Raw genomic sequence first — 288358 nt, 5'->3', positions numbered from 1 at the left:
TGTTGTTCCCTAGTACACCAATTACTTGGTGGACAGGGTGGGCAGCAATGCGCGGTTGTTTGCTGATGATGTCGTGGTGCACGGTAAGGTGTTGAAGTTGAGTGACTGTAGGCAGATACAAGACGACTTAGACAATATTTCCAGTTGGTGTGGTGAACGGCAGCTAGCACTAAATGTGGAAAAATGTAAGTTAATGCGAATGAGTAGGAAGATCAAACATGTAATGTTTGGATGCAGTGTTATTAGAGTCCTCTCTACACGGTCAAGTCGTTTAAATATCTGGGGGCAACGATGCAAAACGATATGAGATGGAACGAGCATTTCAGACTGGGGTAGGGAAGGCAAATGGTCGACTTCGGTTTATTGGGAGAATTTTAGGAAACAGTGGTTCATTTGTAAAGGAGGTAGTATATGGGACACTGGTGCAACCTTTTCTTGAGTACTGCTCGAGTGTTTGGGATCCGTACCAGGTCGGAGTAAAGGAAGACATTGAAGCAATTCAGAAGCTGGTTGCTAGATTTGTTTCCGGTAGGTTCAAAGCAAACGTAAGTGTTACGGAGATGCTTCGGGCACTCAAATTGGAATCCCTGGAGGGAAGGGACGTTGTTTTCGAGGTACGTTATTGAGAAAAAAAATGGTTCAAATGGCTCTGAACCCTATGGGACTTAACATCTGAGGTCATCACTCCCCTAGAACTTAGAACTACTTAAACCTAACTAACCTAAGGACATCACACCCATCCATGCCCGAGGCAGGATTCGAACCTGCGACCGTAGTGGTCGCGTGGTTGCAGACTGAAGCGCCTAGAACCGCTCGGCCACAACGGCCGGCGCTATTGAGAAAATTTAGAGAACCAGCATTAGAAATTGGCTGCCGAACGATTCTACTGCCGCCAACACACATTGCGCGTAAGGATCACACAGGTAAGCTACGATAAATTAGGGGTCATTCGAAGGCGTAAAGATGGTCGTTTTTCCCTAGCTCTATTTGTGAGTGGAACAGAAAAGCATCGATACAGGGCCCCTCTGTCATGCAACGTATGATGACTTGCGAAGTGTCTATGTAGATGTAGATGTTGATATTTGTATCAGTTTTAGCAGTTCTCGGACAAATTACTGGCACGAGATATTCAAAATCGCGTTTCGACGCTCTGGTAAAATTCTTGAAAAGGTTTTGTATCTAGCATCAGTTCATGAGTTAAATTTTCCGAACTATTTCACTTACTTAAAAGTGAACGAATCAACAATCGCGATTTCTGTTGCTCTTTCAGACTTTATTCCTTGTCTGCTGTAAAAGCAGGTAACCCCACACACTTCCACTAGCTCGCGTTCGTCCATTTTTTGGCAACTGTGTGACCCCGTGCAAAAACTTCTGGCCTGGATATGTATTGGTATAAACATTGCCGGAAAATAGTGGCCGGTAACGTCGTCGTACTTGTGATTGCAGTTACAATGGCTGTAGTGTTGTCGGACAGCATTGTCAGGAAGGCACTGAAGCGCCAAAGAAACGCATAGACATGTGTATTCAAATATAGAGATATGTAAACAACTGTATACCAATAAGATTGTAACAATGAGAAGTCGTTGCTATTAGGTTCTAAAGCATCCGACCCACTTTACATTTCAAGAACGTGGGTTACTCTGTACTCTTAATGAAATAAATAAATTTCAGGGTATCAGTCAAAATAAATTTCAGTAAACAGGCAGAATACGGCGCTGCGGTTAGCAACGCCTACATAAGACAAGTGTCTGGGCAGTTGTTAGATGGGCTACTACGGCTACAATGGCATGTTATCAAGATTTAAGTGAATTTGAATGTGGTGTTCTAGTCGGCGCACGAGCGATGGGACGCAGCATCTCCGAGGTGGCGATGAACGTGAACATCAGGAACCCGGTAAAACATCAAATATCTGACATCGCTGCGACCGGATAAAGATCCTGCAAGTACGGGACCAACGACGACTGAAGAGAATCGTTCAACGTGACATAAATGCAACCCTGCAGATTTCAATGCTGGGCCATCAACAAGTTGCAGTGTACGGACCATTCCACGAAACATCACCCATATGGGCTTTCGGAGCCGAAGGCCCACTCGTGTACCTTTAATGACTGCACGACATAGCCGGCCCTGTGGCCGAGCGGTTCTAGGCGCTTCAGTCCGGAACAGCGCGACCGCTACGATCGCAGGTTCGAATCCTGCCTCGGGCATCGATGTGTGTGATGTCCTTAGGTTAGTTAGGTTTAAGTAGTTCTACGTTCTAGGGGACTGATGACCTCAGCAGTTAAGTCCCATAGTGCTCAGAGCCATTTGAACCATTTTTGTGTTGTACAACCTGCCGGCCGGGGTGGCCGAGCGGTTCTAGGCGCTACAGTCTGGAACCGCGCGACCGCTACGGTCGCAGGTTCGAATCCTGCCTCGGGCATGGATGCCCTTAGGTTAGTTAGGCTTAAGTAGTTCTAGGTTCTAGGGGACTGATGACCTCAGAAGTTAAGTCCCATAGTGCTCAGAGCCATTTGAACTATTTTGTTGCGCAATTTAGTATATGATCGACATGGATAGAGATTTGAAGACCGTTTGGTTACTTGTTTACATAACGTATCAAGAGTCCCATCACAAATTGGAAGACAAATTTTCAGACTACTTTATGAGCACTGACGAACAACTATCTGGCAGTCTAAAAAAATGAGGTCACCTTGCTCAACCTTTAAATGAAGTATGTTTTGTACGATTAATCGTTTAACAAAAATGAAGATGCATTACATGACCAGTTTGTCAAGCATTTTAGTTAGGACACTCACTAACTGGCTGTTTCTCTGAAGCACAATTTGTCTCCGGTGCAAACTTCATTGATCACTGCGCTCCCGCGCTTTAATCTTCTTCTGTTCATTTGAGTATTGCTTACACTACACCTTCCATATCGATGGATGTTTTCAGTGCTGAAATCTTCTGTATTGACTTCAATCTCTAGCCAATAGCGTGTATAACAAGACCCTACTACCAAATACTAAATGAGCAGTGACAGCATTTACATGTGGCGCCACTGAGTGGTGTCGTGTGAATGCTATGATAGGATGCAACATAGACTATAGATTAACTACATGAAATGTATTCGCAGCTCGCAACCATCAGCTGTATAACGGAACGACGACAACGAGCCGGAGCTGGAACCCGGATTTCCCTCTTAACGCGAGCGGTCGCCTCCGCTGTGCTAGCCATGCGGGACTCGCGGCCACAACCAGTCTTCCATATGTCATCGTTCCTACGTCAAAACCTGTACACGTATACGTATTATGTAATCCCCGTACAGGGGAGGATATTTTAATTGAAAGTCGATGCCTGGTATCGGCAGATAAATACGATATTGCAGTGCCTGTGTTGTTAATAAGAGCGGTGCAATGTTTATAGGACACGCATATACGAGAATTACATAATGTGTGTAAGAGTACAGGTTGTGACGCACGAACGACGACAAGTCCACTAAAGAGACAGCTTACACTACACTCGTTCGTCCTCTGTTAGAATATTGCTGTGCGGTGTGGGATCCTTACCAGGTGGGATTGACGGAGGACATCGAAAGGGTGCAAAAAAGGGCAGCTCGTTTTGTATTATCACGTAATAGGGGAGAGAGTGTGGCAGATATGATACGCGAGTTGGGATGGAAGTCATTAAAGCAAAGACGTTTTTCGTCGCGGCGAGATCTATTTACGAAATTTCAGTCACCAACTTTCTCTTCCGAATGTGAAAATATTTTGTTGAGCCCAGCCTACATAGGTAGGAATGATCATCAAAATAAAATAAGAGAAATCAGAGCTCGAACAGAAAGGTTTAGGTGTTCGTTTTTCCCGCGCGCTGTTCGGGAGTGGAATGGTAGAGAGATAGTACGATTGTGGTTCGATGAACCCTCTGCCAAGTGCTTAAATGTGAATTGCAGAGTAATCATGTAGATGTAGATGTAGACATGGCCGTTTGTCAATCACGTGTAGCCAAAGCGATTATCGAGACCGCTCACATAAAGTAGGAAATCCGGGGTTCGAGTTTTCATTGTAATCATTCCCTTATACAGCTGAAATGTGTTGGTATTCGGAACTGCGAATACGTTTCATGCATTTCATAACAGCTGTAGTCGCCGCAGCGCCTCTTCTTTCCGACATGCGTGCATATTCGAGGGAATATTGCATCGTTCTTCTTAACAACAGAGGCAATGCAACATCGTATAGGTTATCTATGTTCCATGATCTATGGGAAGCGACTTTCCCCCAGATATAACGGAGCGGCGCTTCCGAGGCACAGGTGGCAGCAGTCCCCCGTCTATAGACCAATCAATACTCCGCCAGCGGAAGTCACGCGCTCTAACACACTTATACCGTAATAGCATTTTAGGAGCTGAAGAGTGCGGATGCAGATACAAACTATATTCGAAGGAGACCCAATAATAAAAGCAGTTTTTAATAAAAAGCGTGTACTTTTATTATCTTTTTTCAGGGTTCCGTACCTCAACCGGCAAAAACGTAACCGTTATAGGGTCACTTTGCCATCCGTTTGCCTGTCTGTCCGTCCGACTGTCAGAAATGCTTTTTCTCAGGAATGGCTAGCTATATCAAGTTGAAATTATGTCACATACTATGGTCCATGGTCCCTTTGCAGTGTAAGAACTTCAAGCTTTTACGTCAATGCAGTCAAAAGATACGGTCATTTACGTCACATATTTTGATACTCGGAAACTCATCGAAACCTTTGGCCTAGAATCATAAAATTTGGCAAGAAGCAAGATTTTGCAGTACAACTGAAGCAAGAAATAGGAAAATTGTTAATCTGTAATGATCTCTCACGAAAAAAAATTTTCATGTGTTACCAGACCGTCTGCCCGTCCTTCTAAAGACCCCTCTTTCTCAGGAACGAGTTGAAGTATTGAACTGAAATTTATATCACGTACTAAGATGTATAGTACCTTGGCGATTCATAAAACTTAAGCATCTAAGGTCTTGTGCACACTAGCATATAAAGGCGAGCGATTTTTGTATATAGACAGTGTCTATAGATAATTGAGAGACATGTCTTGTCTATAGACACGCTTTTGTAACAATCACAGTGCTTTCGACTCCCGTTTGAAACGGGAGACGTAAGACAATTATTACGCAATGTTGCGCAATACTTTGTAATGTGGACCTGTTGGTAGACATTTCCTCTAGTTACTCTCTTTGTGCTGTGGAAAACAGCTCGTTGGTTTTTTATTATTCTAGTTTTTATTTATCACTTATCAAGATGTGACCAACAAAGAAAGTCTTGCAGCTGACAGAATTTTCACGAGGCATCATGTTTGTGGGAAGTTCGCAATTTCGGATATGAAAATTGCAACAACAAGAAGTTGATTACGAAAGAGCTGGCCAAAAAAGTTGGGTAGCTGCGAGTGACGTTTAAAAAAAAACACGCTTCTTCTACTTTCAAAGTCGAAAGTAAATTACAGCCGAAATTTCTGATATTCCTGGTGCACTCGTGAAATGTTCGTACGGGTAAATTCCCACTGCATCCCTACCTCGGAGATGCTGCGCTCCATCGCTCGTGCGCCGACTAAACACCACGTTCATACTCACTTAAAGCTCGATAACCCGCCCTTGTAGCAGCAGGAACCGATCTAACAACTGCGCCAGACACTTGTATTATATAGGCGGTATTCTGCCTGCTTACATATCTCTCTATTTGAATATGCATGCTGTACCAGTTTCTTTGGCGCTTCAGTGTATGTCATATTTTAACACTCGGAAACTTACTCATTAAAAGCTGCAGGGTATATCCCGTTGACCTAGAATCGTGAACTTTGACGATAAAGAAGACTTCACAGTACAACTAAAGAGGAAATCCGAAAATCGTTGATTTGTAATAATCTCCCAGGAAAAAAAAAGGTTTGTCATTTGTTATCTCAGTGTCTGTTTGTCTCTCTGTTAAGATCAAATTTTTTTTCAGGAATGGATAGATGTTCCACGTTGAAATTTAAGTCACATATTAAAGTAAATAGTCGTGGCACCGTAGTAAACGTAAGCCACTAAATCTCTGCAGTCAAAGGATACGGCCACTCATGTCACATATTTTGGCAATCGCAAATAAACTCATCAAAACCTGTAGGATGATTCTCTTTGTCCTAGAATAATGAAATTTGGCAAGAAGGAACGTTTTATACACGCATCTAAAAAGTTTCGCGTAACCCCGGTTCCCAGAACACCTGAAGACAGACGTTGACTGTGGATATTGTATTACAGATACAGTCCCTATGACTGTTCAAAGATGTCACTAAACCCGTCCAAAGATGTAAATAACCATGCATGAGCAGCGCCTATTAGACGGAGGGAGTCGGACAGCCGATCAGTTCCAGTCATTCCGCCAGGAAGGAGGTACACAGCTCGTGTGTCTGTAGTTCAACTATGCCTAGAGGATCAGTACCGCGGTTCAGTCATTGGCTCTCGACCAAAGCGAGCAGCAATGTCGCGATACGATAAACCGCAATCGCGATAAGCTACAATCCGACCTTTATCGAAGTTGGAAACGTGATGGTACGCATTTCTCCTCCTTACACGAGGCATCACAACAACGTTTCAGCAGGCAAAGCCGATCAACTGCTGTTTGTGTATGAGAAATCGGTTGGAAACTTTCCTCATGTCAGCACGTTGTAGGTGTCGCCACCGGCGCCAACCTTGTGTGAATTCTCTTAATTTGCATGTCACAGCATCTTCTTCCTGTCGGTTAAATGTCGCGTCTGTAGCACGTCATTTTCGTGGTGTAGCAATTTTAATGGCCAGTAGTGTATCTTTTGTCCAATTTTAGAATAAATAAAATTGTTTTAAAGGTAAACTTGTCTTCTGATAGAAGCTTCTTTAACTGTCCCACAGCTGTCCTAGTTAAGTGACACACAAAGGTAGAAGTATACACTAGTCTACTATCAAGTTGCGCTCATCTTGTCAGCCTTGTTCTTTGCACACGCTGGCCAGATTAGACGACAGGACATTGATGTTTCACATGCTGCAGTAGCAAGCAGCTTGAACTTAAACATGGCCACCACTTATTATAATGTAAGACAATTCCTCCCCTCCAGAAAAAGAAATACACCTGCTGTAATGTAATAATGTGGTGGAAGTTATATAGGTCAAACCAGAACTTTAGACACCAGGTACAAATGTCATGTAAGCGCAATGAAGTACAGGAGAAATCATTCAACTTTAGCCGAACTCTTACACTAAAACCATCATAAAATTATCACCAGAGACACAGACTTGGAGCTCGTAAAGATAAACACCAAAAAACACCTTGTCACTCTCCAAGAAAATTACCTCGTTCACAAAACCTTCACGGAGAAGAAACTACACTCCTGGAAATTGAAATAAGAACACCGTGAATTCATTGTCCCAGGAAGGGGAAACTTTATTGACACATTCCTGGGGTCAGATACATCACATGATCACACTGACAGAACCACAGGCACATAGACACAGGCAACAGAGCATGCACAATGTCGGCACTAGTACAGTGTATATCCACCTTTCGCAGCAATGCAGGCTGCTATTCTCCCATGGAGACGATCGTAGAGATGCTGGATGTAGTCCTGTGGAACGGCTTGCCATGCCATTTCCACCTGGCGCCTCAGTTGGACCAGCGTTCGTGCTGGACGTGCAGACCGCGTGAGACGACGCTTCATCCAGTCCCAAACATGCTCAATGGGGGACAGATCCGGAGATCTTGCTGGCCAGGGTAGTTGACTTACACCTTCTAGAGCACGTTGGGTGGCACGGGATACATGCGGACGTGCATTGTCCTGTTGGAACAGCAAGTTCCCTTGCCGGTCTAGGAATGGTAGAACGATGGGTTCGATGACGGTTTGGATGTACCGTGCACTATTCAGTGTCCCCTCGACGATCACCAGTGGTGTACGGCCAGTGTAGGAGATCGCTCCCCACACCATGATGCCGGGTGTTGGCCCTGTGTGCCTCGGTCGTATGCAGTCCTGATTGTGGCGCTCACCTGCACGGCGCCCAACACGCATACGACCATCATTGGCACCAAGGCAGAAGCGACTCTCATCGCTGAAGACGACACGTCTCCATTCGTCCCTCCATTCACGCCTGTCGCGACACCACTGGAGGCGGGCTGCACGATGTTGGGGCGTGAGCGGAAGACGGCCTAACGGTGTGCGGGACCGTAGCCCAGCTTCATGGAGACGGTTGCGAATGGTCCTCGCCGATACCCCAGGAGCAACAGTGTCCCTAATTTGCTGGGAAGTGGCGGTGCGGTCCCCTACGGCACTGCGTAGGATCCTACGGTCTTGGCGTGCATCCGTGCGTCGCTGCGGTCCGGTCCCAGGTCGACGGGCACGTGCACCTTCCGCCGACCACTGGCGACAACATCGATGTACTGTGGAGACCTCACGCCCCACGTGTTGAGCAATTCGGCGGTATGTCCACCCAGCCTCCCGCATGCCCACTATACGCCCTCGCTCAAAGTCCGTCAACTGCACATACGGTTCACGTCCACGCTGTCGCGGCATGCAACCAGTGTTAAAGACTGCGATGGAGCTCCGTATGCCACGGCAAACTGGCTGACACTGACGGCGGCGGTGCACAAACGCTGCGCAGCTAGCGCCATTCGACGGCCAACACCCCGGTTCCTGGTGTGTCCGCTGTGCCGTGCGTGTGATCATTGCTTGTACAGCCCTCTCGCAGTGTCCGGAGCAAGTATGGTGGGTCTGACACACCGGTGTCAATGTGTTCTTTTCTCCATTTCCAGGAGTGTACTTATAAATGATCAGATCAACGCAGCAAACCACACACTTTTTAGAATGACATTTTCACTCTGCAGCGGAGTGTGCGCTGATATGAAACTTCCTGGCAGATTAAAACTGTTGCTGGACCGAGACTCGAACTCGGGACCTTTGCCTTTCGAGGGCAAGCGCTCTATCAACTTTTTTTTTAAAAAAAATATCATTTTGTTCGTTATTGTTCGTTTCAATTGTTCGTGGTGGACGTCCCCTGACGCCCATTGAAGTTCGTTGTTGATCCATTCACTCAGTTTTTTTTTATTACAGAGGGACGCTGACCCTCTGACCGAACACGCTGAGCTACCGTGCCGGCATGGAACGTTTTATACACGCATCTAAAAAGTTTCGCGTAACCCCGGTTCCCAGAACTCCTGAAGACAGACGTTGACTGACCAACTGAGCTACCCAAGCACGACACACTCTGCTGCAGAGTGAAAATCTGATTCTGGAAATATCCCCCAGGCTGTGGCTAAGCCATGTCTCCGCAATATGCTTTCTTTCACGAGTGCTAGTTCTGCAAGGTTCGTAGGAGAGCTTCTGTAAAGTTTGGAAGGTAGGAGACGAAGTACTGGCAGAAGTAAAGCTGTGAGGACGGGGCGTGAGTCGTGCTTGGGTAGCTCAGTGGGTAGAGCGTACACTCCGCTGCAGAGTGAAAATCTGATTCTGGAAATATCCCCCAGGCTGTGGCTAAGCCATGTCTCCGCAATATCCTTTCTTTCAGGAGTGCTAGTTCTGCGAGGTTCGTAGGAGAGCTTCTGTAAAGTTTGGAAGGTAGGAGACGAAGTACTGGCAGAAGTAAAGCTGTGAGGACGGGGAGTGAGTCGTGCTTGGGTAGCTCAGTTGGTAGAGCACTTGCCCGCGAAAGGCAAAGGTTCCGAGTTCGAGTCTCGGTCCGACACACAGTTTTAATCTGCCAGGAAGTTTCGACACACTTTTTAAATTAATGGACCACTTAGTACGGGCCTAATATTAAATACAGATCCACATACTATCAACCACCCCGCACGCAGTTCCCATTCACAACTACTATCTCCTGCTAGTTGCTCTCCCTATAATAACTGCCCTCCACCAGACGTGTATTGCCACTCTCGGCCAGCCCTCCACACACATCACCGCTCAACTTCTAACACCTTGCGACTAATTTACACACACACACACACACACACACACACACACACACACACATCCATGCACATCTACGAAAAAAATTGTATTCACAGAATGGCAATACTCACAGCTTATTCAGAAAACAAATGAATCAATACAGACACCGTGATGATTGCGGAATACATTAAATCATATTGTTATTGTTGTGGGTTGGCAGGAGAGCCAACACCGTATTATTAGAGGAAGCCGAAAGGCACGCGTTTTAGCTCACGCAGGCTGGCGTGAGGTCTGGAACAGGACAAGGAAATTAGACGTTAGAAAAACGGACGTAGCTGGTGGAATACTTAACTTTAATCCATTAATGATGAGCGTCGCTCTTGAGTGTACATGACTCAGTATCAATAGTAACTGGTAATGGCGCCTTGCTAGGTCGTAGCAAATGACGTAGTTGAAGGCTATGCTAACTATCGTCTCGGCAATTGAGAGCGTATTTTGTCAGTGAACCATCGCTAGCAAAGTCAAATGTTCAAATGTGTGTGGAATCTTATGGGACTTAACTGCTAAGGTCATCAGTCCCTAAGCTTACACACTACTTAACCTAAATTATCCTAAGGACGAACACACACACCCATGCCAGAGGGAGGACTCGAACCTCCGCCGGGACCAGCCGCACAGTCCATGACTGCAGCGCCTAAGACCGCTCGGCTAATCCCGCGCGGCGCTAGCAAAGTCGGTTGTCCAACTGGGCGAGTGCTAGGAAGTCTCTAGACCTGCCGTGTGGCGGCGCTCGGTCTGCAATCTCTGATTGCAAATGACGGCACGCGGCCGATTTAAAGGCTACCACCTAGCAAGTGTGCTGTCTGGCGGTGACACCACAGTTATTTCTCCTTGAATGTTTGACAAAAGTGAGGTGAAGTGGAAAAAAAGGCAATACAGAGACAGAAAAAGTGGAAAAGTGGGTTTAAAAATATGAATAATTGCCAAATGTGAATGTAGAAGCGAGTTTCTTTTGACATTAATCTCCACTAACACCGAAGGAAAACAGAATGGTTTGCACAGCATGTAAACAAAGTGGCAAAAACACAGTGAGTAAACTGTACGCCAATTTTTAAAGGAATTAATGTTTTTAACCTATAAATAAATGCGTTAGAAATAAAAGAGAGACGCAGGTCATGAAAAATATTCTTTCATTGCAGGTAACTTAAGACGACAGAATTCGGGTGAATGCGAGTAGGACTTACGCTCTGAGGATCCCGTACAAATTTAATTATGTATGTAGATAGTTCATCTATCCCGTAAATAGAGAATATCGACTATTTTTACCTTTTATCACTATTGATATTTGTAAGTTATCAAAATATGTGAAATAAATGGCCATACCTTTCAACTGCATAGACGTAGAAGTAAAACATTTGATACCACAAGGCGACACGAGGCATCACAACAACGTTTCACCAGGCAACGCCGGTCAACTGCTGTTTGTGTATGAGAAATCGGTTGGAAACTTTCCTCATGTCAGCACGTTGTAGGTGTCGCCACCGGCACCAACCTTGTGTGAATGCTCTGAAAAGTTATCATTTGCATATCACAGCATCTTCTTCCTGTCGGTTAAATTTCGCGTCTGTAGCACGTCATCTTCGTGGTGTAGCAATTTTAGTGGCCAGTAGTGTATTTCATGTGGAATGGCTACTTCCACGAACAGCAGGAAGGCGTCGCCATGGATAGTCCTCTTACAAGGGTGGTGGCCATATTCTTCATGTTACATTTCGAAGCACAGGTGCTGGACTTGAAATCTCGTAAATCTATAGTGAGAAACAGATACATTGTTGCGTGTAACCATGGTGAGTGAGATAGGACGGGAGTCAGTAGACTTGTTTTGTGTTTTTCAAATTCTTTTATTATGGCCCTGTGCAGTGATTCATTAGAAGCAACAGCAGTGTAGCTGAGGCATTCAGTTGCTTCCCGTGTGCGTGTGTGTGTGTGTGTGTGTGTGTGTGTGTGTGTGTGTGTGTGTGCGTGTGTGTGTGTGTGTGTGTGTGTGTGTGTGTGTGTGTGTGTGTGTGTGTGCGAGATGTGTCGCAGTGCTGACGGGGCGTGGCGTGGCCGACCGGTCGTGTAACGCCACTGCTCCCGTCAGCTACATCCTCCGGACGTGTCAGCCGAGGCAGAGGCACGGCTGATGCCTCTCCATTGCTGCAGTGGCCGTGACCAACTGTGGAAGAGCTACGGCCAGTGCGGTATGCCCTAGGTATCGGCTGGGTCCGTGGCCCCATGGCAGTGGTGGCTCTGTGTCTCAGGACGGGCTGCCCTGACACGAGATCGAACTGCGGACTCTGTAAATTATTTTGGATAGCGCCCTAGGTATCACATCCCTGTGGTGATAAATCGCAATACTAACACAAGATGATTTCAGTAAACAATTGGCTAGGAATTTGCACACTCACAAGCTGTGCTTGCCTGGGCTTTGCTATGCCTTGGGGAACATATACACACGTCTCGGTTCCGAGAGTTCCGGAACCCGTACAGAAAACTGGAATAGAGATCAATGTCAACATCATTTCCGTCCTTTTTATTGCTCATGAAAACCACACATTGGATGTTGTACCACCATACGGCGAGACCTTCAGAGGTGGTGGTCCAGATTGCTGTACACACCGGTACCTCTAATACCCAGTAGCACGTCCTCTTGCATTGATGCATGCCTGTATTCGTCGTGGCATACTATCCACAAGTTCATCAAGGCACTAGTGGTCCAGGTGGTCCCACTCCTCTACGGCGATTCGACGTAGATCCCTCAGAGCGGTCACGTCGCCCATAAACAGTCCTTTTAAATCTATCCTAGGCACGTTCGACAGGGTTCATGTGTGGAGAACACACTGGCCACTCTAGTCAAGCGATGTCGTTATCCGGAAGGAAGTCGTTCACAAGATGTGCACTATGGGACGCGAATTGTCGTCCATGAAGACGAATTCCTCGCCAATAAGCTGCCTATGTGGTTGCACTATCGGTCAGAGGATGGCATTCACGTATCGTACAGCTTTTACGGCGCCATCCACGACCACCAACGGCGTACATCGGTCCCACATAATGCCACCCCAAAACAGCAGGGAACCTCCATGTTGCTGCACTCGCTGGACAGTGTGTCTAAGGCGTTCAGCCTGACCGGGTTGCCTCCAAACATGTTTCCGACGATTGTCTGTTTGAGGGCATATGCCACGCTCATCCGTGAAGAGAACGAGATGCCAATCCTGAGCAGTCCATTTGGCATGTTGTTGGGCGCATCTGTACCATGCTGCATGGGGTCGTGTTTGCAAAGACGGACCTCGGCATGAACGTCGGGAGTGAAGTTGCCCATCATGCAGCTTACTGTGTACAGTTTGAATCGTAACAAGACGTCCTGTGGCTACACGAAAAGCATTATTCAACATGGTGGCGTTACTGTCAGGGTTCCTCCGAGCCGTAATCCGTAGGTAGCGGTCATCCACTGCAGCAGTAGCCCTTGGGCGGCCCGAGCGAGGCGTGTCATCGACAGTTCCTGTCTCTCTGTATCTCCTTCATGCCCGAACAACATCGCTTTGGTTCACTCCGAGACGCCTGGACACTTCCCTTGCTGAGAGCCCTTCCTGGAACAACGTAACAATGCGGACGCTATCGAATCGCGGTATTGACCGTCTAGGCATGGTTGAACTACAGACACCACGTGCCATGTACCTCCTTCCTGGTGGAATGACAGGAACTGTTCGGCTGTCAGACCCTCTCTGTGTAACAGGCGCTGATGATGCATGGTTGTTTACATCTTTGGGCGGGTTTAGTGACACCTCTGAACAGTCGAAGGGGCTGTGTCTGTGATACAGTATCTACAGTCAACGTCTATCTTCAGGAGTTCTGGGAACCGGGTTGATACAAAACTTTTTTTGATGTGTGTATTAAACACTTCCACTGCTGGTGGTGCGGAAAGACTTCTGCCTTTTCCACTTAGGTGCCGCTGTGTCAATTAGTTCCAAATCTCTCCTGGTCAGCTCACCTCACAATCTGTAACAGCTGTCGTTGTGTTTTATAAGGGATAACATCAGCACTCACTTGCAACTGGCTCTGCTGTGGGCTACTTCCTACTCTGCGTATTTCTTACCAAATATGGTTACTGTACCACATTGCACATTGACAAGACCCAGTCCCTCGGGTCACGTTAACTGGACTATCCTTAAACACTACAATGATAGATCCTGGCGGCTGGCTCAACTGGTTCTGGTCTACTCTTTCAAGATTACTTCTACCATCAAGTTTCCTTACACACTACTTATCCTAAGTTCCTTAATTTTTTGCTCAACTTAAATTATTGTTAGAGTTTTCTCTATCACCTCATAGGCTGTGGGCATCCAGTCCACTGGAATATGAACAATGGATGGGTCCGAACTTTGTCTTTGTTCCATTTTTTTTCTGTAAACAAGGATTACGCTTAGCGAGTAAGAGTTGCTGCGTTAGTTGGTATGACAATGGTCAACGTTGTTTCCCTCAGGTACTGGTTCTCCCTGTACTCACTCACACGCTGCATCAATGTCTCCACCGAGATTCGACGAGTTTTTGGGTCCGAAATCTGGTTTAACATAGTCAGATTCACGGCTGATCCAATACAATCGAGGCTGTGAAATTCTTTGATGGGTTATCCCCAAAATTGTGGCAGGTAGGCCCCACTATTTTACATGATTTCCTATTTATCAATGATCCACTCCCATCTAATTCTAGCCTTTTTGCTGTCACGAGTTTTCCTTGATCTAAACAATTGGTTACTACAATACTGGCCATTAAAATTGCTACACCACGAAGATGACGTGCTACAGACGCGAAATTTAAGATGCTGTGATATGCATACGATTAGCTTTTCAGAGCATTCACACAAGATTGGCGCCGGTGGCGACACCTACAACGTGCTGACATGAGGAAAGTTTCCAACCGATTTCTCACACACAAACAGCAGTTGACCGGCGTTGCTTGGTGAAACGTTGTTGTGATGCCTCGTGTAAGGAGGAGAAATGCGTACCATCACGTGTCCGACTTTGATAAAGGTCGGATTGTAGCCTATCGCGATTGCGGTTTATCGTATCGCGACATTGCTGCTCGCGTTGGTCGAGATCCAATGACTGTTAGCAGAATATGGAATCGGTGGGTTCAGGAGTGTAATACGGAACGCCGTGCTGGATCCCAATGGCCTCGTATCACTACCAGTCGAGATGACAGGTATCTTATCCGCATGGATGTAACGGATCGTGCAGCCACGTCTCGATCCCTGAGTCAACAGATGGGGTCGTTTGCAAGACAACGACCATTTGCACGAACAGTCCGACGACGTTTGCAGCAGCAAGGACTATCAGCTCAGAGCCCGTGGCTGCGGTTACCCTTGACGCTGCATCACAGACAGGAACGCCTGCGATGGTGTACTCAACGACGAACCTGGGTGCACGAATGACAAAACGTCATTTTTTCGGATGAATCCAAGTTCTGTTTACAGCATCATGATGGTCGCATCCGTGTTTGGCGACATCAGGGTGAACGCACATTGGAAGCGTGTATTCGTGTCGCCATACTGGCGTATCACCCGGCGTGATGGTATGGGGTACCATTGGTTACACGTCTCGGTCACCTCATGTTCACATTGATGGCACTTTGAACAGTAGACGTTACATTTCAGATGTGTTACTACCCGTGGCTCTACCCTTCATTCGATCTCTGAGAAACCCTACATTTCAGCAGGATAATGCACGACCGCATGTTGCAGGTCCTGTACGGGCCTTTCTGGATACAGAAAATGTTCGACTGCTGCCCTGGTCAGCACATTCTCCAGATCCCTCGCCAATTGAAAACGTCTGGTCAATGATGGGCGAGCAACTGGCTCGTCACAATACGCCAGTCACTACTCTTGATGAACTGTGGTATCGTGTTGAAGCTGCATGGGCAGCTGCACCTGTACACGCCATCCAAGCTCTGTTTGACTCAGTACCCAGGCGTATCAAGGCCGTTATTACGGGCAGAGGTGGTTGTTCTGGGTACTGATTTCTCTGGATCTATGAACCCAAATTGCGTGAAAATGTAATCACATGTCAGTTCTAGTATAATATATTTGTCCAATAAATACCCGTTTATCATCTGCATTTCTTCTTGGTGTAGCAATTGTAATGGCCAGTAGTGTATTATTACATTATCGACGGTAGGGTACAACCAATGTGCCTCAACCTGCTGGAAGTACAATTCAGATCGAATCACCTCCTTCTTGCAATCCTTCTCCACTTTCTGACGCAGTGGTAGCTTCACTGCACAGGAATCCCGACCCTCTCTCACTACCCTGTCAAACCGTAAACTCACCCTTGTAACGGTTCTGTAACTCTGCTTGTTCCATTTTCATATGTCTGCTCTTGCCTTCCGCAACCAATAACAACCGTTGTACCTTTACGCTGACAAACTTCTTCAGCACCCACACTTAACAGAATATGAGTGGACTTAACAACACTGGTACGTGCCTGCATCCCTGCTACTGGAAAGGAATCTGAAACGTACGTCTTCGCTCTATCGGCCCTTGCTTTTACTGTGGCTAGGTTAAAATAAAAGGTAAACTTTTATTATTAGCTTTCTAGACCAACCTTAAAACTGGTGGTAGCTCTGTTTGCACTTTCCGTAGTTCCTCTGGGTTCTGTTGCCGGCCGAAGTGGCCGCGCGGTTCTGGCGCTGCAGTCTGGAACCGCGAGACCGCTACGGTCGCAGGTTTGAATCCTGCCTCAGGCATGGATGTGTGTGATGTCCTTAGGTTAGTTAGGTTTAACTAGTTCTAAGTTCTAGGGGACTAATGACCTCAGCAGTTGAGTCCCATAGTGCTCAGAGCCATTTGAACCATTTTTGGTTCCGTTCTGGCGACAAGTTCTCTACTAGCTGGACTCGCATAGCTTGCTGCATAACTTCCTGCAACATTTGTTACCTCTCTTCGTGCTTCCCACACATTGTTTTCCAAGAACTGTATCCACTTTGTTACCATTATTTCCTTGTCCAAATTTCCGGTTCAGTGTGAAACCTCATAATGTCCCAGTTCACTGACTCTTCTACAGTTTTTGCGAGCTCATCAGTTCCCCAGTCAGCTGCCGTAGTAACCGAGTATTGTTCAATAAATCTTTCTCCAGACTTGCGATTTGGGTGGTGTGTCATTTACTTGCTGCCATGTTTCCTTTCAGCCATTGTTCCATTCCTTCCACTGTGTCATTCGCCCTTCTGATGTTCTCCTCGTCATCCGTCCCAAACACAGTTTTCAGAAGTAGGGCTCCCGCATCGATCCAACCTCTCCTCCTACTCGTATGCGGTATAGCCCCAGAATCTGCGTCATCTCATCCCACAACCTCTCATAAGTCCCATGTACTCTCCTACATAACCTTGTAAGTCTTCAACCCCTCTGTGATTCTCTATACATCTACATCTACATTTATACTCCGCAAGGCACCCAACGGTGTGTGGCGGAGGGCACTTTACGTGCCACTGTCATTACCTCCCTTTCCTGTTCCAGTCGCGTATGGTTCGCGGGAAGAACGACTGCCGGAAAGCCTCCGTGCGCGCTCGAATCTCTCTAATTTTACATTCGTGATCTCCTCGGGAGGTATAAATAGGGGGAAGCAATATATTCGATACCTCATCCAGAAACGCACCCTCTCGAGACGTGGACAGCAAGCTACACCGCGATGCAGAGCGCCTCTCTTGCAGAGTCTGCCACTTGAGCTTGCTAAACATCTTCGTAACGCTATCACGCTTACCAAATAACCCTGTGACGAAACGCGCCGCTCTTCTTTGGATCTTCTCTATCTCCTCTGTTAACCCGACCTTGTACGGATCCCACACTGATGAGCAATACTCAAGTATAGGTCGAACGAATGTTTTGTAAGCCACCTCCTTTGTTGATGGACTACATTTTCTAAGGACTCTCCCAATGAATCTCAACCTGGCACCCACCTTACCAACAATTAATTTTATATGATCATTCCACTTCAAATCTTTCCGTACGCATACTCTCAGATATTTTACAGAAGTAACTGCTACCAGTGTTTGTTCCGCTATCATATAATCATACAATAAAGGATCGTTCTTTCTATGTATTCGCAATACATTACATTTGTCTATTTTAAGGGTCAGTTGCCACTCCCTGCACCAAGTGCCTATCTGCTGTAGATTTTCCTGCATTTCGCTACAATTTTCTAATGCTGCAACTTCTGTGTATACTACAGCATCATCCAAGAAAAGCCGCATGGAACTTCCGGCACTATCTACTAGGTCATATATATATATATATATATATATATATATATATATATATATATATATATATATATATTGTGAAAAGCAATGGTCCCATAACACTCCCCTGTCCCCTGTGGTACGCCAGAGGTTACTTTAACGTCTGTAGACGTCTCTCCATTGAGAACAACATGCTGTGTTCTGTTTGCTAAAAACTCTTCAATCCAGCCACATAGCTGGTCTGATATTCCGTTGGCTCTTACTTTGTTTATCAGGCGACAGTGCGGAACTGTATCGAACGCCTTCCCTAAGTCAAGAAAACTGGCATCTACCTGGGAGCCTGTATCTAATATTTTCTGGGTCTCATGAACAAATAAAGCGAGTTGGGTCTCACACGATCACTGTTTCCGGAGAATTATTAAAGGCTTCCTCAAGGCATCTCACTTCATTCTACATCCCTCATGTGTTAAAAACCATCTGTACCACCCAGTGACGACCGATGACCACCACATCTTCTTGCTTCACGAACAGCACTCTCCCTTCCAGGTGCTAGTTCTGCAGTGTTTCCACTCCGACGACGACCAGAAACCTCGTTATGACCCGTATGATCTCCAGGCATATGTCTCCTAAGCACAGGGATACATATTATTCTTTCCTCCCCCTGAAGTTACCTGTTGCCCCACAGTATTTGGTTTCGCCTATTACATTACGTTACACTCATACCACAGAAAACATAAATCTACTATTTCCTCCTAGATCTTAATCCACACGGATTTCTTATCGATGCCTCTCGTTCGCTCCTCCACACCTACTTTTCCACTTTCCGGTCCGGTCCTCCATTTCCTGAGATAACCTCCCTCTAAAAGGTTTCAAACGTCCCACGTGCACAGTTGTCGTTCTCAATGGCAACTGAATCTTAACATTCACTGGTGACGTAGCTTCCACAACCTGAAATGGCTCCTGGTAGTTCAAAACAAAAATTTCTTCGTGTTCCGCTTTGGAGTGTAAGAAGTCAGTAGCATTACCCATTGCCCAACCTCATATTGTGATATTCTTGCTGTGTGGCTCACTGCTTCCTCTTGCTTTTCCATCACTCAGCCGGCCTGAGTGGCCGATCGGTTCTAGGCGCTACAGTCTGGAACCGCGCGACAGCTACGGTCGCAGGTTCCAATCTTGCCTCGGGCATGGATGTGTGTGATGTCCTTAGGTTAGTTAGGTTTAAGTAGTTCTAAGTTCTACGGGACTGATGACCTCAGAAGTTAAGTTCCATAGTGCTCAGAGCCATTTGAACCATTTGTACCCTGACGTACACAGTCCTGTGAATCGCGTCTTAGTGTGATTGTTCACGGTTCAAATGGTTTGCCATTCGTGATAGACTCATCTCACGACATCATTGTACTGGCAGCGATTTCACTCGACAGAAAAATTTTCCCGTCAAGCTCCACCATATGCTGCCAAAGATCGATTTTAGCACAACGCTGATACAAAAAACCAACCCCAGAGTCACGTCATAGCCCTCACTCACATGTAGCACAATCTCTACACATTATTTGAACTGAACTGTGTCCAGAAATAATACCTACGTCCACCGATCCCAGTGGCGTGACATCTCTCACTCCATATTATACTGTTGTGGGTTCTATTGCCTATGTTCGACCAGATCCGCACTGGCAAGTGACACACACGGCTCTGTGTCCAACAATATTCTTTCATGCTGTTCCCCTGATCTCACAATCTAACTCTGCACACGACTTTGTAACATCTAATCTTACTGGAAATGACCATAGGTGGACCAGAGGTTACCTCTTGTGACATCTGCCTCTATCCCATAGTCCCGAGAATGGCGACATCACCTCCTCACATGCCCCTTCTGTCCACACCTATAGCACTTTGTGTTGGTTGAAAACACTGTCTGTCTAACCTACGCTCTGGTTGACATCTCAATTTCTTTACGTGCTACTGATAATCTGACAGCCGCGCAGAAGTCAGTCGAACCCCCTGTTCATACTATTCTTGACATCTGTGAAAGTAATTCTCCTGGAATGCATCAAGCGCAAGCTGCCTGGCCTCTCATAAGATCACCTGCTTCACCACAGTAATCTGACTCAACTCCTAACTACACCCATTGATCTTCCTTGGTCTGTCTGCATGTTCTTCCAGCGACTCTGCGGGCTTATTCGTTACCGTGCCTAAAATGTCTGTCACTAACCCATTCTTAAATTTGTCAAACGTTCTAACTCCCTTGAAAGCCTCCACATACCGCTCATAATTTTTTGCTTCTCGTGTTAATCTCAACTTTGCTATCCTTAAAAGGTCCGCATCAGACCATCCATCCATCTCTGCCATATTCTTAAGATCTTTCACAAACGATTGCACATTCTCAGTTTATTTACCAGAGAAAGGACCAACTAAAGTTGCAGCTGACAAATCTATACGTTACTGTGGTGGCTGCGATGTCACTAGACCGTGTAAATCCTCATTAACTCTTGTCAGCTGCGCTAACCTTTCCTATAATATGTGAACTGCCTCTAGTTCTGACACACCATGAGTCTCTGACTCTGCAAAAGCCTTGTCCTTCCCGACACTCATTTTACAACACCAGTAATCACAAGTCAGACAAAATAAAATATATTAATCTAGAACGAGATTTTTCACTCTGCAGCGGAGTGTGCGCTGATATGAAACTTCCTGGCAGATTAAAACTGTGTGCCAGATCCAAGACTCGAACTCGGGACCTTGCCTTTCGCGGGCAAGTGCTCTACCATCAGAGCTACTACCCAAGCAGGACTCACGCCCGCTCCTCACAACTTCACTTCTGCCAGTACCTCGTCTCCTACCTTCCAAACTTTAGGCTCTCCTGTAGGACAGCTTCTGTGAAGTTGCTTCGTATTGTCCTTCACACCTAACCACCTTTTGCGTCACGGAATATAATTTTATCTTCAACTTCTCCATGCAACACCACCATCCCTCTCCAATGAGTTTTCTATCTGGCTCGGCATTTTCTCTGTCTGCTTCTGCCTTCTTGTCTCTTCTGTCCTTTTTCAGCCTTCTTTTACCTTTTCCCTGTCAGCTTCCACTAGATCTGGCGTCTGTTTTACACATAGCAGAATGTCTCCCACGTTTCTAAAATTCGTATTGCTCTGTGCCTCTGACGATGCTGTCTTGCAAAATCGCTACTTTCACTAAATTCAACTGTTGCGTCGGTGTCCTGGCTTTCAAGGCTATGCAGTTGTTGCTGAGGCATCTCCCACTGAAAATTCCAATGTAGACTGTTCACGACCGCACCTGACTGACCCTATTCATGTATACAAGAATTGAAATGAAAAGCTACTCCACAAAATTCAACACTGTCAAATAAACACCCAAAGATGTCTTCTCATGTAGTGTAATAAATCTTCACACGAAGTACACAAAGAAACTTTCACTCACCAAGAGATTTTCTTAAAAAGCCCGAAAATTCAGATACGTATGACAAACAGTTTGTACAAACACAGAATATAGGGTGATTCAGCTGCCCCTACCGATAGGTTTTATGAAACCCACACTGCCTTCAAAAAGCACGTGCGAGATTTTCAAATTCTCTAGCTCGCTATGTGCAAATTATGAACATGATCTTTTTGTAGGAAACTGAAGGTAGTTAAATTTTGCTCTGGGATACGTTTTCGCTGGAGGTCACGGTTTTCGAATCAATCAGGAAAAACGCAATTTACAGTTACTTTTGCACGTTTTCCTCGAATAATTCGAAAACTACTGCTTCTCGCGAAAATGTATCCCATTACAAAATTTGACTGCATTAAATTTACTACAGAAAGGTCTGCTCATTTTCCTGTAGCACCAATAGTTTGCAAGCAGCGAGCAGGAGAATATGAAAATCTTGCGAATGGTGTTACCCTGTATATATCTGTGGCGCTGACGTGTGTTGCGGCTGCAGGCTTGTGCTCACTCACACACAACATGGGTCAAATGGTTCTCTACAACTATTTATACCCCAAGAGGTGTTTCGCTATGCCTTTCTAACTTCTAGTTTCTGTAGGAAAACAAAACTATGACTGGATCAGCATTGCTACCAAGGAAGGGGGGTCGAATATGCGGTGTCCATGTGTAAGCCCAAGCTGCTTGCTGCTGCAACATGGGAAAAGTCAATCTCCTATTGTCTAATCTGGCGACTGTTCAGAAGGGGCGAGAGCGACACAGTAAAGCACAACTTGATAGTACACCGGGTTATACTACTATTTTTATGTGTTGTCTAACGTCCCGGCGGAGGTTCGAGTCCTCCATAGGGCATGGGTGTGTGTGTTTGTCCTTAGGATAATTTAGATTAAGTAGTGTGTAAGCTTAGGGACTAATGACCTTAGCAGTTAAGTCCCATAAGATTTCACACACATCTGAACATTTTTTGTTGTCTAACGAGGAAGGCTGTAGAACAAATTAAGGATTTTGAAATGGAAGACACATCTGCGTTTAAGGCAATCTGATTTACTCTTAAGTTGCACAAAGGTTAATTAAAAGTTACCTACCTTTAACGGAATTGCATTTACTCCTCAAGGAAACAAAGGTTAATCGAAAGTTATCTGAATTCAACACAACTTTATTTTCTCTTAAATTAAGAGAATTTCATTTACATTTGAATGAAACGAAGGTTAATCAAAAGTTATTTGTTTTTGTCAGAATTGTTTCTTAAATAAAACAAAAGTTAATCAGAAGTCAGCAAAGAAACAGAATTAATTGAACGTCGAATTAGGTTAGCAAAAAGTGAGGCTAATTAATAGTGTGGGGGGAACCCAAACAGATGGAAGACTGCATGGAGGTTAAAGTGCCAAGACATCCTTATCTGTGCAGCTTGCTGATGCTAGATTAAAGAAACTAAATACAAATTGGAATTAAATCAGCGATTCGGTTTGCACACTCGAAACATATGCGAAGCAAACTGCTCACATTACAGAACACCACATATTGCAAAGACTTACCTCTGCTCCAAGTCAGCAGAGTGCGCCAGGCAGCCTCAGATGGCTTCCCAAATCACTGACTGTCCACCATATTTCTGCTTCGAATCCCAAAAAATTCCTTCCCCCTGCCCAACTTCCAATCTTTCAAAAATTTCAAGTGGACGGGCTTACTTTACGCTATTGCCAACATGGTGGATGAGAAATGTCACAAAATTATAGAAATATCAGGGGAAAGGTATCGAGCTGCTGCTGCTGCTTCGCACTTGAATTCCTCTTCTTGAGGAAGGTAAGAAGGACTCTGTTGTCGTTAGACATTTACTCCACGAAGATGGGTTGAAGTATTCTGGGACGTTTAGGAATAACTGGGACAGTAGTGCGTAGTTGGTACTAATGATTGCCGGTCAGGGACAGGCGGTAGGTCACGTGAATAGCAACGATGCGTCAGCTAGGGGCCTTTACTTGACTGGCCCTGTTGACGCCTGGGACTGCCAGTGAGCGACTGGCAGGGCGAGTGGTTGATGGTGGTGATGATGATGATGGTGTCGCGTGCGGTAAGGAGGAGAGTCTTCTAAGTCCTCCTGGCGGCTGGGTGCTTCTTCTTGTCCTTCTTCTTGTTCTTGTATGTGTCTGCTTGTGACACTTCAGGATCTGTCACATCCTCCCAGCTGGCGGCTTCGGCGTCTTCGGCGGTCCTCGCCACTTGTTCTTTGCTTGCGTTCTCGGCTTGTTCTATCGTGACAACGAGAACTTCCCACTCGACAGGCGTGGGAGGAGGACGGGTGTTGTAGGACCTGAGAGTGTCCAAGTGATCAAAATGGCTCTGAGCACTATGGGACTTAACATCTGAGGTCATCAGTCCCCTAGAACTTAGAACTACTTAAACCTAACTAACCTAAGGAAATCACACACATCCATGCCCGAGGCAGGATTCGAATCTGCGACCGTAGCGGTCGCGCGGTTCCAGATTGAAGCGCCTAGAACCGCTCGGCCACACTGACCGGCTGTCCAAGTGAATGGACACTATCTTCTGCAGCTGCGTCTTGGAGAGGGGGCAAGGAGCCTCCTTCATGATGACCTGGGTTGCCTTGTTCTTCGCCGCGACGATTGTCTGTGCGGCTGTGTCTTGTGTTTCCACCCCCGTGGCTTCCTGTATTACTACAGGTTCCACGGGGGCGGCAGTCTGCGTGTCAGCATCCATCTTCTGTGCTGGATGGGGCTGGCTGGCCATTGCATCACGGAGACTGTGCACCAGCTGCCGAGCCTCGGCTAATTCGGCTCGGAGTGTTGCCCTCTCTTCCGCCATTGCAGCTTTGAGGGCAGCAATTTCTTAGTCGGCGGCGGCGCGGACCCTGGCGCACGCCTCGGTGACTGCGTCTGGTGGGACAGCCGCGTCATCAACCACAACAGATCCGCCAGAGGTGGGGGGTGGCGAGGACGCAACGGCCTCGGCTGTATCCGCCTTCTTCGTGGTCTTGTGTCTCCGTCTAGCTTTATCACCGCGACTCCAGTTCTTGATGTAGCTGCAGCCGCGGTAATTCGCCGCGTGAGGGCCACCACAATTGGTGCAGCAGCGTGTGGCGTCCTTCTTAGTGCAATGGCGCGAATCGTGTGCTTGCGCACGCCGAAGGCACGCCACTGGATTCCGGCAATACTTGGCAACATGGCCAAGTTTTTGGCAGCGATAGCACTGCTCCTTCTGCTCCACAGTCTTCTTGCGTCCCCCGTCTTCTGATGCGCCGAGCACGAGACCCAGCAGTGGCAGCAGGGGGGCGGTTTTGCCTCCCGTTCTGCGCCGTCCATACATGCTGGGGAGCGAGCGCTGAACGTGCAGCGATCAGCTCACTTCCGCAGCCTGAGCGGGAATGGAAAAGGTATCCAACTTCCCCTTTCTTGCTAACACTGTGCAAATTTTACTGTCATAAGGTTGAGAATGGACTGGAGCAGCGTTACTTTGATTGGTCGGCCGATTCGTCCCCTGTGATGGGTAGCACAATGCAGTCTCAATGCGTAAACAAAATTTTTGGAGCGGAAATGGAGATGACGTTCCCATACTAGCCGACTGTCGCCATGATATCTGAGCCTTAGAAGTCAGCACAGAAAAGCCAGATTGTCGTACTCATTTATTTTTTCCAGGGGGTGGGGGGAGGGTGCAAGGCAGACTTCGTGTCGACTGCTCTGTTCCCAGACCGACGTAATTCACTTACACACAATAGGAGCTGACCTACACCAATGTTATTGCACCGCAAGAAAAGCGTGGTTGACTTAACGAGATTTTCTGAGGGCCTCTCTGTCGGCAAAAGGACCCTTTGACTCACCTGGAACGCCAACAGCTCTCTCTCCACTACACAGTCCCGAAGTCTACAAACACAGTGGCGAAATAGTGGCCTTAAAATGAATTGATATCGCCTAGTGATATGTGAAAGTAATATCACAACAGTATAGAGTTATTTTTTCAGTTTGTATTAAAAAGCATTTTTGAATTGGTTCAAATGGCTCTGAGCACTATGGGACTTAACATCTGTGGTCATGAGTCCCCCAGAACTTAGAACTACTTAAACCTAACTAACCTAAGGACATCACACACATCCATGCCCGAGGCAGGATTCGAACCTGCGACCGTAGCAGTCTCGCGGTTCCTGACTGAACGCCTAGAACCGCTAGACCACCATGGCCGGCCTATTTTTGAATTGGGTTGATGGTTTGGCGAGCTATTTTTATGCCTTGTTTTCTGAAAATATTAAATATTCTGTTTGGGTTATGTGGTTGTATATCATTGTATACGATCTCCTGTTTTCTTTTTCTTTCTCACTCTGTGCTGTTACTGTTGTTACATTTGTTCGTATGTTTGTTTATGTAGAAGTCTGACCTACTGCTGATCATAGCTCATATCTGTTTCTTGAGTTTATGGTTCAGATTTGTTTGTTGTCTTGTTTTCTTTGTATTCACTGTTTGTGGGTATTTGTACTGTGGTATTCATTTCTTTTTGGTAGTTGTCTGTGACTAGTGGCATTGTGTTTAGTCTGTTTACCTTGTATCGAAGTGCTGCTTGTTTGTGTGAGTCTTGATAATTTGATGTCTGGTATATCACGTATCTCTGGTTGTGGTTTTCTTTAACACATCAAATATGTGTTGATGTTTCTGAACCTCAGTGGTGAGGTTCAAGTAATCTGCCTATTTCACTCTTTTTCTGTTCTAAAATTTACCATATCATGAACAGAACTTATATCTGCATGTAACTTACCAGTTTTACTACTTGTTTCATCTGCCAGGCGTAGGTTGTCATTAATACATCAGATCCTGTATGAGATATTGTATCTATTTGGCACTATTTTGGTAAATATTACTGGTTCAGAAATATGTTTTCTATAGTTCCAGACAGTGGGGATTCCATTGATAATCCTTCATATTGTCTATGGAATCCTCTTATATTACTTAGCTGTAGTAGTTTGAGTCTTCCTTTGGTGTATTCATCTAGCAGTGTACTGTGTCTTTTGAGATTATCTTCTATGATGTTTATTGTTTCTTTTATTGGTATATTAGAATACACGTTCTCTACATCAAATGAGAGGAGGGGAGCTGTGCCTTGATTGTATATGTCTTTTGTACACTGAATCAGTTGTAGAGTGTTTCTCATAGTTCTATACTCTTGTAATTTGTAGTTCTGTAATAACATTTTCAACATCTGTCTTGCAAGTTGATATTTGGAAGCGTTTCTGTAGTTCACAATAGATTTGACTGGGAGGTCTTTCTTGTGAAACTGGTTGACATTGGAGGGAAGTTGTACTGGTATTTGTTTGCAACAGGTTTCTTTTTTGTTGTCTTCTAGTATGTGTTCAAAGTCTTTCAGAGTGTTTCTCAGCTTTGTCTGGAATGTGTCAGTCAGATCTGTTTTTCATTTCATAATTTTATTTTTTATGTCGAACTCTTGTGTCATATTAATGCATTAAGCTTTTTCTATGAATGCTACTGCATTTCCTTAATCTGCTGTTGTAATGATGGTATTGTGTTCCTGTATTTTCTTTTTGACTTTTGTCATTGTTATGGAGTTGGTTTTGTTTTGGTTTCCAGTGTTTTCTTCCAGCTGTATATTAGAATTTTTGATTTCACTGATTATTAGTTATCTCGTTAGACCAATATTTACCTAACTTATTGAGTTTCTATTTTCCTGTGTGAAGATGCTTTGTACTGGCATTGCGCTTCATTCCTCTTTCGAACAGTTTTAATTCTTTTTCATGTAACTTAGTGTCAGTGATGTTCCCCATCTAAGCTCAGCTCACTTCGTAAGTCTGGAATTGCAGTTGCACATCAGGGCCTAGACACACGTAGCAAGACGCATGTTTTCGATATCACTGACCTAAAAACAGCAACGAAAAGATAGCATAGATTGACTATTTCCAGTTCATAATTCATAAAATTGGGACTAGTGACTGTTATACCCATTGTGCATTATTGTGCCTTGTCTCTGTCAAAAACATTTAACTATGTTCAGCAAGAGGCATGAGATACATAATGACATCACTCGAAACAAAAAAACCATAAACTTAAAAAGCTGTCAACTGTCAAAAACTAGAGACAATTTCCCAACAATTTCCTTGACACTCTTCAGTGCAGTACCTTTGAATGTGCAGATCTCAATACTGGAGAAACTGAAGAAAAAAGTTACAAGAGACCTGAAAACTACAGCATTTCTTGACTCTGATGACACTGAATCGATCTTGTGAACTTTCTCCAAACTTAGTAAATCTTTTAATGAAATATATGTTGAGCAAAAATGTATTCTACATTAATATATTTAGTTTTTTTAATCTTAGTTGTCATGTTGTGTATTTCCTGTATTGTAATTTATTGTGCAGTGTGCAAGTGGTAATCTGAAACGAAAAGATCAACACAAGAGAGAATTTGAGGTGGACTGTATCAAACAAATCAGAAGAGTGATGACTAAAAAGAAAAGTGTTAATATTGTAGTTTTGACGCAATCTGTCCAGTGACGGTTAGTGAATGATATAGACCTGTTGGCAGATGGTAATACTGTAGCTGTGTGGTTTGTTTGGTAAGTGTGAGACTACTAATCCAAAGGTCCTATAATTTATTCTTTCATTTCCCCTTTCTTGATTTATATAGGTGTAAAATCGAAGTGGCACCAATTTTCGATGTCTACATTTACTGTAAGTACCTCTGCAAGGCCAACAGAAATAAGGGAATATCACTTCCAACGTGATCATGTGTAGTAAAGCACAGCAGTGTTCAAACCAACCACTGAGTTGAGGACGGCAACTCTATAGGTAACTATAATCCCAGGAACTTAGTGCATAATTGTATCATCAGGAAACTCTGCAGCCTCGTATTGTTCTGTTTCCAGGGCAGGTGTAAACCACCAACTTGCTGCTGAATATGCACACACTGATACTTTGAGGCTACATCTCGTCATCTCTCATTACTGAATGTCGTGTCACGTTGGTTAGTAGATTGAACTCATATTCAGGACAAGTGGAGTTCAAATCTCTATCTGGCCATCTTGATTAAGATTTTCTGCAGTTTCCCTAAGTTGTCTAAGAAAAATGCCAAAAGGATTTCTTCGAAAAAAAAGGTACACATTCCATATTCTTCCCCTTCCTTGCTGTATTCAAGGTTGCGGTCCACCTAAATTTATATTGTGAGATATTTCACCCTAATCTTGCTTCTTTTCGTTCGTCGAGTTTTTAGATGCTGATACGCAACTTGTTGCCTGTAAGGTCCATAAATACGTACTGCGCAACACATATTTTAGATAACATCCAACTTCAATCACTGTCCAATGTAATAAATCAAGAGAATCCATTGTCATAATCAAGGAATAACTTCACTATGCTCACTCATTATGTTATTACACAAAACCAGTGCTACGTTGTGTTATAGACATTGAGAATTATAATCCCTTTAGGACTGAAAATAGGAAATTGTACCACTGAGCGTGAGCTGGCTGACTAAAATGGCTACTTAACATTGCGACTGCCTAGTATGTTATAGCCCAAACTGCTGAGGCCGTCCGCCTACATGTACTTTTATGTTGCATTCGTTACACTGTAAATCAAGTAAAGCTGTGCTCAGCTTGAAAAATAGTTTTGAGCAACGCAGTGCTTTACTATTCATGGTGGTGTGTCCTTGACTTCTCCCACCTCTGAACAGATACAAGCAATTAGAAGGGGATCTACATTTCAACACGTACTCCGAAATGCTGTGCAACTTGACTTGGATTTATTGTCATTGTTGTAGGTGAAAAAACCGATAATAACAGAGAAAACCGTTGGACCAACCAGAGATCGAACCCTAAGCCTAAATCTGGCAGTCTGGAACTTAAGCAACTGAGCCACAAGTGCACACTTCTGGACAAACCATTAATAGGTAATTTATAACACAGAAACTGCACTGAACCAAGGGAACAAATTCTAATTTGTACACTAAGTAAGCAAGTAAAATACAATGGCATTAAATGTTATTTGTTACTTAATTTTCAAATAATTTATTGTTATATAAATTTGTCTGAATTTCCTACTTATTCGAATAATTACAGAATTCGAATAATTATAGAAATCTGTTCGAATAATACCCATCTCATTTCACCACTACACTTTTTTGCTTCCTTTCTCTTTCTGTTCATATTATCAAATCCTACTGATTCACTTGTTCGATTTATTCATGAAAGCTTATGGCGTGGTTTGAAGTTTTTAGTTAATTATAAACAAAGTATATAATTATAATCTGTTCTCACACTCTCAACATACATCTTTCTGATTTGTTCTGATCAAAAAATATCTAAATATCAGTGCGATATTAGCAGTTGACTAAAAGTGAGCATTAATTCATCAGCTATTATTTCACAGAAATCTGTAGTTACCCAACTGAAACGATGACTTTCGACGACATTCAATATTCAGTTATCACTTTAATTTTCGTTATACTGTGGTACCATTTGCTGAATCTCAGGCATACTGTGTACGCCTTCTCCACTGAAAACGTGGCAAATCGACAGCTAAAAAGAAATTCTAATTCTAAACACATTTGAATGCTTGCCGGAGCCATTAGTGCCGCTGCATTCTATCGAAGCTGTGAGCGCACTGCTGTGGCCTCTGACGTCACCCGCACTGGCCGGACCAGCGTGCAAGACATGAGCCAGACCTGTTGCGGGTCTGTTTCCTTACCCGCATGGCAAGGCTAAGCGGCTGTTGCCCAGCACTCGGTGAGTGAGCGCCGCGTGATACCGAGTGAGTGATGTGTCAGCCGTGTGTTTCCTCTTGCGCTTGCATCGAGAGCGAAGCAGATGAGTGCTATTCACGCAGCTTCGCCACGTGGCTGCCGTGCTCTAGGGCACGCCCGCATCCAGACAAAGACGGCATGGTCACGTGTATGGCAAAGAGATTTTCTGGAGCAGCGTGACGACCTACTGGGGATGGTCCATCCGTGGATATCAGTTTCAGCGACTGGACGGGCACCAGCATTGGCAATGTCAGTGGCGACCTCCATGGGCACCACATTCAATGGTGCTGGCTGCAACCAGCGGAGAGACAGAAGTGACAGCTGGTGCAGACCCCACAGATGTACTGGATCTGTGGACAAACATTCTGTGACAGAATTACTGACATACTCAGAAGCCTGTTTCAGCTGGTTTTGGTGGCGCTGCTGCAGCCCAGGAGAACCTTGTATGTCATAAGAACAACGTCCGATTGCTTTGGTAACGACTCTGTGCCCCCAAAGTTGTTTCTTTCCGAAAACTTTGTAAAAGACAGCATCTTGCAGCCGAAAGTTTGTCGTACCTTGTTGTCTCCATGGCGGCTGCAGGAGATGCAACAGGGTACAGTGTATATGACCATGTAACGATTCTGCCAGCGACTTCCCATCATACGACACTGAGTGGTAAGAGAACAGACAATTTTTCAATGCCTGTTCCTGTGTATGGGAGGAATGGAGTTTCTCTGTGTGACTTTTGGATGTTCAAACGAACCATTCTGCTTCAACGTTAGGCTGTGGGTGGAAAGGTGCAGGGGTCACATGGTGTATGCTGTTGATAGCATAAAACTCGGAAGTCGGCTGACATGTATTCTGGTCCATTGTCGTTGATAATGACCTCTGGAAAACCTTCAGGACATAGAGTAGAAGACAAAGCCAATACCGTACTTGCAGTAGTGGTGGAAGTCTTGGGTACAACAAAAGGAAACTTTCAGAGGTTCCATGCCCTCTTTTGCATGTCTCCTCTCATTTTCATAGTTTTATTAATGTTCCATGTCATTGCCCGGTAGTAACAGGCCGATTTAGGTTATTGTAATGAGAATATTTGTACTGAGAGCTCAAAAAATACTTTTCACTTGATTGCTAAACATGTTGGGTTACTTCCCTGGGTGGCCTGTGCGAGACAAACATCTTAATACGCGACACACAGCACTTCCGGCTGGGGGCTGCACTTCGCTGAATTCTGAGGGGTTCGTACAATAGGCTTGATTTTATTACTGGTACAGTATTTTGCGGTTCCGGCATTGTAGTACCTTACAATTTTATACTGAATCCCTCAGCAGCACGCCCGTTTGCTTTGCTACAAGTCCACCTTGCTTGTTTTTCCATGTGATCCCATTTGAGCTCTCACTACTAGTTGCAATGCTGCTATATAGTCGGGAGATTAATATTTGATTCATTAGGACCTCCAGTCATTATTGTCAATCTATTGCATCACAGAAAGTAGGAGCCCCTTGTTCTCGAGCCAACTCTTATTCTCATAATATTTCAGTATACCCTATCCTTTACCCTACTGTGTGTGTCGACAGTCATGTGCATTTATGTTCTGTTATATAATAAATCTCATTGTAATATTTAATCCGCATATCATTTCGTAGATATAGGCAGAATCCCATTTCCTGTTGATTATTATGATAAAGTTCTCCATTTTTTGAGTAGATTAAGATTTTTATTAAATTATTGTAAGTGTGCACTCCTTATTTTACCAGCTATCAGGGTCCACCATAATTTCCTTCCATTACCGTTGTGTGCATAATTAATTAGCTGGTAGATAAGGAGGGGGTTGAGTGCATAATTAATTAGCTGGTAGATAAGGATGGGGTTGAGTGCATGTCTCGTTCTCATGCAAGATTTGTCTGAATTAAAGAGGTACAAACTCTTCTCCACCTTGGCACCTCGCAACTTATTGTTAAGTTTCTACCATTAACAAGCATTATGTATTCCAGAATGGGCGCATAGTTATGGTTAGGACAGACGTGGTGACTCAAAAAAGCGTTGTTGTAGAGCTGTTTGATGTTCTGCACAATCCTTGGAACGAAATGTCATTTGCTCCATTTGATCGTCCATTCCCTGCCAAGTACAATGACGTCCGGCAAGTTGCTTCATGTGAACTATGCTGTAGTGACCTTGCTGCAGTAAAGACAAAACTTCCCATGGTAGGGAGTGAGCAATCACAACCCATGCATTGTCATTCTCTGTAATGAGCAGCAGAACACCTGATCGCCTGGATAGGGCGTGATGATGGGCAAAGTAGCTACATGCCACTGGGGAGCATTGCTAAGGGCAGTCAAAGTCCTAAAAATCTATTTCGAAACATCATTTCTCCAATGAATCGAATGCTGTGTCAGTACCGACAGGTAACCGAGAAAACAAGTCAGCATTCGAATGTTGAGCAGTGGACCTGTATAACAACTCATACTGACCATTAGACAATATCAGAGCCCAACATTGCAATTTTTGTGCCGTCCAAGGTGGGACAGGCTTGCAGGATTGAACAAGGCCGTTAGTGACTGATGACCTGTCAGAAAATAGAACTTCTGACTGTACAAACATTGGTGAAACGTCATAACACTATAAATAATGGCGAATGTCTGTTCTTCAAGCCGACTGTAGTTGCAGCGTGCTTTGTTCACAGTTTTTGAAACAAGAGCTGTAGGTCTATCAGAAAAATCAATTTTATGGGAGAGCACTGCTCCAGTCCCATAAGAAGATGCTTAGCTGGGTCGAAATGACTCAAACATTAATGACTTAACAATTTGTCCTTTAATTGCTGAAATGTGTCCTGGCGTTCTTTGGACTACACAATAGGAACATTTTACTGACACAGGCAGTTGAATGGTGCAGTAATTTGCGTAGCGTTATAAATAAATTTTATATAAAAGATGAACTGTTAAGGAGTGCCAGCAGGTCTCTAATCGCAGCCAAGTGCAATCTAATGGGATGAATACTCTGTGCATTAATCACGAGACCTAAGTACTTCATTGCTTCCTGAAAGAAAGAGCACTTTTCTTCATTGCACTTTGCGCCAGCTATAGAAAGAGCTTGAAACTAGTGTAAATTTGATAAACGTTCAGTTGCTATATTATCTAAATAGTTTGTGTAAGAAGGGATTTTTGCTGTCAGCTGATCCAGGAACTGACAGTTTTTGAAACTTGAACAAACCTAGGTGAGTGTTTATTACAAAGTATTGCTCAGAGTTTGCATCCAGTTGCAACTGTAAATATCCCTCACACAAACCAACCTTTCAAAGGTGTCTACCCTGTCCCAGTCTGTCTATCAATTCCTCCAGATGCGGAAAGAATCCACGAGAAATTGTGAGCTTACTGTTGCCTCAAAGTCAGAAAACATGTGTAAACCACCTGACGGCTTCTTTAGAGTTACCAATGGTGATGACCACTGGCTTACAGCAGTGGGTTGGATAACCTAACTGTCTATCCATCTGTCCAGTTCCAGAGGAACTTGCTCATATATTGCATGGGGAACAAGCCGTGCACGGAAAAATTGCAGCTACATATTGTTTTTCATTGTAATGTGTGCTTCAAAGTTTTTAGCCCTTCCTAACTTGATTCAAATAGCTCCTTGTACTTATTCCACAAACCAGAAACATTAGTGTGAGGCACTGGAACACTAATTTGTAACACATTTTCTTGAATGTACAGACTGAACAAATCAAATAAATCAAACCCAAAAATGTCTGCTCTGTTTCTAGGACTGAGACGACACACACTTTCTCACTCCATGAAAAGAGGTATGCTACGTTTATCAAGGACAGGAGTTTCTTGTCTGCTGTAGCTATACAAACTACTAGTAGGCTGCTGCAGTGGTGGGCTACTGAGTCTGCCACATGTGTCTTTATTCATCAGAGAAACAGAATCACCTGTGTACAACTATAATTTAATTGACTTTTGTTCCATTCATACTCTGAACAAAAAGTTGGTTTTGCTTATGGCTGTGGAATATTTCTGTGATGCAGAAGAGCGAGCTTTAGCGTGTGCCATTGTGAATGGCTTTGCCAAAACTCCACACTGGTAACATGTTGCCTCATGACAAGGGAAAGCTTTCTGGTCACGATTCGAAAACTACTGCAGACAAGACTTCATCGCAGAATATTGTAGCTCTCGACGAGTACTGTGAGACTGGAAGTTTGTACTTCTGCACTTACTGTTTGTTTCAGCCTTATGTTTAATCACTTTAACACTAGCATGTACTTTAGGCTAAAATTCATGAGCGCTTAGAACAACAGAAACACTTGGAGCACTAATATCAATCTCTGCTCAGTCCACAATTGTTTGAGACTCCAAAATAAACAGAACTTGTTTTATATCAGGCTCTGGCAGTTTGAGAATTGCAGAGCGAATGCATGCACCTGATATATTCTGTACAACTGCATCACATAACACGACATCACTATAGTTGATTCCACAAGAACACTTAAACTTGCTGTACTTCTAACTTCTGCAACCCGCTATTTTATTGTGTGAGCGGGTTGCTGCTTCAGGCGAAAAATTCGAAGCATGTAGCTGCCATATTAACCTGACTATCAAAATTTTAATCCAGCAATTTAACCAGATAGTGGTATATGATTGTTTCGGAAACAGTTTCTGCACACAGCTTGACACACAGGTGGTACATGTCGGATCCAACAGTGAATAAAAGGTAAATATAGTGATCCATACCAGTTATTATGTAGGCTGCAAAATGGGCCTCCATTTGCGCCCAATGGTCCAAATATTCTGCACCCTGGCTATGGTATGGGCAAAATTTTGGTGCACGAGCAAGCAGTGTAACTGCTTGTTTACTCAATAATGAAGTGAATTCGCTGCCACAGAGCAGCAGGCTTTCAATCTGCTGCACCTGAAACGGTGCAAGGTCGCTTAGAGACATTTTCTGTGGAAGCTCAGGCATGATGAAACGTGAAATAGAACAAAATTGGAACAACAACAATTGCCGAATTACAGCTCACATACAAAACCAAGTGGTAGGCGAGCAGGCTTAAAAGACAATCAAGGTGGACTCCATTTTTCGTTGCCATTAGTTAAGACCTGAGGAAACTACAAACATCCGGCATAACTGTAGGTTCCTTGATTGCTCTGGGAGTTGGTTGGAGTGTAACTATAACATATGAAATATTAGTTCACTTTATCACAAGAATAATAAAAAGATTTACTTGACTTTATGCAATCCTTTGACACAAGAATGTGCCGAATATATACAGCTGTCTTTGAATATTAAACTCTTCTCTTGAAGTAAAAAATCACAAAGTTCAGAAAGTCAGTCCAGTCTAAGACGTGAGTAACACTTGTGTCCTAACTAGGAAATGTTGTGTGCCTGATCAGAAGTCACTAACTGACGGAGCCCTCCTCTTCTCGACTTTATATTTGCCTGTATGTTGTGGCGCTGCAGAGCTAGGAGGGAGGATGTGGCTTCACCAGCGCCCCCATTCGTCATTTCAGTATGCAGTGAGACGCCACTACTTTCCGTGGTATCGATGCGAGTTGCCGACTTTCTTACGGCACTGCGCACTTTGGAAGATATCAGATACCAGACTGTCCTCATATGGCGGACCTTTTCCTTCAGCATGACAATGCCAGACCACACACGAATGCTGAGACACCTTTCACAATCCAACACCTTGGATTCACTGTCATCGGTCATCCTCCATGCAGTCCTGACTTCGCCCTGTCTTAAATTTATCTGTTTCCAAAACTTAAAAAACGATTGTGAGGAATTTACTTTGATATTGATGAAGTGCTGCAAACAGAGGTGAAGTTGTGACTCTGTCAACATTCTACAGTGACGTTATCAATAAACTGGTTTCTCATAGGGAGAAAAGTATTCATTGTCAGGGTCACTATTTTGAGAAATAAATCTGCAGATACGAAGAATGAAGATGTAGGATGTTAATAAAGTTTGTTTTACTTACAAAGCTCTGAGAATTTTCACATAAAAAATTCGGGTGCATTATTTTTCAGCACAGTGTCATATAATGTGAGGGGTGAAGATCCTAGAAAAATCATGAGAGAAATGGATTTTATTTCAAGAAAGATCGTTCTGAGATGAATGATTTTTTATGTTCAGGAAGTCTCGATAATTGGCATTGAGATGAACTGTGCCATTTAACCTTTGTGTGACATTTACATTAAATAGCCAAAGTTCAAAAATTGAATGAAGGAGTATTGCAATCTCTAATTCAAAGCAACATAAATCAGAGGGATGACTATTATTGCATTTTTGTTTGCTTGTCATTAGTTCACTCATTGAGCATTCCTATGCCATATTGTTTCTGGTGACAAATTACGATGATTCCCTGTTACCTTCTTCAGAAGAAATTAATGGCTGAGTCCTAACAAAAGTTATTTCTTTAAGCAAAGGGCATTAGGAACTGATACGTTTTTTCCATCTGGTGCCACAAATGGGTGTTGCCCCCTACAAACTTCTCCCCAGGGATGTGTCCATTGCAGCTGACATTTATTGCAAAAGTATGAGACACCACAGAGTAAAAGAAGCGACCAACAAAACTACATCAAGCGTTTCTATTACATGAGAACGGACTCTGCTGATGCCGCAAAAAAAGGAAAAAAAAATACTACTACTGAGTTTTTTTGGCACTCATCCCTCGTACGCTATGTCTCGTTCCTTATCGAACAACTATCAAGAAAATTGCCTTCCACACGAAAATGGACTTCAAACTTTGCTTGACAACATCGTTAATTCCGAATGAGCAGATTTAATTATAGGTGTGGAATTGGTAAATTAACTGAACAATGTAGCCTGTTTTAAACAATATTGGAGAATGTTTTGTTGATGATTAATTTCTCTCTTTGTTTACTGTTGTGTTCAATAAACAAATGCAAAAATGCTATTACAATTATCATTGTACTAATACAACTGAATTACAACTTACCATGATAACATTACGACAAAAGTCCATATAATAAAACACAAAGCATGTGTAACATGTGGGTGGTTAAATCGAAACGAATTAGTAAGACATTACACATTTTTTAATTCAAAACGGTCTGTGTTTCAGTGCTGTCTTGTGTCGTACATCAGTAGTATATTTGACCTTTGGAGTAGCTGCATAAAGAAACCCAGTTAATAAATAATTCAGTGCTACAATTTCATAAATAAAATAGTGTATTCACAAAAACCAAAAATCGTGCCGACAGAAGCAGAAAATGCAGTATCAAGTGTGCAGCATCAAAATTTTTTCGCCTTTACGCTATGTAGCACATTAGGTACTGAGAGGAATAGCAATATATCATGGCACTGTTTAGCTTATGTTAATTCACAACACAATTCATACTTAGCAAAAATTTTTTTGCAGGTTTACTCAGTTGTCGTGTCTTTTTCCCTTCAGCCAAGAAGTTTAGTGTGAGCAGTGTACTTGCTTGCTTCCTTCTAATGAGACAGGTGCTTTGTATATTAGACTGAGCAGGTTCACAGGTGCTTTCCTTCAAGTCTTAGAAGTTTTAGTTCCATTCTGTGCTTGTTCTTGAGGGAAACTTAAGGTAGTGTAGCATGCCAGGTGATCCTATTTGCACACTAAGTGTACAGAAGTACTTGAAAATCAGGGTGAAAAAAGTGATCTTAATCAGAATTGGAGCTCATAAGAAGTGATGACACCAGCGCCTTCGTCACTTGGGTAGCATGACACGTACTCACTCGCCGAGCACCCATACCATTCTGATTATACAGTTGTTAGCGTCATCTACTCATAATGATTATAATATAAATGCTGCTGATGCTTTGTCAAGAAAAGTTAAATGCCCCTTATGAATGAGATTTTCTATTTTCAGTTCGCCTAAGACAGAGAGAATCTAAAATAACAATAGAACATTAACTAAACTTAGCGAAGGGAAGAGTCTTTCCCCATTTTCTCGAGTTCTTGTAGCTTGATTTTAATGTAGTTTCTGATAGTTTCACACTAATAGCTCTTTTATGCTATCAGAATATTCTTATGGGAATTAACAAGGCGTAATTGCTAGAACACTCTACTACCATAACTAGTACTCCATTTTGCGTTGAACAATAATTGAAAAGCTACATTAATTTCACTTTCAGTCCATCTTCTGACAACGTATTCATTGATTTTTGATCTAGTATGGCGGTTGTGTTACCTGCCACATGAATGTCATGAAGTGTTGTAGGAGCCAGCAGTCATTGCTGAATGTAGTCATGTGCAAAGCCCTTCACTGTCGTCAGAGACAAGTCTTTTTTCCTGCCGAAAAACTTACTCAGAAAGTCCTTAAAAAAGACTCTGTAAGAGGTAGGAATGCATGAATGGAAACTCTTCTTCTTTGAAAGCCATATCACTTCAAAGTGACACAAATTGTAGACTGAGAAGATTTTATTGAGACACATTACTGCAGAAGACTGAGGACTTCTATTGGATGGAAGCATGGAGAGCTCCTCAGTTTTTACAATGTTTATGATGGAGCAACGTAATGATGCAAATTCTTCTATGTTAATTTCTGAGAAATTCCAAATAAAACCTCCACATAACATTTAAATGGAATAATCACAGAGCCTGAAGTAAATTTTTTTGTGAGTAACTGAAAAACTTATTTATATTGTAGTTCAGCCAGAAGCACACCTATAGATTGGAGCTGCAATTTTACATGAAATAAAAAGTTATTGTAAATAATTTTACCCAACATAGTTTGCTTCACACTTTATGCTGCCTGTTTTTATGCCATTCTTGCATGTGTAACGATTCCTTATGCATTTCACATATTACATGACATGTTAAACATTGCTCACACTATAGTTAAATCATGCAGTGTTGTTTGTAAAATACTTCAGTTTGAAAACGATATATCTTGTATTTGGCATCAATGTTAGTTGCGTGTCTTAACGAGAATAGTCTTCAGTTCATGAAATTCTAATGATATAACAATTATAACATAGTCCATTGTTGTAATTACTCTAATTCTGCAGATAAATGTGAAACAAATATAACTATCCACAATGCAATGAAATTACGGTCACTGCACAGGCTCTTCATGTTACAGCTTGTTAAATAATCATCTCTCTGCGTTCTACATACACCATTACTCATTTGAAGAAACAGTTGCTGCACTCTGATTCACATGTATCTGACGTGACTTACCATCAGCACAAAACAGGGACTAACGAGGGAATGTTCTTTAAGTCCTTTTCCCAAACAGCAGGACAGATGTTCACAAAAACTTGTATTGACCCAAAGAGAAATATACTTATAAAGTGCCATCTAGAAAAGTTTCTGCAGCTCAGTGATAGTTGATGGACTTCCAGGACTGGAACTGAATAATCCTGTTAACTTCACCGGACATTTATTTGTAATTTTGATGAAATATTCTCAGTAATTCTTGCATAATAAGTGACACTGAGACAGAAAATTTAATTTTTTGACTACAAGGTTTTTTACAAGCGAATTAAAATTTCTCTCATCTTATTCTTTGTGAGAAATATGACTCTTTCTGCCTTCAACTCTACTACAGCAATGAGAGACTGTCATTGTTATCTATGCCTCACTATCACTGTGCTACTACAACTATGGCCATAGATCAAAATATCACTCGAAAAGTATTTTGAAAGTCAGGTATTTCGTCCTCCAGCTCAACTATTATTGCAAATGACCGCCACAAAATCAAGTAACAGAATCCTAAGAAACCTTTGAGCTCATACAGAAATGTTATGTAGATACAAAAGCAGCATTTCGTAACTGTTAGAGATCATTGACGGAGTTTGCCGACCTTCACAAATAGACGCCATTCTGTCATTTATTCTCATTATTTTTTGAATGATGGAGCTCAAAGAATGGAAACATCAAACTTACACAACATAGAATTTCGTATTTATCTTCAGCATTCGTTCTGACAGCGATAGCAGTCTATGAAGTCAGAAACGTTGACAACAAGAAGCAAGTAAAGTAGGTATAAATGTGCATCCAAAGCGAAATGAAATGAGCGTATGGCATTTTTGGCCTGGAGGCACCATCTGGCGAAGTTCGGCTGCTGAGTGCAAGCCTTTTTCCAGTCGACGCCACATTGGGCGTCTTGCACGCCCATGATGAGGATGAAATGAAAGTGAGGAAACCACAACACCCAGTCCCAGAGCGGTGAAAATCTCCCACCTGTCTCGGAATCGAACCCGTACTGGTGCATGAGACGCAAGCACGATACCAACCAGCGGGACAATGTGCATCCAGTGTTATCATTTATGAGCCATTCACAGTGCATATGGGGATGGGGCAGGGAGTGGGCATTAACGATTGTGTGGTAACTGTAACAGTTGTTTATCGTCTTCAGAAACAGGTTACAGTCTGTTCGAAGAGAAATTAAGTCGTTGACAGAAATATGCAAGCAGAGGGCATCTTTTGCGATTAACTGGTATAAAATGGGTCTGTGTTTGTGTAGGATGCAGGGTGTTGATGCTATTCACACATTGTTGAGCAGTTCTTTCACAGGCTGAAATTAGTCACATTCAAAAATATGGTTAACAATGACCACTGTTAAAATAAAGTTTTATTAGAGTGTCATCATGAATCAGCAGTATAAGGATAGCCTCTGCAAATTCTGCAACCAGTTGTAGACCTGTGCCATAACATTATTAGTCGATAATTCTCATATTAATGTTGGGGTAGCTTAGACATGAAACCATGAAAAATACATGACATCAACTGTGAATTGCTGCATTGATAATCAACAAAACGCTGGACTCGCTAAATGTGTTGCTATTTCAGGTTCTCAGTGTCATAAGCATGCTGCCACTTGAGGAGCTCTAGAAGATAGATGATTTTGCTCCTATTAAGAAAGCACCAGCATTGGTTATATTTTCCCTATTATGAGTAGATGATACTTATCATTCTTTCAGTATTTATAGACTGAATGACATCTTATCTTAAGGATGAGTTATCCTAGATATCACAATCAGAATTTTGTGTTCCTTGGACACATTCTGATGAGAACTGCTACTCTTTTCATGTTAACAGTAGTTGTAGAAGAACCTCTCGCTCGCAGACAGTTTAAGACATCGAATTTTGTTTATTTTTCAAACGATTTTAAAATTTCAAAATTCTATCATAATCTACTAAAAATTCTCAGTTAAAATTTTGTGCTGTGTTGTTGTATGTCTAATTCTTTTTATCATACATTACTATATACTCAAGTGTGTCATTCGGAATTTTATCATTAAAAGTTGCACATAGTTTCATAGTTCTCTTTTGACTTGTAACAATATTTTTTCTGGAAGTCATGTTAATTACATAGACACAATAGTTCTTTATGAAATTATATGGAGTTATGTCAGTGTCTGATTTGAGTAGTACAACTTGTTTAAAATCTAGAAATGCATCATACGCTTTCAGAAAATTATTTGGAGGATTAATATTCCATGTTTCCTCTGGAAAAATTTCATTTCTTCCATGTTTCAGGTATGTAATCTGTAACCTAACATTATCGAATAATAGGATAATCCCGTAACTGATTATTTTTACGATTTCTCTGAAATGTAACAAATACGAAATTTGGCATATCAGAGTCTGTAGAATTATGGAAATGTACCCTTGTTGGGTACATTTAAATTATTTTTACATTTCTCATTCACAGGGAATGAGTAAAGCTGATAACTCTCAATTTTGTTTGTTGTTTATTAAGGAATGAAATTTTATTATGGATTAGTACATATCTAAAACAATTGTCACACAAGAACCATTAAAATTAATCAAACTGTCATTTTCATTGGCTATAGTACTTTCTAAATTTTGAATAGGATCGGAAACTGAAATATTTACAGGAAAATTTGATTCACGAATTATTAGTTTGCGAAATTCAACATTAGGCTCTAATGAAGAAATAATATTAGTTTATCAATAAAAATGATCGGTAAGTTTTACAAACATTCCATCACCTAGATTAAACTTTACATTAATTAACAAAAACAGAATAATTTTAGGAACATTGTTCCCAACAGCCTTTCTATTGGCTTCAATAGTTCGATCACTAAATTCACGCATGCTTCCAATATTATCTTTCATATCTATATAGGATTTTAAGTCACTCTGTTTAAAATTTCATATGTTTTAATGAGAATATTTGGCATTCTTGAATGTTTAAATTTTTCTAAGTTTTTTAAACTATATTGTCAACAGGAATTTCGATCACTTCTCCATCGCAAAACAGTCTATTATTTTTTGATGTAATGTTTTGAGTTAAAAAATTGAATAAAGGAAACAACTGCCACATTATTATAGGTACAGTTATCCTTTCTTTGAGAACAGATGATTTACCACTTAATTGAGGTAGATGACTGATTTATTTAATAAATTTTTATTTAATTAAATGAAACCCGATTGGGAACCGAAAATAAGACTTCCGAAGAAGAAGTCAAAATATAAGCGTAGTAAACTTTTACCAAATTATGTTCGATGTGCACTCATAGGACCAAGAGGTTGTGGAAAACCGACGTTAATGACTGATAATTACGTTCTAGCACCAGGATTGTTAAACTGGGATAAAATTAATCAATTGTATGATTATTTCAAAAGCTTAGATCAACCAAAATAGCAATAATTTGTTAAAAGATGTCAACAAATTGAAGATAAGCATAATGAAAAAATTGCTACTTTTATTGAAAGTAGCGATGAAATTAATGGATTAGATCAATGTTAAAATAATTCAGTTGTAATATTTCATGACTTCATTTTTAAAAATCAGAGTACAGTTAAAGAACATTTTACAAGAGGTACACATAAAGGAATACATTGTTTTTACTTAGCTCAGACTTATTGGGAAAAAACAAAAAACCTAACCAGAGATAATCTTAATTTTTTAAATATTTTTGGACAGTATGACACAAAATAAAAACATATTTGTCATGAGTTTGTTGGTAGAGATTTAAAGAAGTTTGACGATTGTAAAGGAATATGTAGTAAATGCTGGAATGATTAGTTTGGATTTTCTATGATAGGCATTAGTAAGAAATCAAATGAAACTGAGTTCAGAAATAAAATAAAGCATTTCATAAATGTTGAACAAGCCACTGGCTAAAGCCAGCGCTGGCACAAGAAGGTTAAAAATATCATACATCTTAAACAAGGACGTTAAACATGAACATTAAATGTTTAAAAGCAACTGATTAACTTTCTTTCATCTTTAATATATGTTTAAGAAAAATGATCCCAAGTTTGTTAAAAAAGCCAGACAAAATAAAAGAGTAAAAGGACAATTAAAAGAAGAGTCTGAAAAATGGAAACAACAAACAAGGACATAATATAAAAAATATAAAGAAGAAGGTCAAAGTGTTATGACACAATCCAACTAAAACAAGTAATCGAAGGAATAGGTAATAATGTGTGATTCCCTATCTTCAACATACAGAAGATTTTCGAGATTTATAATCAATTTGACAATGATGTGATTGGTCTGAAGATGATAGTGCAATTAGAAAACTATGCATTTGGTCCATAGATGTTAGTGGTTAGACTGACTACACGTTGAATGGATCAGAAATACAGAACGCATGAATAAATGTGAAGAAGAAAGGAAAAATATAACTCAAACTCAGGGTGCAGTTTAAAAAATAAAGGAAAGAGGTGTTTTTAAAAAAGGATGTTTATTTTAAAAAAATAACTATACCTGAAAGAATGTTAAAGTATATCAACAATTGTGAAGATAAGAATTTTGGATTAGGAGCTGTTGAACAATTTAAATGTGTTAGTAGTTTACCAGATAAATTCAATTTTGATAAAATAATTATTGGTCATAAACAATATGAAGCTACAGATGGATTAATGAATCTTTTAACGAAAACACATGTTACTATAGATGACATGGGTAAAAAATTGAATGATGTTGATTTATCTAATTACACAGACATACTATACCATTCAGAGGAATTATCTACTAATAATAATAATTCAATCAAAATAGATTAATTTAGCGTTAAAATATACAGGTTTGATAAAACAAATTGTTGATGACTACTTCCAACATAAGAAGGAAAAATATAGTTGATACAGATTCAAGTACACATGAAAAATCTGGCCAACTCTAATAAAGAAATATTCAGGAAAATCAGTCACATATATGTCGATGAATGATATCAGAGGTTTAATCGATAGATTAACGGTAATTCATGGAGAAGAATTGGCTGCAAATAAAAATTATTATAATGTAAACTTTAGGATAACACAGATGTTAACTATTAAGTTTAGTGATTTCATCATCAACAATCCAAAATGAATTCCATACTTGATTTTATTTTTGAATGATGCTCCTCACACATTTCGGAAAAGTGAAAATGATAGTATAGGTTTAGTCAATTGGGCTAAAATAATTTACTAATGCCTGAGATGCAGCTATGACGGCATTCATACTGTGAATCTTTTACTATGCTGGAAGAACGATTAACACATGGTGATAAGGGAATTAATCCAATTCATGAAGCATGCATACAACATGATAGTCCATATTGAGATAAGGAATATTTAGAATCTAGGCATCAAGCTGTCAAAGAACTTCAATTGGCTGCAAAAGAAACAATACGTGCATGCAAGCTTCCTTAGGAGAAAAATTAGCAACAACAGCAGTTAGAGGAATAATGTATGGGAAACGAAAATTAGGTATGGATACTGAACTCGGTGAAAACGAATGGGGTTTATAGAGATATTAATAATTTTTATTTATATAGGTGAATAACTTCAGCATTATACTTTGTTACATAGTGGTAAAACAAAACCAAAAGCAATTAGAGTTAAATTAAGTAATATACAATGAAATAGTAACGATAATTTTTAACTAATCCTCAAAAAAAAAGAGAGATAGAAACGAAGTTTTAAGAGTCCATCAGGGTAATAAAAGGACAAAACTTCATGGAAACTTTACTTATTACATTGGGTATTCCTGTTGTAAAACAGATTAGCGAATATCTATTGAATAAGAAAACATGAAGGAGGATTTTTACCACTACTACTGGCTGCATTGCCATATCTAGCAACTATTGGTTCACTCGTTGATGGTTCTGCAGCGATTGCAAATGCAGTAATAAATAAAAACAAAGCTGATAAAGCATTAGATGAACAAAAAAGACATAATCTAGTAATGGAAAATAAAGGAAAAAGACAAAAAAATAAAAACACAATTACAAAGAAGTAGTCAAAATAATATATATAATAACCCCTTATTTAATTTTTATATAGAAGAATTAGTTAAGTAATAAAAATTAAACACTTTCATGGTATATTCATGATTTACAAATTACTTGATCATCCAATAAACCTATAATAAGGAATTGTTAATTTAGATACAACCAATCATGTTAGTACTCATCAGATTTGTTATTATGGAAGGGAAAATACGAAATTCGTTTTTGATTCGTTTGGAGTAATATACTGAAAGTTTAGTAAATTATTTGGGAAGAATGACATATACGAGGGCAGTTCAATAAATAATGCAACACATTTTTTTTCTCGTCCAATTTTGGTTGAAAAAACCGGAAATTTCTTGTGGAATATTTTCAAACATTCCCGCTTCGTCTCGTATAGTTTCATTGACTTCCGACAGGTGGCAGCGCTGTACGGAGCTGTTAAAATGGCGTCTCTAACGGATATGCGTTGCAAACAATGGGCAGTGATCGAGTTTCTTTTGGCGGAAAACCGGGGCATCTCAGATATTCATAGGCGCTTGCAGAATGTCTACGGTGATGTGGCAGTGGACAAAAGCACGGTGAGACGTTGGGCAAAGCGTGTGTCATCATCGCCGCAAGGTCAAGCAAGACTGTCTGATCTCCCGCGTGCGGGCCGGCCGTGCACAGCTGTGACTCCTGCAATGGCGGAGCGTGCGAACACACTCGTTCGAGATGATCGACGGATCACCATCAAACAACTCAGTGCTCAACTTGACATCTCTGTTGGTAGTGCTGTCACAATTGTTCACCAGTTGGGATATTCAAAGGTTTGTTCCCGCTGGCTCCCTCGTTGTCTAACCAAACACCATAAAGAGCAAAGGAGAACCATCTGTGCGGAATTGCTTGCTCGTCATGTGGCTGAGGGTGACAATTTCTTGTCAAAGATTGTTACAGGCGATGAAACATGGGTTCATCACTTCGAACCTGAAACAAAACGGCAATCAATGGAGTGGCGCCACACCCACTCCCCTACCAAGAAAAAGTTTAAGGCCATACCCTCAGCGGTAAAGTCATGGTTACAGTCTTCTGGGACGCTGAAGGGGTTATTCTGTTCGATGTCCTTCCCCATGGTCAAACGATCAACTCTGAAGTGTATTGTGCTACTCTTCAGAAATTGAAGAAACGACTTCAGCGTGTTCGTAGGCACAAAAATCTGAACGAACTTCTCCTTCTTCATGACAACGCAAGACCTCACACAAGTCTACGCACCCGAGAGGAGCTCACAAAACTTCAGTGGACTGTTCTTCCTCATGCACCCTACAGCCCCGATCTCGCACCGTCGGATTTCAATATGTTTGGCCCAATGAAGGACGCAATCCGTGGGAGGCACTACGCGGATGATGAAGAAGTTATTGATGCAGTACGACGTTGGCTCCGACATCTACCAGTGGAATGGTACCGTGCAGGCATACAGGCCCTCATTTCAAGGCGGCGTAAGGCCGTAGCATTGAATGGAGATTACGTTGAAAAATAGTGTTGTGTAGCTAAAAGATTGGGGAATAGCCTGGTGTATTTCAATGCTGAATTAAACAAACCCTGTTTCAGAAAAAAAATGTGTTGCATTACTTATTGAACTGCCCTCGTATTAAGCATTGAAAGAAAACAGAATTTAAACGAATTAATTCTCAGTCATTAATGTCTTCAAACTGTTGTCAGACAATTAAGGAGATTTTTGGAAACGAAGTACGTCAGCCTAAATGTGGTATGTATTTTGGAAAAAAACTGATCCAAATATAGAAAGTTTAAACAATTTCATAAGGAATTATGTAACATTTTTAAAGTAACTAAAGGATATAATGATATGAAAAGTAGATGGTTAGTAGATTTGAAAGATCTTATAGGTGATTATGATGCAGTTACCACATAATATTTAGGAAAAGAATGTGGTACAAAACATGAAAACACAAGTATTCTAACACAGCTCAGTAACTGTCAGTAACTATATCACTACAACACATTTTAATAAAAAGATTATTATACTTTTTTATTTTACAAAAAAAACGTAGAGAAAGCTTTTTTCGGATTATTTCCCAAAGGTAGATTTAACACTATAGCTAAGTTGGTTAAGTAATCTTCAGAAAGAAATGTGTAACAAACAAAAACTGGAATTTCGTTTTTTAGGGGCAATGAAATATTTAAATATACATATGAATACGTTGCAAAAATCAAGAAAATTATTTTATTAGGATCGAATATAGATAGCGATTTGTCACCTACTGATTTTAAAATGGAGATAATGTTGAGATTTGGAAATTGTATATCCAAATCGATTTAATAACACGTTACATGAAATGAAAATGAAAGATAAAATATTTGTAACTCTAAATCAAACTGCTAAAACTATACCTAATTTAGGTGAATTACTCATCTTTGGAGAACTTATTTTAGAATCAAATGATTATGCAAGAATGGATCAATACTTAATACCTTATTAAATTTATAATGGAATATCGTATCTATTGTTTTAAATGTAAAAAATTTACTGAAACATACAATCCTCATTGGGTACAACTAAAAATGGAAGAGCATGAATTTAAGGTATTGTACAATTTGTCAAAGTAAAAAGAGTGAATTCATTAAAAAAATTGTAGTCGATTGTCACAACCAAATACTCATGGACAAATAATTAATGAGTTACATAGAACTATAAAAAAAATTTAAAAGAAGAAATGTAGTGTCATTTGATATTGATGATTTATGGCATGCTGGTTTAGTCAGAATCGATTCCAGTAATTTAAATGGAATATCGAAAATAAATATAGGATACAAATATTTATTAGCTGTTATTGATGTTTTTTCAAACTTTTTGCAGTGTCCAGCTATGGATAAAACAGGCAAGCATGTTCCCAACGATTTTGAAAAAATATCTGAAAATAGATTGCATGCTGAAGACATACTCATCTCTGCAGAGCAATCACCAAAAAATTTACAAACAGATAATGATAAATAATTCTATAATAAAGGCTTTAAAGAACTAATGAAAAAATATAATACTAATAATTATTCAAATTTTACTGAATTAAAAAGCATCTGTGGTTGAGAAATTTAATAGACTATTAAGTCTGGAAGATGTTTCACTTACAAGGAAATTATAAATGGCTAAACATGGTCTTGAAATTATTTGATGAACAAAATAGCACGAATCATTCAACAATAAAAATGGAACTGATACAAGTTAATGATAAGAATTATAAAGCAACTACAGACTTTAGCCTGCTTTAACTGACACTAAAGTTAAAAAGAGATATAAAGTTAGAATCAATAAACTTACAAGGATTTTTGAAAAAGATACACAGCCAATTGGTCAATGGAAACTTCTGAAATTAAATCTATTATTCAGTCTAATCCAATTATGTATAAACTGAAAGATTTAAATGGTGAAGAAGTAAAAGGAAATCATCATGAACGAGGATTAAAGAAAACAAATTTTCCAGATATACATCTCGTTCAAAAAATGGAAAAAGAAAGGAAATAATGTACGGGGTGTCCCAAAATAATGTATACACTCTTTGAAACAGAGTATCTCTTTAATAAAAGGAGACAGAAATACAATTGTTATGGAAAAAAATTTAGAAGTAGATGAAAACATAAGAATACTTTCTTTTGTGTCAGTATTGTCAGCAAACATGACATTATCGTATGAACAACGGAAATTGGTGTGTAAGCCTTACCGGAAAACGGAGAATGTGATTGCGGTATGTCAATGTTGGAGTGTTCAATTTGGAATACCAGCACAGACAAGAGTAACAATTACAAGAATCAGAGAGAAGTTTGAAGTCGAAGGAACGGTGCACAATATAAAGAAGGGACTTAGCAGACGAAAGACAAGTTCAACAGACAATGAGAATGTTGATGCAGTAATCCAGGCATACATGCGATCCATGAAGAAATCTATGAGGCAATGCTCTCGTGAGACTGGGATTCCAGAAGCGGTGTTCGTAGATCTTTCGGTCTCAGAACTTTAAGCCTTACATTTCAAGACTTCTCCATGTTCTTAACCAGTATGATCCTGATAGGCGAAGCGAATTTTGTGAGTGGTTCATCAACAGGTATGAAGACCAGCAACGTTTCCAGGGTCGAATTCTTTGGTCAGTGTATATGACATTTAATCTTGATGTAATAAATAACCGCCATAATTGCGTGTAGTGGTTCAGGGAGAAACAATACTTAATCAAGCAAACGCATGTTAATCTACTAGGAGTAACAGTCTGGTGTGGTCTGTCTTCTAGAGGGTTAATCGGGACATACTTCCTCGACAATCCTGTCATGGGCGACTCATACTCGAAATGTTGGAAATGATAGCTGCTAGGCTTAGCATTGTGTTTGCAAATGAAGATTATTACTTCCAACACAATGGAGCGCCACTTCACGTTCACCTGGATATGAGACCATTTCTCAGTCATACGTTCCCTGCCACATGAATAGGACGAAGAAGGAGTGTGGAGTATTCCACACAATCTACAGATGTAACTCCTCTGGACTTCTTTCTGTGGGGTTCTCTGAAGAACACAGTTTACACTGCGAGAACGCACACACTGGATGATCGTAGAAAGCAAATTGAGCAAACCTGTGACGCTATTCCTTTGGAAACAATAAAATTGGCATGTCACACAGTCGTAAATCGTTGCTGTTGGTGCATTGCGATGGACGGACACCAGTTTGAGAATTTACTACCTTTAGCCGTCCATGAGGCACTTAACACCATTAAAATTATATTTCCACTCTCTTTCATTAAAGAGACATTCAGTTTCAAAGAGTGTATACACAGCTTTGGGACACTGTGTGTACGTTAAACCGTTAGGTTTTGATAATTTAAACAAGAGTTGGGTACATAAACAATTGTTTTATAAATTATTAATAATAATTTAATATACAAATAGAGACCACTGTTGATAATTTACATCTTTTTGGTATTGGTTACAATATTCATTGTGCTAACTATTTTGTCAAGGAAGATAGAGTGTATTTCGAAATTAAAAAAATGGTTAAAATGATTTAATATTGGAATTATTTGCCTGCCCCTGTGGACAAGCAGTTCTAGTCCCTTCAGTCCAGAACTGCACTGCTGCTATGGTTGCAGGTTCGAATCCGCCCTTGGGCATGGATGTGTGTGGTGTCCTTAGGTTAGTTAGGTTTAAGTAATACTAAGTCTAGGGCACTGATGACCTCAGATGTCAAGTTCCATAGTGTTTACAGCCATTTAAACCATTTCTTTTGGAAATATATTCAAATTGAAACGTTAGATGATTTAATGAAATGACGGATTTAGTGAGTTGGGCTTATTAGACATATATAAAAATCGTTATGAGTGTTATATGAAATATAATTATGAAAAAAGTAATTTGAAGTTTACTTTTCTTAAGAAATAATTAATATTTAACTGTTCTTTTGATTTCATTATGAGTTATTGGATCTTCCAACTTATCCATTGCCTTTTTTTATAAGCAACTCCATATTATTATATCACTAATGCAATAAATTCCCACCATATCTATTAAGTGCTTTCTAGATTTCAGTTATTTTTCTTTATACTATAAGCTAAAAACTTATATTTTTCTCTTTAAATACCTCAATCAATAAAGTTTCTTCACGTAATTCTGTTTCGCTAGGTGTTATTTGATCCATCATACATATTTCTGCTAAGTCATATCTAGCTAGATTACGAACATAATCATAAAGGCCCATTTATATTTTTAATGCTTGATTTAACAAAATCAGGAAAAGATGTGTAGCGTACAACAAACCTTTCTCCATTCTTCTTATCTACAAAATCATCAAGCAATTCATGTATTAATTTTTCTGTTTTATTTACATAGTGTACTTTATGATACCATATATAAAATTTATACTGTTCGATGTGCGATGAATTAAAATTAAAGTTTCTAATAGAAAGATTATCTGTTTTTTCTACTTTAAAGTTATTGCTAATGAATATATCCATGAGGTGAAAATTTAAACATACCCACTTATTGTTTTTTAACCTTGTCAATAAAGTTTTTCATGTTCAAGTTGAGTTGTTCTTGCTTTTTATTTTTATTTTCTAATTCTTCTTCTGCTTCTTTTCCTTCTTTGATTGTTAGTTTATTCTCCAATTCTATAACAAGTTGTTTACACTTATGTTTTCCAACATATGCTGCATATTTTAGATAGTCAAATAAATTTTTTCTAATGTAATGTAATATGTTCTAACAGATTTACCATTCTGAATGCACATCCCAATTATCGTATTCTTAAAATTTTCAACAGATAATTTCAACCAAGCCTTCTGAATTAAATTATTTTTACTATAAGTTCATAATTTATATTGAAGAAACAGATAATCATCCAGTACAGTAGCATAATATTTTACTACTTAAAACTTAATTTCTTTTATAGCCAAAAACCTTTCATAAACCTCCATGCGATTTAGAAAATCTATATTTTTCCAAACATTTAAATCTTTACATACATAAAAATCTTCATAAATAAAACATAAAATATTATTTATAAGTAAAGCATTTTTCTCTTCAAACAAAAGAATCCAAATATCTTGAAGCCATCTACCTAAATTAAGTTGATATCCTTTTTCTGGAAAAATTAAAAAATGTTTATCATAAGTTATTCAGCATTACATTTACTTACAAGAGCTGCTAGTTATTAGAAATAATTTGAATATAGTCTTGGTTCCTTAATAAGTACAGTAAAGGGAATGTAAATTCGAAATTGGGCAATACACGTCCTTTTAATTTTAGTATGTTTTATGATGTTTTCTCTATCATTATTATATTATATTCTATTAATTTTTCACGCCCTACCGTCGTTGGATCTATATTACACATTTTTCTAGAGAGTATGTCACTCACTGAAATTCCATATTGAACACTTCCAATCTCCTTTATATCTTGGAAGATGTACATTTTCTCAAGCGGCTAAACTGTTATCGACTTGAAAGACTTCGTAAATAAAATAAAATATCATTACTAATGAACACATATTTAAATGTTTTCAGCCCCTGTCGTCACAGGCTCTGAATTAGCAGCTGTTGTTAACTCAGGGGCTGAAATACCATAATAAATCTTCTTTAGTTCAAGAGCTCTAACGAATACCTTTTTCATATCTGAAATTCCATACAGATGTAGTAAAATTTCATTTGTAACTAACACATTTTCTAACAATGCAATACAAATGTCTTTTATCGTTACTAAAGTCAATATATTAGCAGGTTATTACATTTTTGACATCCTGAAAATTTATATTATTCTGGGTATCTAAAGTTTTAGATTCCTAAATATCTTCATAAATAAAGAAATAAATATCATAAGTAATTATCTTATTTTTATGAAACTGAAGAGGGGTCTAATCCACCCTCTGAAAATTTTAAAGAAATCAAAAAATTTCGTTTGTGATCAATAAATTTCTAAGTTCAAACAATGAAATCCAAATGTATTTAAGCCAAGAACCCAGATTTAAGTGATAATAATTCATACAAATTAGATAAGGTGAATAATACATTCACCATTATATTTTCATAATTTATTTCAATATATCCTAGATTAAGTTTCTAAAATATCATATTCAATCCCATTTTATATTTTTAGTATTTTCAGGGTTGACACTCACTGACGCTGGAACAGCATATTTAGTAGTTTATTTACAAACATTTCCAAAAGGTTAAATTTTCATTGTATGTTTTTAAATGTCTTTGTTTACAAATACTAGGTTTACCTTTGGCAAATGATCAACTTCAAACTAGGTTTTCACAGACGTTGAAAACTGATGAAAATTATTTCTAATAAATACTGAGCATAAATAGTCTAAAAGTGTACGAATTAAAAATCAGAGCAAAACAAATAGGATTTAGAAGTTATTCGAAATTGAAAAAAGAACAACCATTGAGCTTATTACTAACCATAAAGATGAAGTGAATAAATTAGAAACTAAATGACACCAACTTATTCGAATTATTCATCCTCTGGGTTGAAATTTAAATTTTAGACAATTATATTAGTTGTATTTAGCAAATGATACATTTGGTGAAACAGTTGTAAATTATATTAAAAAGAAATATCCATTTTCAGGATATTATAATATGATTTACTTTTTTAATGAGAGAATTTCATGAGCCATTAGACCAGGATTATATACTAAAAAGTCGTGTCAGATCTGAAAATTTTATAAGAGAAATTCAAGATCAATGAGAATGGTATAATATATTAAGATGTCAAAAATTATCCGAAGATTTTCTGGGAGATTTTCATAATAAAGTAAGCCAGGGTGGCATATAAAGTTTTCAAGTATTATATGAAAATTTTATAAGAGAATTTCGAGATAAATTAAACTGGAAAGATATATCAAACACACAAAAATTATCTGAAGATTGTATCACACAAGATCAAGAAAAAGTAAATTTGGAAAAAATATCAGAATTTGTGAGAAATTTTCATGGCAAATGAACCTGAGATTCTACATCAATTTTAAGAACTTATCTGAAGATTTTATGAGACATTTTCAAGATAAATTAGTTTGTGATGGTGTACCAAGTGATCATTATACGCCAGAAGAGTTTATATTATAATTTTAAGATAACATTAATTGACATTGAATTTTAAAATATAAAGAATTTTATTTAAATATATATAATTATACTTAAATTATACAAATTATATTTAAACCTTATGATGTACTGACAAACTACAAAGGTTTTGTTTGATCTATGTGTTTAAGTACTGAAAGTTGTCAATGTGTGGAAACACTCTGTAATTACATTTTTCACAAAGACTGTGTTTGATGAATGGTTACCAAATCATTCTTCTTGCTCAATGTGTAGAAAGTTTATTAACAGAATGTAAACTAAATTTTGAATCAATTGATCTTGTGTGTAATCAATTTAAAAAATTAAATAATTGTGTCAGCACATAATACTTAATGTTTCTTTCATTTTTTGGACGCATTTATTCAGTTAATTACAATTAAGTCTTAATGTTCCTTAACAATTAGGGTGTCTACCTTCGATTGCTATAACTGTCTTCATAAATTTTTTGGTTGGGCTCTAATGAGATAATAATTATAATCACAGTCATCATCGAATAATTTTAAAAAAATGAATACTGGTCTTACATTTTCATTAACTGTTTGAGGAAAAACAGGAGGATGTAAAGTAACTATTTCTCTGTTTCTTTCTTGTACTATATGTAAAACATTATCACATTATCAATTGTTTCAATTAAATGGTCCATGTAATTATATATATTTTATTTAAATTTTCTTCCACTTTTATTTCATCTTTCATTTTACATTCGACAGTTTTTCTTCTTGAAGTTAAACATCATTTAAAATTTTTTTCTTTTTCTTTTTTTACTTCAAAATTAAGCAATATAACCCAAATTTATTAATAAGTATCTACGATTTTTTCATTACCTTTTCTAATATCATACAATCATCTTCATTGACAACTTATTTGATTGCTTGTTTTGCATCTTTATATTCTCATCTTTTAGCTATATCTTTTCCTTTAAACCAAAGAACATTATTTCTATCAATAACCATTAACACTAGCTTATTATTATATGTATGCTTGATGTTGACAAGATCTACAATCGAGTGCTGTCACTATAACACTTTCTATTAGGTTCTTTATTTTTATTAATAATAATTATGTAGATATAGATAAGATCAGATTGAGGTTCATTAATAAATTTCGTTGATGTTTGGAGTTAGATTAATCTTATAATACACTCCTGGAAATGGAAAAAAGAACACATTGACACAGGTGTGTCAGACCCACCATACTTGCTCCGGACACTGCGAGAGGGCTGTACAAGCAATGATCACACGCACGGCACAGCGGACACACAAGGAACCGCGGTGTTGGCCGTCGAATGGCGCTAGCTGCGCAGCATTTGTGCACCGCCGCCGTCAGTGTCAGCCAGTTTGCCGTGGCATACGGAGCTCCATCGCAGTCTTTAACACTGGTAGCATGCCGCGACAGCGTGGACGTGAACCGTATGTGCAGTTGACGGACTTTGAGCGAGGGCGTATAGTGGGCATGCGGGAGGCCGGGTGGACGTACCGCCGAATTGCTCAACACGTGGGGCGTGAGGTCTCCACAGTACATCGATGTTGTCGCCAGTGGTCGGCGGAAGGTGCACGTGCCCGTCGACCTGGGACCGGACCGCAGCGACGCACGGATGCACGCCAAGACCGTAGGATCCTACGCAGTGCCGTAGGGGACCGCACCGCCACTTCCCAGCAAATTAGGGACACTGTTGCTCCTGGGGTATCGGCGAGGACCATTCGCAACCGTCTCCATGAAGCTGGGCTAAGGTCCTGCACACCGTTAGGCCGTCTTCCGCTCACGCCCCAACATCGTGCAGCCCGCCTCCAGTGGTGTCGCGACAGGCGTGAATGGAGGGACGAATGGAGACGTGTCGTCTTCAGCGATGAGAGTCGCTTCTGCCTTGGTGCCAATGATGGTCGTATGCGTGTTTGGCGCCGTGCAGGTGAGCGCCACAATCAGGACTGCATACGACCGAGGCACACAGGGCCAACACCCGGCATCATGGTGTGGGGAGCGATCTCCTACACTGGCCGTACACCACTGGTGATCGTCGAGGGGACACTGAATAGTGCACGGTACATCCAAACCGTCATCGAACCCATCGTTCTACCATTCCTAGACGGGCAAGGGATCTTGCTGTTCCAACAGGACAATGCACGTCCGCATGTATCCCGTGCCACCCAACGTGCTCTAGAAGGTGTAAGTCAACTACCCTGGCCAGCAAAATCTTCGGATCTGTCCCCCATTGAGCATGTTTGGGACTGGATGAAGCGTCGTCTCACGCGGTCTGCACGTCCAGCACGAACGCTGGTCCAACTGAGGCGCCAGGTGGAAATGGCATGGCAAGCCGTTCCACAGGACTACATCCAGCATCTCTACAATCGTCTCCAAGGGGGAATAGCAGCCTGCATTGCTGCGAAAGGTGGATATACACTGTACTAGTGCCGACATTGTGCGTGCTCTGTTGCCTGTGTCTATGTGCCTGTGGTTCTGTCAGTGTGATCATGTGATGTATCTGACCCCAGGAATGTGTCAATAAAGTTTCCCCTTCCTGGGACAATGAATTCACGGTGTTCTTATTTCAATTTCCAGGAGTGTATATATGTGTAATAAATGTCAGCTGAAAAGAATAAAGTGTTAAAATTTTTGCATGTTTTTAGTTATGTAAAAATTTATGATGATACAAAACTTAGTCAATAGAGTGATCATTATTCACAGAAGTTTTAATGTTATTTCAGTACACATAGAATCCTGAAACAACTGAATAGTTAACTGACAGGCTTTAAAATTTATGACTGAGCCTGGATGTGGTGTAAAAGATTCATTTGGTAGTTGTAGAACTAGTATGTATAAATAGATTAAAAAGAATATAAAATGGTTCCATAAATGAACAACTAAAAAAGTATTAAAAATAACAGAAGAAGCATTTGATCTATTGCAAATATATACTGATATTACATTTAACCTTGATAAAAATAACTGAAATTTTTGTTTCAAATACAAGAAAATCACATAAAAATGTACTATATGGTCGTGATTGCCCAAAGGATCTAGATGGGAAAGTAAATATGTTAGGTTATGCATTTTTTTCCAAATATGAATCTGAATATGGACGATGAAGAATTGTGGTACTTAGAAACTGACAATAATGCTCCAATACAACAGACAAAATTATTTGTTAGTTCATGGAATTGCTCACTCATTAAGGTCAGACCATTCAGATGTTTATGAATCAGTAATGTATCCATACTATAATGGTTCAGATTTAGAATTATATCAAGATGACAACAATGGTATTGAAAGTTTGTGTGATAGAAAATATCAACATAGATCACTATACCAAAATATACACCAGTCGTACCTCCAGGTAATACAAATGCATCAGTCGAAACTAATATATTCGTTCCACTTCACAAAAATACGTAAAAGATGGTTATAGAATGATCACTAGACAATGTGTAAATGGATATCATGTAAAGGTGTGCAACAAAAAACGAATTCCTTGTGTACGTAGGAAAATATTTCTAAATTTCATTACAAAAAACATTTACAACGAATTTCTAGGAAGAACCTTCGAAAATATTATTGTTGATGAAAAATGATGAAGAACTAATTCATCCATCCTCAAGAAAATATATTGGTTGTCAAAAATTAAAGATTTTAGTTACTTTTGCACAAACTCTCTGCATATAGATAAACATGATAGTAAATGTAAAAAGTATATTTCAAAATACATAAAAAATATAAAAGGAAAGTCATCTCATACTTACTTTTAAAATACCTATTAGATAAGAATTTTCACTGGTCTAATTTTTAAATCTTCGTTTTTTTATGGATATATCAAATTTTAATCTTAATAAATGGAGCAATTTACAGTCATCCAACTTATTATTGTAAAAAAATAATTTAAGGTGGTATAGAAAATAGATCTGATGTAATTATATTTATATAGAGACATCAAGTCACTGACTAAAGTCTGCTTCAGCTGGTGCAAGGTGGAACTCTTTGAAAACAGTTACTCTGTATTTAGATGAAATATTCAAAACTAAAAATATTTCCATTTTCTACCAACGTCTTGGACAAAGGAAACAAAGAAGAGTTAATGATTATCTAGTTGATAAAGCATTTGCCAACAGATTACAAACTATAACATTTGAAAATAATGTAAACTTAATTGAAATTTAACATTTCTTAACTGTAGCATTTGTAGACTTAGAGAAAGCTTTTGACCATGTTGACTGGAATACTCTCTTTCAAGTTCTGAAGGTGGCAGGGGTAAAATACAGGGAGCAAAAGGCTATTTACAGTTTGTACAGAAAGCAGATGGCAGTTATAAGAGTGGAGGGACATGAAAGGGAAGCAGTGTTTGGGAAGGGAGTGGGACAGGGTTGTAGCCTCTCTCCAATGTTATTCAATCTGTATATTCAGCAAACAGTAAAGGAAACAAAAGAAAAGTTCGGAGTAGGTATTAAAATTCACGGAGAAGAAATAAAAACTTTGAGGTTCGCCAATGACATTGTAATTCTGTCAGAAACAGCAAAGGACTTGGAAGAGCAGTTGAACGGAATGGACAGTGTCTTGAAAGGAGGGTATAAGATGAACATCAACAAAAGCAAAATGAGGATAATGGAATGGAGTCGAATTAAGTCGGGTGATGCTGAGGGAATTAGATTAGGAGATGAGACACTTAAAGTAGTAAAGGAGTTTTGTAATTTGGGAGCAAAATAACTGATGATGGTCGAAGTAGAGAAGATATAAAATGTAGACTGGCAATGGCAAGGAAAGCGTTTCTGAAGAAGAGAAATTTGTTAACATCGAGTATTGATTTAAGTGTCAGGAAGTCGTTTCTGAACGTATTTGTATGGAGTATAGCCATGTATGGAAGTGAAACATGGACGATAACTAGTTTGGACAAGAAGAGAATAGAAGCTTTCGAAATGTTGTGCTACAGAAGACTGCTGAAGATTAGATGGGTAGGTCACATAACTAATGAGGAAGTATTGAATAGAATTGGGGAGAGGAGAAGTTTGTGTCACAACTTGACTAGAAGAAGGGACTGATTGGTACGACATGTTCTGAGGCATCAAGGGATCACAAATTTAGCATTGGAGGGCAGCATGGAGGGTAAAAATCGTGTCAGGACTGAAGTGCCACAACAACAACAGCGACTGTGGTAAAACAGAAAATTATGAAAATTCTAAAATATAATCTAAGAATACATTATGGATTGAAAATAACTTTTAAACTTTTTCGTGAATACCAAATGCAAAAAAGTAAAAATATTGTGGGATTTAAGATCCAGACAGTAAACTATAGAATCACAAATGAAAGAGAGTCCATTAAAAATTTAAGAATAGTAATCAAGATATTTTATCAAGAATGGGTAATTTTCAAGTATGTGGATCAGGATGGACATTAAATAGAACTATTGTTTTACAACTAGGAATTAACAGATATGTCCTGCTGAGAGGATCTTCTTACACCGAATTACCAGATAAACTAAACAAGCATGTAGTAATGCAAAAAATATCAATCATAAATGTTTTCTGTTGTCTGTAAAATCTGCATTGTATTCTATAGATAAAAATGTAGAAAGAGTTAATAAATATAAAAAAGTTGGCAATGGTTTTGATAAGAAACTTGAACATTCTGTGTGAAATTAATGTATCTTTTAGTGTTTATTCATTTGTTGAAAAACATCAAATGTATGCATTAAAAGGTGCAAAATGTAAGAAACAGAAACATCTGAAATTTCCTTTATTTCAAAGATGGAATTAATTCACACTATTATTAAAAATTTATCTAGAATTGTTTCGAGTCAAATTAATAAAAATGCAACAGTAAAATTTATTTTTGATTTGTGTTTGCTCCACTTCAATAGTAAAGAAAAATTAGATAATCACACATCAACCTGTTTAGTTAACAACCATTAATAGTAGAAATGCCAGAAAAAGTTTCATATGTATATTTAAAAAATTATCAACATACACAAAATGTTTCATTTGGTTTTTTTGCTGATTTTGAAAGTTTCCTATTGAAGATGGATAACTGTTAACCAAATTGCACATCGAAAGTGTGCTCAGCCCTTCAGGGCAATCCATAAAATTCATCCAGAATGAAATATCAGAAACATAAACCAAGTGGATTCTGTTATCATATCAAGTACATCGATGGACATTATGAATATCCAGTTTTATAAAAGGACCAAATTACCATAAAAAATTTATTGAATGGTCAAAACAAGAAGTAGAAGATATAGGAAATATTTATTCTGAAACTGAGGAAATGAAACCATTAAGTACTGAAGAACAATCAAGATGTGCAAGATCAAAAATTTGTATGCTGTGTAAATGTCATTACTCACAGAAACATAAAAAGTTTCTTCATCACTGTCAAAGTACTTGTGAATACATGACTTTATTTAAGAAACTGTTTCACTTATTTACTTAATAACTAGGTTTCTTTATGTGTGTACTCCTATGGTCACTTTTACTATGGTTGTATTACACAAGACAACACAGAAACACAGACCATTCAAATTAGAAAGTGTGTAATATCTTACTAATTCGTGGCGATTTAGGCATGCTCATGTTACATATACTTTATATTTTTTAGTAATACAGACTTTTGGCATAAGGTTATCATTGTACGCTGTAATTCATCTGTATTAGTACAGTGTATGTTTTAACAGCGTTTTTCCATTTGTTTATTGAACGCAAGAGTGAACAAAGAGAGAAATTAAACATTAACAATGTATTCTCCGACATTTTCTAACACAGGCAGACATGCTCATTTAGTTTACCAATTCTACACCTATATAAAAAAAGTCTTTTGATTCGGGTTTAATGATGTTGTCAAGCATGGTTTGAGGTGCATTTTCTTGTGAAAAGAACTTTTCTTCTTTATTGTTCGATTAGGAGCGGTAAAGGTAAACAACTGAGGTCAGAAGAATCAGAGGACATAGTGTATGGGGGATGAATGCCAAACAAACTTTGGGATAGTTTCTTTTTTCGTGGCATCAGCAGAGTGTGTTCTCATGTAATAGCAACGCTTGATGCAGTTTTGTTGGTCGCTTTTCTTACTCTGCGATCGAGAGGTGTCTCATACTTTGGCAATAAATGCCAGCTGCAATGGGCACATCCCTGGGGAGGAGTTAGTAGCTCCTCACAACACCTATTTGTGCCACTAGAGCAAAAACCGTATTTGTCAATACCATCGTTTGATTACAGAGATGGCTTTTGTTATTGCTCAGCCATAAATTAATTCTGAAGACGTTAACAGAAGAGCATCACAAGTCGCCACCAGACAGTATGGCATAGGAGTGACCAACGAACGAACTAAGGACACACAAACAAAAATGCAGTAGTAGTCAACCCTTTGATTTTTGTTGCTTTGTATTAAAGGACACAATACTCCTACACAACTTTGTCTGTTGAATGTAAATGTCACACAAAGTTTAAATGGCATAGTTCATCTCATATGTGAATTATCGTGACTTCCATTCATGTCAGAACGATCCTTCTTTTGAGACAAGAAAATCCTTTACTGGCATGACAGCTGCCTACAACATCTGCTCCTCTCTATCAAACCCAAAGCGAACAATATGAAACAAATGTTAGACCTTTTTTCCTTGTGCAGCTCTATTTTACAATTCTTAAACAGCTCTCATCGGATTCAACTTTACACTGAACTCTGCTGACGTCACCTGGTTTGGCAGTGTGTGGCATCAGGTGGCTGGTGATGGGTGATCGGTGCCCGGTAGTCAGTGGCTGCTATAGAGTAAGGAAACACCTGCATATAAACTATTCTGATCTTGATGTAGCCACGAGCTATTTTGTAAAAATCTTTCTGGGAGATTTTGCTCTTATTGGTGTGTTGTAAAGAGAAGCAAATTTTTTTGAGTTTTCATTAGACTGATACCTTTAGCAGATAGTGGAAATGCTCTTTAAAAAAATAAAGGAACTTTTACTTGTGTCTATGTTGTACAACATTTACCATCAGGCCACTAGCAGATATATCACTGTAAGAACTGGAGCAGAAGACAACACTTCATCCTATCACTCCCACATTCTACAGTGTTAACCCCCTACTTGCGCTGTGTCTTACCTACTTACGTGTAACTTTCCTGCATGATGCCACTTTCCCCATCATCGCCTGCTAGCTTCAGCAGGTGCCCCTAGATTGATCTGCTCTCATTCATCTCTGGTATGTCAACAGCACAGATCTTGAATCTTTCATGTATGTGAAAAGTTAGTGCCATGTCAAAAATGGGCTTTGTCCTCAACTAAGTGAATAAACATTTCGTGAAGTGGCAAAATGTTCTTAAGCTATGCAATAGGAATCTCATTCTAACATTCAACAATTCCTTATAATCACTTATTTGTAATGAAATAACTTACCATTAACTGAAGTGACGAATTTAATAATAAAAGCATTGTAACTGAGAGTGTGCAGGTGCCGAGGTTCATGTTAGTGCAGAACAGTCAATATTTACTGATATTTTTTGGTTCAGTGCCAGCCTTTTCCACACAGCTTTGCTGATGTACATGCTCTACACATGTATTCCACATATCTCCTTCTTCTCACTCTGTCTGTCCACCTCCTCATTCCCTCCTTCTTTCTGTCTATCTCTCCCTTCAAGATCTCCCTGTCTATGTCGTCCTCCTAACCCTTCTGTGTCCATCTCCCCTATCTCTGTCATTCTGATTCTCCTCCTCTCTATGACTGTCTCATCCTCACCCATCTCTGGTCCATCTTCCCTTCTCCTCTCTCTGACCATCTTTCTTCCCCTTCTCTGACCGTCTTCTCCCTCCCTCTCTCTGTCCAGCTCATCCTCCTCACTCTATCTACCAATCTCCTCCTCTACAGTCTCTTTAAGGCAACTCATCCTCCCTTCTCTCTGTCCATTTCCTCTCACCTGTCTCTGTCCATCTCTTCCTACCTCCTCTGTATATGTCCACCCCCTCCTCCAATTCCCCACACACTTCAACTCCTCCTTCTATCTCCTATTCCCCCTATGTCTGGTCATCCTATCCTCCCCTGTCTCTCAGGCCAACTTCCACTCCCTCTCTCTAACTTTCTATTTCCTCCTCCCGGCCTTTCTCTCTCTCTCTCTGTCAATCGCTTCCTAGCTTCCCCTCCTACTCCCTCTCTCTCTCTGTCCACCTCATCCTTCCACGTCTATCTGTCCATCTCCTCCTCTACACTATCTCTGTCACTCCATCACCATCTCCTACTCCTGCCTCTCAGTCTGTCCATCTCCCCCTCCCCTCTTTCCATCTCTTCCAACCAATTCTCACTGGTCATCCATGAGCATCTGCATGTGTAGCCCATGAGAGGCATGCCGATACTACCTGCACAACATGCCTGTTGAATACTGATGATTATCATATAAAGGCAGTACCTGTGCCAAACTTGGTTGAAATCAATTCAGTGGTTTAGTAAAAGATGCTGGACATACACACATATGATTGCTTTAGTCACTGAGTGTAAATACCATGGTGACATGGAAATTTATTTGTGGTTTTAGAGATTTAAAGCTATTCTTGACCCTCATTAAAAACAAATGTAAATAAACAGTGTTGGTATTTGCTCTGTCATTGACTAATGACTGTTATGCAAAGTAGTACAAAGTTTGCTTACAGAACTAACTACCATTCCAGTTAATAAAATGTAATACTGTCTTTACAGTAAGTCTGACACGTCACAGCCACGAATAACTCTAAAAATAAAACTGTTGACCTTCAGTGTATTGTAGTGCTCTTCAGATTGCAATATGTATGTTGCAGTGTCTCCAGTTGATGATACCACACTGTTACTTGTAATTTAATGCAAGCTGACATGTCATGTTGCATACTTGTACATTTGTATAGAGCCAGAAATGTGGCTCAAAGGCATTGATTTTACTCATTCGAAAATATTTTCTAACGAAACGACCTCCTTGGAAGATAGTTACCTTATTAGCGTATTGTATATCCCAAAACAATTCTTACGATATACCCATTCCCATACCCAACGTTTGTGGACCTGTTTTTTCTCCATCAACATCACTATCAATTCTTCAGTTAAAAACTTCGGCCGATCGGTTTGAGGCGCCGTGTCACGGATTGTTCAACCTCTCCTGCCGGAGGTTCGAGTGCTCCCTTGGGCATGGGTGTGTGTGTTGTTCTCAGCATAAGTTAATTTAAGTTAGTTTAAGTAACGTGTAAGTCTAGGGACCAGTGACCTCAGCAGTTTAGTCCCTTAGGAATTCACACACATTTGAACATTTTTAAAAACTGCGCAAGTCCCATACAAATAACTTCACTTGTCCCCATCTTGAAAGTCACGTAAGTAGCTTTTCCAGCTTTCGCGTGTAGAAGGGCTAACTTATTTGTAACAGTAGTGGAGATGTGGGGAGTGGGTGGCACAGTAAAATTCATGCTTCTGGAAACCCCACATTAATCTCAGCAGGACACTGCCAGCGACCAGATATTCTGTACTAGGTGAAGGGTTATATAATTGGGGAAAGTGTTCCAGGTGCTTATCTGTTTCCTGTAGGAAAGCAAAGATACTAAATACAGGAAATCTTTCTGGGACACTAAGTTTCTTTTATCAGTTGGAAATTACTAATTTATGTAAAGGAGGAAATTCCTGTGCTTATGAATGCATCTTCTAGTAATGTGTTGCAATCTTACACTGATAATATAGTGCCCTATATACTTGAAAAACTGTATCAGTAAATGGTATAAATTTACAACTATATATGAGCAAATAATTCTTAATCACGTACAGAACGATCAAAAGCGCTAACTATAACATGTTGGACGATGGAAAAAGACAGGGATATGCAGGCATGCAGAAGTCTTATGCTCACATACTAGAGTTCTGCATCAAGGTAGTAAGGTGCGTCATAAGTATCACTAATGATGTAACATCGATGCCCCATTGTCAAATACCATAAATCGTCCATGAGAAGATATGTACATTTTAGTAGTAACGGTATGTACCATACATTATAGTTTGCCTACAAGTAATATTAAAACGGTTGAAGAAAAATGATTTTAAAAGATTGTGTGATATAGCTTAAGGGGAAAAAATACGTGAGAACTGGGAAAGAGAAATGTACAATTTTAATTTTTGTCAGCGCTCTTACAAACATCTGTCCCTTACCGCCGTGTATAAAAAAACTAAAGGGTAAATAAATAACAAGGAACGTTACAGATTATGATTTAACTGCTGATAACTTCTGCTCATTGATTCCTGCTTCACGATTTAACTGTAAGGACACAGACCATTTATCGGTACTTATCTAATGTCTAAAAATTGCTGTATGGATAGACTGACTTTAAAAGGTAATAAACAAATCAAGACGCAAAACCTTTACCGGTACCGTTTGTCTAAAAACTGTTCTATAGTTACACTGATATGCCCACGGGAATTCTGTTCCTCATATTGTATTATTTACATACATTATTTTTGCTTCTTGCTTAGCGTTCAGGGGCTTTAACATCTTCAGACGATATAAAAGTATTCTCCGGCTTTCTTCGCTGCTAGAGCTCATATACATTTTTCATTCAGCATAGTTTTAAACAACACGTTTTAAAGCTATAGAGCAGAAATTTAATTTCTGTACTATATATTATTTCTATATTTCTAATCTATCCTCTGAATCCCCAGTAACTTGTGATGCTGCTTCTCCGATACCCCATAAAAACATAGATGCCGAAGTACTTTGGGAACTTCAACAAATAGTTGCGAGTTAGAGACAGTGAACCGGAGGTTAATGAGAACGGAAATTTGTGCTGAACAATACCTAGTGACTGAAAAGTTTAAGGACGTGTTTCAGACATTCAGAAGCTACAGTGAGGTCGGAGGAAAAAATAACGAGAGTAATCGATTTTGATGAACATCTGCAGTTTATTTTTGTTTGTAAAATGTGGACTACTGTCAACTAAAATGGTCGATCGCGTATCCAGCGATATTATTTGTCTACGCTGTGCGCGTCCAATGTGTAGGCCATAGGTGATTTTGTGTTATGTGTTTGGTTGTATCATTGTTTTCGCGCTCTAATTGTGTGTATAGTATGATGTCTACAGAAAACTCTAAAGTGGACAGAGTGACGAAGAAATGGAAACAGTGTCAGAATTAATAAAGTTTATAGGAGGACGTCTTTGTTATTTTCAGTCGCCCGGAGCGATCAAATTTGCTGCTTCGTGTTATTAAATATGAGGATGGGCCTGTTCGACAGTAATGCTAGGGGTTTAAAATGAGAAGTGCTCAAGCACTGCTGTGAATCTCTTCTTGATTGGTGAGACAGATTTTCAGATGTGTAGTTTTGAAGTATATTAGCTAATAAATAGAATATAAAGGTTAAACTCCATAAACCCAAAGAAAGGAAAACGCACACAGCGAATATGTCATCTTGTTTAGCCTCAATCCAAACCCTTCTGTGAATGTGTGCAGGTAAGATGAATCAGATATATATATATTTAATGTTATATTATGTGTAATCAAACACTGCACATTTTTCGACATTCATTGTGCTCGAATTGTGACTAGTATTTACAGTTACCTGCATTTACGCACCAATCGTCTATTAGCGGCATCATTAACTACAGTTCCAGTTATCATCATAATTCTCTTAACTGTGATAAGAATTAAATCCACAGCTACATGTCTCAAAGTATTTATACCGATGTAATGATCTTCCTGAGATAAATTCGTATTTTAGTGTGAGCCAGTTGTTTCAGACAATTACGTGTTTGTGGAACGATGTTGGTTATACTTGACTTGACCAGAACATATGTTTTGTATCATCTCGTGATAGTTTTTTTTTTCTAGGATGCCTGGATATGCACAGAAGTGACAGTTTCGTATTTTTCCAGTCCCAAGTGGATGGCAGTATTTCTTTTTCATTATTTCCCTTAATCAGCGAAACAGCCTCAGATTATGAACAACGACGTTGCCCTGCAAGTAAGAAATAATAGGAATGTGCGCAGTTTATATTTCAAGATGTCAGTCTGTATGCAATAGGGCGTGATGTTATAGCTGTATCCCCACCCAGCACCTTCCCCATAGTGTTGAGTGTGGTGACAGATTTATCCTTAGTACCTGACACAAACACTAACTATCACATTTGGAGATTACTGTACTAGTAGTCAGAGAGCTTGGATGAACCTTTTATAACTAGGACCACTTTCCAACTTTTATAAAACAAATCATGAAAATACCTCAGTATAATGTCATACATTTGTGAAACACTATGTTTTGAAAGACCTTTTGTGAACTTGTTTTACCATGTAATGCAGGCTTATCTAAGTAGGTAGTACACACTTCTTGGAGCAATGCCATGATAGCTTCAGTGCACAATGTAGGGAAGACGGTATGTAAGGTGTTTACTAAAATTCTCACCAACCAGTTAGGAAAATCATTCAGCAGGGAAAAGGATATAAAAGTGGTTTCAGAACTGTGTACAGAATGTTAGACCACCAGAAAGTTGTGGAGTAGTTTATGGGAAGAAGCATTAATGTCTGTTGTCACTTGAATGATCATTCTTGATTTATCAAATCTGTAATTGGGAAACAACCGATTACCACAGTGAGAGTAGTATGTAATTTATATCTCATATATACAAATCTGAAGAAACTGCCAGCAGATGTCATCAAAAGATTAGGAAAACAAAGAGCATAAAATCAATAGGATGTCCACATGAATAGTCTTTACTCAGGAACGTAACTGTGAGATGTGAAAAGAACTGTGTGTTTTGTCATGACATTGTTTCCACAACTCTCGTCCAAACTATTACATTCTAATTTAACCTAGACCTTGGTTTACACTAGGGACAAGTCTATTACCACAACCTTTGTTATACTAATAGCAGTTCTGGAAGCACATGCAATAGCTTCATGATCTCATGACCAGGCTCTCATTTTTCAACTTAACGTAGACCCTAATCACTACTACAGCTACCAAAATATTGTGCTTAAAAATGGAATCATTAGCTCAGATCAAAAGTGAAACACACACTATTAAGTAACTGGCTGTTCTTGTTCTGCATCAAATGTAAAGATATCGAAATCCTTTTGAGAAAGTTTAAAAGTTGTGTTGTATATAAATTCCCAGATCATGGCATAGTGCCAAAGGGGAATCCAATTTATCAGCAGTTGACGAGGTAGTACAGGTGGAAGGGACAAAAGTTGGTCCCTAATGCTTTTGCCAAAATTTATCTTGAGCAGGTAAATAGACAACTCACTTGTCAAACTAACAGCTTAAGTCTAATGGAAACAGGCACACCTGAACGTTTTGGACAGAGTGCAATTACTGATGATAAACCTCTTTTAGCTTAAAGGATGACTCATCTTGATAAAAAAAGGACCCTCATTCTTGACATGTCAATTTGTTTATATTTTTTTCCACTGATTGTACGTGCATGAAAATTACAAATTAATATTTTTGTCATTAATTTTTAAAGTTTCCAAAATTTTGCAATTCTTTGCATTGTTTTAAAACCTTGAAATGACCATATCTCAAAACCTATATGACTTTCTGACCTAAAATTTGTACAATTTCACTCAGTTCCTTATAAACTTTTACGCAGTACAGAAATGTCAGATTCCACCTGTCTGCTTTGACCCGTGATGTCATCAAGATTGCAGACACACCTATTTCTGTCATATAAAATACTGCAGCCATAATGTCACTACATACACCCATGAACAAAAATGAAAATAACATGAAATATTTCACTCCAACAATAAAATGGAATGGGACAACTGCAGAAAGTAACGCAGTTTGGGGTAATGTTGAACATTGCCCTATAGCCACTCCCCACCATTCGCATACAATATTAAGTCACCTGGTGAAAGTGGTAGTTAAAATTTAAAAAAAATTATAAATGATGGGAGCGGCAATGACCGTGCAAGCTGAGAGGAGCCGCGCAGCAGCGGACACGACCTGACTGACTCATTATAAATAGCGTACATTGCCTGATGATGCACCGATAAGTGGTGCAAAACCGGTCGCAGATTTAATAAGAATCATTGATACAGCCAATGCGGAATTTTCTTTGGAAAAATATCGAAGTTTGGCTGTGGTTGCCTGCCCTACAAAACAACATGTTGCAATTTGGGGTGGTGACAAACAAACACATGAGACTAACATTAATGGCATCACCCCAGAACAGATGTTATCCACAAAATGAAGCACAAAAGATGCTCACCATCCAACTCAATGCTACCAAAATGAAAACCATAGAAATCATAAATTTCAAATGACCTATATAACTCAAACAAAGCCCTCGATGCCATGAACCCACACACAACTCATAACATAGCTCAACTGAAGCCTTCATTACCTGGAACCAGCAGACAACTTGAAAACCCAAAAATCATAGGTTTACTTGATCACTTAAAATACACACAAACAACTATGAGCCGTACACAATGCATTAAAAAACCATAAAAGTCCCTCTGTAACACGAAAACAATAGATTGCTACTCACCACATAGAGGATGCACTGAGTTGCAGACAGGCACATTGGAAAGACTGCAAAACATTTAAGCTTTCAGACAAAAAGTTCTCCTTCCCATCTATGTAAGGAATATTGTTGTTAAATTGAAATTCACATATTTTAATATAATGCCACATTCTCAGTAAAGACTATGAATAATTTACTAAATTATATCTTTATTTTACAAATACATTAACATTAATCAATATTATCAACTTAATATTGGTGTGGCTTTTACTATTTAATGTGTTATTTTAGGGCCTCACCAAGAGAAACTTTCTACGCATCTTCAACAAGAAGAATATTATGGTGGCCCAATTATAATCTTTTTTTGAATGACAGCTTGGTCATCCCAAACAATAATGACTGATTGTTGGTGTGACAACATATAAGTTTCCATTTGAATCTGGGAGACTTTTCGCATCTCTTCATCTGATAGCGTATATGTTCTAATCGCAGTTTTGGGATTGGCAAAACTGAAAATCGCGGTACCATCCATCACCTTTGACCAGTGATGTTATCAAGATAGTAGACACCTATATTTGAAGCTTATACATTATGGCAATCATGAATTTACTCATTAACAACAAACTAAGATAAATAGCACACAAAATATGTAACTCCAGCAGTGGACTGAAAGTAACAGGACAACTGCAAGAAGTGGGGTGTGTGGTCATAGACAAAGTAAATAGATGTCAATAAAAATAACACCACCATTCCAAACCAAATAATAACCTAAAAATCAACCACATGAAATTCTCAAAAAAAAGGGGGGGGGGCAGAAATCCTTGGTTTGGTAAGTTTTGCTTGACCTATATACCTCAAACAAAGCCCTCGATCTTAAGAAACCCACGTATGACTTGAAACCCTGATACCACAAATTTCATTTGATCCATGTAGCTCACACCAAGCCCTCTATCCCAAGAAACCACACGCACACAACTCTAAAGCCAAGTACTGAAAATTGAGCTTTATTTATTTTTCAAAACTCGGTAATGTAACAAATACAGTTTTTCATGAAATGAGTTTTTCAGTTTTTACATAGATTGTATCAAGTTTGTTAACATTGTCAATCAGGAGTTATGCAATCTGTGCAAATTTTTATTTATGTTAGAGATTGAAAACCTTTGAAGTCAAGATTACACCTGAAGTCTTTATTTGGATGGATCACTGGTTTTGTCTGACATTGTAGTCAGCTACAGATTCTAAGACATTGTCGATTAGTATTGCTGCTATTATGGCTCCACACAGAAAGATTTTAATGATGTTTGAAGACATATTGCACCAACACTTATCAAGAATATTTTGCGGCATATTCAAGAATGTTGTATGATCTGAAGATGACTAGATTGTTTGTCGAAACTACTAGGGTTTTCAATCCCTAACATACATAAAAAATAGATACATCTCGACACCTTAATTTTTACATGATTACTAGATCTTGTTGATATAAGTGAAGCATTGAAATGAAATATATTAAAATTTAATTTTTGTAGCTGTATATTAGCGTGTGATTTTCCATTTTCTTTCCTTTTATTTAAATCCATAAATGTCAGTAATTATTTCTGGTGTCTGTGACTTTGCTTGTTTTAGTTCCATGTGAGTTTAACTCTTTTACAACCTTTTTTCTTTAATATAATTTAGTGTTTAGGATATTCCTGCGTCATTGTACATGCATATTTTTGAGTATATTATTATGTCTTGCATTTTTTTTATTTATAGGTTTTAACTTTATGGAGACTAAGCAAATATTTATAGAAATACAGTATCACAATACAATAACAACAACAAAACGCACACACAGGCACCTACGCCTAGCACCCAAATTGCATACTTTGCGACAGAATTGTGCTTGCAGGAATGAAGGATAGGGAAGACCTTTCCAATTATGTTGGCTGAAGCGGATCTTCGGGGGCTCCCAACCATTCGTGCCCTATGACTTTACTTAATACAACGTAAAGTAAAAAGTCTGTAAGGGGGCTACAAAATGTATTGTATGTTATAGCTTCATTGTTGTTGTCAAATTTTCTCTGTTATATCTATACATTATTTGTCTAGGACATCTGTGTAAAACTTCTTTGCATCATCTGGACTTTCAGAATACTTCAGCAAAGCAGGCACGTCTTTTTTATTTTCTTTGAGAACCATATTTTGTTGTGGTGATAGGGTGGATGTTAGTACTGTTGAATGTTGTGGTTTCTTTCTTCTCTGGATGTTGACTTTCAGTGGATCTCCAAAGTATGTATTGCTTACTGAAACATTAATAAATTTCTTAACTTTCTTTAATGAGCTGAAACACTGGCTGTTCATTCTGAATGGTAGATTGGATTTCAATGCTTTCTGTGCACTGTCTTCTAGATTTTTAGCAGCCCCATCTGCATTTAAAATGGTGAGAGTAACCTGCTCTTCTAAAATATCATAATATTCTTTAGAAGACTTTTTCTGCAAGTCTTCTCAGTGCTTCCAAATAATCATTTGCAGTCGTGTAACTTTACTTTTTTTCATTCTTAGTGTGGATCATGATGCACACCTCGTTTAACCACACTTTTTTAGCGCAGAAAATCCCACTGATTGATAGTTTTGCAATGGGCTGGTTTTCATTAGTTAAAACTTCTAGGCTGAGAGGCCGTGGTCGATCTGTAAAATTACTACTTCCTGGTGTTTCGTTGCCAACTGCGGGCAGCATCTTCTGAGGTGAGTCAGTGACTGGCTGCCAGGCCGTGGAGGTCCTGTTTATATAGAGGGCATCACAGTAAATCATGTGGGGCCGACTGTAAGTCTATCTGTGACTAACATCATTATTCTCGATTGAAGGTAATCAATTGTCACATCATTGTTGCCAAGTCGACCGCCATATCTTATCTAACTTTAAGCCCTCCTCTTTTCTATTAAAATTATTGTGATGTTTCTGAATCTGTTTAGCTTCTCTATACATCCGTGCATAATAATGCGATGTCCTGGCTAACACACTTGTCTCTGCATTTTATTTCATGATCACTGTCTTTAAAAACATGTTACGCTACAGCTGATTTGTCAGTATGTCCCAGTCGACAGTTCCTTTTGTGTTTGGTTAAGCGGGTATTGACACTAAATATCTATACAAAACGGAAGCTTACCCTCCTAGATTATATGGGCTACCAAAGACACATAAGCCTAATGTCCCATTGAGACCGATAGTGAGTGCTATTGGATTACCAACTCAAGAGTTGGCTAGACATCTCACCTCCTTGCTACAACCATATATTGGTAAAACTGATTATCGCATTAAAAATTCTATGCACTTTATTGAAAAATTGAGGGAGATTGCTGTCAGCCCAGGTGATATCCTTTTTAGTTTTGATGTGGTATCCCTGTTTACCATGGTTCCTGTTGAAGAAGTTCTTTCATACATAGCTGATATGTTTCCCACTGATATAATAGCTCTGTTTCGACATTGCCTGTTCACAACTTATTTCCAGTATGATGATGAGTTTTATGCACAAACCGAAGGAGTGGCCATGGGCAGCCCTCTGAGTCCAGATTTTGGTAATCTATTCATAGAAATTTCTGAACAGCAGGCGTTGCACTCTGCCAGCGAAAGCCCTTTGAAATGGTGTCGGTATGTGGATGACACTTTTGTGGTATGGCATCAAGGTGAAGAGGAATTGTATGGTTTCTTAGTGCACCTAAATAGAATTAATCAAAAGATATGATTTACTATGGAGAAAGAGAGCAACGGACAACTTAATTTTTTGGATGTTTCAGTAATAAACGGGCAAATGGGAGTCTAGGGCATAAAGTGTGTGGAAAAGATACACATACCGACCGTTCCCTCCATAAGGATTCGAACCATTGTCCCCGGCAGAAGAGAGGTGTCACTAAAACATTGGTGGACAGAGCTAATGAGAGCTGTGAGCCAATTTATTTGCAAGATGAGCTAAATCATTTGCGAACGGCTTTTAAGAAAAATGGATATCCTTACAGAGAGATAGATCGAGCACTCCATCCCAGAAGAAAAGTGTCTGAGAACATTCAGCAACAACAACTGTCAGCTGGAAAAGTTTTTCTTTCATTTATTCACAATATTACGGACCATTTTGGGAAAGTTCTGGCTGAGTTTCAAGTTGAAACAATCTTTAGACCCACCAAGAAGATCGAGTGTTAAAGATCGGCAGTACTGTAAGATGCATGACACCCCTTAGCAACTCCTGGGGTGTATAAAATTCCTTGTAGGTATGGGAAGATTTATATTGGAGCAACGAAAAAATTGTCAATATCCAGTTAACTAAACACAAAAGGAACTGTCTACTGGGACATACTGGCAAATCAGCTGTAGCAAAACATGTTTTTAAAGACAGTGATCCTGAAATAAAATTTCGTGAGATGAGCGTGCTAGCCAGGACATCACATTATTATGCACGCATGTATAGAGAAGCTATAGAGATTCAGAAACACCACCATAATTTTCATAGAAAAGAGGAAGGCTTAAAGTTAGATAAGATATGGCAGTCCACTTTGCACCAGTGCTGTGACAATTGATTGCCTTCAATTGAGAATAATGACATTAGTCAGAGATAGACTTACAGTCGGCCCAATGTTAGTATGATGGTTCCCTATATGTGTTCTATATAAACGGGACATCCATGGCCTGGCAGCCAATCATTGACTCACCTTGGAAGATGTTGCCCACAATTGGCAATGAAACGTCAGGAAGAAGTAGTTTTACAGATCAACCACGGCCTCTCAGCCCCGAAGTTTTAACTAATGGAGACACCAGCCATGAAAGTCTACACGTTATGATTAGGCTGGTTTTGCTGCATATCAAAGCAAATCTTAATGATGGCTGGATTATTTACCTTCATTGTACTCCTATACCACATTGAAAGAATTTTATGTAATCTGTGTCTAGTTTATTATTCTTCACCAGACATATTCTGTGTTTATTTCCATTAAAGAGACCTTATAAATGGAGCAGGGGTCAGAATGAGGAGTCCTGAATGATGGATTGACATTTTTTCAAACAGTGGAAATTCCAGGTTGGAATATCAACAGTATAAGGTCAAGGATTATATCGCAGATCGGTATTTTTGTAAATTATGTGCTTGTATTTTGATATGGAGAACTGTTTCAGTCCCAAACCTTCTCTTTCCTCACAGATCTCTCAAACATTTTATTAATTGTGAAATCTGTGGGGAAATAATCTCTCATAGACTTCCCAGTGCCATGGTGACTCACTCTGCACTTACATTTCTTTATATCGTTCTTAATAGCAGTAGCTAGGTCCTTATCACCCTTTCCTGTTCTGTTGCTTTCTTTCCTTTGGAAACCTTCCTCCTTCGTGGAACCTGCTTGCTAGATAGGATAACCTGTCCTTTGACATGCCAGAAACGCCTTGGAAAGTGGCAGCACAAACAGGCACTACTTCACTATTCCTTTTTGTAAAGGTATACTTCACTGTCACTGTCCTCTTCTAGTTTGCATTCTGGATGTGTACTGCTCTGTGTTGAGGTGAATAAATACACTGAAACTTAACTTTACCTCTTTTATTTAATGATGTCACATTACGATGAAACTGGTAATATCTTCATAACAGAGTTCAGCAGCTTCGCATTCTTTCATTCTTTTAGCTTTTGAGAGCAAAACCCTAACTCCATGTGTGTATTTGATAATAGGTTCTGTTTTACAATTTTTCGTTTGCATTTTTAGGTCGATGTAAGCTCTTCCTGGACAAGGATTTTCTCCCACCGAAACATTCTTTGACCTGTATGCCATTGTAAGAACCACCAGAATCACATCCATTCTGATTAAGCTTGCACTACTTCTTTCTAAACTAACCCAAAAGCATCAAGGGAATATTGATCTAGAAGTAGGCTGTAGGTGTTGTGATGAAAATAATGTCTGCTTGCAATATAATTCCCACCAGTAAATATTGTTACAATAATGAGTAAGATGATATAAAGCAAACTGGCACACTGGTATACTCCATTATTGCCAACTGCTTATTAAGGAAAGAAAGCCAAGACACTTGAGAGAGAATTTATTGCATTTGTTGACTTTTGCTTTAACTCTAAGAATGCACATATCAGGGTTTGCTAAAATCTTGTGATTTGGAGTGCATAGACATGGGATAATATTCAACTTTTGCTAAAAGTTGGTTCAGAGGTTGATGTAAAAGGACAACATTAAGCCGTTGCTATGTGTGAATCAGTTTTGAAATTTTTGACATTTATCAAGTTTCGAAAAGGTGCTTCTCAATTTCATTCAACTTCAGTGAAGGTAAATACCTAGCAACCACAATGTGACACAGTTACCAAACACTAGCAAGGGAAATCCTGAAATTCAAAAACATTTGCATCATGACCAATTTTGATATACACAAACATAAACACACATACCGTAAATACTACAGTAAAGCCACCATTACACAAATGTGGGCTGGCCACAGTCTCTCTCTCTCTCTCTCTCTCTCTCTCTCTCTCTCTCTCTCTCTGACTTATTTACTTATTTCTCCTCAGTATCTCCCAAACACACTGCCCCCCTCCCCCAAAACTGTCAACCTCATCTCAACTAATACCCATTCTAAACACAAAACCAAACCAAAAGATAACAGCGGTCATAACTTGATAAAAAAATTGAGCCTCTCCTTGAAAAACCTAAATAAATCCTAAACCCTCCTACCCCCCTCCACCCAAAAACAACAACAAGAACAACAACAACAACCCACTTTCCACCATCTCCCAAAATCTACTAACAACCATCAGACAATAATTCTCTCTACAACCCTCAGAAAACAAAGAAACAGACAAAAACTAACCAGAGCCCTTCTGCCAGCAGCATTCATCTAAATGAGACTGCTAGCTGGAAGGGTGTCTCCTCCCTCTCCCTATAACGAATTTAACAACCTCCATCCCCCCTCCCACTAAGTATTTGCATTATTTTATTCATACAAACCCCAGTACTGTAAGCCTTAAAGCGAACACCGTGCTTAATCACTAAGTGTTGATACCCCCTTTACCCTAAATCTGCATAAGAACAAAAAGCATCAGAAACTACAGTTGCAACCTCTTCAGTACAATCCTCAGTCAAATCCACTAATACTCATTTCACCCATCTCTCAGCAACCTAAAAAGCTTAAGGTTTTTAACATGGCTGTCAATCAGCGACTTTTGTATAATACAAAATTTTGAAAAACACACCTTTCAGTTGCGAACACAATTAATTTGTAACCTAGGTTTCGGTGTCACAAGGGACACCTTCTTCGGACAAAATTAAAACTAAATGTTACAGCATAACGTACCAAAAAATACGAAAGCTGCGGTCATACCTGACAGTGTCAGATAGTCAGAATTAAAATAAAATGCAATAGAGGTGCAAGCCACTAGGGGCTGCCACGTGTCCTCTGCTACAGTCAACACAAAACTGAAACGTCATGTGACTTGTGCGCCACAGCAGCCTCAAGACAATACCGCCATCTGATGGCTAATTGGTAAAACAAGCTATTTTGTAAACATCTCTCATAAATGCAGAGAGGGAAATAAACAAACACCTGAACAGTGTACATGTTAAATACCAGCATGTCCATCTGTTTTAATAAGCAATGTGGACTGAGGGAATTAGTCCCCACTTATTTAAAGGCTTTTATTAACTTCAGAAATTGTAAAAATGATCCTTTGAGCTTCAGGCCTATTGGAAAAAATTTCTGATAACATAAAATCCCTATATGCCAAAAAAGACGCTCTTAATGCAGAGGCTTACGACCTGTATCTAGAAATTACAGAATTGTGCCATGATTCCTTTAATGTTAATATCGATGTTGTATGGTCACAAATTAATGACTATTTAGAGAATTATAAATGAGGTGTTATGTACAGGCATGAAAAGAAAACCAGTAAGCTTTTCTGCCCGTTTCCACCTGAGAGATCTTCCGAAAAATTTAAAAAAAGGGACCGTGTCTTTTATCACAGAGTTTTAAATAAGACTAATATTAATTTTACAGAAGCAGAAACTAGTCTGTTAGAAAAAGGGCTTAAGTATAATGTTAAACCAGATTTGACTAACAAGCAGCTCATGCAGAATGTCCTTGTAGACCTGAAAACTGGTTTAGATTGCATAAAAATGGATAGTGCTGTGCAAACTAGGATTGCTTATGATGTAACAAATATTTTTAGTAAATGTGAGGCTGCTTCCCTTAATGCCTCTTGTAATGACAAGGCCTTGATTAGAAATATTAATAAGCAACTTAAAGATAATGATGCTCTTATAACGAAAGCTGATAAGGGCTCTTCATTAGTAATTGCATATAATGAACAATATATTTCGAAAACCATGTCTTTTTTCGAAGAAAATGGTATTTCTGAACTGCAAGTCGATGCTATTCCCTCCCTCCAGAAAGAAATCAGATCAGCTGTTAACAATGCCAATTTCTTGCTTAAGCCATTTCACAAAAAGTCACTTATTAATATGAATCCACAACCTCCCAAATTAAGAATGCAATTTAAGATACATAAGCTTTGCCATCCCATTCGTCCGATTTCGAACAGTCAGAATAGTGTTTATCATGAACTTGCTAGATTTTTACACGAATAGCTGAAAAAGTCTTTTGTCTTCAGTCATTGCTATTCTGTCTTAAATAGTGCTGCTGTAGTTTGCAAAGTAGAGGATATAGACTGTGACCAGGCTATTAGATTGTTTTCGTGAGACATAAAAAACCTTTACACCAATGTTCCCGTGCAAGAAACCCTTAAGATTGTGGAGGAAAATCTGCGTGGGTTTAAGAAAGATATCTGTGATGAAGAAATTACAGATTTCATGAATTTGATCACCATTGTAGTTAAGTAAAATTACTTTCAGTTCAATGGGCAACTGTTCCAACAAAATGACGGCCTCGCCATGGGGAACCCACTAGCCAGAATTCTTGCCGATATTTTTATCAATTCATTAGAGGTGAAATTCTTTACGTTGTTTTCATCTACAGATCTGGGCATTTTGTCATACTGTACATGGGATCAACTACGTTTTCAATCTGTTTAATGATCTTCATGATAATATTAAGTTCACTTATGAACTAGAAAATGAAAATCGTCAATTAAATTTCTTCAATCTTACGTTGTCATTAATTGAAAACAGAATTTCCTTCAACATTTTCTGTAAAGAGACTCAAACTGATCAAATCATTCCAGCTTCTTCTACACATTCAGCCTCTCACAAAAATGCTTTCTTTTTCTCGGCTATTCACAGAGCACTTTCCATTCCCCTCTCGAAATAAAACTTTAATAATGAGATTAATCTTATTAAAACTGTGGTGGTCAATAATGGTTACAAAGCTCGGTTGGTAGATGATATCCTCAGAAAGAAGATTGGCAAGAAGGGTACTATGCTTGGTTCTTTCATCAGTGTCCCAGAAGAATCGGAGAAAAAATTCTTCTCAATTCCACTTTTAGGTCCAGTGTCATACCAGATTCAAAGGTTGCTTTGGATTAAATACAAATGTAATATTGCCTTTTCTACAAATAACAACTTGAGAAAAAATGTCATCCATAATTTAAAGTCAACTACTAGCCCTCTACAGAATTCTGGTGTCTATAAGATTTCATGTAACACTTGCGGTGCCTATTATATTGGTCAAACAGGACGTGCCTTTTCAATTCACTGTAAAGAACATTTTCTGAGGGAAAACGGTTCGTGTGCCCCTAATACTTCTTTTGCAGATCACGTGTTAATCACAGGGCACTCTCCTAAAGGGGTTGAGAAGTTGGAAATTTTGCATATTGAAAAAAAAAAGGGCGTAAACTTGATATTATGTAGGAGCTGGAAAGTTTCAAGCATTTACTTTCGAAAGATGGACTTTTTCTCAACGAGCAGTTGCAGTTGTGTGGAAGAAGTTATTTCGATGGTATAAAGCCGCTGCTTGACGAGATCTAACACTTTGATGTACCAACTACTTCTTGCAGATTCAGAGATACCTTTTCTTTCTACTTTTTACAGCTCATATATGTAAATTTAAAAAAACTTTTTTGGTTTTTATAACGTATCTATTATAGCAAGCAGTAATGTCATTTAATTAATTATTTCGTATATGTCTTCTTTATGCATTTATTCTGGAATTTTTGTACTACAGCCAGTCACCCATTAGTTGTATTTTATATCGTGCAGTATCCCGGTATTGTAATTACTTCATGTACACCGCCCAGGTGTTTGTTTATTTCCCTCTCTGCAGTTAAGAGAGATTTTACAAAATAGCTTGTTTTACCAATTAACCACCAGATGACGGTATTGTCTTGCAGTTGCCGTGGCTCACAAGTCACATGATGTTTCAGTTTTGTGTTGACAGTAGCAGAGGACACATAGCAGCCCCTAGTGGCTTGCACCTTTGTTGCATTTTATGTTAATTCTGACTATCTGACGCTGTCAGGTATGACCGCAGCTTTCGTATTTTTTGGTACGTTATGCTGTAACATCTAGTTTTAATTTTGTCCGAAGGAGGTGTCCCTTGTGACACCGAAACCTAGGTTACAAATTAATTGTGTTCGCGACTGAAGGCTGTTTTTCAAAATTTCGTTTGAACCTAAAAAGCAATTTCTGTAAACCCAGCTCCTGATGCAAAGACACCCTGTACCCACCCAACTTCCCCCTATACTTAATAGATTCAGAACAAACTTCCCCGCAAAAAAGAATTTCACTCTAAAACCCAGTGTCTGCTAATACCTGTCTCATGAGCACAGGAATCAATTGTCGACCAATAGCAAAGATAATGAGTGGCCAATGTAATATTCTTGAACCAGGAATCACTACTGATGGATTGCCACACGTTATCCCACTGACAGTGCCACATATATAGGTCCCTGATTTGAGACTCGGTTACTGTCAACAACCTCGTCTCCGGACTACACAAGACACCTCACGTACTCCACAGTCAGTCAAAATAACTGTAAGAACTTGATTGTGGGCAAGATATCTTAGCCCACTGCTACAAGCATTGTCCTACATGTAAACTTCTACATCATATTTGTGTCATAAAAAAAGAAAAATAATATTAACATTTCCAACCATAAGAAACTCACAGCACTAATATTACCAAACACAAAATGAATCCACCAGCCACAATATGCAATATCAAAGGAACTCACTAGCAATCTGGCACAAACTGTTCCAATAACAATCTTGCACACTCAGATCACGTCAGATTACTCACCAACATACCTAACAAACAACTTTGGGATATAAACATCAAAACAGAAGTGAGTGCCAACAAATACAACAACATGCCATCTACAAACATGATCAGGTTCAAAAACTTCAAGTCACAATGACATAACACGACACAACACAGTTAATACACCATGGATGGCAGTACAGCAGATTCTGATTTTCACATCTGTTCATCAGATAGTCTATATTTTCTTCCAGTGACAGTTGTGGGGTGTAGTTTGCAAAGTATGAAGTCTTTTGAAACAGTCCACTTATCTGTTTTTCTTGGATATAAAAAAAAAAGCAGTAGATGGTCCACAAGAATGCGTACATGAAATGTTTACTTCAGCTTCCCCCCCCCCCTCCCCCCTCTCTTGAATGATACTTCTGAGTCCCTGTGAGTGCAATGCCTTAACAACATCTTTCTGTCAAACTCCTTTCTTTTGCTGAATGTGCATCATTTGTAACATAGGAAAAGTAGCTGATAAGATATTTGCTTTGCCTCACTCATAAATTGGAAAGGAATTAATATTGGATTATTCGGAAATTTGCAGACCAGCTTTTGCTGAAGCCATTTTACTGTGCTGCAACACTTTACACATTTCTCGAAATCTTCAGCATATATGGACCGAAAATCAGGTTTCATAAACTAAAAGTTTTATGGAACACATGCACAAGAATGGTGTTGTGCATGAAACTGTATGAGATAAAAACAAAGCATTTGTGGGGTAGAACATTTTTCTCATAATTTTGAGTTTTCATCTTATAATAAATAATACATGGGTGCACTGTGGCCGTGGAATTATTCCAATGAAATCCTTAGATTAATCTTGAAGCGCAAAGCGGTTTCCAGCAAAGTCACTTGCAGCAATAGCCTCATTTCTGGTTACTTAAGTTTTGTTTTCAGAAGGAAAAAAGTTGACTGTTTTCTTGCAGCAAAGTTATATCATTTTAGGTGTCTAAGTTTTGTACATAAATCTATCACAATTTCTGTGTTGATTTGGTTGCCGTTTGAAACATGCAGTCATCAACAGTAGTCCACTGCTTATACATTATGTTTTGTATCATTTCCTCTTAAAGTGCATATATTAAGACATCATAGAAAAACAATTACATCAGGGCAGCAATCACATTTGTTTGTGAAGCATGGATTATTTGATGGGTTACAAGTAACTGTGGACAAGCAGCCTTGGTATGTGGGAAGTGAGCTCCCATATACTGGTATGATGCCCGTGCTCAGTTTTGCTCCAGCTATCATTAGTTTCACTGTTTGATAAGCTGTACTAATGTAAGCAGCAATTTTTTCACTAGTTCCAGCTACACTATAATTTTTTTGGCCTTGATTAAATAAATTGTGAAAATCCACTTTGTACCTGTGGGTAGTTTGATTTGGTGAGTGTATACACTTCTTAGGTTTTTCTAAAGTTAAGGCTTTTTGGGCATGTACAGGCTTGCCATTACCATCTTTACCCATAGAATGGTAATCCTTTTTGCCAGGCATTTACCTGCTGCCATCATCATTACAATAAAACTCTTTCACCAAAAAACTGTTTTTGTAGACAAAGACTGTTCAGGCTTAGGATCAGGAGTAGAGTGTGCTGCTTTTCTTCTAGGAATTTCTTGATCAAGTTGGGTGGCGAAGTTTACACCTCAAAATCTTCAGTTTTAGTAGAAATTTGAAATATGTCTTTAAACTAATCAATCATTTCTGCTTTTGAATCATCATAGCCACAAATGCGAACCATTTTCAACATAGTGTCATCAAACCTGGTACAAATTGGTTGCATTTTTCTATCGCTTTGTTTGCTTTCTGTTGTCAGCAGTTATGGTTTTCTTTCTGTCTTTCTTTGTTTCTTGAGATAACTTCAGTAGACATGTAGCTTGGATTTTCATTCTTTCTTCAACACCCAAGATTAGGTCAATCATCGAAGAAGTTACATTCTGAAGATCCTTAGTAACCCTGTGCGAGATCTTTCTAAGAGACTGCAACAAGATTTTGACTACCTTTTATCCATAGTTTGTATTCTTCCTAAGAAAACATTAAAAGATAAATCCCACACACCAAAAAGATAAAATATATAATAGATATAAAAAGTAAAATTAATTAATTATGAAGTGTTATAGAAAAGACTTAAACACTAGTTTACAAGTAACACAACATAACAACTACAGTGATTTTTAGTACTAGTCTGCTCAAACTGTGCAGAAACTTCTTGTATTGTATGTAAAATTCTACCGTTACTATTTCAAAAAGGATTGCTGCATGCACGACTCGCAGAGCACATGTGCTTTGTGTTATAAATGCATGCAGCAATGTGCCCTAATTTCCCACTCTGGTGCTTTACCAATTTTATCTCAACAGTTCTCTTCTAGAAACATGTAATACCATCTCAGTAGATGTGAATATTTTTATTGTGTTGTTATATATTGGTAATGTAATTTTTCTGTTGCACTACGAACACAAACAACTAAATAAAAATTTAAAAGACAAAGTATCCTTTATGTTATTTATGCTACTTTGTATATGGCAAGGTCTACAACATTTTTAAAATTGGAAATTGTAGTATGCTTAATTAGTATCAATAATTTCGTTTTAAATGTACAGTTTTATGAAACAGCCTGCAAATCACGTGCAGTTGTGGTACAATCAGAAAAGTAAATTGCAGTAAAATAAAATTTATTTCAGTATGTTCCAACTCTAATACTATCATGAAACTTGACACACACACACACACACACACACACACACACACACACACAGTGTATGACTGACAAATTTTTTGAACACGGAGAATTTAAATTATGGAATTTTAAGATGTTCAAATAATTTTTGATTTGAAAAAAAATTAGTATAATTATTTATATGATCAACTAGTATGATTTTTTAAAAGTTTATAAGAACTGGAATAAAATCGTACAAATATCAGGTCTGTAAGTTAAATAGTGCTTGAGATGTGACTGTTTTAAAGTTTTAGAATGTGATAAGACTCTCACAATTTTAGAAACTTTAAAAAAGGTTCCAAAAAAATCTTTAATTTTGGACTTAACCATATTTTGATAGGAAGTCTCAAATGACATAAAAACTTCAAAATTCTAATTCATTTATTGTTGGTTCATTTCACATGGAATAACCTATATGGAGGGTAGAAAGTTATTCATCTTTAGCATCTGTGATAAGAAACTGAGTTCTGAATTAGCTGCACAGCTTGCAGGAAACATTCAGCTCTGGGGAGGAAAGTATAAAAGATTTGTAGTAGAAATCCAAAACTGTTTTAGAGCATGAATTATGTAAATATGTGATTTGCAAAATAGACGGGGATGAGGAGGACATGCCAGAGTTAAGTAGCAAATGTAGGAAGTTGTTATAAAAAACTTAATGACAGAGCTGGGATAGATTCAGATGAAGTTGAAGCCTTTGCTGACAAACACAACTGAAGTGAAACCAAAGCATATGTAAGGACAGCTGTGTGAGTAACATTCAGTGAATTTGACCATAAAATATAATCTTCTTAATTATTACAAATTTGTTAATATTGGTTTTTCCAGAAAGCCAGTCTACTGATAAAGAGCAGAGATCCTATCACTCCTTGTGAGCTAGGTGATAGTGTTTGCCACAGCATTGGAGGCGGAGAGATGTAAATCCCCATCCAGGTGTCAGATTTCATCTACATGTATGTGATTACTCTGCTGTTCACAATAAAGTGCCTGGCAGAGGGTTCAATGAACCCCCTTCAAGCTGTCTCTCTACCATTACACACTCGAACGGTGCGCAGGAAAAACGAGCTCTTAAATTTTTCTATGCGAGACTTGATGTCTCTTATTTTATCGTGATGATCATTTCTCCCTATGTAGGTGGGTGCCAACAGAATGTTTTCTCAATCGTAGGAGAAAACTGGTGATTGAAATTACATGAGAAGATCCCGTCACAATGGGGTCATTCCATGTCTAGTCACCCAGGCCTTGACACCAACCATGTCAGATTTTGATGAAACTTGGTACAATTACTTCTTTTATCATCCTGAAAGCACTTGTAAATTTTTTTTGCTCTATCTCTTATAGTTTTTTTTATAAATTTTTAAAGTTTTTAGATTTGGCGTTGTCTCAGCACATGGAAATCGTAGCTGAAACGTGTCCCCACAACTAAAAAAATTTGTGTATTAAAGAATACTCAAGGTATCAGTATGGAATTTTGGAATAAGTTTGTGTATTATATCTAGATGTTAAAAAAATTACCATAAAGATATATTAAAATCTTCCAAATGAAAAAAAATTTACAAGTTTTTTTTTTTTTAAGCTAACGGATGTTTAGTTTTACAAGAACTGCAATATCTAGAGTCTCAGACCTGATAGAAAGCTCAAATTTGTTTTAAACTACTCTTAATTGTATAGGCTATTAGATAAAAGAAAAATTATGTTGGCTTTTAACCTGTTTAATAGTTATCTAATTTTTAAAATAATATTAATTATATTTTGAAAATAAAAAGTACCAAGTGACTTAGACACCAAAAATAAGTTTTTGTCTTCTTGGAGTAACAATGTACACTTGGATTTGGTTTGTTACTCCTGTGTTTTGAAGTAAAAAATTATTACAGTGTTAAATAGTGCTTGGATAGTATTTTATTAAGTTTATTCGAACTTTCAGTAAGTACTGTTACTTAGTTTACAGAGATTCTTTTCCGATATCCTATAAAAGTAACCAGAACAGTAATCAGACCAAAAGTGAAATCAGTATGTCAGATATTCAGACCTGTAGCGTAGGGTTATTTAAAAAATCTGACTGTTTCCAAACAACCTACACACCTTCAAAAAAGTTACAAATGGTATCTGAATTGAGTGAGGAAGAAAAAGATTTGATCCACTTACGATCTGGAATTAATCTGTGTGAATTTAAGAATATATGTTCACACCACAGCTACTACTTTTTAAATGTTTTTGAAAAGTATCAAACAACATGTGTAGACCCACTAAAAAAACACAAAAAGCCCATCAAAAAATCGTTGAGAAGTGTAGGCTTGGATCTTTCTAAACAATTACTGACAAAAAATATTAGCATAAAACCTGGACAAAAGCTTTGCTCAACATGCCGTAACTTTTGTGAGGAAAAATTAAGAGTTGAAGTCAATGAAAGTGAAACAGATGGTGAAGTCATGGTTGAATCAGAATCATTGGAATCCAGAAATGAATCCCTCGTACAGACAAACATTGCTCTTGATAATTTAGGTTTAACACCGATAAAGCTTCATGGCTTGTCAGAACAAAGTAAAGGGTCTTATTTTAAAATTAAGGTTAGCAGTCTCGGAAAGACTGCAAAAAAGGCTGTTTCAAAAGCATTAAAATATGATGCACCAAGTTCTGATGATGACGAAGAAGATACAAGTGTGGTTGAGAAAGCAAAGGATTTTGATGTAATGATTTCTCTTATGAAAGAGAAGATTTCATGTGTAGGGAGGTCTAGAAAAATCCAGATTCTGACCTTGGCTCAGATTCTCGGAGTTGAAATAAAGTGATGAAAGAATTTAATGTGAGTGAGCACATGGTGCGACAAGCTAGAAAGCTAAAATCTGAAAAGGGTATTTTGGAAACTCCTGGTCCAAAAAAAAGGTAAAACTCTTTCTGAAAATACAGTAAGACTTGTAACAGATTTCTATGAAAGTTCCAGAGTGCTACTTGGAACAAAAGACAAAGTAAGTGTTCAAAAAAATGTGTACACGCAAAAAAGACTCATTTTGTGTAACTTGAAAGAACTCTATTATTCTTTCAAATGGGAGAATCCCGAGGTAGAAGTAGGATTTTCAAAATTTTGTTTCTTGAGACCTAAATGGTGTATCCTTGCTGGTGCTGCAGACGCACACACACTGTGTATGCAGTATCCACCAGAATGTTAAACTATTACTGGATGCTGTGAAAATTGAAGAACCTTATAAAGACCTAATTAAGATGCTTGTATGCAACACGGAAAACCAAAACTGCATGCTACATCATTGCGAAAGCTGTCCTGCAAATACTGCACTAACTGAGTACTTAACTGAAAAACGAAGTGAAGATTATGATTTAGAAGAAGAAATTGTAATCAGTCAGTGGGTTAACACAGACAGGGCAGAAATGATCAAACAGTCTATCAGTGTTGAAGACTACATTTCTTTATTGGTTAGGTCATTGGAAAAGCTCACCCCACACTCGTTTATAGCAAAATCCCAATCAGCAGCCTTTAAAAGGTTGAAAGAAGACCCACCACCCAAAACAGCAATTATTGTGATGGATTTCAGTGAAAATTATTCCTTTGTTATACGAAATGAGATCCAAAGTTACCACTGGAATAGAGGTGGTTGTACTCTACACCCAGTTGGAGTTTTTCTAAGAAATGAGGAAAACAGTGTTTTTATTTCCAACGACTGTTTTATTAGTGATGGCCAAGAACATTACACTGGTTTTGTTAACTTTGTACAAAAAGAAATTACAAAGTGGCTATCATTACATCATACTGACATTGACTCAGTTCACTATTTTACAGATGGTTGTACTGGGCAGTACAAAAATAGAAACAGTTTTAAAAATTTGACTGAACACTTGAGAGACTTTAATTTGAAGGCCCAACACTCTTTTTTTTTTGCAACAAGTCATGGGAAATCAATTTGTGATGGCCTAGGAGGAACTATTAAAAGAATTTTAAGGAAAGCCAGTCTACAGCTTTCAGACGAAGAACAAATAATGACAGCAATCGATGTGTACAAGTTTTGTGAAAAAAATATTGAAAACATTCATTTTCACTTTATTGACAAAAAAGCTGATTTGCTATGGTTAAAACCAGAAAAACGTTTTTCAGCAACCCGAACCATTCCTGGAACAAAAAGTTTTCATAACTTCAAACCACTTCCAACAAAGAACCTTGAAATTAGGACTACAGATAGTGTAAAACCCTCCTTGGTCTTTTCTTTCCATTCTTCTTCTGATTGGGTTCGTGTTGAATCATCCATAAATAGCTATGTGGCTGCAAATTATGATGGTAACTGGTACTTTGGACTGGTAAAAACAATATTCAATGATGAAGAAGATGCAGAAATTCTATTTCTACATCCTGCAGGACCAGCTGCATCATTTTATTGGCCTGAAAGAGAAGATTCTTGCATAGTGCCTTTGGAGCACATAGTCTGTGTAGTAGACGCACCTCAACCAAGCGGCACTGGAAGAATGTATTACTTCAAAAGAGACTGTATCAAAAGAACTGAAAGCTCTTGGATGAAGTGGAAAAACAGTTTGAATCAGCATTAATGTTTATTAGAAAGACAAAATTACTCAAAAAATTCAATGTTTCAAGCAATCAGTTGGGTTATACATACGTGTCATAAGTACACTATCTTTGTACATAATTCTAATGTAATCTACTATAATTAATAAACATGTTAAAAGGCCATCATTATTTTTGTTTTATCAAGTAGCCTATATATTTAAGAGTAAATTAAAACAAATTTCAGCATTCTATCAGGTCTGAGACTCTAGATATTGCAATTCTCATAAAACAAAACATCCGTTTAAAAAAAAAAAAAAAAAAAAAACGTATATTTTTTTCAAAGGAAATATTAATATATTTTAATAGTATCATTTTTATCTTCAAATATGTATAATAAATAAACTTGCTGCAAAAATTCATTATGTTATCTAAAAGAGTTTTTAAGATAAGCAATTTTAAAGTTTTGGGTACAAATTAAATTTACCATTTCCGAAGGTTCGGAAAACGCAAAACATAAAAACTTTAAAAATTTATAAAAAAAAAAACTATAAGACATACAGCAAAAAAAATTGCAGGTGTTGTCAGGATGGTATTAGAACCATTTGAGACAAATTTCATGAAAATCTAAGCAGGTGGGTGTAAAATTTATTTTTTATTGGGTAATTTGATATGGAATGACCCAATGAAAAACGCCTTTGTTTTAATGATTGCCACTCCAATTCACATATCATGTCTGTTGCACTATCTCCCCTACTTCATGATAATACAAAAGGAGCTGCCCTTCTTTGTACTTTTTTCATGCCATCTGTCAGTCCCATCTGATGCGGATCCCACACCGTTCAGCAATACTCCAGAAGAGGGCGGACAAGTATGGTGTAAGCAGTCTCTCTAGTAGAAGACCTGTTATACCTTCAAAGTGTCCTGCCAATGAATTGCAGTCTTTGGTTTGTTCTACACACATCATTATCTATATGATCATTCCAATTTATGGTATTTGTAATTGTAACCCCTAAGTATTTAGTTGAATTTACAGCCTTCAGATTTGTGTGACTTATCGTGTAATTGAAATTTAGCGGATTTCTTTTAGTACTCATGTGAATAACTTCACACTTTTCTTTATTCAGGGGCAATTGCCACTTTTCGCACCATACAGATATCTTATCTAAATCATTTGGCAATTCGTTTTGGTCATTTGGTGACTTTACAAGACGGTAAATGACAGCATCAACTGCAAACAATCTAAGACGGCTACTGAGATTGTCTCCTGTGTCGTTAATATACACTCCTGGAAATTGAAATAAGAACACTGTGAATTCATTGTCCCAGGAAGGGGAAACTTTATTGACACATTCCTGGGGTCAGATACATCACATGATCACACTGACAGAACCACAGGCACATAGACACAGGCAACAGAGCATGCACAGTGTCGGCACTAGTACAGTGTATATCCACCTTTCGCAGCAATGCAGGCTGCTATTCTCCCATGGAATCGATCGTAGAGATGCTGGATGTAGTCCTGTGGAACGGCTTGCCATGCCATTTCCACCTGGCGCCTCAGTTGGACCAGCGTTCGTGCTGGACGTGGAGACCGCGTGAGACGACGCTTCATCCAGTCCCAAACATGCTCAATGGGGGACAGATCCGGAGATCTTGCTGGCCAGGGTAGTTGACTTACACCTTCTAGAGCACGTTGGGTGGCACGGGATACATGCGGACGTGCATTGTCCTGTTGGAACAGCAAGTTGCCTTGCCGGTCTAGGAATGGTAGAACGATGGGTTTGATGACGGTTTGGATGTACCGTGCACTATTCAGTGTCCCCTCGACGATCACCAGTGGTGTACGGCCAGTGTAGGAGATCGCTCCCCACACCATGATGCCGGGTGTTGGCCCTGTGTGCCTCGGTCGTATGCAGTCCTGATTGTGGCGCTCACCTGCATGGCGCCAAACACGCATGCGACCATCATTGGCACCAAGGCAGAAGCGACTCTCATCGCTGAAGACGACACGTCTCCATTCGTCCCTCCATTCACGCCTGTCGCGACACCACTGGAGGCGGGCTGCACGATGTTGGGGCGTGAGCGGAAGACGGCCTAACGGTGTGCGGGACCGTAGCCCAGCTTCATGGAGACGGTTGCGAATGGTCCTCACCGATACCCCATGAGCAACAGTGTCCCTAATTTGCTGGGAAGTGGCGGTGCGGTCCCCTACGGCACTGCGTAGGATCCTACGGTCTTGGCGTGCATCCGTGCGTCGCTGCGGTCCGGTCCCAGGTCGACGGGCACGTGCACCTTCCGCCGACAACATCGATGTACTGTGGAGACCTCACGCCCCACGTGTTGAGCAATTCGGCGGTACGTCCACCCGGCCTCCCGCATGCCCACTATACGCCCTCGCTCAAAGTCCGTCAACTGCACATACGGTTCACGTCCACGCTGTCGCGGCATGCTACCAGTGTTAAAGACTGCGATGGAGCTCCGTATGCCACGGCAAACTGGCTGACACTGACGGCGGCAGTGCACAAATGCTGCGCAGCTAGCGCCATTCGACGGCCAACACCGCGGTTCCTGGTGTGTCCGCTGTGCCGTGCGTGTGATCATTGCTTGTACAGCCCTCTCGCAGTGTCCGGAGCAAGTATGGTGGGTCTGACACACCGGTGTCAATGTGTTCTTTTTTCCATTTCCAGGAGTGTAGATCAGGAACAACAGAGGGCCTATAACACTTCCTTGGGGAACGCCGCATATTATTTCTGTTTTACTCAATGACTTTCAATCTATTACTACGGTGACCTTTCGACAGGAAATCATGAATCCAGTCGCACAGCTGAGGCAATATTTCATAGGCACGCAGTTGGGTTAGAAGACACTTGTGAGGAACGGTGTCCAAAGCCTTCTGGAAATCTAAAAATATGGAATCAATTTGGCATCCCCTGTCGATAGCACTCATTACTTCATGAGTATAAAGAGCTAGTTGTGTTTCCCAAGAACGATATTTTCTGAATTTGTGTTGACTACGTGTCAATAAATCGTTTTCTTCGAGGTACTTCATAAAGTTCGAATACAGTGTATATTCCAAAACCCTACTGCAAACCGATATTAGTGATAAGGGTGTGCAATTCAACGGATTACTCCTTATTTCCTTTTTGGGTATTGGTGTGACTTGAGCAATTTTCCATTGTTTAGGTACGGATCTTTCTGTGAGCAAGCGGTTGTATATAATTTCTAAATATGGAGCAATTGCATCAGCATTTTCCGAGAGGAACCTGACTGGTATACAATCTGGACTGGAAGCCTTCCTTTTATTAAGTGATTTAAGCTGCTTTGTGACACCAAGGATATCTATTTCCATGTTTCTCATCTTGTCAGTTGTTCTTGATTGGAATTCAGGAATATTTACTTCGTCTTCATTGGTGAAGGAGTTTTGGAAAATTGTGTTTAATAACTCTGCTTTAGTGGCACTGTCATCAGTGACTTCACCATTGTTATCAATCAGTGAAGGTATTGATTGCGTCTTCCCACTGGTGTGCTTTATGTATGACCAGAATCTCTTTGGGTTTTCTGCCAGGTTTCGAGATAAGAGTTTCATCATGGAAATTATTGAAAGCATCTCGTATTGAAGTACACACTATATTTCAAATGTCTGCAAAACTTTGCCAGTCTTGGGGATTTTGTACTCTTTTGAATTTGGCATGCTTTTTTCGCTGCTTCTGCAACAGTGATATGACCCGTTTTGTGTACCATGGGGGATCAGTACCATCACTTATTAATTTATGTGGTATATATCTCTCAGTTGCTGTCAATACTATCACTATCTCTTTGAAATCATTCCACAACTTTTCTACGGTTACGTGATCAGATAGGAAGGAGCACAGGCTCTCTCTTAAAAAGGCACTAAGAGCATTTTTATCAGATTTTTTAAATAGATATACTTTGCATTTCTTTTTGTTGGTTGTAGGAGTTACAGTATTCAGCCTAGCAGCTACTGCCTTGTGGTCGCTAATCCCTGCATTCGTTCCAATACCCACCATTTGTCCAGGATTATTTGTTGCTAAGAGGTAAAGTATGCTTTCACAACCATTTACACTTTGAGTGGGCTCATGAACTAATTGTTCAAAATAATTTTCTGAGAAAGCATTCAGTACAATTTCGAGTGACATTCTATGTCTGCCGCTGGCTTTAAACGTATAATTTTTCCGGCATATCGAGGGTAGTTTAAAGTCATCACTGACTATAATTGTGTGAGTGGGGTACCTATTTGAAGTGAGACTCAAGTTTTCTTTGAACTGCTCAGCAACTATATCTTCTGCGTCGGGGGTCGGTAAAACAACCCAGTTAATAGTTTAGTCCGATTGTCAAGTATAACTTCTACCCATACTATTTCACAGGAACTATCTACTTCAATTCCACTACAAGGCAAACTACTTCTGACAGCAATAAATACTCCACCATTAATTGTATTTAATCTGTCCTTTCTGAACACTGTTAGATCGTTAGAAAAAATTTCTGCTAAACTTATTTCCGACTTTCGCCAGCTTTCTGTGCCTATAACTATTTAAACTTCAGTGCTTTCTATTAGGGCTTGGAGCTCTGGTTCTTTCCCAACACAGCTACGACAATTTACAACTACAATACCGGCCATTTCTACAACTAACTTACATCTACATCTACATCCATACTCCGCAAGCCACCTGACGATGGTGTGTGGCGGAGGGTACCTTGAGTACCTCTATCGGGTCTCCCTTCTATTCCAGTCTCGTATTGTTCGTGGAAAGAAGGATTGTCGGTATGCTTCAGTGTGGGCTTCCTCATGGTCTCTTCGCGAGATATATGTAGGAGGGAGCAATATACTGCTTTACTCTTCAGTGACGGTATGTTCTCGAAACTTTAACAAAAGCCCGTACCAAGCTACTGAGCGTCTCTCCTGCAGAGTCTTCCACTGGAGTTTATCTATCATCTCCGTAACACTTTCACGGTTACTAAATGATCCTGTAACGAAGTGCGCTGCTCTCCGTTGGATCTTCTCTATCTCTTCTATCAACCCTATCTGATACGGATCCCACACTGGGATTGCATTTCCTTAGGATTCTTCCAATGAATCTCAGTCTGGCATCTGCTTTACCGACGATCAACTTTATATGATCATTCCATTTTAAATCACTCCTAATGCGTACTCCCAGATAATTTATGGAATTAACTGTTTCCAGTTACTAACCTGCTGTATGTAGCTAAATGATAAAGGATCTTTCTTTCTGTGTATTCGCAGCACATTACACTTGTCTACATTGAGATTCAATCGCCATTCCCTTCACCATGCGTCAATTCGTTGCAGATGCTCCTGCATTTCAGTACAATTTTCCGTTGTTACAACCTCTCAATACACCACAGCATCATCTGCAAAAAGCCTCAGTGAACTTCCGATGTCATCCACAAGGTCATTTATGTATATTGTGAATAGTAACGGTCCTATGACACTCCCCTGCGGCACACCTGAAATCACTCTTACTTCGGAAGACTTCTCTCCATTGAGAATGACATGCTGCATTCTGTTATCTAGGAACTCTTCAATCCAATCACACAATTGGTCTGATAGTCCATATGCTCTTATTTTGTTCATTAAACGACTGTGGGGAACTGTATCGAATGCCTTGCGGAAGTTAAGAAACACGGCATCTACCTGTGAACCCGTATCTATGGCCCTCTGAGTCTCGTGGACGAATAGCGCGAGCTGGGTTTCACACGACCGTCTTTTTCGAAACCTATGCTGATTCCTACAGAGTAGATTTCTAGTCTCCATAAAAGTCATTATACTCGAACATAATACGTGTTCCAAAATTCTACAACTGAAAAAGGGGGTACCACGGTGGCTCTTTTCCATCTCTTACGATCTTGCTTGGCACATACTCATCTAACGCATAGGTCTATAGTTCTGCACATCTGTTCGACGTCCTTTCTTAAAAACGGGGATGATCTGTGTCCTTTTCCAATCGTTTGGAACGCTATGCTCTTCTAGAGACCTACGGTACACCGCTGCAAGAAGGGGGGCAAGTTCTTTCGCGTAGTCTGTGTAAAATCGAACTGGTATCCCATCAGGTCCAGCGGCCTTTCCTCTTTTGAGCGATTTTAATTGTTTCTCTATCCCTCTGTCGTCTATTTCGATATCTACCATTTTGTCATCTGTGCGACAATCTAGAGAAGGAACTACAGTGCAGTCTTCCTCTGTGAAACAGCTTTGGAAAAAAGGCATTTAATATTTCGGCCTTTGGTCTGTCATCCTCTGTTTCAGTACCATTTTGGTCACAGAGTGTCTGGACATTTTGTTTTGATCCACCTACCGCTTTGACATAAGACCAAAATTTCTTATGATTTTCTGCCAAGTCAGTACATAGAACTTTACGCCTCTCGCATAGCCCTCCTCACACTACATTTCGCTTCGCGTAATTTTTGTTTGTCTGCGAGGCTTTGGCTATGTTTGTTTGCTGTGAAGTTCCCTTTGCTTCTGCAGCAGTTTTCTAACTCGGTTGTTGTACCACGGTGGCTCTTTTCCATCTCTGTACTTGAGACAAAACTTTTTTGTTGAGCCGTCAGGTACTCTGTAATCTGTTTTTTGTCACTTTTGCTAAACAGAAAAATCTTCCTGCCTTTTTTAATATTTCTATTTACGGCTGAAGTCATTGATGCAGTAACCGCTTTATGATCGCTGATTTCCTGTTCTGCGTTAACTGTTTCAAATAGTTCGGGTCTGTTTGTCACCAGAAGGTCTAATATGTTATCGCCACGAGTCGGTTCTCTGTTTAACTGCTCAAGGTAGTTTTCAGATAAAGCACTTTAAAAAATTTCGCTGGATTCTTTGTCCCTGCCACCCATTATGAACATTTGAGTCTCCCAGTCTATATCCGGCAAATTAAAATCTCCACCCAGAACTATAACATGGTGGGGAAATATACTCGAAATATTTTCCAAATTATCCTTCAGGTGCTCAGCCACAACAGCTGCTGAGCCAGGGGGCCTATAGAGACATCCAATTACCATGTCTGAGCCTGCTTTAAGCGTGACCTTCACCCAAATTATTTCACATTTCAGATCTCTGTCAATTTCCTTCGATACTATTGCACTTCTTATCGCTATAAACACGCCTCCCCCCTTCACTGTCCGGCCTGTCTCTGTGGTATACATTCCAATCTGAGTTTAGGATTTCATTACTGTTTGCGTCTGGTTTCAGCCAACTTTCTGCTCCTAGTACTATATGGGCATTGTGACAGTTTATTAATGAGAGCAGTTCTGGGACCTTTCTATAGACGCTCCTGCAGTTTACTATTAGCACATTAATATTGTTATTCCCTGTTGCATTTTGCCTACTCCTATCTTGCCGCGTCTCAGGAGGCGTCTTGTCGGGCCTGGGAAGGGAATTCTCTAACCTAAAAAACCCACATGTGCACTCCACACGTACTCCGCTACCCTTGTAGCCGCTTCCGGCGTGTAGTGCATGCCTGACCTATTCAGGGGGACCCTACATTTCTCCACCCGATAGTGGAGGTCGAGGAATTTGCACCCCAGATCTCCGCAGAATTGTCTGAGCCTCTGGTTTAAACCTCCTACTCGGCTCCAAACCAGAGGACCGCGATCGGTTCTGGGAACGATACTACAAATAGTTAGCTCAGATTCCACCCCATGAGCGAGGCTTTCCGCCTTCACCAATTCCGCCAACCGCCTGTACGAACTGAGGATGACCTCTGAACCCAGACGGCAGGAGTCATTGGGGCCGACATGAGCAAAAATTTGCAGTCGGGTGCACCCAGTGCTCTCTATCACCGACGCAGGACCTCCTCCACATCACGGATGAGACCCCCGGCAAGCAAACAGCGTGAACACTGGCCTTCTTCCCCGACCTTTCCGCTATTTCCCTAAGGAGCTCCATCACCCGCCTAGTGTTGGGGCTCCCAATAACTAATAAACCCCTCCCCCCATGTGCCTGCTTGGACCTTGCTGAAGGAGCGGCCATATGTCCACTCACAGGCAGAGCGGGCGATGCCACATGGCCAGCTTCCACATTGACCCTCCGCCTCGTGCGCCGTGAACGCCGCTGAACCCACCACTGTGTTTTACCTGCCCCCCTTTTAGACAGACGCCTTTTCTGTGATTCCCTGAGGCCCTCTAATGTAAGAAACCTCCCAGTCTGTTCCACACAGCCCCCGATACCCGTGTAGCCGCTTTCTGTATGTAGTGGACTCCCGACCTATTAAGCAGAACCTGGAAACCCACCACCCGCTGGCGCAAGTCAAAGAATCTGCAGCCTTCGCGGTCACAGAACTGCCTGAGCCTCTGATTCAGACCCTCCACTTGGCTCTGCACCAAAGGACCACAGTCAGTTCTATCGACTATGGTGTAGATGGTGAGCTCTGCCTTAATCTTGCAAACATGACTGGCGGTCTTTACCATTTCTGCTAGCCACCTAAAACCAGAGAGAATCTCCTCTGATCCAAAGCGACATATGTCATTGGTACCGACATGAGCCACCACCTGCAGTTGGCTGCACCCTGTCTGTACTCTTCATGGCATCCGTGAGCAGCCTTTATGGAACTTTCCATGACTTATGTAAATCACATAAGGTAAATGCTGGAATAAATTCTTGCAAAAAGATGCAGCCTAATGACCTTATTGCCAATGGAATTAATTTTCCTTCCTTCCAGTCACTCCTTGACCATACTGGTATCAAACTGGAAGATTATAGTATCCACCAGAAACTCTGTCGTACGAAGTTACTTATTTGAAAATGAGCACACTACACTATCATATTTCAGTTGCTGCACAAATAAAAAAAAAAGACAGGCATTTGGTAAGTTCAATGTGGAAAAGAAAAACTAGTGAACAATGGGGTCCTTGCTAGATTCCATTTTGATTGTGTAAAGAAACTAGATCCTTCTCAAGAAATAGTTTATCAGATAAACGTAATTAAATGTCTTCTTTGATTGAGAAAGACACTGGTGGTTTCAAGTATTAGAACATATAAGAGGCTAGATGTTTACAACTATATTAAACATGAACATGATCAGTCTTGACTGCAAAAAAAAAACAATTATTTTGTGGTAACTGGTTTTGGTCAGTTTTTGACCATCTTCAGACCTCATACCATGATGATAGGCAGTGGTGGTGAGTGGAGATGGTGTTATGACTCCAGTTGGGCTTGTAACACCTGTGTTCAAAACTGACTGTAACTGGCTACCACAAAATAAATGTTTTTTTGCGGTTGAGAGTGTTTGTGTTCATTTTTTAAGTATTTTTTGCCAGACCTCTGTTGTCCACGAGAAATGTTCTAAAAAAATTACACAACTATATGTTTTGTGTCACGTGTACACTATGTTGGAGATAAAAAAAAAACTGCTCTAAGAATCAACATAGATTTTTCAAACACCATGTAAAGTGAAACTCAGTTTTCGAGTGACCTAGAAGATTGTCTGGCCCAAATTGGTTTCCTGTTTCTTTTCTTTATGATCATACTTCTGACAATGGGGTCATTCCATGTCATCAAAGTGGCCTAAGAGTCCTCACTTGACCCTTTCCAATTTTGATGAAGTTTTTACAGGATGTACATATAGGTCTTAAATGAAGCCGTACCAAATTACAGCTCGATGAGTGACCGGTGGGACCACTAGCTGTGCTTTTGTAAAGGCCAGTTTTTCCACATCATGACAGATATGCTGGAACGTGAGGATTATGCTCAAATTTTATATATATATACATATCATGTTTTGGCAGCTTGTATCTTACAATAGAATGACTTTCTGATAACATTTTTTTCTTGTTTGCAATTAACCAATATGTCTGGAAGTTGTGCAAGTGGCATCTTGGTAACTTGAATAATTACAGAGTTATTAAAGATTAAAGTCAATTCAGAAAGTTTTGTCATATTTACTAAAGGCTAAACCTCAAAAAGATCACCTCAGATTTTATTTTTCTTTGCACTATTAAAAAGAGTTTATTTTCTTTGATCAAGGAAAGTTTGTTTCAGTTTTTAGACAAACAGTCCAAAGATAAAGAAGTTCAAAAATATTCTGCATGCATGTGCATGTAATAATTTATAATAAAGGTACATAAGATAATGGAAAAAACAGGACATACATAAGAAATTCATAATACAAATATACACATACACAATATATCACTGCATGGCATAAGGCAGAAAGAGCTTTCCTCAAACAACAGAATTGAATCATAAAACTCCTCCGATAATACACCTTGGTTTTGTATTTGTGGAATAAATTACAAACTGCAATGTACTGTGTTGCTTACAAGCGTACTCCATCCTCCTCGTTTACTTTATAATTACTTTATAAATTATTTATTTGTAATAATTTTAAGTTGCATGAACTCTTAAATGGAGTGAAAACTATTTTTTAGTAAATATTTTCAAAATTATATTTTAAATTTATAGAGTTCCTATGTGTTTTTTACCTATTTTGGCAGTTTATTATATGTCTTGATGCCTTGATAAAACATAGTGGTTTGGGTCTTTTCTCTGTCCATTCAATCCAGGTACAAGCAATCACTGTATCTGGTTTGATGATGATGTGTGGAGCTGTTTGCTACATATTCCTCATTGTTTTTCATTTAAAAACTACAGTTTGGAATACATAATCACTTGGAACTGTCAGAATACCCCATTTTTTGAACAGCGCAATGCAGTCTGCTCTTTTGTGACTCTTGCTCATTATTCTGATGGTACAGTTTTGCAGTTTGAACACATTTTCTACATTCTGAGCAATTGCACCCCGAATATTATGCTGTAATTTATGTTAGAATGTATGTGTGCATTGTATGTTTCTTGTAGGCATGAGCTTTTACACACTGTGGTTAGTATTCGTGAGGCATAGCATTCTGTGCCAATTCTTTTTCGAAGTAACCTGACATGTTCTTCTCATTTTAATTGTTGATCAACATACATACCTAAAATTTCACGCCAGCTACACACACTATGGTTTCGTCGCATACTTTAAATTTAGTTATGTTAGGTTTTTATTTATGTAGAAGTTCATGTTATTAGTCTTTTTTACATTAAGAGTTACTTAACTGTTATTTGACCTGGTGAACACAGTTTCTCCTTGTATGACCCACAGCGCAAATGAGAAACTATATTGGTCCTAACACACTCCCTTGAAGGACACCAATGTTTAAATATTCCTGAACTGAAAGATGTTTCATCATATAATTAGAACCACTTGAAATTTGGGATATCTCTGCTCTCTTCACTCTGTCTACTAGGTAGGGTGTAAACTATTTATTTATCACCCCCACCCCCCTTATTCCTTGTGCTTCAAGTTTACCTAGAAGTATTCATGACCAACTGTGTCAAATGCTTAACTGGGCTCTAGGAAAATATCTGTTCCTTGTTCTCCTTTATCTAGGGCTTCTTTGACTGTTGATAGGAGCAAAGAATATGTGGGCCATTTGAATACACACATTTTAAAATGATGTAAAATCTATTACAGCTGTTATTTGTTGTCTTTGCTTTTCTTAAGATAAAAATTAATTTGCTCAGCCTTTGACTTATAGGTATATTTATCTGTACATGTACATTGTTTCTGTGCCATTTTGAAATTGACCGCAAGACTTTCCACCATCTATGAACATGCAGGTTTTTTTTAGATAAAAATATCCAATATTTTTATGTGTTCAACAGTTGAAAAAAAAGTAAAGAAGAAGTTAAAATCAAACAATAGGTAGATGGATGTTCCAAGAAACATTTCAGTTCAATGTAGCATTTGTTTTGCAGGTAATTCTGTGTCACATGACAACATTTTACCATTGTTTCTGAGAGGACAGACTTCTGCATCTCTTCTTTTACGGTCCAACTCTGAAGTGATAACTTCAAGATCTGCAATTTTTCTGACTGCTTTGACAATTGCGACTTATTTTTCAGTCGTATAATCAGCAGCCTGTGATGTAAGCATTCAGGGAAAGCCTTACTTGTACTAGATGTTTGAAAATCAGGTTAGATGAAAGTCCCCAGCAGTATCTATGTTACGTGCAATTACGTCTTGATTTTCACTTATCTTTCATTTTGCATAACCTCTGGCGTCCCTCAGTGACACTTGTTGAAATTTCAGTGGATGTTCTAAAAAGCAGTTAGGCGTATGTTCAGTGATTCCAATGGATGTGCTTCCTCTCATTCTTCTTCTTATTCTTCTTCCTCCTCTGACTGTGATGAAACTGACTTCTGTTATAATGTGTGGGGTGTTTTTTGCTACAAATTGTTTTTGGCATGTTGGGTACACTTTCTGATCAGGTTTAACATTATTCTTTGCCATAGCTTTCAGCTGGTCAGCTGTATTGAAAGTAACAACCCATGAGTCCTTTTTCACTCAATGGTTCTTTAAACCAAACAGATTACAGCAGAATTTCTTAGAAGTTAATACTTATCCAATAGTTTTGGTTTCTGATAAAAGCGTCTTTGGGCATTTTTAACAAGATATAATTCACATCTTTGATTAAATAATTGTCACTGTTGTGCTGAAAATTCTTTTATTCCTTCAAAACCTATTTGAGATGCAAATTTTATCATCTTATATGCAGAATTATTTGCGAAAACAATGCTGTGCTGCATTAAAATAGTGTGTGGTACATCAATCAAGCTACGGTTTGATTCTGATGTCTACTTGACTTTGTTTTCAATTATTAAACATCAAAGTCGTGGCTATTTTCTCTTGAAAAAATTGCTTGTTCATGGCTGTTGAAAAGTGCTGTGGTCAATTTCAAAATAGCACAGAAGCAACGTAAATGTACAGATAAATATATCTTGAAGTCAAAGGCTGAGAAAATTTTTATTTCAACAAAGACAGAGACCACCAATAATAGATTTTACATCATTTTCAAGTGAGTTTATTCAAATAGCCCATACAGTCTCTGCTCATAATAACAAGTCAAAGCATGTTTTTGAATTTCATTGTGGTCTTCGAACTGTTTGTCTCAAAAATGAAATGCTTCTCCTGGTCAGAGAAAATAAACTTTTTTCAATGGTGCAAGGAAAAATTAAATCTGAGCAACCCTATAGCCTGTAGCAAATCATACGTAGTTGATGATGACTAAATTTTTAAAATTGACTTTAATCATGAATAACTCGGTAATTATTAGTGTTATCAAGACAACACTTGTACAGCCTTAAAACATGCTGGCTGACTGCATATGATAAAAAAAATGAGCATCAGAAAGTAGTTCTATCTAAAGGTACAAGATGCCAAAAGTGACTGAAATTTGTCGTGACAGATTTATGAGCTACTTTGACAACAAATTATGGTAAATCTGCTGAACACTGAGCACATGTTCAGCAACTAGGCTGCCATACCCTAAAAAATTGAGTGCCCATATGCCATAACAATGATCAATTGTGCAGATGATCCATTGAGCACGAAATTAAGTAACTGGCAAGGAATTTGTGTAATCCACTACAAAGTCCAGTTGCAGAAGCATTGAACACGTGAATTTAAGAACCACAGTTTCTGGCTATATACAGTATTTCTCAGTGATGTTTGAGGCTGTCACTTTTTGTCTTACATTAAGACAATTTCTCCATAATGTGACAAATCAAACTAGCATAAAATGAATGTACTATAGTGTGAAACAGTGTTCCATTTCAGTACTGCCAGATTATTTTTTGTTTTGTACTTCACCGTTTCAAAGGTGAAAGGCACATATTCATTTTCTTTGTGGCTTTAGAATCGTGTAATTCTTCTTTGACTTCTTTGAATGTATAGAAAGGTCATGTGTTCAGATTCTTCAAAATCATTTGTTTCTGCCCACAAAGTGATGCTGCATAAGCATATAAATTGTTTTTACATGTAAACTTTAAATGATCATCATAAAAAGAATGTTTCAATCTGTCTAAACGTCATGGTACTCTCTGGTTTAAGACTGCAGTGTTTGTAGTTAAGTGCTGTGTAGGTGGAAGCTTTTGGTGTAAATATGCTTGCAACTTTGTGGAAGGAGATATTGATAGTAATTGGTAGGGTTCATCCATTAAGAAACTTTTATCAAGCTATAAAAATAAATTTTTAAGTATTAAGGTTTCTGAACAAAATGGTATATTGTGTCATACATCCAAGTTGTAAGGTCTTCATACTTCCTGATTAATAGTGAAATGTTTTTAAGAATTTGCTGAGGAAGGGAAGGACTTCCTACTTGGTCCCTGGAATGTACTCAAGGAAGGATACAGCTATCTGTTCCTGTGAAAGTTATTGAAATGCAAAGAGGAACATTCACTGATGGGCCAAAAACATTATGACCACCTGCTTAATATTGTGTTGCCCAAACTTTGGAATTCTATGTGACAGATTTTGCATGGCATGGATTCGTCAAGTCCTTGATAGCTTTCAAACGGTACGTGGCACCAGATATCTGTGCGCAGGTCATGCAAGCTGTTTGTGGGCACAGAACTAGTGTCTGATATCGTCGCAAATATGCTTAATCAAGTTCGTATTGGGCAAATTTATTGGACAAGACATCAACCTCAGTTCACTACCATGCTCTTCCAATCACTGCAGTTATGATTCTGCTTGTGCGACATGAATAGATATCCTGCTGGGGTACGTCGGTACTGTTCGCAAAGACATCAAGCATGGAGGGATGTAAGTGGTGCCAGCCGTTCACCTGGATAACAGTGTATTCCACCATGACCGAAGATCTGGTCTAACAGGAAATGTGATTGAAATGATCAGGCAACATGTTTTCATTTATCCACTGTCCAATCTCAGTGGTCCCATTCCGACTGCAATTGTAGTTGATGATCCTTCTTTATAGATGTGCAAGCTTCTGACCTTCCATGTTCAGAGATAAGGCTTGGGTATCAGACAGCTTTTACTTATTGTGCTTTCACTGCTGTTCAGCCACTTGCCATAGATGATGTCAGCAGTAGCATGTGGCCAACCGACAATCTTTGCCATTTTTGAGATGCTCATTCTCAGGTGCTATGCTATAACAATCTGCCCTTTGTCAAAATTGCTTTTGTCAGTAGATTTCCCCATTTGCCACATTTATCATCATGAGAATTATTCCCCATTTGTCTCTGTTCAGTTTATATACTTCACTTACTGTGTCATGTGGTTTTGGTAGAGATAATTGTCCTACATCTCTTAAATATCTGGCAGTTTTATCTATTCCTATCATACCTGTCAAAGTTGACAGACCAGTGCACAGTCGTTTGCCCAATTTTCATTAATGCATTCAGTATAACATTCTATCCTACCAAAGAAGGATAGTGAGTCTCCTTTATGGATGAACTGCAGTTTCCTATAATTTTGCTGCTGAAGTCTGCACAAGGTTACTCAGAGTTCATGGCATTAATTGATACTTAGGTATTTACTCATTAAGACGGTAATTTAAAGTCAAGTAATTCATATTTTGTCAATAATAGTATTTTCAGCTTTCCTATGTGTAGGCCAAGTTGCCAATTCTTTGTCAGCATGCAGTGTTATCTAAATTAGGTGGAAATTTATGTAATGTTTTTGTGAAAATGGCAGTTTCTGAGAAATAATTGTCAGCTGCAGACATTGTGAGAATATAGGGAATGTTGCGTGTAAATTTATTAATGTAAGGTGTGAATCGTAGTAGTCCTACCGTGCTGCTCCAAAGTACGCATGAGGTAGGGTCATTCATAAGTGTATTGATGTTGTCATTAAGAGTAATGTGTTGTGCGTATCAGGGAGCCTCCATTTCAGTCACAGGTGTATCTAGGTGTTGCACTAACAGAAATTAGTCCTGAACTGTTTGCCTTTCAAAGCTCTAACACTGAATGTGCTAGGTGAATGTGACCGTTGACAGTTGACTATCATTTGTGAAGACCTGAAGTTGAATTTTATAGATCAGCACATTCATGTATAAATTATATGGCAATGTCTTTCTTCATCAGGGCACTTTATACGGAGACTTTGACATTATTATAGAATTCTAAGCAGTATTTGTGTGGTGGTAATTTTTCTGCACTGTTATCTTCAAGTAATTAGACTGCCTTATGTTTCTGAGGATGCTTCAGCTATTTTAACTGTTGCTTGTACCCAATGGTACTAACATTCACATCATTCATTTCAACTTGATTGTAACTTCTCAAATTTCACTGCAAAGAAATGTCTGACAACAGGTTCTGTTATACTGCTTTCAATTGTGCTGCCTGTGTCATCATCTGACATTCAGACCTTTGTTTCTGTGCCATATTCACTGTCATTGTGCTCATATAGTGACAGTTAGATTGTAAAGGTTGTTGCCAAAAGATATTACAGGGGTTATTTTGGAAATGACAATTCTCTCAATAGCCGTTGCAGAGACTTATACCACTGGGAGACAAAACTTCATTTCCTCCTAACAAAATTCTGTGGATCAATGGTGGAAACCCAGTTGATGCAGTCACACATACTTGCCTCTTGAAGAGCTGTACCTATGATTAACATCTTTCACGAAAATATTTGTCACAGGATGAACAGTCTGATCCTTATGACAGATGCTATATTAGTTTCCAAGTCTGCTGCTGGGAATGATTATGGAAAATTACAGTGCTGTTTCTGTTTAAAACATTGTGTGGCATTTTAGCTTCAACATCTGTCTGTCTCTCATCTTTCTTCCAAAGTTTTTGGTCAACCAAAGAGAAACTTCTGTGAGAATAATTTTGGACTGGACAAAGAAGTGTCTAATTGCATGTGACTGTGGTTCTGTCACTTATCTAAAGGACTTCTGTGAAATATTTAATCTGCTGTGTACATAAATCTCACTAATTAGTTCCATAACTTTTAAGATAACAGGTTTTTTTCCAGTTGATCAATTTTAATTGGGCTCACTTAGGAGATTCTGCCATCAAGAGCAGACGTGAGTGCCAGTGTACTTAATTAAGAAGAGATGTAGTCAAACTGAAATCAGGGGTAGGTGCTGGGATAGAAAATCTGCAACTGTAAGGAAATAAAGTGCGCAGAATGTCATTGTATGAGCATCTAGCATTCCCCCTAATGGTGGTTAGCAGCTAGGTGTGTTAGGAAGTGTGTAGGCACAGTGAAGGAAATTTTTGATATCCTTATAGAGAAGTACTACACAATGTTTCTGAGATGTAACCACTGCAGAGCAGAACGTTTCAGGCCTGTAAGGAGTCAGTCAACGATGTGAAGTGGTAGTATTTATGATCTTTTGGCAAAATGTGCAGATACAAAGAATATGCTGAAGTAGTATGAAGGGTGTCCAGGGCTGGAAAAGAGGTCGATTCATGTAATTTTTGTACACTCACCAATTTGAAATGGTAGAGTAACTTGACATTCTGTAGCAGATTATAATGACAGTGGACATATCAGTTAGTTCTTGTTCAAGATAATAGAACTTTGTGAGCTGAACCTTTGTGAAATAAAAGTGTGGCAAGGCTAAAACCAATGATAGAGTAAATTGAAGTGTTAACTAGAAGTGTACAGATCTGTAAGGTTGGGCCTAAAGAATTCCTACAAAGTGACAGTATATCATTCAGTGAAATGTAATGGAGAGCAATGTATGTGGTATAACTTGGAAAAGTGTAGGTAGTTAGTGGTGTTAGAGAGATAGTTGCAGTGGATAGGGCCCCCTGTGATGTCAGGGGTTAGAGTAGACTTACAGTTATTTCTTGCCTGTTGTAAGAGGCAACTAGAAGGATTCTTATATCTAGTGAATCTTTCATGTTGATGATTTGAGCATTGTTAGAATACCCGTCAGGTTTAGCTTGTTTCACAACCTTCCCCTCAACCTTTTTGGCTTAGTTACTTGTGGTCCTTTTTCAAGGTTTGACCTCCACTTTCTAAATTACACAGAAGTGTGGACCATTTGGGGAAGGCACTTTACATGATGCGCAATCTATCCACTGTGTGCCGTGATCTTCTGCACATGAAATCCAGTATGGTGGCCAGTCCCCCGTGGTGTGATGTAATGCACTATTTTCTTCCTCCTATGAGATGTTTTAAGTGCTGTAAGTTTGGACATAAGTGCTCCTACTCTACTAATGAGGCTACGTGTGGGGTTTGCAGCATGACATGTGAGGGCAACATTAGTGAACAACCCATTACATGTGTAAACTGCCCAGAATGCCATCCTCCTCATTCGCCTACATGTTCAGTATTCTGGAGGGAGAAGAAAATTGAGGAATATAAAACAATTGACTGCCTGTCTTATCAGGAAGCTAAGAAAAGTTTGAATCATTCCAGCAGATCTGTATGACTTCATACTTTGCAAACATTGTGTCAAAATTCACATCCAAGATAATAGTGAGGTCTCAAACAGCAAATCTGGGCCCTAGCCACATGTTAATGTCTGTTTTTCAGGGAGAAGGCACCATCTCCTGCGATCCCCCCACACCCACAGCACCAGCTGTAAGTCCCAATCAGTGTGGCCAGAGTTTCCTTGTCCTCCTCCGACATTATCAGGAAAGAGGACACATGCCAAAATGTCTTTGTCACAGGACGAAACAAGCCAGCAGTCTTCCACCACTCTGCAGCTGACAGAGCTACAGGCTGTTGGTCATAGAAAAGAATGGTCTTCTTCTGTCCCAGTAGTCAAGGCAGTAAAATGCTTACAGAAATTGAAACCACACAGGGACAAAAAGGGTAAATTGGAAGTTGACTCAAATTCTACTGCTTCAGTCGATCTGGCCCCCATCGCCCTGAGGTTGAGCCTATGAATACCAATGAAGAACAGCACATTCAGTTGGAACACAACTCAGCGGCAAAGTAAAAAGTGCTCCCATTTCCCCTTCGTTGCTTTCTCAGTTCCCAATCTGATGCTTCTTGAATGAAACTAATGGTTATCGTTGCCACATGGCCAATGTACATCAGTTAATGGCTGCTTACTCTGCTGTTGATGTGGCACTTCAGGAGGCTTGGTTCTCAGAAAGCCACCTCCCTACTATTAAAACTTGCATATCTTATTGTACAAATTGCATTAACACTGAGAGGAAATCTGGAGGAGTCTTCATGCTCGTTCGATTTGACACTTGCTGTGAGTAGGTGCCACTAACCACAGCATTAGAAGCCACAGTGGTTTTGTCTATCTGTCAGTCAGGGTAACAGTATGTAATATCTATCCCTCTCAGGGGACACCGCCTTATAGTAGGCACCTTCAGTGCCGGGCGGGAGGGTTTGCGTGCTTCAGTGAAGTCGAGAGCTATGCCGGCGGTAGCATAGCTACTGGCAGGGTCTCCCAAGCCAGACTGGTCCCGACAGAGGAGTCAGACAAAGTGTGTCCCACAACATAGGGCAGGGAGGGCTCTAGAGGTGTAGTGAAGCCAGCTTCCCTAGAGGAGTAAACCTCATACAAATCCTGGTCCTCCGGGTTGGGGGTTGGGCATGGGGCTAATAACCCCATACTGTAAAAAAAGAATATTACGGAAATTCAACAGAAGCCTCGGAAACTGGATGGAAAGCATGTATCATGACCCCGGCAAAGGAAACGGATAAAGGATCTAACAGTAGCATCATGGAATGTGAGGACAATGTTTCAGCCTGGAAAGATGAAAGAAATAGCCAATGAAATTTTAAAATTCAAATATGATATTGTAGGGCTACAGGAAAGAAGATGGCAGGGGAATGGGCAGATAGATAAACCTGAGTACTCATTGGTATATAGTGGACCAGAAGAAAGAACAGGCCAACTTGGAACAGGGTTTATAATAACTAGGGAAGTTAGGAAAAGCCTTCTAGAATTTGAAACCATAAATGAAAGGATGTGCAGACTCAGACTAAAAGGTAAATTTAGGAATATATCAATAGTTAATGCACATGCACCAACAGAGGAAAAAGAGGATATAATTAAAGAACAGTTCTACGAAGACTTGGAAAAAATATACGGTGCAGTACCTAAATATGACCTGATGCTAGTAATAGGAGATTTTAATGCAAAAATAGGGAGGAATGAACATCTGTATGGAATTTCTGGAAAATATTCACTACATGAAGAAAACAATGAGAATGGAGACTTACTATGCCAATTAGCAGCAAGGAATAATATGATTATTAAAAGTACCTGCTTTTCACATAAAAGGATCCATCTGGGTACTTGGAAGTCTGCAGCCAATGGAGTAGTCAATCAGATTGATCATATTTTAGTTATTGCACGCCACTCCACGTCAGTTACAGATGTACGGAGCTGCAGAGGACCAAACTGTGATTCAGACCACTTTCTGATAAAATCAGTCTTGAGAGAGAATCTGTCACTAACAAATGGCAACAGAATGGGAAAGATGATGAAATGGAATACAGACAAACTGAACATCCCTGATGAAGTAAAAAAATACCAAGTAACACTAAGCAGAAAGTTGAGCAATGAAGAGACCGACCGAGCGAGGTGGCGCAGTGGTTAGACACTGGACTCACATTCGGGAGGACGACGGCTCAATCCCGCGTCTGGCCATCCTGATTTAGGTTTTCCGTGATTTCCCTAAATTGCTCCAGGCAAATGCCGGGATGGTTCCTTTCAAAGGGCACGGCCGACTTCCTTCCCCGTCCTTCCCTAACCCGATAAGACCGATGACCTCGCTGTCTGGTCTCCTTCCCCGACACAACCAACCAACCATGAAGAGACCACAGTAGGAGTAGATGAAAGGTGGAACAGGTTTCAAAAAGCCATTAAGGGTGCTGCAGAGGAAATAATAGGCATAAGAAGGAACAGAAGAACCCAGGAGTGGTTTGATGAAGATTGCAGGTCAGCAATAGAGGAAAAAAACAGGGCAAGAACAAAAATGCTACAGAGAGAAACCAGAAATAATGTGGAACAATATAGAGAATTAAGGAGAAGAGCTAACAGACTGTGCAAGAGAAAGAAAAGAGAGTGGAATAAGAAGAAATTTCAAGAACTAGAAGAACTAAAGGAACAGAGTGAAATAAGAAAGTTCTATCATGCCATAGGCAAATTGAAGAATAGATTCCAACCAAAAACAATTGCCTGTTCCAGTAAAGATGGGAAAATGATAAGGGAGGAAGAACAGATAGTGGGAAGATGGGCAGAATATTTCAAAGATACACTAAGCACCAGCCTAGAAGATGAAGAGGCAGCTGCACAGGAGGGAAGAGTGGAGCTGGAAGTAGACAATGAAACCAATGAGGCAAGAAAACCAACACTACAAGAGGTCTCCCAGGCTGTGCACAAGTCAAAAAACAATCGAGCCCCTGGGGAAGACAGCATAATTGCTGAATTAATAAAAACTAGTGGCGAGGCTGTAATAAAGGAACTGCACACATTAATATCAGATATATGGGAAACAGAAACTATGCCAGATAATTGGAAAATTGGAATAATAGTCCCCATTTATAAGAAAGGGGACAGAACAGCATGTGAAAACTATAGAGGTGTAACACTCCTAAGTACAGCTTATAAGATCTTCACAAGTATATTAAACGAAAGGATACGGAAGTGTGCAGAAGGCATACTAGGGGAATATCAGTGTGGCTTTCGACCGGGCAGAGGAACAACTGATCAAATATTTGTGATAAGGCAAATCATGGAAAAGTTCTATGAATATGATATAGATCTGCATTTCTTATTCATCGATTTCAAACAAGCCTTTGACAGCATAAATCGGCAAGAACTATACAGAGTACTGAAAGAAGTTGGTATATGTGCTAAATTAATAAGACTAATCAGAATGACAATGACAGAGACAAGAGCAAAAGTAAAGGTCCTTAGCAGAACAAGTGAAAGCTTTGACTTTAATAAAGGTGTGAAGCAAGGGGATAGTCTCTCCACTGTCCTATTCAACATTGCCCTGCATAGTGCAGTAAATAAAATCAACAAAAGAGGCACCATATTTGTGAAAACTAGCCAGATATGTGCATACGCTGATGACATTGCTATAATAGGAAGAAATACCAATACACTCCTAGAAACATACCGGGCAATGGAAACAGAAGCCTTAAAAATTGGCCTCATAGTAAATGTAAACAAAACAAAATATATGGTAATATCACAATCTGAGGCCAGAAGAACCCCTAAAAACCTAAACATCAATGGGAAATGCTTCAATGGAGTGTCCTCTTTTAACTACTTGGGAACCCTAATAACAAATGATAACAGTATTGGAAAGGCTATAAGGGAAAGAATACAAGCAGGAAACAGAGCTTACTTTGCAAATATGCAGCTTTTCAAAAGTAGCCTTGTTACAAGAAAAACTAAATTGCTAATATATAATTCCCTAGTCCGCCCAGTTATCACATACGGCTCTGAGGTATGGACATTGACAGAACACGATAAAAATGCTCTAAGAAGCATTGAGCGGAAAATACTACACAAAATCTATGGGCCAGTAAGGGAGGAAGAAGGCTGGAGAATACGCTACAATGCTGAATTACAGGAGTTAATACAAGGCAGGGACATAGTAAAATTTGTTAAATCACAGCGAATACGATGGCTAGGACACTTGGAGAGAATGGCAGAGGATAGAATTCCAAAGAAAATGATGAAAGGTATGATCCATTCAGTTAGGCGAAAAGGGAGACCTAGAAGAAGATGGATCGATGAGGTAATAATGGATATCATCAATATGGGAGTCCGGGGGTGGAAAAGAGCAGCAAATAACCGAGAAGTGTGGAGGAAGATTGTTGAAGAAGCCAAGGCTCACCAAGGGCTGTAGAGCTACTGAAGAAGAAGATGTAATATCTATCTATATATCCTGGGGCAGATCTATACAACATCACGAGCTGGTGGAGCTAGTGTACCAGCTGCCTTCTCCCTTCCTCCTACGGGGAGGGGGAGGGGGGCAGTCTTCAGTGCTCACAACCATTTGTAGCAGGGGCCAAGTTACAGAACAATTAATGTCAGAGCTGGAAGTGATTTATCAGCCTTTTTAGCGAATGACGCGTGGGCTGTTGACCGTATTTTACTTTTTATCCGCTGAAGCAAAGTGGTGAAGGACATTTAATTTTTCGTTTTGGACCTCCATTTTTGTATTTTTTAAGCCCTTTTTCCATGTGCCTTTTTTAGCTGTCTCCTATTCTGTCCATTGTGACTGACATATAGTCGTTTCCCTTGTCTCTGTGTTTGTGTTCTATAGTTCTGACTTGGGCACGTATGGCCCCAGTTGTTTTTTGCACCCTAAAAAAATAAAAAAAGGAAAGAAATGAAATTCACTGAAGTGTTCGCATGGAGTAGCTATAATCCTACTTTCCTGATCTGGAAATGCCTGTTGGAGCAAATCTCCGTATCGTTCCATGCACAAAACTTTGAAGTATACAATGTTCTATTTAGTGAATGAAAGTTTTTGCACCTCTTTGTCAGAGTGTTGAGATACAGCCCCTGGAGCTGATAAAATCCACACTCAAATACTTAAACACCTATGCAATGACAGCATAAAACACAGCCTTGGGTTTTTCAATTGTATTTATTAGGAAGAGGAATTTTTCTCCTCGTGACAGGAGGGTATTGTTATTCTTATACTGAAACTGGAGTAAGAGCCTCAGGTTTCAAATAATTACAGTATACTCCATTTTATAACTTTTGGAATGAAGTCTAATGGTTAAAGTATTGTTCTGTTTAAGTATTGTTCTTTCTGATTTCAAATTAGATTTTGGTTTTTCTGTATCAAATCAGACTTTTGTAAAAAATCACATCTCAAGTTTTAGCTGAAATAATATATTTTTTCTAACAGGGAAGTTTTGTGATTGCATTAAAAATAAATTATTTATTGTATAACCGTGTTTATAGAACCAATATACACTGCATTAGACAATGGCAGATGTTCATTTAAATATGCTCATAATTATTACAAAAAGCGCAATACATGTATGACAGTTTAATTCCTCTTCGCTGATTCACTGTATCAAGTTCTTCCTTGATTGTCTCCTTTTACAAGTGCCATCTCTCTTTAGCATAAAACAGTAGTTAGCTGTCATGTTTGCATTCCAACTTTGTGGCTAAAGTCTAGATCAGGGTCAGTGGCAGTCACGGCGATGCTTACCTACTGTTCATAGGTTGGCAACAAATATCGGTTTCGTCTAGCCAGTGGGATAATTCTTTGACATAACCAGTGAGAAGCAAGAAGAGAGGCGATGTATTTCTAGTGCCAAAATTGAAACGGTTGTCATGTTTGCTGATTTTCGGTGTTTTAGTGAATTTCAGGAGAAATATTTTGTGATTATGGCAGCAAGTACTATGGAGTGGACAGACGTTATTGCACGTCTCAGTGATTAATTACAAAGACACAAAAATTTATCACATGCAGTGGTGAAATGACTATGCAGCTGATCTGCACAAGCGCACTTAGTAAGTGGATCTATATTTTTTAAATTAAATCATGGGAGAAGGCAGGTGGATTAATGTTCGTTCATAATAGAGCTGCATGTTTGATATATTAATAAATATTGATCCACCTACCTTTTCCCATGATTTAATTAAGAAAATTGATTGACTTACGCAGCACGCTTGCACAGATAGATCGCATAGCAACAGATAACAGAGAAATATTTCCTTGCTTTTTCAAATATATCATAGGCTGCAATGCTGTTGTCGGTTTGCAGGTAGTGGCACAATTTAAATAGCTGTGACTCGAACAAGGAGCAATTAAATTTATAATCCTCATTTACAGCAATATTTCACCCTTTCTTCTGAATGTATTACTTCAAAACACATTGTGTGCCTGTTACTGTCTCATTGGCTGCGTAACACAGACAGCTGACACGTGTTCTTTTGTTTCCTTCATAACTTACAGCAAGCGCTGACAATATTACTGTGCAAAACATGTAAGTATGCCACTAATCCTATTCTAGACTTTTACCACCTTCGCTGGCATCTCTTTCCCATCTCCTTGATCTCCTGGTGGAATTGTTCTCCTTATTCTTTACTAACATCACCAAGGTTCGAAGGGAAAAAAATCAGTATGTGAATTAGGAAATATGAAGCTTCACACACGTGCTACATCCTAATTTCATGAAACTGTGAAATATTGTGTTAACCACGCTTTTAAAATTTGTATCTTTGTTGTAAAAGCATGGTTGAAACAATATTGCACAGTTTCATGAAATTAGCAAGGGGAAACTACAGCCGTAATTTTTCCCAATGACATGCAGCTTTACTGTATAGTTAAATGATGGTAGCGTCCTCTTGGGTAAAATATTCCGGAGGTAAAATAGTTCCCCATTCAGATCTCTGGGCGGGGTCTACTAAGCAGGACGTCGTTATCAGGAGAAAGAAAACTGGCGTTCTACGGATTGGAGCATGGAATATCAGATCCCTTAATCGGGCAGGTAGGTTAGAAAATTTAAAAAGGGAAATGGATAGGTTAAAGTAGATATAGTGGGAATTAGTGAAGTTCTGTGGCAAGAGGAACAAGACGTCTGGTCAGGTGAATACAGGGTTATAAATAGAAAATCAAATAGGGATAATGCAGGAGTAGGGTAAGCTACTACAAACAGCATAATGAACACATTATTGTGGCCAAGATAGATACGAAGCCCACGCCTACCACTGTAGTACAAGTTTATATGCCAAGTAGCTCCGCAGATGGTGAAGAGATTGATGAAATGTATGATGAGATAAAGTATTCAGAGAGTGAAGGGAGACAAAATTTTAATAGTCGTGGGTGACTGGAATTCGATAGTAGGAAAAGGAAGAGAAGGTAACATAGTAAGTGAATATGGAATGGGGGTAAGGAATGAAATAGGAAGCCGCCTGGTAGAATTTTGCACAGAGCATAACTTAATCAAAGTTAACACTTGGTTCAAGAACCATGAAAGAAGGTTGTATAAATGGAAGAGGCCTGGAGATACTGAAGGTTTCAGATAGATTATATAATGGTGAGACAGAGATTGAGGAAGCAGGTTTTAAATTGTTAGACATCTCCAGCGGCAGATGTGGACTCTGACCACAATCTATTGGTTATGAACTGTAGATTAAAACTGAAGAAACTGCAAAAAGGTGGGAATTTAAGGAGATGGGACCTGGATAAACTGACAGAACCAGAGGTTGTAGAGAGTTTCAGGCAGAGTATTAGGGAACGATTGACAAGAATGGGGGAAAGAAATACAGTAGAAGAAGAATGGGTAGCTTTGAGAGGTGAAATAGTGAAGGCAGCAGAGAATCAAGTAGGTAAAAAAACGAGGGCTAATAGAAATCCTTGGGTAACAGAAGAGATACTGAATTTAATCCATGAAAGGAGAAAATATAAAGATGCAGTAAATGAAGTACGCAGAAAGTAATATAAACGTCTCAAAAATGAGACTGTCAGGAAGTGCAAAATGGCTAAGCAGGGATGGCTAGAGGACAACTGTAAGAATGCAGAGGCATATATCACTAGGGGTAAGATAGATACTGCCTACAGAAAAATTAAAGACACCTTTGGCGAAAAGAGAACCACTTGTATGAATATCAAGAGCTCAGATGGAAACCCAGTTCTAAGCAAAGAAGGGAAAGCAGAAAGGTGGAAGGAGTATATAGAGGGTCTATACAAGGGCGATGTACTTGAGGACAATATTATGGAAATGGAAGAGGACGTAGATGAAGCTGAAATGGGAGATACAATACTGCGTGAAGAGTTTGACAGAGCACGGAAAGACCTGAGTCGAAACAAGGCCCCGGGAGTAGACAACATTCCATTAGAACTACTGACGGCCTTGGGAGAGCCAGTCCTGACAAAACTTTACCATCTGGTGAGCAAGATGTATGAGACAGGCGAAATACCTTCAGACTTCAAGAAAAATATAATAATTCCAATCCCAAAGAAAGCAGGTATTGACAGATATGAAAATTACCAAACTATCAGTTTAATAAGTCACAGCTGCAAAATACTAACGCGAATTCTTTGCAGACGAATGGAAAAACTGGTAGAAGCCAACTTCGGGGAAGATCAGTTTGGATGCCATAGAAATATTGGAACGCGTGAGGCAATACTGACCCTACGTCTTACCTTAGAAGAAAGATTGAGGAAAGGCAAACCTATGTTCCTAGTGTTTGTAGACTTAGAGAAAGCTTTTGACAGTGTTGACTGGAATAGTCTCTTTCAAATTCTGAAGGTGGCAGGGGTAAAATACAGGGAGCAAAAGGCTATTTACAATTTGTACAGAAACCAGATGGCAGTTATAAGAGTCGAGGGGGCATGAAAGGGAAGCAGTGGTTGGGAAGGGAGTGAGACAGTGTTGTAGCCTATCCCCAATGTTATTCAATCTGTATATTGAGCAAGCAGTAAAGAAAACAAAAGAAAAATTTGGAATAGGAATTAAAATCCATGGAGAAGAAATAAAAACTTTGAGGTTCACCGATGGTGATGTAATTCTGTCAGAGACAGCAAAGGACCTGGAAGAGCAGTTGAACGGAATGGACAGTGTCTTGAAAGGAGAATATAAGATGAACATCAACAAATCAAAATGAGGATAATGGAATGTAGTCGAATTAAATCAGTTGATACTGATTAGGAAATGAGACACTTAAAGCAGTAGATGAGTTTTACTATTTTGGGAGCAAAATAACTAATGATGGTCAAAGTAGAGAGGATACAAAATGTAGACTGGCAATGGAAAGGAAAGCATTTGTGAATAAGAGAAATTTGTTAACATTGAGTATAGATTTAAGTGTCAGGGAGTCGTTTTTTAAAGTATTTGTATGGAGCGTAGCCATGTTGGAAGTGAAACATGGACGATAACTAGTTTGGACAAGAAGAGAATAGAAGCTTTCGAAATGTGGTGCTACAGAAGAATGCTGAAGATTAGATGGGTAGATGATATAACTAATGAGGAGGTATTGAATAGGATTGGGGCGAAGAGAAGTTTGTGGCATAACTTGACTAGAAGAAGGGATCGGTTGGTAGGACATGTACTGAGGCATCAGGAGATCACCAATTTAGTACTGGAGGGCAGCGTGGAGGGTAAAAATCATAGAGGAAGACCAAGAGATGGATACACCAATCAGATTCAGAAGGATGTAGGTTGCAGTAGGTACTGGGAGATGAAGAAGCTTGCACAGGATAGAGTAGCATGGAGAGCTGCATCAAACCAGTCTCGGGACTGAAGACCACAACAACAACCACCTTGAGTAGCAGTCCTTCATTCCTAACTGTATCATAGGCTAAACTTAAATTGTTAAATACAGCAGATGCTTTAAGCTGTTGTTGGAATCCTCTCTTTATGTGGGTTGTGAGTGAGAGGACCTGATCGTAACAGTTTTTTCCATCACAAAACCAGCTTGCTCTATTGGTATGCTATTGTTTACAAAGGGTGTTCCACGATTTTTCTTCTGGGCCATTTAGCTACCTTCCGATGTTTGTTTTTGGCTCGGCAGTCCCACTCACTAATGAAACATGGCATATTTGTGTAGCTGGATTAATGACCAAGTAACATGCCAGCTACTTTGAAATCCCCACATATTGTCTATTCTCTATGTATAACTGGTCATAAGGCCAAAGAAATGTAGGATATTTTATATCCTTCTTACTTCTTGTGTTATGGCTTTCAGTGTTGACTTACAAAAATAACAATCATATAAATGATGCTGTCGCTACCTCCATACCATGGAAATTTCAGAAGGTCCATGACAGGTAACAAAAGTATGTAAGCAGAGCTGATGTGGATAGGGGATCACCTTAATGAAGATATGGGCAGCAAATGGGGAAATTCATTGAGATAAGTGACTTTGACAAAGGGCAGATTATTATTATGCAGAGCCTATGAATGAGTATCTCAAAAAGGCAAAGCTGGTCAAATGTTCATGTGCTACTTTTGTGAGCATCTACGGAAAAAGGTCGGAGGGCAGTGAAACTACCACTAAGAGCTAAATGGCTGGGCGCCCATGACTCTTTAACAGAATGTGGTGTTCAGGGGCTTGTCTGCTCTGTAAAGTAGGTGATCTGCAGTATCTCCACTGAAAGATCACAATGCTGGTGCACATACAAGTGCTTCATAGCACATCATTCATCGTAATTTTTGAACATAGAGCTCTGCAGCAGACCACCCCTGTATGGTCACACGTTGACCCTATGACATTGTCAGCTACGAGTACAGTGTGCTTGGGACCATCGGGACTCAACCGTTGATCAATGGAGATGTGTTGGCTCTTTGGCTGAATCACATTTTTCCTACATTAGTCAATGATCATCACCACAAATGCTATCATCGAGGCGAATGGCGGCTCGAAATGTGCAGCGCACCACAGACACAGGGTGGTAGGAGCAGTGTTATGCTATGGGAGACATTCTCCTGTGCTTGCGTGGAACCTGTGGTAGTAGTCGAAGACATGCTGACAGCAACAAGCCACCTGCAGCCGTTCATGCTTTATGTCTTCTCCTACAGCGATGTCATCTTTCAGCAGTATAAATGTGTGTGTCTTGGAGCCAGAACCGTGCTAAAGTAGTTTGACGAGCATTGTGGTGGACTCGCCTCTATGTCTCGGCAACCGAATTCACCTGATGTAAATCCTGTGAAACTGTCTGGGGTGGTATCTGGCACTATCACCATGGAAGCAAATCAGCAGCCCTTCATTTACGCAAATTACATGAGCTGTGCATAGACACCTAATGCCACATACATCCACAAACTGACCAGTATACTGTCGGATCCCTGATACGCAGAATCAGTGATGTATTTCATTCTAAATATGGACAAACACGCTATTAAGCAGGTAGTCATAATGTTTTGGCTCGTGAGTGTAGTGTGTCAACAACAAACTAAAGTTTCCTGCCTAACAGCTAGACGGTTGTGACTATTGCGGACAACTAGTCCATCCTACTAAAATAAAATTCCCCTTACTTGCAATACCTCTTTGTGCAACTTAGGTTTGAATGAAAAACGAGTCTAGTTGATTTGCGAAAAATCTGTGCACAATCGAAGGAAAAAAAAAAACTGATAAGTTATGAAATCAACGCAAAAAAGTACTTCAGGAACAGTGAGAATTACACAAACATCATAAATAATGTCGCCTAGTGATTACTGGCCAATCTCCATCATGAACGGGCTGTGTAAGTTATACGAAAGAATGGTCAGTTGACAACTGTGTTGCTGCTTGGAAGCTAGAGGGCCTTGATCATAATTTTGAAGTGGCTCTTGAGTGTTTCAGTTCACCACAGACCAACTGATTCATTTGAAATCTGCGGTATGCAATGCTTTCACGTATCACCAGCACCTAATCACTGTGTTCTTTTACCTATGAAAGGCATAGAATATCACCTGATTCGTTCACATCCTGTCTACGCACTGCATGAGTTGAGCTTCCGGGGCTGTTTACCAATTTTTATTCCCAATTTCCTGTCCCTGTGACTGTTCTTGGTCTAGATAGGTTTGATCCTCAGTGACCAATACATACAGGAAACTGGGATCTTTCAGGGAGCAATTTTGAATGTAACGCTCACAGTCAATGGTATTGTATTGCAGTGGGTCCCACAATTTCATTGTCACTGTTTGCGGATGACCTTTGCCTATGTTACACCACTCCATCATTGCACCCCGCACAGCGCCAACTTCAGGAAGCCATAGAGAAAGTACATAATTAGATCCTGAATCATGGATATAATTTTTTTCCCTTGAAAACCTGAATTGCGTACTTTTTTTCGACTCAGGACTACGCATCTGCCCCCAGAACTTTACCTTGGTAACCAGTACTAATCTACATCTATGTCTGTGCTCTGCAAAACACTATGAGGTGCATGGAAAAGGGTATATCCCATTGTACCAGTTACTAGGGTTTCTTCGCGTTCCATTCACATGTGGAGTGTAGGAAGAATGATTGTCTGAATGCATCTGTGCGTGAAACAATTATTCTGATCTTGTCCTCATGATCCCCATGTGAGTGATACATAGGTGATTTGTAATATATTTCTAGAGTCATCATTTAAAGCCGGTGCTTCTTTGTTAATAGACTTTCTCAGGATATTTTATGTCTGTCATAAAGAGCCTTCCAGTTCACTTCGTTCAGTATCTCCATGACACTCGCCCATGGAAAAAACAGCCTATGACTATTCATGCTGACGTTCTCTGTATACGTTCAATATCCCGTTAGTTCTATTTCGTACAAGTCTATCACTTGCTTTTCCCACAACTGAGCCTGTACGATCATTCCATTTCACATCCCTACAAAGTGTTACACCCAGGTATTTGTATGGGTTGGCCAATTCCAACATTGATATTATAGTCATAGAGTACTACATTTTTTTCATGCTGTGAAGTGCACAACATTTCTGAACATTTAAAGCAAGTTTCCAATCTTTTCACCATTTTAAAATCTTGTCAAAATGTGACTGAATATTTATGCATCTTCTTTCAAACAGTACTTCATCACAGGTAAGTGCATCATGTGCAAAAAGGCTGAAGTTACTGTTAATATTGTCTGCAATGTCATTAATATACAACATGAACAACGAGGGTCCCTACATACTTCCCTGGGGCATACCCAAATTTTTTCCTACATCTGACAATGACTCTCCATCCAAGACAACATGCTGCATCCTCCCAATCAAAAAGTTCTCAACCCAGTCACAAATTTCACTTGATACCCGATATGATCATACTTTTGACAATAATCATGGGTGTGGTACTGCATCAAATGCTTTTCAAAAATCGAGTAATACTACATCTACCTGACTGCCTTGATCCAAAGCTTCCAGTATGTCATGTGACAAAAGTGCTAGTTGGGTTTCACATCTGTCCGCAGTTCGTGGTCGTGCGGTAGCGTTCTCGCTTCCGGCGCCCGGGTTCCCGGGTTCGATTCCCGGCGGGGTCAGGGATTTTCTCTGCCTCGTGATGACTGGGTGTTGTGTGATGTCCTTAGGTTAGTTAGGTTTAAGTAGTTCTGAGTTCTAGGGGACTGATGACCATAGATGTTAAGTCCCATAGTGCTCAGAGCCATGGGTTTCACATCATCGAGGTTTTCGAAATCCATGCTGATTGACACTGAGGAGGTCGTTATGTTCAAGATACCTCATTATATTTGAGCTGAGAATATTTTCTAAGGTTGTACAAACAAATCAGTGTCAAGGATATATGGCAGTAGTTTTGTAGATCACTTCTTCTACCATTCTTATAGAAGGAGTTGACCTATTCTTTTTTTCCATGAACTGGGCGCGGTTTTTTGTTCAAGGGATCTACGATAGATTATAGTTAGAAGAGGGGCTAACACAGCTGCAAATTCAGTACAGAATCTGATAGGGATTCCATCAGGCCCTGTAGCTTTGTTCCGTTTTAACTTTTGAGCTGTTTCTCAACATCACTGACACTAATACTTATTTCATTCATCTCTTCAGTGGTATGAAGATTAAATTGGGACAATTATCCTGGATTTTCCTTTGTAAATGAATATTTGAAAAAAGGAGCTAAGCATTTCAGCTTTTGCTTTGCTACCCTCAAATTGAGTTCCTGCCTCATGTGCTAGGGACTGTACACTAACTTTGGTGCCACTAACAACCTTTACATACAGCCAGAATTTCTTTGGGGTTTGTGAACGTCATTTGACAATATTCTGCTATGGTAGTAATTGAAGACATCATGCACTGCTCTCTTGGCAGCCAAACGCGTTTCATCCAGCATCTATCAATCTACAGTTTTATGCTTTGTCTTACACCTGTTATGCAGTAATCTCTGTTTCTTTAAATTTTTGTTACAGTGACATATACCATGGAGGTTCTCTCCCATTTTTAACTTTTGTATTGGATACATATCTGTCTATTCTTTTAAACTTGAGCCATAGTTCCTCTACATGCTCCTGCCTTGTGATTTCAAGTTGCTCACTGAGATATAACACCACTGATTTTTTATCTAGTTTATTGAACATACATGTCTTTGTTTTAATTGTCCTTTGTGCTTTGGTGATCATTGTTGGCACATCCATGTCATGGTCGCTGATACTAGTTTCGATGTTGACATCCTCAAAGAAGTCAGGTCTATTTGTTGCCATAGGATCCAGTATATTTTCATCATGAGTGGGGTTCCTAACTATCTGTTCTAGGTAGTTTCAGAAAAGGCATTTAGTAAATGTTTTGCATGATGTCTTATCATGCTCACCACTAACAAAACTGTAAATTTCCCAGTTAATTGTTGAATGATTAAAGTTTCCACCAGTTACTTGAAGTCATTGAAACTTTCAAATTTTTAGGCCTTTTATTTGACAGTAAATCAACATGGTTACTACATGTAAGCCAGCTGAAGGCAAATTGCGTGAGAAAGCTTAATATGGTCAGATTTCTCAGCAGCACCTCCTGAAGCATAACCCACACAGCTCTTCTGCATTTTTATAAAGTGTTGATTGTGCTGTCTGTACTGTGGGTCTGTTGACTATAGATCAGCAGCATTCTCAGTACTGAGCTTGATAGGGCCTAGCCACAATTGTGTTGTGTGATTGGGAAATGAAGCCTTCCATACAAGCCCTGTAGAAAGCTTCCTGATGGAAATTGGTGTACTAACAGTAGTGTCAGATGCCAGCAACTCGCGGCGAACTATGTGGTCACAATCTCTCAGATGCCTACCAATCCGTGTTATTCAACTCTGATTCACAACAAGCAGTTCTGAGTCACCCAAAAGTGGGTTGACCAGCTGGGACATGACTGGAGGCCCTATGAAAAGACCACCAACTGCCCCCTCTTATCTGTGTGCACTGAGTTCCCTCTTGGCACAGATGGATTGAACTTCAACACATGGTTGGTTATGCTTTTCTCATGCAAGGTGGCATGAGACATTCTCGGCTGAGTGTATACAGTGCATACACCGTAGAGTTTGATTGCCATATGACAGGCTCTGCTGTACATTGAAACACACTCCACAAATGACTTCCTGGTTTGTAGTGAGTCCTTGAGCTGCTTACAAGGCATGGCTTACTGGTACCCCCAGAATATTTTTGGTCACTCAGATCCAAACCTACCAGTTGACCTCCACTGCTCTGGAACCACCGTAATATTCATCTAGTCACTCATTGACAAATTAGCTAAAGAAACAACCACTGAAGGCATACTTGGATTTGGAGTGCTGGGCACAGACCTACGATTGTAGCTGTGTCATCAAATGTTGTGAACCTGGAATATGGAATGGCAGGCTATTACATACAACCCACGAGAAACTGAGAGCAATGTAGGGGACCAGTAGGGTGTGGCATACTTCACTCCAAGCCTCTCAGAAAGATGCTGCTATACTATGCTGACTGTGTATCACCCACACCAGAATTACCAATGAGTTACTTTTACGTCAAGATGACACCCCCTTGCCAATGCAACTGTGATAGTCATCTTATGATCACTCATATTCTCACAGTGTGTGTCCTGCTGATTGATCTGTGAAGAGTCATCAGTCTGTCTTCCACCCTAAACCCAGATTCTAGCAGACAATGGGGTAGCAGTTAACAAAGTGGATTTTATAATAAAATTTGATGCACCTCAATATTCAGTGTTGAGTGGATGCAGGACGAGAACCTCTCGATGCAGTACGTGTCTAGAGTGGCCTCCAACTACTTCGTTCCCTTGCCCTGTTATGCATTTTTAAATTTCTCTGTACATTTTTTGTTTATGTGATATTTTAAGGTAAGTGACTGTTTGGTCCACACAGCCTCCTTTTTCTCACCCCATTTCAGTAGTACTGACTTGATTACTCTTCTTAGAGTATCCTTCAGTGACTGGCTTCAGGTTTTAGCTCCCTGGGTTTTGTCTCACTTTTGACCATCTGACTTAAGCTTCTGTCACACTAATTTTCAAACACTATGGCAAGGTCACAGACTCAGGAGCTGCCAATTATTTTCTATTTCCACAACGCTTTACGTGTCCAAATAACCCAAGGTGTTTAGTCCCTTTCAACCCAAATCATCACCACCACCACCATCATGCAGTAGATAGGAAAACAATGTTGTTATTGGATGATGTGTGGGAATTAGAAGATATTAAACGTATACTCGTTAGAGTTGTTGAAGACGTCACTTAAGAGAAGCAACTCTAGTTTGGCCACCCGGATTTAGCATTTCCACAGTATCTCTAAATTGCATTAAACAAATGTCAAGATGGTTCCTTTGAGATGAATGTAGTCTATTTTCTTTCTCGTTCTTATTCAGTTCAGTCTTGTACTCTGTATCTGACGAACTTGGCTCTGGCATGCTAAACCCTGATCTTTCCTTGTTGCAGATGTCTGTGGATGTCCAGTCCTTCCATGTGATTTGACTCTCAGAACTGGTTGTGTGTGAGAAAGTTTAGAAATGGTTGATTCAAACTGATAACTTTATTTCAAGCACAAGTATATGAGATAATGATTATATATTTAAAAAATTAAATAATTAGTATACAATTAGATTTTGTGAATACTACAAACTTAAGAACAAAAGTAACTTTCATATGATGTGTCACTGCCAAGTAACATAGCTTCATGAAATTTGGACCATACATAGAAACAACTGATATAGTATGTAGTACAGAAGGTAAATGGAAGAAATGTGCAATGAGACGAACAGAAATGACACTTTCATTCAAAGACAATAATTTCACTGAAGTCACCACAATTTACGATGGTCCCCTGGGAATTACAAAAGAAGGGACATGTTTCTTAACAGTGTGTGTAATCACCACAGACAACAATGCATGCTCTGCAACATGCTCCAGTGCTGGTCACAATGCTCGTAAGGAGTTCTTGTGGTAGGGAATTCCTTTCCTCCACCAGAATGGTTGACAGCTGCTGAATGGTCACTGGTCTATGTCCTCTGACTCATAGAACTGCACTTTGTTTTCTGTACAGATTGTAGGTAACCTTTCTCTCGCAGTAATTTTTTTTTTAATTGCATTGTGATGTCACTCTAGGACCTAGTATGTTAAGGTGCTCGTTGTATTAAATACTTCATATGGCTTAATGCAATCAAAATGAAAACATTAGCTATACAAATCAGCTGTTCCACCACCATAACTTTCCATGGCTGCTTGCGACAGGTATCAGCAACACATCTGTTGTGGTTAGAACATTAGAGACTCCTGTGTAAAGTTTTATAATTGTAGTTTACCTTTCTTCAACCTATCTTTAAGACCGATCTTAGCATCAGTATTGCTTTGTGTTCCTACATTTCTTGGAACCCAAATTGATTTTTTCCCAAGTCAGCTTATACCACTCATTCCAGCCTTCTGTAGGTAATTAACCATGACTTATTAAACTGATGGTGTCATAACTCGGCTGTCAGTACATGGCTTCTTTCATATTGTGACAGTTAAATTTTTCTTGAAGTCTGAGGGGCATCACCCGTCTCATACTTCATGTGTATCAGGTGGAACAGTTTTGTTGTGATTTGTTCTCTCAAGAATCATACTACCTCAGACTCTCACTAATCCGGCCATTCCTTGCACGTAAGAGTGCCGAATGAGTGGAGGTGCTAGATTATTGAGTGTGATACATTCATTTTCAAAGAAAAATTTATCCTTTAGTTAGTACATAATTATACAGTAGTATCACTCACAATGATGGTGTGCAACTGTAGTATACTTTGACGTAACCACTTTACAAGTGTTACAGCAGTACTGCATGTATCTGGTTGTTGCATAATGTACTCAAGGAAGCCATCTGCAGCTTCAGCACCAGTAGTGTGAGAAATCTGCATGCACTCTCCTCCTATGTCCTCTTATTCATTACTTTCATCAGTACTTTCCTGCACACTTTGAATTATTTCTTCATCTGTTAAAGTTTGGTCTGTGTTATAGTTTCCTTTATACAACCACTTAGCAACACCTTCAACATCAGTTTCTCATTCTTCTAGAAGCTTGTGGAACATGTCAGTGTACAAAGTAACAGCAGTTGATGATCCCGAATTGATTGGATGATCACTGTCGCTCAGTACTGGATCCAGTTCTGCATCAGTGTATGGCAATACTTTTCTCCAGTTCTTCATTGTAGTAGTGCTCTCCACTTTATCCCATGCTTTAGCTGCTTAGAAAACAATGTCTCATAAGTTGATTGCTTTCCACACCTTCAGCAGAGAGACGAGAAGTGCATGTTGATAATGGCGGTTAATTGCTTCCAAAATTCCCTGGTCCATGGACCGAATCAGAGCTGTCACAGTGAGTTGAAGAGAGTGCTTGTATAGTATCAGAATTTTGAGCCACATCTGAAGGAAGACGAGGAGTATTGTTAGTAATAAGGATAGCTTTCAGTGGAAGCATTTTCTTCTTCAGCTTTTCCTCACTGCTGGTGCAAATTTTTTGTGGAACCACTGAGAGCATATTTGTCTGTCCATTCATGCTTTCTTCTCAATGCAATATTACACTAGTAGTGTTTTTGTGTCACTATGTCAGAAATAACGTGGATGTTATTGTTTTGCCAATCATCATGGGTGGTAGTTTATGACTCCAATTTGCATTACAACACTCCATTAATGTTATACACTGTTTTTACTGCTTCTACCTATGAGCTTCCTTCTTGTTCTTCACAGCTAATGTTTTTGTAGGAAGCATCTTAAAAAGGGTCTGGTGTCACCATCATTGTACAAGGCACCAGTAGTTAAATCTTCTTCCACTCTTACCTTCCATATGTAGTTTACAAACTGATCTGTCTGTTTTTCTTTAGCTGAGTAACGTTCCCAGGTAACTCTCAGCTGCCAAAAGCCATGTCGTTTTTTTTTTAGTTTGATAGCTAACCCTCGCTTGCTGCAAACGAGTTACTACCGCCATATTGTTTGTTAAATGCAACTTTGTTTTCCTTTATTATTGGACCACTGACTGGAATACCTTTTCTGCATTGTTATGTGAATAGTCTATAAACATTTATGACCATTTTGTCATTTTCACTCTTTCGCATAACCTTCTGTTTTCTCAATCGCCGTCCATTTGGAATGCATACTGTCCAATAACATCATCTTCATTTTTCATGTCATAAGTAGTTGCTCATCCAACATTGTACTCAGCAGCAGTGGCTTTCTGTGAAGAACCTCGGTTCAACTTATCTAAAATTTCAAGTTTCTGCTTGAGATCTATTGTAACATGTTTCCTTTTAGAAGAAGTGCCATTTCAGATATGTGCCAGATTACTGAGAGACTGGACTACTGAGTGCCAGATTAGGGAGAGTTTAGTGTAATTTTGAAGGAATTTCAACTACTATAGATGCCTTGTTTCAGCTTGGGTCTTTCACTGCCCTATCAAATTCTTAGAGTATCACATTCTCCATCTCATCGCTCTTGTGAAACTCAGCTTGCCCGTTTGTCACATGATATACTGCGAAGTATACTTGTTGCAGGCAAATGTCATATTTCTAGATTTCTGAAAAGCATTGGTCACAGTACCCCACTGCAGACTGTCAATAAGGTATGAGCATACAGAATAGGTTCCCAGATACGTGAATAGCTCAAAGACTTCTTAGTAATAAACCCCGGTATGTTTTCTTTGACAATGAATGTTCATCAGAGGCAAGAGTATCAACAGGAGTGCCACAGGGAAGTTTTATAGGACTGCTATTATTTTCTGTATAAATAAATCATCTGGACGGGGTGAGCAGCGATCATTGCTGCTGCTGCTGCTGCTGATGATGATGTGCATGGGAAGGTGTCTATGATTAGTTGCTATAGGATGATACAAGATGACTTGCACAGAATTTCTAGTTGTGTGATGAATGGCAGCTGGCTCTAAATGTATCAAAATGTAAGTTAATACAGATGATAGAATAGGATAGAATATTGTTAAAATGTGTGGGATCCATACCAGATAGAACTAATGTGGGATATTTAATGTATATAGAGAAGGGCAGCACAAACGGTTATAGTTTTTGTAATCAATGAGAGAGTGTTAGAGAGAGACTGGAGGAATTGAAGTGGAAGACTCTTGAAGATAGACTTAAAATATCCCAAAAGTCTATTAACTAAGTTTCAAGAACCAGCTTTAAGTGATGACTCTAGGAATATACTACAATCCCCTACAAATCACTCTCACAGGAATTGTGAGGATAAGATTACAATAATTACTGCACACACAGACACATTTAAAAAAAAAAAAAAATCTTCCTGCACTCCATACACGAATGGAACAGGAAGAAACCCTAATAACTGGTGCAGTGGGACATACCCTCTGCCATGTCTCTTCATGTACAAAGCTTGTGGGCATATATTTAGACAATTGTGGTTTGTCGTAACTTTGTGTTTATCTTGGCTAAGGCAAAATATAAATTTTGCAGTTTGTAATAGTTTATGTGCATTCCTATATGTTTCTTCATTATTAGACCTCCTCCTGCATTACCACTATTTGACTTTCTGTTGATAGACTTTATAATCGCCTGTCTAGAAATTACGTTTTTTCCTGCTAGCACATTCACTAATGCCTATTATAACTGACTTCACCATAAATATTTTTCTTTTCAGATTCTCTAAACCACTGCGTGATTAAGGATTTATCATTCCACCCATTGACCTGTAGAATGCTGCATTTATTTCTTCTTCATAATCACCATCTTGAGAAGTCCCCCCTCCACCCCTAAAGATATTTGAATGGGGGCTATTTTACTACTTGAATATTTTACCAGGAGTATGCTATCATCATTAAACCATACAGTAGAACCACTTGTCCTGGAAATACTACTGCTGTGGTTTCCTCCAGCTGTGTCATGCCACAATACTGACACTGCAAGGCCATGTTGGCTAATGTTAAAAGGCCAGATAAGTCAATTACTTGGACTGCAGCTACGGAAAGTGCTATTGGGCCTTCTCAGGAACTATGTTTCTCCATAGACACTGCTTCAATGTAATTCCATGTGAGACACGGATGAGTGTCTCATTGAGGTATACAAACCGTCCCACTGTGGTGAGAATCATGGTTTGTGAGGGGCTGGAAATATTAAATGTTGAAACGACCCTACAGAAGTGCTACAAAATTTACTTGATTCAGTTAAACAGGTTATCCCAAAATTTCCACCCTTAAATACTGCAAAAATGTATGGAACATCCTTGATTCCCTATTGAGTAGTAAATAAGTACCCCAATGTCAGTAATTTGTAATAAGAACATTTATACATAACCTATGATCTAAGTTAGCTTTTCCACCATGAAGGTCTGTCATTAAATTTCTTTATAATGTATTGAAAGATCTTGGTGCAAGTCACATTACCACTTAATTTTTTGGTGATTGTAGAGACTTTATTTCATAGCTTACTAGAAGGTGTGAATTACATGGAGGTTATGTAAAGTAAAAAAAAAAAATATTGATTTTTCTTGTGTAACAATACACTTGTTTTCAGGGCTGAATTTACATCTACATCTACATACACATACACACTCAATAAGCCATCGTATCGTGCGTGTCGGAGGGTTTCCTGTACCACTACTAGTCATTTCCTTTTCTGTTCAACTCAAAACAAGAGTGAGGAAAAAATGACCGTCCGTGTACCTTTGTATGAGCCCTAATCTCTCTAATCTTATCTTCATGGCCCTTATGCGATATGTACATTGGTGGCACTCAGCCTAAAATTGCTGGTTCTCTAAATTTACTCAATAGTGCTCTTTGAAAAGAAAGTCGCCTTGCCTCCAGTGATTGCCATTTGTTCCCAAAGCATCTCTGTAATACTTGCATGTTGTTCAAACCTAGTGGTAATAAATATAGCAACCCACCACTGAATTGTTTTGATTTTGTTCTGGAATCTGACATTGTGTGGATCCCACTCAGTTAGCCAATATTCAAGAATAGGTTGCACTAGTATCCTATATATGGTCTCCTACACATATGAACCACGGTTTCCCAAAGTTTTCCCAGTAAACCGAAGGTTGACCATTCGCCCTCTCCACTAAAATCCTTACATGCTCATTCCATTTCATATTACTTTGCAAAGGTATGTGTAGATATTTAATCGATGTGACTGTGTCAAGCAGCACACTACTAATGCTGTACTCGAATATTATGGGTTTGTTTTTCCTTCTAATCTTCATTAACTTGCATTTTTCTACATTTAGAGCTAGCTATAATGGATCACACCAATTGGAAATTTTGCAAAGTCATCTTGCATCCTTTTACAGTCACTCTAAGATGACACCTTCCATATACCACAGCATCATCAGCAAAATCCCTGTTAGGTCAGCTTAATCCCAGGTTTCTATAGTTCCTCAAAGCTTGTACGGCAAATAGTGAGGTTTTCCTGGAAAAGGAATGACCTACAGCCCATTCCTCTCTACGGCCTCCTCCAGTGGAACTTGGCCTCTATGCTGTGTAGGGACGTGGGGTGTGGGTGATTTGGTGATGTTGAAGGGGGAGGGGGTTACTACCAGACTAAGGGAATCATATGTGGTATTCTAATCTTGTAGAACTTATTGTACTGTGTACTGTGTTTCATAGATTGGAGGACATTGTGGCAGCTACACTGTCTGGTTTTGCACTGTATTCTATACTTCTGTAGATGATTTCAGTTTTCAATTGAAAAATTTCATGCATTAGCGTCAATATCAGACATAAACACTACAGAGTTATAAATCAACATTCCTTTCAGGCCAGGCAAATGATAGTCACCAGACTCTAGTGTCACATATTCATTAGTCTCTTTTGGCCCAATCTAAAGAAACATGAACTTCAGGTGCTTAACCATAAAAGCACACTTGTCAGAAGCAATCATGGTGTTGCAGAAAGCTCATGATCCAGCTCCATCAGTACCCTGATTTGCAATATATGTTTGATCATAACCCTAATCTCGTATCAAGGAAAATAGGTTTACATGATATGTGCTTTGATTCACTAAATGTTGATTGCATCGGTCATTTTACGTTGTGGATGGCTAATGATTATCTGAATGTGAATAGCAGTGCAATTTAATACTGTGAAGCTAGTTATAAATAATAAATACGTAAATAAATAAGTACTGCATTTATTGTTCTCATACATTGTACTGTCAGACAAACATGAACAGTTTGTTTGTATTTCTTTTAGAGTTAGTACAATATGTTTCTTTGACATTATTTTGTTTGGGTTAGAGCATGGTTATGTTGGTGAGCTACAATAGTACATACATAACTTAACAGAGTACATATAAAAGGTGAAACTTGTTCTGGTTTTAGGTTATCTGCTGTATAAATACACAATGGCACTGCACGGAGCACCACCAAAGCGAAAGGAGATCTATAAATATGAGGCACCATGGCCACTGTACAGCATGAACTGGTCTGTCAGACCAGATAAACGTTTCAGGTGAGTTAAGATTTGATTAGTAGATTGCACCTGAACTCAGATTGTTTCAGGGTACTCTGTGTGTAGTTGGTGTGTGGTGATAATTGAGTATCAGAACTCTACAGGTGATTATCTTCTCAAATATAAATTTGAGACTGTTGGAGCACTGCATAATAATGTTAAGTTGTTGTAGCCATCAGTCTGAAAACTGGTTTGAAGTGGCTGTGTGTGCTTGTTGCGCAAGTTGTTTCATTTCCGTACAAATACTGCATCCTATCCCCATTTGAAAATGTTTATTGTATTCAAGCCTTGGTCTACAAGTACAGTTTTGATCCATCCTTTTCCTCCTCCAATTTCCTTTCCTCATCCTCCTCCTCCCCCCCCCCCCCTCCCCCACAGAAACACACACACACACACACACACACGTTTTGGTCAGTTACTAAATTAACTATTCCCTGGTGCCTGAGAATATGTCCTATCAACTATTTCTTCGCTTTGGCAAGTGACACCTACATGATGCTAATATATGTAATGTGTGAAAATTTGGTTTTGCAGGGGGCTTGAACTGGTAAATAAGGTTTCAGGCAATATTCCTCCTCAAAGCTACCATTCTCCCTCCCTCCCTCCATCCGTCCCTCCCTCTCTCTCTCTCTCTCTCTCTCTCTCTCTCTCTCTCTCTCTCTCTCTCTCTCTCTCTCCCCCCCCCTCCCCCCCTCTCTTTCTCCCCCTCCCCCCCCCCCCTCTCTCTCTCTCTCTCTCTCTCTCTCTCTCTCTCTCTCTCTCTCTCTCTCTCTCTCTCACACTCACTTTCACTCTCTTTTGTATTTTGAGAACGTTCTGAGTGGTTGAACCTTCCCTTTACAAGTTCTAATATATTTCTACATTCCTTTTTAAGTTCATGAAGACATCACTTTCCAGTACTTCATGTTATTAACCATATCCTCTTTACTGCTGATTAATGCATTACAACCCTCAAATCATTTGGCAGAAGTGATGGGTTTACCTGTTTCCGTCACTTTGTAAGCCCACTGGATAACATATTACTTGCTTCTTTAAAGGAGTGCACAGGTTACTCCAGAGAGTTGTGGTGTACCATCTGAAGTCATGTAATGCACAGTGATAACAGTGGTAAAATCAACAAAGACGAGAAATGATTGTCACACCTTATGAGTGACAATAAGTTTCAAACCCACAGGAATTACTCCTTTCAGTGAATCACAAGTCCATCTCAACCAGTTCCCAAGCAAAAGCTGTAGAGAACCATGTAGCTGTATGCCTTCATTGGACCAAACAACACAAAACGTGACATCACTTGCTATGCTTACCAGAATAGGCAAACACTTGAGGTTAGCGACAGTATTGTTTGCACAACAGCTTACTTACTCACTATCACTCATCATAAGACTGTCGATGTGCATGTGTGGCTGCAGGTAGCAGCTAGTTTATTGTAAAAAGAAAAGTGTTGTAACGTCATTAGAGTCTCAACAAATAGCCGTCCTACATTAACATGTTTAATGTTGTATGCCCACTGGTGGACATTTTGAAAAATCTGTCAGCCTGTGTGCTCACCCATGGTCATTTGGTGTGTCTTACTTCAAGCCTGTTTGCAGGGTTGAATGTATATACTAATACTGAGTTTTCAGGACCAAGAATATGAAACTTATTCTGACATGTTGTATAATTATATTTTTTATTTTCTTTTCATAAATGTTACATAGAAGGTTACAAAAATGCCCATAAAACAAAAATATAATTTGTGAACTATATCTTCCAACTAACAACATATTATTGATCCAAATATTTAAGAAAAAATGAGTGATATTTGCCTTTATAATAATAAGGGCAGTAAAGGAAATAAGTATTTAAATGAAATGCAGGGGAAGTATGAAACAAAAATTAAACTAATGCTACATTTTAGCAATTTCCGTGACAAAAAGAAAACCTGTTGGAAATGTGAAACAAACTTCTATTACACATACATCTAGGGATGTTTCTGGAAACATTCAAGGCACATAGGTAAGTTGCATGTCTAGCAGAATGCGTTAACTTTTTTTGCATTTTTGTGAGCATAAGCAGTATTCTGCCATTTGATCATGCTTTTATAGCATGGGCTGGTAACCCTTTTCTACCCCTCGTATTCTTCCAGTAAGTGTTTACGCTTGCAGCTGGAAGGTGTTGGCAAGTTTGGATGCAACATAGGATACACGAGTGCTTTGTCAAGAGTTTCTTCAAAATCATTGATGCCCATTTTCTTGTTGTTTACTTTATTGTACAAATGCAGAGCATTTTACAATAGATGTAGAAGTGTTGAAATGGAAGACAAGTCTCTTGTACCATTTGACAATTCTTCTTATGTATGAGGCATATGAGACCACTTGGTCACAGAAGTCAATAAAACCTTTTCTTTGTTATAGTCGATGACCATAGTGTGCCTTCTTGTTTCTTTTCATTTTTGGGTAACTTCAACTAGTGAGTCCTTATGTTTTGTACTAAGCATTAGCACGTCTCTTCTATCCTTCCACTTCAGGATTATGGTTTTGTCTTCATTCTGTTGGATTATAACATCCCCCTTCTTCAATCTTGCCTTGACCACATCAGGGGGATTATTCTTTCAATTTGCACATAACGTGCATACCAGGTGTGTGTGTCCCACTGGATTAGTCTTGTAACTAGTGAAACACTAGTGTACCAGTTATCGGTATGCAGTGTTCTACAACTATCTAAAATTCCATCCATTCATTCTGTTACTTCCCTCTTGGCAACACATATACTGTCTGCTATTTCTTGGCTTGTGTAGACTTCGAACGACCGAGTATAGCCTCCACTAACACAAATCTTGAAAACCTTAACTCCATATTTATGTCTTTTGTTAGGGGTGTATGGTTGAAAATGAATATATCCACACAATTGTACATTGCTTTCGTCTATACAAACCACTTCTTCTAGAGTGTAGGATACCTTTACTTTCTTTCCCAGAATATCAAAAAATTATGAGATTTTGAAGAGCCTGTCTTCTGGATCTCTTTTTTGCTATTATTTGATAAGTGCAACATCGAAAGCATTAACTCAAACCTGTTGTGACTCATTATTTTTGGAATCCCATTTTCATACATATGTTTTGTGGACCAGTACTGCCTCAATTTGGGAAACTGCATAAGTCCCATCCAGAGAATGGTCCCCAAAACCTTGCGCATTTCGTCAGTATTGGTTGGTGTCACACAATTTTGATAGCCTTTGATTTGGAGTTCCGGTTGCAGCAATGTTTTGCACAGCAAACCTATTGGTCTCTTCAACTAATAGCAAATATAATGTTTTTGTCTATAATGTGTTCAAAATTACTTCCATGGACAACATGACCACAGATGGACATGGAAGCAAATACATAAAAAATGTAAAATAACAAGATCAGAATAACGTAGGATATCACATACGCTAAAAAAAAGTTGTTCGAGTGAAAAAAAGGGGATTTAAGTGTTTGGTGGCACATATCCAATGACTGAATGCAGCAAGGCATGCAACGTGTTAAAGAATGGAAATCATTTATAGCTCCGTTACTGTCATAAAAACTTCCTTATATATAAATATATTATCTGTTGTGTTTGCCTTCAGGCTGAGAAACCTACTGTATATCAGCATCAGAATTGTGGTGCAACATACACTGATTAGCCGAAACATTATGACCACTGCCCACCTTTAGATTGAATGCTGCCTGGTGGTGTTGCAGGCATTTGACACAGTAAGGAAAGTATACAAGTAGACCAGAGGCAAATGAGAAATACTTCACCATGACAGGGCACCGCATAATCATCAGTATTGGACCTTGGTTCAGTATTATTGTGTTTCCTGAATGATGAATAAAGTTTCTTGTTACACCATGCAGATGGTCATAACTCGATACACTGTCACCATGATGGTATTACAGGTATGTTTCACAGTAAGGATAGTATTTAAATGAAACTGAGAAAAATGAGGAATAATTGTAGTGACAATATGGGCTGTAAATGGGGAAACCACTGACATCAGCTACTGTGACAAATGGGAGATAGTTATGGCCATGCACCTGGTGATGAGAGTCTTGGAAATTATGAAGACTGTCAGCTGTGTGCATACTACTGTCATGGGCATCTGTTAAAAGTGGCTGAAGGACAGTGAAACAACGAGTAGCTGACAAGATGCTGAATGTTCGTGTCCCATCACAGAACATGAAGGTCGGAGTCTTATTTGCCCTATAAAGTTGGATAGGCAGCAATCTGTGGCAGATCTGATGACAGAGTACACTACTGCTGGTGCAAGCAGAAATGTTTCATAGCACAGAGGTCATACACATTGTTGAACATGGGACTCTGCAACGGACTACTCCTACATGTTCCCGTGTTGACTCTATGACATCATCAATTACAATTGCAGTGTGCACTGTATAATCATCACTATTGGGCTGTGGTTCATTGTTATGGTGCTGTCTGGTTGGATGAATCAAGCTTTATGTTACACCAAATAGATGGGATGGTCATGTCTAGATACACTGTCACCTAGGCAAATGGCTGTTGGAAACAGGGACGCAGACCTCCGAGGGCAGTATTATGCTATAGGGGACATTCGCCTGTGCTGTGCTTCCGTGGTACCTATGGTAGTGATCAAAGGTACCATGACAACTGTAGACTGTATAGACATCATTGCACAACACTTGCATACCCTTATGCTCAGTGTCTTGCCCGATGACAATGGCATCTTCCAATAGAATAACTGTCAGTGTCACAAGACCAGAATTGTGCTACAGTGGTTCAAAGAACATGATGGTAAACTTGCATTGATGTCTCTGCTGCGGAATTTACCCGATCTGAAACTGAAGGAACACATCTGGGACGTTATCACATACCTGCTCTGCACTCACAAACTACCGGCGTATAATTTGTGGGAATTGCGTGACCTGTATGTAGACATCTGGTCCTATGTATACCTGGACACTTACCAAGGACTTGGTGAATCCATTCCATGCAGAATCGCTGTTGTATTGTTTTCCAAAGGTGGATCAACATGCTGTTAAGGTGGTGTCTGTACACTGGAACCCATGTTGGATGTTAAGTATGTCGTCAGTTGCCAAGAATGGTACATTTGTTTGCTTATGAGTTGCATTTATTGATTTGTTTTGAAAATTGATGAGAGAATTTGAATTAAACTTTGCTATAAAAATGCAATAAAATGAAACAAAATTTTAGAAATGTTTAATATTGCTTCAGGTCAGTGTGCTATGAGTAAAATAAGGGATTACAAGTGGTATAAGCATTTCCAGGATGGCTGTGAAGAAGTTGAAGATGACAAATGTTCTGAACACCCCAGCACATCAGCAAGCAATGAAAAGTGGAAAAAAGTGAAAGAAATGATTATGAATGCTCACTGAATCACACCAGAGAAGATACTGATGTTGTCTACATACCAGTTGGCTCATACCATAAAAATCTTTTCAAATGTTTAGGTTATGAAATGTGTGACACCAGTGTTTGTGCCAAAAGGTGTTGAATTTTGAGAAAAAAATGGCAAATGGAAGTCACTCAGGAGTCATTAAATGAAGTCACTCATGATGCAGAACTACAGAAAGATTTCTTAACAGGTCGTGTATGATGTCGAAGCTAAGGTACAATCATCCCATGGGAGGCATTCTGGATTGTCGAGACCAAAAAAAGCTTGGCAAATTCAGTCGAATGTGATGGTTCTGCTCAATGTTTTCTTCAAATTTAACATCTTAGTACATAATGAGTTCTCACCAAAAGATCAAACGATCAATAAGAAGTAGTTCTTATAAGTTAAATGTCATTTGTGGGAAGCAGTGCGGGGAAAAAAAAGAAAAGGGGGGGGAAAAAAAAAAACAGGTTTGTGGTGAAACAATTTGTGGCTTTTGCTCCACAATAATTCACCTGCTCATCCTTTGTTGCTTGTTTGTGAATTTGTGGTGAAGAACAACACTGTAATGATACTCCAGCCTCCATATTTTCCAGATATGGACCCATGTGACTCGTTTCTGTTTACCAAAAATAAAGATAACCTTAAAGGATCATTTACAAGCTTAGATGAGACAATAAGTGCATCACTGAAAGAGCTAAGTACTGTCTCAGAGATAAAGAGTTCCAGAAATGTTTCAGGGATTTGAAGAAGTGCTGGCATAAGTGTTGGGAAGTACCACAGCTCCGTGTTCTGAAAGGATTGGCTAAACACAGTTGGTGGTGGCTTGTTTGTTGCTGTTATAAGTATTTTATCTTGTAGCAAAATAGAAATAGATAGTTTCTGTGAGTTAGTATAGGCAAAGGTCATTCTTGGCAACTGGAATAAATTAATAATTGTATCCTTTTACTGACCTTACAACTCAGATGATACAATTGCTGAAAGGTTCATAGAAAATTTGAAAATTTCAAACACGTACCTGACTCATACAGTTATAGTTTGTGGCGACTTTAATTTACCCTTGATATGTTGACAAAAATACATGTTTAAATCTGGAGGTATGCATAAAACATCATCAGAAATTGTGCTAAATGCATTCTCTGAAAATTATTTCAACAAGTTACTTTATGAGCCCTCGTGAATAGTAAATGGTTGTGAAAATACACTTGACCTCTTACCAACAAATAATCCTGGGCTAATAACAAGCATCAAAACGGATTCAAGGATTAGAGAACAGAGGGTGGTTGCAGTGAGATTGAATATTGTAACCCCATGTCCTCCAAAAATAAATGAAAAATATACCTGTTCAAAAAAGCAGATAAAAATTCACTTGATGCCTTCCTGAGAGACAGTCTCCACTCCTTCCAAATTAACCATGTAAGTTTAGACCAGATGTGGCTTGAATTCAGAGAAATAGTATCAGCAGCAATAGACAGATTTGTACCAAATAAATTAACAAGCCATGTAGCTGATCCCCCTTGGTACACAAAACGGGTCAGAAAACTGTCGCAGAAACAATGAAAAAAGCATGCTAAATTTAAAGAAACACAACATCTTTGAGATTGGCTATCTTTTACAGAAGCTTGAAATTTAGTACGGACTTCAGTGCGAGGTGCTTATAATAGTTTCCACAAGAAACTTTGTCTCGAAACCTGACAGAAATTTCAAAGAGAATCTGGTCATATGTAAGGCGTTGTAGTAACAAGACACACATCAGTGCCTTCTTTGCATGATAGCAATGGAATTACTATCAACAACAGTGTTACCAAATCAGAGCTACTAAACACAGCCCTCCAAAATTCCTTCACCAAAGAAGACAAAGTAAATATTCCAAAATTCGAATCAAGAACAGCTGCCAACATGAGTAACTTAGAAGTAGATAGCCTTGGAGCAGTGAAGCAAGTTAAATCACTTAATAAAAGCAAGTGTTCTGGTCCAGTCTGTGTACCCATTGGTTTCGTTTCAGAGTATACTGATGCAATAGCTTGATACTTAATAATCATATGCAACCGATTGCTTGACGAAAAAGTGGGAAGTTGCAAAAGTCACACCAATATTCAAGAAAGGTAGTAGGAGTAAACCACTAAATTAGAGGCCCATATCATTAACGTCAATACGCAACAAGATTTTGGAGCATACATTGTGTTCGAACATTACGAATTACCTTGAAGAGAACAGTCTATTGACACACAGTCAACATCGTCTTGTGAAAAGCAAGTGGCTCTTTACACACACAAAGTGTTTCGTGCTATTGACAAGGGATTTCAAATTGGCTATTGACCCTAAATAATGGAAAGTGTGAGGTCATCCACGTGAGTGCTAAAAGGAATCTGTTGAACTTCAGTTACATGATAAATCAGTCAAATCTGAAGGTCATAAATTCAACTAAATACCTAGGAATTACAATTACATACAACTTAAATTGAAAAGAATTCATAGAAAATGTTGTGGAGAAGGCAAACTAAAGACTGAGTTTTATCGGCAGAACTGTTAGAAGATGCAACAGATCCACTGAAAAGATTGCCTACACTATGCTTGTCTGTCCTATTTTGGAGTACTGCTGCGTGGTGTGGGATCATTACCAAATATGATTAATGGAGTACATCGAGAAAGTTCAAGGAAGGGCACCGTATTTTGTGTTATCGAGAAATAGGGGAGAGAGTATCACTGACATGATACAAGATTTGGGGTGGACATAATTAAAACAAAGGTGGTGTGTGTGGTTTTTTTTGCAGTGGAATCTTCCCGCAAATTTCAATCACCAACTTTTTGCTCCAAATGCAAAAATATTTTGATGGCACAAACCTACATAGAAAGAAACAATTATCATAGTAAAATAAGGGAAATCGGAGCTTGCACGGAAAGATATTGGTGTTTGTTTTTTCCACTCTCTGTTTGAGATTGGAATAATAGAGAATTATTGCGAAGGTGGTTTGATGAACCCTCTGCCAGGTAAATAAGTGTGATTTGCAGAGTATCCATGTAGATGTAGATGTATATTACCTAATGGTGATTACTTTGAAGGAGATAACATTAATGTAGATGAATAAATAAAATTATTCTAAAAAAATGAAAATACCCAAAACTTTTTAAACACACTTCTTATTTACATATCACCAAATCTTATTGACAATAAAGGACATACATTTTAATTTCCATTTATGTGTTGCTAGGTATACTGGCTAAGTGTTCATTGAAGACATTCTCAATAGATAAAACTTCAATTTATTTTAGTCAACATGGCTTTTGTTAATAATGTCTTGCTCCTATGCTGAATTGCATTTGGCTAACCATTGTTGTTGTTGTTCTTAGGTTGTATCTATAAAGCCTAGTGTACACAATGACACTAGGTTGCAGGCAACTGCGCTACTGGCCACTGCGCATGCGCGCCGCGCGTTTGCGCAACTCGTTGGTGAAACTAAACACTTTCGGCGTGTTCCAACTTTGGCGACACTAGTTGCATGAATTTTGAGGTTATGTGTGTTTGTTGAGTGTAGACAAACTGAAATATGAAGTGGGAAACTGAAAATAATGTTCGCTTTTTGGATATCTATGCTTTGATAGGTGTTTGTGGGATTTCTGTGATTCTGATTACCAGAATAAGCAACATATTGCTGAGACCGTCGTGTGCGATCATAACATAGATGGTTTGACAATATCATATTTGCAGGGCAAAATTTATTAAGACAGGAGCACTTATACAACTGAATTACGAAAAATACAACCAAGTGTAATCCTAGCTGTGGCAATGCTCTCGTCTGCAAGACTAAAATCCCATCATTTGAGTTGACCAGCTCTTTGTTAAGGAATATTGTTGACAGGAGGGAAGGCTATACAAATTCAAGAAGCTGCATTCTTTATTCAATATTCATCTACTTAAAATGTCACTGCAGTGCGCTCCATTCACATATTTTAGAATTTTGAAATATTGCCACTGTACAGATCTATCTTCTTAATGCGGCCTGCTTCGAATAATTATTGTTGCTAATGTTAATAAGTATTACTGTTAATGTTAATAATTATTGGTGTTAATGAAATAGCGTCATCACCAACTAGAACCATATCTTATAGCATGCCGAGTGTTCTCGATTGTAATGCACACAATATGATATGTAATTTCAGTTCTGGCGACAGTACTTCATTCATAACAGTACCTTTATTCCTTATTTCATAATTAACTCTATTTAGAACAAACGTGAACAGTTCTGGTGACATTCTAAGATAATTAAAAGAACTTCTTGGATATTCCATTAAAAATTATTTCAGCAGTGATGCTGAGCAACCGAACTGACGTCTTTTCTTCATCCAGTCACGAATCGAAACAAGTTTCTTATTTTTTTTTCTTAAGGAGCGATTTCATGCAACAAGCTCTAACTCCTTCACAACTCGTGCGATGTGCAGCTGCCAAAACTTTCATTTCAGACACGACTCAGGGACAGACAAAATGATGAAACTGAAGTGTACACTGGTGTCGCCCTGTCTACAGTCATATATGAAACCACTAGTGTGCAACTCATTCCACACAATGAGTGGCGCAACCCAATGTCATCATGTAAACTAGGCTTAACTCTTCAGCTGATTGATTGCTGTTATGAACCTTCATGGTAAATTAAAACTTCATGCCCCACTGGAAATGGAACTTGGACTCTTGCCTTTGACAGGCAATTTTCCTACCAACTATGCTGTTTAGAAACAACTTACTACTGACCTTCATTACTAGGCAGCTCGGTCAGTAAGATTAATGCCTGCAAAAGGCAAGGGTCCAAGTTCGAATACCAGTGTGAAACAGTTTTACTCTTTTGGAAAGTTTCACCAATTGTTGTCATTATATTATTATTATTTTTATTGTTATCAGTAAGCATGTCCATGTTGCAGATTGGCTCTCGGAAGCTTCGTGGAGGAATACAATAATAAAGTACAAATAGTTTCCTTAGATGAAGATACCTCAGAATTTAGTGCAAAAAGTACCTTCGACCATCCATATCCAACAACAAAAATAATGTGGATACCAGACAGTGTAAGTGGCAATTTTCTGTTAAGAAATTTTCCTTGTTCATTTTCTTCTTTGATTGTTTCCTAACTTCTGCATTGGACAGAGCTTTTTCATACTACAGTGTTGTTGTCACACACACACACACACACACACACACACACACACACTCTCACTCAGTCAATAGTTTTCAACAGACAACGTGGTATTTGTGTGGAAATGTTTGGCTACACTTGCATTGCCATCAACTTTGCTGCATTGTGGCTGGAGTAAGAGGCTATTTTGGAGTATCACTCAACAATATTGCAGATTCTGCATGCTGTTGCATATAGTTGCTGACATATTGCCGAAGGTTGTCGGTGTTGTCCACCAAGGGTGCAGAATATTTGATATTGCCGGGCAATATCTATCTCCTTCTTTGTATGCAATTGCTTCCTTCATGTTGTCCCCTTTGTTGTCTACTTCTGTCACTGACAGTGCTGCAGTCATGCATCTGAGTGAAAACAACAATATCATTTTTCTTTTGTTTGAAAGTTTTCACATGCACTTATAGTGACATGTTTTTTAGTTGTTTGTAGTTGTGAGTTTGTTGTGTAGAGCAGTGGAGAAGTGAACAAATGAGAGAACTATGGATTTTGTAAATGTGATTCATCTATAGCCAGAGCTATGTGACTATGAAATTAACGTATACAAAGATTGTAATCCAAAAGAGCAATTGGCAAGCTGATGCTGATGAGATTGGAATCGTGCTTGATCAAGCATATAAAGATTTCTGAAGTCTTTGACTCTGTGCCAACTATGGGGCAATAGAGTTACAAAGAAGGAGTGAAATGGTGGGTAGCTGTTTATGCAAGTGTTTGGCATTTGATACCTCTAGTTTCATACTGTCTTGAGACCTACCTGAAGCAGGAATTCATAGTGCAAACAGTGGCATGCACTGGTGAACAAGAATGAAATAACAATAAAAATTGTATTCGTATTTCAAACCTTACTTATGGTGGAACACTAAGGGGGGCGGGGGGGGGGGGGGGGGGGGGGAGGGGAATGTTACGTTGTTACTAAACCATTGTAAATATTACTACTTAAAATTTTATTCAAAGGTTATCATAATTTACGGTTTATGCACTAGTTAATTACAACAATAAGGTCTCCAGTAGTATTTCATGTACAAAATGAGTTTTAAATGTCATTTTAACACCCTATACAGACAATACTAGATTGGCAGGAGCCATGGGTTGGTACCAACTCCAATCATAAATTTTATGAGAGTTTAGTAATCTTTGGTTAGCGAAATCTTTCAGTCCCTCTACCAAAGCATTGTGTGCATTTGGTACCATATACCTTACTGATTAATACTGAACTTTAAATAGATACATTAAACTTATGTAAGAATCACCAATAGTTAAAATCAGAAGTGTGTTCACCTGTCATGTTGTAACTGGCATACACTCTCTTATATTTGTATCAGTTTTCGGACAAATTGCTTATATGAGATATTAGAAATTGTGTTCAGACATTCTGTGCTAATTTTGGAACAGGGATGTACCCAGCACCATTTCACTAGTTAAATTATCTGAAACATTCCACTTGCTTAAAAAAGAACGCATCCACACACCCATAGTTCTCTTGTTCTTTCTAACATGATTCCTTGTTTGATCTAAAAGTGATAGAGCCACATCCACTTCCTCTAGCTCACATTCGTCCATTTTGTGCCAGTAGTATGATGCCTTGCAAACACTTCTGGCCCAGAAATCTATTGCTGTAAATATTTCTGGGCAATAGTGGTAGGTAACATTGTAGTACATGTGGCTGCAATGTGGCCAGACAACATGTATTATCAGCAGTACGCAATTTTTATGGCCCATGTAACCATACTTTAAGGTGCAGTGTAGTGGTTAAGGGACTGGACTGTTGTTTGGGATTAGTTAGGTTCAAATTCCCCATCTGGCCATTCAGATTAAGTTTTCTGTGTCATTCAACATCGACACACCTTAGACTCCTAGCTCGACAATCGTGGATTTCATTGAAATTTTATGTCAACATTCACACGTGACCCCAGTGAACATTCGTAAAGTTTAATGTTAGATGCAGCAATATGGGCTAAATTTTGCAACCCATATGCAGCTAGAAAATTTCAGGCAAAATTTCCTGAAAGAATGTGCACCCAAATAAACCTTCAAAATTGGCCTTCTTATGTCTCGAGGACTAAAGGTATGATGAACGTGAAACTTGGCATGTAGTAACCTAAAAACACAAGATTCCCAAATATAATGTTCCATTTATGCACCACTTTCCAATACTGAATAAATTAAGTGCAAAGTCGAAAATGTTATAAAAAGTTAAAACTATGGTATTTTGACATGATTTTGGAAAAAACTGTGTTGTATAAAACTTTCCAAACAGGACTCATTAGAAAAGTAGTGGTTCAACTGCAATAAAATTGTAGTTGATAATCCAATGTGGGCTAACAGTGCTAGATAATTTGAATTAGTTCTAAAATCATTGCAAAAAAAGATTAACTTCATTTTCTTGTATCTCGTAGCGTAAACACATGCTGAATGTGAAACTTAATATGCAGTAGGTCAGTAGCACAAGGACATGAAATGCAAAATTTCAATCACTTACTATTTTGCAGTAGTTCTACAAATTCATCGATAAAAGGATGATTTTTTGTAAAAAGGTGAAAATAGGGTATATTTGACACTTCTTTACAAATACCGTTTTTATTAAACCGTAAAAACCAGTATAACTCAAAACAATGTGTTTTAAGCCCTCCCAGAACATAGGGTTTATTTCCAACATGAACTACCAGTGATAGTTTGAGCTAAATGAGTCAAACTAGCTGGAAAAATCATGCTGCGAATAAAGTTTTAATTTTTACTTCTCAAATCTTGCTGACTAAAGGCATGATAAACATGAAACTGTGGACAAAACAACTTAACAACATAAGGTTTTCCACTATAAAATATCATTCACATACAGCTTTCTAAATTTCTACAAAATCAGTCCAAACTCTATTTTCATGAAAATTACAGGCGTAGATAACATTCAGTTTGCTTATAGAAAATCTGTTTTCCATAATTGATTTTAGACTAATCACAGCTGGAAAGGGCATGTTCTTTTGAATTAGACTGCTTTTTAAGGTTTAATAGAAAATGGTATTTGTAAAAGGAGTGTCAAATATACCCTGCTTTCACCTTTTCACAAAAATCATCACTTACTGTAGAGTTTGTAGACTATTGGAAAATAGTAAGTGAATGAAATTTTGTATTCCACATCCTTGTGCTGCCAACATTGCATATTATGTTTAATGTGAAGCATGAGTTTACTCTGAGATAGATACAAGAATACGAAGTTCACATTTTTTTCATGCTACGATTTTCACACCCAACTCTGATTCAAATTATCTAGCATTGTTAGCCTGCACAGGATAATCAAATACACTTTCTTTTCAGTTAAAATCATTGTCTTTCTAATCAGTCCAGTTTGGAAAGTTTTATAGGACAGTTTTTTGCAAGATCAGGTCTATAAAATCTCAAACTTTGGATTTAATATATTCAGTATTGGAAAGTGGTACATAAATGGAACTTTATATTTGAGAATCTTGTGTTGTTAGGGTACTACATGCCAAGTTTCACATTCATCATTCCTTTAGTCCCTAAGATATAAGAAGCCAAACTTTGAAAGTTTTTTTGGACACAGATTTTTCCAGGCAATTTTGCCTGAAGTGTTCTGGCTGAATATGGGTTATACAATTCTTCTTCTTCTTCTTATCATTATGTACAAGATGACCAAATTTAATTTCTTTCAACAAAATATTGCCCGATATACACTCCTGGAAATTGAAATAAGAACACCGTGAATTCATTGTCCCAGGAAGGGGAAACTTTATTGACACATTCCTGGGGTCAGATACATCACATGATCACGCTGACAGACCCACAGGCACATAGACACAGGCAACAGAGCATGCACAATGTCGGCACTAGTACAGTGTATATCCACCTTTCGCAGCAATGCAGGCTGCTATTCTCCCATGGAGACGATTGTAGAGATGCTGGATGTAGTCCTGTGGAACGGCTTGCCATGCCATTTCCACCTGGCGCCTCAGTTGGACCAGCGTTCGTGCTGGAGGTGCAGACCGCGTGAGACGACGCTTCATCCAGTCCCAAACATGCTCAATGGGGGACAGATCCGGAGATCTTGCTGGCCAGGGTAGTTGACTTACACCTTCTAGAGCATGTTGGGTGGCACGGGATACATGCGGACGTGCATTGTCCTGTTGGAACAGCAAGTTCCCTTGCCGGTCTAGGAATGGTAGAACGATGGGTTTGATGACGGTTTGGATGTACCGTGCACTATTCAGTGTCCCCTCGACGATCACCAGTGGTGTACGGCCAGTGTAGGAGATTGCTCCCCACACCATGATGCCGGGTGTTGGCCCTGTGTGCCTCGGTCGTATGCAGTCCTGATTGTGGCGCTCACCTGCACGGCGCCAAACACGCATACGACCATCATTGGCACCAAGGCAGAAGCGACTCTCATCACTGAAGACGACACGTCTCCATTCGTCCCTCCATTCACGCCTGTCGCGACACCACTGGAGGCGGGCTGCACGATGTTGGGGCGTGAGCGGAAGACGGCCTAACGGTGTGCGGGACCGTAGCCCAGCTTCATGGAGACGGTTGCGAATGGTCCTCGCCGATACCCCAGGAGCAACAGTGTCCCTAATATGCTGGGAAGTGGCGGTGCGGTCCCCTACGGCACTGCGTAGGATCCTACGGTCTTGGCGTGCATCCGTGCGTCACTGCGGTCCGGTCCCAGGTCGACGGGCACGTGCACCTTCCGCCGACCACTGGCGACAACATCGATGTACTGTGGAGACCTCACGCCCCACGTGTTGAGCAATTCGGCGGTACGTCCACCCGGCCTCCCGCATGGCCACTATACGCCCTCGCTCAAAGTCCGTCAACTGCACATACGGTTCACGTCCACGCTGTCGCGGCATGCTACCAGTATTAAAGACTGCGATGGAGCTCCGTATGCCACGGCAAACTGGCTGACACTGACGGCGGCGGTGCACAAATGCTGCGCAGCTAGCGCCATTCGACGGCCAACACCGCGGTTCCTGGTGTGTCCGCTGTGCCGTGCGCGTGATCATTGATTGTACAGCCCTCTCGCAGTGTCCGGAGCAAGTATGGTGGGTCTGACACACCGGTGTCAATGTGTTCTTTTTTCCATTTCCAGGAGTGTATAACAGCTCAGACACCAGAAATTCATGTTCGCTCTGCGCAGAGCTGCACGTGAAGTCAAACAAGTGACTATATCTCAGCCAGTACTGCTTTTACCAGTGTTAGTTGGGGACATGTGTGAATGTTCACATAAAATTTCATCGAAATCCATTATGGTCGAGCAGGAAATGTTCCGCAGTTAGGTGATTTGTCATGAAATGACCCTTAAGACAATTGCCAAACTGGTTCCATTGAGGACACGACATACTTGCCGCTGTAGCCCCTTCAATCTTAATTCGTAGACTCTCTATTTGTCTTTGGGTTTTGAGACCATTATCTATCCTTTCATGATAATATATGGAAATAACACATTTGAGCCATAACCTGTCCTTTCATGGTACTGTACGAAAATAATGCATTAGACCAGTTCATGTAGCTACATGATGTTGGGTTTTTCTTATTCCGATTCGTACATGTGTTTCTTAAAAGTGCACTCCATACTAATTACTTCCTTGTCTTGATGCAGTAATTAGGAAATTATTATAGACACTAAAAGAATGGTCATATTTCTATAATTGTTCTATTGCCTGGCAGGAATTACATTTGCCACAATGGGTTTAATGCTTTAATGGAATTGAACTGAATTGAATTGAATGAGAATAACTTGCTAGAGACAGTGTACTGTTACAGCATAGAGGTATGTGAGCACAAGTGTATGTGGTTTACAAAGAAAATGGTTTCATGTTATCAGTATTTGCTGTGCCATTCAATTGTCACAATATTTTCATAAACATAACCCAAATAACAGCTGACTCTGTTGAGTGAGAGTTATAAAAGGCATCTCAAACAGATCACATAATAAATAATACTATTTAATAGTTAAAATTAATATCTTGTCATTTGGGAGTGACTATCCATTCAGGCATATCAAAATTTTGTATATATAAATGAATGTAGGAAAAAATTGCTTAAACAGTTTAAAGCTTTTATTTTCTAAAGTGTTTCTTTAGATAAGAGCATATCTTTAACATTTGAGTTTCTGTCAATATTTACCATATTTACCCAGTTATAAGAAGAGTTGTTTTTCCCAAATTGGTCATATGAAAAATATAAGGTCATCTTACATTTGCGGATGAGACTACTGCTGCTGCTGTCACTGTTTCCGTGTTGTGTAATCGATTAAGCAAAGGTTCTGTATACCAAAACAGCAATTCCTGTCAGTTTAGCACAAAAAAACATATTAAAAATGATGTGTTTTTAGATATCTTTAATACGTTGTTTCACTGAAGATGCATAATTTCGTAATACTCAAGTGCAAATAAAAAATACAACATATCAAGTACGGCATACCTCATGCTTCGTAAGCAATAAAATCGATATGAAAACTGCCGGATTTGTTTCTGTTTGCCAATCATAGATCAAGACATATCATCTCAACAGCCAGTCATACCATATAGAATGTTACATATGCAGCATGAATAAAATGAAGGTACTTTAAATCTGTCTTTGCAACTACAAGAAAATGTGTATTTTGTCACCAAATGTATTTCGTTTTGTTTCAAATGGCTCTGAGCACTATGGGACTTAACGTCTGAGGTCATCAGTGCCCTAGAACTTAGAACTACTTAAACCTAACTAACCTAAGGACATCACACACATCCCTGCCCGAGGCAGGATTCGAACCTGCGACCATAGCGGTCACGCGGTTCCAGACTGTAGCGCCTAGAACCTCTCGGCCACTCCGGCCAGCTATTTTGTTTTATTGAAATAAAACATCATCAGTGATCTGTAATAAAAGATATTAACAATGTAGCTTGCTTACTAGATTGAAAAACAATTCGTTCCAAATGATGCCAGTTTTACTTAAAGTATTGTATGACCAGTTTTCACTCTCATCAGGAAAACACTGTCTGGTCGCATCTTTTCTTGAGATATTCCTTCGTTTGGCACTGTTGAGTCCAGCCTGAAACTACATTGCTTTGTAGAAATGTGAATTTCTTGATTAAAACACAGTGCATTGCAGTGTGGGAGTAGGGGCTGGACTAACATTGCCAAATGAATAAATACCTTGAGAAAACAAGCAAGCGTGTGATTATTTCTGGTGTGAGTGAAAATTGGACATAAAACACGTTAAGTAAAATCGACATTATTTGTAAGGAACTACTTTTTGATCTAGAAAGCAAGCCAAATTGTAAATATATTTCACTGATGGTGTTTTATTTTAATAAAATGAAATGATTTGGTGACAAAATATGCATTTTCTTGTAGTTGCAAAGATGGATTTAAAATACCTTCAGTATTTATAAAGCAACTATGGACAATATGACCACACAAATGAAATTAATGTTTCAAATTAATATATAAACAGTGTTGTAAACAGCAAACCTATGCCTTCACAAACTGTAGTTAGGCAGGAACCTATTAGCACAACTCATGAGCAGCAATGAAAATTATGTTCTTGCTTGTCAAGAGTACTTGGCTGTTTATTTCTGAATATGTTGCAGTTTCCATCGCTCATGGGTGGAGCCCTTAAAACTGCCACAGCTCTACAGTGTTGCTGATGTTCAAGATTGGCTACAGTGTTACTCCAAAGTTGTAAGATTTCTGCCAATTCAGCTGTAGGAAGCTGAGAGGACACAGTCTTGTTGACATTCAGTAGGCTTATTTTGTCAGTGCTGTAAGAATTGTAAATTGTAGCAATCAGTAATGGAGGCAAATTAACAGCTACAGTACTTCAGTGCAACACACTTATGTATTGTACGGTTGATAGTACAAAAAGTGATGGGGCAGTATCACAGCCACTACAAAGTCTTGTACGGCACTGATGCAAATGAACCCAAACATGCTATTTTCCTGGGTTATGTTGAGAACACATGGAAGAGGAATTATTACTTGAAATTCATTCTAAGTCAAAAAAGATGTAAAGAAAAGAAAGATAAACCACAGAGGACTTATCTGAATGAGATGAAAATCAGTGAATACGATTTACATGTATGAACAAAAAATGATTACAATTTCAGAAAAACTGGATGATTTATTCAAGAGAAAGGGCTTTGCAAATTGAACAAGTCAATAACGCATTGGTAGATCTCTAGTCCTTATGCAAGTAGTTATTTGGCTTGGCATTGATTGATAGAGTTGTTGGATGTCCTCCTAGGGATACCATGCCAAAGTCTTTCCAATTGGCATGTTAGATTGTCAAAATCCCAAGATTGATGGAGGGTCCAGCATGTAATGCTCCAAACATTCTCAGCTGGAGAGAGATCCAGCGACCTACCTGGCCAAAGTAGGGTTTAGCAAGCAGAAAGACAAGCAGTAGTAACTCTTGCTCTGTGTGAGTGGGCATTATCTTGCTGAAATATAAGCCCAGAATGACTTGCCATGAAGGACAATAAAATAGGATGTAGACTATTGCCAATGTACCGCTGTGCTGTAGAGGTGTCACAGGTGACAGCCAGGGGGAGGGGGGTTCCTGCTATGAAAGTAAATGGCACCCTAGACAATCACTCCAGGTTGTTTGGCCATGTGGTGTACGACCACTGTCCAGGGCATCTCCAGACATGTCTTTGCTGGTCATTGGGTGTCAGTTTAAGACAGGACTCATCAATGAAGACAATTCTGCTCCAGTCAATGAGATTGCATGCTGAATACGTGTCTGGAGATGCCCCTGACATCAGTGGGATATCAACCTGACTGTCACTCCCCATATGGCTAGATGACCTGGAATGATGGTCTGGGGTGGCATGTCATTTTATAGCAGGACCCCTTTTGTTGTTATCCGCAACACCCTTACAGCACAGTGGTACATTGATGATATTCTATGCCCCATTTTGTTATCATTCATAGCAAGCCATCCTGGGCTTACATTTCAGCAAGATAATGTCCGCCCAACACAACAAGAGTTTCTACCACTTGTCTTTCCAAACCCTACTTTGGCCAGCAAGGTTGCCAGATCTCTCCCCAACTGAAAACGTTAGGAATATTATGGGCTGGGCCCTCCAACAACATCGGGACTTTGACGATCTAACACACCAATGTGGAATGAGATCCCTCAGGAGGACATCCAACGACTCTAAGAATCAATACCAAGCCGAATAACTGCTTGCTCAAGGGCCAGAGGTGGACCAGTGCATCATTGACTTGTTCAATTTGTGAAGCTCTTTCTCTTGAATAAATCATACAATTTTTCTGAAATTGCGATCATTTGTTTGTAGTTGTTGTTGTATAATAAATTCCTACAAAGTTTAACAGAATGATGAATTTTGTCAAAGGCAGATTTTTCAGTCAATGCAGCAGCTGAAGCAAGAACATTGACGCTTTTTTATGATTGTACAATTTAATTGGGTTGAGGAGAGACTACTCTCAGCAACTCAGTGATTTAATTTGGCTTAACACACTATTTGAACACCATTCAGAAGTAACTACTGTGAAATACCTCAGGTTACTAAGCCTTAGTTTTTGAAAAAATAGATAATCATAACACATACAATTTTGTATTATTGTTCAGGCAGTCTCCTCCTGAACTTTTGTCTGGAGAGTACGTTGGGCAATAAATACCATGAAAACAATCAAAACTTGAGACATTCTGCACTTTGCACGTAGCATAAAAGACACTTTGATGCATTTTATCTCTCTGGAAGTAATTAAGAGATACATCCGAGATACCAATTGAGGGCAAAGTTAACGAGTTTTCAAAAAATGCTAAAAATATCTATTTCTGGCCCACTTTTACAAAACAGTCTTCTGAAAACACATTTCAATCATTTTCATTCAAAAGACCAAGTCCTAAACCACTTAAAAACTATATTTGGTTTTCAATCCCACCATATAAGCCCCTAAAAAAAGACTAGGTGGAGGTACATCGAAAATGGGTCTGTATTTTCCTGGTACGCAGATTAAATCTGACAACTTTTATTATGTTATAAAATTGTTTTGTAGTCTTTGAGGAAGCCAATATCAGTTTTTTTGCTATAATTACAGGATCAAACTGGTTATAAACTTCACAATCTAACTGTGCGTTATGAAGGTGATGGCGATTATGGTAGTAAAATTGTTACACAACAGTTGCAGCACACATTGTATAAATAGCCTCTAGGTCTGTCACAGTGTGTAAATTTCGGTGAAGTTCACAGCAGTCTTCCTGACATTTTTTGGAATGGATTCATGTTATAGAGAATGATTAGTATGTATTTTTATTGTATAATGCTATTGATACGCTAGTTTAATTCTGGTTTAAGGTGTAACGTACTGTGTGTTGGCATAGTTTGTGGTTAATGTGAAGTAGTAGTGTTCATATGAAAAATTGACATTTGTATAAGTGTCAGAGGCCAAAGCTAAAGGAGATCTCATTTAGGATCCCAATCTTATATTTACTTCAAACTACTTGAATCTCTTGTGTTGCAAAACGAAGTATGGTTTTTAGGTGCTTTACAACATGGTATTTCGAATGAAAATAATTTGAAAGGGCTTTCAGAAGATCCCTTTTTTGTAAAAGTGGGCCAGATATAGCTATTTTTGCCATTTTTAGAAGAATCACCAGTTTTGCCCTCAGTTTGTAAATAATTGGAAAGCATTGGGAGAGTGAAATTGTATATTCTAAGACCATGTATTGGTAAGTTGTTATGTGCAAAGTTTCAGGTTTATCTCACAGTTAATTCTAGAGATATAAAAAGTTATTAAAGTTCACATCCCCCTCCAGCATCTATTTCTTTCAGCCGACTTTGGTTCAAATTATCCATAGGCTAATAGCTCAGGAAATCTCGTTTTATTATTTCACTTAAGAGAGCACAGAAAGTTGTACACAGTGGTCAAGTTTTATTTCTTACAAAAAAACATTGTGTTTCAAAGTTGAAAGTTGCCGAAAACCCACATCTGCACTATGGGGTCAAACAAATGTCCAGTGCAATGATAGATAAATTAAGATCATGATATTGAAGATTCCAGTAAATATTTGGGAGCTAGGTGTTAAAAACACATCACAGCAATATCCCTTTCTAAATATAATGTAGTTGAAACATATTGCTGTGTTTCCTGCGTAAGTTCACATGGTTTGGAAGGCTGGACTATAAAGCAATTGTGCAGCCATCAAAGGGAAGCTCTGTGATAATCATTGACTCTACCAATTAGTGGATGCTGTGGAGTATATCAGTTGCAACTGGCAGAATGTAATATTTTCTGAGAAATCAGTATTTTCCACCACAAATAATGGTTCAGTACAAGTGTATAGGCCTCATGATGTCAGTTTCAACTTCAAATATATCTGCAAGTCATCTCACTGTAACTGTGTGTCTGTGGCAGTTTGTTGCTGAAAGTGTTCCTGTGTACTTAAGATGCTTTGCAGGCCAGATGGACAACTTGATGCTGACCAGTATACTTGTAATATGGATAATATTATGATTGTATCAGTGCAACAACTATATCCCAAGGGATTACTCTGTTTCCTGCAGGGTCAATGTGCAGCACAAATGTCAGCTGTGACGCTGCAGTGGTTTGCAGAACAGAATGAGATTTTCACTCTGCACTGGAGTGTGCACTGATATGAAACTTCCTGGCAGATTAAAACTGTGTGCCGGGCCGAGACTCGAACTCGGGACCTTTGCAAAGGTCCCGAGTTCGAGTCTTGGCCCGGCACACAGTTTTAATCTGCCAGGAAGTTTCAGAATGGGATTTCTCTTATTGACTGGTACTCCCCTGCACCAAATCTCAGCTCCACAGAATATGTATGAGTGGACATGAAAAAGAGCATACAAGAAAAGTGGTGTGATTGTGTGCCAAGAACCCGCGAAGAAACTGGGATGTAGCCCTAGCTGTCTGGAAGGAGGTAGCAGAAAATGAAAGAATTGGCTCGTTTCATAGACTCATTTCCGCATAGGATGCATCTGGTCATCGAAGTGCAAGACATTTGCATGGAATATTACTGTTAAAGAAACTTCATGCTATGCCCTTTTTAGGATTGAAAAAATTGCTGAAAGTGGGACTTGCCCAGAATCCTGATATTTTATAGTTGCGTATAAGTCTGTTGATTAAGTCACTGGACTCGCATTCGGAAGGACGACGGTTCAATCCCGTCTCCGGCCATCCTGATTTAGGTTTTCCGTGATTTCCCTAAATCGTTTCAGGCAAATGCCGGGATGGTTCCTTTGAAAGGGCACGGCCGATTTCCTTCCCAATTCTTCCCTAACCCGAGCTTGCGCTCCGTCTCTAATGACCTCGTTGTCGACGGGACGTTAAACACTAACCACCACCACCACCATTAAGTCACTGAACTACAAAGTCACTATACTGAGTTCTGTGATATTTAGGTATTTCTTACTGGTGTTCCGCCCTTGATTCCACCTTCCAACTCCAAGTGCCTTTTCCATGTCCGAACTCCTAGGAACTACATGGAGCTGATTTTCTTGTGAGTTTTTAGAGTGTGATGACCCCTGTGTAACGTGGCAGACGATTCAAATTTGAACCACTATCACTTTTTGTGCTAGTCAGATGTACATGGCTGAAAATGAAACACAATATCATTCATTCTTATGCATTAAACACTTCTGAACAAAATGTTAATGTCCACATATTTACTAAAATTTGAACCATTCTAAGCAGGTATCAGTATCTTGAGACTATATCTGGAGAGAATATTTTGCTCAGTATGTATTTTTTTACTGGCATTAGTCTTGATTATCAGCACAAGAATACCAGAATTCTTGTAATGGTGCTCAAGTCTTCCCAACATTTTTTGGTCTGTTGCAGGGATCACATTCGAGACTTTGTGTCTTGACTATCATTATGTTTGTTCTGTTTTGGTATTAATTGCATCATTTTCACAGTTCCCAAATAATAAATAATCTTTCTGTTTCATTATTATTATTACTCTCTTCACTATGGAATGACTACACAGTTCCCCTTGCTAGTGATTTTATACAACAGTCGGCTATTTCTTCAAAATGTGTACCATTCTTCCGACAGAGTTCCTCTTCTTGAACTTCCTCTTACTCTCATTCTTGACTGTATACAACACACATTTATTTTTCTGCACATTACATTAGCAGTATTTTGTTTCCTCCAAACCCAGTGAATAACTGGATTTGTCTTTTAAGTTATTACAAATGGCCACTAGATGGCACTGTCAAGACATGACATTACTATTGCTTTAAAATTTGTCATTTTTTGTTGCTAAAACAGTAGCAGATCAGAAATTGCGTGAGTAGTTTGTTTGCATTGAGCATTTCAAAAAACAGTGTTACAGAGAAATGGAAATTTCATCTGAAGGTTTTCATGGAATGACCTTTTATAATTTTCATAAAGCCCTATATCAGCATCAGTGCCTTGGCTCACTGTGTTCAGCTTATAAATGTAGAAGGACAGTTCTAATAGAATGTACAAAATTTAGGACAGAAGACTACTCACCCAGGGCTTTCCAATGAAACTTCTGCAGTGTAGTTGAAACAACCTGGGTAATGTGGGGGTCTGCCCCCATATTTTCAAAGCCCTGAAGAGGGACAGATGTTGTGGCTGTCAATTTGCTACAGACTAAGAGGTACACGACTGGGTATAGGTGCATGACTAGGTTGATCATTGGTCCATAAGCAGCCACAAACATTTTTCCATGAGGCTGTTGGTTGTCTTGTCTCACAGTGGGATAAGTGTATTAACAGTTATGTTGATTACTTATGAAATAGTAAACAGTTTACTTACTTTTGCCATCTATTTCATTTTCATTTGTTTGCCCCTGATATGTTCAATATCTTGCCAAACTTCATTCTTCGTGGAAATATACCACTTTCATTGCTCATGTTCATTATTGTTATTGGAACTCTTTATAAGTTTGATGTTATCATTATAATTGCACCTACATTTCTGGTGATTTTAATTTTTCTCCAACTTTTCAGTTAACAACAAAGTTATTTCAGACTGCTGGGGTGATTCAATTTCAACATGCTTTTTTTGTTACTTCCTGCTCTCTGGAGGGTTTACTGTACCTTTTCAGTGTCTACATTGACAGAGTGTTTGAACTGATGTTTCGATTAGGTGTCGCAACTCCAGATTGTCACTGTTACTATTTCTCTAAGTAAGACATGGAGCAATATGTTCAAAATTGTAGTTGTTATGACGTAATAAAATCTTTCTACACCCTATAAATATCTCTGCCGCATTAGTGGGCAAGAAACCCATTCTAAATACTTCCTCAGAATAGATATCATTTTAAACTAATCACATTCTGACCGTATGTTGTTGTCATCAAAATATAATTTTTTGTACTGTCTTCATCTAGTATGTAGGTTAAATCTGTAACCTGTTAAAATGGATTCATTATGCCTCATGGTCTTAAACAAAGCCACAGCTGATCACCTGCTCTATTTCTCATATATGTGACTTGCTTTTTTCTGTGCATTTAGCTGACAAATCCCATATCATTGTAATAATGATCCAGTGATGTATAAATTACTATACAATACTATTCTGGTTATGAAGCTGATTTCTGTAAAATCTATTTCTGTTTTTGTACTTTATTTTTGCACTACTGCTCTTCTGAAATAATTTTAAGCTTCCATTTGAATGGCAATAGGTGGAACAATAATGAAATTGTGTGTGGCTTTCCATACTATATATTTCACAGTTGTTAAACACTGCCACAAATTGAAACAATAATGAATTCCTTATTGAGCCAAATAAGTTGTGCATAATGCTGCACACCAGTATTGGCAGAGAGTGCCCACACAAAAAAAAAAGGTTGATGTGGAACTCAGTGAATCAATGAAGGTAACAACTAGCTCACTGATACTGACCCCCCCACCCCACCCCACAACCTGTGGGTTGTGCCAATATCCAACCACCAAACATCAGACACAAATCTGCAATGAAAAAGGAGTGGAAGGAGATATGAAACCAGTGTGATGATCTCCCTATTCATTCTCATTTACACACAAAGGATCGGACTCACTCTAAAACCGCCCAAGTTTAGAAATTTCTGAGGAGAAAAGGAACTGGCAGGAGCACTGGTAAAGTAACACCCTGCACAATGGATTCCTTATTGCTGATGTGGCCATAAACGTTCATGGTTTTGACCTTCCAAGATTCTGGAGGAGCTTAAATAGAATAGATACTGGAATGGGTTGCTACAAAAGCTTGGTTACAAAATGGAATCTTGCAAGTGATCGTTTCTGTGAGTGTGGTGGAATTAAAACTGTGGACCATGATATAAAATTTGTAATTTTGGTTTCAAAGGAGGACGAATTGGACATCCACGGTGACTCTGGAGAAGACCTCCAGTGGCCGAGTAATTTTCAGTGTGCCATTTGACTGTAGTATGTATAGCATACATCTTAGCTCATTAGTAAACTTTGGCATATTATTATTATTATTATTATTAGTATTATTCCAGAATGAGATTTTCACTCTGCAGCGGAGTGTGCGTTAATGTGACACTTCCTGGTAGATTAAAACTGTGTGCTGGACCGAGACTCGAACTCGGGACCTTTGCCTTAGGAAGGTAGGAGATGAGGTACTGGTAGGAGTAAAGCCATGAGGATGGGGTGCAAGTCGTGCTTGGGTAACTCAGATGGTAGAGCACTTACCCAGGAAAGGCAAAGGTCCTGAATTATAGTCTCAGTCTGGCACACAGTTTTAATCTGCCAGAAATTTTCATTATTAATCATCATTCCTTTAGCCACATGAATTTTGTGCTTTTCAGTTCAGATGTGCTACCTGTTTGCTTAATTTTTTTCAAATGTTATTTGGTTCATTGTGACTTGTGTTTTATACTTTATGTATTATTTCTCATTAGGCATTTTTTTTTTTGTTTAAATTGTCTTCATCATGTCAAATGAATACCCAAGATTAAATGAACTGTCAGTTGCCAACTATTTCATAAGGCCCTGTTTGTTTAAATGTACTTTTGACTGTGGAATATTTCATTATAATTCACCAGCATTTTGAAGAAAAACCATGTTGTACTACTTAACCTCTCCTTTTTTTTTTTTTACTAATGTAGCAAAAATGAGACACAGAAATAAAATTCAGGAAGTATTAAAACTACATCATTACCTTTTGTGCTACAGTATGTTGTTTTAGCAAGCCAAACTGACATGCAACGTGGCTGTCCTGTGTGTGTGGGGGTGTCCTTTTTACCGTCTGCTGCTTCAGTGTCTCTTCCTGAGGGACTGCTTAGAAGTTCACACCTTGTTATATCTCATCAATACTTGTTATATATATTGATTCCAGCTATCCACAGTTTAAGACAACACTTACCCAAGTATCACAATGTGCTTAGAGCTCATATTAAATCGAAATAGTAAGTGGTATGTATGGAGTCCTTAGAAGGCAGAGATACAGAAACATGAACAGTTTACATGTTTATTCAGAACACATGTTGCATTAGCACTAACGCTGTGCCATACTCATTGTTGCTGTTTCAGCCATAATCTTATGACCAGCACATTGTGAGCCAGGACGGACTATCCTTCCCTAAGATCAACAGCTTGCTAAAAAAGCTTGTTCCATGACAGCGAGCAGGCAGTGACCCAGCTGCCAAAAGCTTTCTGTAATTTGCATCCACTTGTACTAATGTAAGCTAGATATTAGCACTTCAGTGGCTGGCAAGGGCTGCAGACAGCTGCAGAAACAGTTTTCTTCTTTTCCAACATTTAAAAATTTATTGTATCTTTATCATTAGCGCTTACAGCTTGTGCATCATCGAAGAACAGTAATAAAAACAAGAAAACTGTCACCTGCAGTAAGTAATAAGACGCATGCATGTTGCACGTATCAGAACTATTTCCTAAAGTGCTCCAGAATGAGTCTCTTACTCTGCAGCATAGTGTGCACCATTTTGAAACTTCCTGCTTGATTTTGTCTCCCATTCTGAAACACAATTTTAATATTCCAGCAAGTTTCAGGATAGTTCTCAGTATGTTCTAGAGTAAAAGATTTCTTCTGGAAACAGTCTCAGGGGCTGTGGCTAAGCTGTTTCCTGTGCAGTACCCTTCTTCCAGGAGTGTTAGTCCAGCAAAATATACATGAGAGCATCTGTGAAGTGTGGAAAGTAGGAGAGTTATAAGCAGAAGTGAAGATAGGGCAAGAGTTATGCCACAATAGGTCAACCAGTAAGAGCATAGGCAACAAAAGGCATGCTTCCAATGTGGCACACAGTTTTAAATTACCTGGAAGTGTTAATAAAAATACTGTTCTAAAACCATCATTCTCTGACTTTTGAGTAGCTGATAGATGTCCAATTATAGTTCCTCATTTTTATATCAGGAACTTTTCTGTAGTAATTATCTGTATCTACTGGTGCCCAACTTTAAAGACAAAAGGGTCTTACAATAGACATTTTGGAGAAGTGGGATATTGAATATGTTGACAATCCTATGTTATTCACAAAACTTTTACTAACTAGTCATCATATAATATTTGCTGAACAGTCTAAATTGGCAGAGGCTTGAAGACAGACCCAAGCAATCATTCTTTAACCTTGTGTTCATAATTGAGATAAGGCTATCTGACATTGCTAGTAGTGTAACTGTGTACTGTGGTGCTCAACTTGAGTTCACTAGAATGTGTGTAGCTACACAGTTAGGTAAGGATGCTGCCATTCAGTGTCCAGCTTTGTACCAGAAATAATGGAAGTAAGTCAATGGAAAGCAAACCCATGCACCAGATTGAATCCATGAAGGAAGATCTAGTACTCAGATCTTCTGCAAGTATTTTCTGATGCTGAATTAGCCAGGGCAGGCCCACAGGAGTGATGGTCTCCTGGTGTTCCAGAGAAGCATTTACTGCAGAATGTGATACATGTAGGAGAGTTTTGTCTGTAAGTTCCAGCAGGATTTCTGAGTGGTCTTGAGCAAGGACACTTCAGTGTACCTTCTAAATAATTGTTGCCACACTCCTTTACATTGAATTTCAATTCCTTTGGTAGCACTGTATGAGTTGTGCTATTTCCTTGTTGTTATCCTATTGTATGTTGTCTGTAATTCAGTTTTCCTTTCGTGACTCTTCTGAATGTGCACCTTTAATCCTTCAAACATTGGTGATTAATTCTGTGCAATATTGTCAGTGGTATTAATTAAATTAATAAAACTAGTCCATTAAAATGATGACTGATAGATTTTTTTTTTATACTAGTTAATGCTGTACTACCATTTAATGAACTAGGCAAATTATGTTTAAGTGGTGGTGAAGATATTAACCTTTAACTCAAAAAGTATGGACTACCCTACACTAAGTTGTCTTCATTTAATTTTTTATTTTCTAAAGATGTATTTGTTTTCCACAGAAAGGTGTTTTTCCAGACCTGCTTGCGACAAGTGGTGACTACCTCCGTGTTTGGCGTGCAGGAGAACCAGAAACAAGGCTAGAATGTGTGCTGAACAATGTAAGAGTGAGTGTGGTGTTGACAACACCTTCCAGTATTTGTTGCTGTATTCACCAGTTTTTACCCCATCACATTAATCACTGTTACTAATTTTTCTGTGACTTTTATTACAATGCATCAATAAACCTGGGTCTTTCATAGCTCACTTGTCTAATTGCGATTGCTTTTGCACAGACTGTAAATATCAACATGTGAGTATTCTGCATGTGTATTTATATTCTCTTTTAATGCTTTCATTTAAAAGCTTCATAAATATTTTCAAGAAAGTTACTTCACAATTTCTCAGTTATAAATTAACAATTCATATTTCTCTTAAGAATGATCCACACTGAGAAGGAATGTCGGTGATGTGACAACTTTTGAATGTATTATGATGTTACAAATCTGGGGCAGTTTGTTGTTAAGTGTGCGCAAGTATTTATCAGCAAGAAATTGAATGGATTTTACAGAAACAGTTATCCTAAAGCTAATTCGGTAAAAGATCTTTAATTTGTGGAAGCTACCAACATGTCAAACATTGAGTCTCTCTGCATCAGTGTGTTGATGGACACTAGTCGAGTATTTCACAGGCCCTAGTGATGCTAACTTCATTTCTATGAAGACTGATGTGCATTACTGTTTCCTCAATTTAAAACTGAAATTTTATTGATTAGTCAGCTCAAGACTCTGAAACAGAACTAGTGTCACTCGGTTAAATAGAAAAGTACGGTCTGAAAAATCATGGTTTAAATTGCTGAGTTATATGTTTTTTAACGAGTTTTAAGCTTGGAATGAAACATCACTGGATTCCTGTGTCCCAATAATAGATTAAAAATTAAAATGATTTGTGAACAGTCAGTGCCACAAAATAATGGCATAATTATGGGGCTTCACTATTTTGTATTTATTCATGGCCATTGTGCATGTACCTGATGCTTTACCAGAGTTAATGGTTGGTGGTTGGAACAATGTGTGGCACATGGAGTCTCTTGTAGCTCTGTGTTTGTGTTGACCCCATGCGCCATGGTAACACGTTACAGTAACTAATCAGCATGCAAGCTGAAATACTGTGTAAAGGATGTGACAGGTTGCCATTAATTACAGTACGTGACCGTAGTTGAAATGAAATTCAATCAATGTTCAGTTTATTTCATCCAAATACAGTTGTAGAACAGTAAATGTTCAGTGGTGGAGCAGATGCAATATTTCACTAAGTCTGTTCACATGGAAGCATAGCACTTATTTCAGTAATAGTGTCAAAAGTTCATCACAGCCTACACCCCACTTAAGTTCCCCACACTGTCTCAGAAATAACACATGTCCAACAGCAACGATCCACCTGTAATTTTGAGGTTGTGCCAGTAGCTAAAAGCATTAGTATTTCGTTGGTATGCCATGAAATGACGAAGTCTAAAACCTGTGACTCTGAAATTTCTGTAACTGTTGGTTTCATTTAATAATGGTAAGTCCAGATGACTTATGCTTACAAAAATCTCTTAAGTATGAGACTGATTTGATGAAAATATAAATACCTGCACCCTCAACTTGCCGTCCAGTGTGCGACATGTGTCATGTTCGTGACATCAAAAACTAGAGGGGGCCCCTACTTCCACGTTTCAGAAATAAACTCCTCCCCACCACTCATCAGAAAATTGATTCATTCTGCTCACAAACTGCATTTTTGGTATGCTTATTACAAATTACATTCTATAGAAAAATTTTGTTCTGGTCATCGGTCTGAAAACTGGTTTGATGCAGCCCACCTTGGTTATCCATCCTGTGTGAGCATCTTAATTTCTACATAACTGCTGGAACCTATGTGCATCTTGAACATACTTACTGTAGTAAAGCCTTGCTCTTCCTCTACGCTTTTTACCCCCCCCCCCCCCCCCCTCTTTTCTCCATTATCAAACTGATGATTCCTTAATGCCTCAGGATGTGCTCTGTCAACAGGTCCCATCTTTTAGTTGAGTTGTGCTACAGATTCCTTTTCTCTCCAGTTTGATCCAGTAGCTCCTCATTAGTTATCTAACCCACCCATCTAAACTTGGATGCTTCTGTAGATCCACATTTCAAGATACTCTATTCTCCTTTTGTCTGTAGTGTTTATTGTTCATATTACACATCAATACGAGGCTACACTGTACAAAAATGCTTTTAGAAAAGACTTCCTGACATTTAAATATACGGGGTGAGTCAAGGACTTTACGACTTTGAAATGGTATGGAGATTTATTGAGATAACTTACAGAATTCGTAGATGTGCCATTTTGTAGCAAACAACCTCAAGTTTCCAGAACGAGATTTTCACTCTGTAGCGGAGTGTGCACTGCATGAAACTTCCTGGTAGATTAAAACTGTGTGCCGGACTGAGACTCGAACTCCCGAGTTAGAGTCTTGGTCCGGCACACAGTTTTAATCTACCAGGAAGTTTCAACCTCAAGTTTGATTCACATAGTGCATTAGTACTCCACTCTGCCACCAGGAACACCAGTGTAGTGCACAGTTAAAATGGCTACTTTCTCTGGAGCACAGTGTGCTTGCATTGTTACCTTGCTCCCCAGGCTTGACACCACTGGATTTCTTTCTTTGGGGTATCATTATAGACTGTGTGTATGTTCTGCTCACACTGCACACTGCCATTGCATAAGTTATGCCTGATTTGCTGTGAGATGCTTGTCGCATCACAAATGGTAGTCGCAGCAAACCAAAATGACACCTGACACTTTTATGAGGAACTTGAGGTTGTTTGCTACAAAATGACGCATCTATCAATTCAATAAGTTATCTCAGTAAATTTTTATATCATCCCAAAGTTGTAAAGTCCTTTTTGATTCACCCAATGTATCAATCCGGATTGAATTTGAGTTCATTCCATTACCCTTGTTTTACTTTTTTTGATGGTCAACTTATAACTTGTTTTCAGGACACTATCCATTCCATTCGACTGCTCTTCTGGTTACTGAAGGAAAATACACAGTGGATGACAGCATAGTTTTGTTGAAACTGGTCATCCAATAAAATGCCTTTTTAGCAGTCTTGACTTGTGACGTTTTCATCAGTTACCATACATTTCAGAACACCCCCAGACTGAGCAGGTGATGAGTATAAAAACTGCTCTTCCATATTGTTTGCCCCCCTCTGATAGAATTACTATGTCGTAGGCAAACCTTAGATTTTATTTCTTCTTCTTAACTTTGTTTCACTTTACAAATTTCTCTTTGTTTTCCTTCACAGCTTCCTCCATTAACAAATTGAATAACATTGTAGATAGGCTACAATCCAGTTCCACTCCCTTCTTCTCAACCATTACTTCCCACTTCACATCTGTCGACTATTGCAACTGCAGTCTGGCTTCTGTACAAGCTGTAGATAACCTTTTGCTCCCTGTATTTTATCCCTTTTACCTTCAGTCTCTCAAAGGGAATGTTTCAGAAAACCTTTCTCAAAATCTACAAATGCTGTTAAAGTAGGTTTATCTTCCTTAATCCTTTGTTCTAAAATAAGTCAAACAGTCCGTAATGCCTCGTGTGTTCCCATATTTTCCTAAACTCAAACTGCTATACTGAGGGGCCATTACTATTAGTCTTTCAGCTCTTCTGTAAATATTTTATGTCAATATTTTCCATCCATGACTTCTTAAACTGTCAACAGCTGCCTTCGCTGGAAATGGAAATACAGTGATGTGCAAAACTTAAAGAGGGAAGTAACTTTTGCACGATGTATCAGTGCCAAATAACGTAGTTCATTGATAGGGTGCCAAATCTTCTGGGATACCTGCAAAACCTGGAATTGTCAGCGAATTACATTTTACCTGAGAAAATCAGGGACATCTCTGGGAATTTCTGTAATTTTTAAAATCTCAAGGAATTCCGTGTTTTCAAGCTAGCACTGGAATTTAATTTTATTGTGTGTTATAAATCATCATCATCATCATCATCATCATCTTGGACAGTTTCCAGCCACTGGCTGGGTCTGTCGGGAACACAAGCCTCTCCATCGTGTTCTGTCTTTCCACCATTTCCCCTCTTCCACCTTCGTCCAGTTCTCTCATCTTCTCGTCACATATTCCTTCACTCCCTTCACCCATCTATCTCTTGGTCTTCCTCTGGGCCTCTTCCCCTCCAGTTGCAGATCAAACATCCTCTTTGGAATTCTTCCCTCATCCATTCTCTTAATGTGTCCATACCACTGCAGTCTTGATTTTTCTATCCTGTCCTGTACTGGTTCCTCCTTTAGTCTTTCCCTCACATACACATTTCGCAATCTGACTCGTCTTGTTACACTCAACCTGCTCCTCTGGAACTTCATTTCACTAGCCTGTATTCTACTTTTGTCGCTTTTGTGCATTATCCATGTCTCACTTCCGTATGCCAATATGGGGACAAAGTAGGTCCGGTATATAATTCCCTTGGATTTCTGTGGCACCTCCTTGCTCCAAATAAGCCCCGTAATGCATTTGTAGAACTGCCCTGCTTTTCTGCACCTTTCATTTATTTCCATTGCGTTTCCCCCCTTACTTTCAATCATGCTTCCCAGGTACTTGAAGTTCTCTACCACTTGTAGTTTTTCCCCTCCACAAGTTATATCCACATTTGGCCTATTCTTCTTCCTTGTTGTGACAATTATTTCACTTTTCTTTGCAGAGAAATGCATTCCATATTGTGCTGCCGTTGCCTCCCATACATCTAACTGCTCTTGCCCCTCCTTCTCACAATTTCCACATAACATCAGGTCATCGGCAAAAAGCACTGCTTTCATTTTATGATCTCCAATTGCATCTGATACTTACTGTAGGATTTCATCCATAACAATAATAAACAATAAAGGCAAAAGTGCACTTCCCTGTCGCAGCCCATTTTCCAGCTTGAACCATGCAGTACGTTCCCTCCCCACTTTCACACAACTCTCACTTCCCTCATACATTTTTCTGACTTTTCGTGTTATCTCTTCATCTATCCCTTTTGCGTTCAGCACATCCCAGAGCTTGTCCCTACAGATACTGTCATACGCCTTCTCAATATCTAAAAAGGCCATGATTAAGTCCTTCCCGTACTCATAGTGCCTTTCCTGCAGTTGCCTTACCGCAAATATGAGGTCCGTTGTTGATCTTCCCGGTCTGAAACCATACTGCCCCTCTTGCAGTCTACTTTCAATACTGCTTCTTATTCTCTTCTCCAGGATCTTTTCATAGATTTTTCCACAGTGGCATAGCAGGGTGATTCCTCTGTAGTTCTCACATCTCCTTTTATCCCCTTTCTTGAAGATCGGGACTATAATTCCTTTCTTCCAATCCTCAGGAATTCTGTTCTCCTTCCACACCACCCTCAGCACTCTGTATAGCCACTGGGTTCCTACTTCTCCTGCTGCTCGTATCATATCCACTGTTACTTCGTCCCAACCTGGTGCCTTGCCCCCTTTCATCCTCTTTATGGCTTCCTCCACTTCATTCCAAGTTAGATCATCAATTTCCCCACTATTATAATCGTCTGCTGCCGTAGGCTCTCCATCGCTGTTAGTTACCCGCTTGGCGGCATTCAACAGATCTTCAAAGTACTCCTTCCAAATCTTTTTGAGCTCATGCATTTCCTCCACAACTCTTCCATTATTATCCATGATCCTCAGGCACTCGCTTCTGTCGTTCCTCATATTTCTTACCATGGTGTAAAGTACTTTTTTGTTCCCTTCACTGTCCTCTTCTAACATTCTTGTCCATTTTTCCATCCACTTCTTCTTCTCCGCCCTTACTATGGTCTGTGCCGCTTTCTTGCTTTCCTTATATTTTACCCTAGCTTCCTCTGTTCGGGTCTGGAACCATTCTCTGAAGGCTTTGTTCTTTCGAAGTACTGCCTCTTTACATATGTTGTTCCACCATGGGGTTTCCTTACTTCTCCTCTTTGTGCTAGTTCTCCCGCACACAGTCTCAGCTGCCTCAACTAGAGCCCTCTTAAAATCTCCCCATTCTTCTTCCACTGTTCTCTGATCTTCCTTTGGCCGCTTCTTCCTGATCAGTGTCTGGTACTGGGTCCTCCGTTCATCCTCTTTCAGCATCCATGTCTTCAACCTTTTCTCCTGTATATCTGTTGCCCTCCTATCTTTTTTCTCTCTCAGGGTGGCTACCAACAGCCGATGGTCACTGACTAAGGCCTCAGATGGAATGACCTTAACATCTGTGAGGCTGCTCATCATCTGCCTATCCACTAGTACATAGTCTACTACTGAAGTTTGGGACCAGTCTCCACTGTACCAAGTTATTTTGTGGCTATTTCTCTTCTTGTACCAGGAATTTGCGATCGCCAGCCCATTCCTCTTGCAGAATTCCAGCAACAATTTTCCTTCTCTATTTCGGTTCCCCCAGCCCTCTGGTCCCATATCTCCTCGAATCCTTTCCTGTCTGTGCCAACATGTGCATTGAGGTCCCCTATTATAATCTGATTACCTCCATTTAGCTGCTTTTGCATGTCATCTTCAAATTCCTCCTTCTCCTTTTTTGTACACCCCACCTGTGGGGCATATGCTTGGATGATTTCAATGCTTTTTCCTTTCACTCGTACTCTGGCTTTTATCATTCGATCATTGATACCTTCCACCTCCTCCTGCAGACTCTCTCTGACCACTATTGCCACTCCATTTCTTCCCCTCTCATTCCCTATCCAGTACAGTTTACATCCTTTACTTAGTGGTTTTTCACCAACTCCTCTCCACCTAGTCTCAGCAAGTCCCAAGATGTCCAATTTCCTCCTTTCCATCATTTCTACAATTTCTTCTAACTTCCCAGTTAGAGTCCTTACGTTTAAGGTGCCCGGTCGTAAACCATCTCGTAATCCTTTTCCATTGCTTGGTCGGTTTCCTTTAAATCCGTTCCGTGATCCAAGGCATGTTCCCTTTTTAAAAGCAGTTGATTTATCCACTACTGGCTTGCTAGGCCTATCGCAGCTTCACCAGAGCCCCGTTAGCTGTCATGTTTCAGGGTTCCCATAGGGCCTTCCCAGCTACCGTAGCGGTCCTGGGGCACACGAAGTCCCCGCTGTACATCGCCCCTATAGGCAGTCCCCTACTTTGTGCCGTTGCCCATCTCCCACGACTTGTTATAAATCACAAATTCTAAAATACTTAATATTTCAAAGTGTGTTACTTATATATATATAAGTATTATTCCATACAATGAAATGAAATGCTGGGGAAGTTCAGCCAACAAGACGCAAGTCTCGCCAGTTGATGCCACGTTGCGCAACTTGCAAACACAACACCCAGTCCCTGAACAAGAAAATCTCCGACCCAGCTGGGAATCGTACCCAGGCCCACTGCATGGTAGTCAGAGGCGCTGAACACTCAGCTGAGGGGGCAAACTATTACATAAATTATCAGTGTTTAAAAACTGCGATCAAACTGCTGGTTATGACAAGTATATCTCAGCCAACAAGAGACTAAATTCATTACTGTGACCACCCCCCCCCCCCCCCCCCCCCCCAGCATTAATTTATCAGGGATTTTCTTACTATTCCAACATGCTCCCCTGACCTTGAATTCTAAGGGATTTATTTTTTATTTTTTCCCCCCCCCCAAGTTTGAGTAGCCACCCTGAATGAAGCTTGGAACATACAATAGAATGAACCCCTACAGTATAGTACAGAAAGTAACTGAAAGAAATAAGCAATGAGACGAATAGAAATGATACTTTCACTCGAAGGCAATAATTAGATTGAAGTCAGTGGGATTTATGATAGTCTCCCAAACGTAACAAAAGGTGGGACATGGTTCCAATAGGATGTGTGATCACCACAGATATCAATTCACACCCTACAATGTACTCCCATACTGGTCACAAGGTTGGTAATGAGTTCTTGTAGGAGGGTTCCTTCTTCTAGCAACGCTGCTAACAGCTGCTGGATTGTCATTGGTGCATGTGGACTCGCTGCAATGTGTCTCCCTACTGCATCCCACATGTGCTTCATGAGGTTTAAGTCAGGGGAAATTGGCAGGACAGTCCATGCACCGAATATCCTGTCAGTGCAAGAGCTCTTCACTTTGCAAATCAGAAGTCAGATTTGAATGAGACACATGGGGAACTAGTACGGTGTCACTATAATGTTAACCAGTGAGCGTACCATGTATGAAGATATGGTAGTCAGTATGCCCAATATTATGCCTCCCCACAAATAACACCTAGTCCACCAAAACAATCATGTTTGACAATGTTCGTGGGTGCATTACATGTTCCCACCTCTTGCCAGTTGAGAATACATCCAGAATAACCACTCGGAGTGAATCTGCTGTCACCCGAGAACAACACGTGAGCCCATTCCTCATTGATCTAGTCCCTGTGCTCTTGGCAGCATTAGCCGGCCGAAGTGGCCGTGCGGTTAAAGGCGCTGCAGCCTGGAACCGCGAGACCGCTACGGTCGCAGGTTCGAATCCTGCCTCGGGCATGGATGTTTGTGATGTCATTAGGTTAGTTAGGTTTAACTAGTTCTAAGTTCTAGGGGACTAATGACCTCAGCAGTTGAGTCCCATAGTGCTCAGAACCATTTGAACCATTTTTGGCAGCATTACAAACAGCGCAAGCAATATGCGGGTGGGGTGTCAACAGAACACAACGTACAGGTTGATGGACAAAGAGATCAACCCTAAGCAGTCACTGTGCCACTGTTGAGTGTGAGATTGCGCGTCCTGCAGTCCTGTTAAATGTGGTTGCAATTGAACCCTCTGTTTGATATGGATCCCTTCGTGCGTGTTGTACAATGGGAACAAGCCGAGATGGTGTTTGTGTATGGCCAAGCTGCTGTAGGTGAACATGGTCTGCCAACTCCTCTCCTTCAGGCAGCAGTGCCTTTGGTTTGGAATACTCCCTATGCACATCAAACAATAGCACATCCCCCATCTGTTTTTCATCCTTTTCTAAAATATTGTCTTTTACTTCACTTCGGCTGCTTAAAAATAATAAAAAATATATAAATAAAAATATGTACAATGATATTCACAATGGAGTGCTGATTCTAGTGACACCAAACACTTAAATCCAAGCTATTTATTTATTATACAATAGATTTTTAAAAATTTTTTGCCGTCACCACATAGTCTTGAGAAAAGAAGTCACTAATTATCAATACATAAAAATACATGAGGTATTCACCTCGTAGAATTTTCCTGTCTGTTTTAGCTGGTGTCCATACAATTACAATTTGTTGATTAATTATGATTTTCTGGAATCCTTAATTGAAACTTATGTCAACATAGTCCTAGATATATACTATCCACTACTCACATTTAATCTGTACTTCGCTCATGTTCTTTTTGTGTGCATTGGTTTAATGTTCTGTGCCAATTAATCATTAGGCTTTATTATTAGAAGAAAGCATCTGAAAGCTAGTTAATGATGTGTGCATATGATGTATGTACACTTATTTTATGCCGCTTGAAGAGCATAATCCATTCACACCTTGCTGAGTATTGTACATTATAATAATAATAATAATTATTATTATTATTATTGTTGTTACTAATTTTTTAATAAATTGCATATTTCATCAGCTATGCTCAATCATAACTCCTAAACTACAAATAGGGCATATTGGGCACATGCCTCATTAAATCAGGCTTGAAACATAGGAACTCCTAATTTCTCAATATCAAGTTAGTGGCCATAACTGCCCTCCCTTCCAGAAAAATCCTGGGTCTGCACACTCTGCCTTAACTGCTCACAGCATCTACATCACCATTGGGCACCTACTCTGAGTGTGCCTTTTGGTGGCTGTCACTCATCAAGTACCCTTCTGTGTCTGGTCTTCTGTCTTTTTCCTACCGGGAGTGCATCCTGCCCACTCTTGGGTTGTGCTCAAAAGCGTCGTCTCAGTGTTGCGTAAGAGAGCTTGTACAAATACTATAATGTGCTAGGCCCCACTTTAGGAGACTTGCTTTGGAGTGATGATCTTTCAAAGCTGATCACACTCCACTTTAAGCTGAGGTGGACTTTATAGTTCTCACTTGCTCTAAGGAAGCTATTTCTTGATTTTTAGGCTTTGGTATGCCATATAGTGGTTGTTGTTCAGAAGCAAAGGACTTCATTCTCTCTTTGGTGGCTGGTCTCCTTTACTCTTAAATTATTAGCATTCTGGCAGAACTATAAGTTTGCTATACTCACAAGAGCTACAACTTTTGTAGGTCATGTTTAGTTTTAACATGACTCTCAATGTTTCATTACTTCTCCTCAGGTAATTAATCTGGCACATTTACAGTGGGCATTAACATATCTGACACTGGTTGGTAATAAAGAGATTACTGATGTAAGTTGATCGATTAAACCATGACCTTAAGCAATTTATTTACAGATGCTGAGCAATTTATTTACAGATGCTGATCATTGCCCATCAGACACTATATACACAATCCATTTCATTAATGTGGTGAACAGTAGGTTTGTGTGTTTTCTCTTGGAGGTATTATTCATGGTTTTTAATGGTGATTCCCCTGAAATTTCATGTGAATTTTGATACCATAGCTGTATGCATCAAATGGGAAAAATGTGGACAACTTTGCATATTAAAGCACAGTTTTGCCTTTCTTGGTCAAACATGTGTACACCCCTAACCCACTGCTAATAAAACTGACAAACTGCAGGGATGGATTCCTAACTGGAAATGGTGAAAAAAGGTCCTATGAACATGTGTCCAGAAATGCATTGTTGCCACAGTAGAAGGCACTGAGGAATGAAAGTTCCACTGACCAAATGCCATGTGTTCCTTATGTGTTGCAAGCTGTGTGATTGGTGCATCATACTGTAGGCAGATAGTCTGGTATTCATTTTGAGAACAAGCTAAGGTGGTGTTTGTGTATGGCCAAGCAGATGGAAATGGTTGAGAGGCAGCATGGCTATACCAAAAGAGGTACCCTCACAAACACCAACCACATCACACAACATTTCAAGCCCTTTTTGGACGTCTATCTGAAAGGACCCATGATCACACAAACGCCCAAAAATGTGATGTGATGTGGTTGATTTCTATGAGGGTACGTGTTTTGGTATAGCCATGCTGCCTCTTGATCGTTTCCGTCTGCTTGGCCATACACCGACACCATCTTGGCTTGTTCCTGGCCTAAATACTGGACCATTCTGCCACTTACCAGAATGCTGTGCCAATCGTACAGCCTGCAACACACAAGGAATGCACAGCACATGGTCAGAGGAACTTCGTGAGTGCTCTCTACCATGGAAACAATACATTTCTGGACATATGATCTTAGGACCTTCTTCCCTTCATTCCTAGTCAGGACTCTGTCCCCGCAGTTTGTCAGTTTTATTAATGTTCACATTGTATTACACACACCCTCTAACCCACTGTTGGACGGACGGACACACACACACACACACACACACACACACACACACACGGTGAAAATTAATAAAATCGACAAACTGCACGATTTCGCTGTAGTTGCACTGCTTCTTCATTTACACACATCAAAAAAAGTTTTGCATCACCCCGGTTCCCAGAACTCCTCAAGATACATGTAGATATTGTATCACAGACACAATCCATTTGACTGTTCAGAGATGTCACTAAACCCTCCCAAAGATGTAAACAACCATGCATGAGCAGCATCTATTAGATGGAGGGGGTCTGACAGCTGATCAGTTCAGTCATTCCACCAGGAAGGAGGTACATAGCTCATGTTGTCTGTAGTTCAACCATGCCGAGACAGTCATCACCATGGTTTGATCATGTCTGAAGTGTTACATTGTGCCAGTAAGGGCTCTCAATAAGGGAAATGTCCAGGCGTCTTGGAGTGAACCAGAGTGATGATGTTCGGACATGTAGGAGATACAGAGAGGCAGGAACTCTCAATGACATGCCTTGTTCAGGCCGCCCAAGGGCTGCTGCTCCTGCTGCTGCTGCTGCAGTGGATGGCCGCTACCTATGGATTATGGCTTGAAGGCACCCTGACAGCAATGCCACTATGGTGAATAATGCTTTTTGTGCAGCCACAGGACATCGTGTTGCAACTCAAACTGTGTGCAATAGGCTGCATGATGTGCGACTTCACTCCCAACATCCATGGCGAGGTCCATCTTTGCAACCACGACACCATGCAGTGTGGTACAGATGGGCCCAACAACATGCCGAATGGACCCCTCAGGATTGCCATCACATTCTCTTCACCAATGAGTGTCGCATATGCCTTCAACCAGACAATCGTCGTAGACATGTTTGGAGGCACTGTACAGCGAGTGCAGCAGGGTGGAGGTTCCCTGCTGTTTTGGGTTGGCATTATGTGGGGCCGATGTACGCTGCTGGTGGTCATGGAAGGCACCGTAATGGCTGTACGATACATGAATGCCATCCTCCGACCAATAGTGCAACCATATCAGCAGCATATTGGCGAGGCATTTGTCTTCATGGATGACAATTCACACCGTCATCGTGCTCATCTTGTGAATTACTTCCATCAGGATAACGGGACATTGCTCGACTAGAGTGACCATCATGTTCTTCAGACATGAACCCTGTCTAAAATGCCTGGGATAGATTGAACAATGGACAATGTGACCCACCAACCACTCTGAGGGACCTACGCTGAATCGCCGTTGAGGAGTGGGATAATCTGGACCAACAGTGCCTTGATGAAATTGTGGGTAGTATGCCATGACAAATACAGGCATGCAGCAATGCAAGAGGATGTGCTACTGGGTATTGGAGACACTGGTGTGTACAGCAATCTGGACCACCACCTCTGAAGGTCTTGCTGTATTGTGGTACAACATGCAATGTTTGGTTTTCATGAGCAATACAAAGGGCAGAAATGATGTTGATGTTGATATCTACTCCAATTTTCTGTACAGGTACCAGAACTTGCAGTACCGAGGTAATTCAAAACTTTTTTTATGTGTGTGTTTCTCAAAGCTTAGTTTGGACATTGCCCGTTCTAAGGCGGTACATGTGTTTCACAAAAACTAATAACAAATCCCATACCTATGTTCTGTTTTAAAATACAAAACTTATGCAGTTAGAAATACATCTGGAAAGCAAAACAGTAAAACAAAAAAACATACAGATTTAAGTCTGTAGTGATTTCCTGAAGTCAATTAAGGCGAAAACAAGGATGGTTAATTTCTAAATAACCTGCTGGCCACCGTAAATGCAACACCAAGAAAGACAAGAGATAGCACAACAAAATTTATTTTGTAGATAACATGTTGACCAAGTATCAAATGATTACGTTTACAGACGTCTGTGACATGTGGTTCCTGCCGGAATCAGTAGCCAGAGTAGCCGCCATTGTTGGAGATCACCGCTGCCACACGTCTCGGCATTGAGTCAAAGAGACGTTGGATGTGTTCCTGGGGTACAGCAGCCCAAGCAGCTTCCACACGTTGCCAAAGATCATCTGGTGTGGCAGCTGGGGATGTAATCTGGGTCACTCGTTGAGCAACCATGGACCACATGTTTTCTATCGGCGAAAGATCCGGAGAGCGAGCCGGCCAGGGAAGCAATTCAGTCTGGTTATTGACGAAGAACCTTTGGACAATGCGTGCCACGTGTGGTCGCGCATTATCCTGTTGAAATATGGCTGTGGCTGAGCCCTGAAGGTAAGGAAGGACAACTGGCTCCAGCACCTCGGATATGTAGTGCCGGCTATTTAAAGTACCGGCAATGCGTACTTGAGGCGTGCGAGAGTAATATCCAATATCGCCCCATACCATAATACCCGGTGCAAGACCAGTGTGGCGGTGCATAATGCAGCTGTCCAGCATCCTCTCTCCACAGTGTCTCCACACTCGAATCCGACCATCGTGGTGCTGCAGACAGAAGCGTGCCTCGTCAGTAAAGACAACGTCATTCCATTCTGCCATCCACATCCGTCTGTCATCACACCATTGGTGACGGAGACGTCTGTGGTTCTGCGTCAATGGTAGACGAAGCAATGGATGTCTTGCGGACAGACCACTCTGCTGTAAACGGCGTCAAATGGTACGCGCAGACACTGGATGATGCGTTACAGATGCAATGTGCTGTGCTATGGTTCGGGATGTCACTGAGCGATCCGTCAGTGCCATGCGCACAATTTGCCTATCAGCACGTGCAGTGGTGCACCGAGGTGAATGCGATCGACCACGTCGGTCCGTCGTACCCTCCTGCATCCAACGGTCACATATCCGCATTACAGTTGTTTGGTTTCGTCCAACACGACTAGCGATTTCTCTGTATGATAATCCACAATCTCGGTAAGCCACTATCCTTCCTCTGTCGAACTCGGATACTTGATCAAAAGATGTTCGCTGTTGTCTACGAGGCATAACTGATCGTCTTGTGAAACAACCACAAGGTAAACACACGTGCCGAACGTACACTCGTCGAAATCGCCAAGCCTTAAATGGCGCTATGAGGTGGCGCCACAGGCGCGCGTGATGTGCGTCTGCGCTGAAATTCTAATCAGTTGCATATCTCATCGCTGCAAACTCATGGTGTAAATTTCACTTGATTCGGATGCTTCCTTCAGGGTGTTGCATTTACGGTGGCCAGCAGTGTATAATACCAATTTCCTTCCCCATCCTTGTCTTTTCCTAAATAAGGCTTGTACCCTAATGCCCTAACCAACGATACATTGAATTCTAATCTTTCAGTTATTGTACACCATGTAAGTAGTTATGAGACATTATGTAAAGATTTTGGCCTGCAATGCATTCTCATGGTAGGTAGTAACATCACCTGACAAGTCACATTTTCTTCATTGTTTATAACTCAAGGATATACCAGAAACGTGATATCCATTATCTTAGTAAAATAGAAAGGCCGTTATTCTGCATGCATCAAGACAAGTAACTCAGTTCAGAGTTATTGATTCTTTTCCCATGTACTCATTGCAGCAAGTTAGGACTATACACATCTTCAGTAATGGGAGGAGCTAACATACTTTCTCCATTTTCTTTTTTTTATGCTCAAACAGGCACTTTATGACTTTAGGTCTGTTTTTATCAAAATACTCGTATGAACGTGCTGTGGCATCACACAGATGTTCTGACTTGACTTTGCATATGCCCAGTGTGTGGCTATATTGTCCAGAACTCTACACATTATATTAATTCTACAAAATATATGTGGTTGGCTTATAAGGTATGAACTAAGTAAATAATAAATACAACAATACCTTATGAGGCTTTGGTTAGAAGTACATACCTGTTCTGGCCCTGATAGTGTTCAGACACTCGTGGATGACACACAAACTAAAAGTGAAGGTTACACAAACAAAAGTGCTGAACTCAGTTTTCCAATGTTTCTTTGCTGAGAAGGAGCAAGGAGTACTGCTGCAGATTAATTCTCACACCACTACAACCAAAAATAATGTACTCGTAGACATCAGGGTTGGTGGCATTGAGAAACAGTTATAATCACTAAAATCGAACAAGGTTCCATGGCCTGTCGGAATCTTTATCAGATTCTATACAGAGTTTGCAGCTGTGCTAGGCCCCCTTTTAACCATAATATACTGTAGACCCCTTTAACAGGAAACTGCCCAGTGATTGAAAGAAAGCACAGTTAACACCTATAAGAAACAAAACTACAGTTCAGTATCAGACATCCATCTGCTGTAGAGTCTTAGGATGTGTTCTGAGCCCAAATGTGATAAGGTCATCTTGAATAAGGTGACCTCCGTGTCAATCAGCATGGATTTCGAAAAAGATGGTCTTGCAAAACCAAACTCGTGTATCTCTGACATGATGTCCAGCGATTCGTGGCTCAAATCAATCATGTGACTGTAATATTTCTTGACATCCAAAAATCATTTGACTAAGTACCAGTAAAATACTTATTAATAAAAGTAAAATGATTTTCTAGTATCACATGAAGTTTGTGATTGCATTGGAGGATTCATTGGATTGAAAGTATCTGCATGTTAGCTTTGTTTTGGAACTGGCAACAGATGTGGAAGTAACTTTCTAAATGCCTGAGGGAACTGTATTGTGACCCTTGTTCTTCATGTTGTACAGGGTTTTTAAAATTACTTTTGCTACTTGATAGAGTCCCCATGAATAGAAGAATGATCGTAGGACAATGGAACTTTGTGGAAATATTTGTAAGGACACGCAAAAGAAAAATAATGAATAAACCATTGAAACAATCACATTTTAATTTCCCCATGAGAGGTTAAAATTTGTTGATTGCGTACCATATTTACTTTGTGGGCTGCATATGTTGCTTGAGGTGACAACCATCTGCGTCCACAACAGCGTGGAACCACAGTAGAGATACCATTTTACTATTGTTCACAGTTTTTTTCCAGTGGTGGACTGTGGAATGTTTGATTGTTGTAACAGAGCACTTCTTGAAGATTGCACTTTGCATCCAGCATTCTCAGCCATGGCAACAGTTACTACTTCAACAGTTTGTGGCGCAATTGGCCATCGGCCCCTCTTGGGAGCAATTCCCAAATTGCCAGTTAATTCAAACTTCCGAATCATGTTCTTCAACTTCAGTGCGGGAAGAGGACCTCTCAGTATTCCTGTAATGCATTGCTACTTGCGCAGAGCAGCAGCATTATTGCTGTTGTTTTGATAAAACAGCTTTACAAGTAAAGGGCTGCTCACCGTATCCAGATCCATGTTGACTGTTTGCAACTGTAATCCACACTAATGCTTGTGTTTCAGCCCTATGCCAATGTACAATAGAAGTCTGTAACAGCATGTTATGACACTTTACACAACTAAAACCGGAAATCCTGCAGCTTGGGTACCCATATGATTCATAGTTTTCTATCTTCACTGGCTCAAGCAGCGAAAGTTTAATTATGACAGACAATAGTAACGTCAGACATTTTGCAGCTGATGCAGTTGTCTTAAATGAAATACTATCTGGAAAAAAAACCTCCACAAATATTCAGGCAGATATTGAAAATATTTGATAAAGGTGCAAATTGTTTTAATGTTCAGAAATGTAAAATTATATACTTCAAAAAATGCCAGAAAGTAACATTCTGTGATGACAGCATCCGTTAGAAACACAGGATATTAGAAAATGTAGCCAGCAGATTGCTTACAAAATACTTGTGTGCCTTTCATATAATATTACTCGTTTGCCTGGGACCTGTACTAAATAAAATTAACAGGTGACATTGAGAATATACAAAGAAGGGCAACACAAGTTATCTCTGGTTTGCTTGACTAACAAGATAGTGGCATAGAAATGCTGAAAAACCTGAAATTGTAGACACTGAAATTGTAGACACTTGAAGATTGAACACAGACTACCCCATGAAATAAAAAAGTTCCAAGAGTCAGTATTTTGGGAGTTACTCGAAATCTTCCACAGCATCCTACACATCAACGGACAGATTAGTCTAATTACAGTGCACACAGAGGCATTTAAGTGCTCCTTCTTCCCATCTTTCAAACTCGAATGGAATGAGAAGAAACCCTAATATGTGGTACAATGGGAAGTGTCTTGTGCCATGCACTTTACATTGATTTGCACAATATGGATATAGATGTAGACATGCTTTATCAGTAGTTCTAATGTGAACTGTGAAGTTGACAAATCAGTTAAGTCAAATATGAATGAAAAAGTGCTTAAAAATTCCACAGTACAATTTGCTGCTTTTTAGATTCTCATTTTCCAGTTTCTGCCATGTTGATAGTTGTAAGTGCTATTCTTTTTCTACTGGCCTCATATTTCACCAGGTGTTTTGGGACTACCTCCCTTCACTTGCCTTTTTATTTCTTCCATGATGCTAACAATAAAACTCTGCAATGCTTCATTGTTGAAATGTACTTCTAATTTTGTTGAAGTAATCAGTGGCTTGTGCTGTTGTTGCTTGTAATGTTATTCTAATAGCCATATAATAAAACAGACTTGTTTAAAAATTTCAGTGTGTAACCATTGTCATCCTCTAGATTTAACATATATTTTAATTAAGTTGTTGTGATATAGTTCTCCAGTGTTTTTTATCTAAGAGAAAGAATTTGATTCCAAATGGATGGGCAAACAAAATAGCCAATGTCCAAAAAACTTTGTGTCCAAATCTGAGCTTAATTTATTCTGAATTTGTTAACTGAGAAGAATATTTTGCTCAGAGAGAATTACGAAGCATAATGTAATCACTTGTGATAATTCACTTCCCTTCAGTTTCTAGCTCTTATTACTTCAAAGCATTGACCTTTTCATTGTCATTAGGTATCGTGTAATTTTTGTTTGGTGTTTACGCTAAAGTGTCCCAGTGTTTTTGGTTGTGACACATTCAAACAACAAAATTCTATGAGAAACTTCACCTACTTGCAGCTATAGTGTTATGAAAGCGCGTATGTACATATATATAATATAATAGTGAGTGTGATGGTTGATAAATATTTCTAATTTTTTAAAACAATTTTCATTCCAGAACAAGAATTCAGACTTCTGTGCCCCATTAACTTCATTTGACTGGAATGAAGTGGATCCCAATCTGATTGGCACATCAAGCATAGATACTACATGTACCATATGGGGGCTGGAGACAGGACAGGTAAGTTCTGTGCACTGTAAGTTTGAAAACAATTGAAATAATTTAATGAATTGTGTTCTATATCATTTGGTTTGGCAGTAATTATGCATAAAGGATAATTTCTAATTATTTTATTTACTTTTTTATTTTTGTTAAATCTAAATATTTCTAGTAAAACTTTATGATGGATAACTTGAAAGCTTGAGAATCCATCCATTGTTACTAGGAAATTGGACATGTACTACAGCATCTTTGTCAGTGCTACAGGATAGTTAGCAGCAATAGGATGTTATCTGTGGGGGATTTAATGGAACATTGTTTATTCTTCTTATGTTCCATGTCTGCTATGGATATTTTCTTAATAGTTATTACTACTTATAAGTTGTTCCATGTCTGCTATGGATATTTTCTTAATAGTTATTACTACTTATAAGTTGTTAATGGGTTATCAGTTTGGTATTCAGTGTTCATCATTGAGTGTGTTACTGCATACAAGGATGTAGGCTAGGAATAGAAGAGATGTGGCACTCTGTCATTGTACTCACTCCTTCCTGTTTGTTATAGTGGTTCAAGAGCCAGTCGAGATTTCAGGTTTTTGTGGGCCATACTTCTCCGTATGAGTGCCACAGTAGTTCCTTGAATAACAGAAGTTGACTGATTAAATAATGCAACAGTCAGTCCCCTCTTCTTTCCTCCTCCCCCCTCTCCCTCCTCCACCACCAAATACAATTATCGCAATTTGGTTTGGGAAAATAATTAGTTATAATTCCAAACTGGCTGTACTTATTTCTCATAGGCATTTGCAGCTGTTTTACAAACATGAATTGTTGCAAAATGGAAATGGAACTGAGACCAGACAACAATGAAAATTGTTGCAGTGCTTCAGTATAAACAAGATAACTTTGAAATAGTGTTATATGTGACATGGTTAAAACATTGTTCGCGTCCTTGATCCAGGAGAATGGGAGAGGTGTGTGGTTGAGATATTGGCTTGAAATGTCTTTATTAATCTTTACAAAAAACAATGCCTTATCTAAAGAACCATGTTGTAACTGCAAAAGAAAAATATTTATGGAGTAAAATGATCGTTTGCCAACAGGTACCCAGCAGGTTATTGTTTATATCCTTTTTCTAGGTAAGTGACTTAGTCATGTACATCCAACCATGTTAAGATGGATGTATGAAGTGGGGGCAGTATTTACATCTGTCTTTTCCATCAAAAGCTAATTGTTGGATGGAGTTAGGGGGGTTACATTAATCAAAGCACCATGCCACTTCTTATAGGTGAGAAAAATGCTCTCTTTGTTTGATGTAATTTTGCAGAGTAATGTCAAAGAAACTCATTTCTTGTGGTTTGTTGTACAGGCTGTTTCAGAAAGATTCATATGAATTCACAAGACTGTATCTTATACAGGAAAGAAGATGAAACTTGGGGTGAATTTTAACTTACACATAGAACTAAAAAGCTACTTTCCAAAGAATCATGCAACTTTACAGGAGTGTACGTCTTACATACATGCACAGAATGTTTTCGGGTATTGTGATTACTTTTAGGGTTAAAGTCTTTATTTATCTTCCACAAATGTTAAGTGTGCATCCCCCCTCCTGGTAGATGCAGCTTACGCAAATTTGTGTGAAGGAAAAGCACAAGGCACATAGGCAAAGTCTTTTTACAAATCTAGACACTGAGCTGACATTGAGTAATGAATCACACACACACACACACACACACACACACACACACACACTTGTGGTCTGTCCCTCTCTCTCCAACTCATGGTACACCCTCCCATCCTCCAACTGAAGGTGTAGACCCACCCCCTCTTCCTCTCTCATTCTTCACTTTCTGGCCATCCCCCCCCTCCCCCTCCCCCCTGTGGGGCACTTGCAAATCTGTTGAAAGTGCTCTACATCTTCAACGAGCACACGGGGGTGACCTCGAGGTTTTTCGTTACATAAACAACCATGAATATTGAAAATACTGGTGCCATTATTGAATGCTTTGAGGAGGAGGAGGAGGAGGAGGAGGTATAGCAGTGTAATCTCAATGAAAATTGCACTACACAGTTGTCACTGAATTGTAGGACACCTTTTATTGTTATGTTGCCATCTTTGTGATGTACATTGAGTAATGAATCACACACACACACGCGCACGCACACACACACACACACACACACACACACACACACACACACACACACACTTGTAGTCCGATCCTCTCTCTCCAACTCATGGTACACCCTCCCATCCTCTAACTGTAGGTGTAGACCCACCCCCTCTTCCTCTCTCATTCTTCACTTTCTGGCCATCCCCCCTCCCCCCTCCATTTTTCCATCTTACCCTTCCAGTGTTTACACTGAAATTAAAGTTTTCGAAAATAAAAATGCTGACTTATTTATAAAGCACTCTACAGTAAAATGAGGTGTGATCAAAAAGTAGTTCATCCTCTGCATTACAGGAAAGGGAGTATTATTTGTTTAACTCAGATTGTAACTGAATTGTAATGGTAAAAGTTAGTGAACAGAAAGGGGGGAGGGGAGAAACACTACCTACCCTTTGTAAATAGATGTCATTTTTCTACTTTCTATGTAGTATGCACTGTGATAGATTCCCAGACAACTGGGTGACCTGCGTGGTTCCCCAGTTGCTTCTGGGAACATAGCAATTGTTCTTCTAGAGGGTTGCAATGCAGCCCCTAAAATCCATCCAAATCCTTTCCCGGGCAATGTTACATGTGTTGTAAAAGCATACTTGTAGAAAGAATTGTGTAACTATTGACATAATTCAGTTGTTCATTTCAGGGAATAGCTTTATTTACACATTCTTGCTTCTTAATTATATTTAAAATTATGGGTTGTCTATACATCAGAAACAGATGTGGTGTTTTCTTTACTGTATGTTCTCTGAGTATATTCACACTTTTAGCCTGATTGAGAGGCTTATTTCTCCTGATTTTGATTTCCTTTGTTGAAGAAAGTGAAGGAAATGTCTAACCTTGCTGAAGCATGACTCCTGCACTAAGGTGTACTGTTAAGATCCAGAAAACTAGCTGATAAACTAGCATTTCTTACATATGAAAGGAACCTCTGAATGTATTTTTACCTTCCACAGAAAGATTACATGTGGGAATATGGGTAAAGATGAAGTCATTTTCTCAATAATTTATGTGTACTACTGCTTTCTTGTACCTTCACTGCTACAATTTTAACAGTATTGTGTCATAGCTTTTTGCATCACTGGAATTATATAACCTATTCATTCGTAGACACTACGTATGAACCAGTCTATTTTTAGGGATCATCGTTTGTGACATATCACTGGCAAAGGAATTTAGGAGAGAATGAAATTTAGTAATGTAATCAAGAAAAACAAGTAGGAGTGGAAGGAAACACAAATGGGTGTAAAAAAAATGGAGCAACTACTGCCCTGTATCACACATGACAACTTAAAATATCTGAGAGTGAAAAGTCCATTTATTAAACCTAACAAATGACAGCATAGCTGTTAGTGTAAACATGTACAGGTTAAAAAAGACATTTTCTGAAAATATTCAACATAAGTTATGAGATTGCCTTGTCTTCAAAATGAAAGGAAAACTGAAGAGGAACAGATGAGACACCATACAGTACTTGCATTATCTCATGACATACCTTGAGGGGATGGAAAAGGATGGGGGGGGGGGGGGGAGGAGGGTTTACGCTGTGTGGGTCTATAGCGTTGTATAATAAGCTATATATCAAATCTGAGTCTTGCAGGGAACTTTGCCAGTAGTGATTAGGTATGTTTTTAGTGAACCTGGTGTTTTGTAGTTTGTGGCTGGTGAACACACCCAGTCCTCTTGAATCATGTATAAATTCTGAGATTGTGTCAGTGATCACTGTATGACATAGTGGTGAATTGTTTTGTATAACACATATGCAGGAAGGATCTTGGCTTAACTGTCCAGGTTGTTAGGATGGTAGGAACCTGTATGAATAAAATAAGATCAGCTACATGTGGAATGGGTGTATGATTACTGTGTCACCTCCCACACCTAAGTTGTGTGAGACTTAGATGTGTGAGGCTTTGCCCAAGTTGATGTGTGAACACCCTGTAGTTACTACTTTCTTTTTCATTTAATGTCAACGGCATTATTGGCCATACTCCTGCTCCACAAGCCACATCTGTTTTATTCTATCTGATGTGTTTGTCTATTCAGTATTGAAAATCTTCATTATTACATAATTCCAGATATTATCCTGCCATTAACTTCTGAGTATTCCTGTACCAGGCATTCCATTTATTTTTCTAGAGAAAAAGTAGCATCTTCTCCAAAATTCTTACAGAACAGCTCAACCTTTCCTTCTGATAACTATATTTTATCTTTCGTCCTAAACATTAAAGCTTTACATCCAGTTCATAATTACACAGGCATAGTAGATCGATATTAGTAAGTTATGATTATTCTCTCATTTTTTCCAGGATTTTGGTATAACAGTAAAATGCTCTGTTGGCAGCAAATATATATGTGCATATGTTTCTACATATCTTCTGTTGTTCTTGCTGAATCTCTTCCTGAGTATTTGAAGCAGCCAGCTTTTTTTGAAAATTAATCTGTCTACTGTGGATCAATTAGAGTTTTCTTATGTACCTTCAGGTATTCTGTCTTTGCCTACTTAACATACAGCCTGTTTTGCTGTTTATTACTTCCATTCTGGGTTTACTTATTAACACTTTTTTATGCCTCTTTACAGTTAAAGCAAACTTTGTTAAGACTTTTTCCCATTACTACAGAAATCGCTTCATGGGTACCTTTCTCAGATGTCTACCATGGTATGAATTACGAACTGGTGTATTAGAGCTGATATTCCATTTATCTTTTTGGGATTTACTTCTTCTGTTAGGTTTTTCAAGTGGTGTGTGATAGTTTCAGCACACTAATTATTTCTTTTTTAATGTATTTTCATTTGCAATATGATTACCAGAAAGTCTTTGTCACAGTTTGCCTTTATAAGTTCTTATATCTCTCATACAGTTTTTAAATCATCTTTGGATAGCTACATGGTCAATCCTTTCTTTTATGATGTACCGTAATTTTAAAAAATGAAATTGGTCAGTATTTTCAAGTACATGATTATAACTGTTGTGGTAAGCAAGTCTCACTGAGTCTAGACTCATTTACTGTTATGGTACAATACATGTTGCCTGATGGCTGCAAAAACAGAATAGAATAGCTCCTTGCTCTGCTGAGTCCTTTCAGCACCCACTGTCATTCGCGCATCACAGTGTGTGCATTCAGCAGCCTAGAAAGTATAGCAGTCGTCAATCCGAAGATTGTTTTGAACACTACAGTACTCTATTAGGCATGGCCCTGTTGGAAGTGGTAAGCTTACTGCAACTTAAATTATGTCCATCATTAAGTTGCTTGCACATTATCTATAGATTCTATTTACTAGAAGGCTGTGCCTCATTTCATCAGAGGGTGATATCCATGTCCCCACATGAGTGGGTTTATGCTGCTTAATCTTAGATCATTTGTCATTAGAAAGTTTATAATATGTTGTATCCAATTTTCTGAACTTTCTACATTTACCATAACTTGAAATTACTGAGGGTCACTTTATAGATTTCTTCTTTCTCACTTCAGTATTTAAGTCTCCTGAAATTATTTTTGCATTATGTGTACATAATGGATTGTATGAGTGTTCTAGTTGGTTGCAGGAGTCTTTTTTTTGTGTTGTCATCTTTATTGTTTATGAGGCATTCAGAAAAGTAATGGCTCTACCATGGAGTGTATGAAACCTGTTTTTTCAGGTGATTCTAACAGTGTGTGTCTGGTTCTTGCTCTCAGGTACAAAAGGCGCGAGCGAGCACGCGCCCCCCCCCCCCCCCCCCCCCCCACACACACACACACACGCACACACACACACACACAGTATAATTGCATATGGAAAAACAGTATGTGTATTTACATTTTCTGTATCCAGATAGGCCCGTACAGGACCTGCAACATGCCGTCGTGCATTATCCTGCTGAAATGTAGGGTTTCGCAGGGATCGAATGAAGGGTAGAGCCACGGGTTGTAACACATCTGAAATGAAACGTCCACTACACGCTTCCAATGTGCGTTCACTACAGTGTCACCAAACACGGATGTGACCATCATGATGCTGTAAACAGAAGCTGGATTCATCCGAAAAAATGACGTTTTGCCATTCGTGCACCCAGGTTTGTTGTTGAGTACACCATCGCAGGTGCTCCTGTCTGTGAACAGCATCAAGGGTAAGTGCAGCCATGGTCTCCGAGCTTATAGTCCATGCTGCTGCAAACATTGTCAAACTGTTCGTGCAGATGGTTGTTGACTTGCAAACGTCCCCATCTGTTGACTCAGGGATCGAGACGTGGCTGCACGATCCGTTACAGCCATGCAGATAAGATGCCTGTCATCTCGACTGCTAGTGATACGAGGCCGTTGGGATCCAGCACGGCATTCCGTATTACCCTCCTGAACCCACCGATTCCATATTCTGTTAACAGTCATTGGATCTCGACCAACGCGAGCAGCAGTGTCGCGATACGATAAACCGAAAACGCGATAGGCTACAATCCGACCTTTATCAAAGTCGGAAGCGTGATGGTACGTATTTCTCCTCCTTACACGAGGCATCATAACAACGTTTCACCAGGCAACGCTGGTCAACTGCTGTTTGTCTGTGTGAAATCGGTTGGAAACTTTCGTCACGTCAGCACATTGTAGGTGTCGCCACTGGCGCCAACCTTGTGTGAATGCTCTGAAAAAAAATTTTGCGTCTGTAGCATGTCATCTTCGTGGTGTAGCAATTTTAATGGCCAGTAGTGTAGTAGACAGATGATGTCCACTATAATTTTATTGAAGTCTCATTTGACTCGATCTGTGTTAAGGCTGCAGTGTTAAGCCTTCGGATTGGGTAGGATATTCTAACATTAAAATAACTTTATGATTTATGTTCCAGTGTGTATGGTAGCAGGGGTCAGCCAATAATACTTCTTTGGCAAGGACAAAGTGCTTGCTGTGTTGCGTGTTTTGTAGGTGCATGCAGAGCCCGGACTAGCTGCAAAGCATTAACACTGCCCCCTCTCTGTTTAAAATCTGCAATTTCAAAGTTAAGGCAAGTTCTGGCAAAGTGTAAGTAATTTAGGAGAACACACACACACACATCCTGTGCAGCTGTACAGCTAAATTGTGCCTGTGTTGTGTACTCCTTTTGAGTACTTACGTGCGTTGTTTCCAGTGACCACAAGACCATTTGTTATTAATGTGAAGCAGTTGTAAAGGATTGAATATAGGTGTGGAGCAGGTCTCCGTGCTTGCCTTTGTAATGCCGCAGAATGTTCTGTATTTAACAGAATAGAGTAAGTGTTACATTTCCATGTTTGTAAGTCAAATTTTTATAATATATCAAAAACTGAATCATTATTATAGAGCTGACAACACACATTGTTCAATGCAAGGGGGTTGAGTTACGTATTTCAGAGATTCGAATGTTGACAGGAATTCTCACAGTGACTAATGTTTCACAGAGTGGCTGATTCACCTTAAGTGTTGCACCATCAACTAGGACCATACATTCAGTATATCTAATTGTTACCTTACATCTTTATGGAATATTTTGCAATTTTAGACTCTGTGTGTGTGTGTGTGTGTGTGTGTGTGTGTGTGTGTGTGTTCTAATTTATATGAATAACTCCAGCCTTTTTTTTTTATTAGTGTTTCTGAAAAATTCTATGTCTAATCGACCTATTTCATAATGTGTTCCTGCTAGACCATCGCTGATTTTGGCGAAAAATTGTGAGCTTTCACACATGCCCTCGATGAATATTGGTAAAGTTAAATGTTAGTTGAAGCAATACTGGCTAAGATTAGTAACTTTTTGGTCCAAGTGTGACTTTGCACAGAACATGCACGAATTTCTGGCAACTTTGAGCTGTTATATCCCAGGCAATATTGTGTGGTAAGAAACTGAATTTGTTGACCTCATACAAATTTATGCTTTCTTAACCTATGATTAAAGTTCCAGTGGCCCAGGCACAAAATGTAAACACGATTTCCAGCCTTCGAGCCATTCCATGGTTCAACAAATCGATCTGACGTTATACCAGACGCACACTTCCTTACGGACTGTAAGTACACCTGTAAGATCTAGCTGGTAAAATTTTGTGCAATATCTGATAAATCATCACAAGCTTATATAATAATTATGTTAGAAATACCACAAAAGATTCGTTATCAGTCAATACAATATAATATAAATCAGTACCATTTATCTCCAATTTCTGAACGCACTCAAAATTCATTTTCTGAACACACTCAAAATTCATTTTCTGAAAACACTCAAAATACACATAATCAACACTTACAAAAAGCAACAACATAAATCAATAACCTTCAATGGTGTGATATTGTTCAAAACATACGGATACATGTAATGGAACTTTGCATGTCATGGAGTCCAACTCCGTTTCACCATGTTTCTTATTTTTCATGCAAACTTGACCTGTCCAATGTACAACAGGCCAGGCCTGTGCAGTTTACATTGTCACCTGACTGATGTACTGCGGTCCCTTCCCATGAAGTTTGCATTTCGCCCAACCAGCATACCATGGGTCAGGCTCGTGATAATCACTTTTAGCCCAAGTACCAGACCACGAGTCTCTCATGTGGTTGCAGGTCAAGGGGTTAAGAATAATGATGAAAAGGATTTTATGATCCATTTCCAGCCAGAATACACAAAGGAAGCAGCCACTTGGGTAGCAGAGTACTTGTGGAATTAACATGAAGGTTGTTTAGGCTATTCAGTTGTTTGAGGTGATCTAATGAACACTTTATAGTTGATATGCAGCAAGAGAAGTCCAACAGTGTTCAGAATAAAGACACTTTGACTGTCGTAATTTCATCAGTAAACTGCCCAAATATTTGTAATAAAGTTCTCGAATTTACTGCCCTCCACGAAAGTTCTCACGCTCAAATTATTCTTGGGGCCAGAGAGCTGGCTGAAAGTGGAAAGCTTTGAGATATTTAGTGAGTCATGGAATGTATATCAGAAAGACAGATAAGAGGCCATAGGAGGGGGTGTGTTCATTGTAGACAAAAATATTGTCTCTGTTGAGTTCAAAGCTGAGTGTGACAGTGAAGTCACCTGGTTGCTTATCACAGGTGTTGGTGAAACCAGGTTAATTGTTGGATGTTTGTACTGGCCACCTGATTCTGCCGTGAAAGTTCTAGAGTCATTCAAAGAAAGTCTATGGTCAATAGTGCATACATCCCCAGATCATGCATTACTAGTTGGAGGTGACTTTAACCTGTCCAATATAGACTGGGATGTCTGTGGATTCACTGCGGGAAGGACAGGGGGGGGGGGGGGGGGGGGGAGGGGAGTTACAGACAGGCAGCCATGCAGAACACTTTTGAACATGTTTCCTGAAAATAGTCTTGAGCAGCTAGCTCGGCAGATCACACATAATGGAAATATCATAGACCCTGTGGATACAAATAGGCCAGATCTTATCAATAATTTCAGTATAAAAACAGGGGTTAGCGATCATCATGTCATTACCACAACTATGATTATGAAAGTTAATAAATCAGTCAAAAATACTAGGAGAGTGTTTCTGGTAGACAGAGCAGGTAAGCAGTTATTAGCATCTCACATAGACAGTGAAATGGCATCGCTTAGTTCCAGTAAGATGGATGTAGAGGAATTACGGGCAAAGTTTAAGCAGATTGTAAATCATGGCCTGGAGAGTTATGTGCCTAGTAAGTGGATAAAGATGGGAAAGACCCACCATGGTTTAATAACGAAATTCAGCACATGCTCAGGAAGCAAAGGCTGTTGCATCTCGGTTCAAAAGGGAACACACAGATGACGACAAGAGAAGGTTAGTAGAGATTTGTGCACATGTGAAAAGATTTATGCATGAAGGATACAAAACTACCACTGTGACATCTTAACAAAAGATCTGGCAGAGAACCCAAGAAAATTCTGGTCTCACGTAAATTCACTAAGTGTATGTAAGGCTTCCATTCAGTCCCTTTTTCACCAGTATGGTGTGGCAGTTCTACATCTACATCGTTACTCTGCAATTCACACTTAAGTGCCTGGCAGAGGGTTCAATGAACCATTTTCATACTACTTCTTTACCATACTACTTCTTTACCATTCCATTCTCTAATGGTGCATGGGAAAAAGGAACACCTAAATCTTTCCATTCAAGCTCTGATTTCTCATATTTTATTATGATGATCATTTCTCCCTACGTAGGTGGGTGTCAACAGAATATTTTCGCATTCGTAAGAGAAAGTTGGTGATTGAAATTTTGTAAATACACCTTGCCGCAAAGAAAACTGCCTTTGTTTCAGTCACTGCCACCCCGGCTCGTGTATCATATTGCGCGATAACACGAAATGAGCTGCCCTTCTTTGCACTTTTTCGATGTCCTCTGTCAATCCTACCTGGTAAGGATCCCATACTGCACAGCAATATTCCATCAGAGGATGGACAAGTGTAATGTAGGCTGTCTCTTTAGTGGGTTTGTCGCATCTTCTTAGTGTTCTGCCAACAAAGCGCACCTTCCTCACAATATTATCTATGTGGTCTTTCCAATTTAAGTTGCTCATAATTGTAATTCCTAGGTATTTAGTCGAATTGACCTTTTCTTTCTTTAGTGCTAATTGCCACTTTTCACACCTTACAGAAATTCTCTCTAGATCATTTTGTAATTGGAATTAATCGCTGATGATTTTACTAGACGGTAAATTACAGTGTCATCTGCTAACAATCTAAGGGGGCTGCTCAGATTATCACCTAGATCATTTATATAAATCAGGAACAGCAGAGGGCCTATGACACTACCTTCCAGAATGCCAGATATCACTTTTGTTCTACTCAATGATTTACCGTCCATCACTACGAACTGTGACCTCTCTGAGAGGAAATCACGAATCCAGTCACATAACTGAGACGATACTCCATATGCACGCAATTTGATTAATAGTCGCTTGTGAGGAACGGTATCAAAAGCCTTCTGGAAATCTAGGAATATGGAATTGATCTGAGATCCCTTTTTGACAGCACTCATTACTTCATGGGAATAAAGAGCTAGCTGTGTTGCACAAGATCGATATTTTCTGAATCCGCATTGGTTATGTATATATAAGTCATTTTCTTCAAGGTGATTCATAATGTTAGAGTACAGTATATGCTCCAAAATCCTACTGCAAATTGAGGTCAGTGATATGGGCCAGTAATTCAATGGGTTACTCGTATTTCCTTTCTTGAATATTGGTGTGACCTGTGCTACTTTCCAGTCTTTGGGAACAGACCTTTCCTCAAGTGAGCGGTTGTATATGATTGCTAAGAAAGGCGCTATTGTGTCTGCATACTCTGAAAGGAACCTGATTGGTATACCATCTGGATCGGAAGACTTGCCTTTCTTAAGTGATTTGAGTTGTTTCGCAACACCTAAGATATCTACTTTTATGTTACTTGTGCTAACAGCTGTTCTGGTTTTGAACTCTGGAATATTTACTTCATCTTCTTTTGTGAAAGAATTACGGAAAACTGTATTTAGTGACTTCGCTTTAGTGGCACCATCATTGGTAACATTTCCATCGCTATCGCGCAGTGGCATTATTGACTGTTTTTTGCCATTGGTGTACTTTACGTATGGCCAGAATCTCTTTGGGTTGAAGATAGAAAAATTAAAGTCAATAGTTTTAAATTTCACGTTCAAGAAATCGTTTGGACAGGAGAATTGTACAAACATACTATCTTTTGACCATTGAACAGAGTGCCGTATGGATGACATAATAAGCTTACCTGGTGTAGAGAAAGAACTGAAAGATTTGAAAGCAAATAAATCACCAGGTCCAGATGGAACCCCAGTTTGATTTTACAAATAGTACTGTATGGCATTAGCGCCTTACGTAGCTTGCATTTATCATGAATCTCTAGCCTGGTACAAAGTCCCAGGCAACTGGAAAAAGGCGCAGGTGACTCTGGTATATAAGAAGAGTAAAAGAACAGACCCCACGAAGTTACAGACCAATATGTCTAACTTCTGTTTGCTGCAGAATCCTTGAACATATTCTTAATTTGAATATAATAAAATGTCTTGAGACTGAGAAGCTTGTGTCCATGAATCAGCATGATTTTAGAAAGCATCGCTCGTGCAAAACTCAGCTTGCCCTTTTCTCACATGATATACTGCGAACTAAGGGGTGAAGGGCAACAGGTAGATTCCATACTTCTAGATTTCTGGAAAGCATTTGACACGGTACGCCATTGCAGGCTGTTAGTGAAGGTATTAGCATATGGAATAAGTTCACAGATACATGAGTGGCTCAAAGACTTCTTAAGTAATCGAACCCAGTATGTTGTCCTCAACAGTGAGTGTTCATCAGAAACAAGGGTATTGTCAGGAGTGCCCCAGGGAAATGTGATAGGACTGCTGTTGTTCTCTGTATACATAAATGATTTGGCGGATAGGGTGGACAGAATCTACTTTAGTTTGCGGTTGATGCTGTGTTGTACGACAAGGTATCAAAGTTGAGTGACTGTAGGAAGATACGAGACGACTTGGACAAAATTTCCAGTTGGTGAGATGAATGGCAGCTAGCCCTAATGTGGAAAAATGGAAGTTGATGTGGATGAGTAGGAGGATCAAACCTGTAATGCACAGATACAGTACTACTAGTGTCCTGCTTGACACAGTCAAGTCATTTAAATATATAGGTGTGATATGAGGTGGAATGAGGGTGTGAGAACTGTGGTAGGGAAGGCAAATGGTCGGAGAATTTTAGGAGAATTTTGGGAGAATTTTAGGAAAGAGTTGTTCGCTTGTAATGGAAACAGCATATAGGACACTGGTGTGACCTATTCTTGAGTACTGCTAGAGTTTTTGGAATCCGTACCTTGTGGGATTGAAGGAAGACATCGAAGCAATTCAGAGGGAGCCTGCTAGATTTGTTATCAGTAGGTTCGAACAACATGTAAGTGTTATGGAGATGCTTCGGGAAATCAAATGTGAATTCCTGGAGGAAAGGCGACGTTCTTTTCGAGGAACACTGTTGAGAAAATTTAGAGAACTGTTATTTGAAGCTGACTGCCATACAATTCTATTGCCACCAACATACATTTTGAGTAAGGAACACGAAGATAAGATATGAGAAATTACGGCTCACATGGAGGCATACAGACCGTCGTTTTTCCCTCGCTCTATTTGCAAGTGGGGCAGGAAAGGGAATGAAATGACAAGTACTGGTACAGGGTACCCTCTGCTATGCACTGTATGGTGGCTTGCAGAGTATCGATGGAGATGTAGAATATTTAGACAGAATTGCCTGAAAAAAATCGGCACCCAAAAAAATTTCCAAGTTGGGCTCCTTGTATCTCTGGAACTACAGGTATGACAAATGTGAAACTTGGCATGTATAACCTAACAACTGAAGGGTCTCAGATATAAAATTTCATTTATGTACCACTTTCCAATACTTGATCAATTAAGTGGAAAGTTCAGATTTTGTAAAAAGAACAAAAAAATGTGGTATTTCTGACCTGATTTTGCAAAAAAGCTGTCTTCTTTAAAACTTTACAAACTGGTCTCAATAGAAAGACTGTGGTTTTAACTATACAAAAAAAGAATGTATTTGATTGCCCAACATGGGCTAAGAGTGCTAGATAATTTTAATCAAAATTGGGCATGAAAATAGCGGCACAAAAGTGTAAACGACAGATTCTTATGTTTTGTAGAATAGACACACACTGAACATTAAACTCAATGTGCACAAGGCTGTGGAATATAAAATTTGATGCATGATTTTCCAATAATTCACAAATTCATTGAAAAGATGACTATTTTTGTGAAAAGGTGAAAATAGGATATATTTGACACTTCCATTACAAGTACCATTTTCTATTAAGGCTTCAGAATAAGTCTCATTGGAAACAATCATGTTTTAAGCCCCCTGGGAACAGTGACTTTAATTTCCTACATGATCTAACAATTCTACATCAAGTGAGCAAACTAGTTAGAAAACTCACATTGTGATCAAGTTTCAGCTTTGGATTGTCATGTTTCATTGAGTAAAGGTGTGATAAACAGGAAAGTTTAGACACAAAAGTGCCATTTACATTACTCAAAATTTTCAAGCCCCCTTTCTGCACTTCATTTTCTAGGAATTGTTCTGGTACCTAACAAGCATCCTGTTTTTTGAGACAATAAAAGGAATGAGCTGGTCCTTGACAATGCATAAATTTTATCAGTCAGTATTGTTGCAGTGTTGAGAAGCTCAAAATCGAAGTTGTTACTTTTTGCTTGCCGCCTATACAAGGTTCTCTTAAGATTTGAGAATCAAAGATAAGGTACTTAGCAAATGGTTTTGAATGCAGACAGGTGTCACCACAAGGGTTTTTAACCAAAATTAAGAAACCAAATTACAGGCTTGGGAACTTGCATGAAGAAACCCACCCATAGCTCTTATTTCAAAGCTATCAGACATGATCCCTATGGCAATGGAGTTGCCAGTTCATGTTCTTGAATCAGTAGCCTCAGTATTAACATGGATCAATGTAATATAGTGAGATATTAATTGTCAGTTTAAAAATGAAAACCACATACAACTAAACGTGGACAACAGGTTGCTGCTATGTAGCCCATTGCCGTGATACGTTCCCTCGTATTTGTCAGGCAGTTTCAGGTGCTCTCGGTGCATATTGGAGAAATTAATCTGATTTTGTGAGTTCTTGAAAACATTGTCATTCCAGCTGTGATTAGTTTGAAGTGAATTATGGAAAACAGATTTTCTAAAATCAAATATTGAATGCGATCTGCTTTTTTTATTTTTACAGAAAGCAAGTTTTAACTGACATTGAAGACCTGAATGATATTTTATATTGGAAAACCTTATGTTGCTAAGAATGACTATACTTTCACTCTGCAGCAGTGTGTGTACTGATATGAAATTTCCTGGCAGATTAAAACTGTGTGCCAGACTGAGACTCAAAATTGAGACCTTTGTCTTTTTCAGGCAAAGTGCTGTACTAACTGAGCTGCCCAAGCACGACTCACGACCCATCTTCACAGCTTTACTTCTGCCGGTACCTCATCTCCTACCTTCCAAACTTCACAGATCATCTTGTGGGAAACTTGCAGGACTTGCTCTCCTGGAAGAAAGCATATTGCAGAGACATGGCTTTCTTCCAGGAGTGCAAGTCCTGCCATTTTCACAGGAGAACTTCTGTGAAGTTTGGAAGTTAGAGGATGAAGTACTGGTGGAAATAAACTTGTGAGGTAGAGTCGTGACTAGAGCTAGAGTAGCTCAGTTGGTAGAGCACTTGCCCACAAAATACAAAGTTCCTGGGTTCAAGTCTCGGTCTGCCACACCGTTTTAGTCTGCCAGGAAGACTCTTGTGTTGCTAAGTTGTTGTTGTCCAAACTTTCATGTTTATCATGCCTTTAATCAATGAGGTATAAGAAGCCAAAGCTTAAACTTTATTCAGAGCATGATTTTTCCTGCTATGTTGCCTCAATTTATGTAGCATTGTTAGTCCTAGTTGAAAATTAAATCCACTGTTTTGGAGGGGGTTTAAAACACTTTTTTTTAATGAGACTGATTTTTGAAGGTTTAATAGATAATGGTATTGTAAAAGAAGTGTCGCATATGCCCTACTTTCATCTTTTACCAAAAATATCACACTTTGCTGAATTTGCAGATTATTGGAAAGTAGTAAGAGAATGAAATTTTGTATTCCACATCCTTGTGCTCCCGAGCTATTGCTCATTAAGTTTCATTTTCAGCACACATTTACTCTGAGGTATGAGAAGCTGAAGTTTACATTCTTTTGTGCTGCGATTCTCATATTCAAGTTTAATTCAAATTATCAACATTGTTAGCCTGTGTTGGATAATCAAATACTCTTTTTTTTGGTGATTAAAACCATGCTCTTTCAATTGAGACCAGTTTGTAAACGTTTATAGAACTTATATTCTTGCAGAATCAGCTTGAAAAAACTGCCTTTTGTATCTTTTTAGAAAATGTTTGACTTTTCACTTAATTTGTTCAGCATTGCAAAGTGGTGCGTAAATGAAACTTTGTATCTGATAACCTTGTGTTGTTACGTTACTACATGCCAAGTTTCACATTTGTCGTACCTTCAGTCCCTGAGATTGGGAATTTTTTGGGTGCTGATTTTCTTCTCTCTCTCTCTCTCTCTCTCTCTCTCTCTCTCTCTCTCTCTCTCTCTCTCTTTTTTTTGAGGGTTGGGGGGGGGGGGGGGGGGGGGGAGTTTTGTCTAAAATTTTCTGGCTGAATATGGCTCATAAAATTCTTTTCATTATTATTCTTAAGAGATTGTATAAAGCTGTGCAAGATGTCTAAATTTATTCATTTCAACAAAATATTGCCTGAGATAGAATAGCTCAAAGTCACTAGAAATTCATGCTCACTCTGCTCACATTCTCACGGAGTCAAACAATATTGTTTCGACAAATGTTAAAACTTCACCAGGGTTCATCGGGGACATGTGTGAATGTTCGTATAAAATGTCATTGAAGTATGTGCTGGTCGACAAGGGATGCCTACGTAAGTTGACATGGAATGACAACTATTGTTGTTTTAGTGTACTGAAAGCAAATATATTACAAATTTTAGGCTTACTTATCCAACAGGAATTTTGCACAGGTATTGATGATATTGGTACTGAGCTCACTGAACCCAACAAGTTAACCAGTGAGCTGTGACAAGTACATTAAACTTGGTATTTCTCCAAACACCGGGAGTCATTTGTCAGTAGGGCAGAATGTTTTAAATAAGTGTGAAGTGGAAAAACTGCTCTTTCTGTTCATGAGTTCTAGGTTGTTTATCCTCAGGTTACTGTGCTGTCACGTGATGAGATTCAGTGTAGCATATTACAAAATATCAGGAAAGCCCACGGTTTATGATGAAATCTGATGGACAGGAAAATTCCGTGATGCAGGAACAGTGCATTTTGATCCCCTACGGTAGAGGAGGACTGTACGCACTTTAATAACTGTCAGTGTTGCAGTCACTAGAAACACTGTATCATGTAAGCATTAGTTGGCTTCAGGAGGTGGCTATGTTGTTGGTTGTCCTACATAGCCAGGATGTTTCAGATTGTTTTTTCCAGTCTTGAGACATATGATACTGTTCTGAAGCATAATATTCCCTAGCATTTTTTAAAATAATTTATTTACCTCAAACATTGGTTCAGACCTTAAATGAGTGACCTCACATCAGACTGCTTTGTGAAAGAGGCTTGTCCCTTTATGAATTGCCCATAATTGCAATTTGTTTTGCTATTCATATTCATATACATATGCAGTGAGTGGCCCACCCTTAAAAAGTTGGTTATAATTTTCCTATTCTTCCCTAAGATTGTAACACGCATTGTTCGATAGAAAATGTCATTCCACAGGTAGGAGAAGTGAATGGGTAACATAAATTTGGGTAATGCCCTAAAAAAAAAGTTTTCATTTTGACCATTTGTTGTGATTTAGGATCTCTCCCTCCACCCCCCCCCCCCCTCCCTCCAAATGTAACTGACAACAAGTATCTTCACAATTATTGTTAGACCTGCGTCACTGTCACAGATGTTAAGTCACAATTTACCATCTAGTAGGTGCTGTTTTCGGTGCTGTATCTGTGACTAATGGAATGCCTGAGATACATGGATACTGGTGCCCCATTGCTCTTTGTGCAAGAGAAATTAGCATTTTCTTCAGAAGAGATAACATCAACAATCACCTTGACTACTTTAGAGGTTCAGTTTTATTTTAGAGTTATTAGAGTACGAAAAGCATTGAATTCTCCAGTATCTTTTTCAAGCTATGTTATAACATCTCTTAACACGAAGTTAAAACTATATAGTAAGCTGATAAATCTATGTAGGACTTACTTGTTAAGGATATATTCCCTAGATGCCTGCTTGATTATTGATAGCACCATAGCTTGTGCAGGATTGTATATGATACCCAGAGTACTGAAGTAGAGGAGATTTGTTAGGCTGAAATTTGGTTTCTGCTGTGACACACTGAATATGGTTGAACCATCCAGCTCACTGATACAGCAGAGAAAAGTTCATGACATCAAAATGGCCCATAAGAAGGAATATATCACATTGTGCATCCCCGTAGAATCCATTGCATCATTGTTGAAGCAAGAAATCAGGATTAGCTTAGAGTAGGAGATAAGATGCAACAGCTAGTGAAATTTTCCACTTAGTTGTTTACTTCCAAGTTCATCAGAGAGTTGAGTTTGTTTCAACTTATCTTTGAAGGAGATGATATCCTCTGTCCCATGCTTTTCTTTTTATTGTGGTTATTGTGGTGAGAAAACCTGCTATTGCATACTGAAAAATAGTATTCCACATTTTAGTTAACTGGTTCATTTGTTGACAAAATACCACCTGTAGAGTTCCGTAAGACCACTAGTCTACCTTTATTGGCAAAGGTGTTATTTATTTTGAAGTATTTGTGTTGTCAGGGCTGTTATCCAAATTATTTGTAAATGCAGTGGGAAAGGTGTTAATATACAACAGAGTAGGTACATAGCCCTTTATTTCCCATATGACTGATCATCCAGCCACATAGATTTGTTCTTATTGTTCTGTGTTTCTGTATTATTATTTTATTTTAGAACTCATTCTGTGACAAGACACACACAGGTCTGTGCATGTGCTTCTAAATACAATCTCTTATGTGTTTTAACTATTTTAATCACATTCAGTTCATGTTTCGAAAACATTGTGGTGATGTAGATGTTGACTGCCTCAGTGGCTTTACTTACTATACGATAGCTGAAATATGCATTTACTGGTTTCAGGTAAATTTCTAAATAGTTTTAAAATGTCATAATTGATCATCACTTAGAAGAAAAAAGAAAAATAGTGGGATGGGAGGATGTTATCAAGATTTGAAGAAATGAAAAGAAAGTGAAACTAACATCTCAACAAAACTAAGTTGATTACGTGTGGCAGTATGGCAAGCTATGTCAGTGCTTTTACAGTATAAAATGCATCACCCAAATTGGAAATGTGCATCACAGCCGGGTACAACGATGTTGGATGAGATGTGTCAGTGTTGAGATAATTAAAGTAGTGGCATTGAAGGAATTTTTCACTCAAATTTGTTCACAGGGGTACTACTGTTAATTCTGCCTTTTGTCAAGACATTGAGACTTAGAGGGTTGCAGTCAGATGAAAGATGGGAGATATGGTAAAATATGTGGCTGCTCTCTTGTGACAACACTTGATACTACACTTCATTTGCCATCAAGCAAGTGTTGGTGAGTAAAAATGTCAGTCATCCCACAAATTAATAACACCTGTGGCAATGCTTTTAGTATTTGTGATCTTACCTTGACTTTAAAGTCGTTTGTGAACTCGGGAAATAACTATTGCACTATTGCCCATGAAATTTCAATAGGCCCTGAAATCCATATCCAACCCTCTATATGATTTCAGCCTGTCATCTGTTTGCTGAATGTAGGCCTACCCAAGTTGTTCTGGTGTCGACATTTTAACAACGTTGATTTAGAATTATATTTTATGTGGTGCTAAGTTTCATTAGGGATGGGTCCCAGTCACATCTAGTACATAGAATGAGACCTAGATTAAATTAGTGTTTTAAGGGATTGAGAAGGCAGGGAGAGTATGATTGGTGTGAGGGAATTCTTTGGGCAAGATGAGTAATCAAACGTGGATAAATTAGAGATCCAGAATTAAATGTGCCATTGTCTAGTTGAAAAGAAGAGAAGAAAGAAAGAAAGAAAGAAAGAATACCATAGATATTCTCCGATGCCATGGTTTTTATACTTTTTTATCACACCTCTATTGGGTTTATAGATTGATAGAAAGTTTAGAAAATTTCAGAGCTGAGGAACTGCTCAGGTGTTTTCAGACTTTCAATAATTTGGACTTAAGATGAACAAACAAATTATCAGCTCTCTTGTGAGTGTTTTAACTTCCATAATCTGTATCAAATATTTTTTTATTTTGTTCTTTATTTTGAAAAGTTCAATGATTGTGATTGAAAAACATATTATGACTTTCATCACTCTGTACATGTCAGCATGCACAGAAAAATACATAACTGTTGCTTGTTTTTTCAGGTTCTTGGGAGATCAAATTTAGTGACTGGTCATGTAAAGACCCAGCTAATTGCTCATGATAAAGAAGTATATGATATTGCTTTCAGTCGAGCTGGGGGTGGTAGAGATATGTTTGCTTCAGTTGGTAAGTCAGTAGAACTTAAATACTTGTAAAACCAAGACATTAATATTAATGATTTTTAACATCATTACTATTGAACTTTTGGTGAAAAGTAATGACACTATCATCATCCTCATTTTTCAGATTTTTTGTTTTCACGCCAATACCCCACATAATGCACAAAGTAAATTTATACATGTAAATCTCATATGGCAAGTTGAAATTTGTATGGCCAAGAAATATAATGATAAAATCCTCCAACAATGTGCTTAATTAGTTACTTAAGGAGGTAAACTTCAAAGGTCATAAATGGCTCCTCCTCTGCTCCCTTAGAGATATATTTGATTTATTTTCAGCTTGTGACACACAATTTTAGATGCATGGGCAATGTCAACAAAGAAAAATTAATGTTATTTGTGCACACAAAAGTTGTTTACATTGTTCTACAATTATTAAATTAATACTGTAGGACAATATTCTACTCCACAATGAAAAGTTGGTTTTGTATGCAATTTAGTACCACATTTGTTGCTAGGATAGGTCTATTGTTCACACAATTACTCTTGCTAGCTTCTTGTTATAGGAGGATTTATGCATAAGCCACTGGTGAAGTCTACTTTTTAAAGTAGATCCAGTCAATATCCTATGACCATTTGGTAGCAAATTATGACCAACAGCTTCTTCCGTATTCAGGCTTTTTGCTGTCAGTGTTAATCATCTGTTAAACAAATGGAAATCTATTTTATGCCTTGTATTGTAACTGTGATTTTGCATATTCCTGTTTGTGACCTGTATGTCGTCCTCCATTATCATAAAGTTTTGTAGAATATAAACATTGCTGTTATTTCTGCTAATGGGACAGTCGGGCCTGACTGACCATGGTGTCATTGATCAGATGTGGTATGAAGTGATGGGGGTCAGCACACCACAGTCCCGGCCAGTCAGATTGGCGGAATTGGTGCCGCTACTACTCAGCCAAGTAGCTTACTTGGGGGCTGAGTACACCCTCTTCCTGTGCTACCCCCAAGGAAAGATCCCTGGCAGTACCAGGAATTGAACCCAAGTTCTCCACATGACAGCCAGTCACACTGACCATTCGGCTATGGAGGTGGACTATTGTAGTATATACAGCGTATAAATCGTGAGAATGTTAAAGCTAGTAATAGGCTTTTACAAGATGTTTTTGTTTCACTTTCACTGCAATCCTCATAGGACTCTTCTGCCGTGTGAAAACACTTCTCATATTAGTTCACCAAGTGAGGTGACATGTTGGTTGGCACACTGGACTCACATTCGGGACGACGACGGTTCAAACCCACATCTGGCCATCCTGATTTAGTTTTCTGTGAATTCCCTAAATCGCATCAGGCAAATACTGGGGTGGTTCCCTCGAAAGGGCACGGACAATTTCCTTCCCCGTCCTCCCCTAATCCGATGGGACCGATGACCTCGCTGTTTGGTCCCGTCCCCCAAATCAACCAACCAGCCAACCATATTAGTTCAACTGATCTCGCCCCACATACTATTCCAAATGACATGAAAATATATACTAATCCAAAATACACTGTCATATGTCCTGATGTGAAATGTTGCCAAGTTCCTCTTTATGTATGTCCAAATTCTGCATATAATCAATAAACTGGCCACATTTGATAGCGCCAATGTCAGATGGTGCACGTCGCAATTATTCTTGCTGGTATCAGAATAGCACATAATAATTCATGTAAACATTTTAAGGGCTTGGAAGTGACATTCACATTGTTGTGTAGCATATGCTGAAAATAAGTCTTTAGTAGGAGTTATTTGTTTCAGAATACTAAAGTATCTTTAACTAAAGATTTAGTTGTCTCACAAGTGAACATTTTCAAACATGATTTCATCTATTACTATGACATCCGTCAGTGAACACTCCTTTTTCTCTCAGATTATCTCACAACAGTGACCATCTTCTGAAAGAATAACTTCTTTTTAAGATGTAAGATTTCTCAGGAATTTGGAGAAATGCTGCTATTTATTCAAACAACAGTTGACTGTAAATTTTTACTAAAAATTCAATTGTTGGCATTCATCTTGGGGCTTGACATCATGCATAATGCATTGGATGAATATGAGGGAGGAAAGGGGTTTGGTTCAAAACCTCATCTACCCACTCTGAGCCAGGTTTTCTGTGTTTTACATGATTCACTATGCAAGGTCAATGTAGAGTTCTTTCCATGTCGTTGCCCATCTATAGCTTTGTCTTTAGTGATGTGGGCATAAGTGGGACATTAAATCTTCTTTTCTGAAGAATCCATCATGAGCAACACAAATAATGTTAAAGAGTCTTAAAAAAGATTACTAACAAAACAAAGGAACACTCTTTCTTTAATCTGATGAATAATAATACAAAATTGACAAGTAAAAATCACTTTATTGTAGTTTAGAAATGAACAAGTTGATCACGCAAAATGAAAATGCTAATTTCATTGAGACTCCCTTGAAGCAAAGTTCAACTACAATTTCAGTTTTTCTGTCAATGCATGGAGTTAAAATTCCACAAAAGGTTTAAGTTCTTCTGTCTGGACATGGAATTAAATTTCCCTGAACAGTCTACAATCAGTGTCCTACAGGAATAATTTGAGCCAAGTGTTATGACATCCACAACCATGGAGACAGATTTGTCTTCCAACCAGGATGATGTTGGTGGCAGAGACAGTGGCGTCAACATGGGCTGGATATCCAATCTGGAGTCTGGGCTCAGTCAACTGCAGATGGGAAGCCATGCACTGGCCTGAATACTTTCAGACTGCAGGATATCTTGGGATCTATTTTCAATCATGTGTGTTGCAAAAGCAAGTAGGTTCCTGTAGCACTTGGTAGGGCCACCTAGTGGAAAACCAGAAAATCTAGTTTTCGGTGAAAAGGTGTTGCCTGGTAGTCGGGCAACCCCCGATGCTAGGACGTATGATGTATTATTGACCTTGCAGGGAAACCACGACATATCGTGTTTCATTGTCTGAGTGAGTGAGGCAGTAGCACTGTTCATTGTAAGCAACCACTGAGCAGGGATTGCTTTATAATAGAATTCATTTATAGCTAATATTAACTGCTCTGTTAAGGTGTATCACCATAATTCATATTTAAACTTTGTAAACTGCAGAAGACAATCATAGAAATCTACAGTATGTAGAGCTGAGGTGTGTTGTGAATTTACTAGCGAAGCCCCTTTAGAAGTTGACCATCCCTCCTGTACTGAGTTACAATGAGACTTTAATAGTGATTCTGTGTTCAATCTGTGGCAGTTTCATTTTGTTAGCTGAACTATGATGCACAGTACCCACATCAAAACCAGAAACACTTTGTGCGAATGAGTGATTCTCATTTTTTAGCCTGTTCCCAGTAAGATTGCATCTATGAAATAGCTGTCCACTAATGGCAGTGTCAAATGGACTTAATGCCAGACTAGTTAGAAACACTATTCCCTACCACTAGGATAGGTTCTAAGAATGTACCGTCTACAAATAATCTCATAAGACAGCTTGTTACGTTTTGGAATGTACTCAGTGTTTATAGAATCCAAGAGATATTTTAATCACATTTGTTGTGGGTTCAGAAGATGGAAGTGAATATATACAGCTGGCAGTACTACATAAAAAATCCAAATGAGGTGGCACAGAGGTTACAACACTCGAATGTGGGAGGATAGTTGTTCTGATCTTCATCTGGCCATCCATCTTCATGTATTCCATGGTTTCCACTAAATCACAAAAGGCAAATACTGGAATAATTCATCCAAAAAGATCATGGTGGATGTACAACATTAAGATAATTCTCTAGCCTGAACTTGTGCTATTTTCGTAATGACAGCATCAACAGGATGTTAAACCATAATGTTCCTTCCTACATACCAACAAAACAAGGTTTTTTCATTCTTGGAAAAGCCCACAATCCTTTTGATTATTCCTGGTGGAAGGCACTCGTGTTTAAGAGCCCTGTGGACATGGAATTCATTGCTGGGAATGTGACATTCCATGGTGAGATTCCACCAACCACTAAGGTATTTAAATTAATGTGGTGGAATTTAATTTGTGTGTGTGTGTGTGTGTGTGTGTGTGTGTGTGTATGTGTGTGTGTGTGTGTGTGTAAGTAATTAATGGCTGAATGAATGAAGTAATGAAAGGACACCAAATGAAATAATATTGCAAGTGTTAGCAGACGCAGTTTAATCCTATAGCATCTAAATTTGGATTTGCGAATCCCATCACGAAAACCCTTATCAAGTATGTCCTACTTGAATGGGAAGTTAAGAAACAAAGCAGCGGCATTGGTTCCTAAATCACTGAGTCTTTGTTAGATAGAAGGCCGTACAGAAAACTATTGACAGAGATGTATAAATATACAAAAAAATGGTTCAAATGGCTCTGAGCACTATGGGACTTAGCATGTGAGGTCATCAGTCCCCTAGAACTTAGAACTACTTAAACCTAGCCAACCTAAGGACAACACACACATCCATGCCCGAGGCAGGATTCGAACCTGCGACCGTAGCAATCACGCGGTTCCAAACTGAAGCGCTTAGGACCGCACGGCCACAACGGCCGGCTATAAATATACACATCATAAAAAGTGCCCAATAGGAATGATCCAGTGAGAACATTATTTTGTATGCATGTCATATTGCAGTTAACATCGTGCATAAGTAAAACAAATGTAGAGTTAACCAATGGTGCTAACACACATCAGCGTGATTAATCCTGATATTTTTGAAGCATGCTTGGTGTTAGGCAGCTGCTCAATGCTAAAAATGCGTGGAAGGCCCATTTCACAGCACTTGCCACAGTTCAAATGTGGCTTCATAGTTGGTCTGAGTGAAGTGGAATGAATGATTTGTGTGTTTGGGATGCATAATGTACATCATTATGATGTCTTAAAGGACAGAAAAGGGGGGGGGGGGGGGTTGGTGGTTGGTTGGTTGGTTGGGGAAGGAGACCAGACAGCGTGGTCATCGGTCTCATCGGATTAGGGAAGGAAGTCGGCCGTGCCCTATCAGAGGAACCATCCCGGCATTTGCCTGGAATGATTTAGAGAAATCACAGAAAACCTAAATCAGGATGGCCGGACGCGGGATTGAACCGTCGTCCTCCCAAATGCGAGTCCAGTGTCTAACCACTGCGCCACCTCGCTCGGTTGGGGGGGGGGGGGGGCACTCATTTTACACACCACATAGCACTGTATTTTATTTTGTTGGTCATTCAGACTTATGTCTTACACGTATTGTGTGCACCTAATTACAGATCTAGATAGTCATTGTATCAGACATAGTATGCTTTTAACAGAAGAGCATATATACTTTTGTTGGAATGTGCCATAACCAAGAGACATGGACTATTGACAGCTTGTGTGATACCGTCTTCAAGAGTGAATCTCAGTCACTCATTACCATGAAGGACCACTATGTGGAATTATCCTGTTGCTGATGAGAGAAGGCACATTCTGACATAGTTTGAAGTGACAAACAAGTGCTACTCTGATAGCATGGTGCAGGGAGCCATCAATATGACTTCATTTCTGATAGTGATTTGGAAACTCTGATAACAGTATGATGTTTAAGGAAAACCTTAATTCCAATTACCTCTTCTGAAGAGACCATCTGTTAAAAATGTAACACTTGTCCACACTTTTCACATTGTTGTAAATCCTTATGTTGCACCAGAGCAGGGAAGCTGGACTTGAATTTGGAAGGAAAGTGATTCAAATCTCCAGATGTAGGTTTTCTGTGAATACCCTAGGTCACTTCAGCCAAATTTCTGGTATGGTTAGTTTCAAAAGGTATAGCATATTTCCTTCCTCGTCATTCCCCAATCTGAGCTTGTACTTTGTCTCAAATGACCTCATTGTCAATGGGGCATTAGAGCTCATTCTTCCTTCCTTATGATGGAGGAGGTAAGCTTCAGTTGTTTCTAAAAGTTAGAGGTTATCCAAGTTTTCTGTCAACAATTGCATTGTTACTCAAAAAAGTCATGCCATGTGAAGTCAAATGTTCAAGTTGTTGTAAAACAGAAGCCGACTCTTGGCAACCGTGTAGCTATCTTATTAAACTAGACATTCACTGTATGTTCACCAAAAAAGAAATTAATATTATTAATGAAAGCAAGTAATACATGAGATTCATCAATTTTAAAGAAGAATGTGATTTAAAATTAAATTTATGTGAATACACCAGAGAAAAATGCTTGGGCAGTGATCTGCATTGATTGTGTTGTAACAAATTATGTGTTTGAGATTATATGTAAATTGTGCTTTGATTTAAGAGTTTATGATCATTCAGTATTTTTTATTGAGCTGCCAGAAACACTGGGAATCTTCACTAAGGCCAGGATCTCATTCAAATCAACAAAAACAAAAATAGGTAAAGTTTGGAAATTTTTTTGAGACAATGAAAATATATACAAAGGATCTGTTTGGGAATTATGATTGATCATACTATGAACTTTGTTTTATATTTTCAATACAAAAGAAATATGGCGGCCATGATTATGAATTGATGAAGGGCCTGCGAATTTGAAATACGCAGACTACTTGCAGTGTAGCCCCTCAGGAGTTATCTGAAATCAAAAATGGATAACAATAGTTAATACTACATTAAATTTATGGGAGCTTATACCTGACCACAATGAAATAACATTAAATTTAATGATATGGTGCTAACTTGAACTTTGAGTTAAATTTTTCCCCCCTCTTTACGGATTTACAAAAAAAGTTAATGTTAACAAATTTCATATATGAGGGTGGTTTGAAAAGTTCTCGGAATGGAATAGAAGAAAAGTACTTAAATCACTGAACCTTTTTTTTATTTTTCAATGTAGTCTCCTTGTAGATTAATGCACTTGGTCCAACAACGTTCCAGTGCCTTGATCCCATCTCGAAAATGAGTTCCTCCAGGCCTGCAAATTAGTTGTCGACTCCGGCTATCAATTCTTTGTTTGAAGTGTATCTACATCTATCAAAAAAAGTTTTCAGTTTGGGAAGAGATGGAATTTTGAAGGAGCCATATCAGGTGAATAAGGCGGGTGTGGCAACAATTCATACCTTAGTTCATGTAATTTTGCCATGGCGACGGCACATGTTTTTGACCCAGCGTGAAGAGTCGTGGCACCCATCATGCAGATAATTACAGATGACATCTGGCAAGTTTGAGCAATTTCACGCACTTTCAATCAGCGATCCTCCATCAGCATTTTGTGCACTTTTGCAATGATTTGTGGAGTAGTGACACATCTTGGCTGACCAATGTGCAGATCATCTAAGCTCTCCCAACCAAATTTAAATTCATTTGTCCACTGTGCAACAGTTGAATATGAAGGAACAGAGTCCCCCCAGTGTATTCTCGAAATCAGCACAAATGTCCTTTGCTTTCATACCTTTTTTTACTAAGCACTTAATAACTGCTCGAATCTCGATTTTTCCCATTTTCATAAATCACTACGTGGGAACATCATCACCGCCACAGCTCTCTTCCGAGAGCACTGACGTGGCACGTGTTTACAGGAAACAGTCCAATGAATATCACGTGAACAACTCAATGCGCTAGCGCTGACCTCGTGTGGTGATTCCGAGAACTTTTCAAACCACCCTCATATTATAGGTGTAAGCTTCTAAAAAAAGTGTTTACTTTTTTGGTGTCAAAGGTAGAAATTAATCGGTTGAACTGGTTTTGTTTCATGCTGCACACAGTTCTGAAAAGTCGTTTCTCGAGAAAAACATGTTTTATGAGTTCAGTGCGCATAAAAGTTACATGTTATACATTTGTGATGTCTCTGACCACAAATCTGAAGTTAGATTTTCAAAATTCTAAATATGTAACCCAGTATGGCAGACCAAAACATATGTTTGATGAATTTTGACCAAAAAAGTGTTTTTGTTGCTTATGTTTTGTCTGCAATTCCAGGACCATATATCGACCCTGCCTCTAACTCGAATAGTTCCTGGTGAGCAATTCCCTCATTATTCTTGGCGAGAAAAGTTTATTTGGCTGAGCTGGATATATTGCATTTGGCAACCTGCACACAATGTTCGTCAGCTTTTTCAGTGAATATGTTTGCGTGCATACTGCAATGTAAATCATTTTGTGAATGTGCATCACGGCACAACAAGTTTTCTATCTGAGCTGTACATTTCTGGCTGAGAGCATCCCACAGTGGCTATGACACTGCTTCAAACAATGTGCAGTAGAAACTTTTGTAACACATGGATTAAAAACATTTTCGTCCCAACATTCTAGACACACATACCTTTCAAAAAATGCAATATAAATTTAATTTTTGGCCATTTTGAATGAGGACTTGGCCTTAAGGGAAAAAATTATGTGAAAATTAACACCAACCAAACAAATTTGATTTTGTTCCATGCCAAATGAAGTGGGACAGAATGTCAATATGGTCCTGTTACGCAAACTTCCAAAAGTCCTTGTTTTCCAGCTGTATTTTATGAAACTTTTCCACCTAAAACTTGTCATAACAAAGTGACAAGGAAAGTAAAATGAACCATGAAAGACACAAAAACGACTAGAGCAAGGAAAATGCAGGTACACAAGACTGAATTATGGAAAGGCAAAGATAATACTTTTACTGGACATTTTCAGCGTTATAAAATGATGTAAAGACAGCAAAACCAATGTCAAACTGTAGGTTAATTTTAAAATGTCATAGACACTGTGGTCCATTTTTATGTCGTATGAGTCCCATCCTGGTCTCACCCTTTCAATTTGATGCCACTTTGGTATCTTGAATGTCATTTTTTCATCTTTTTTATTCAAGCAGCTTTTCATTTGGCCTCATGAGGTTTGGTGGACCCAATTCTGGACCATTTTGCCACAAGGAAATTCTGAGGTGGTTACCGTGAACAGAATTTGGGGACAAGTGCACCTCAAGTCAATAAGGGTAACCCCTAGACCATGGAGGTGACAGTCCATTGTTAAATCCAATACCGAGCAAGGTTGAAAACTGGTAAGATATTGAATTTGTGTTTGAGAGGACAGTGACTCAAATTCCCATCTGACCATCTTGATTTAGGTTTTCTTTATTTCCCCTAAATCAGGATGGGCCCTTCGAAAGTGCACAGCTGATTTTCTTCCCCATTCCAAGCTTGAGTTCCATCTCTTATGACTTCTTAACAAGGAAATTAAACCTCATTTGTCCTTCCTTGAATTAGCTCATAAAGTCTGTAGCCTTTAAACTTCTACTATTGAACTTGAAGAAGATTCTATTGTAAATCATGCTCAAATATCACATTGCTTCAGTGATTTTTTTATGGATGGAGTGTCACTGTAGCAAATTAACAATATTATGAAGTAAATCCCATTGGACATGACTCAAAAGTTTGAGTACAAAATTTAGAAACATTTTATACTGAGCTTACGAAATATATACTCATTAAAAAAGTTTGTGACCACTGGGGTCATCAAATCAGTAAAATAATAGGTCATCCACTAGTCATAATAAATGGCACTGGTCTTTTGAACCAAGAAATTTCCCACATTTATTGAAATATGCTGAAGTAAAGCTTGAAGAGGGAGCCAAGAGAAGATATGGGATGTCATATCTCTCTCTCTCTCTCTCTCTCTCTCTCTCTCTCTCTCTCTACCCCCCTTCCCCCTCCCCCTCCCCCCGACTCACTCTCCAGGTGTAGGTTTCTAGGGTATTTCCTAGTGCATGGCCATTATCACATCAGTTCCATATCAAATTTGAATGTATGTGAATCTCGGGCTGTTTCAATACTGCCCCATAGGTGTAAACACACTCAGTTGCCTCTCAGCTCACCTACAGGTAGTTGCAGTTAGTATAGGCTATGCACAGGGTGGCCTAATCACATGCATTATCTGCATGCATGAGGCGCATACCCATCCCAGTGTGCATGTGTTCTTCCTGTGCAGTAGCATGGTGTAGGCTACGGCCAGACAGCTGGCTATTTCCCTACCTGTGTCTGCGCCCACCCCTGTCCACCTGCCTGCCAGCTGGTACGTGAGCTGAAACAGCTTGGTCTCTCTGATGACTGATTTCATGTTCAGTACAGCATTAAATTTCAGCCAAAACAAAATACAAATAATATATATTCCTAAGATCCCTTGCATTGATTTCCTTAAAGGGACAGAAATATTTTGTTATGCACAACATGAAATGTCACTAACATGAATATATGTTTCAGGGGCTGACGGTTCTGTGAGGATGTTCGATTTGCGTCATTTAGAACATTCTACCATAATATATGAAGATCCTCAACATACACCACTCCTTCGCCTGGCATGGAACAAACAGGATCCCAATTACTTAGCAACAGTTGCAATGGATGCCTGTGAGGTATTTTTTCTGGTAGATAACTATAAGAAATCTTGAACTGTTTATTTCTGCGTATACAGAAAAAAATAGTGCAATATATCATTCTTCAACTAATTGTATGCCTTTGGCTGCCTTTTGCAAGCAGCAGTTTGGTTATTTGAGTAGTCTGAATATGTCATGTAAAGCATCTCAAATCATTACGCCACCACCAGTCTTTCAAAGTTCTCAAGTTTACTCTGCACTAGCAAGTGAAGGATGTCATTTAGAAATTAACCCCCGTGTGGTCTTCATGTTGTGGAAGACTTTGAGTCTTGAGGAGGATGTAAGTAATGTATGTGGAAGACGTAAGTAATGACAGAATGAAGCTTTAGTTTGATAGTGAAGAATACTTAGATAGTGCAGGTAGAATACAGTAACGTATACTTCGGCATCTTAATCTTGATTGGGGTCTGATGTGTCAACAAATGAGATTCCATCAAATGCCTCAGGTGGTATTAAAAGTTCTCTACTGCCTCTTAACACTTTTTGGACATCAACCATACCGGTACGGTGGTAGTCATATTGTCGTGCCAGCCCACAACCGTAGAGATACACCCGGCTTTTCTATCATGCTGTACATGACACTTTATTGGGTGATTGCTCCCTTCTGTGACTGCCATCTGTTGCGAACGTGTGGAACTACTTGCATTTTCAGGAGACCTTGTATAAATTCGATCTATGGGAACTACATTGGTACTTGCACTTGTGTTTTCGTGTTTTGTGAGAATGATGTTTGATGTTCGAGTGGAAAGAAAATTAGAGAAGTACTTGTAAATGAAGACTGAGCTGTAGAATATGTTAGTGATTTTAAAGATGGACAAAAATTGCGAAATATTACCAAGAGAAAGTGAAGATGTATGGAGTGACATTGAAATTACTCATGAACTCTGGGCCCCTCACAGGAGAGAATGAAACGGAAGGGAAATATTGAATACAGATGGCATATTTACACTCAGAAGTATGCTTTCTGTAAAGATAATTCTGGAGTGAATCCTTGTTGTGCACCAAAAGAGGAGCATAATGAAAGTGAATGTTTTGATCTTATACTTGACAGGCAGTTGATTTGATACACTGCCAGTGAAACTAACAGCTTTCACAAAGTAGTGACTGAACAATGTCAATGCCCTACCAGGGGAGTAGAATAGACAGATAAAAGTGTAGATGAGATGTATAAGTTTTTAAGTCTGCATGCAGATGCCTTATGAAAAAAAAGAATAGACTGAAGAACTATTGGTCTACAGACTTACAGACTAAACACCCTTATTTTCGAAAGTAATGCTTAGAAAATGATTTCTGACAGTTCTTTGAATTTTATGTTTTAGTGATGCAGGCATTTTGGGAGTTGCTGAGAGAGCAAAAAGGCTTTATAAAATAAAGTATACTGTGAATGTTTTTAAAAGTGAAATTCAAGTCAGTTCTAAATTCATGCAGAGATTTGTGTGTTGGTGAGTCTCTAATGTTGTGGAAAGTTTGAAAACAAATCTATCAGTATATACCAAGCAAAAGGACACATTTAGAATAAAACTGTTTATAATGTGCAATGTTGAAACTAAATTTATTTTAGGCATTAGCGTGTACACAGGTAAAGGAACAGAAATGGAAGTTAATTGTGGCCTTTGTGTTTCTGGCACTGTTGTAACCACTTTGTTGAAACCTTGCTTCAACATAGGTATTATTATTTTTTGTGATTATTGATATGCAAGCCCTAATGTGTTTGTCTTTCTATACAAGAATAGAACTGATGCCTGTGTGACAGTTAGGCCAAAAATACAGGAATAGAACTGATGCCTCTGTGACAGTTAGGCCAAAAAGGAAAGGGGTGCCAACAGATTCAAAACCAAAGGAAGGCCAAATTACATCAAGCCGTACTGGTTGTATGTGGACAGGAAAGTTTATGGACAAGGGAGAAGTGCATGTGTTTTCACCAATTCACACAGACACGGTTGTTGATACAGGAAGAGCAACAACAGAGAAACAGTAAAGAAAAATCAAGAAACACAGTACTGTATACATTGAGGTGATGGTGTAGTGCAGCAGCTCGATGTGGCATAGACTTGGCAAGTCGTCGGAAGTCCCCTGCAGAAATGTTGAGCCGTGCTGCCTCTACTGTCTGTAATTGTGGAGGTGTTACCAGTACAGGATTTTGTGTACGAACTGACCTCTCGGTTACATCCCCTAAACGTTCGATGGTTTTCATTTTAGACGATATGGGTGGCTAGATCATTTGCTCAAATTGTCCAGAATGTTGTTCAAACCAATCATGAACAATTGTGGGCTGGTGATATGGCACATTGTCAATCCACGAATGGCTGCAAATGGTGTCCAAGTAGCTGAACATAACCAGGACCCAGTCCATGCTGGGATAACTCAGCTCTTGTTGGCAACTTGGGTTCAGGGCTTTGTGGGGTCTGCACCACACTTGAACCCTACCATCAACTCTGTAGCAACTGAAATCAGGACCCATCTGACTAGGCCTCAGTTGTCTAGGGTCCAACTGATATAGTCACAAGCCCAGGAGAAACACTGCAGGTGACTTCATGCTGTTAGCAAAGACACTTGCGTCAGTTGTGTGCTGCTGTAGCCCATTAAGGCCAAATTTTGGCACATTCCCTAACGGATACAGTTGTCGTATGTCCCACATTGATTGCTTCTGTTATTTCGTTCAGTGTTGCTTGTCTGTTAGCACTGACAACTCTGCGCAAATGCCACTGCTCTCGATCATTAAATGAAGGCCTTTGCATTGCCCTTGGTGGGAGGTAATGGCTGAGATGTGGTATTCTGGGCACACTCTCGACACTGAGGATCTCGGAATGTTAAATTTCCTAACGATTTCTGAAATGGAATGTCCTCTGCGTCTAGCTCTAACTACTATTCGATGTTCAAAGTCTGTTAATTCCCATCGTGTGCCCATAATCGTGTTGGAAACCTTCTCACATGAATCAACTGAATGCAAATGTCAGCTATGCCGATGCACTGCCCTTTTATACCTTAAGTATGCAGTAGTACCACCATCTGTATATGTGGATATCACTGTCTGGTGACTTTTGTCACCTCAGTGTGTAGCCAGAAGATGGGAGCAATGGATAAAACTATCATGCAGATTCGCTCTAGTGAGTGCACATCAAAGTCAGTCAAGTGATATAGAAAGTTATTATTTCACCTCTTGGACTTGTCTGTACTGAACACGTATGTTCTTTACCAAATGAAAGCTGGTAAAAAACCACAAGTACTAGACTTTCGCTTGGCGCTCATGAAACAGTTGCTTGAGAGATACAGCATTCCCACAGAATCTGCAAAGGGAGGAAGACCAACGCCGCATGAGACACCACTCCATATCCCCGGTACCCCACAATGTGTATAAAAACATCGTCATCAAAGGGTTGATATTGCAACGCTATGAAGACGGAATGCAACTAATTTGAAATTGGCGTGAAGTGGACTGCATGCTTAGATACATATACTATACATAGGAGTAAGGTAATCTATATTCTAATTATGAGGAAAGTTTATGTAGTGAGTTTTTCATTCAGAATCTCTGTTTGAATGTCGGTTGTTCATGAGATGATCAGGTAATGCCTTGTGTGAGGAGGAGAGATGTGTACTTTCACAGGTTGGAATTTGACTGTGAGAGGATCATAGCCTATCGAGACTGCAGTTTATTGTTCAGCAATATTGCAACTCAGGTTGGTCGGGGTTCCATGACTGCTGTGCAAATATGAAATTTATCAGTTTAGGAAGGCCGTAATCAGCACTGTGCAGGATCTCAATGGCACTCGCCCAGCTAATGCCCTAGAGCATCCTTACATCGTTCTTTTGGGCATGCAGAGGAATAATGTACCTTGAATCAGGAAATGGGCTCCTTTGCAGCAAGACAAGCATCCACACAGGTGACGTGATGACATCTGGAGCATCTTGGACTGTCAGCACAGCAACCTTTTGCAGCTTCCCTTGACTTTTGCAGAAAGAGCATGCCATTGTGGTGTTGCCTACAACACTGGGCACAGGAGTGGCACCACATTGTCTGTTCAGAAAAGTCCCAGATCTGCATATAGTATCATAATGGCTGTATTCGTGTGTGTAGGCTTTGTGGAGAACAAACCTTGGCAAAATTATGGCAGACAGGCGCAAGAGAGACTACTGAACACATAAGCTTTTGCCCAGAAGACCAACTTCTAAAATAAATAGACACACACACACACACACACACACACACACACACACACACACACAGAGTCCACTGCCTCTGGCCACTGGCAGCCAGAGACAAGTTCTTGTTTTGTGTGTGTGTGTGTGTGTGTGTGTGAGAGAGAGAGAGAGAGAGAGAGAGAGAGAGAGAGAGAGATATGCATGTTTTCGAAAAATGCTTTCTAGCCGAAAGCTTAAATGTTTAGTAGTCTTTTTGTTGTGCCTGTCTGTGACTCAACATCTCCACTGTATGGCGAGTAGCAATGTATCCTTTTCATAATATTGTCATTATTCCATCCTGGGTTTTCCATTGCCTGATTAAACCATGACAAATTGTCATTTTCATATAGGCTCCACACTTTTCATTATGATTTGGGGTGCCATTCTGTACAAAACATCATCACCTCTGGTCAGCATAGCTATGGATAGCATTAATTTCTTTAATAGGTCTGTTAATATGTATTTCATTACTTCTTCCAATATTCCCCTCTCTTGTGTTGTTTAGGTCAGAAAAAAATGGTCTGAAAGACATATCACCTGCATTATATTTATTGTTGTTGTTGTTGTTTATATGCTTTTAAGGTACTAAATAGTGTGGCTGTTAGTAGACCTCTACATTGTGTTGTTCAAACAAATAATTGGGTTGATGACAAATTTGCTTTACATATCTAAGATGTCCATACCTGACTCCTTCTTTCAGATATTTATGTATGTATAACAACTACTGATAAATTCATATGTTTGGCAGGTGATTATTTTAGATGTCAGAGTTCCGTGTACACCTGTTGCAAGACTAAATAACCATAGAGCGTGTGTCAATGGAATTGCGTGGGCACCACATTCATCATGCCACATATGTACAGCAGGTAATAGAAAAGAATCACTGTACGGAGGCTTATTCATTCTACTGTCTTCAGTGCTTTTAAACAAATTAGTGCTTTTAATAGTAAGCACCCGCCTACTTTAAAACTGCTATATATCTCCTGTTTGTTGAAAACTTGTGTGTCTAAAAGTCCATTAATGAATCAAAATTTATGCTACAGGGTAATTGTAACTATTTCTGGCTATTAGTTGCTCCAAGAAAAAGTGAAGAACTTTGGATTGAAATTCTGAGTGGTAAAATGTGTCTCATTGGTAGATTTCTGTATTCTCATTTCCCTGCAGGGAAGCAAGTTGAAAACTGTCTAATGCTGCATGACATTTGTCTGACTGTTTATGGCAGAACAGTGGCAAAAAGGGAAGGATTGTTGGGAAGTGTGATAAGGAGCAAAAAAAGGATAAAATCAGAGATGAATGAGCAAAGAGTTTCTGACACATAAGAAGGGGGGGGGGGGGGGGGCAAGAGAATGGAAACTAACTTAGTGAACAACGAGCAGATGGGGGAAAGGGGCATTGAAATGAGAAAAATTGTTAAGAAATACCAAATTACTTTAAAATACATGTAGATGAATGCAAATACAGTGTTTGAGAGATGGAGGAAGTCTAAAGGCAGCAATACACAGGTATGCAATGCAAAAGATTGATTGAGGAGTAGAGATGGGATTTAAAGGGAGCAGAATCAGTCAAATAAGTAGTAGCGCAGCTTTGTGCATGGAGATTTGCAAAACCATAGTGTGTGTGCTGTATTTTGCCCATTCCAATGGGAGCTGGTATTGGGGAGTGTAATCCAAGTGACATCCGATATAAACCAACTTTTAAAATACCTGTATAATGATGAGCACCATGCTCTGTGGACTGGTTAGTTGGATTTACACTTGGCTACTGTTTGATGCTGGTGGACAGTGGGCAGTGGCATGTTCTCATGCTCCCACAGAATGCTGCATAATGCTTTCAGCAAAGTTTATCAAACTAGTTTGCAACATTCTGTGTGGAAGACTACATGGTTTAATGGCCGAAGTGAAACATCTGTAGTTCTGTGTGGTGGTAGAGATAACTCATTGCCATAGCTGAACTTGGCTAGCAACATTATACAGGTACAAAAGTGTAGACCTCCATTACTTACTTCAAATTATGAGGTACATTGGGATCAGGGACTCAAAATAATTCATAACACCCACACAATCATAACCATGTGTAAATCTACAGGAATGTATAAAATGATTATTATTGTTAGGTTTCTGTTGTCTTGCCTGTAAATTCCAGAGATAAGATTCTTCATCCTTAGTCTTCTCTAGTTTTGAACATGCTATCTGTTATTCATTCTCATTTCTCTTCCTCTTTGTCACCAGAAAACTCCCTGTCCTAATTTTTTGTGTTGGTCTGCATTTCTTCAGAACTTTGTATCTACCATAGATTATTTTTGTGGTTGCAGTTTTTTGTATGTAGTATTTGGCTTTTACTTGTGGAATAATATTGTCCTCCAGCAGCTGTCTGTTTACTATTTCATTGTATTTATATTTAATCTGTTATGTCACACAGTATGTCCTACTTGCCAATGGTCTTGGTATACCACCCCCCACCCCCCATTTTAATCTTCATTTTCTCTTCAAGTCCAGAAGATGAAACTAATGACATAGAAAACTTTAGATTTGATTTAAAGTACATTAGTGAGAGTTCTTTGAAAGTGAACTATGGATTCTACTGTGTTTACTGAATGCACCTAGTCTGTTTCCTGAAATTCATACTGGAAAATATATACATTCATACAGGAAACTGAATGCATGTTGGTGGGACATCAGGCATTCAGTAATGACAAAAGTTCTTTTTTTTTCTTCAGCAGTCTTTTTTGGGGTTATTTTTACATTCTACAGAGTCAGAGCTAGATATTTTCATCTTCAGGCACCTCGACAGGACATAAGAGTCAGCCAAGATCTTCAAAATGTGTTCCCTAATATAAACCCAGGTTATACACTCCTGAGCTACATTTACAATGTTTGGAAGTGCACATTGTAATTGTATAACCCATGTTCATATGAGACAGCACAATTTTTACAGTTCATTCATGTGTTCTTAAAGGCACTGCAAGGTGAAGCTGTTTAGCTTTAAAATCAGGAGCTAATAATAGTGACACCAATAAATATTGCTGAAGGAAAAGGAAGGGGGAAAATGTTTTGTGCATGTATTATCATTTATTGTCGTGGAGAGTAAGGTTTTTAGTTGTCACCCAAGTGTTGGGTATGGCATTCATTAAGAAGGAATACTTTTATTGACTGCAACTATTAGGATTATGTTGTGCTTTGTTTTTCATTTCTGTAACCTACAAGATTTGGTCAATAATCATTTGAGATCTAATGTGTCATTTAGAGAAGGGCTGCATTTTTTGAAAGATGAGTACAGCTTTCAGAAATAGTACAGTGAAAAATCATTGATAAGAAATGGTTTACTAAATTACCAATAACAGCAGTGTCTAACATTGTATCATTGAAGTAGAGAATTAGCAGCTTTAGGCCATGACTAGGATTAACGAACTCAAAGTAGTCAATAATTGCTTACAAGAATTAGTTCCATTCCTGAAATGTATTCCTTGTTGAGTATTTGTTTAAAAATGTAAATAACCTACAAAAATGTGTATTGTTGTCCTACCTCATACTGAAAATTAACTAAGTGGTTATTATTACACAAATTAGACAGTATTGTAATTTCAGGTGATGACCATCAAGCTCTCATATGGGACATTCAACAAATGCCACGAGCAATAGAGGATCCAATTCTAGCATACACAGCAGCAGAAGGTGAAATCAACCAGATTCAATGGGGTGCTACACAGCCAGATTGGATTGCGATATGTTACAATCGTGCACTGGAAATATTAAGAGTTTGACTTTTTGCTTCAGCCAAAATTTCTTTTTCCATAAAATTTATCATGTAGAAGTTTTTGTAATTTTAAGTACAATACTTTGTGTATGTATGTATGTATGTATGTATGTATGATGTCTTTTTAGGTAAGAGTATTAAACAAAGTGAAATTTCAGTTTGTTGCGAATTGGGTATATTGCTTAGTTTTTGTATTTAATGAATTTTATTAGAGAATATTACCCATGGTAGTAGTACATTCCTGTGATTCTTTTGATATCATTGGGGACAATGTTAGCATTACTGAGGCAGACTACTTAAAAAAATTTGTACCCAAAAGGGAAGAGGTTTTTTCCCCCATGAGCGTCTTCGTACACTGATATAGTTTTGAAAACTGATGTAAAGAATAATGTAATTAAAATATTTATGAATCAAAATGAGTTTTTTGTTTTTTGTATCTTGACACTTCCACATAAAGATATATGTTTAAGTGTGTTTGTAACAGAATATACATGACCATTAATATTTCAGGCTCATTTACTAAATGATTGCCTTAAGTTGAAAACAGCTCCTTGATATTCAATTAGTGATAGATTATAGTGAAAACGTTACTTTGAAAGACACTACTACTTTAAAACAATTTCAGTCAATCTTAACACAACTGCAGAACAGTGGTCAAAACTTTAACATAAACTGGTTAACATTTTATGTGAATGTGAAACACACACAATCTAAATGGAAGAAATCTATTATCAGTTTCGTAACATGTGGTACCCAGAAATATGTATTTTATGGTTCTCAATTGTAAATGCTTGTTATTAGTGAAAAACCGTGATTAATTTTAATGTAAAGTCTTCAGTACATACACCATATCAAATTAAAATTCAAACTTTCTGTTGCATTGGAAGTAACACAAGCGTATTAATATAGCACAGTAGCAGATCCAGAGGAGCAGACGCAGAGACGAACAGTGATAACCCCAAACAGTACAGGGCAATCACCAGTGGCTAAAGAGAAACCTGCTGTTGGAACTTCCCAAATAAATTCAAACACCAAAGTTACAGATGAACAATCAAAGAGCATTTCCACAGGAAGTTAGTATGTAGCTAGTATTTGGTATCTAGTATAACATGTAGCTGTAACACTTGGCGTATGCTGAAAAACTGGCACCTTTGTATAAAGACCACCATCAGGGATGTTGCCTGTCAGATGTGATGACAGCAGCGACAATAGTTGCTTCTGGAGTCTCGCCCTGCTGACACCCTCAGTGGTGTGTGAAAAGTTTCATGTTTAAGATCACTGTATGGCGGGAATACCAAAAGTGTCAAAGATGGTTACCTCTGACTTCGCTGTTAAGAGAGAGATTCTGACTGTTGGATCATATCCTATAAACTTTCTTGCATTTGCAGATCCTCCTAGCACTGTTGCGTGTTCTCCAGAAGCCCATTGTAAACATTTCATGATGTTGGTACTATGGACAGTCTGATGTTGCCTGTGGCTCTGCCAGGTCAGACCAAGGTCACTGATGTCATCATTGTACTGTTTATATTTTCATGCCAGTTGCTCTTCCACTGCCAGTAACCTGTTACATGCCATGCTGAAGGAAAACCCACCACCTCTGTTGAAATTTTCAGTGTGCAAACAGATGTTTCTGTAAGTACTGAATTCCAGTGCTGATAGGTGCGTGCCAGAATGTTGTTGTAATTGAACAACATTTTTTGCCTGGTACAGTTGTATTCTGTACCAGCAGCCTTCTGAAATTACCTAACTGGAATGCTCCAGACAGGGTTAATTTGGACTCGCATTCGGGAGGACGACGGTTCAATCCCGCGTCCGGCCATCCTGATTCAGGTTTTCCGTGATTTCCCTAAATCGCTCCAGGCAAATGCAGGGATGGTTCCTTTCAAAGGGCACGGCTGACTTCCTTCCCCGTCCTTCCCTAATCCCATGAGATCGATGACCTCGCTGTCTGGTCTCCTTCCCCAAAACAACCAACCAACCAACAGGGTTAATTAATAGTGTGAAGAGTCTGTTCTATGAAATTTGTTCAATAAATTGTAAACAAAGCACACTGAAGCCAAGAACATCAGTGACTGGAGATATTTTATTATTAACTGAAGCAATGAAAAATGTAATAGTTACAGTAACCCTTTTCTGAATCACAATGCAATTTGTATGAAACAAGAAATCAGTTGTATAAACTGATAGTCATGGTCACTGTAGAGTTCTGTATTGGTGATTCACTGAATAAAATTCTGAAGAACACTCCTTTCATAGACATAACATTCAGAAGTCTGGGGGATAGAAAGACCATAAAGCTCTCCAACTGGAATCTACACCATTATCTTACGCAGAAGTTTAAGTTCTTAGAAGAGTGACACTGCATGTGAGACACATACTGTAAGAGTGTCAGAAGATCTTCATTCTTTTATTTTGTAACAGTTCAGTCTTTTGAGTAAAATAATAGTGTGTATTCCAATTGAAGAGCTTGATGGTCTGTCTATCCACCAGATTTTTGAAATATTGTTTATCAAGGAAGACTTCTTCAGTGATATGCAATGAAAAGGTGCTTTGGATTATTATTTTGAAGCTGAGACCAACAAATTTACCTTTTCAGTTTGTGATACTCATTCTGTTAACCGTGAAGTTTAGTATCTTCTCCATTATTTACGATATTACATCCAGTCATGAGAATGGAGTATTCAAAACGAGTGATCCAGTTGTACAAGGGTATATCTTTTACCAGCATGCACATACATGCAGTCTTCTACAAACCACCAAAAAACATATCATGTGTCATGAGATAAGATAATTTTGAGAGGCCTCTGGTGCAATGAGAGATCCATATGACCCTGATGGTCAGTCAGTCATGAGGAAGCTTGTTGTTCAGGAATACTCTTACATGCAGGTGCCAATGCAGCATTGCTTTGTCCTGTTGAAAAGGAAAATTTTGACATACTCTCACAATTGTGAAAAAAGTCAGATCTTTAACATCATTAGCAACATCAAATACCTTGAGGTGTGATACTTTTCACAAAAATCATGCTGCACAGTTGGAACTGAACTGCACCTATTGAAATTTATAATGAAAAACACCTTTAGTTGCTATGTTATCACCATCTCAACTCAATGCATATTGGGTAATGAACGAGCAAGCGAGTGAACTAGCTACATCTAGAAGGCCCTTACCAGTGTCCACATGAACTAGCAACCTGACAACTGGGGGTCTAGATAAACTTTCAGTTTCAGAACAGAAGTTAAAATCCTCCACTTGTTTCTATCCTCAGTTGTGTAGAAGGTATAGTCCTGTGAAATCTGACGAATCTTCCTCAAATACTCTGTATGTTGGTGATGAAACTTTTCTATTACCAGGAACATAAAATATTTGGTTGATCACCTCCAAGTTATTAGATCATATTTGCAACCAGTGAATGCCCCAGCTCCATCCCAACCACACGTGTCCCATATTTGAAACTTCAGTATGAGTGTTAACTTATAACAAACTAAACCTGTTAGCACTGAAGTAGGTGAAATGTTCTGCAACTCAAACACCAATACTTGCAAAGTACCATTACTTGATTTCTGCGACTCAAACACCAGTACTTGCAAAGTACCATTACATGATTTTACTTCCTAGACATCTCTTGACTTTGCCTCCTTTGCTATCTCTACTTGCTTCATCTGGTTATCATGCTAACTTTCCAGTTCTTCATTTTATGCTCGTTGTGGCATGGAATTATTTTGTCAGGGCATTTTATATCACAGACAAATATCTCTCGCTGGGTGATGGAAATGAAGATTGTACTGAATAATTGAAGTATGCAGGAATACACACAAAGATGATGGAATATTTTTTTTCTTCCTTTACATTCTTATTCATAAAGATTATACATGATGGACATATTCAGGTGTGGTGTGATGTATTTCTGGGATGAATCCTTGTCAGTGTAAGTCATATGTTGGAAGTTTCATGAAATTACCAATAGCAACTACTTGTAATGTTAAGTGGTATATGTCTACCTCATTTGCCAGCAAGATGAACACCTTTACCATGTTCTTCTTTATTGTCAGGTTTGCAATTCCTTTAGAAATTCACAATGTGGCCCAAAAGTACTTCTTACACACAATGTGATCACCTCTTTTTCACACTGCAGCAAGTAAACCCTTTTTTTATATTCCAGTGAGATGGCAGGGTGTATACGACCCGGGACAACCGGGAGATCCAGGAAAAACCCGGGAATTTTTTCATCCGGGAGAAAACCGGGAAAAACCCGGGATACTTTTAGAATTCCGGGAATTTTTCATTGTTTTAGTTTTCAGTTAAATTTTTGTAATTTTGACTGGTAAGAACCGATACTCCAACAAAGGATATTACTGTCTCCCCCCACTGCAGAGTAATACTTCAACAATAAAACATAAACGAGAGAAAAAAACGAAAATAACTTAAACTGCAAAGGAAATGCGTCATATACAACGACGACACACAGTGCTCATGCAAGCGTCTGCCAATTGAAAATGTGTCAAACGCTTTAGGAAGACTAGGCATTGCTTCATAACAACAAATTGCCTCCAATGAGGGTGAAGTCGCAACTATTTACATTCGATTTGTTTTAGCAGTTACACGCGGGCCCATGCGCATGCGCAGTTGAGTCATGTTTCAGTAGTACATTCTCCCGCTTCTGACCACAGGAATGTGGCTGTTGGCTGTGCAAGCAGTCGCAGAAAACAGCTAGATGCTACCGGGGAAAGGGGGCGCCAAATTCATGTTCTTGAGGAAAAAAACTTGTTTCACAAAGCGCCTAGCATCCAGCGTACTTTTGTCTATCGATTATTCATACGATTTTGAAACGCATCCCTGTTGATTTTTGAACACATTTTGATTTCTGAAGGAATCATAAATTGACTTTTGAATGAATGCATGCATAATGTACGTGATGTCTCTGTCAGGAGAATTCTCGTCGCATCTAGAAATAAACTTTCCGCAGACAAAAGGAGAGCTTGAAGGGAGTAAAGCCGAACGGATGAATGCCAATCGCTGTCTGATTATTTGGTTGATTGGGTTTGCGAATGTCAGCATTGTTATAATTACTAGCGAAATCCTTAGAGTCAGACTACCAGAATGGAAATAAACGACTGACAGGAATAACAGGTGAGAAAGATTACGTATTATCTTCTCGGTGTATCCAAGAAAATGAAATTTTGACAGAAAATTTTTGGCCAGATCACTACACTAGTAAGGACCAGTAGTACAAACCCCGGCTAGCAGCTGCGTAAGATTTATTCTGGAAGTAACGCGAAAAACGTGTTGTTCGAACACATAATAACGCCTAACCGGAAAATAACCGCGGGTTAACTAAACCTGTGATTCTGGAAGGGTTAGTGAAGTTAATCGGCGAACAAATTTTGACAGTGGCAGCAATAGCTAGAAAATTGGTGATGATAAGATTGTTAGAACGGGGAAGGGGAAGAAACGGGGACATCACACAGATTATGGAAGAATAAGACGATTCCAAATTTATATAAAAATTTCGTAATACTACTTTTCGATCTCATGCTTGAGAAGCTGGTGCGTGTGAATGAAATGTGAAACTATTTCCTAACATAAAGCTTTTTGCTTGTAGTAGGCCTAATAGGCATTTGATATTGGTACTTCGTGGATTATATTCTGTCGTGTTATAAAAATGGCCATTTGTGCCAAAACAGTCTCGTTTATTTGGTGCGTTACAAAACTGCTGCCATATTAGAAAGGCCTATTTTGTTTTATCCAGCAGACAGTGATAAAAAAGACATTCTCAGATCGAGAAACCACACCAGTCTTGGGTATTATTTGTATTAACTGCTGTTTCAGTATTAGATAGCGACATTTCGATTTTTCATGTAGCATAACATTTGACGAGCTTTGATGAGGTAATAGATTCTTTCGCAGAAAGGAAAGCACGCCATGTAAAACTGTAGCAAGATTAGAGAGTAAAAAAATGCTAGGAGCTAAGGTTTGAAGAAATGTGTAATTTCTTGCTTATCTATTGCCAGTATTGGTTTTATATATCCTGAATTTAATTTTATGTCACGCAAAGCAGCAAGTTATTAACTAATAGGCAATAAAGAGTTCAAATTTTCTGAAGAATTCTTGTTCTCTCGATTGCAAATAATCCCATCTGTTATTAACTGCGAGATTTTTTTTTTAAGAGGGGCAGGCTGTCAAACTAGCCGACTGGGAGCAGGAGAAGCACCATAGGACATTTCAATTTCCACTCTCCTGAATATAGTTTGGACGTGCAGTAGAAAAATGCTTTATGAAGAGGCGTGGCACTGCACTTTGGCATACTTAAGACCAAATAAGATGTCTTACATTTCCTCGAATACATATGTTTTATATTTCAGACTTTTAAGAAAGATGTGCGCTTCAAGACAAACATATTTTGAAAATTCGATTTTTTTTTAGTATTGGCTCGGTTCGCAAATGTCGTAGATCCGGGGCTGATGCGCAGAGCAGTCTGAGTTATAGTGGGTAGTCTCCACGTGACCCGTGTTTACATTTAATCATTTTGCTCTTTCCCCTTCGTTTACTCTCACATCAAATGAAAACAAAACGGATATCTGTGGCCAGGAGCTATCAAGTGAATTAAAGCACATTCACATAATTATGGAAGGCTGAAATATGTCATTAGTTTCATATTTTATTTTATTTCCACCTTTCTGACAGTCAAGCATTAATCGCCTTGCGGAACAATGAAGTGCTTTTTGTCTGTTTGCTAAAGAAATTTTACTTTTGTTAACCTTTTCCGCAGAGGCAGTCAATGTATTTGAAACGAAATGTTTAATTCCACAGTACTTGCTAGTTTCAACTGTTTGCTGCATTTCAAGTGCACGTTTTCATTTTCTAGCACGTATGGCATTATGCCACAATAAATAACCAAACGTGATATAATACAGTACTGGTGCTCCAAGAAAATTTACATCTCGAAAACAACACTGAAAAGCTTAATATCAAGTCGAGGTCTACTTCATTGGGAATCTGGACTTACGAATGAGCCCTTTAAAGTATGCACCTTAAATGTGCACATTTAATTATATGGTTCACGAAATTCCGATGCTCTTGCAGTATCCTCTGATGTCTTGTCTCTTTTATGACATAATGTATGATCATTCAATGTTTTACACGTACGTACATACAGGCTTCCTACGTCATGATAGCTACCAAAGCACGATGTCGCCTGTTATCTGCGCTCTCTGGCAACTGCTGAAACGAACGTATTTCTAACAGGTCGCAGGAAAATACTGCGAATAGTGGTTTGAAAAGCGTTACTTTCAAAGTAAGCATCCTTTTACGTAAGTTGAACTATGTGCAAGAATGTAGCATGAATTTATATAATCACAGAGCATTTGACTCTAGTTTAAAAATCAGCTCTTTGATGACGAGCCATTTAGAAGAATTTCAAACCTTGAAGATCAGACATTTACGTCATTATTAAAAATTTTACTGGCACATTTGTGTGATATATCTTAAAGTGTAACACACGCAAAAAAGACCAACAGTATATGTGAAAGCTTAGATTCTCTTGCAGCTTGAGACCAATATTATATGTGAAAGCTTTTCTTTTCTTGTTGCAACACTATGTATATTAATTTAGACTATTAACTTTCCCTGTTTGTGTGTTCGTGCTACTTAACAGTGATGTTGCTGTTGGCTGACTACATCACGTGTCCTATGCTTTGAATACCGCAGTCATCGGCTGGCGAGATCACGTGACATGAGCTACGAACGGCTTACAAAGGCCCATCGAAATCTCGATTTCAATGATTCGGAAAGTAACATGCGGTGTTTGATGGAATTCCAATGTATACTTTCGTAATACGAAAATACGCAGCGTACATGTTGCTGCACATCAAAGATATTTCCAAAACTTCTCTTTTTTCCCTGAGTTTCGTTTTCTAAAGTGTCGGGAAATTGTACGCCCGTGTATAAAACCCTAACCATTCAAAAGATTGGTAAGGGAAAATATACTGTCACCCAGGAGAAAGTGTATTTTTAACCGGGATAGCCGGGAAAAATCAGGGAATTTTTTTTTCCTTGTCCACGTATACACCCTGGATGGGTATTGTGTAAAGTAACATGTTTTTGTTTGTGACATTTCTCTTTGAACTGTTACAAGATGTTTTTGATTGACAAAAACTTTACAGGAATTAGTAATACTTACTCTCATCTTCCTTGATATGTTTGCCATTACACTTCTTTGAAAAATTACAAGACTTTCATGAAGACAGATTAACAAGGAGGAGGTGCTGCACATCTCCCACACCCATTCCTCCTACGTTGGGATTTTAATGCGTATTCTGTGGAGACTTTACCAATACCTGGGCCTAAGTTGTTGAGAGCTACATGTTATCAAAAGCCTTATGCCTGCTAAACAAGGAGGAAAATAAACACTTAAGCAGTTATGGAGGCATTGTCTGCTGTTGATGAAATAATGTGTGCCTCTACACTAGCGTTCAGTGGGAAGTAGGTGACTGTCCCAATCTGGATACATCTCACAGACTGAGAAGTGCCTGAAACAGTCATATAAATGGAAACTTGAGCAGCCCCATACAGGGGCTGTATGACCTGTTGGCTGTATCAAAGAATTGTTCAAGTGGATTACAAATGTGATCTATCAAGCTGCTGATGCATCTGATTCCAAGTGTGTAGGGCAACTCTCCCCTCCTGGATCAAAGAATGCCTTTTTAATCGGGGTTATGGGTAGATTACTGTGCAGGTTCAAATGCTTATCAACAACAGATAACCACATCACCTTTTGGGTTCTGAGGACAAAATCTATCACATTATGAAAGAGAACAATTCATAAACTACATAAATTGTTGCATTACACCTTTGATTGTACGGGAGACCTGTAGGAAGATTTAGGACAAAGATGTGAGGTGTTCCAAGCCTGGGTCTTCAAGGAATATCTTTCTTTCTCTTTCTCTGCATTCTTTCTCAGAGATTTTCCACATAAAAGTCTGTGTGTCCTTTCTGGCTGTTACAGGGTGTACACGGCTCAGGAAATCCAGGAAAAATGCGAGAATTTTTTAGAATTATGCAAATTTTTCATTGTTTTAGTTTTCAGTCAAGTTGTTGTATTTTGACTGGTAAAAACTGATACTCTAACAATGAATTTTACTGTAGCCTGCTATTGCAGATTAACACTGCAGCAGTAAAACAGAAAAGAGAGAATAACCCAGAAAAATTTTAGTTGCAAAGAAAATGCTCCTTTTACAGCAACAAAACACAATACACATTCAAGTGTCTACTGACAGGGCAAGGACTATGCAATACTTCGTAATAACAAACTGCTTTCGATGAGCGTGATGTAACAACTGTTTACATTTCTAACAGGTAGTGGGAAAATATTGCGAATAGAGGTTTGAGAAGTGTGACTCAAAATAAATTTCCTTTTATGCAACATGAATTATGTTACCTGTGAGCACGTGCAATGAATTTCATAAATCGCAGAGCATTTGACTCTCATTCAAAGCTTAACACTTTGAAGACCAGCCACTTAGAAAAATTTCAGTTCTAGAAGACCAGCCAGTTATGCCATTGTTTAAAATTTTACTGGCGCATTTGTGTTTGATGTATCTTAAGGGGTAACACATGCTAAAAGAGATGAATGTTATATCTGAAAGCTAAGCTTTTCGTGGAACTGTACTGTATGTATATTAATTCAAACCATTAACTTTTCATATTTGTATGTCCACACTACTTAGCAGAGAATAAAAGCAAAGCAGTCTCGGATGTTATAAAAAAGGAAATGGGAAGAGGCAAACAAACGCAGAATAACATACTGCTAAGGGAGGGGGTTAAGGTAATAAATGATCCACAACACTTAGCAAACTAAGTTAACGAGTATTTTTCAAGTATTGCAGAGAAGTGACAACAAAACTTCCACAAAACAAATATAACACCTGTAAATAATATTGCACTAAATACAATGAGGTTACTTACAACCACAGAGAATCAAGTCAATAAAACTGTTCAAAAACTAAAGATGAAGTACTTAAGATGAAGTACTAATGTGTGTACTGAAACAATGCATAGGGATTATACAAGGCCCCTTAACATATATAATAAATGAATCCTTCACATCAGGGACATTTCCAGAGCAGTTAAAACAGGCAAGAGTTGTACCTTTGCTTAAGAAAGGTAATACAGAAGACATAGAAAATTACCGGCCCATTTCCCTGCTGTCAGCATTCTCAAAAATAATAGAAGGATATATGAAAGACAGATTAATGAATTACCTGAATAAATACCATCTTTTAAGTGAATCACAGTTTAGTTTCTGAAGTGGCAAAAATACAGAGTCAGCAGTAGTAGAATTCACAAAAGTTGTACTTGATGCTCTTGATAAAGATGAACGTGTCACAGACATACTTTTGGATCTATCTAAGGCGTTTGATACATTCGAACACACGATTCTATTAAATAAATTAGAAGCATTAGGAATAAGAGGGGTAGCTAATGACTGGTTTCGATCATACCTAACAGGTAGGGTACAAAGAGCAGAGATAACACATACTTCAAATAGATCTAAACATTCAGTAAAACACTTATCAGAATCAAAATACATTAATATAGGGGTTCCGCAAGATAGCATATTAGGACCAATACTGTTCCGGATATACACCAATGACTTTCCCAGTAGTGTTACTCATGGTGAAAAAATTCTCTTCGCTGATGACAGCAATATTATAGTCACTGAGAAAACAAGAGAACTCCTTGCCAAGAAAGCAAATGAAACTCTCGAGGAAGTTAATGATTGGTCAATAAGCAATAAAGTGACATCGAACATAAAGAAAAGTAAAGCTATGAATTTCGGTTTAAAGAGGAAAAATGACAATGTTAAATTAAATGTAGATGGCACATCTACAGACTGTGTAACTAATGAAAAATTTCTAGGAATGAACATTTATTCTCAGTTGAAGTGGTGTGAACACGCAAAGGTACTTGCAAACAGAATGTCATCAACATGTTATGCCCTTAGAATCCTATCATCAGTGTGTAACATGCAATGTCTTTTAGTTACATATTATTCATATGTACACTCAATTCTTAGCTATGGCATTCATTTTTGGGGAACAAACGCACAAAATATGAACACAATTTTCAAACTCCAGAAAAGAGCCATAAGAATAATAACCAAAAATACTAGTCAAGCTCATTGTAAAGATCTGCCAAAACACTGGGGATTTTAACTGCCCCATGTGAATACATTTACCAGTCAGTTGTACACATCAAAAATAACATTGGTAATTATTGCTCAAACAGCTCTGTCCATGACCATGCAACGAGAGCTAGACTCAACTTACATTTACCAAGAAAAAATAAACATAAAACTCAAAACAGCATTTTCTACCAAGGAATAAAACTGTACAATAAATTAGCAAAAGAGATTAAAGAAATTGCAAAAATATACTTATTTTAAAAGGCAGCAAAAAAGTACCTGTTATGCAATACATTTTATACATTGTAGGATTAATTAGATAAAACAGAATAGGGGTTTGATAAAAAATGTTATACAAATAAATAATAATAATTATGTTTATAAAACATCCAACATTCCACATAACACCTTCACTTTTATGTTTTTTTCCTTCTTTTTTCCTTTCTATAAATACTTGCCCCGAAACTATGCATATCACGTTACTAACACCTCTTCCTCTTTCTGAGATCAACATCTCACCCATTATGGAGCGATGCTGACTCAATTTTTCAGGATAGCAAATGGGAAGTTGTGGCTCAGGAAATGGCCCAGAGATCACCAGTGTGTGTGTGTGTGTGTGTGTGTGTGTGTGTGTGTGTGTTGTGAGAAGTTTTATGAAACAATGTGTGTATAATGAGTGCAGTGACTGATAGTGAGATATGAGTGAACAGTGTGGAATTACATTATTTAATAAGTTATTTGTAAAAAAAGGTATTGTATACCAGGAGTAAATCTAATGACTTGTCTCTAACTAGAAGTCTGCAAATATACGTGTATACGAATTAGCCTATTTTAAATTCATCTAAACTTGTAAATACTTTGACATATCCTATATCCTTGTAAAAAGAGATCTACGGATGAATAAAGCTACTACTACTACTACTACTACTACGGTGATGTTGCTATTGGCTGACAACATCACGTGCCTTGTCTGCCGTCATTGGCTGGTGTGATCACTTGACGTGAGCTATAATTGGCTGTCAAAAGCCCACTACAATCTGAATTTCAGTGCTTTGGAAGTGTCTGTGCTGTATGTGGTGGAATTTGTATTTATACTTTTGTAACAGACACACACACACACACACACACACACACACACACACACACTGCTACAGACCCAACTCCCCTCCCCGGTACAAGCACACTTTTGATATCAATTTCATTGACTAATTAATTAATCCATCAATTAATTAACTCCTCCCACTCTGGGAATGCCACAGCTCTTCCCGTCCCCTAACCCACCTGAAACTGGGGGGAAAAAAACTCAGTTAATTGACCATTTGGTGGAAAGTCGATTGAAGTATAGGGAATATTGCTAAAACAATTTCTGATAGACAGGCCAATGTGTGGAATATAGTTCACCTATCTAAAGAATTTGGCATGAAACCATCTGTATGGTATGGAATATTGGTTAAATAATTTATATAATGTGTGGAATATTGTTTATTTAAACAGTTTTTGGGATACAAGGCAGTGTATGGAAGATAGTTTATTCAAAGAAATCATCAGAAAATTGACTGCAGCAAATGGAATGCTGTTTATTTAAACAATTTGTGGGTGACAAGGCAGTATGGAATACTTAAACAATTGTGGCGCCTCGTTTATTCTGATCGCACATGGAAGTGCTCGAGAAGGCATAGTTTATATTTACTGCTGCTGCAGTCAGGGATGTTAAGGCACTTTTCTTCCCCCCCCCCCCCCCCCCTTGCCTTTCGAAGCCACAAGTGTCTAAGCATAGACAGGAAAATGAGAACAATTACAACAGATCGTGAAAAAACACACACACACACACACAAACAGAATTCTAAGCACTGTCCTACAGATGAGAAAAGTGGCTGTAATTTTCAGCGAATTTTCAATGTCCTACAAATGCTGGTATGGAGATTTTCTAAAGACACAATGACAGTGGGGGGGACGGCATCACACCTGTCCAAACAAGTGGAGGCTGGCCTGCTTGGACTTGTCGCTGAACACTCAGACAAAGAGGACATCACATGACTCTCTGACATCACAGAACTTTCTGTTGATACACTGCCCTGTCCCCATCTTGTTCAAACCAGTCTGTAGAGACTCATGTGCCTCTCCCCTCCCCAAAGGATATCTTGTGACTCTCTGATTTCATGCAACTTCCTGTGAAGGGAGCATTCTGATTGGTTCTTACTGAATTTAATTGCTGCTCTTAGTGTGGGAGCACTGTCCGCCACTTTGTGCAGATGTACAAATTATGAGTATTTCAGCTTCAAACTATTTTGTACAGATCCAGAAACATACAGCAGTCACATTGCACTGACAGCTAAACCCCGAAAAAGTGATCTACAGATCACGAATGGAATGAAGTGCGGTATGGAAGCCACCATTTGAGGTCACCTGCATGTGTGTGTATCATCAGGGTGCCACCACAAAGGGCAAAACTGCCCAATGTTGTAATTATAGATCGCATTACTAAATACCACCCACCTCAGACTGGATATCTGTTTCCTTTGATCTTGTAGCACCCGAAAAAAGCATCAAATAACAGCATTCTGTTGATTGGGAAATTCTATACTTGCTTTCTGTCTCTGTTTCTCTCAAGACGCCACTACCTAGATGACTGAGTGAACCAACGTCTCAAAATATGCAGATGGAGGTTTTCATGACTCCTCAGAATAACATGTTCCTATTGGCTGTTGCTGGAGACAAAGGGAAAGCTGACCAATTTTGATATCAGAAATAGAGTGAAATAGTCCAATTGCAAGACCCTATCAAATTAATTGTATAACAATTTACAGGAAACAAATAGATCACTTAAAACACTCACCTCCAACTCACAATGATCCTTCTTCGTAATAAAACGTAATTCAAATGTTTGGGTATCACTCACAAACATAATGTAAATCAAGTAATGAAATTTCCACCACAGATAGGTCGTAGCACTAAATGTATCCAAGTTCTTGTATGCCCCGACATTTGAGAGCACCAACACCTTCCTCCACCACAACATTTCCACTAAATGTATCAGGTGAAAAATATTCAACCAATCACATAAACTCATGACCACAAAGAGCGTGCCATCTGCCGACTGCCAGGAGCCGTGGATGCACCATCCGCTGCTAGCAGGGTCACCACACCATCTCGCAAGCAGTAGCGAGGAGAGACCCGCATATTTATCGGTTATGCTGGCACTGCGCACCCATCCCCAGGTATCCACACCTGCCAACCTGCCATACTGAACACTCACAGGTCAGAGAGAGATTCACCAAACAGTCAACTTATCTATTTACATGGGTGGACTAATTGTCCAGCACAAACACCCATCATTTTGAATTTTCTCATGAAACACACTACTGCTTCTATTGCCACTCTCGCAGCACTCTGGTCACTTCGCTAGCCCCCACTGCTGCAGGCAAGAGCAGACAGGTTGGCGCATTCCTTGTACCTAACTGCCTGTCAGGCTGAGCTAATCCATTACTTCCGGTACCAACTCCTCGTGACTACCCCTGCCGCCAGCCTTGGTGCACTGCAATGCAGACAGCTGCAGCTTGGATTTATACAGTAGTTTTAACTAAATCCAGCCCGACATAGGACATTCAGTTTAAAAAATCCACTTTACCCAACCGCAAACAGCAATGTTGTTGACCGTATGCCTCCAATCTCTCACGTGAAATGTAGATTTCTCCCTTTTATACAAGTTATGTATTGGAAGAAAGAAGAAATCGGGCCATACTCATGTTTTCACATCACCAAAGTATCGTTACTTGTGAAAATCCTGTAACAGTATGGCATGGGCTACAATTCCTCTAAGTCCTTTTCCATCAGGTAGAAAAAATCTGTTATAATCAGCTTAATATCTGTTATGTCATGCATCACAGGACCAGAATATTAAACTCATTTTTGGCTCTTGATGGAGGGCTAAAATCTACCTCTGTCACAGGATACCTCCTCACTTTTGAACTGCCTTAAAGTAACCAAATGCCTCGTCTCATATATCAATGTTGGTAACTTGGCCATTTACAGCATACTCTAGTTTACTGCTAATAGGTTTTAGCTGTACAAAATTTAAAAATATGTTTATTATCAGCAGCACTTAGCTACACAAAGTCTTATGGTGCTGGTGGCTGAGCAAATACCCGGTGTTGGTAACTTGACCACCCCAAGTGTATTAAGGTAACAGAACACATAAGTTGTAAATATCAGTGTTATACTATGTATCACTTTTAAATTTAGTAGTACATCTGATTTTATTAAAATGGCAGTCTCTCCCTGTGGAGATGAGAGACTGAAATTTTGTTAAAAGATACCACCACAGCAAAAAATGATATGCATGGTACCCTAGCCGTGGCTTCCACCCACCAGGCGGCACTTTATTGATACCAAATTGATAGACCAATTCATTAAATTGATGATGAGAGCCACCTTGCATTGCATCAAACTTTTTTTTCATCATTCAGATTACACTCACCAGGCAGCTCAAATGGGAATCCCTGGATGGAAGACGATGTTCTTTTTCATGACCACTGTTGAAAAGCGACATTTAAAGCAGACTGCTAACGGATTTTACCCCCATCAACATACATTTCACCTGAGGATCATGCTGTTAAAATCCTGATCACAGCAACTATGTTACCATCACCCCACATAAAAAGCAGTGTTGGTTCTACAGGCTGTGTTGGTTCTATAGGCACATCAAGAGTCGCTGATAGTATTGCACTTTCTGGTAGAAATGCTGTCTGTGATTGGGAATCATGTCTATATATTCAACCACATACTTGCATTTGATCCTCTGGAGACGTCTTTTAATGATTACAGCTGCTGGTGAATCATATTCTTACCACTCCCATATCTCAAAATGAGTCACCTCTTTCGAACCTATCTGCTAATGGTTCCATACACCAAATCTACTGTGTGGTTTTTCAGACAGTCCCTCTTCATCTTGTAACTGTTCCTCAGTCCCTGCCCTGCCGTCCCTGCATCTTTGTCCGTGTGATCATTCCAATTTAAGTCAAACAGAACAGAAGTTGGAGAGCACTATGTCTAAGACCTCCTGCATCCCATGGAGAAACAGAATGAACTGAATTAATGTGACAAGACCATGTTTTGACCACTTGGTGCAAGTGGAAACGTGTTGTCATAGCTCCACCAAACATGTACAATGTGTAATTCCAGCACCAAACGAAGCTTTCTCATGCAACACGCAATAGTAGAAAACACTGTATGAGTAGGAAAATTAGGAATTCTTCACATCATACAGGAACTGGAAGGAAAACGAGGATATTGCTACTGCACTGCAATGGGTCTCCAAATTACATATGGGTACGAAGGAGATCTGTGTCTCTGAGAATGCATTCATGTCTGTCACCCAAACAGTTTCTCTCTCCTCATTATTTCATACCATCCAACAGAGAAAAACTATGAACCTTAAAATCTCCACTAATGTTATCCATTAGAGAACTGGATAAGATACTACCTCATCCCTGGCTTCCAATATATCGAAAAAAATACTGTCTGCGTGCTGGCATTGAGGATATGTTTCGATCCTATTAAATATACAGGTATTGGTCCATTGGAGCAGGTGGCATGTAATCAAAGTCACTTCCACAGACCTGTATAAAGTTTTCTCACTGGTACTGCATGACCATATCCCACAGACTATCAGTCACAATAGAGGGTCCCTTTGTTGCTCTTTTATAAGCAGTATGGTGCAATGTTTTTTTTCTGCCATAACCCATCCAAGCAATGTATGATTACAGCTTTGTACACCGTCATCATTTTGTTTTTCCCACCACAACTTTAGGATCTGTGTCAGGTGCTAAACTGACATTAACACGTCTCAATCTATTGGCTCTCACTGAAAGCTGGACATTGCATGGTGCAACACAGAGGATGCTTGAAATAAAAGACAGAGGCAGTGTTTCTTATTGGCAAAAATGTGGAAGACATTGCGACATATGGAAACTGGAAGAGTTTTGGCACTGTGGGCCAATTCCAAACAGCTGCCTGAAGGTGATCGATGACCTCTACATTTGAATTGAATTGAATTGAATTGAATTTTTGATCCTGTAAGATTACATCGTGTACAGTAAATGTACATGTAATATAGGACATGTCAAAGTATTAAAATTGTTTATCAATTATTTTTCTACACCTTTAGCTTACATTTTTACATCACTGATAATGAGTAACACTATATACAAATTTAATGGCATAAGTATTCTGCAACACTGTAAAACTCTTTTTCAATGAGATAGTCTTTAAGATTCTTTGTAAATTCGTTGTGAAGTACACTATCTTGCAGGGTTTTGGGCAGACTTCTTAGTAGTCTGATACCAGAGTACTGGGGTCCTTTTTCTAGCATTGCCAGCCGGTGGGGTATGCTCCGTACTTCATTCTTCTTTCTTGTATTGTGGGTGTGTACACTAGCATTTGTAATCCAGTCCTCACTACCTTTTGTGATGTACATTATTGTTTTGTATATATATAATGATAACTCACCTTCGATAGTGACCCGTTAGCACATGACTAGATTTTCTGTTTCGATTAATTCCTCATATTGCAGTCATGTACCCAATCACTGTTACATGCAGGCCATCCCTAGGTGCTGCTTCCACCAAGACTCTCTCCATCCCAATCAATCTCAGTCAGTCATTATGTGGTAATCAACAGAATACCAGCAGATGGTTGGAATGCAAAAGACACTGTTGATATGGGATGGCCAAGTTACCAACACCGGGTGTTTACTCAGCTTTCAGCACCATAAGACTTTGTTTAGCTAAGTGCTGCTGATAATAAACACATTTTTAAATTTTGTACAGCTAAAACCTATTAGCAGTAAACTAGAGTATGCTGTAAATGGCCAAGTCACCAACACTGACATATGAGGTGAGGCATTTGGTTACTTTTAAGGCAGTTCAAAAGTGAGGAGGTATCCTGTGACAGAGGTAGATTTTAGCCCTCCATCATGAGCCAAAAATGAGTTTATTATTCTAGTCCTGTGATGCATGATGTAACAGATATTAAGTTGATTAGAACAGATTATTTCTACATGATGAAAAAGGACTTAGAGGAATTGTAGCCTACGCCACACTGTTACAAGATTTTCACAAGTAACGATACTCTAGCAATGTGAAAAAGTTAGTATGCCCCGATTTCTTCTTTCTTCCAATACATAACTTGTATAAAAGGGAGAACTCTACATTTCATGTGAGAGATTGGAGGCATACGGTCAACAACATTGCTGTTTGCAATTGGGTAAAGTGGATTTTTTAAACTGGATGTCCTATATCGGGCTGGAATTGGTTAAAACTACTGTATAAATCCAAGCTGCAGCTGTCTGCTTCGCAGAGCACCAAGGCTGGCGGAAGGGGTAGTCATGAGGAGTTGGTGACCGGACGTAATCGTTTAGCTCAGCCTGACAGGCAGTTAGGTACAAGAAGGAATGCGCCAATCTGTCTGCTCTTGCCTGTGGCAGTGGAGGCAGTGGGTTTGGAGGTGAGTTTTTTAAGTGGTCTATTTGATTCCTGTAAATTATTAAACAATTAGTTTGACAGGGTCTTGTAAATGGGTTATTGCACTCTATTTTTGATATCGTAATTGTGCCAGCTTTCTCTTTGTTGCCAGCAATAGCCAATAGGAACACAGTATTCTGAGGAGTAGTGAAAACCTCCATCTGTCTGTTTCAAGATGTTGGCTCACACAGTCAAACAGAGAGTGGCCTCTTGAGAGAGGCAGAGACAGGAAGACAGTCTAGAATTTCCCAATCAACAGAATGCTGTTATTTGATGCTTTGTTCGGGCCCCACAACGTCAAAGGAAACAGATATCCATTCTGTGGTGGGTGGTATTTAGTAATGTGATCTGTAATTAGGAGACTGTGCTGTTCTGACCTTTGCAGTGGCGCCCTAATGATAGACACACATGCAGGTGACCTCAAATGGTGGCTTCTATACCGCACTTCATTCTGTTCGTGATCTGTAGATCACTTTTGCAGGGTTTAACTGTCAGTGCAATGTGACTGCTGTATGTTTCTGGATCTGCACAAAATAGTTTGAAGCTGAAATACTCATAATTTGTGTATCTGCACAAAGTGGTGGACAGTGCTACCACACTAAGAACAGCAATTAAATTCAGTAAGAACCAATCAGAATGCTCCCTTCACAGGAAGTTGCATGAAATCAGAGAGTCACAAGATATCCTTTGGGGAGGGGAGAGGGGAGGGGCGTAGGAGTCTCTACAGACTGGTTTGAACAAGACAGGGGCAGGGCAGTGTATCAACAGAAAGTTCTGTGATGTCTTCTTTGTCTGAGTGTTAAGAGACAAGTCCGAGCAGACCAGCGTCCTCTTGTTTGGACAGGTATGATGCTGTAAACCCCAACCACCATGGTGTCCTTAGAACATCTCCATACCAGCATTTGTAGGACATTGAAAATTCACTGAAAATTACAGCCATTTTTCTCATCTGTAGGAGAGTGCTTAGAATTCTGTTTTGTGTGTGTGTGTGTGTGTGTGTGTGTGTGTGTGTGTTTTTCATGATCTGTTGTAGGTTTTGAAATATGTCATGAACTTTTAGATATGTAATTGTTCTGATTTTTCTGTCTATGCTTAGACACTTGTGGCTTTGAAAGGCGAGGGGGGTGGGGGGGGGGGTGGGGGGGGGGAAGAAAAAAGTGCCTTAACATCCCTGACTGCAGCAGCAGTAAATATAAACTATGCCTTCTCAGCACTTCCATGTGCGATCAGAATAAACGAGGTGCCACAATTGTTTAAATATTCCATACTGCCTTGTCACCCACTAATTGTTTAAATAAACAGTATTCCATTTGCTGCAGTCAATTTTCTGACAATTTCTTTGAATAAACTATATTCCATACACTGCCTTGTATCCCAAAAACTGTTTAAATAAACAATATTCCACTCATTATATAAATTTTTTAACCAATATTCTACACACTGCATTCGATTTCATGCCAAATTCTTTAGATAGGTGAACTATATTCCACACATTGGCCTGTCTATCAGAAATTCTTTTAGCAATATTCCATATACTACAATCGATTTCCTTTCAAATGGTCAATTAACTGAGATTTTTCCTCCCAATTTCCTGGTGAGTTAGGGGAGGGTTTAATTAATTGATGGATTAATTAATTAGTCAATGAAACTGATATCAAAAGTGTGCTTGTACTGGGGAGGGGAGTTTCCAGAGGGGTGGAGGAGGAGGAGTTTGGGTGGGTGGAGGAGGGGGCGGGTACGGGGTTTTCTTGGAAGGACAGATTATTCCTAGGGGCTCATAATCCACTTAGGAGAACAATAAGTTACGGACCTGTCAATCAAGAGAGAACAATAGCTTTGCCTCTGAATGTATGAGGGTTATTCAATAAGTAATGCCCCACATTTTTTTAAAAAGCCATTAATGTACATAGACAAACATCCTTGTCGGTACCTCACATTTGATGTCTGTCCTGGGCGCTAGTGAAGTTTCAAACCGTTCTGGCAGATGGCAGAGCTGTAGTACAGCACCAAAATGGTGTCTACATATGACCCACATTACAAGCAGCATTCTCTTATTGAATTCTTGTGTGCAGAAAAAGAAACCATTGTGTACATCCATTAACATTTGTGTGCAGTTTATGGCAATGGTGCAATTGATAGGAGTACAGTTCGGTGATGGGTAAAGAAAGTTACAGCCTTGGGGGAATGCAGAAACAGAACACCACTCCAGACATGCTGAATTGTGCAGATGCCATTATTTGTACCGACCAGCTCATCAAAACTCGACAATTGCTTTACAGTTGTCAGTCAGCGTTGGAAGTGTGTCTGCAGTGATCGAGACTCTTGGATCTTCAGTGAGATGCTCATGATGGGTTCCACAAATGCTCACAGAGGACCACAAGATTAAAAGAAAGACAATTTCATCTAAATTCTTGGAGTGTTTGGAGACCAATAGAGAGGCCTTCCCATCACGGATCGTTACAGGGGACAGAAGCTGGGTGCAGTACTTTGCACCAGAAACAGAAAGGCAGAACATGGAGTGGCATCATCCTCATTCACCACAAAAGAAGAAATTTAAGACAACCCCCTCTGCTGGCAAAGTCATGGTGACAGTCTTCTGGGATTGTAATGGCATCCTTCTCTTGGTTTTGATGGCAAGACGGTCAACCATCAATTCAGAGGCATATGTGCAGACTCTGAATAAACTCAAGAACCATTTCTGAAGTGTTCGATCAGAAGAGAGTCCGGCAGAAATCTTGCTCCAACGCGATAATGCACACCCACACATAAGTTTGAGAACCCAGGAACACATCGTCAAATTGGGTTGGATACCATTGCCTCATCCACCCTACAGTTCAGACCTGGCACCCTCGGACTTCCATCTCTTTGGACTGCTTAAAGATTCTCTACAGGGAACACACTTTGAAGATAATGAGAGTGTCAGTCATGCAGTGAAAATGTGGTCACACCTACAGGACAAGAGCTTTTACCAGCAGTGAATATATGCTCTTCGACAATGTTGGCATATGGCCATAGGACGTGATGCAGTCTATGTAGAAAAATAGGACACAGACAAGACATGTTACTGTATATTGTCATCAAATTCTGACTCTTAACAATAAATATGTTTTGAGGAAAAAAATGTGGGATATTACTTATTGAATGGCCCTCGTATACTTGCCTCTGATGTAGACAACCCGGAATGTAGAGTAATACCGGCCTTGCTCTATTACTAGCAGTCTCTGTGCATGGGTTTTCGGTAAACTGTGAGGCCCAAGCTACCATCTTCTTTCTTGCAAACTATCAAATCAAGAAAATTCAATCATCTGCCTGTCTCCTCATCCACGGTAAACTGAATCTTCGGATTGATCCCATTGAGATGTTTGTGAAAACGATCCAGTTTCTCCCTGGCATGCCACCAGTTCGGGTTCATAAACATTTTATTATTTTTATCTGTTATTACTTTTATGTTGTAATTTCATGTACTGAGACGTTCCATGACCTTGGAGATTTGCTCCTCATTTGGTCCTACGGAATTTGACGTGTAAATAGAAAATAAATAAAAATAATAAATAAATACGCGATTCTAAGTTAGTGACAGGTGTCTGTGAGGTACTGCAATCCCTGCGTATGCATCTGCTTGGCAGATGTCCAGTTTATAGAATTAGTGGCAGCATGATTTCTAATTTCACATGTCAAACAACGTTGCCTTGCATTTGTCGCTTTCCTTGCAAGAGGCATTCTCCATTACTAACGATCTTTTCATAGGACTGATGCGAGCATAGTGTAGTTTCTGAACTGTGATCTGATGTGAACAGTGCGCGCCATGCACCTCTGGGAAGCTACACTGAAGTGCTAAAGAAACTGGTATAGGCATGCATATACAGATACAGAGACATATAATCACGCAGAATACGGCACTGCAGTTGGCAACACCTTCATAAGACAACAAGTATCTGGTGCAGTTGTTAAATCACTTGCTGCTGCTACAATGGCAGGTTATCAAGATTTAAATTAGTTTGAACATAGTGTTATACGGCGCACGAGGGATGGGAAACAACAGCTCTGAGGTAGCGATGAAGTGGGGATTTTCTCATATGACCACTTCACGAGTGTACCATAAATATCAGGAACCCAGTAAAAAATCAAATCCCCTACATCACAGTGGCCGGGAAAAGATCCTGCAAGAACGAGACCAATGATGACTGAAGAGAATCGTTCAACTTAACAGAAATGCAACCCTTCCGCAAATTGCTGCAGATTTCAATGCTGGGCCATCAAGAAGTGTCAGCGTGTGAACCATTCAACGAAATATCATCAATATGGGCTTTCAGAGCCTAAGGCCCACTTTTGTACCCTTGATGACTGCACGACACAAAGCTTTACGGTTCTCCTGGGCCCACCAACACTGACGTTTGACTGTTAATGGCTGGAAACATGTTGCCTGGTCGGACAAGTCTCGTTTCATATTGTGTCGAGTGGATGGACGTGTACCCGTATGGAGACGACCTCATGAGTCTACGGACCCTACATGTTAGCGGGGGACTGTTCAAACCGGTGGAGGCTCTGTAATGGTGTGGGGCGTTGGCAGATGGAATGATATGGAACCTCTTATACATCTAGGTATGACTCTGACCGATGATATATACATAAGAATTCTGTCTGATCACCTGCATCCATTAATGTCCATTGTGCATTCCGACGGACTTTGGCAATTCTAGCAGGACAATGCGACACACCACACGTCCAGAATTGCTACAGAGTGGCTCCAGAAACACTCTTCTGAGATTATACACTTCCGCTGGCCACCAAAGTCCCCAGACCTGAACATTATTGAGAAAATGTGGGCTGCTTTGCAACGTGCTGTTCAGAAGAGATCTTCATCCTTCGTACTCTTATGGATTTATGGACAGCCCTGCAGAATTCGCGGAGTCAGTTCCCTCGAGCTCTACTTCAGACATTATTCGAGTCCATGGAATGTCGTGTAGTGGCACTTCCTAGTGGGGGCCCTACACGACATTAGGCAGGTGTACCAATCTCTTGGGCTGTTCAATGTAGATCGTGCATGTATCACAAAAATTCGATGTTTTAGGGTAGAAGTCTTTTCATTTTAGAGTTTGTCACCATAGTTTATCGTAGAGAAACTTGCAAGGAGAATGTATGTCTCGCACTGGAAATATATTTAACACTGGAATATTAACAACGTTGCATTCCACACGCCTAATAGTTCAGAAACCACACATTATAGTGTGTTTTAAGTGAAGAACTGTGTAGCCTTAGGAGTGCATGTGTTTATGTTCTCTCTTACGAATACCTCCTTGGTAGTGACCCCAGACACTAGAACAATACTTTAGAAATAATAGCACAGTTAATTTACGTAAAATACTTCAAATTCTGTCCATCTGGAGCTCCATCATGCATAAAAAACCCGTACTTCTTAACCGTCTGCTATATTATCAGAACACTTTCATATCTACTATACACCGATAAGGGGTGCTAACCTCCACGACATGCGCGTATCTGGAGAGATTTTGTGCTTTTGGACGGTGCCATGTGTAACATTGGCGCAGAAGAGAAATTACGGATTCGGCTCGCTCTGCTCCTTCACGAGACGTGGAATGTAACGGTCCACTTATGGTCAGCTGCAGATTAAATCTGCGTCAGTGTTGCAGGGAGTGTTGATCAGAGACAATGCGAGGAGATTCTTCAATCTCTAACTTCATCCTAAGAAAGAGAGAATGCTCTGCATAGGGAAAGATCAGCAATCATAATCGTAAATTACGCCATATGACTGAAGAGCTAGAAATATGTAGATTGGTCTCTGGTATACTTTGGTGTACATGTTCGAGAATTAGCAATGAATGGACACACTGCACAGTCATCTATCTGCATTCGCAATGGTACTCTCAAAGTAGTGGAGGGGTGGTTTTAGCACTAATACAGAAACTGGGAAGCATCTGCCATTTCACCGGTAGGCATTGAAAAAGTGGTAGACTGCTAAAATTGATTGCACTATCAACTGTGATGCTTGTTACAGTACATTGTAGGCGTCTTTTCCATCCCATCCATTCACTGATACGCTGTTGATTTCCACATAATGATTGACTGACACCGCTTGTTTGAGAGAGTCTTGGTGGAGGGGCAACACCTTTGGGGGGATGACTAGCACTGAAACAGCATGACTGCAACATGTGGAATCAATTGAAATGCAACACTGAGCCATCAGCTCTCTCCCGTCACTGTGAAAGTTGAGCTTAAATGTAGAGGTCATCAATTATCTTTGGACAGCTGTTTGGAAACGCTCTATAACATCGCAAAACTCTTCTCATTTCGATATGTTGTGAAAAAAAAATGATCGTATGGATTTATTGGCCGCGATATCCCTTTGAGGGTTGGGCGCCATATTGCAAGTCTTTTTAGCTGACACCACTTCAGCGACTTGTGTGTGGATGACGATGAAAATGATGATGAAGGACACACAATACCCACTCCTCTGAACCGAACCCAGGCCCCATTGCATGGTAGGCGGTAACGCTACTGCTGCGCTACCGAGGTGGACCGTATGTTTTGACTGTCTTGTATTTATCATCATCCTATGTGTGTGTTGTGGGAGCAGCAGCAACATAATTTACACCATGCGATGTCCTGCTTTCAGTCAAAGCTAATTGATCAAAACGTGTTAATGTCAGTTTAGAACCTGACACAGACCTCGAAGTCATGGTGGAAAAAACAAAATGTATGGCGGTTTACAAAGCTATAGTTATACGCTGCATGGATGTGTTATAGCAGAAAAAAAAACAATGTATGAAACAAAATCATAGGGACACAGAGACCCTCTCTTGTGGCTGATAGTCTGTGGGATATTGTGGGGCGGCGGGTGGAATTATGTTGTTTATATAAAATGTTCCTATTATTTATGCTGTTGTTTTGCCGTTCTCAACACTGGCTCTCTAACTACAATTTTGGAACCAGAAAGTGATTAGCAAAACGTGAAGCCTGTAATTAGAATTCCTAGTGCCCACTCCCGCTGTACCTGACCCATCAGGAGGCGGACGACGTCATCGAGCCAACCACTGCGGAGGAAGTGCAACACCACCTCGACTTCCTACAGCCCAGGAAGGCGGGGGGTTGCGACAAGACCGACAACGCACTGCTGAAGAAGCTGCCACCGGAAGCAGTGCGTATTGTCACATCGATCTTTAACGCCATCCTCCGCACAGGCGCCTACCCCGATGCGTGGAAACACGCTGAGGTGGTCGCCATTCCGAAGGCTGGCAAGGACCCCAGGCTGGCGCAGAACTATCGCCCAATAAGCCTGCTGCCCTCCCTCTCGAAGACCTTCGAGAGGATACTCGCCAAACGGCTACAGCGCCACGTCAGAGAAGAAGGCCTGCTTCCTGACGAGCAGTTTGGCTTTCGCAGTGGGCATTCCACGCAGCACCAACTACTGCGACTGGTGGAGCAGGCGATGGGGGCCCTGGAGCGTCGCGAGTACCTTGGGGCGGTACTCCTCGACGTCTCCAAGGCCTTCGATAGCGTGTGGCACGACGGCCTCCTGTATAAGCTGCTGGTACAGGGGGTACCCGTGTCGTACGTCCGCCTTCTCCAGTCCTACCTGCGAGGGCGCACGTTCCATGTGCGTGCAGACGGCGGCATGTCAACGGCGCGCCACATACGTGCCGGAGTGCCGCAGGGGTCCGTCCTTGGCCCCCTGCTGTAGTCTCTCTTCACCGCCGACGTCCCGAAGACGACGCCGAGGGTCCATCTGGCGCTCTACGCCGATGACACCGCGCTGTACACGCGCAGCATGAGCGCGCAGCTGATGCGCCGCCGCCTGCAGCTCGCCTGCAATGAGAATGGAGCCTGGGCCACCAAATGGCGGCTCAAGTTCAACGCCGGAAAGAGCCGGGCGGTGGTGTTTACACGCCGCCGCATACCCGACGCGCTGCCGCCAGTGCGGATCATGGGAGGCCCCATCCCGTGGTCGCGTACTGGAAAGTACCTCGGCGTCACTTTGGATCGACGCCTGACCTGGGGTCCACACATCAGGGAGCTGAGGGGCCGGGCGCTTGGACGGATGCGCTCGCTCTACCCCCTCCTCAACCCCACGACGACACTGCCCCCCCACTGCGGCCTCACGCTCTACCTAGCACTAATCAGGCCAGTGCTGGTGTACGCGGCCGTGGTGTGGGGAAATGCCTCCGACACACACGTCCAGACGCTGCAACGGGTGCAGAACAAAGCCCTTCGGCTGGCGCTCCACCTGCCAAGGGACTACCACACCCGTATGCTTCACGACATCGCGGGAGTTCCGATGCTGAAGCGCCGCTTCCGCGCGCTCGCACGGAACTTGTACGAGTAGGCGAGGACAGCCAGGAACCCGCTGGTCAGTGGACTGGGAAACCAACTCCATTGGCGTCCAGCGACCAGATGGCCAGACCGGCTGCTGGAATAATTCCACACAGCCAGAGAGGACGACCAACGTTTGTGAATACGAGAAGACCTACAACAAAGTGAGGACCACATCTATCTGGAGATTCCAAGACGCAGGAACAGCAGTTGACCTGCTTAACCTGCTTTAAATCGTGCAGGGAATTGCACGTGAGTCACACGGTTCGGTTCGGCTCCGGTTGACTGCCACGCCCCTGGACGTCAGCGGGGGCGGCAGGGCGCTGCTCAACCGATTTGGCGGGTGCCTTGTCGGTGGCAGCGGATGCGTAACTCCTTCAGGTTTGCACCCGCGCGGAACGCGCCGGCTGGCCTCTTCTTGATGCAGCGCGCCGGAAGGCAGTGCAGCCGCGGTAACTCGCCACATGCTTTTCGCCGCAATGGCAGCGTGTGGGCGCGTCGGTCCGCGGGATTTTGCACTCCCGACTGGGATGCTCCCCCGCGCATTTGACACAGCGGGGAGGCATCGCTTCCTCGCGCAGCGTTCTTATATATAAAGCCGCGGTGCGGACGGCTAAGGGAACGCCTGATCAAATCGGCTCTCCCGACTATCTGCTGGGCTAGTAAAGCACCACTTTAAGTTACCGAATAAATCATAGCTTCTTTTGCTGATGGCAGATGAAGCTCTCAATTTAAATGTGCATTCAGCACACAGGTAAGTAATCATAATAAAAGTCCGACGTGGCTAAGTCAATTATTTTGGGCGAGAGAATTAATTTAATTACACTACACACAGTAGACGAGCTCTGAACTTGGCCTTTGGAGATACGCTATCGCTATAGTTTTATATTTATTCAATTGAAACTTCTCACATCTTTATGATTATAGCGAATCTCCCTTCTACTTAAATCTAAACATCCTAACCTTACTTATTAGCGTACTTAATCTATCTTGCTTCCTTAATTTTTAAGACAAAACCAGAAAATCATGAATTTCAACTAAAATCTTAATTTGTGAGATCCAGAAGACTGTTTCTATTAAATTATTATGAAAAAGGAATCTAAATATAAATTTTTAAGTCTCTAGCTCTTTTCTGTTGCGCCAATGATTTTTACAGAAAAACGTCCAAATTTCGAAAATGGTTAAAGTTATCGAACTGATATTCAACACATATTAATTTAGTATTATTCCTGACATGCTAGAAACGTTTTAGGTTATTTACTTGATTTTTAAAGTATTGCACAACATTTATGACGTCAGAGCTAGTTACAGCGGGCTGGCTGGCACACAATGGAAAGACTGATGTGAATTTACTACGGCGTGAGTAGGCTGCTTCCCTACATCATGATCTTACTGCAGTACACCTTCCTACAGCTACACTGGTCTGTGCAGGTGACTTGGATCACCAAATGGATTAATACCTGTATATTTAATAGGATCGCCACATATGCTTGATGCCAGCACATAGACGGTATTTGTTTTCGATATATATATATATATATATATATATATATATATATATATATATATATATATATGAGGCCAGTTCAGAAAGTAAGCTCCGATTGATTGCCAAATTGAAACCACAGTGAACATCAGAAATGTTTTACTTGTAACAATTAGCTACACCTTTCAGCTACTTCTCTACGTAGTCGCCGTTCTGACTTAGACTTTTGTCATAGCGTTGTACCAACTTTTCAATAGCCTCATCATAGAAGGCAGCCGCCAGTGCTTTCCGCCAATTCTCCACGCTGGTCTACACCTCGTTGTCTGTGTCAAAATGTTGTCTTCAAAGACAGCGGTTCATGTGACCAGAGATGAAACTCAGGGGGAGACAATTGCGGACTGTATTGTGGGTAATCTAACATTTCCATTTGAAAACGATGCGGGAGCATCTTCATTGCCCCTGCAGAATGCGGCTGAGAATTGTCGTGAAGACGAAACAGCACGACAGTTATGTAATGTTAGCTGCATAGCTTCAGGCGAAATTTCTCACCAGGCCCTCGTACTTGGCGGCAGACACTATTTTCTAGACATCTTTACGGACTCACTGCGAGCTCAGAAATGAGAAGAGCGACGTGATGCTAACTGGGGTTATACTAGAGACACTACCCAACACATCTGTGCAAAGCTTTATCGGATTTTCATAGTCGTTTCCATTTCGCGACCGATCGGAGCTTACTTTCTGAACGCCCCTCGTGTATATATATATATATATATATATATATATATATATATATATATATATATATATATCAGAACCCAGGGCTGCGGTAATATCTTATCGAATTCTCTACCATTTGGTGTTAGTGAAGATTTCATAGTTTGTAATGTCTTATTCTCTGTTGGATGGTACATGATCGATAGAATGTTTGGGTGACAGATGTGAATGCACCCTGAGCAATGCAGATTGCGTTTGGACTGCAGCACCTGTATGTAGTTTGGAGAAGTACCGTACCACAATGCAGTAGCAAAATCATCCTCCTTCTCCTAGTTCCCCTTACTGCTTGTACTGTCCTTTCCCACTACTACCTCATGTTGCAGGAGAAAGCTCCGTTTGGTACTGACCTTACACATTGTACACGGCTGGCAGAGCTACAACATGTTTCCGTATTCACAGGGTGTTCAAAACATGGTCCTGTCGCATGAACTCAGCTCGTCTTGTTTTTATACGGGTTGCAGAAGGTGGTAGACATTGCATTCTCCGACTTTTGCTCAGTTCCGACTTAAACTGGAACGACCACATGCACAAAGCCGCAGGGATTGCGGGGCAGAGACTGAGGAACAGTTACAAGATGCATAGAGACTGTCTAAAAGCACGTTGCAGTTTCACTGTCGCAGATAGGCTCAAAAAAGGTGACTCATTTCGAGATATGAGAGTGCCACGAGTATGATGCATTAATGGTTGTAATCATCATTCCACACTGATGTGGAAAATTGGGATAACCATAATGTGGGCTGGGAGGGTGAAAGATTTTTTTTTTACGTGGAAAATTATGTCCAGTCATAAGAATGGTACAGATATTTATATTTCCAGAGCCACAACTGTCAGGGGATACTTCGCTCATTCTCGAATGTCGTTAGATTGAGGCTGCAATCATAATATTTAATTGTAAGTGCAGTGATAAAATATATGTGGTTGGCTTCCCAGAATGATTCTGCCTGGTCTACATCTACATCTACATTTATACTCCGCAAGCCACCCAACGGTGTGTGGCGGAGGGCACTTTACGTGCCACTGTCATTACCTCCCTTTCCTGTTCCAGTCGCGTATGGTTCGCGGGAAGAACGACTGTCTGAAAGCCTCCGTGCGCGCACTAATCTCTCTAATTTTACATTCGTGATCTCCTCGGGAGGTATAAGTAGGGGGAAGCAATATATTCGATACCTCATCCAGAAACGCACCCTCTCGAAACCTGGCGAGCAAGCTACACCGCGATGCAGAGTCTGCCACGTAACGCTATCACGGTTACCAAATAACCCTGTGACGAAACGCGCCGCTCTTCAAAAAATGGTTCAAATGGCTCTGAGCACTATGGGACTCAACTGCTGAGGTCATTAGTCCCCTAGAACTTAGAACTAGTTAAACCTAACTAACCTAAGGACATCACAAACATCCATGCCCGAGGCAGGATTCGAACCTGCGACCGTAGCGGTCTTGCGGTTCCAGACTGCAGCGCCTTTAACCGCACGGCCACTTCGGCCGGCGCGCCGCTCTTCTTTGGATCTTCTCTATCTCCTCCGTCAGACCGATCTGGTACGAATCCCACACTGATGAGCAATACTCAAGTATAGGTCGAACGAGTGTTTTGTAAGCCACCTCCTTTGTTGACGGACTACATTTTCTAAGCACTCCCCCAATGAATCTCAACCTGGTACCCGCCTTACCAACAATTAATTTTATATGATCATTCCACTTCAAATCGTTCCGCACGCATACTCCCAGATATTTTACAGAAGTAACTGCTACCAGTGTTTGTTCCGCTATCATATAATCATACAATAAAGGATCCTTCTGTCTATGTATTCGCAATACATTACATTTGTCTATGTTAAGGGTCAGTTGCCACTCCCTACACCAAGTGCCTATCCGCTGCAGATCTTCCTGCATTTCGCTACAATTTTCTAATGCTGCAACTTCTCTGTATACTACAGCATCATCCGCGAAAAGCCGCATGGAACTTCCGACACTGGTGTGAGGGGAGTTCGTGGCAGCGCTTGCCTGTGGCTGGAACAATTGACATTTCCGGCTTACGACGGAAACCGTCCAAATAGAGAGGCTGATTGTGGTGCTGTAATGTAGATGACCTAACCATGTCACCCTCTAGATGGCTGGACTGCATACTAATACTCAGTATATGTTTGGCAGCCTTCGTGATTGCATGTGTTATCCGTGAAAATATGAGAAGATTCAATACGGGCTTGTGTTTGTGCTGGACAATTGTTCCCTCCCATGTAAACTGTCTGGTTGACTGCTTCTGCACATTTCCCTTCTTTGTTTGGTTGAGAGAACATCGGTCACGGTGTGAGTTGTTTGCATCTAGATGGTGAAAAAGACACGTTTGCTGGTTCTCTAGACATGATAAACAACTTAGTTGACTTGGTAAACTAGAAGGGTGGATTGAAATCTGTGATATCATTGACATCTGTATTCGTTAAAAGAAATACGAGTGGAACAAGCAGTTTCTTCTATTTTCGAGTTTTCACGTAAAGATCTTCGCAGACAAGGTAAGCTTCTAGTTACTCGGTGGTTTGCAGCACATCCCACCTCGCTGCGCCTCATTAAAGTTTTGGGTTCCTAGAGATATAATTTTCAGTCTTCATCTTCAGAATTACACTGTGCAAGTGGTCAGTAGCATACTGCTATGTGCTTGATATCAAGAGCTATCGCTTAAATTATATGATATTCTGGCAAAACGTATGAAAAAACATATGTTCTTGTAATCCCAGTGTCTGGAGATGGCTATAGAAAGCATGGCAGCAAGCAAGCAAGCAGGTTGGGGCTGGAAACAGTAACGCCTTTGTGCCGAGGAGAACCAGCCGAGCCTTTGTACACCAGTTCGGAGTGTGACTGCAGTCTGCTGAGGGTGCTCTGATCGTGTAGCAGGGCAGCACGTGTGGGGCAGTTGACTCGTGACCGTCGGCTGTGGTGGATGACAAACCAATCTCGCGGGAAATGTCTAGTGCTGTGAGGACTATACACAGTGCATGTGCTTACGTTTTTTTGGGGATCTGTCTGTGTCTTCGCATATATGTATGAGTGACTGGTGGTCGATAGCTGAATGCAAGATGCAGAAGTGGTGATTTTATATGGTGCAGAATACGAACTGTGTTTATTACGCCGATATCGTATTTGATTATATAGCCCAGTTGGAGATTGGTTTCACACTTAAAAATTCGAGACTTTCTCGACAGTAGCGGAACGGTGTAATTGAGGAAGTGTCTTTGGCAGTAGTTTCTGTATTTCATGATATGTAGACCATTTTTGCAGGTTTTAGCTGTCAGTGGCATATGGCTGATGTATGTTTCTTTTTCCGATCTGTACAAAATAGTTTTGCTGCTGGAAGTCTCATAATTTGTCCATCCGCAGAAAATGGCAGACAGTACTACCATACCAACGGCAGCAGCGGTTTGACAGGCAAATGCAGTAAGAACCAATCACAATGCTCCATTTACAAGACATTCCATGTCAGTGAGTCACAAGACATCCTTCATACGGGGCATAGGAGCCTCTACAGACTGGTTTGAACAAGACGGGGGCAAGATGTCTACAGGAAGTTCTGTGGTGTCTGAGAGTCACGTGATGTCTTCTTTATTTGAGTGTTCAGAGACAAGTTTTAGCAGACCATCCTCCTCTGGTTGGTGCCCCTCACCCGTCATTGTGGCTTGTAGGACATGGAAAATTCACAGAAAATTCCAGCCATTTTTCTTGTCTGTAGGAAAGTGCTTCGAATTCTGTTTGTGTAATTGTTCTGATTTTTCTGTCTGCGCTTTGACACCAGAGTGTGCTTCGAAAAGTGAGGAAAATGACGTCCCTGACTCCAGCAGCAGCAAGTGTAAACTACCTGCTGAAGCACCTCGTGCTCAAAGACAAGGGTATTTCCCACAAAAGCACACAAAGTCGTCTCTGGAAGGTTTCACAAGCGTGCTGCAATCTTTTTAGAATCTGTGTTCGAGTGTGGTGGTATACATTGCAAAAGTGAGGCAAATTACTGTGCAGCGATCTTTTTCAAAAGAGTATTTAGAGAAATTGTCAACTGGATTTAGTAACTCCTGAAGCAGCTTGTGCTAAAAAACAACGCTATTTCCCACAAAAGTGTGCGAAGTGTCTCAGGGATGGTTTCAAAGTGTGCTGTGATCTGTTTTCTTAGAGTCCGTGTTCAAGTATGGTCGTGGTGGTATTCCTCAGAATAAAACGTGTAATTGTTTAAATATTCTCGTGTCATTTGCCATGCTCTCTCTACTTCTGCAGTGGTACATTTAGTTCTTGCCACAACTTCAAGTTATGTACGTGACAATATTCTGCCACACCAAATGTAATAAATACCGAAGCAGTTCATGTTCAATGACAAAAGGGTACCCATGTGTTGTGGATGGGAAGGAGGAGGGCCGCACGTGGGTTTCCAACGAGACAGGGAATGCTTAGGGTGCCGCCCTGCAGCTGCTGCATGGGCGCATGCCATAAGCCAGTGCTTGACCTCTCTTCCATCGGAGCATGCACACAGGACTGAACGTCTTGCCTCATGTGTTTTGGAAGACTGACTGGAATTTTATCAAATGATCTATAGTTACAGCACACCTATTTATCAACATGAGTTGCAAAGTGTAACTTAGCCCCATACTGCTGCATCTTCATTATTTCATGAAGAGTATTCGTCTTCACCAAATACCATTGCAATAAACACAGTCCTCAGATACATGGTTACAGCTAATATACCCATTAAACTCCTCTTTCTCCAGCGCAGACATCTCATCCACGTCCTCCCAGTCCAGCAGCTAGACACAGACTGAGTCCTATTCCCGCCATTTTTTACACAGACTGTTTCTTGGATTATGTCACAGGAGAGGAGAGGGGGAGGGTAACAGTGCCTTCTGGTGGTGGTACTGTGAACTAGGTCAGTTGGACTCCAGACCTCATGGTGAACACACCAGATGGAGCTACTTTCTATGACATATCAAATTGTTTAAATAAACAATGCATAATTACGTCTGTCCCATCTGGCAGACCAGCACAGACTGAGTCCTTTTCCCACCAATTTGCAGATGGAGAAGGGATGGGAGCAATTTATACAAAATAAACACTTACGTCCATCCTATCCAACAGCCTAGCACAGATTGAGTCCTTTTCTTGCCAATTTCCTGATGGGAGAGGGGAGGGAAGGGGTGGGGGGAGGAGAGTGTTAGGTTAGTCGAGGTAGCCCAATTGGCCTATTTTTCCGCCAAAATTTGAACTTCCCACCATGACGTCAGTGCAACATTGCCACATCTATGTCCCCTATCTTGGATCCGCCATCTTGAATAGATTTGGCAAGAATGCGGGTGGAACTCTCTTTGCCCCACTCCTTTTATATAGCTATTGCAGTTGAGAACTGGCAATATTGGTGACCATGTTTGGTACCTCATGATCATTTACTCACTCTTGTGTTTGGTGCTGAGTGAACCTGCTAAATTCTCTTTTCATACTGATGAAGTAATCTGAATCTTCATTGTGTTTGTATGAGACTGAGATAGTAAGTTTAATTTTGCGACCCTGCGCTTCCGTATCAGCTGGTTTTGTAGTTCATGTTGTGAACTGTCTGCATTAATTACCACCAGAACAACGGCAGAGAGCTAAACAAAGCAGTGTTGTGTTAGCCCCGTGGTGCCGTGCTCATCTCGTGATCTAAGGCAAGGGTAGTTGCTGTTTCAGATCGCTCTGGACTAACGATGGGTATCGCTTCAGTTTTTTTTCTTTTTTCTCTGGAAATACCAAGAACGAAATTCAGTAACAAAATGCAAAGAAAACATTTGCATTGCGCCAACTGAACGTCGGTTTCTTTTTGTTTACTTTTATTTTCATTTGTCAGCATGCATTTTTAATCTATAAACTTCATTCCTTATTGGTTTGTTACTATTATTATTGTTATTCGCTCACTTACAAGAGCTTTCTATCCCCATTTTGTACTGATGTACATGAGCGCTCACACCTCCGGCATGATCGCCCATATAAGAAGAGCATGACAAATAGTTCGCTGCATAGCTGTCCCTTGCACAGCTTAGAACTGGCAACATCGTTGCGAATATTTGGCAATGTTGTGGTAGAGTACTTACTTCCGCATGTGGTCCTGAATTGTTCCGCTCGATTCACTTGGAATCCCCTACCATTTCGATGACTTATACTACATTATCGCCATGTACACTCCTGGAAATGGAAAAAAGAACACATTGACACCGGTGTGTCAGACCCACCATACTTGCTCCTGACACTGCGAGAGGGCTGTACAAGCAATGATCACACGCACGGCACAGCGGACACACCAGGAACCGCGGTGTTGGCCGTCGAATGGCGCTAGCTGCGCAGCATTTGTGCACCGCCGCCGTCAGTGTCAGCCAGTTTGCCGTGGCATACGGAGCTCCATCGCAGTCTTTAACACTGGTAGCATGCCGCGACAGCGTGGACGTGAACCGTATGTGCAGTTGACGGACTTTGAGCGAGGGCGTATAGTGGGCATGCGGGAGGCCGGGTGGACGTACCGTCGAATTGCTCAACACGTGGGGCGTGAGGTCTCCACAGTACATCGATGTTGTCGCCAGTGGTCGGCGGAAGGTGCACGTGCCCGTCGACCTGGGACCGGACCGCAGCGACGCACGGGTGCACGCCAAGACCGTAGGATCCTACGCAGTGCCGTAGGGGACCGCACTGCCACTTCCCAGCAAATTAGGGACACTGTTGCTCCTGGGCTATCGGCGAGGACCATTCGCAACCGTCTCCATGAAGCTGGGCTACGGTCCCGCACACCGTTAGGCCGTCTTCCGCTCACGCCCCAACATCGTGCAGCCCGCCTCCAGTGGTGTCGCGACAGGCGTGAATGGAGGGACGAATGGAGACGTGTCGTCTTCAGCGATGAGAGTCGCTTCTGCCTTGGTGCCAATGATGGTCGTATGCGTGTTTGGCGCCGTGCAGGTGAGCGCCACAATCAGGACTGCATACGACCGAGGCACACAGGGCCAACACCCGGCATCATGGTGTGGGGAGCGATCTCCTACACTGGCCGTACACCACTGGTGATCGTCGAGGGGACACTGAATAGTGCACGGTACATCCAAACCGTCATCGAACCCATCGTTCTACCATTCCTAGACCGGCAAGGGAACTTGCTGTTCCAACAGGACAATGCACGTCCGCATGTATCCCGTGCCACCCAACGTGCTCTAGAAGGTGTAAGTCAACTACCCTGGCCAGCAAGATCTCCGGATATGTCCCCCATTGAGCATGTTTGGGACTGGATGAAGCGTCGTCTCACGCGGTCTGCACGTCCAGCACGAACGCTGGTCCAACTGAGGCGCCAGGTGGAAATGGCATGGCAAGCCGTTCCACAGGACTACGTCCAGCATCTCTACGATCGTCTCCATGGGAGAACAGCAGCCTGCATTGCTGCGAAAGGTGGATATACACTGTACTAGTGCCGACATTGTGCATGCTCTGTTGCCTGTGTCTATGTGCCTGTGGTCCCGTCAGTGTGATCATGTGATGTATCTGACCCCAGGAATGTGTCAATAAAGTTTCCCCTTCCTGGGACAATGAATTCACGGTGTTCTTATTTCAATTTCCAGGAGTGTATTATGAGACAGCGAGACAGAAAATTTTATTCTGGACTACAGGAATGCCATGCTTCACATAAGTAACAACTGTTTTTATCTTTAACATTGCGTTATGAGCTCAGCGACCAATTTTCTAATGAGAGAAAGGGACCAGCTATGAGCAGCATTTCGTTAGTTCGGGTGTTCCACACCTGTCTTGAGATGCCAGGGTGACACGAGCAGACCAGCACACTCTAGGTTATTATTTTCCGTATTTAATACAGCTGCAAGCTGCTAGAAGAAATTCTTTGACAAAATTTGAAGAAAACCTTTACACATTAGTGACTAACTTCACCAACGCCGATTAAAAAGCAAGATAACCGAGGGTCCCGTGATCACGGTTAAAACTTAATCGCGATTAAGTTGTCTCTGTGCTGCACCAACGTTAAACGCCGATTACCAAAACGCAGTTTGACCGGGTTAACTCCGCGTATTACAAAGGAAAGCGTCCATATACATGCTAGATAATGATATTCGCTGTCTGCCTGTGATAAGGGTGTTGTAACCGCCTTGGTCTGTGGTACTTACATGCGCTTTTCATATTATTGGCGTAGTGTGAGCGTTGTTACTGCACTATGGAGAACAAGAAAAGGACGCAGAATTTTTCCAAGTTCGAAGTGGACATACTTTTGGAGTTGGTTGCCCCCAATTCAAGTAATTAGAGTGTAAAAAAACGGATGGTTGCACAGTTATGGAAAAACTGGATGCATGGGAAAATATAACAACACAATTTAATTCAACTCCAGGTAAGATTAAATTTTATTTGAATCATAAATCAATGAATATATGTTACTAATGTAAATTAAAACACTATTTTTCACTGTGCTTAGATTAATATTGAATAACAATTCAAGATACACACAACAAAAAATGATATCAGCTACTACAAAATATATCCATTTCAGGTGTAACAAAAAAAAGGGCCTGAAAGGCTTAAAACATGTTACGAGAATTTGAAGAGGAGGTTGTGGAAGGATTTGGCTGAAGAGAAGGTTCAAGTCTATAAAACAGGAGGGAAGGATGTACCAGTACCTAAAAAGAGTCCACACAAGGCAAAACCACTCGAAATAGTTGGCTCATCATTGAAGCCACTGGGAAGTACCTTTGATTCGGATGCACAGTACAGTGTAATAATGGATCTAAATGTAGATGTAGTTGATGATGCAGTAGTTGGCGATGCAAGCAGCACCACAAACAGCAATGGAACCGTAATTGCTGCTGAAGCTGGCGAAAGCCTGACCCCAGCACAGGTTGTTATGGAGAATGTTGAACAACCCTTCTCCAGACCAGCAACACAAGAAACATGTAATCGGAGAAGGATGCAACCGAGACCTAAGCCAACTTCCTCCTCTGCACTGGATAGTGTGATGCAGAAGATGGTGGAAATACTCCAGCAGCAAATGGAAATGATGGCGAGAGAACATTTGAAAGAAATGAGAATAAAAAATCTCAAAATTTTGGCACTAAAAGAAAAATTAAAATATTGAAAGCACAAGAATTTTACCGAATGTGATGTAAATGTTTAAAAAGCATTTTCTTACTTGTGCACTATAGTAATTTCAAATAAAAATAATTATATATTTTACGTGTATTAAGTAACAGTTTACCACAGTGAAAATGTTCATCAATTATATTGCGACGAACTGCTCGTCCTGGTAATGTGTCATCACGATACGTTTATTGACAGGGAGGCATTATCTCATTATCGTCGATATTGGGGCCCTCTCGCTACGTAATAGCCTCAGCAGCTGCATAATTTCCGTATCTTCTAGTGGCTCTTTCTTGCTTGTCCTCCTTGCAATATTATGCAAGACAGCCGTACTCACTATAATTGCCATTTTCTTTTGTGGATTACACCTCATTCCCATAGATAAAATGAGGAATCTCCTCTTCCACAAACCATGTTGTCTCTCCACAGTGTTCCTTGTCGTAATGTGAGACCTATTACAACGGTGCTCTACCGTACTCTGTGGATTTGAAACTGGTGTCAATAAGTAAGGTCTGCATGCATAGCCACTATCTCCTTTTTTTTTTTTTTATAGTAAGTGATCGACTGGTATTTCACCATTTTCAAACTGTGCCCTTTGAGCGCAATTACGAAATACTGTACTACCGTGCACAGAGCCAGGCCACCGAGCCACAATATCCTGTATTATTAAATTGTGTCGCTCATTGTTTGACAATTAAAGGAGAAATATGATTTCCTTCTGCTGAAAAGTTCTGCATTCTGTCCCCCAGGTGACTGAATCCTTATGTGAGTGCAATCCACTGTACCAAAGACTCCAGGAAAACCAGCCAGTGTGTTGAAACCATACATCACAGAGCGTACTTCCGCTCGAGATGGAAAACTTTATGTATTGATGAGACGTTGTCGCTATGATTCCCGACACTTCACTTATAATTCTTTGTGCCGTTGTAGAATGTACATTAGCACTGTCAACAATTACTGTATTAAATACTCCAGTTGCGTATGCCCTTAATGTCATCAGAAGTCTGGTCATGGGCGAGACCGGATTATATCGGTAAGTTGGAAATTCTAACCTATCGTGGATTTGATCCAAAAACCACCACACTGTTTCTTTTGAAAGACGAAACTTCTCTTCAAATTTCCAGTCACCGTAATCTTTGAAAGGATATCCCCTTTCCACAAGTACACCAATATGGTTGCGACGATTTGTGTGTTGAAGATATAGCATTTCTTCGTCTTCTGTGCCATCTAATACGTCAAAACGCGCTGCCATGTTATGTGTTTACAATAAATTAACCATGATCAATTCAAGATAATCGACCCTTCAAGCCCGGTTAACTTTAATCACCATCAAATCCCTCGATTAACTTTGGTCGAGGTTGGTGCAGCCGAATATCGAGTTAACCAGGGTTAAATGCTGAATTGATAACGGTTAACTTTTAATCGGCATTGGTGCAGTCGGCCCTTCTTCTCACAAGCTCGACTCAGTAAGCTATGTTAATGGCCATAGATGTCTGTTTTGTGAATATCAAGCATCTTCACTATACAAACATCTCTGAAGAACTTTTGTTCCTCACATACGACCCATATAACAGGGGAATAGTTTGCAGTGAATATAGTTACTATGTACTAAATCCGTGATATAGCAATTCAACACCCCTGCACACATTTCCTGACACCGGCGTTAGCAACTTCCTTCCACTTTTGTAGCTTCAAAAATGGGCAATTTTGTTGGTTTAAATATAACTCAATACCTTAAATACGATTTTAGATCAGCTTTAAGATCTCGATGAATCCATAAGTGGACTTGAAAATGCGCAGCGTGCCTGCGTTGCTATAGAGTAGTCGTAATCAGCCTGGTCCCTACCGCCCACTATTGGGTGTTCTAGCTTTTATAGTGGGTGGTAGCCAGTAATGGTTTAAAACAATTTCGTTGTGCTTTCACAAAATTTTGTATCGGCTAAGTGACTATTATATGTTTCAACTTGCTATAACTCTGCTCTATAAATATTATAATGTAAGTTACTTCCTTACTTTATAAATCACCATTCCTGTTGAACTGATGGCTGATTAGAAAGTTTTATTTATTTATTTATTTATTTACTGCTAACGGAGTCAGAGAGGTAGGTAGTAGGTATAAAAGGCTAACTACCCCTCTTATATAGCATGCACTGCAAGGTGTTCACATAGTTCATCGGATACATTTACTGTAAGAAATCAAACCACGACCGTAAAGCTCATTACACAACAGTTACTGACAGTGGCATGACGAAAACATACGACATCCTGATGAAAAAATTTCATGAAGAATCGTATGTAAAAGGGAAAGAAATGAGCCATGAAAATATAAAGTAACAATAAACAACATAGTGAGGTAGTCAGACTGGAACACAAACTATACATTAATTTTGAGCCATATTCGTGTCTCACATATTTGTGTAGTTCAATACTCATCACATAAAAACATGTCATCTGCCTCTGTTGCTACCGAGCATGAAATGCAAATCGTAGACTTTTTTGTGGAGCATCACTCAAAAACACTGAAGCATTTTATACTCTTCCAAGCTTTTGACAAAATGCGAGGGTGTGGAGCGATGCTGAAGCTGCCGCTGCCGGGCGCAAGCAAGTGGGTCGCAGAGAGGTCTGACACATGCGGCGATCAGAGGCAGACGGTCTACAAAGAAATCTTTCACAAAAGTGTTATTGGACGGAACTGTTATTACTGCTATACCTGAAAGTGATATACATTGTACACTACAGGCCATTAAAATTGCTACACCAAGAAGAAATGCAAATGATAAACGGGTATTCGTGGGACAAATATATTATACAAGAACTGACATGTGATTACATTTTCACGTAATTTGGGTGCATAGACCCTGACAAATCAGTACCCAAAACAACTACCTCTGGCAGTAATAACGGCCTTGATATGCCTGGGCATTGAGTCAAACAGAGCTTGGATGGCGTGTACAGGTACAGCTGCCCATGCAGCTTCAACACGATACCACAGTTCATCAAGAGTAGTGACTGGCGTATTGTGATGAACCAGTTGCTCGGCACCATTGACCAGACGTTTTCAATTGGTGAGAGATCTGGAGAATGTGCTGGCCAAGGCAGCAGTCGAATATTTTCTGTATCCAGAAAGGCCCGTACAGGACCTGCAACATGCGGTCGTGCATTATCCTGCTGAAATGTAGGGTTCGCAGGGATCGAATGAGGGGTAGAGCCACGGGTCGTAACACATCTGAAATGTAACGTCCACTGTTCAAAGTGCCGTCAATGCGAACAACAGGTGACCGAGACGTGTAACCAATGGCACCCCATACCATCACGCCAGGTGATACGCCAGTATGGCGATGACGAATACACGTTTCCCATGTGCGTTCACAGCGATGTCGCCAAACACGGATGCGACCGTCATGATGCTGTAAACAGAACCTGGATTCATCCAAAAAAATGACGTTTTGCCATTCGTGCACCCAGGTTCGTCATTGAGTACACCATCGCAGGCGCTCCTGTCTGTGATGCAGCGTCAAGGATAACCGCAGCCAAGGTCTCCGAGCTGATAGCCCATGCCGCTGCAAACGTCGTCGAACTGTTCGTACAGATAGTTGTCTTGCAAACGCCCCCGTCTGTTGATTCAGGGATCGAGACGTGGCTGCACGATCCGTTACAGCCATGCGGATAGGATGCCTGTCATCTCGACTGCTAGTGATACGAGGCCGTTGGGATCCAGCACGGCGTTCCGTATTACCCTCCTGAACCCACCGATTCCATGTTCTGCTAACAGTCATTGGATCTCGACCAACGCGAGCAGCAGTGTCGCAATATGATAAACCGTAATCGCGATAGGCTACAATCCGACCTTTATCAAAGTCGGAAACGTGATGGTAAGCAGTTCTCCTCCTTACACGAGGCATCACAACAACGTTTCACCAGGCAACGCCGGCCAATTGCTGTTTGTGTATGAGAAATCGGTTGGAAACTTTCCTCAGGTCAGCACGTTGTAGGTGTCGCCATCGGCGCCAACCTTGTGTGAATGCTCTGAAAAGCTAATCATTAACATATCACAGCATCTTCTTCCTGTCGGTCAAATTTCGCGTCTGTAGCAAGTCAGCTTCGTGGTGTAGCAATTTTAATGGCCAGTAGTGTACTTCAACATTCAGACGAAAGGCGCTCTAAAAATTTAGACAACGAGCGGTTTCGAACGTTAGACGTTGAATTGAGAAGATGGGCTGTTTACTGCCAGACTACAGGCTCAATGCCATGATCACCGCGGACTTGGAGTCTGTGGCAACCGACCGCTGGCCAGGTACAGTGCCGAAGAGCGTTCATTTTGCTTGAGGACCACGAAGATACGGGAAATGAGGACTCGTACAGAGGCAAATAGACAGTTGTTTTTCCCTCGGTCTCTTTGTGAGTGGAACAGGACAGAAAATGACTGGTAGTGGTACAGGGTAACATCCGCCATGCATCGTACGGTGGCATGCAGAGTAAGTGTGTAGGTGTAGATGTAGATGTAGACTTGTCAAGTGATGTAAGCAGATCATAAATTTTAGAGCCTTAATCGCATTATACCCATTACAGTCTCTTCATACACTGTAGTCCAAAATTAAAGCAACAAACGGAAATTTTGATATCTTGCGTTTATTTTGCCACAAAACAGTATAAACACGTGACAGTAAAGTAGAAACAATGTCAAGAATACAGAACGTAAACAATTGCATCATGTGTAACTGTAAACAAAAATGTTTTTCGTTTTTTCCAACTTAACGGTACTGCACACAAATTCCGGCAACTGGTTAATGTGCTCAGTATGAGCTGTGACCCACCTCTGGCTTCAATACAGGCCTAACAACGACGTAGCATACTGTGAATGATGTCATCAGTCTCATGTTGAGGCAGTAATGCCCATTCTTGCTGCAGAGCTGCTCGCATTCTTGGAGAGTGGTTGGTGGATGCTGATGTGATACAAGCTGTCTCTCTAGTGATTCTCAGACATGTTTTATGGGATTCAAATGCGTGCAGTATCTTCCGTTTCCAATAAAACATCAACCACCCATGCTCTATGAGGTCGAGCATTATCGCCCATATGTACGAAGTCTGGGCCTACAGAACCTCGCAACGACTGCAAATGAAGTCCCGAGACTTTGTCACAATACCTGAGAGCAGTTAAACGTTGCTGATTCACCCAAACAATTTCAAGAAGAGGGGTTCGAGTGGTCAACATAATCCCTGCCCATACCATTAGGGACCCTCCTCGATATCGGTCTATTTCCACAGTATGTGCGCCCCGACATTGTGTTCCACGTTCCCTCCAGATGCGAATCCATTGAGAATCACTCTCCAGACTAATTTGGGACTCATCTGTCAAAACAACGTAGGCCCTGTGTTCGACCGCCCAGGTGGCATGTTGATGACTCCACACTAGACGTTCCCTTTTGTGAAGACGCGTCAGAGGCAGACATACATCATTTGCCTCCATACAACACGTCCACTGGATGCTGCGATCTCACACACCAGTTGTCATTCAGTATTAAAGTGGTACTGTCGTGACCTTACAGCCAAATAATAGTCCTCTCTTCTGACGTCACACGTGGTCGGCTCTGCCCTGGTCTTCGGGATTCCGTTTTGGTCTGTATAAACCGTCACCACATCCGAGAAACAACGGAACAATTCACACCAAGGCATCGTGCCACATCAGTTAGCGACTGTTCTGCTTCCTTTCTTCCTCTGGCCCTCTGGTAGGCATCTTCTCTGTGCCATACTGCACCGTCTGTGACTGTGTACACAGCGATTCTGGATGTGGTGCTACCGGACAAACACAACCTCGTTTCATAGGCGCCCTGACGCCATCGTTGGCTAGGTTGCCGGTTGACCGGAATGCCATCTTCCGTGCTGAACACGATCGTCCGGACATAAATAGCGGTTTGTTGCTTTAATTTCGGAAACCAGTGTAGTTGCATAGTTTTCAGCGTCAAACACAGTAAATTATTTGTGCAAACGAATCTTGAATACACGTTTGGGAAAAACGATGGAGAATAAATCAGTCCCCATACTTGGATCTACTGACTGAAACCACTTGATAAGCTCATTGAAAATATTAAAACAAATACTGAAATAGGTGACTGGTTTTAGCTAGGTCCCATGCTGAATGCCAATAAAATATGCTTCCTATAAGTAGATCAATAAGCATACAGTTACTTCCAGGCAGTTATCAGTTGTGTGCTGCCTACCCTATGTGTTGGAATGGCATCCATGAAATGAAGAAAACTTCATTTGGAGAATGATAAGACAAATTTTAGTGGTGGCGGTGATGTGCACATTCTGAATGGAAAGGAAAAATGTGGTTAAGTTTCTGGGTTTCTTCTAACTAAAGAACACTTTATTCAAACAGATAACACAAACTGACAATTAACGAAGAGAGCAACTCTTGTGAAATTAAATAAATGAATAAAATAAATGGCAGTGATCAACAATACTTTTACACTCATGGTATACTCTAAGTGATATGGCTTAAGTGCATATTACTGCAGTCAGAACAGAGAATAATCTGGTCTACTGCTGCTATTTTATTTGACCATCATGCCTGCTGGCATGCTTGCGTCTCTTCTCACCATATCAGATGCTGTCCGCTGCTCATAATGTAGGAGGCTACAAGTCTCATGACAGAATGTTTACATTTCACTTAAAACCTCCCGCACAGAATGCCCAGATCTTAAATCACCAGAGCACAGAGGCCCTTGGTTCTCAGCTTCTGAATTAGGTGATCTTTCGAGTTTGCTCTTTCAATTGGCACAAATATCGTTTCATGTGGCTAGGGAGCGATTCCATATTTGATAATACTCTGTAACATTGACGGCAACTACTGGTTACTTCCTTACTCTGTTTACTCTGTCTCAGGTGGAATTCAGCGGTGGTTCCTATTACTTTCATGCCATGTCGTAGCACCAGCCAGAAATTGCCAGTAACCTCTTCTGGCCTTTTGGGAAGGCAGCTGAAAACAATGAAATTTGCTGCCATGACAAATCCCTCTCTTGTGATGTTAAACATATGTGCTTTTCGGAGAATGCCTTCATGATGAGAGCAACGAATTGAAGGAACACAATGGCTCCATAACAGGACTTCTGATGGTTGTGCTTTCTCTCGTTATGACAAGCTTTTGGCTGTCTCCAACGCATACAGAAAGTTCATAACTAGAACCAATCCAATCTTCTTCCTATATTATCAATACAATGCATAAATCGAATGAGGTGGTGCAGTGGTTAGCACAGAGGACTCGCATTCGGGAGGACGACGCTTCTAGCTCACGTCCGGCCATCCAGATTTAGGTTTTCTGTGATTTCCCTAAATCGCTCCAGGCAAATGGCAGGATGGCCCCTTTGAAAGGACATGGCCAATTTCTTTCCCGATCCTTGGCACAATCCAAGCTTGTGCTTTGTCTCTAATGACCTCAGTGTCAACGGGACGTTAAACCCAATCTTCCTTCCTTCCTTCTTTTTAAAATATATAAATTAGACTTAAGTTGAATCTGCAGGATAAAATTCATTTTGAATAAATCACAGCTGTTGTTGCACAAATAGCATTCTTGCTATAAGCTCCAGCTGTTCCGCATTCCCAAATATTAAGCAAATATTCATTTGAATGTAAATAAATACGAGAATACTTTGAAATAAACGAAATAGTTATAACAAAACAAAAGCGTCAACAATGTTGTATAAACGCTCAACATGTTTAAGTAAGACTCAAACTGTCCTCTCGTAGAATCGGGTGCACTGCCGGTGGTCGCAGCTTGGCGTCTTCATCAGGTGTTTCCTGAAACTGGTCGACAAGCTTTTCTTGTGTCATTTTGTTGAAGATCAGTCCCACTGGCTTCGCCGGTTTGACGTGTTTTGTTGTAATGGGATTTTGTTTTTTGTGCTGTGATGACACTCTTTATTTAAGCTTTGAGGGATAGGATCGTGAATTTTTCGAACTTAGAAGTTCTAGGTGGGGTGCTGTGGTCGAGGATTTGGTTTTTCGATTTCTTCCGTGTGGTTGATGTTTCATTTTCACTGTCTAGCGTTATTGCCACTAGGACGACGTTCCATAGTTTTCTTAGTCTATACTTGTGATCTAATATGAATTAGCCTGTGTCCTACTCTTCTAACATGAATTAGACTATGTCCTATTCTAGGTGAGTACATATAATACACTACTGACCATTAAAATTGCAACACCAAGAAGAAATGCAGATGATAAACGGGTATTCATTGGACAAATATATTATACTAGAACTGACATGTGATTACATTTTCACTCAATTTGGGTGCATAGAACCTGAGAAATCAGTAGCCAGAACAACCACCTCTGGCCGTAATAACGGCCTTGATACGCCTGGGCATTGAGTCAAACAGAGCTTGGATGGCGTGTACAGGTACAGCTGCCCATGCAGCTTCAACACGATACCACAGCTCATCAAGAGTAGTGACTGGCGTATTGTGACGAGCCAGTTGCTCGGCCACCATTAACCATGAAAGGTGGCTTTCATTTGTGACGTGCATTTCGCAGATTATTCTGCATGTTTGAAGTAAATAGACCCATATAATGGGTAAATAGTCTTATTAGGTGGGTTAGAAAGAGAGATACGTGATGATTAAACACGTCTGAAATAATACAGGCTTTGGTAATGATAATATTTAGTTGCATGCTGTAGGTGTAAGCAAAGTAAATTTGCCAGTGGAGGCGAGGAGTGGTCGGGCACAGCCGCGGAGACGAAGGCCGGCGAGCACCGGAAGAGCATTGTGCAGGGGCCGGGGGTCCCAGGGGATGCGGCCACTGGCCGGCAAGCATCAAAAGGAACACCGCCGGGTGCCAGGTGTGTGAGAGAGAGAGGGGAAATGTCGAGCAGACAGAGAGCTTCCAACTTACGCGCTGGCGCCGTCCGGTCGCGAGCTGTTTTAGCGGCAAATGGGCTGAGCTTTGATTGGGCAGTTCATAAGAAAGTGCGGGATATGCTGAGGGTCAACGCCCGCTGTTTGAACAGAGAAATTTTTGGATGGGTGGAGAAATTGTATCACTCTGCGAGGGAGATGTGGGAGGCCTTTGCAGTGTCGAGATTGGCTGATTAGAGTTTGGCGACAAGATTGTCGCAAGAGCATCGAGAGAGCGATGCAGGAGGAGAGTGTCTTGTGCCGTGAAAGCAGACAGTCGCAAAGTTCGGTAGCTCTCTGATAGGGACTTAAGATTCCGAATACTGTGCTGTGTATGATCTAGAGTCTGCAGCTACAGTACGACGTCAGCGGCCACGATAGGCATTGCATTGACTACTAGTATAACTGCAGTTGATTCCGCCTTATAGGCTGGCAGTCACCATTGAACATACTCAACCAGTGCACAGAGCTATCATACTGTTATTGCACGTTAGTACAAGACACACTGGGCTGCACCTTAAAGGTTGTTGAGCCAGTCTTGAAAGCGTTGTATACCATTTAGGGGAAATATAGGACTTGTGGTATTAGCAGTTTCTGAGTAGTTTATTCTGCTCAAAATATTTGAGAGACTTATCTTAATTCAGCGACTTCGCAGCTGCAGTCGTCGGAGCCAGCACACCGGTAGGTGGTATTGCAAAACTTGCAGCAGCGGCAGTAAAGTTCAGAAATAGTTGTTGGATCGTGTTCTTGCCATCCACTGAGCATCCGTGCAGTTTTGCTTACGATTCGTCATTGGTTATTTGTCTTTTTGCATGTTGTTTGGTTTGTTTCTTGGCGGTGGTGTCCAAAGTGCGTATTATTTCAGGCACAAAAGAGATTATAGGAACACAGTCAGATCGTATTTACCATTTGCTTATCCAGGGGCATAATTAAATTTATATTTGCATCAACTTAACATTGAGATTAGAGGAACGCAGCCGGTTCGCATTTACCATTTGCTTATCCAGGGGCATAATTAAATCTAACTTCGCATCAACTTAATATTAAGAGCTGAGAGCTAATTTGACCACTGTAGAATATCTAACAAGGGAACCTCCCCATCGCACCCCCCTCAGATTTAGTTATAAGTTGGCACAGTGGATAGGCCTTGAAAAACTGAACACACATCAACCGATACAACAGGAAGAAGTTATGTGGAAGTATGAGAAAAATAAGCGAAGTATACAAACTGAGTAGCCGTGGTCCCGTGGTAAGCGCGCGCGTTTGAGGAGTGAGAGGTCATGGGTTCAAATCTCCCATCGAGTATAAATTTTACTTCGTTTTTTTTTTCGCAAAGTTATGATCTGTCGTTCGTTCATTGACGTCTCTGTTCACTGTAATAAGTTTAGTGTCTGTGTTTTGCGGCCGCACTGCAAAACCGTGCGATTAGTAGACGAAAGGACGTGCCTCTCCAATTGGAACCGAAAACATTTCATCGCAAGGTCATAGGTCAACCTATTCCTCCACAGGAAAACACGTCTGATATATTCTATATGACACTGGTGATGGCATGTACGTCACATGACAGGGATATGTTGTCGACTCACCTAACTTGTACACTTGGCGAATGGGTAAAAAGATTCTTCTACCTTGCCCGATTTAGGTTTTCTCGTGTATGTGATCATCACTCCCAAAAAAGTGATGAAAACATAAGAGATTGTCACATAAACTTCAAAAAATGAATGCAACAGTTTCACTGTCGCACAGTTTTCTCTGTGCTCTGTCAAAACATGTTTTTAACGTTTTCAAATTTTTCCGTGTGTAGACGGTCAAATCCTGCATATGTCCAAGCAAATCTGAACATGTCCTGGAATTTTTGAGAGCGAAGTTGATTATGTGTGAGTGCTTGAACTTTGATAATTGTCTGAAAATAAAAAAGTAAACTTTTTACTCGAGGGGATACTTGAACCAAGGCCTTCTCATTCCGCAATTCCTTACGCTAACCACGGGACCACGGTGCCCCTCAGCTCGTACTACCCTTGATGTTGCATATTTTGCGCATGGACTACTCGGTTTGTATATTTTGCTTATTTTTTTCATAGTTCCACATAACTTCTTCCTGTTTTCTCGATTGATGTGTGTTCAGTTTTACAAGGCCTATTCACTGTGCCAACTTATAACTAAATCTGAGGGGGGTGCGATGGGGAGGTTCCCTTGTAAGAACAGTGTACAATTTGTTTAATTTGTTTTCATTCATGATTTGTTCAATATGATCTAATTTCTATTGTGAGATAATTTACAATAAATACAAGTTATTTACAATATCGCTTTTGATTCAGTAGTAGGTGGTAGTTAGCCGTCACTGTCACATTAATATATTTTATTCTTGTTTAATAATGGCCACCACCCCCATAGGAAGCCCTCCAACCAGACGTTTTCAATTGGTGAGAAATCTGTAGAATTTGCTGGCCAGGGAAGCAGTCGAACATTTTCTGTATCCAGAAAGGCCCGTACAGGACCTGCAACATGCGGTCGTGCATTATCCTGCTGTAATGTTGGGTTTTGCAGGGATTGAATGAAGGGTAGAGCCACGGGTCGTAACACATCTGAAACGTAACGTCCACTGTTCAAAGTGCCGTCAAAGCGAACAAGAGGCGACCGAGACGTGTAACCAATGGCACCCCATACCATCACGCCAGGTGATACGCCAGTATGGCGATGACGAATACACGTTTCCAATGTGCGTTCACCGCGACGTCGCTAAACACGGATGCGACCATCATGATGCTGTAAACAGAACCTGGATTCATCCGAAAAAATGACGTTTTGCCATTCGTGCACCCAGGTTCGTCGTTGAGTCCACCATCGCAGGCGCTCCTGTCTGTGATGCAGCGTCAATGGTAATCGCAGCCACGGTCTCCAAGCTGATAGTCCATGCTGCTGCAAACATCGTCGAACTGTTCGTGTAGATGGTTGTTGTCATCCAAACATCCCCATCTGTTGACTCAGGGATCGAGACGTGGCTGCACGATCCGTTACAGCCATGCGGATAGGATGCCTGTCATCTCGACTGCTAGTGATACGAGGCCGTTGGGATCCAGCGCGGCGTTCCGTATTACCCTCCTGAACCCACAGATTCTATATTCTGCGTAACCAGTCGGCTAGGCGCCCAGTGGGCAGTGCGGCACTATGCTTTGTTAATTTTTTCGAATTGTTGCATCCTTGAGCCCCCGATTACCAGATGTACATCTAGTGGTTCTCGGCTGACGCCCCCGGTTACAGGAGTCAAGGATAACACTTTATTAATAATTATAATACAAATTAATATCACCAGTTACAGTAACATTTTCAGCAAGTACACCAAGTCCTTTCATCCATACAAGTATTTTCTCATCGTTAGAAACTTTCCTACAAGAATGAGCATTGAAGCACTATGCCTCGTCGACGTGTGTATCGTCATCGCCGCCACCGCATGCCAGTTTACAAACACACAATTAGCTTGGAAAATAAACTTGGCGCAAATGGCACTGCACAATCTATTATTCTTAATGGACCTATTTTTTTTTCGTGGATGTCGAGATAATTTTTCACTCGATGTTGCGACGGGAGCTGCTGGCAGTGGGTGGTTTACACTCGCAATTGTCCACTCTGAGAACGCATCGCTACCTGGACTAGAATCTTTTGCCGACCGAGATGTCATCTCGGCCAACACGAGCAGCAATGTCGCGATGCGATAAACCGCAATCGCGATAGGCTACAATCCGACCTTTATCAAAGTCGGAAACGTGATGGTACGCATTTCTCCTCCTTACACGAGGCATCACAACAACGTTTCACCAGGCAACGCCGTTCAGCTGCTGTTTGTGTATGAGAAATCAGTTGGAAACTTTCCTCATGTCAGCACGTTGTAGGTGTCGCCACCGGCGCCAACCTTGTGTGAATGCTCTGAAAAGCTAATCATTTGCATATCACAGCATTTTCTTCCTGTCAGTTAAATTTCGCGTCTGTAGCAGTATTAATGGCCAGTAGTGTAGCATGGTATCTTCTGCTGTTGGTGGGCCTAATTTACGTTGGTGGCTCTGTGACGCTGTGCGGGACCCATTGTTTATACAATGTTTTGTGTTTACCTGTACCTATGTTTCTCAGGTGTGTGCTGTTCTCTCTATAGTTATCTAGCTTTTTGTAGACTGTTGTAGCTAGCTTTTTAACTGTTATTTCTACTGAATCCATCTCTAGGGCTTCATGGAGGATCGTTACTTTTTTCCACATGGCAGCATCTAAGATCCATCAGAGAACTTTGTTTTGGACTATCTGGAGTTCGTGTTTTTCGGTTTTTCTCTCTGCTCCCCATGATGTACAGCTATAAGTCATGGTGGAGAGGACAGTTTTTTTATATTGGGTCAACTGATGTGTCGATGGTAAGTTAACTTTCTGTCGAGTGTAGTGCCTAGGTATTTGACTTCCTTCATCCAGCGTAATTCTTGCTCGTTGAGGTTTAGTAGTTCTAGATGAACGGGTCATTTTCTTGTTAAGTGGACAGCTGTCGTCTTTCTTGCATTGAATGTCATCTTGTTTGAGCTGCACCAGTTTTGTACTTCATTGAGTTGCCATTGTAGTTTCATTGTGTTAGCCTGGCATGTTTTTCCACTTGTGTAGAAGGCAGTGTCGTCTGCGAAATGTGAACACCTTCAATGGTGGGGATATCATTGGCATAAATATTGAATAGAGCCGGTGATAGGACCAATCCTTGTGGTATCTCTGTGTGGAGTATTCTATGAGATGAGCGATTGCCGTCCACTTCGACCACAAATTGCCTGTTGCTGAGAAAGTCATCGGGGAGTGTGGCATAAGTATATGGAATGGTGGTTTGTTGTATTATTTTCCAGATTAACCTTGGTGGTTGGGGCATTGTTTTGGAGTGCTTCGACTGACTAAGCTACTGCTGTGTCATGCCAGTGATTTTCACGAGTTCTTACATCAAATTCTGGGAGAGTGTTTTGAGTTTCAGAGGTGTTGGCTAGGAGTTTAGCCCTCGACAAGGCATCATGTACTGGTCCTGGGTTCCCTGCTAAAGCCCTGTTTGCCTTTTGGTTCCCTTCGGGCGTTTTACTATTCGCCATTCCTCCTTCTCTTGGAGTTTGAAGAGCTCCATTTTGTCCTCGTACACCTCCACACGCCATTCTACACAGACCAAAAAAAGTTTTGCATCACCTCGGTTCTGAGAGTTCCGGAACCTATACAGAAAACTGGAATAGTGATCAACATAAACATCATTTCCGCCCTTTGTATTTCTCATGAAAACCACACATTGTATGTTGTACCACTATACAGTGAGAGCTTCAGAGTTGGTGTTCCAGATTGGTGTGCACACTAGTACCTCTAATACCCAGTAGCACGTACTCTTGCACTGTTGCATGCCTGTATTCATCGTGGAATACTATACAAAAGTTCATCAAGGCACTGTTGGTCCAGATTTCTCATTCCTCAATGGCGATTCGGTGTAGATCCCTCAGAGTGGTGGGTGGTTCATGTCGTCCATAAATAGCCCTTTTCAGTCTATCCCAGGCATGTTTGACAGGGTTCATATGTGGAGAACTTGCTGGCCACTCTAGTTGAGCGATGCGATTATCCTCAAGGAAGTCATTCACAAGACGTACACAATGGTGGCGTGAATTGTCGTCCACGAATATGAATGCCTCGCCATTATACTGCCGATATGGTTGCACTATCGTTCAGAAGATGGCATTTATGTATTATACAGCCGTTATGGCGCCTTCCATGACCACCAGCGGTGTATGTTGGCCCCACATAATGCCACCTCAAAACAGCAGGGAACCTCTACTTTGCTTCACTCGCTGGACAGTGTGTCTAAGGCATTCAGCCTGGCCGGGTTGCCTGTAAACACGTCTCCGACGATTGTCTGGTTGAAGGCATATGTAACACTCATCGATGAAGAGAACATGATGCCAATCCTGAGAGGTCCATTTGGCATGTTTTGGGCCCATCTGCACCGCATTGCATAGTGTTGTGGTTGCAAAGATGGACCTCGCCATGGACGTTGGGAGTGAAGTTACCCATCATGCAGCTTATTGCACACAGTTTGAGTTGTAACACGACGTCCTGTAGCTGCACAAAAAGCATTGTTATGGTGGCGTTGCTGTCAGGGTTCCTCCGAGCCATAATCCGTAGGTAGCTGTCATTCACTGCAGTAGTCGCCCTTGGGCGGCCTGAGCGAGACGTGTCATCGATAATTCCTGCCTGTCTGTATCTCCTCCATGTCCGAACAACATCGCTTTGGTTCACTCCGAGACACCTGGACATTTCCCTTGTTGAGAGCCTTTCCTGGCACAAAGTAACAATGTGGGCGTGATCGAACCACGGTATTGACCGTCTAGGCATGGCTGAACTACAGACGACACGAGCCGTGTACCTCCTTCCTGGTGGAATGACTGGAACTGATCGCCTGTCGGAACCCCTTCATCTAACAGGCGCTGCTCATGCATGGTTGTTTACATCTTTGGGCAGGTTTGGTGACATCTCTGAACAGACAAAGGGACTGTGTCTGTGACACAAAATCCACAGTCAACGTCTATCTTCAGGAGTTCTGGGAACCAGGGTGATGCAAAACTTTTTTGATTTGTGTATTAGCCATTTCTCTAGTTTGCACTTCAATTGGTTTGTTTCTGTATGGCATAGAGGGTCATGGGTATGCTGTCATGTTAGCCTTTCTTATGGTGTTCATGGACGGGTGGGGGGAAGTTGTCAGTGTGTTGGTCTTGGATGGTGACCATGGTAGCAAGGCGATTTGCATCTCGGATGTTCTTTTGTACGGGTGTCAATCGCCGAGCTATTTTTTCGATTGTTGATAGGTGTTTGGTTGGTTGGGTCTCTTCAGTGAGAAAAGCTCTGAATTGATCCCAATCTGTTTTGTAGCTTTTTTGTGCTGCTGTTATTTTGTGAATTATTGCAAGTACTTGGTTGTAGCTGGGTGGCAGGTTTGCTTTGACTTCCACGGTGATGTTCTCAGTGATTCTTGTTGCGATCAGGGAGTGTAGTACATGGGACCTGTGTTTAACCATAAGCAGGATATGGGTGGGATCGTCAGCATCTTGCTCTGTAATTTGGAGAGCATCTTCAAGCCTTGCTAGCTTTTCCCGTTTGGGGTTGATTACAAATGAATTCCAAAGGGATGTTTTGCATTCAGGTCCCCCACCAAATATGATTCTTCGGTGTAGATCAACGAGCTTTTATAGTTTTTCTTCCAGGAATTCCCTGTAAGGGGCAAGATAGATGGCACCTAGCATCATCAACCTGTCTCGTGAGTATACGAGGGTAATCCCAAAAGTAAGGTTTCCTATTTTTTTATAAGTACATAGACCTGTTTATTTCTACAATGGTTTACATCAGTTTTCAGCTTGAACATTTAGCTATTTTTCGACATAATCACCATTTCTGTTGAAGCATTTTTGTAGACGCGGTGGCAGTTTTTGTATGCCCATCCCATACCATCTCGCCGCCATGCTGTTCAGAAAGTTATGAACCTCTTCTTTCACCTTGTCGTCGGAGTTGAATCGCTTTCCCGCCAAATGTTCTTTTAACCTATGGAACAGGTGATAGTCACTGGGCGCCAAATCAGGACTACAGGGTGGGTGGGTGATTATGCTCCACTGAAACTGTTGCTGGAGAGCAACAGTTTGCCGAGCGATGTGTGGGTGAGCTATCATGGAGAATGTGTACGCCCTTGCTCAACATTCCTCTTCTCCAGTTCTGAAATGCCAGTTTGAGTTTTTTCAGAGTCTCACAGTACCTGTCAGTGTTAACTGAGGTCCCAGTCGGCATAAAGTCGACAACAATATCCCTTTCCAATCCCAAAAAACCGTTGTCATGACTTTATCGGCAGAATGTGTTTGTTTGAATTTCCGCAGCTTTGGCGAAGAAGAATGCCGCCACTAGCGTTATTGTTGCTTGGTCTCAGGTGTAAAGTGGTATGCCCAGGTTTCGTCACCCATGAAAATTGAGTCCAGAAAGTTGTCCTGTTTGGCTGCAAGGCGGTCAAGAAATTCACGGTGAGCATCAACTCGTTGCCGCATGTGGTCCTCAGTCAGCACTTGTGGCACCCATTTTACTCAAACCTTCTGGTAGTTCAAATTCTGTGAGCGGTGGTTCGGGAAACCTCAGGAACCAACGTGCAGAGATCTTTCAGGGTGATGCACCTGCCAGCTGATGTGGCCGAACGGTTCCAGGTGCTTCAGTCTGGAACCAAGCAGCTGCTGCTGCTGTCGCAGGTTCGAATCCTGCCTCCTTAGGTTAGTTAGGTTTAAGTAGTTCTAAGTCTAGGGGACTGATGACCCAAGATGTTAAGTCCCTTAGTGCTTAGATCCATTTGAACCATTTGTGATTCGCCGACCTTCACGCATGCTTTGCTCAACTTTCAACACTGTCGCCTCAGAAATTGACAGTCTCCCGCTCCTTCGTTAGTCGTGAATTTCGGTCCAACCAGCTGGAAACTCTCTACACCACTTACGAACAGTTTTGATATCCATGCACGTCTCACCATACACTTCCGTCAATTGGCGATGGATTTCAATCGGCGCAGTTCCCTATGCGTTCAGAAACCGAATAACTGCGCCGAATTCGCACTTGGCGCTAACATCCAACGGGAGCTCCATTCTCAACGGCTGCCAAGCCAAGACTGAGCGCCTCAGCGCGGCGTGCGCATGTTTACAGACGGCGCGTGAAGTACTCTTCATAACAGTGTGACCAACAGCCACACAAACAGAGTTATGTACTTATAAAAAGTAGGAGACCTTACTTTTGAGATTACCCTCGAATTTGAACAGGGTGGCTTCTGTGTTTTACAGCTTTGGTATTTTCACTAGGTCGTGGGCCACAGAGTTTTTTTTAAGAATATGGCTGTACCTGTTTTGGTTATCATAATGGTAGCTGGACATGTTTCTTATTTTGAAAGTGTCTGTGGGTCGCAGATGCGTCTCTGTTATCAGGAGCATGTCTACATCATGTTCGGATATGAAAGCTTGTAGTTCTGTTTTTGCCTGTTTTAGCCCATTCGCGTTCAATACACAGAGTGTTGTGTCACGTTTGTGTATTCTTTGGTCCGCCATCTGCACTCAAGGAGCAAGAGTACTGTCTCCAACAGTATGGTGTTTTTACCATTTTGTTTGTGTTGTTTGTAGTGTAGGTAGTTGGCAGTGATAATTATTGTATTGGCGACGTTGTCTCTGGAGAATAGTTATAATGTCGTGAGGATCTCATTAATAGCGCATCCTAGTTCTGCCTCTTGGAGCTTACGTCTTTTTTTTTTTTTTGGGTTGCATCTTTTCCATTTGTCATGGTGCTGGCAGCTTTCCTGCACATTTTGGTGTGGTTGCTCTGTCTGGTAGGCTTCTCGCGGTTTGCGCTGTTCATTTGTGCTGCGCTGCTGTGGTTCTGGGGAGTTTGACACTGGCTTGCAAAAGATCGAGATTTTGTTGATGGGTCTGCTCGCGTGTCTTGGTGGTCTTTCAGGTTTCGAGGCAGTATCGGGAACTCGTTTATCTCTTCAGTTTCTGGTGTGTTGTAAGAGGCATTCCTCTGGCGTCTTTGGTTGTGCGTTGATGTTTTCCGGAAGCATCGAAATGGTTTGAGACATTTCTGATATTCTTCACTCCCTTTGAAGTTTGCAGGATGCAGCCCCTTGCAGACTGCGCCTTCAGTGCTCTTGTCGTTGTCTGTGGACTGGTGTAGACTTGAGCAACGAAGGCATCTGGCCAGCATTTTACAGTAGTTGGCCATGTGCTCATATTTTTGACACATGTGGCATTTTGCCAGTCTGCCTCGCTGCCTGCAAGCCCCAATGACTGTTATCATGTCGAGTAGATATTGCTTGTCGTATAGGTAGCCTGCTTGTGCATGCGTTAGTGTGGAAACATGGTGTATCCCTTGTTGGATGAGCTCACGATCCCATTACATATTCCTGCACCATGAAGATCTTGTGGAGCAGTTCTTCGAGGGCTATTTTGACTTCGATCTCAGCAGTTTTTGGTACTAGGCCTTTTATGGCGAATTTGCAGGATCTTTCCTCCATTAGTTGGTGGCTGAAATTTGGCAGGTTTTATTTGCAGAGGAACACCTCGGCTGGCCGATAATCGTCTATTGTATCGAAATGATACCTTGTGTCGTCACCTCAGAAGATGGCTTTGAGGGTACCTTTGATTTTTTGTTTCAGCATTTTGTTGAGTTTTATAAGGTCGCATATTTGCTATTGGTGGTATTCCAGTGTTGATTTCGGCGTCTTTTGCTGACTGATTATTTAGAGGTCGAGGGTCAGCTCATGTACCTGTGTCGACTTCTTACTATCCGGTGCATAGGCCTATGCCTGCTTCTTTCGGTTCGTGTTTGGTTGCCATGTCATGTGGGTGTTGTTCCGTCACGTCCAGAACATTGTAGAAGTTTTCACTCCCAAATGAGAAGTTATCTTGGTTGAGTTGTAGCCACACTTTTGGAGATCTTTGGCATATGTGTACCAGCAGTGGATTTCCCTTGTGGGGAGACTTTTCCATGGGTGGGGCCTGGTGTGTCATTCTAAGGCTGGCTCATTCCTCCTCTTCGTGTGGGTTGGAGGGTTCTAGTTGGGTGCCTTTGTTTTTTCTCCATTTTAAGAGTGTCTGGTAGTTGTGCTTTTCATTCGAATTTTGTCATTGCAGTTGGTGGGGCGGGCATGGAGATGGACCCCTACCCGTGATCGCCTGTCTGAACCTGGTTCTTGGCCTGGTCTGACAGAACACGGGATTGTTGCGCCACAGCAGGGGTTCTGGCTCTGCAGCATCCCCTAGCTCTAACCAGCCCTAAATTCCGGCTTTCCGGAATTACAAAGCCCTAACCTCTAGCTCGAAATGTGACCTAGTATCAAATTAGCTTTTTTTTTTCGAAGGTCCAAGTGCAAGCGCCTCGGCAGCGGCGGCAGCAGCAGCAACGATGACAACGAGGGCAGCAGCGGTGGCTGCCACGATGACAACTGCGGCGACGGAAGCAGCAGTGGCAACAGCTATGACGATGGCAACAGCAGTGGCAACAACAGCGCCAGCAATGCCGGCAGCTCCAGCAGCAGCAGCTGCAGTGGATGCAGCCGCAGCAGCGGCGGCGAGAGGTACAACGAGCTCACTTCGCACCAACGCCAATTCTTTGCCTGCATCTCTAAAGGGACACTCCTCAAGCATCTACAGTGCTGGCAAGCGCTATGCCTGCCTGCGCGAGACTATGGTCGACAAGCTTATTCTAGAGTTTGTAAAGGTGCTCCCACTGAGTTACATTAACATTTTAAGTTAATTCTTTACTTACAGTTGATAGAGGGAACTGCTATTAGGTCCTTTTGACAAAAATTTTACATAGAATAAATTGCTTGTGTCATATTAAGAGTAAAAAATTTTTAACATTGATAGTATAAGCATAATCAAGGTAAGGTGGAACAATAGAAATAAAAATAGTTGATGAAAATAAAAATGTCTAAAATGAACTTTTTGTTTTTAATTTAGTGTGTATGTATAGAATGCACAGGTTGGATTTTATTTTTTTATTTTTATTTATTTATTTATTTTTTTATTTTTTATTTATTTATTTTTTTTTTTTTTTTTTTGGCAAGCAGGGTAGGATGATGACAAAGTTAATAACATACAGAAATAACTAATTAATATAAGATTAGTTATTGTGTATAATGCTATGTTACAAGGTTCCCTCTGTTTTGAAGGATGCTGCATGTTTGTTATGTTACAATGTCTGTTGTTGTGTGGTAGGGTGTGTGGTGAAGTCTGTTGGTGGATTTGGCCACATGCTGCCTTGCACAGGGTGCAGGTTGCTTCTTTTGAGGTTCTTTTTCTTAGTGTTGGAGGTTTTTTGTTGTTGTATGTGCTTGTGTGTGTGTGTGTGTGTGTGTGTGTGTGTGTGTGTGTGTGTGTGTGTGTGTGTGTGTGCGTGTGCACAAACACATGCAAGGGCACATATGAGTATTTATTCTTGGCCACTATCTGGTGTCTAGGTGGGATGGCATGATAGTGTTTCTGGTGAGGGGTTCCATGGTAGGTGCTATATCCAGGAAGACTTTGGAGGTATTTTGTGCCACTGTATGTGCTGGGTATGTGTATTTGTATTTTAGTCATCTGTTGTTTCTGGGTTTTGTGTCAATATATGTCTGCCATAATTTGCTCTGCACTTGGTTAAGTCTTGTCTGCAGGAGTTCTATTCCTCTTATGTCATATACAAGGTCACTTAGTGTTTGTGGGTGGAGGTTGGCGACACTGCAAAGGAGTCTATGTTCAGCCCTATCTAATTTCTAAGCCGTCAGTCCAGCTAGCAGGGAGGTGGCGTATTCGAGTACAGGTCTCACAAAACTGCTGTAAGTGTGGAGGGCTGTTTCCAGGCTGCAGCCACGGATGTCTCCTTATACTCGTCTGATGAGTCTCTGTCGCTTTTGTGCTTTGTCAAGTAGGTAGATGATGTGTGTTTGCCAACTCAATGGTTTGTCGATGTATACTCCTAGATATCTGCTGGTGTGTGTTAGAGGTGTGTTCTGGAGTGTGAATTGTAAATCCGTGTTGTTTTGTCGTCTTTTGCTTGTCACTTCCTGTGTAGAAAAGTACAGTTTGTTTTATTTGGGTCTGATCAGATGCACCATTTGGCCATATGTTCATCTAGTTTCAGTAAGCAGCTGGTTGTTTTTCATTGTATTGTCATTGTGGTGGTGGGCAGTGCACCAGTATGTGGTGTCATCTGCATATAGTGCCACTGTTTTATTGTGCATAGTTGTAGTTGGAATGTCAGCCACGTAAAGCATGTATGTCAGCGGTGACACTGTACCTACTTGTGGGACGCCTGCCTGGGGTGTGAAGTGTGCGAAGATTTCTGTGGCGACATGTAAAGTTAGTGTTCTGTTGGTTAGGTAGGCTTATACGAGTTTTATAAATTTGCTGGGGATGCCTAGCTGACTTAGTTTGAGGAGCAGCCACCGATGCTACATCTTATCGAATGCCCTCTCTGTATCTAGGGAAATGGCAAGCGTGCATTGCCCACTGTTGATTCCCTCTGTGATGCTGTTGGTTAGTTTGAAGAGAGGGTCTTTTGTTGAATGGTTGCTGTTGAAGCCTGCTTGTATAAGGGGGAGAAATCCTCTATCATCCACGAATTTTTTCAGTCAGTCAGTTATGATGAGTTTGAAGGTTTCCCCTATCACGGCCAGCAGAAAGATGGGTCTATACGATCATGGGTCCATCCTCGATTTGCCGCACGGGATAGCCACGTGGTCTCAGGTGCCTCGTCACGGTCCGCACGGCTCCCTCCGTCAAAGGTTTGAGTCCTCCCTCAGGCATGTGTGTGTGTGTGTGTTGTCTGTAGCGTAAGTTAGTTTAAGTTAGATTAAGAAGTGCATAAGCTTAGGGACTGATGACCTCAGCAGTTTGGTCCCATAAAACCTAACCACAAATTTCCAATTTCCATCCTTGATTTATCTGGCTTTAGTATCATAATTGTTTTGCTGGCTTTCCATGCTGTAGGTAGGATTTTGCAGTTTAGGCAGAAGTTGAATATTAGTGATAGGATGGGGATGAGGATGTGGATAGAGGCTTTTTGGACGTGAAGTTGTCTAATGTCATTTTGTGCGGGGACGGAGTTTCGTCCTGAGTGTATGGCACCACTGATTTTTGTGTAGGTAATTTCTTTCATCGGGGTAAAGTCGTCCTTTGTTTCCGTGGTTGCTGCATTTAGTATTCTGTTTAGTTGGTGGTCTATTGTGCATCTGTGGATTTAATCAAATTGATTGTCCTAGGGGAAGGTATATGTGTCTTTTAGGACCTGTCTGAAGATATCTGCTTGTTCTTGCTGGCCGGTGGTTGGTCCGTCATTAGTTATTGGTGTTATTTTGGTTCTTTGTCACTGTCCTGTCCGTGTCTTGAACCTTTTCTGGAATTTCCCTCTACTCTTGTAGTCAAGGTGTCGTTCCATTGGTTCTGTCGAAAGGTGGATATTATATTCTTGATTCTGAATTCTGTCGTCATGTCAATTCCAGAGACATCATAAGTTGGGGTTGTTGGTACACTGTATCTCTCTGTGTAGTCTCTGTTTCTGTTGGATTAGTTGCAGTGACTCATGGGGGATTATGGGTTTCCAGTTATCAATTGTTTTGGTGGGAATTGCCTCATCTCTTGCCTGTTGGAAGGTGGTTTCAAGTTGCTGTGTCATTAAGTCTAGGTCCTACTCATCAATGATGCTGACTGGGATGAAGCGACGAATACTTTTTCCATGGGAAATTTATCCCAGTCAGCCCTTACATAATTTCAAATTGTGCATCTGGTGTGGGTGGTAGTCTAGAAGGGGGGGGGGGGGGCGGTGGCGCTTGTGGAGAAGGTGATAGTGATATGGTCACTGATAATAGATTATTCTGGGAGCAGATATGGAGTCACTGAGGGATAGGCTGTATAAGACATGGTCAGGGTCTGATTGGCCTCAGTGGCCTCAGTTGGTTTGTGGATGGGCAGATGCTCTGTCAGTTCCGTTTTGAGGAAATTCATTCGCCTCTGACTATTCATGTTATCATCACTGTCACCTAGCATGTGGTGCCTTGCATTAAGGTCGGCCAGGACGATGTAATGGTTTACGCTTGTTAAGTGTTGTAAGAGTTGGGTTGGGAGGGGATTTCTGGGTGGGTTGTAGCGGCACATTATGGCGATCGTGCATCTGTCTCGTCGTTTGATCCTGACCATGATAATTCCATGGTTTGGGAAGGCTGATGGAGGCTGCATTTTGGTTCCTCCTATATTTACTGTGAATGTAGAGTGCCACTCCACCTCTACCGTCTGTTCTGTCTTTCCTGAAGCAGTTGAAGTGGGGAAAGTTACAGTCTTTATTGCCTGACAGCAGGGTTTCAGCCACTCCTCCATGTGTATATAGTTGTTTATGAGTGTCTAGTAATGGTGTTCTCCTGTTATTAATTCCTTGTGTATTTACAAAGAGTATGATGGTGTAGTATGATTCTGGCATATCTTCCTTTATGGATCATCTTGGTGTGTGTGTGTGTGTGTGTGTGTGTGTGTGTGTGTGTGTGTGTGTGTGTGTGTGTGTGTGGTGTGGTGTGGTGTGGTGGGAGGGGTAGTGGGGGATGGGGGGGGGGGGGGGGAGTGCTGTCTGTCAGCCTTAGCCCTGTGTTGTTGTGTTTGGTGTTTCTTCTGTGTCTTTTACTTTGTATTTCGTGTGTGACTGGTCAACAACCATAATGTGCCATCTTACCCTGTTTGTGTTGATCTTATTGTCCTAGCAAGGGTTAGGTAAGAGACATGGTTGATGGGTTTGATGATTTCCTCTCTTTTATCTTGGAATAGGTTGATGAGGCTGCCAGGACCCTCAGGAAATCTGGCTTTAGTACCAGCTCAGTGTGTACATCATCTGGTATCATAGTCAGTTCATCTATGAGTTTAAGGGGTGCTCTGAGCTAGGCCTTTGAGGACATCTGTAAGAGAGGGCTGAATGAGTGCCCTTGCAATTTTCACACTTTTCCTCCTTGGTTAATTGATAATTGCCTCTGTATTGGGGGTATTTTGGTGGTCAGGTGCATTTTGTGGTAGGGTGGTTAAGGATAGACAAGAGCCAGACTGAGCTGGTTGTGGTGGAGGTATTTTGGAGGGTTCTACTTCTCCCCTACTGTGGTGAATGATGACTCCTTCAGTGAGTGCTTTGTCGAGCATTTTTTAGACTCTGGTTATGACGTGGTACATTTAGGAGAATTTGCCTCCACTTTCTTGAGAGCGAACTTGCCATCCCATTTCTACATCATGTCCTCGGTTGCCGAGTTCCTCTAGTATGTCAGTTGTGGTGAGATCATGTGAGATTTTCTTGATAACAAAGCTGAGAGGCGGCTTGCATTGTTGTCGTGGGTGTTATCTTTGGCTGTCATTCTTAGGTCATAATTGCTGTACTACTATTGTGGAATTGATGTGTAATTTGAGTGTGGTCCTGATGTGATACTCCATTCCACTCCTTGCTGTAGAAATGTAAACAATGCTGGTTTTAATGACATTGAGGTTCCTGATGGCCATTCTGAAGTCTAATCTGAAGAAACTAGTGATTGTCTGTGATAGTTTTTTCTGGGTGTAGTCTCTTGGGAATTTTATATGTTACTGGGCAGGGGTCATGTGTGATGGAGAGTCGGTCACTGATGCTGCTTGTGCTGTTCGATGGTGTTGGACAGGTGGCACCTCTGTTGTCCGGGGCAGAGAGAGGGGGGGGGGGGGGGAGGGCTGGAGGGCTGTTGTGGGTTTCCCTGTCCATCCATGTTGTCTCGTCATTTAGTGTGGGGTGTCCTGTGGTGTCAATGCATGTGGTCACTCTGGGGTGTCCAATTTGGGGCACTTCATTGGCACAGTTAGTACCTGTGCTCCAAATTGGCCTACAATATGCATAACATATGTAGGTATCTGGGCAGTGCCACAGGCCCTGGCATGGAGCAGTCCCTACTCTGTGGAAGAGACAATACTAACTGGCGAGCAACACTGGTGTGAACAAGACAGTTTTGCTGGTCGTGGGCATACACCCAAGAGGAAGCTTTTTTTATACACGTGATGTGATGCATATGATGAGGACGCTGAGTTACAATGTTGAAATATTGTGCTGGGAAGATGCAGACCACTGGCAGCACACCTGATTCCACAAGATGACACTGAATCCCTGGGAAAGTATAAAAAATTAAAAACTCATACTGGTACAAACACAAAAAACTTAGTTATTCCATGTTCCAGAGATGTAAGCCACAGCAAAATTTTATGATGCAGACTTTGTCAGTTGAACAGAAGACTGCAGAGGAAATAAATGGCTACAAGCTGAACATTTACAGTTCTGTACTTTAATTTCTATTCAAGAATCCCTCTATGGTGTAGGAGGAGTTGATAAAGACAAATGACTTTAACCTACATTTGAAACTGAGCTAGGTGGTGCTGTGGTAAGTCAGTGGACTCACTTTTAAAGGGAAACAGTTCAAATCTCCATCTGGCCATCCAGATTCATGTTTTCTGTGGTTTCAGTAAATGCCTTTTAGGTATGCACTGGGATTGTTCAATTAAAAAGGACACAGCCAATTTCCTTCCCTATCGTTGTTCAATCTGACCTTGTTCTCTGTCTCTAAAGGCTTTGCGGTAAGGAGGGCTTTAAATTTAACTGTTCCCTTTTCTTTTTTTCCCTACATTCAAAAACACTTATGTCTATTTTCATTTCCACGACAGACTGTCGAAGAGTTTTATAGCTATGTATTTCACGCCTTTTGTACCAAACTCAAATTCACTAGACAAAAGTGGAGATAATTTTTCCTCCTGTTATTGTATTTGTGATGATCTCTGTTACAGTCAAAGTACAATGGATTGTTAACAACAAATTTTATTGGTTTTTAATATTGCAAATTGCTTAAACAGATGGCTGTAAGACATTTGTGTGTGCACCCCATACACCATTCTGTATGTTTTCTTTTGTCCAATCAATAAGTTTTGCTTAAATGAGCTGTTAGCAGAACATAATCTCTTAAGATAGCGGTTTTCAAAGTGGTCAGTACCGTTCCAACCCCCCTTCCCCCCCTCCCCCCTCCTCCCTCCCTCCCCCATCCCACCACCCTCCACTGTCTCTGGGTGCAGTGAAAGGAATCCAGTAGTGGGTGGTCACAGCATTTCAGGTCAATGGGGGAGGGGAGGAGATTGAGTCATGTCTGACCAAGTCCTATGGAGCAAACCCAAATATCCTCTCACATAGAGTTTTAGCCACTGGTTGTTGCTGACATCTCATGAGAACTGTCAAAATAATGATACCCACAGCTGACTACTACACTACTTAGCTCCTAAAAGAAAAATAGTTTGCTTATGCTGACTCAGTTGTATTAGCAGTATTTAATACAAATTTGATATTATAGTCAAAGTTTGGAAATGTGAGGCATTAACATTCCTCTTAAGTTCATACAAGAGATAGGTTCCAAAATTGTAATATAGGCCTAATACTCTACTGTATATAAAGTAATATATTTTTAAATTTATTAAGATGTGGAGCACAAGCATAAACAATTTTTTCCACAGATTGCAACTGAATCGGTAGTTTGAAGAATGGAATGAATCTGAAACCTCCTTTTGTGGGGAAATACAAAAAGCATTCTTCTGTTCTTATTTTTAATTTTGTCTTAAGCAAACAGTTATTGATGGTAGGCAATGAAAACTTCGTAATTCCATGTTGTTAAATTTTACGGGAGAAGCTAAAATAGTTTCTTAAAAATTATCTAAAGTGATACAGATAAAGTTGCTACATGTAGAGCTATGTAGTAGAAGTGTAGAAGCTTAGTTATTGACAGATTAGAGAAATTCATGTGCTTTCAGACCTCTCTTTAATATTGGAGTTACTGGTTATTGGAATTATACAGTTTTTGCAGAAGATTTACAGGTTTTCATTGCCTACCATCACTATGAGATTGTTTACATTAACCTCCTATCTCAGTACCTCAGAAAGATGAACTGAATTGTCCTGATGGACACATCACGATATTGAAAACTGAGAATTTGTTCCCTTCTTCAAACTGATTATGAATTACACATTAAAACATCTTACCGCAACATCAGAAATAGTTATATTTTCACAAAACATCCATAATAATAATGTCATGTGATGAGGGCCTCCCGTCAGGTAGACCACTTGCCTGGTGCAAGTCTTTTGATTTGACGCCACTTCGGCGACTTGCGCATCAATGGGGATGGAATGATGATGATTAGGACAGCACAACACCCAGTCCCTGAGCGGAGAAAATCTCCGACCCAGCCGGGAATCGAACCCGGGCCCTTAGGATTGACAGTCTGTCGTGCTGACCACTCAGCTACTGGGGGCGGACAACTTCTATAATATGATGCACATAGAAAATGTGTATACTCATAAGCTGTGACATGGTTGCAAATAAAACAGTGACCTGAATGTAGACTAAATTTCCTTTTTCTTTATGTCTATGGTCACAAACATGTCATCAGACTACTGGTTTTGGTCTCTGATGACCCTTTTCAGATCTGTTTTATAAAAACATGTCCTAATGGACTGGAGTCATAGTGATATTGTCAAATGTTAAACCCGAAATCAGGACCAGGATCATCAAATATATATAAATAACAGTCATCTTGTCAGCAGCACTACTGTTCAAAACAGTAATGCAGTCTCCATTGCCAAGAATAGATAAAAGTCTTGGTAATCTAAGAAAAGCAAAGTACTTCTTGACCCTTGACTTAGTGAAGGGCTATTATCAAGTCTTATTAGACAAACAGGATCAAGAAAAGACAGCTTTCAGTACATTGTATGGGCATTATGAGTACAAACGAATGTCCGTGGTCTTAAAACAGTTCCTAGCACATTTCAGAAGTTAATGAACTCCATTTTGACTAGGCTACAAGGTGACAAATTGTTCATATATTTGGATGACTTGGTAATATTTGGATCCTCCATAGAGGGAAATAATATGGAGCTGACAGAGGTATTTGAAAGGCTAAGACTCTACAATTTAAAGCTACAAGTGGACAAGTGCAAGTTTTTCCCAAAGGAAATGTGCTATTTGGGTCGTATTGTATTGGCCCAGGGCTTGAGATCAGATGCATGGGAGGTCAAGGTGGTAAAGGAGTATTCATAGCCCAAAACAACAAAGTAATTAAAGGCATATTTAGGCCTTATGGGATACTACTGGCATTTTATAAGCAAATATAGCAAAATCACAAAGCAGCTGCATGAAATATTAAAGAAAGAAGTGCCTTACACCTGGGGTATCATGCAAGAAAACGCTTTTCAGCATTTCAAAGAGAATCTCATCAGTCCACCTATACTGCAGTACCTGGACTTTGAAAAGGACTTCATAATTACCACGGACACTAGCCAGTCAAGTATTGGAACAGTTTTAAGTCAGGGAAAAATCAGAAATGACTTACCTGTCACATACACCTTGAGGATGCTGAACAAGGCAGAAAGAGGGTACAGAGAGGGAGATATTGGCCATTTGTTGGGCGGTGAAATATTTTAGACCATACATATTTGGAAGAAAGTTTCTGATATGTATTGACCATGGGTAGACAGTTTATCAGCTATGTCATCCAGACTGATGATATTTAGGTTAAAGCTGGAGGAATATGACTACCAGATCCTGTACAAGAGTGGCAAGTGAAATCAAGTTGCTGACGTACTCTCGCGAGTGAGAGAAGTCAGGGTGGCTGGTGCATAACCAAAAGGTAACAGTAGTCTAGGTCAAGACACAGCAGAAACAAATGCTGTGGTGTGAGTCAGGGACCCATTGGCAGGCGACGACAGCAGGGCTAGTGGTGCATGCAAGCAGGTAGCAGACATAGCTGACAAGGACACAGGCCACAAAGCAGCTGATTCAAAAACAGTAAAAGATATTATTCAGGAGTGTGAGAACTGGATCATAGATATAGAAAAGTATATCTGGAAACAAGAGACAGCTGAGATGAGAAAGATGGAAAAAATAAGTGCAACTGAAAAAGTCGCAATGTTAAAACAGTTTTATGATTCTCACTCTGGAGGACACCAGAGCATAGAGAGAACCTATGAGCAAATAATGAAGTATTAAGTATGGAACAGTAAGAAGAAAGATATAGAAGAATATGTGCCAAAATGCAAAAGTTGTGAAAAGAATAAGCTCACTAGGAAACACACAAAGAAACCTCTAGAGATCACGATGACACCTGTGCACATTTTGAAAAAGTGTTACATTGGCACAGTAGGTCCATTAAACCAGAAGACTGGAGCGAACAAGCATATCATGATGTTTCAGGATGTGATGATGAAGTTTATGGTAGCTAAACCCACTGAAAGGCAAGATACTGGTACTGTAGTGAGGGTACTAGCTGAGAACATTATACTGTGGTATGGAATACCATCAGTATTGTTAAGTGACATGGGAAGTAATTGCATGAGTGAGACTATGAAAAGAGTATGTGGGCTGCTGTGTATTGAGAAGATACAGACAACACATTGCCGGCCGCTGTGAGCGAGCTGTTCTAGGTGCTTTAGTCTGGAACCGCACTGCTGCTATGGTCGCAGGTTCAAATCCTGCCTCGGGCATGGATGTGTGTGATGTCCTTAGGTTATTTAGGTTTAAGTAGTTCTAAGTCTAGGGGACTGATGACCTCAGATGTTAAGTCCCATAGTACTTAGAGCCATTTGAACCATTTGAACGAGACAGCACGTTACCACCCTCAAAACAAATGGAGCAGTAGAGAGGTCACATCGAACATTAACTGAGATGTTGCAACACTATACAGGGTGATTCAAAAAGAACACCACAACTTTAAAAATGTGTATTTAATGAAAGAAACATAATATAACCTTCTGTTATACATCATTACAAAGAGTATTTAAAAAGTTTTTTTTTCACTCAAAAGCAAGTTCAGAGATGTTCAATATGGCCCCCTCCAGACACTCGAGCAATATCAACCCGATACTCCAACTCGTTCCACACTCTCTGTAGCATATCAGGCGTAACAGTTTGGATAGCTGCTGTTATTTCTCGTTTCAAATCATCAATGGTGGCTGGGAGAGGTGGCCGAAACACCATATCCTTAACATACCCCCATAAGAAAAAATCGCAGGGGGTAAGATCAGGGCTTCTTGGAGGCCAGTGATGAAGTGCTCTGTCACGGGCTGCCTGGCGGCCGATCGATCGCCTCGGGTAGTTGACGTTCAGGTAGTTATGGACAGATAAGTGCCAATGTGGTGGCGCTCCATCCTGCTGAAATATGAATTGTTGTGCTTCTTGTTCGAGCTGAGGGAACAGCCAATTCTCTAACATCTCCAGATACTGTAGTCCAGTTACAGTAGCACCTTCGAAGAAAAAGGGACCAAAAACTTTATTGGCTGAAATGGCACAGAAAACGTTCACCTTAGGCGAGTCACGTTCATACTAAGTTGTTTCCCATGGATTCTCAGTGCCCCATATACAGACATTGTGACGGTTGACTTTCCCGTTAGTGTGGAAAGTTGCTTCATCACTAAACACAATCTTTGAAACGAAAGATTCATCTGTTTCCATTTGAGCAAGGATAAAATCACAGAAATCGATTCTTTTAATCTTATCAGCTGCAGACAGTGCTTGAACCAATTTCAGACGATAAGGTTTCATAACTAACCTTTTTCGTAGGACTCTCCATACAGTTGATTGTGGAATTTGCAGCTCTCTGCTAGCTCTGCGAGTCGATTTTCCTGGGCTGCGAACAAATGCTTGCTGGATGCGTGCTACATTTTCATCACTCGTTCTCGGCCGTCCAGAACTTTTCCCTTTGCACAAACACCCATTCTCTGTAAACTGTTTATACCAACATTTAATACACCACCTATCAGGAGGTTTAACAGCATACTTCGTTCGAAATGCACGCTGAACAACTGTCGTCGATTCACTTCTGCCGTACTCAATAACACAAAAAGCTTTCTGTTGAGCGGTCGCCATCTTAGCATCAACTGACACTGACGCCTAGTCAACAGCGCCTCAAGCGAACAAATGTACAACTAAATGAAACTTTATAGCTCCCTTAATTCGCCGACAGATAGTGCTTAGCTCTGCCTTTTGTCGTTACAGAGTTTTAAATTCCTAAAGTTGTGGTATTCTTTTTGAATCACCCTGTATAAACAGAGCACAAACAAATTGTAACAGTTGGGTCCCATTCATGGTTTTTGTGTATAATACAATACCGCATAGTGTGACAAGTTGTACACTGCGAGAATTATTCTTCAGAAGAACATGTACCATTCCAGGAGTACTACAGAAGGATCTTGCTGGAATAAGGTATAATTTTGATGATTGTGTGGCAGAGCTAAAGGAGCACATGCATGAAATCCACTGTTGTGCAAGAACACAAAATGCACAATATAAGATATAAAAGTAAGAAATGTGATAGGACTCAGAATCCAAAGCACTTCCATTGTGGGGATAATGTTCTGCTGTTTTGTGAGAGCATAAACGAGGCAGATCACTTAACTTAGATACACAGTGGTAAGATTTGTACATGGTGGTATGAACAAAGGTGCCTAATGTTGTAATCTGTCTAAAACAAAATAAATATCTTATTGTTCATGCCAACAGACTGAAGGAGTTTTTATAGATGGAGTTATGTGGTATGAGTGCAGCAGAATCCAGACGAGAACATATGTGCCACTTTAACACAGAAAAAATTAAAAAGGCACTGGGTCTGACTGGGCAGCTGGCACAGCATGAATGTTTTATAAAGAAACAATGAATCTTCAACTTTATGAGCGAGGTCAATAAGATTCTGCTCAGGATGCTAGATGAAGATGATGCCACGTACTTTATGGTGAAGACAGGTGATCCCCATCTAAGGAAGAGAAACAGCTACTCCAACTTTTGAAGGAGAAAGTGACAATAATTAAAGCAATATTGACTATTTTTAATCAAATGGTAAGCTCCAGAGCAAAACATGAAGAAATTATCACACATGAAATAAAGAAATTAAGCCAGAATATAGTAGAATTTCAGAACAGTACTGCCAAACAATTACAGAGAGCCATAATTTTGATCACCATTAATGGACAGCTGATACAATTGATGGGCATTTTTAGTGAGCTAGAATGGGCAAATGATATGTTAATATCAGTGATTGCCAATGTTCAGAATGGAGCTGAACCTGATCAGCCCAGTTCAGAGTGTGAAGCATCTAGAATTAATAAAAGAAGACATCAAAAACATTGTTCCCTTGTCGACCTTATGGTCTACAGAGGAAACCAATTACTCAGAATCATTGGCCTGGATCTTGTATAGCTGGAAACATCTTAAGTTAGCTGTTAAATGTCCTGCTAGTAGAGAACAATGTGGAAATACTACCGTTACTGTCAGAAGTGTGAAGAACGAGACATTTAGTTATTTATATTGCCCCAGAGAAAGAGCTAATGGTAATTGATGATGCAAGATGTCAACATGCAAAGTTAAATATGAGCAGTTACAGTACAATGAGGTAGACCAGAGCCACAGGATATGCAAGAAGATTTTTATACTTTTGTTCATGTATGATTTTAAGAAGTGTGAGGCTAAGATTCTGAAACCAGTATGAGAAGTTCTAAAGGATTATGTACAGAAACTAATAGAGTTAAAAGAAAGTCTATGGACAACATCAAGTAGTAATAAATTGCTGTTTGTTGCCTCAGTAGGCAAAGGCATTACTGTCATCTGTCATGATGGAAGTCCCACAGAGATCATGCTCCGGCGCACAGAGAAGACAAAATTTTTAAGTAAATGTTGTGGGTATATTGCTCAGATGGTGATACAGTCTGAACATATAATATACAATCAAATGTCCCCAGTAGTGATATTGTGTGGAACTTAAGCCTGGAAATAGATCACTGCATAGCAAATAATGTGAGGGAGAACATAATTGAAATTAAGCTGGAACTGGTAATACAACCACCAATTAGGTAGTTAGATGACCTAACAGCTACAGGACATAAGCAGGATGAGCTACAGAGTGAGTATGGATACCTGGAGAAGTGCTTTTAGCAACTTCTCATTAAGTCATTTCTATTTCTGGGGTTCCGTGGCCTCTGGTGTAGTAATTATAGTAACATTATGTTGTCTATGCAGATATTGTAAATGTTGCCAAGACTGTCTTAAATTTGTGTTCAAAACAATGGGTAACAATTGTATAAAAATATGTGTTAAAAACACTATCGTAAATCAGTGCATAGAGAGGATATAGTCAGGTACCATCCTACAAGAAACACATTTGAAGACAATGAAGAGATAATTTTTGACAGATCTCTAGGGCCTGCTAGACACATTAGAAGTGAAGTTAGATGTGGTGTTTATCAAAGCGTTAGGACAAAAACAGACAAACTCTGAAGAATGACAACACTAGTACAGAATGTGAAAAACTAGTATAAAGTATTTTCTTTTTCAAGTATTAAAAATGTAATTATGTTATGAATTGTACATCAATGTATTAAGTGTAACTCATTGTAAAGTGGACTGTAAAATACTATGTATGCCCACCCTACAAGAAAAGAGAATTGGTAGGAATATGTGAAATGTCTCATAATTTAAAGTAAAATGTAT

The 288358-nt window shown here is 40.1% G+C and overlaps 1 protein-coding gene across 3 annotated transcripts; it reads left to right on the top strand.

Annotated features, from left to right (window-relative positions):
* The first annotated feature begins 66034 nt into the window (after window positions 1-66034).
* On the top strand, window positions 66035-216400 carry LOC124555158 (DDB1- and CUL4-associated factor 7). 3 transcript variants are annotated; one of them, XM_047128981.1, is made up of 9 exons: window positions 66035-66371; window positions 129871-130000; window positions 140291-140432; window positions 158901-159005; window positions 177347-177469; window positions 197595-197718; window positions 207877-208028; window positions 212980-213097; window positions 215816-216400. In XM_047128981.1, the coding sequence occupies exons 2-9, from the start codon at window positions 129894-129896 to the stop codon at window positions 215989-215991; spliced, it is 1047 nt and encodes a 348-aa protein (XP_046984937.1). In that variant the 5' UTR covers window positions 66035-66371; window positions 129871-129893; the 3' UTR covers window positions 215992-216400. The 3 variants fall into 3 exon arrangements, with proteins under 3 accessions (XP_046984937.1, XP_046984935.1, XP_046984936.1); XM_047128979.1 differs by having other exon boundaries at window positions 66035-66526; XM_047128980.1 differs by having other exon boundaries at window positions 66036-66526; window positions 158901-158999.
* Window positions 216401-288358: the final 71958 nt, after the last annotated feature.

This window comes from Schistocerca americana, chromosome X (genome assembly GCF_021461395.2).
Source record: "Schistocerca americana isolate TAMUIC-IGC-003095 chromosome X, iqSchAmer2.1, whole genome shotgun sequence".
NCBI classification, from domain to species: Eukaryota; Metazoa; Arthropoda; class Insecta; order Orthoptera; family Acrididae; genus Schistocerca; species Schistocerca americana.
This window is presented reverse-complemented; position numbering and strand designations above follow the sequence as displayed.

Coding starts and splice junctions, on each gene's coding strand:
- LOC124555158 (XM_047128979.1), top strand. Junction 130,001..140,290: donor AGACCAGATAAACGTTTCAG/GTGAGTTAAGAT, acceptor TCCATGTTGCAG/ATTGGCTCTCGGAAGCTTCG. Junction 140,433..158,900: donor TAATGTGGATACCAGACAGT/GTAAGTGGCAAT, acceptor TGTTTTCCACAG/AAAGGTGTTTTTCCAGACCT.